Source organism: Zootoca vivipara, chromosome 2, assembly GCF_965207765.1.
Source record: "Zootoca vivipara chromosome 2, rZooViv2.hap1.1, whole genome shotgun sequence".
In the NCBI taxonomy this organism is placed as follows: Eukaryota; Metazoa; Chordata; class Lepidosauria; order Squamata; family Lacertidae; genus Zootoca; species Zootoca vivipara.
This window is the reverse complement of record NC_142584.1, coordinates 98410538-98630732: the sequence shown is the minus strand read 5'-3', so window position 1 is coordinate 98630732 and position 220195 is coordinate 98410538. Positions and strand designations below refer to the sequence as shown.

Below are 220195 nucleotides of genomic sequence, written 5' to 3'. Positions count from 1 at the left end.
TCCAACAAAGTTGATGTTGAAGAATCATTGCTTCTGGTGATCTTTGCTTCTTCCAGTACACTGATATTAGTTCGCCTGTCTTCCCAAGTGATGTGTAAAATTTTTCGGAGACACCACTGATGGAATCTTTCGAGGAGCTGGAGATGACATTTATAAGTTGTCCATGTTTCACAAGCATATAGTAAGGTTGGCAGTACAATAGCTTTGTAAACAAGCACTTTGGTTTCCCTGCGAATGTCCTGGTCCTCAAACACTCTGCACTTCAATCGGGAGAAAGCCACACTCACAGAGCTCAGTCAATGCTGGATTTCGGCATCAGTGTTGGCCCTTGTGGAAAGGTAACTGCCTAGGTAGGAGAAGTGATCAACATTTTCCAACGTTACACTACTGAGTTGGATTTGTTGCTCTGCAGAGGGGTTATTTTGTACTTGTTGGTACAGCACTTTGGCTTATATGTAAATCCAGCACTGGGCTGGTTACTAGTTCAAAACTATCATCACTCCCCTTTCTGAAACTTTAAGGGTTACTTAGAAAGCTTGCCACTGGAGAACAAAAGTTCCCAGAGAATTATTATGGTAGTTGGGCGCTGCCCAAGGGCAGGTTTGTTCATTGTACACACACTGCCCAGTTGCCGAATTCGTCTTTTGTTTTCAGGGCCGTCTCTACCCAGGGGTTCAAGGGGTGTGGGGCACCTGGGTACCGAGCTCTGAAGGGCATCAGGCTGAGTGTCCGGCAGGAGAGTTGTAGTCCGGGGAGAGCAGAGCCCATCCGAGCGCCACGGGCTCTTCTGCTGCGGACTCTGCATCCAGGGCCAGCAAGGCGATGACAAGGTGGCTGGCCGGCTCTGCCCTGTGTGCATGTCTGGCAGCCTTGGATTGGTCTAGGGCCATTGAGGACCCCACCTGCCCAGCGGTGTTACTCACCCTCCCAGGTGCCTGGCTTTGCTCAGCCGCCGCCGCCTCGTGCTATGCACTGCTGTGATGTGCTGAAGCAGTGGGCCCTGTGGGAAGAGGGAGGTGGGTGATGGCGAGGGGGAAGTGGAGCAAGAGGAGGAGGAGGAGGAAAGCACCGTCGCCACGGAGGAAGAAGGAAACTCACCCCTTTTCTTCTGACTCACCCCTTTTCTTCCTCCTCTACTCGAGCCACGGGTTGGCAGCCCCAGAGTGCCTGGAGAGCCCCCCCTCACCCGCCGGGCCCTTGCAGGGTCCCCTTGCCCATCCTGCTCAGCTACATCGGGCCTGAGACCGGGCAGCACTGAGCTGCCAGCGGAGCCCTTGAGCAATAGCATGCTGCTACTCCCTTCCCATCTCTCGGCAGCAACAGCTGCTGCCCTGGTTTCTCTCCCCCCCCCCCAGAATCGCACCCTGTGTGTACTGTTTCAGGCAACTCTGTCCCAGGGAGGGGAAGCCTCCTCCCTTCGCTTTCCTCCTTCTTTTTTGAGGGTGGTGGGCTCCTCCGCCCGCCCGCCCCCCACCAACAAGGTCACTAGGGGTTGTAAAGCAAGCCAGACCATTCATCACCGACTCCATTCATTCCAGCACAGCGGGCCATCACCCGCTCACTCCAAACCCTGTGAACAATATAATCATCATCACTATTACTACTACTACTACTACTACTACTACTACTACTACAACTGCCCTCCACCCATAGATATCAGGGAGGCTCACAGCCTGAAACTAGTAAGTGCGTGCTAAAACTAGAACAAAGGCAAACCAAACCAAGCCAGCAACCCTCCCTCTCCCTTATTAGTGAAACAAGCCTGTTAATCGCCTATCCGACTAAAAAAATGACACTGAAGGTTTTTGAGATCAATGCAAGCTAAAAAGCATTGCAGGGGGGTTGGGCTAGATGACCCACAGGGTCCCTTCCAAGTCTACGTTTTTCTGGGGGGGAAACACACACAGGGCCCAATTATGATTTTTGGTCTCCCGGGGAAGCAGCGGAGCAAAGAGAGGCGTGTGTGAGCCCTGATTAGGGGATAATTCTAAGGGAGCATTCAGATATGGGGAATAGTGTATTAATATTATTGAGTACAATGCTAGCAATTCTGTCCTGCTTTCTAATGTTGCTTTCACACTGCAGAACCTGTTGCGTTGTGGAACCGTGGCTTTTTGGTGACATCCTGGGGTGTCACGCTGAATCTCATTCGTACCAGTGGCCATGGTGTAACACAACAACAAATGTCATTGGATGGTGCTGCTAACCCCCTGCCCTTTCTACGCATGCATGCTTCTGTTCCCTCATGATTCTCCCATGAAATTAGCTTGAAAGAAATGTATGCTGCTACATCGCCCAAAAATCCACCACTTAAGTCTTGTGATTTTCTGGGTTAATAGGGTTGCAAGAAAGATTCTTTTCCTGGAACGAATTAACACATAAATGAACACAAAACTTCTGCCATATTGCATCAGATTTCTAGAAGTCACTTTTATGTCATGCAAAAATCCCAGATGTAATGCAAAAATTAGCAGGGAAATGTCGGGGAAACAGACTAAACTGCCATGAGAATGCAGCCTAGCTCAGTTCAGCTGTACTCTATTGAGCTCTACTTCTGAATTTTCTGCTGATTGATTATTGGCATCATTTTATTGCTCTTTTAAAATTGCAGTATATATATTTTAAAAAAATTAATTGATTTCATCCTTATTGTGAACTATCTACTGATGGAATAGATTTAAAAGAACAAAAACAAATAAATTATTTTGATCAAATGCTTCAAAAAGAGCTAGCATCTAGGCAGAAGTCTTTAGTATTGTGGTGAAGGAGGTTTCTTTTTAAATAGTGTGAGATTTAGTTTTGCCACTTTGGCAAAGGAGGATTTCTCCATCCTTTCTGCTTCCATCTCCAAGCAGTGGCATTTTGGCCAAGTGTAAGATTAGTGGGCTTGATATGGTACAAACTGGACAGAAACTCAATTGACCTTTGCCCTGCAGGAGATATTTTCCCATCACAAAACTCTTGTTCAATTGACAAATTTCCTGTGACAAGAAAATGGTATTCGCCCACACAGTAGGAAGAGTTCTTAAATGGACTTGGGTTTTGGAACAACAACAAAAAAAATCCTTCCAGTAGCACCTTAGAGACCAGCTAAGTTTGTCATTGGTATGAGCTTTCATGTACATGCACACTTCTTCAGATACACTCTGGTTTTTGACACTCTCAGCAAAACTATAGAGAAGTGGAGAGCCTAGGCTGGTAACATCCTGGGATTCGTGAATGTTCACTGACAACATATCTAGATCAAAACATGATGCCTTGAAAAATGGGTTGAAATCAGATCCCTAGTCCTGTGATGCAGGCAGTCACTGGAACATTAACCAGGGCAGGTAAAGGTAAAGGTAAAGGGACCCCTGACTGTTAGGTCCAGTCGCGGACGACTCTGGGGTTGCGGCGCTCATCTCACTTTACTGGCCGAGGGAGCTGGCATACAGCTTCCGGGTCATGTGGCCAGCATGACTAAGCTGCTTCTGGTGAAACTAGAGCAGCACACGTAAACACCATTTACCTTCCCGCCAGAGCAGTACCTATTTATCTATTTGCACTTTGACATGCTTTTGAACTGCTAGGTGGGCCTTACCTTCCAAGTCCCGGACTGCAGAATCCGGGACCGGCAGCCATGTGACACCGGAAGTTGCGTCGACGTAACTTCCGGTGTCGCTTTGCCCTTCTATGGGCACCAAAAATGGCCGCCGCCGGCTTCGAAAGTTGCTTGTACGCATGTCAGGAAGTGTGTCGACGCAACTTCTGGTGTCGCTCCGCCCATCTATGGGCACCAAAAATGGCCGCCGCCGACACCAGAAGTCGCGTCTATGCACTTCCGGACATGCGCAGATGCGACTTTTGAAGCCGGCGGTGGCCATTTTTGGTGCCCATAGAAGGGCAAATCGGAAAGAAAAAAATGGCCGCCGGCAGGAGAAAATAATGGAGAAAAACGGGAGACGAAGTGATACGGGGGACCACCGGGAAAACGTAAGTAAAAATGGGGGTTTCCCGGGGAAAACGGGGTACTTGGCAGCTATGAGGTGGGCAGAAGCAGGGACCGAGCAATGGGAGCTCACCCTGCTGCAAGAATTTGAACCGTCGACCTTCTGATCGGCAAGCCCTAGGCTCTGTGGTTTAGATCACAGCACCACCTGCGTGACCAGGGCAGTTAAACACACAAAAAAGAACTGAAAATAGATCAGGGGAGTGGAGACTCAGTATTGGAAGGGATAGAAATTAATTAGGGGGAAGAGAAAGTTCAGATACTGTACAGTAGTATAAAGGAAGCAATGCAACACAAAGTTCATTAAGATCCTTTCAACGCATCTCCAACTGCTCCATTCTAGCAACAATGGTGAAAACTGTGTTTTTGTGTGCCTGCCTCTTGCAGAGTAACATCTGGTTTTCTGAAATGCTTTCAGTTGGTGAGAAAGTCAGTGAAATTCTCCTGCACCTCTGAATTATCTCCCATGGACCTTTATTCGGGAAGAACATGAGCAAAATGATTGCAGCACAAGTACCTGAGACAGACCTTGGCATGGTTTACAAAATAATAATAATAATAATAATAATAATAATAATAATAATAATTTATTTATACCCCGCCCTCCCCAGTCAAAACCAGGCTCAGGGCAGCTAACACCAATAAAATTACAAGAAGACATTAAAAAAGAAAACAATTAATTAAAATGCAATATCAAAATTTAAAATGCAGCCTCATTTTAAGTAGTCCACAAATCCAAACCATGAGGGAGGAAAACACAGGGGTCAGACTGAATCCAACCCAAAGGCCAGGCGGAACAGCTCTGTCTTGCAGGCCCTGTGGAAAGATGACAAATCCGCAGGGCCCTGGTCTCCTGTGAAAGAGCGTTCCACCAAGTTGGGGCCAATACTAAAAAGGCCCTGGCCCAATCGAGGCCAATCTCCTTATGGCTCGGGATCTCCAGAATATTGTTGTTTGTGGACCTTAAGGTCCTCCGCGGGGCATACCAGGAGAGGCGGTCCCGTAGGTACGAGGGTCCCAAGCCACATAGGGCTTTAAAGGTCAAAACCAGCACCTTAAACCTGATCCTGTACTCCACTGGGAGCCAGTGCAGCTGGTAAAGCACTGGATGAATGTGATCCTGCGGCCGGGACCCCGTAAGGAGCCTCGCTGTGGCATTCTGCACCCGCTGGAGTTTCTGGGTCAGCTTCGAGGGCAGCCCCGCGTAGAGGGAGTTACAATAATCAAGCCTGGAGGTGACCGTCGCATGGATCACTGTGGCCAGATCAGGGCAAGAGAGACAGATCAGAGTAATTGTGTTTTCTCTTTCACTTCAGTGGAGAGAGCAAAAATATGCAAGCCCTGAGGCACACAGAGCTCCATTGAAGTGCCTGGGGAAGCCCTGGCAGCCAGGTGAGCTCAACAAGTAGATCAGAACTCCCATGTTGGCAAAAGGAGTTTATGGGATGGAGACATGAGGGGGAAATCTTGAACACAGTGATATGTACACTGAAGTTAATGGGATTTATGTGCATATAAATATGGACTAGATTGCAGCCTAAACATTTTATTATTTGCTCTCCTACATCCCCAGGTCCATAATTCCCTGGACTTAAACTACCTTCAGTTGCTTCTCATTCTCTCTGTCTTTCACATTTACATTTTTATTGATATTTTAATGGTATCTGAAGAAGTGTGCATGCACACGAAAGCTCATACCAATGACAAACTTAGTTGGTCTCTAAGGTGCTACTGGAAGGAATTTTTTTCATTTAATGAAAACTGTAGGACAAGATATAGGAGCCACTTGTTCTGATAAGAAAAGCCCTTGCGGAAATCGAAAAAAGTTAAAAATCACAGTTCCATCTGACACTGGACATGGTAGCGAGAAATATATGTAGTAAAACTTCTTACGTCCCCCAAACCCAAAAGCAGTTAGAAAAAGTTTGGGGTGCCTTGTTAGAATGAATTCACATCCTGAGGATGCATTCACTTTAAGAAGGAATCATAGAGAAAAAGAGGGGGAAATAAAGAGGAGTGAAGTAGACAGAAACAGAATGGCAGACTGTACAAGATTCTGCTTGCACAAAACAGCTTTGCTCCATCCTTTCCCCCACTTTTCCCCCACCAGTGTGGTGTAGTGGTTAAGAGACTCATAATCTGGGGAACCGGGTCCGCCTCTCCGCTCCTCCACATGCAGCTGCTGGGTGACCTTGGGCTAGTGGCACGTCTTTGAAGTCTCTCAGTCCCACTCAGCTCACAGAGTGTTTGTTGTGGGGGAGGAAGGGAAAGGAGAATGTTAGCCGCTTTGAGACTCCTTCGGGTAGTGATAAAGCGGGATATCAAATCCAAACTCTTCTTCTTCTTCTTCTTCTTCACCCAATTGGCTGGGGGGAGGGGTCAGGCGAGACCCCAGAGCAGTGTTCAGGGGGAGGAGAAAAGGGATCATCCCATCCGGCAAGCTGCAATTCTTGTGCAGATAGAACAATGGGAACTGTGTGATACTGAATTCCACCCTACTGACTGAATGAATTGCTTTTAAAAATGTGAAAAATTGCTTCTGCCGTCTAATTATGTGAAATGCCTAAGCTCATCATGGTAGTTAATTAGGTAAATGTGAACTACGGCAGGGGGACTTTAAATTATATATATATATTTAAGCCTGATGGCTTCCAGCGGCCGTGCCAGGAAGAGACAGGTGTATTGGGAAATGATGCACTGGGCAGTCTGCACCGAAATGGTGAGAGGCCACTAAGAAGTTTGTCAGAGCTCTATAGTTCAAATTAAATATGAGGGTCTGGGAAGGAGGTACAGAGAAATGCATTTAACCAACAACAGCAACAACCCAACCTTGCTTTAGCATGATCAAATCCAGCACATCTCTCCACGAAGCTGCACAGGCCTTAAAAAAAAACACAACACCCTTACTTTGTACATCATTTGTCATGCCTGTGTGAGCATCGTGGAGGGCCCAGCTTTATCACGCCACAGGGTGCCATCTGCCGCATTGTGCCTCTCGCTCTCTGGCATCCAATAGAGGGCTCCCTTTCTCTTGCACATGCATTATCCAGCTCATCAATACCATATTTTATCTGTCTCCATTTGCCTCCTGCGGTTCCCCGGAGTGGTTGACAAATGAAAATGTAAAGACAAAGGCTTTGATCCTACCCGGAGTATGATAAGTTTGGCGGCTTCAAGTCTGGCGGATGCGTCTCCCAGCATCCTTTGTGAATATGGAAATTGGGGAGGCTGTACAATTGTACCTTGGTTTTCGAACAGCGTAGTTCACGAACGGCTCAGAATGCAAATGTCGCAAACCCGGAAGTAGGTGTTCCGGTTTACGAACTTTGCCTTGGAAAGCCGAATGTCTGGCACGGCTTCTGCAGCTTCTGATTGGCTGCAGGACGCTCCTGCAGCCAATCGGAAGCCACACCTTGGTTTCTGAACACTTTGGAAGACAAATAGATTTCCGGAATGCATTCAAGGTACGACTGTACTTCCGTTCACTCTGACAACATGAATTGTCATTATCAGATGCGATGATGGCCACCGACATGAGCATCTTTTAAAAAAGAGCTTTGACAAATTCCTGGAGGATAAGACTATTGATGGCTTCTTGTCATAATGACTGCTAAGGTCCAGAAGCTGTTTGCTTCTGAATTCTCATAACTGGAGATAATGAGTGGCAAAGTACCATTGCACTCATGGTCTTCGGAATGTTGTACTGGGTGAGTCATTTGTCTAATCCAGAGAGGTCTTCTAATGTTCTTCTAGCACTAACTGGTTAGCAGCCGCGATTTAAGGTTATTTAAGCCTCCCTGCATCAAAGAGCATTTTCATGAGAACACTAATTATTCTCAAACCCGCTCCATTCATCATTTGAACAACTGCACTAGGAAAGCTGTTAGAGACAATCATGTATATTCATGTTCAAAATCCAGGAGACTCTGTGCTTAATTAATGTTACTGGGTTCTGTCAAAAAAAGAAAGAAAGAAGGAAATTGCACAGAAATGAAATAAAGGAGTTCTGCAACTATCAGGGGGGACACACACCCCATCAAGCTGAAATACCAGTTTGGACTGATTCCTATGACCCCCTGTGAACCAGCTCTAAACATCCAGAAAATTCAAAGCTCATTACAGTTGGTTGCAAAGCCAATCATGGCAGGGCAGGGCATTTTGATACTGAGAAGCGTAGCCTCCTACCATTCCTGGTATCTCCCTAACACCTGTGACTCAGCTACATTCGTCAAGAAACAGTGTTTTGAATGCGTTATATACATACAGATGGCACCAGAGAGCAAAAGAATTTTCTAAGCAATTTTCTGCAGTGTTTTTTTTTTGTTTTGTTATAATGCAAAGGTGGCGCTGTGGTTAAACCACTGAGCCTAGGGCTTGCTGATCAGAAGGTCGGTGGTTCGAATCCCTGTGACGGGGTGAGCTCCCGTTGCTCGGTCCCAGCTCCTGCCAACCTAGCAGTTCGAAAGCACATCAAAGTGCAAGTAGATAAATAGGAACCGCTACAGCGGGAAGGTAAACGGCGTTTCCATGTGCTGCTCTGGTTTGCCAGAAGCGGCTTTGTCATGCTGGCCACATGAACTGGAAGCTGTATGCCGGCTTCCCCGGCCAATAATGCGAGATGAGCGCGCAACCCCAGAGTCGGTCACGACTGGACCTAATGGTCAGGGGTACCTTTACCTTTACCTTTTTTAAGGTCACCATATATTTTTTCCAATGAATCCGGGGACACTTCATTGAAATGAGTCCAGAAAGATAGGATTTTGTCAGGGGACTGATTTGTAAATCTGGGGACTGTCCCCGGGAAATGGGGACGTGTGGTAACCTTATTATAATGATTTAATTTCTGACTTGTTTATAGTGTTTTTACCTGTGTGTAGATCCACCCCTAGACTTAAAAACCCCAGTGCTTCATGGTAGGACTAAGATAGATACCTATCATGGGAAAGGAGTAGGCACATTCTTTGTCATTCCTTAGATCAAAGAAGTAGCTGTCACTACTAGACAAGATTTGTGAGGCATCAGGAATATTCAGATGTATTCCTCCCTACCCAGTTCCTAATATAATCATTTGCTTGCAACTTTGCTTTTATGCACACCAACGCAAACATAAGAGACTAAGAGAAGACCCCTACACACACTGTGTTGTTTACACCAGAGAGAAGGAGCTACAGATCTCTATGCCTGCATGTCAGCTGGAGATCAAATATCTATGGTGCATACGGCATAGTCCTGAAGATCAGGAACTTCTTGGGTTCAAAACAAGAAAGTTTCACTGACCAGATATTACAGATGCACCCTTGCCTTCCAGTTGACCATTGAAGCTATCAGCTTCATCTGGTACGCAGGCTGAGACCCTGCCTGCCTGTGGACTGCCTCACCAGAGTGGTGCATGCTCTGGTTATCTCTCGCTTGGATTACTGCAATGTGCTCTATGTGGGGCTACCTTTGAAGGTGACCCGGAAACTACAACTAATCCAGAATGCAGCAGCTAGACTGGTGACTGGGAGCGGCCGCCGAGACCACATGACACCGGTCTTGAAAGACCTACATTGGCTCCCAGTATGTTTCCGAGCACAATTCAAAGTGTTGGTGCTGACCTTTAAAGCCCTAAATGGCCTCGTCCTGTATACCTGAAGGAGCGTCTCCACCCCCATCGTTCTGCCCGGACACTGAGGTCCAGCGCCGAGGGCCTTCTGGCGGTTCCCTCCTTGCGAGAAGCCAAGTTACGGGGAACCAGGCAGAGGGCCTTCTCGGCAGTGGCACCCGCCCTGTGGAACACCCTCCCATCAGAGATCAGAGATAAACAACTACCTGACATTTAGAAAAGGCAGCCCTGTTTAGCGAAGTTTTTAATCTGTGGTATTTGATGTATTTTAATGTTTGCTGGAAGCCGCCCAGAGTGGCGGGGTATAAATAATACATTATTATTATTATTATTATTATTATTATTTGTCACTACCCAAACCCAACATATAGTACTGCCAAATGAGATTTTCCGCTGGGGCAGGGGAGACTTTGGGCCTCCTTTCAGAAATGGCCTTGCCCCTCATGGTGCTGCGTTTTCAGTATGGCCAAGGGCTCCTTCCAATGGAGGCAAAGCAAGGAAGTGCTACAACAACTGTAACTGGCCTCAACCAGGACCACTAAGCACCATGGTGGAGGCTTCCAAGCACCAGGCCAATGGGAGTAGGGAAGGGGGTCCTGTTCATTTGCCGGCAATTCATCGTTTCATCTCTTGCAAACAAAGAAATGTGCCTAAGTTGAGGGGCTGTGCAAATTATTTTCCTTTGTCAAATTAACCTCTAACAAGTCACCTGGCATAACCAATCAATAAGTGAAATCAGTCTCTTTCTGTAGCTGCTGCATATAGATTTCCCCAGTGTGGCTACCCATCGCTTCCCAGGCAGGAGGATGACAATGATGAGTGCCTGTCAGAAACTCCATGAATATTAAGGCCTCGTTTATTGGACAGCCTTAACTAATGAGATGCATTGAGAGTCACTCGTCCAAAAGCAATTGCGTTTCAAGGAAGCCTAGGAAACCAGAGGGTAGTATTGATGGGCTCCCGTGAATTTGCTGCAAAATTCCCCAAAAAAGTGCACATGCATTCTGCTCACTTGTTTCTCTAACTTCTTCACATATTGTCTTTTTCAGTGATGGGAAGAGACAGTAGGTGCATCTTTAATAATTCCAAACTTCCCAGGTATGCATAGAAACCAGATTTTGAAGAGCCTTGGTATGTGATACCAATCAGGATTCCCCTGCTCGATCCAAACAGGTTTGAGTTTTCATTTAACCAGCACAATGTGATATAGATAAACAAATTAAATGGAGCCACCTAGAGAAATCATCAGCAATCTGTGCTGGAAAATAAGAACAAAAATATACCCCCCCCCTTGCAAATTTTGGCATCCGATTTCTTCTTTTTTAAAATTTCATTCCTTTTGTCAGAGATCCAAGTGTCATAATAAAAGCACATCATCAGAGGGGAAGGTGATGGACTAGGAATTGTTGTAGCAAAGATATAAGAAATGCACCAAAACTCTTTGTGTGGTTTCCAGCTAAGTTTTTAAAAATCTCCATATCACCATGGTCCAAATAGGTCCAAAAAACAACAGCAGCATGTCACCCCATTGAGTTCAATGGTAGTTGCTCCCTAGAAAACATACTGATGAATCAGTAGAATGAATTGGTGAAACAAAAAGGGTGTGATTTAATGAAACTATTCCTTCTGTAATGACTCCGTTCCCTGATTATTATTATTTTTGTTAAATCACTCTTTCCCGCCAGCTCTAGTTTTGATCAGCATTGCTTCCTCAGTCAAATTTCAAGATGAATTTAGAGCCCATGAAAAAGTTTGAGCCGATGTGAAAAAAAATTCTAGCTAAGGAAACATACCAGTAGTTGATATTTCAGAGCAGCAACAAGCATCCTGATATTTCATCCTGACAATCTTTTCAGTGTGTCCAGATTTGAAACAAAAAAAATGCAAAGTGTTAATGGTTTAAACCAACAATATTGATGATCCAAGATAGGGCCACCTATAATTGATTGCTGTCATTGCTGTCACTATGGAGATGTAGTCAAAACATTTGCTTACAGCTCCAATATCCAACCTATAGATGCCTCCAGATCAATAGGTAATAAGTAAATTAAACTTCTAAGGGAATTTGTTTTCCCCATTCCTAATTTTCCTCTTTTTAATAAACCTCACTACAAAAAAGCAATTGATCAAATATTCTTTTTTTTATTAAAAATGATTAAATGCCATTTTCATATCAGAGTTATTGGATTAGACACTGTTGATTTATAAAGCACTCAGATGCTCAGGGAAATCATAGCAAAATGCAGGCCCTTTTCAAAGTTTCATTGATCCGAATTAGATATACAAAAACCAGGAGTAATAGTACAATCAAGAAAATGCCTTTCAGGTGAAACATGGCTGTAGCTCAATGGTAGATCACACGTTGGAGTTGTATAAACTTCTAACATCCCCAGAAAAAGGATACCAGGTAGCAGAGATATTGGAGAGCTATTGGACTATGTGCCTCGCGACCATTTTCTGGTGCCCATAGATGGGCAAAGCGGCACCAGAAAATGGCCGCCGACAGGAGCCAAAATAAGGGAGATTAATGGGAGAGAAGCTGAAATGGGAGATCGCCAGGAAACGGTAAGGAAAAACGGGGGTTTTCCGGGAAATATGGGGTACTTGGCAGCTATGGCATGGTGATATAATGATATTGTATCATGTCTTTCTAAGGAGAGAACCCATGTCTCAACAGCCTTCAAAAACAAACATGGCTTCATTCTGAAAACATTTCTTTTCATCCATATTCAAAAGTCCATCTGAACTCCACTCCCTGAAACTAAATCCATCTTCCCACTGAAGACTAGTAGAGAAATAGATCAGTTATGATTAAATGATTGGCTTTAAAGGCTGAAGAAGCTATGGATCTCTAGGGAATTTCATTGGCATGTTCTTTTCAGGAGAGAGACTCTGAGGCTTTAAAGGCTGAATAAGTTATGGATCTTTAGGGAATTTCATTGGCATGTTCTTTTCAGGAGAGAGACTCTGAGACACCGAAGATATGCTTGTGAGATCCAGATTGTTTCTGGTGGGTTCTTGAGGGACTTTCCACTTTCTTGCTCCTGACTTGCTGTTATACTGATAGAGATTTCCTGTGACTAAGGAAGAAAAGAAAAATGGCATAACGTTGCATTATTACCTGGGACTAGAATTAATGCAAAGTTAGTTCATTTCTGAAAATTTTGCTTCATATCGATGAAGAATATCAGAAGTGCCGTGCTTTATGAAACCAAAAGCCTATGTAGTCCAGCATCCAGTTCTCACAACGGCCAACCAGATAATAGAATCCTAGTTGGAAGGGACCATGAGGGTCATCTAGTCCAACCCCTTGCAATGCAGGAATCTTTTGAACAACGTGGGGCTCAAACTCATGACCCTCTGATTAAGAGTCTCATGCTCTACTGTCTGAGCTATTTATGGGAAGCCCGCAAGCAGGGTCCTTCCTTTGTGAGTCCCAGTAACTGGTATTCAGAGTGGAGAGAGAACACAGTCATCATAGAGAGTAGCCGTTGAATAAGAAGTAGTGAAGGAAACAAATGAATACGTGAGCCAAAGGATTTTGTGAAAGGTATTTCCATACAACCCATAGAAGGCATGTGTAAATGATTGCTGCAAATCACCTTACTCCTTAAATACTGACCAGCAGGGGCGTACCCAGGATCAAAACTAGGGGGGCAAGGGGCAGGGCCACAAAGTGGGAATGTGGGCGGGGCTACAGAGCCCAGGTGAAACTGACTCCGGTCTCACCTAGGCGTCGCGAGGCTTTTTGCAGCTGGAGGCGCCGGGGCTCTGCTGACAGCATGCAGTCATGGCGCTCGCTCTGGCCCACCGGGGTGCCCCCAGTGCACTATGGCCAGGACCCCGGTGGAGCGCGCAGCCATGGGTGAGAGCGGCGCTGCCAGCAGGGCTGGTGGGCACAGCGGAGTGAGAGTTTGGCGTGCCCGCCGCATCGCACCCTCCAGCTTCCCGTCGCGCTCTCTGGTTCCCCGCTGCGCTTGGCCTTGCTGGAGGGCGTGATGGGGAGCTGGATGGAGGGAGGGCGCGGTGGACGGGAACACCAAACTCACGCTCCGCCGGGCTGTGCTCCGCCTCTGCCCACCAGCCCCGCCGGCAGCGCCACTCTCGCCCACGGCTGCACCAGCCCTGCTTCTGGGGGGCAGCTGCCCCCTGCCCTGCGCTGGGTACGCCCATGCTGACCAGATTGGTACAGTTGAGCTCCTGAAAAGGAAACAGATTTGCTATACAGGCTGGATCTCCCTGTGTTAGTGTGTTTCCTTATATCAGAGCTTTCCAAACTGTGTGTCGCGACACGAGTGCGTCGGCTGCAGTGTGTCGGTGTGTCGTGTGAATGCTCCCCACATTCCTCCTGGGGAGGATATATTACCTGGATCTTTGGCTTCTCCACTGAACACAGTTTCATAAGTGGAGGTTTCCTGAAGTGAAAACAAGAGCAGACAAGTTTCGTAAACTTCGTAATTAATAAATGACTCGGTTCCCATTAACATCGGCACCTCACCACCACCAGCAGGAGAGAAGCAGTAGACAGACCAACTGCAAAGCAGGTAAAAGTTTTGCTACCATCTTGCCTTGATGCTGATTTCCACTGAAGGAAGAGGAGAGGTGCTGGACAATCCCTGGAGGAAGATGCTGATACCAGACTTTTTTGGGGGGGAGTCAAAGGGAGGGGGAATAGTTGCTTATTTAGCTCCTCAGATGTTGTTTTACTACAACTCTCATAATAGCCAACCATTGGCCATGCTGCCTGGGGCTGATGCAGACTTAATAGATACCACTATGGCAGGAAGGTAAATGGTATTTCCATATGCTCTGGCACTCATCATGGCATCTCGTACGCCAGAAGCAGATTAGTCATGCTGGCCACATGACCCAGAAAAGCTGTCTGCAGAAAATCGCTGGCTCTCTCAGCCTGAAAGCTGAGATGAGTGCCTCACCCCAGAGTCAAATTTGACTGTACTTACTTTGACCTCATAGCAAAAATGGGTATACTTATTTAATTATTGTGAACTTTCATAATAAAATTATTTACCGGTTGTGCCAGTGTCACAATATTACTTACTGTTATCACTTCCATGTTTTCTTTCTGGGTTCCTGCATCAGCAATAAAAGGCATTTTGTTGTTACCCATTATCTGGATATAACAACAAAACAAACATTATAGCAACAGTATTTATAGTTCCACAGAAGGACTTACCTAAACTATATTTCTTTATTCTGTAATAGAAAGACATTTAAAAGGAGTCAGACATACTGCAAATACTTTTAGTTCCAGGCATTTAGAACAGGCATCCCCAAACTATGGCCCTCCAGATGTTTTGGCCTACAACTCCCAGTGACAACCTCACTGCTGCTGTTCCCCCATGATTCCTCCATGAAAACAGGAAAGAGCCTTATTCACTTGAGGAAACATGAGGAATTTCCTATTTCCTTGAGGAGACTCCAGGGCAGGCATCCCCAAACTGTGTCCCTCATGATGTTTTGGCCTACAACTCCCATGATACCTAGCTAACAGGACCAGTGGTCAGGGATGATGGGAATTGTAGTCCAAAACATCTGGAGGGCCAAAGTTTGGGGATGCCTGATTTAGAACACAAGGCATCAATTCTCACAGATGCTTGGAGCAGGTGGATCAAAATGTGACCCAGCATTTATTTTCACCGGCGGCTGAAAGTTCAGGTCCTTGAATCATCTTACCAGATTGGCTTATGGAAGTATGTCTGAAGTGGGAAATGGTAGCACAACAAGGGAGACTACGAGACTGGCATTAAAGACCCACCTCCATAGAAAACAGTACTGCCACAAAGGAATCCCAACTCTAACTCTATGCACAATCTTCCTGTCTTTCACAAATTTCCACAGATTTTCAGTCTTTGGATTCTGGCCATTATGTCAAAATACATACCTTTTTATTTCCTTGGGAGCTTTGGTCCGAGGTTTCAGCCATGCTTCCTTACACCTGCCATATCTCCATATCAGAAAACACGACCAAGCAAGCAATCCAACAGTCATTATTGCCGCCAGTGTGAAGATGAAGGGGACATACCAATTATCAGAATGGAATGTGTTGACTGGTTTGTATAAAATGGTTACACCTTTCTTTGGCTGTATGGGGAGGGAGGGGGGAGGGGGAAGAGAGGAAACCATTTTAGTTTTGATGCAGTGTGCGATGAACCCTCTCGCCAACGTTGCCAATAGATTATGAGGCGAAAGGGTACAGGGGTAAAGCAATCCCCACTCAATTCCTGGCTTACGCCTTAAAATAAACCCCTCAATTCTGGGCTTCTCAGTAAAGAGAGTCTAATTCCAGCTTTCGTGGCCTGATCTCACAAACACTCAAGGCTATTTGAATGAACAACCTCTTGCCTACAGAACAGGGACTCCCTCAACTCAGATCCCCACTGTATCAGTCTGCCATATCATCCTGGCAAACTTGTGGCGCTCTAGGTTTTCACCATACTGCCCTTCCTGTGTTACTCTAGGACACAAACTATCCCCTTTTCATTAGGTAAGTTTTGCCCTTTTCTGAGTCTCCACCTCTGTGAGTTTTAATACGCTGCTGGAATAACCAAGATCGGCACAAAAAGAAGATGGATTTTATTTTCTTGAGAACATAGGTTTTTCTTTTCTTAACAATGCATACGTTTACAAGCTTAGTTACAGTTTTACATTAACTCCGTCAGACTTTAACTTCAGGTTATCCTAAGCCTAACCTAAACCACCACTATCCTGGCCCCACACTCTTCTTCTTCCCTCTTCATCACCACACTCCCCCTCTTCCAACTGCCAAAATGGTTATTCCTTCCTTTTTTTAAACTGGGCACCGTCCCGCCTCCTAAAGATGCGCTGTCAGTTAAGCTGGAGGTGGATTAACTCTTTCTAATCCAGGGTGTAATAAATCTTCCGTCCTGGGGCTAATCCGTTACACAGTGCATGGGAAATCCAAGCTAAATCTCAACAACAACACAAGACACTGTAGGATGGCATTGGGGGAGTGTGATTAAGACTAACAAAAAAAGAATGTGCCTGGGGGTGGGAAACTATTCAGAACACAAAAATGACATGTCAGAAGTGTTTAAATAAGATAATATACAGGTAGGTAGCCGTGTTGGTCTGAGTCGAAGCAAAATAAAAAAATTCCTTCAGTAGCACCTTAAAGACCAACTAAGTTTTTATTTTGGTATGAGCTTTCGTGTGCATGCACACTTCGTCAGATACACTTGAAACAGAAGTCTCTTTCCAGTCCGTTCAAAGCAGCTGTTTTATTACAGAAAAATTTCAGGAACAAACTGGAAAGAGAAGTTGCTGAATTGGAACTTATTACCAAGCTTAAAACCATGGAGCCACCTGGGATGAATAAAGACATTGGATTCTTATCTCATTATGCATGATCAAGCTTTCTTTAGCGCCTCAGCCCTTGCTTTCCCCCCCCCCCGGACCAATTGCAGTCATCAGCAGTCGTTAACAGCCATCTACAGGTTTACCACTCCCATCAGCCCATCACCCATCCCCACCCACCCTCTGTATTCACATAAGGGACTGACTTCTGTTTCAAGTGTATCTGACGAAGTGTGCATGCACACGAAAGCTCATACCAAAATAAAAACTTAGTTGGTCTTTAAGGTGCTACTGAAGGAATCTACACCAAGAATGGGATTTCAAGTCACGAGGAACATACAATAAAATGTGCATATAAAGATACTGCAGAAACGAAGGCATTGTTGTTGATGCTGTACAGATTCTGCCCCACACCCCCTGGTCATATCCCAGTCTACAGGTAAGAGATACAGAATGAAGAGCACTTACTGATTGCATGATCAAACTCCTCCCAGTCCACTGACCTAGTGCAGCCTTCACTAGGGATGAATGGGTCTGTCATTTTTGGCTTCTTCCAATATCTCATTTTTAAAAAATCTTAAATTGAGTTTGCCCTCATTCCCCCATCACTTCAAAATTATTACTTTTAAGTTCACAGGAAAACACTTTTTTTTGGCCTGATTTCCCCTAGTACAATGATATTTTTGTGTTATTTTGACTAATACTGTATACACATTTTTTGTCTGAGCTTTTCAAAATGTTAGAATTTATATTTGCATTTTTTGGGTGGAGAGCTGCACCACAATATTTGGAGAGGCACGAATTCTGAAGGATAGCTGTCTTTTAGTTCATGTATCGGTTCAGGAAATATTGAAGTAGCCAGGTTTGCATAAAAACTGGAGGAGCTTCTCCTCCATCCCTAGCCTTTCTAGATAGGCAGAGGGGTGTATCTAACATTTCTGTGCAGCTATGAGAGTTGTGCCTTCCTATTGTGACATAGCCAGCAAGGCCACAAAAATATTGGGGGGGGAGGTGGAATCAGGGGACCAGATTGAAAGTCTGGGCAGCTGCTAAATGATTTCCGGTGGGTGGGCGGGTCAGGGGAGTCCTCTTGGAATTCAAGCATCACTAGCCCTGAATGTTGTTTGATAAAGAGCTTTAACAAAGTTTGTTCAAAGCCATTGTGTCAGACGCTGCTAAAATTGACAACTCCCAAAGGGCTGAAAGCTCAAGGAGGTTACATCCAATTTGGCCATTCTGCAGCTAATCCCCCTCTGGGATTTCTACATTCTGCTTTTAACCGACTAAGGAATGCATTCTTTTTAATTTTATGCTCAAGTTAGCAACCAAATAATCAGAATTGTATTCAAGGCTGTTCTTTCGTGAGATTTGGCTGCCTGTCTGAGGCCGACGCTGTGGCAAGTATGTCCCACCTACACCTCCGCTATAGTCATCTTGCTGTGGGCTCCCTGTTGCATTCGCTGAACAAAGCCAAAAGTGTGGCTGACAGCCAGGAAATTGAGTGGCTCTGAACAGCCTCCTGACTTTTAATAAGAGGAAAGAGTCAATTTGAGTTGTGCCCAACACCTGCACTTCCCAGGCGGGGATTGTTTTAACAGGCAAAAGCAGAAAGAGTTTGACTTGTTATCCTTAAAACAAACATACCCTTCACTCCCCCATGCAGCCCCCACCCCACCCCAAGGAAAGGAAGTTTGTTAATAGCATCTTTAGTAACTAATTCAGTCTTCTGAACAATGAGACCCAGGCCCAGGATGAGGAACCTATGACCCCATAGATGTTGTTGAACTACAGCTCCTATAAGCCCCAGCCAGCAGGGCCAGTGGTCAGGAATGATGGGAATTGTAGTCTAACAGTATTCGTACAGCCACAGGCTGGTAGTACAATAGCTTTGTAAATAAGCATTTTGGTTTCCTTGCAAATGTCCCGGTCCTCAAACACTCTGCACTTCAATTGGGAGAAAGCTGCACTCATAGGTAATGATGGCTTTCAGCATCAATATTGGCCCTTGGGAAAGATAACTGTCCAGGTAGGAGAAGTGATTGACTTAAACCATTGAGTTGGATGATACATGTGAAACATGGACCACTTATAAACACCATCTCCAACTCGTCAAACGATTCCATCAATGGTGTTTCCAAAAAAAAAAATACATATCACTTGGGAAGACAGGTGAACTAATGCCAGTGCACTGGAAGAAGCAAAGATCACCAGTGTCAAAGCAACAATTCTTCAACAGTCCAACAGTCTGTTGGACTGATCATATTGTTCAGATGCCTGATCATCTTCCAAAGCAAACTACTCTATTCCAAACTTAGAAATGAAAAGCATCATGCTGGCAGTCAACAAAAGAGGTTTACAAACAGTCTCAAGGCAAATCTTTAAGAAATGTAGTATAAACACTGGCCTGCGAGTGCTCCAATTGGAGAACAGCCTTTGCCAAAGGTGTCATGAACTTTGAAGACACTCAAACTCAGGACGCAAGGGAGAAATGTGTTAAGAGGAAGGCACATTTGGCAAACCCTCACAGTGATCAACACCCCACCCAGAAACCTATCTCCCCACTGTGGAAGGATATGTGGATCCAGAACTGGCCTCCACAGTCACTTATGGTAAAGGTAAAGGTAAAGGGACCCCTGACCATTAGGTCCAGTCGTGACCGACTCTGGGGTTGCGCGCTCATCTCGCATTACTGGCCGAGGGAGCCAGCGTATAGCTTCCAGGTCATGTGGCCAGCATGACAAAGCCGCTTCTGGCAAACCAGAGCAGCACATGGAAACGCCGTTTACCTTCCCGCTGTAGCGGTTCCTATTTATCTACTTGCATTTTGACGTGCTTTCGAACTGCTAGGTTGGCAGGAGCTGGGACCAAGCAACGGGAGCTCACCCCATCACAGGGATTCGAACCGCCGACCTTCTGATCAGCAAGCCCTAGGCTCAGTGGTTTAACCACAGTGCCACCTGGGTCCCAGGTGGATCCAGAACTGGCCTCCACAGTCATTTATGGACTCACTGCTAAAACTGTGTTTATGGAAGGCAATCTTACTCGGCTATGAGTGATCGCCAAAGAAGAAGAGACAGCCATAGGCCTGTATAGCATTTTCCCCATTGGATACCTGTTTGTTTCAATTGGTCTTTGCTAAACCCAAAGTACTACTTACATCAAAATATGGCGTCGTTGGAGGAGGAGTCCTGGTTCTAACTACAGAAACATCTATCAGAACTGTTCCTGTCATAGCTTTGGGAACAGAGTTATTGTACAAGTTGTCATCTACAATGTGAACCACAAGATGATACTGGGTCTGCATGTCCATTCTATCTTCAAAGTCAAAAGGGCTTTTCACAATCAGTCGCGGTGAGCTGGACCCTCGAATTGGGTCAAAACCAAAATGGTTACCACCATTTCCTTTGTGTGAAGAACAGAGAGAGAGATTAGAATGCCTCTAAATGCCTCTAAATTTTATCTTATCTCGGGTGTATTTTTATACAAAAGGGCTTACAATGAATGCACTTTTAAATGGTACCACCAATGACAAGAATGGTACCTTTTCATTATTTTCTTTTGTCTGTATATTTGTGCTTTCTCTTTTGAAATATGCAAAATTCAGTAAAGCCTTCATTTTAAGAATGATGATAATAATGGCTCCTTTTAAAATGAATATTCATCAAAGATGCACATTTGCAAAGCAGAAGTCAAGCAAAGGTAGTAATAATAATAATAATAATAATAATAATAATAATAATAATAATAATTTATTATTTATACCCCGCCCATCTGGCTGGATTTCCCCAGCCACTCTGGGCAGCTACAAACTAGGCCTGCAGTATCAGTGGTTACTGTGGCCTGAGAGGCATTACAGTGTACTACAATTTCATAGAACTAATCCTGTGTAAACACCAAACATTTAAAGGATGACTCCCCCAAGGACGAATCCTGGGAACTGTAGATTCTTAAATGGTGCTGGGAGCTGTAGCTCTGTGAAGGCTGAACTACAGTTTCCAGGATTCTTTGAGGAAAGCCATGAGTTTATGAAGCCCGAGAACCTATGCCCTTAACCATCCATAACAGAGAAATCAGGGGACCTTCCTACAGGGAATCTCCTCCCATCCTGCTGACCAGCACTTGGCCCAGTGAGAGCAGCAGCAGTGGGTCAGGTGGGGGGAATGAGGAAGTTAGCGGGATGGAGGAGGCAAGGCTCAGTGATGTTGGAGAGCCTTGACCAAGAGGTGGAGGGGAACAGGCAGCCCCTTTCGGCGCCCGAATTGAGGCGTGCCATTAAACGTAAGGTCGGGAGGAGGCGTTTCGAGGTGCCCAAGCTCTTATGCTGGTCACGCAACAGGAAACGTCCACTCCCGGATTCTGCGACTGACTAGGAGGTCATGTTTTCTGCTATCTCTGCACTGTAAATATTATGCACAATAAAGACTTGGGCGTCTTTACTTGAGAGTAGCCGCAACAACACCATTACACCAACAAATGATGTTTCTTCTCCCACACCACCACATATCCATGCCAGAAAAGGTTCCACTTATTGCATTCCTGTGTGACTCTCGCACAGCTCTTCAAAGCACAGAGCCTCTCCGTTTGGTGGTTAGGGTGGAGATGGCAACCCTATGTAGGTAAGCCCAACGAGGTTTGGAAAGTGTTGTTCCACATCAAAAACCGTAAGGAGACATTTCATGATGGGAGAACTTTTACCGGAAACAATCTCAAACCGCATTGAAGTATCAGCAGAGTCTCTATCGTGGCAGGTAAGCCGAAAGCTGTTTATATTTGTTCCTGGGGAGGTACTGTCAAGCACTGTTGCTCTATAGGTAAGGGGTGTGCATAGCGGAGCTTCATCATTCTCTTCTCTGATATCTATTGTCACCTGTTAAAAGAAACAACAACAAATCAAGAGGATCATAGATAAAGGGGGCCCACAGAAGAGTGCTGAAGGGAGATGACTCAGCCACTGTTGCTGACAGGATCTAACGCCCTGGAAGAAAGACTGTTTCTTTACATTGGTTCCCTATGAAATAACACTGATTGCGTGACACCCGCCTGCCTTTGATTTTCCCATTCTAGTGGACCGATTGCCCATAATTCAGCTACTATAGAAAGGAAAGTTAAAAGAACTGGTTGGATAATGCCCATAAGAAAACCGGTTAACTCAGACTTACTAGAGTACTAGCAGTTCTGGGATGAAACAGATCACAGTCAACAGCTTCAATGTTCAGTTTGTACTGCTGGACAGATTCGTAGTCTGGTTCTGTCATCAGTTCTATCACTCCTGACACTGGATCCAACCAGAATATCTCAACGGGGTAAAACATGCCTCCATGGCCTATTCTATAGGTCACACAGTTTGATGGGTAGTCTTCATCTGTGGCAGTTACTTGTCCAACTTTATGGTGAGCTGTAAATAGACAGCAGTGTTTTACAAATGCTAATTTCAAGACTCGGTTTCATTTACCTGGAATGAATGTAGTAGTGACTAAGTAGAGCCTCTCCTTTTTCAATAGTGAAAGCCGAGCACTCAGAAAATGAGCCTATTACTGTGCTGCCTTTGTAAGGCTCATTAGCAATCCATTCTTATTTAGCCATATAACAGGGCAAAAATGACACTAACAGGAGCTCCTTAATTACCTCACAATGAGTACAAGGCATAAGCTGCATTTATCGCTGTTGGGATGAGACTGCGGCGTAATTGACCATTAAATTCTTCTCCAATTTGATTTCTTTTCTCTATAAAAGACTCTAGGGGTGCATATTCCCTCAAACTTGTTGTGTGGCGTTTTCTTTACAGACAAAGGAGTGAACTCAAAGGTGAGTGGTGGGGGGAGAGGAAAGATCCACGTGTCGCTAAATATGGAGATCAGCTGTGTCTCTTGCGCACACCAGTGTGATAAATTTATATAGTATACTGCTTAATAAATAGCCCTATAATGTCACAACATGAGGACTTCCGGGATAATATTTGTATTCCCTAACAGGAATTGAGGTCAGATTAAGCAACTGTGGGTTCAGATTCAACGGCTTGGGTAAAAGATGGATTTAAGTTGTCCCCCCGCCCTTGGTTGCTGCATTTGGCTCTGGCCATACCATCAGACCAGTAGCTCTCTGGCTCTTCCTCCTAAACCTTCTGTTGGAGGACACATTTGTGTATGCTTTGTCGCCTGTCCTGGCCTCCCTAAACTGCTCTGCTTCCTCAGGTGCCATGGAGGATTATTATTATTATTATTATTATTACTATTATTTTATTTATACCCCGCCCTTCCAGGTCCAGAAACCAGGCTCAGGGCAGCTAACAACAAATATAAAACATTGATTAAATACAACTTAAAAACAGCTTTAAAAGAACATAAAATACAACATAAATGCAACATCGCCAGGGCTAACTAGCATGTTAGTTCTGCTAAGGCCAGCAAGGAGACCAGGGAAATATTTACAGTGATACCTTGACTTACGAACCTTCGGAAGTCAAAGCGTCCGTTTTGTGCATGCGCGAAGCACAATTTTACGCTTTGCGCACACACCGCTTCTGCACAGGTGCAGAACGCGCGCGTGGTGAAAATACTTCCGGGTTTGCCGACTTCGTAAGTCGAAACCTTTGGAAGTCGAGGCATTCGTATGTCGAGGTACCACTGTACATGTGGAGACCCAGAAAGGTTTCTTCATAGAAAAAGGGGAGGGAAAAAGGAATGGAGGATCAGGCTAAGTTGAAGGCCAGGCAGAATAACTCTGTCTTACAGGCCTTGCAGAAGGAGATCAAGTCCTGCAGGGCCCTAGTCTCATGGGACAGAGCATTCCACCAGGTCGGTGCCATTACTGAAAAGGCCCTGGCCCTGGTGGAGGATAATCTGGCTTCTATGGGGCCTGGGACCCTTAGGCTGTTATTATTCGCGGACCTTAGGGTCCTCTGCGGGACATACCGTATCAGGAGAGGCGGTCCTGTAAGTATGAGGGTCCTAGGCTATCCCATTTGCAGTGCTGAAGTAAGATTCAGTTGTCAGCCCAAACAGCTTTCATACATGGAATGGGGAGGGAGACCAGCTTGTCTTTCAAGCTGCAAAATGTTTTGTATCAGCTCTGCTCATGCCCCTGGTTTCTATCCTACCTCCCATCCATAGGTCTCTGTCTCTTTGCAGCATCTGTATCATATCTCAGTAAGTTGCTGCCACCGTTGTCCTTTCCGCACAGTATCACTTTAAATGTTCAGAGAGTAATGGAACATATTAAGGCTGAAAGGAGCCCAGGTCAAGAGCAGGAGGAGATGCTGACCAATTCAAATCTGAGGTCCATAGGCGATACCCACATGAGTCCAGCCTTAATCCATTCGGGATTTCTGAAATAGCCTGCCTGGTGTTAATGTAAATGCAGCAGGCAGATGTCAAGTAGTGACTAGCTAATGTGGTTCTGTTTATTAGGGAACTGTTTTAAAACAGCTGCCCAAGTTGCCAGTTCATTTCCAGGCCCAATTCAAGGTGTTCACATTAGTGCTCCAACCCCTAAATTTCTTAGGCCCCCAACACCTGAAAGATTGCCTCCCTCACTCTAAGGCAGGCATAGGCAAACTTGGCCCTCCAGATGTTTTGTGACCACTGGTCCTCTTAGCTAGGGATGATGGGAGTTGTAGTACCAAAACATCTGGAGGGCCGAGTTTGCCTATGCCTTCTCTAAGGTGGCCATTTTGGTTGTCCCACCAGCCTCAGAAGCTCAGGGAGAGGGTATTCTCTGTGGTAATCCCTAAATTGTGGAACTCATTCCCCACAGAGATGCATCTGGCACCTTCATTATATAGCTTTTGGCAAATGCTGAAGTGTCAAAATCAAAGAGGTACACCTCAGTACCCACCTAATTTCTAGAATAGTAAGTTGTTTGAAACTGCTTATAATGTTATCTTTTAATTGTAAACTGACCCAGGACTTAAGGGTGACAGGTGGGCAAAGGAGAAGAGGGGGGGGAATGTTTCCACATTGCAAAACCAGGAGATATTAGTTAACGTTTGGGTGAGCACTACCTTTTATGTCTATGATGCCTGAGCTGAAACCTTTGCAGTCAGACAAAAGGTGTCCACTACTGGGCCTTCGTTCTGCTAATGCTTTATACCGAATCAGGCCACTGATTCTACCTAATTGAATACTGTATACACACTGACTATCAGCAGCTGTCCACAGCTTCAGTCAGAGGCTTCTTCCCATTCTACCTGGAGATGATGGCGACACGGCCTGGACACTGAGATCCAGCGCCGAGGGCCTTCTGGTGGTTCCCTTGCTGCGAGAAGCAAAGCTACAGGGAAGCAGGCAGAGGGCCTTCTTGGTGGTGGCGCCCGCCCTGTGGAACGCCCTCCCTCCAGATGTCAAAGAGAACAACAACTACCTGACGTTTAGAAAACATCTAAAGGCAGCCCTGTTTAGGGAAGTTCTGAATGTGTGACATTTCAATGTATTTTAATCTTTGTTGGAAGCCGCCCAGAGTGGCTGGGGAAACCCAGCTGGATGGGCGGGGTACAAATATATTATTATTATTATTATTATTATTATTATTATTTATTCCGCATGCCGAGCAAGTGCTCTCCCACTGAGTTCTGGCCCTTCCCCTAAAAAAACATCAGCGGGTTAAAAATGCAGTTTATATTCCACAAGTACATACTAAGAGTTTCTTTCATTTCCACATTGTAACTCTGTTAAACATAATAGAAAACCGATACTTTCCCGTGAGTATGAAATTAACCTTTCAATAAAGCATAAGAAGCTAACCTGAGCACTTCTCAAGCTCGAGTTTAAAATAGAGCCATTATGAAGGCTCCTGAAAGGCTGCCAACTTTTCTCCTTGAAAAACTACTGTAAGCGAATTGCATTTCCCTCGTGGCTTCCGGCACAATGTGATTGAGCTTTTCCGTTTATCATGATCTTTTTAAACAAGATGGGGAGGTGGTGGTGGTGAAACGACACATTTTTCAGGTTAAAAGGAAACTAATTTCATGTCTCTGTGTGTGTGCCTTTTTCTTTTGCTGTCAGCAATGGATCCGTCTATATGTCAAACTTCATCAGAGAAAATTACTTTAAATATTTCAAATTGGTGTATTGTGTTCAAATTATATAGTTACCAAGACCCCCATACAAGGCAATCTTGTACTAATGCAAATAAATAAATAAATGCAGCTCGTTCTTTTGGCCTTCTTATGGGCACTGGTATAAAGGAAGTTATAGCATCGTGATGCTTCTGGGTTTGTTTGTTTTTAATTTTCCACTTACCTGCTTTCCACCCTCCCTCAACTGATTCAAGTCAATGCCCATTGCTATAGCTCAGTGATACACAGGTCACAAACTCTGCAGGCAGAAGGCTCTAAGTTTGATCCCCCACATCCCCAGCTAGCAAGAATTTAGTAGCTGGTGACAGAAAAGACCTTTGCCTGAGACCTTGGAGAGCTGCTGCCGGTCAAAGTTGATAATATTGGTGGCCTAGGTGGAGAAATATGATGCCTTCTTATGACTAATGTCAATTAGTAAAAGTGTGAATAATTATGGATAATTAGGAGCAGGTGACAACCTTCCTTCCTTCCTTCCTTCCTTCCTTCCTTCCTTCCTTCCTTCCTTCCTTCCTTCCTTCCAATAATTTCTATTCCATGCCTTCAATGTAATTTTGTGTTCCAAAGGCGACTAATAATAAGCAAGAAACTATAAGAGTATAATTTTTAAGAAATAGAAAATAATAAAATAAACCATACACGCTAACACAAAGAACTGCAATTTTTTTATAATTACAGTGTTACAATTATCACAGTATTATGATCCTTGCCATGTTATGACTTAATTTCTCTTAATTTTGAGCTTCTGGTTCAAGTTTAGTACAGCAGCTCTCGCGCTATGCTCAAGTTTCGCTTTATTTGTTGTGTCTTTGAATTTTATTTTATTTTTTAAAAAGCAGACTATCATTCTGTGCTTCTCTGAGCTTATTCATAAGGCAAAGCGGTTAATATATTTTACTTTATTTTAAAAAGGAACAGTCAAATATTGTGACGTACCTCCAGCCGTTTCAGGAACAACAAACGCATAGTCTGCTTTACTAAATGCCGGCCCAAATTCATTGACAGGTAGGACTTCCACAATTATCGTAGCAGTTACTAATAAAAGAACAAGCAGACCAGCATTTTCCAAGTATTAACCTGAGAATTCACCCAGCTGACAGCAAATAGGAAAATAACCAACAGGAGAGTAAATTGAAACAAGAGGCTTAAGTCTTCATTGTGTCAGAGGGAGCCAGTATGTTGGTTAGAGTGCTGGACTAGGACTTCTTGTTGCAAGGGTTGTTGCGAGAATAACATGGAGAAAGGAGAACCAGGTATACCACTTTGAGCTCCTTGGACTAAATATGGGATCCAGGTGTAATGATAAATAAATACTAAGCTGTGGCCAGTATTTCATCCCCAGAATCAAGGCAGAGTGATCCTCAAATGTGCCACTTACTATTTCATGGTCCTAGTGAGAGATTTTACTTTATTGGGCTCCATGATCACTGCAGATGGTGACAGCAATCACGAAATTAAAAGACGCCTGCTTCTTGGGAGAAAAGCAATGACAAACCTAGATAGCATCTTTAAAAGCAGAGACATCACCTTGCCAACAAGCATCTTAAAGACAGCATCTTAAAAAGCAGAGACATCACCTTCCCAGCAGTGATGTATGGAAGTGAGAGCTGGACCATAAAGAAGACTGATCGCCGAAGCATTGATGCTTTTGAATTATGGTGCTGGAGGAGACTCTTGAGAGTCCCATGGACTGCTAGAAAATCAAACCTATCCATTCTGAAGGAAATCAGCCCTGAGTGCTCACTGGAAGGACAGATCCTGAAGCTGAGGCTCCAATACTTTGGCCACCTCATGAGAAGAGAAGACTCCCTGGAAAAGACCCTGATGTTGGGAAAGATTGAGGGAACAAGGAGAAGAGGACGAGATGGCTGGACAGTGTTCTCAAAGCCACCAACATGAGTTTGACCAAACTGCGGGAGGCAGTGGAAGACAGGAGTGCCTGGCGTGCTCTGGTCCATGGGGTCACACAACTAAATGAATAAACAACAACAACAACAACAAAGGTTCCAAACCTAAAGCTGGGGCAAGGTGGGGGGACCCTAAGAAGATAAAGAGAAAAGATGGATTCCCCACACAAGAATCTCAAAGGATGACATGGTCAGAAGACCATAAGGCATGGCATGCTAAGAAACACTTGGATTCTTATTAAAATTCTCACCTGTGTGTGACGGATTTGCATCATCGAAAACAGAGAGAGTCATTTCATGGGTGCTGCCAACTGCAAGATTCCGTGGGTCTTCGTAGTCCAAATATTGTGTTATCTTCCAACACAGCAAGTGAGCAATTAAATCATGCAGCATAATATCAAAGGCAGATTGAAGCTCGTGAATATTTCAAATTAACAGTTAAATGTATCTCAATTTACCTTTTAGAAATGCAGATGCAACTATGGATAAGACTCAACCAGGGGTAATTTCACGCTTGGAGCATTGTGATTTGGTGCACCCTGCTAGAAAGAACACTTGGCTCCAGTTTCTGTAGGAATGCAGAACTGAAAGGAAGTATGTGCTGGTCCTACCCATCACCTGGAGGATGAAAGGCTGCTGGGTTGTCTGTGTGTGCGTGGATGAATCTTGGGAGCTTGAATGCGGAACGGAGTTTGTGTTATTATTACAAGCTGTTACTTGTAAACTGCCTTGAGAATCATTTGATTGGAATGCAGGGTATAAACCACCAGGTCCAGATGGCATGATAGCATCCACCTGAGAGTTCCCAGAGAACTCAGGTGAAATTGCTGATCCACTTACAAAAGTATGTACTTGTCCCTAAGATCAGCTTCCATACCTGACAACTAGAAAATGGCAATGGAAAGCTATTTAAAAGGTGTGGTGGTGGTGGTGATGGGAACATGGGGGATCTTGGAAATTGCAGGCCAGTTTGCTTAAAAATAAAAAGGTGAATGCAAATATCACCACCACCACCAACTTATTCTTACACAACACCCTTTCTCCAAAAGGAGGCCAGAGTAGCTTAAACTATGCATATTATCAGACAGTGATGGACAGCCAGGAATGGTGTTAGCTCCCACTTGCCACTCGGTGGAAAACCCAGGCTTGTTGCTGCATAATAAATAATAATAATTTTATTATTTATACCCTGCCCATTTGGTTTCCCCAGCCACTGTGGGTGGCTTCCAGCAGAATATAAAAACATAATAAAACATTAAACGTTAAAAACTTTCCAATACTGGTCTGCCTTCAGATGTCTTCTTAAAAAATTATATATTATATTGATAAAATATATTTATATTATATTTATATAATATACTTATATATATTTATATAATATATAATATATTATATTTATATAATATACTTATATTATTACAATATCACATTTATATAATGGTTAATTGTAATAAAACCTCAAACTGGTTTACAAAAAGAATAAGATTATCAATAAAAACTGTTAAAAACAAAATATTCAAAAATAGTAAGCTAAGACCAGAAATTGGCTTGATTCTGCTGCAAAAGGGGGGGACCCCACCATTGCCAGACTAAAGTTTGTGCATTTTACTAAAGGAATCTTTACCCCAGCTATCCTAGGAGCATACATCAGCTCCCTTAGAACAGGTCAAACTAATTGTCCCTCTAGCCCAGTGTTTCCCAACCTTGTGCCTCCAGCTGTTTTCGGACTACAATTCCCATCATTCCTGACCACTGGTCTTGCTAGCTAGGGATGATGGGAGTTGTAGTCCCAAAACATCTGGAGGCACAAGGTTGGGAAACACTGCTCTAGCCCAATATGGTTTATTCTGTTCTGACTGGCTGACTAGCATTTCAGACCTGCCATGGGGTTCTTTCAACTGGACATGCCAGGGATTGAACCTGTGATGTTCTGCATGCGAAGCAGGTAATCTGCCACTGAGCTATGATGCATCCTCCCTTGTTCAGCTCCTGTGCCCTTGACTTGTCTTCTCCCACATCTTCATTTACTCACCCGAATGGCATTTTTAGCACCTGGAACCTGTTCAAACAGCTTTCCAGCACCAACCGGGCCACTGCTGGGTTCATAATGGAGTTCATCAGGGGGATTGTCCGAATCATGACATCTGACATTAGCAACCACTGTATTAATTGCAATAACTTCTCTGCTGGTGTATCTGATTAAAAGGAAGTCATCAATATGTGACAACACTTGTATCAGCGACCTCAGTTTTCTTCTCTAAATGTCCATCAAATCAGAAGCCGTTAATGATGATTTTAAGATAACGTTCCACAAGGTGCTCAGACTGGGAGAATCTGGATGTATAACTTCACAAGGCACACTGTGATTTATACTGACTGTAATCCATCTGAAATTTTTTATACCCAGGAGTTCAAGTGCGACCATGGCAGGAGTATAATGGAACCCTATTTTATAGTCCTATAACTGCACTGTCATGAATGCTTCTTTTAAACATACTTGTAAGAGTCAATTCAATAGAAAGAAAATACTTGACTACTTTCCCCTCACATTTTTAGGGGGATTCCAACAAGATTTCCCTCTCTCTTTAGTGCTACAGTGCTACTCACAAATTTTCAGGATAAAGGGAAGTGGGTTGAAGTCTCCTTAAAACAATATGTGCTGGCCAGTTGTGGCTGGTGCTTATTGAGCCTTGTAGGGTGGGTAGGAAGACCAACAGTAGGTGGAGACAGAGAGAGGTGAGTAATTCTAGTTTTGTCCCTATCCTCCTGCCTGCTGAGTTCTACAAGGGCAACACTGATGTACACACTTCCCATTTTGCAGAGCGAAAAATCAGTTTCTCTCAACACACATCCTCAACAAGATTGCAGATCCTGCGGTCGAGACAGGTGGGTGCGGTCACTTGATACTTACTTGTAAACCCTCCCCTTGATTAGATTATGCATTTTAAAACCTTGTCCTTGCTATCGTGATATATGCCCACCCACAACGTCATTGGTCAGGTATAGACACACACACACACACACACACACACACACACACACACACACACACACATTGTTGAGACAGCATGCATCTGTTTTCAAAGAGACTCACTGTGGGGTAATACAGTATCAATCTGCAATGAGCTTTTATTTTCAGAATTAGCTTGACAAGTGCTTTTCAGAGGGTGTGTGTGTGTGTGCGTGCGCGCGCGCGCACACACACACACACACAATCAGTCTAGACCACTGGTCCTGTTAGCTAGGGATGATGCAAACTGTAGTCCCAAACATCTGGAGGGCTGGAGTTTGCCTATGCCTGGTCTAGACTGGTTCTAGAAGAACCCACTGGTTCTAGAAGAAAAATGTGCATTTGCAGCCTGAGACTAAGGAAATGGAACCTGCCAGGCAGTGCCACCAACTGGACTGCTTGCATAGCTGTCAATGTCTCCCTTTTTTTAAAGGGAAATTCCCTTATGCTGAATAGGCTTCCTCATGAGAAAAGGGAAAACTTGACAGCTATGTGCTTGTCAGAAAGAAGGCAGGCAGGTGGGGGCTGCCTGGAGGCAGACTGAATACGATGGGTCAGGGCTCCATTTGCTCCAATGGCATGGGATATTTATTTGGCCCATTTGTTCGATTGTTGTCCATGAGCTTCTTTATAATTTTTGAATATCTATGTGAAGGAAAAGCTATTATGAGAAAAACATAGCTAACAATTTGCTGCCGCTTCTTGACTCACTAGCTCACCTGTATACATACTGATGACAGAATGGCATGTTGTCGTTGATTCCATGTACATTCACAATCACAGGAATGCCTGCACACCTCCGGGTACTGCTGCAAGCCACAACAGTGAATGACTGAGCACTGATAAATCCATCCTCTTCCACGTCCAGTCTAGATGCAATTAGTAGAGTACCACGAGCTGCAAAATAGTTGTTAGAATGATGATGATGATGATGATGATGATCTGTGCCCTGCCTGGAACATTTAGTAATGCTTACTAAACTATGAACCTGCCCATAATCTAAGACCTCCGCCTGATGTTCTGCGTGTGTGCCCACCACTGAAATTGGTTACGTTAGTGAACACATGAGCGGGGCCTTCTTAGTGGTGGCTCCACAGTTTAACTCCACAGTTGCAGAATTCTCCTCCAGTTAACATTTCCTTGGTGTATTCTATTCTGGCACTCATTAAGTTTTCAGAAACTCCTGTTTTAACTTATAAGCACATTAGGGGAGCCCTGCTGCGCCAAGCCCAAAGCCCACCTAATCCAGCATCCTGTTCTTAACGTGGCCAACCAGATGTCTAGGGAAGCCTGAAAGCAAACGGGCACCAGCAATGATACAACACATCCTTGGCATCCAGAAGGCCTCAGGTTAAGGCTCGAAAAACGTCCTACCTAAAGCCCTGTAATGCAGCTGCCGTTCAGTGTTGACAAAATTTAGCTACAGTAGAATGATGGTCTAACTTGGTATTAGAGGAAGTAGAGCAGAAACAGGACTAGGAGGCTCCAGGGATAGGCAGCGGGCCTCCAACTGGGGAATCAGCAGCTGCCTAAGTTACGATGTTGATGCCTGGTGCCTGCCCTGTGACTTCCCAAGCAGCTCTTTGCATATTCCATGGGATATGTTGCCCCTTGTAGAAGATTCAAACTTCATATAAACTTGCCATTATTTTGCAACATTTTGGTTGGTCCTCTTAAACCCAGCGCCCACTGAAATAATGGTATCCCCCTCCCCCTTATGCACCACACACCTTGGCTACCTTTGTTTTTCACATAAGCAAGCTTTTGCCAGCCTCATGCCCTCCAGATATTTTAGACTACAATTCCCATCAGTCTTAGCCAGCACAGTCTGCTCGGGCTGATGGGAACTGTAGTCCAAAACATCTGTTCCAGGAGAATTCTATAAACTGACAGTGAGCTATCCTCTTCTCCTGTGGTTGTAATCAAAAACAAAGGATTTAGAGGAGGGGTGGGGTTTTGCCAGGATTCACATCTGTCATGGCTTACCTTTGTCAATCATGAAGTAAGGATTACTTGGATCAAGAACGAAGGCGATAGGATCCATTGGATCTTCTCCTGCAGCATGGCACTTGCCAACAGTCTTCCCAATGGGAATCTCTTCATCCAAAGTGATGTTCACCAGAGCCATTGAAACCGAGTCTCCTGTCCTAGGAGTCAATCTGCCTTTCCCAATACTGAAAAAACTAGAAAGGCAATTCACAGCTTATAAACAGTGCAGTAGAACCTCTACTTACATCCCCCTCTACTTTGGCCGGTTCCAAGTTGCAACCGCGGCAAACCCGGAAGTAAACACCGAGTTTGCCGCGATTCGTGAATGCGCAGAAGCGGCCACCGCCGAATGCACCTGTGTGTGATGGCGCTTCTACCAGCAACCCATTACGCCATAAGGACGGGCCTCCGGAATGAGTAGAGGTTCCACTGTAGTTCCTGCCAACCCAGCAGTTTGAAAGCACACTAGTGCCAGTAGATAAATAGGTACCACCGCGGCAGGAAGGTAAACGGTGTTTCCGTGCACTTTAGCAGTGCACCATTAGCCCATTAGCAGTTTAGTCATGCTGGCCACATGACTTGGAAAACTGTGGACAAACACCAGCTCCCTCAGCCTGAAAGCGCAATGAGCGCCGCAACCCCGTAGTTGCCTTTCACTAGACTTTACCATCCAGGGGTTCTTTACCTTTACCTTTTTACCTATAAACAGTAGTTACAATGTGCAGCTCAGCAGCGGATCATATCTTTTTCACTGAGCCAGCGCAGTCTCAGTCTTCACTTTAGCAAGTGTGGATATGACAGTAATTATCCAAGATATGGCAGCTTTATAATTCCCATATTGATAGTGGGAAGATGGGGATGAAATAGTTATGCACTGGGCAGAGGAAGTTTTGAACTGGGGGCTTTCAGGTCTATAGTTCCTATTCTCAGGTACCACTTCACTTAGTTAAGGAGCTTAGCTGGGGACAGATCAATAACTGAAGGATCTGGTTACAGGTAGGTAGCCGTGTTGGTCTGAGTCAAAGCAAAATTTAAAAAAATTCCTTCAGTAGCACCTTAAAGACCAACTAAGTTTTTATTTTGGTATGAGCTTTCGTGTGCATGCACACTTCGGTGGGTGGATGAGAGAGAGAGATGGGTGCGGTACAAAAAATAATTATTATTATTTCAGAGTTTCAGACACTGTCTGCTCCCAAGCAGAAAGGTGGTATGGTTTTCCACACATGACAATAAGGTACTTATATTTCCATGGCTGTGAAGGGAAGATAGCTATGTGTGCATGTGTGCATTTTCCTTTTTAAATAATCTGCCCCACTATTATCCCTAGTCTGGTTATGGACGTTTTAGTAATGTTTCAGAAATCTGCAAAAACCTTTGGACTAGCAGAGACCATACTGGGACTAGGGTGGGGTAGGGAAAATGAGCACCTGTTCCTGCAGTTGAGACAGCAGGAAATGGATAGCTGTTCCTACATTCCACACCCAGACCCGCCCCCGGCAGTCCTACTATGTTGCTACAGGAAGCTCTAGAGCAGCGATGGCCAAACTTGGCCCTCCAGCCGTTTTGGGACTACAACTCCCACCACCCCTAGCTAACAGGACGAGCGGTCAGGGATGATGGGAATTGTAGTCCCAAAACAGCTGGAGGGCCACATTTGGCCATCACTGCTCTAGAGACTTCATTCCACCGTCAAGGGTCTCTTAAAAAGTCTATCAATTATACACAAGCACAAGATACACACCCTATAGAACCAAGCACTACCTTGGATGCTTACGTGCAATTAAGAAAGACGTCCCCACTGTGCTTTACTTCCACAAGAAACACTTTGATATATCCAGTCGCAGAGAGACCTTCTGGATCAGCCACAGTCACCTTCACTGAATAGCTGCAAGCAAATTATATATTTATCTACCGTAGAGATACCCTGCTCTCCCACCACCCCAAAGAACCCCAACACCATTCTCTGACATCATAAACGGGGATATCCAGAAAGTAACAGGAACACCTATCAGTCTTCCAGGACACACTGTTGCTCTGTTATCAAGCAATTCAATCATGTCACCTGTGGGTTACATCAAGATTGCTGCTGTGCTGTTGTTGTTTTTAAAAACACACTACATGTGCTAATTAGTTTACTAATGCCAGGCTGTTTGCATTAGCACCAACACTACCTTGTTAATTGGCCACTCTGCTGTGTTCTTAATTGGTTACTGTAACTATTTTGCTTTCAGGTAGCTGTCACTTTCTGCCTCACTTCTCTGCATTCTCTTTTTTTAAATAATAATATTTATTCATTTTACAAGCAAAAACAAACAAACATAAAAACAAACAAACACAGATATTACTTATAAATTCATAATTTTTCTTAAACAGTGGTATGTGACTCCCCCCAATCCCCTCCATCTGAATTTCATATGATTCTTTAAACTTAACCTATTCTCTACATTTACACCGACAGCCTCTAACACTTTCACTAAAGATTATTACATATTTCAATATTTTCCAAGATATAACTTAAATTTCTTCCAATCTTCCTTCACCTCCTCTTCTTCCCGGTCGCGGATTCTCCCAGTCAGTTCAGCAAGTTCCATAAAGTCCATCATCCTCACTTACCAGTCATCTATTGTTGGTATGTCTTGACTCTTCCAATTCTTCGCAAGTAGTAGCCTCGCAGCAGTTGTGGCATACAGAAAGAATGTAATGTCCTTTTGGGGGATTTCATCCTATTCTGGTTTCTTAATAAAAGTGTCTTTCAACACCTTTTTCAACTCATTATAAACCTTTTCCCATAAGTCTTTTACTTTGGGGCACACCCACTACATGTGGTAAAAGGTTCCTTCTTTTTCTTTACATTTCCAACATTTGTTATCAGATGTATGATACATTTTTGCAAGTTTTACCGGTGTTAAATACCACACTTCTCTGCATTCTCTTCTCTTCCCCTCCACCCTCCGTGTGTCTGTCTTGCCAATTTAGGATCATGTCATGCAGTTGATGAAATGGACTGTGTTGCGTGAACATTCATGCCATAATAAGCTTGTTAGTCTTTAAGGTGCCACAAGACTCTTAAGGCCTTTGGTTTTGTGGAATCCATCTCTTTTGATGAATTTAACCTGTTCCATTCAGGGTGGAAAGATTTCATTGTCTGTTAGTAATTTTAAAGGTTTTACCAGTACCACTTTTCATAATTGCTTGTTGCATTGTTGCAACTCACCCTGGGACCTTATGGTGAAGGGCAGGTAAGAAATAAAAATAATAAAAATTGGTGCCAGGTGCTCAGAAGGCTTCTTCCCATATAAACCTACCAAACAGCTTAAGGTCCATCATTCTATGTCCCTGCCTTTGCTTTGGAAAGGGCCATGACTTAGTGGCATAACAGCTGTGTTGCATTCAGAAGGTCCCAGGCTCATTTCTTAGTATCTCCAGATAGGCCTGGTAATGTCCCTGTCTAAAAACCCAGAGAGCCATAGCCAGCCAGTGTAGACAATACTGAACAAGATGGACCAATGGTGTGACTCAGTATAAGGCAACCTCCTGTGTTCCTGTACTCAGAGGCGGTACAAGTGGCCACTGGGAAAGGAGCTTTCTGAGTAACTCTACCCTAGGAATGTTGTCCTGATTGCAACTCTACCCACTATCTCGAATTCAATACACTTTAGGGGCCAAGGGAAGGCTTTCTGGTTTACCCAAGAGCTTTTGTTTGATGGTTTGCTTAGTTGTTTTCAGTTACTGATTACTGCTTTCTATCATCTGTGGTTGGCAGGTACCACTTAGTTTTCCTTGCCACTATTTCATCTGCTGAGGCTTGGAATTATATATGCTGTATTCATACTCATAAAATTTATACACCACTTGTTAGCAGACTTTGCAGTTTGGGTGAATTAGATTGGAATAATCATTTACAGTTTCTGGAATTCAAAGGCTTTATTCATGCAGGAATGATTTACAGGATGAGTAGAAAGTGGAGAGAAATAGACAACATCTTATCTGGAGAGAACAGTAGACAAAATGGCTCAGCTTTTAGGGTTGGAGTTAATTTAGACTACAAGCAGAGAGTGGCTAGATCAGGCATCTCCAAACTTTGGCCCTCCAGATGGTTTGGACTACAATTCCCATCTTCCTGACCACTGGTCCTGTTAGCTAGGGATCATGGGAGTTGTAGGCCAAAACATCTGGAGAGCTGCAGTTTGGGGATGCCTGGGCTAGATCATTAAACTGTGACCTCTTGAGAAGGAAGTGTATTTGCTTTCCTCCAACAGTTTGTACAATAAACAATGTAAGAAAGAGGTTAAACAATAAAATTATCACAAATAAAAAAATCACAAAAATACATACACATTTTGTATGTATGTATTTTAGACATACCAAGGCCTAAATACTAAAACAAGTTAAAACTCAAATCAGCTTTCTAAGCATTTGGGGGGGAGGAAAGGGAGCCCAGTTGTGCTAGTGTAAGTCCTTGCTCAGGCTTCTGCTACTAGGGCCAGATAGTTGAATCAGGTCCCAGGAAATTATCTCATCCTCTTTACTAATAAAAAGCCAAATAAGCCAAGATATGACTGTTTGAACATGGGCATTGTGTTGTAGAAATGCAGCAGAAACAGCCTCTAAATAAATGACCTACAGAGAAAGCCAAATATGTCCAGGAGCAACTTTCCACTCCTTCTGTAGTGTACCATTTCTCTACCTTCTCTTTGTCTGTCTTAGCTAGTTAAATCATACCTAATTGAAAAACTCTCCAGAGTAGAAATTTTGTCTCTCGCAATATTTTGTTTCAGCTTTGAAAGGTACAGCAAGTGGTGGCTTCAATTGTCACTTTAGCTTGCTGGAGTAAAACTTAGAATGATAAACAATGAGTGCCTGTAATTGGAAAGTGAATAATTAGATCAGGAAGTTCCTTCTGGTTGAGCAGAAAGCTCTGCAGTCTCTCTGGGAATATGATGAAGAGCTTTCCAGATCTCATTTGGGTAACAGTCTCTCTTCCACTTGACAAAAAGAAGGGAGCAAGAGGGAAGCTGTGCACACTCTCCCTAGACATGTTCATGCATATCCAAGTAAGAAATGCTCTGATTAAAAAAGACACACCTTCTATTTTTAAACAACACCAGGCGGTATTAATATGCAGGTAGAGGGAAATGACTAATTAATGTAGTTCAGCCTTATTAACATACAGCTATAACCCTGCCGCATCCTGCAAGGGCTGGTGAGGTCAGCATTGAGGCAGTTAGAATTAATTAGACATCCCAGACTCCCTCTACCCCACTCTGAATTCAGGCACATCCTGAATCCCACCAGAAGAATAGATACAGAGCTAAAAGCTGAAGGTCTTTTAAGCTTATGAACTAAAACAAACAAACCCTGCAATAAGCAAGAAATCTATTAATAGCAATTCTTGTTTTTTCCATCCTGTCATTTTCAAATGGCTAATTTAAATTTATTTTTGCATATACACATGAATCAACAGTTCTTCTAAGCTTTGGGCAAAAATCAAAATGTTTTTGTTCCCTTGGCTTTCCTTCCCAGCTCACCCTGATTTATGTCCTTGACTAAACTGTGGGGCGATGTCACATGATACAACCACATGATGTGGAACTTCCACACTGAAAGAGTCAGGCAGTGGCTGATTTTACACACCTGTTTAATGATTTTACACACCTGATGTTTTGTTACTCCTTATGAGTCACAGGAATGCTATGATATACAATATATACAATGAATTGAAAAGGACGTTCAAAATAATTTATGTAAAAAAACAAAACCCAGAAGCTTTTCTTCTGGGAATTATAGGGGCAGAACTATCTAAATTGTATCAAAATTTATTTATGTATGATACTACAGCCAGCAATAATGTTACTTGCCCAAAAGTGGAAAGAAGCAGAAGTCCCCGGCAAAGGAAGAATGGATACAAAAACTTAGGCAATATGCAGAAATGGCGAAACTTACCGGAAGAATAAGAAATCAAGATAACAAACTTTTTTTATATAAAAGAATGAAAATGGTTTACTGAATATTTACCGATAACTTGCAAACAGATAAAAAACATTGGCCGGATTACTATAATAACCTGCAGTTTCATAAGAGTATATATTTAAAGTAGATAATTAAATGAGCAAATCAAATGAATTTGGATATGCAGAAGATCTAAAAAAATAAATTTAAGGAACTGCAGAAAGAGGGGGAAGGAAGTCAATTCTTTGAAAAGTTAAATTGATTCTAAAACTAATGAAATGTATAAACTAATTATAAAAGTATAAATAAAAGCTTTTTTTAAAAAAAGGAACGCTGTGAGAGTTGGTTGTAATGATAGGGTCATTGGTGACTTGAGGAAAAAGTTACTTGCTAAATTTTAATTTTTTTAAAAAAAGACACTTCCACCCACTGACTACCTCTTCTCACCGGAAATTCTCTACTTGATCAGGCCATGGGTCCATCTAGTTCTGCATCCTGTTCTCACAGTGGCCAACCAGATGTCCACAAGAGAAGCCCACAAGCAGGACCTGAGTTCAGCAGGCCTCTCATCACTCTCACCAATTCCAGCAAATGGTATTCAGAGGCACACCTGCCTCCACTAGTGGAAGCAAAGCATAGTCATTGTGCCCAGTTGACATTGTTTTATGTTTTGAATTGTTTTAATCGATGCCAGGGTTACTTTATTGTTTTTATGATATTTTATGCACTGTCCTGTGATTCATCATATGGTCCAGAAAAACGCATAATGCACAAATAATAAAATGGTACAGCATGTGTAATGGTTGATAAAGAAAAATCACAACTTGTACTGCCCTTCCTCAGAGGAAAAGCTCGCCCTTCCTTCCTTCCTTCCTTCCTTCTTTCCTTCCTTCTTTCCTTCCTTCTTTCCTTCCTTCCTTCCTCCAGATGCTCTTGCAGTGTTTGTTCCCCCCACAAGCAACCACGTGTGGAAAATAATTTTAAATGAAAAACAATTGGGATTTTCTCCACTTCTGAACAAAATAAAACCACAAAATAGATATCTGCTTACCTCTTTTCACTGTGTTCAGATCTGAAGGTCTCTGTCATATAAATTGTCCCTGCACCATCAATCTTGAATACTGTGAGATTCTGTGAGATGTCGATAGAGAACTAGTAGGAAAGGGTGGCATCAATTTTTAAAATGTTACGGTCCATGCAAAATGTCAGACATTGGAAACAAATGATAGCAAGTAATACAGTAGTCTGATATATTAAAAGTACTGCTGTGTTTGAATGCCCAGTCCATCCCTCTGCAAGTGAACCCACAGGATAGTAGCAATAGTAGCAGAGATCTCTATACAATCTATATAAAACATTACTCATAAAGCAACATTTATTTTCTGACTGTATTTTCTGGAGGGTGGCTGAATTTGCTTTTGGTTGTCACCGGCTCTTTGTATTACTTGTGATTTTGATTTATATCCTATAGTAAGTCAAATGAAACAAGTTCATTGAAGGAAATTTCCTCACCCCTCTATTTCCCTGCTCCTATAAGCCTCTCTGGAGGAGGTGGGGCTGTGGGATGTGGCACAAGTGGACTTGCTGGGGAGAGAAGAAGAAATCCTTCTGTAAACTCCCTAAAGATCCAGTTCTGATTTATATCAGAGGGACAATAGCATCATCAACCACAATGATTCTGTGCGAGGAGTCTGCCCCTTGAGAGGAGTCTCTGGCTTGCTAGACTCAATGCCTTCCTTTTTGACATACAGAGTACTTCCGGTATATCCTTCCTTGTCCTTCTTATAGAGTTTATAGCTGGAGATAACCATTTGTCACGGGTTCTCTCCCTTCCACCAGGTATCTACTCAGGGCCAGCTCTTCCATGAGGCAAAGTGAGGTAGCTGCCTCAGGCAGAAAATTCTGAGGATCAGAAAGTGGCTAGAAATGTGGGCCATTCAGTCTTCGATTCCTGCCCTAGGGTGTGGAGGTGAGGGGGCTCTGTACCATCACCGGTGCTTAAGGATGATTCAGTTACCATCCTAGTCAGATTTTGTGCACAGTGAGGAATGCCTTGTCCTTTTGCCCCAGGCAGCAAAATGGCTCGGGCCACTCCTGTGCCTAGGGTTGCCAGACTCAATAGTGGACAGGACTTCTGTGCCTTTAATTGCCCTGCTCTCTCTTGAGTCTGGAAACCTTAAAGAGAAACCAGCAGACCCTTTGCTTGGAAATTAAACAAAGGGTCTGCTGGTTTCTCTTTAAGGTTTCCAGACTCAAAAGAGAGCAGGGCAATTAAAGGCACAGAAGTCCTGTCCACTATTGAGTCTGGCAACCCTATCTGTGCCCACTATTTCAATGCCATCGCCTAAAACCAACTGCTGTCCCCTAAGACCATTGTGCTAATTCATATGGGTTGGCTTTCTTTTAATGTGAAAGAGAAGAGTAATGTTATAAAAGCTCCTCCTCCCCCCCCCCCCCCAAACAAAATGCGGCTGATGGCTTGTTACAGTCTGATATAAACCTACTTCTGTTTACAAAAGGACACACATGGTTACTAGGCAACAGGCAGACTGGAAGTTTGCTGAAGGAACAAGGAAGTTTCCTGCTTGAGTTTTTGGAACCATTACAGCCAGCAAGTGAGAACACAAATAACCTCTGTATTAGAGCGATTGTCTTGTCTTTATTATCAGCAGATGGATAATAATCTGCTGGTGCTCCCTGGAGATTTTTTAAGTCATTAAGGCCACATTAAGGATTGAAAGCAATTTTTCAATCCAAGTGATTTCAATCCAAATGATTTCAGTGAGAGAGCAAACATCTTAATTACCTCTCATTGAAACCTGTGAGATTTAAAAGTGCTTAAATTTGTCTGGATTATAGATACAGTATTACCACCAGGTTTTGTCATATGTCCGGAATTTGCCGGACATAGCCGGAATTTGGCCATTGGAAACAGGGCCCGGGCAGAAAGTGCTTAAATGTCAACACAAGTCTTTCCCCTAAAGTAGAACCACTGAAGTGAACGGACATGACTAACTGATGTGCATTGGTTTCAATGGGTCTACTCTGTGTGGGGCTTGGCTGAATACAAGCAGTGCTTTATCTCAGTGCTGTGGGATTTGATAAGGTCACCCAGGGACATTAACAAAAATAATAATGTGCAGATACTTCTAAAAGTGGATTAGGAGGCCCTTGACAGGGATCGAGTCTTAAGGAGGGTATGAATGTTCAGGAATCGTATGCCCTGGCAGAACTTGCTGTGCCATTTCAAGAGAGGCTTATCCTTTTGACAGGGGCAATGGTTGCAGCAAGACCAGGGAACAACACTGGCTCGTACTTTCATATTCTTTCTATGTCTCCATGCCTGTAATTCGAGCTGGGCAAAGCCAGGGTGTGTGGTTTATCACCATTTGTTGGAGACCAGGCTGAGGAGTACTGCTCTGATGAGGAATGGTGGGAGCCTCCCCCTCCCCCTGCTCCTGACCAGGATCCTGAGGCTGCCCAGGAGCAGTGGGACAGTATAGATTTGGAGCAGCGGTTTGCAGAGGGGCACAGTTCTGAAGACAAAAGTTGGGACGAACTGGGAGGGATGAACAGCTAGGAGAAGAAGAACTGGGGGGAGAGAGAGAGTTAACTGACTCTCTCTCTTGCTTGAAAGACTACATCTGCCCAACCCAAGGTCACAACGAGCAGATAAGGTGGCAACCTAGAAAGCAAAGTGGTTGCGAGATCAGGTTGCAAGGCGTGGAAGTCACTAGGGGGGAAGTGGGTGGAAACCTTAATAGGGAACACCGTCATTCCGAGAATGGCTGCTTTGTTTTTTTGCAGTGATAATTAAAGACTTTTTAAATGGCAAGCGACTCTTTTCTCTTTGCCCTGCTTGTCTACAGCCAAAGGGGTGGAGAAAGCTGAGTCCTCAAAGCCTGACACCATCCTCCATTTGGAAAGCGTGCTCTTGCACCCTCTGTTTTTCAGCATCCTTCGCAAAAGCCACCTTCTCCACGAATCCACACTTTAACAACACATTTTAACTCCCCCAAATCCACAGGATGCCTGTGCTTCTTATATATGCAACTAGCTATACAGTACTGGATCATTACACCAGTAGCAAACACAAAATGGAGCCACTGAGAAATGAGCAGAAGGTATCAGCATGCTGGGGGGGGGGGTCAGCCAATGTTTGCAGAAATAAAAACAACTCTCAAGGGGAGGCAAGCAAACAAAATGAAACAAACCACAGAAGTCAGAACTGGAAAACAGAAATGGGAAGCCCTCTAATGGTACACCCTCTTAAAGGACACGGCTGGTTGGCTGGCCCACTGAACAGGAACACTTCCCTGCAACCTTTTGCTGCAGGTCCCACTTGTTAAAATTGTTTCTTTGGTTTTTAAATAAATTGCTGTTTCTTGACATAGCTCTCAAATTGAGGTGGAAATGTGAAGAACTGAAAAATGAGAAACCGGGAGAAAACAAAATGGACAGATCTGCCCCGTTCCTAGTAACAACACTACTGAAATAAAACGGTGCCCAAAGACAACGCTAAATTCCACTTCATGGGGACTGATCTATCATGTGGAATCTGCTTGTTCAAAGGGAATGGGTCTATGACTTGAGGCTGGATATATTTATTTTTATTTTTTGCACTGAAGAAGGTAACAACATTCAATCTGGGCTGCAGTTGTACAATTCCCACTGGTGCTATAATGTCATAAAACAAGAGCAAAAGTAGACCTGAGGGAGTCGTGCTTATTGGAGGAACATCCACAGTTTTGAATAATATATATTCTAGCCTAGCATTTGAAAAACTTAGCATGAATTTCCCCAAAGTTGTTTTTTTTTTTAAGAAAACAACCGAGGGAACAAGCTATAATCATAAATAAAGCTGAAGGCCTGTTCCATACCTTGAAAAATGCCTTGCTGGTGTTTAAAGTTTGTTTCATAGCTGAATTACCAACCGCAGAAGATGGCAGTTTATAATTAAAATCCAAACTCTTCCTTAATTACAGGTATTGCTAAAGTATCGTTCCTTGCTATATAATTACTACTCGTGGAGATGACTATTTTATTTTATTTTTGAAATGAATCTCCTAATAAAGTATCCCCCCAAATGCGGGGCTGCCAAGGCACAATATGTGGCCCAAAATTTTAGGGGAGAACCGAAAATTCTTCCTTTGGGGAACGTGACGGAAGGGGCAAAATCTCAGGTCAGGAGCCAGATGTAAGGGGGCAAGCTGTCTTCTCTTTCCCCCAGCTCCATTCTGGACTTTAAACCACCCAATTATTGCAGCATGTTGCTCAGCCTCCCTCCCTCCCTCCCTCCCTCCCTCTCTCCATACCCTCCAACTCCCGGATTGAAAAATCCGGGATCAGCAGCGGCGCGGCACCAGAAGTCACTTCTACACATGTCCAGACATTCGTAGAAGCGACTTCCGGTGCCGGCGCTGCCCGATTTCCGGTGCCCAGACATGGGCAGAGCGGCAATGGAAGTCGCTTCTACACATGTTCAGACATGCGCAGAAGCGATTTCCGGTGCCGGGCTGCCCGTGTCTGCATATCTGGGCACCAGAAATCGCTTCTGCGCATGTCCAGACATGTGCAGACAGCCGGGAGCCGGGACATGGCCGCCGGCAGGAGCTGCATTCCAAATCGGGGGGGGGGGTGTTTGCGGGATATAAATCCATTCAGGATAACAGCGGGAAATGGCAACAAAATACGGGGGTTTCCCGCGAAAAATGGGAGACTTGGCAGCTAAGCCTCCCTCCCTCCCTCCCTCCCTCTCCTCTCTCTCTGTGGGAGAGATGGCCTAAGAAGCAGCAAGGAACAAAAGCAACTTAAAATAAATAAATAAATGTGGAATTATGTTTCTTCATGCCTGCTGGGCCTGCAATGCAGTGCAAATGTTCCCGCAGTTGCCAACCAGGTGCCCATGGGACACCTGTGAGCAGGATCTGAGCACAACAGCACCCTGTCTTCCTCGCTGCTACCCTGCCCCACAGTGCCCCAGCAGTGACACCGGTATCAGAAGGGCATGATCTTCAAGCCACCATATGCAGCACTGCTGTTCACGTCTGCAATTTCGATACGCCCATGGTTTTTTTATTTATTTAAGACATGTATAATCCACCTTTCCTCAAAGAAGCTCAAGTCAGTGCATACAACCGATCCTGTGAAGAAGGTTTGAAGGAGAGAGGGAGAGTAACTGGCCCAAGACCATGGTTGAATTGTCTTCCTGGTCCCAGACCAACATTCTTAAGGACCGTGCTACATTGCCAAGAGTTCTGTGTCTGTGTCACACACGACAAACAGAGGTGAAGCTTTGCCCATTTCCCCTATATTCAATTTACAGAACATGGGTGGGGGGAAGTAATTTGAGACCCCACCTTATTTCCGTAGATTAAGCTATAGAAGTCTAAGAGTTATTGTGAATTACCTTCAGAGGGGCTCCCTCCGGGTCTCTGGCAGTGACTCTAAAAATTCCTGTGTTTTGCAGGGTATCCTCTGTGATATAAATTTCAGGAGCTGCAGATAGATATTGATGATGAATCATTCATTTGTTATTATTATCTAATCACCTGGCAGCTTTAATTCCCACCTACGGGCTTCTTTATTTCGATTTCTCACAACGTCCCTTAGGCAATGTTAAAATCCTGAAACAATCAAAACAGAATTGGCGATGCTAGCTAGGGTTGATGGGATTTGGAGTCCAGCTACATCTGGAGGACACGGTGTTTCCTACCCCTGCTTGGGATATTCTATGGATAGAAGGTATCCTAGGAGCAAAGGTTGGACCCAGAGTCTGTCTTCCATGGATAGATTTGCAAAAGGGACCAAGGTCTAGGAGAGTTCCTCCTAGAACAAAAGAAAGGCAGGGCCAATGCAAAATACACCAAAGAGGAAGAAGAAGAAGAAGAAGAAGAAGAAGAAGAAGAAGAAGAAGAAGAAGAAGAAGAAGAAGAAGAAGAAGAAGAAGAAGAAGAAGAAGAGTAGTAGTAGTAGTAGTAGTTTGGATTTGATATCCCGCTTTATCACTACCCGAAGGAGTCTCAAAGCGGCTAACATTCTCCTTTCCCTTCCTCCCCCACAACAAACACTCTGTGAGGTGAGTGGGGCTGAGAAACTTCAAAGATGTGCCTCTAGCCCAAGGTCACCCAGCAGCTGCATGTGGAGGAGCAGAGATGCGAACCCAGTTCACTAGATTACCACTACACCACACTGGCTCAGAGTTATGAGGCAGAGCTATGATTGCTTCTCTGTAGCCCTCCCTCCCCCCTGACTTGGACCTCCTCTACACTGCTATACTCAGGAAGAGAAAGCCAATTCAAAACTCAAATAACATTATACTTGCCCCACCCTCCAGCCCTAGGAGTCCTCATAAGGGAGCTGTGCTTAGAGGAAGAACTGTACTATTCTAATGGATTGTTGAATGTTACTTTATTTGATATTAGTTGCTTGTTTTGAAGTTATGTTTTATTATCACATTGTTGTATTGGATTAGATTATAATAAGGTGTACATTCGTTGTTTCTTCAGCTTGTAAACCGCCTTGTGTATTGTAAAATAGAAAGGCGGTATACAAATTAAAAATGGCATGCGGGTAGGGTGCTGTGGGTTAAACCACAGAGCCTAGGGCTTGCTGATCAGAAGGTCAGCAGTTCGAATCCCTGTGACAGGGTGAGCTTCCGTTGCTCGGTCCCTGCTCCTCCCAACCTAGCATTCAAAAGCACATCAAAGTGCAAGTAGATAAGTAGGTACCACTCTGACGGGAAGGTAAATGGCGTTTCTGTGCACTGTTCCGGTTTGCCAGAAAGTGGCTTAGTCATGCTGGCCACATGACCCGGAAGCTGTACGCCGGCTCCCTCAGCCAGTAAAGTGAGATGAGCGCCGCAACCCCAGAGTTGTCCATGACTGGACCTAATGGTCAGGGGTCCCTTTACCTATACAAATTAAATGTGAAATGAAATGAAAAATTCCAACTTCCACTGAGTGACAGGGACAAAAAATTACACAGGGAGTGGCAATCAAAATAAATGGGCCTGTGACCTTCTGAAAAGCCTGAGATGTAACCTGCTGGTCGCAGGGCTGCCATACATGTGAAAAATGGCATCCAAGTGGATTTTCAGCCACTCGGCAAAATGTATGGTAAGGGGAGTTAATATTATTCCCCAACTTATTCCCCAAAAGCTCAACAACTTTGAGTAAGAAGAAAATAAAAAACTTTGTTCGCTTTTGAGAATATGGCAACCCTATTCAGGTATAGCTTCATTGGGAGGGTATTTCAAAGGTGTGGTGCCACCACAGAAAAGGCCTTCTTTCTTGTGGTTACCCATCCTACAGATTTAGGCCCTGGACACACCAATAGGATCTCTGGTGGAGATCTTAACGCACAGGCAAAATGGTCAAGGTGCGAGGTGTTCATCAGTTTGGCCACAAACTGTTTAGGGCCTTGAAGATTAACACTAGCAGCTTGAATTGGTTCTGGAAATGCAATGGAATCCAGTGATAGCTTGTATAATATAGGTGCTATTGAAGCTGATAGCTGTACACCCATCAGGACTCCGCCAGCTGCATTTGAACCAGCGGAGGTTTGCAGGCTGTCTTTAAAGGCATCCCCATATAAAGAACATTACAGTAGTCTCATGTGTATGTGACCAGATCATATTGGTAGAAGGGGGTCAAAGACAGGTCAGAGGGTGTGAACCTTTTGAAACCAGCCATTGATCATGCCATCAAAGTGTAGTTGCTTCATACCTCGGCTAGGCTGAGTCAGAAGCCCAGTGAAGACAGGTGGTTCGTTGACATCGACAATCTGGACAAAGATGATCTGAGAAGCCAAACTCCCCTTGTCATCTCTCACAAGGATGGGAATTGTGTAAAGACTTGTGGCTTCGAAATCCAACTTGGGTAATGCTCTGGTCATTAACTGGACAGGTTAGAAACTCAGAAAACTAAGTGTGAGTATAAAAATAATAATACACAGACAACTATTTTCAAATTGTAGCATTTTTCTTATTTTACCATGTTCAGCAAAACTGAGATGGATGTGAAGCTAGCAATTCAGCAGCTGTCACTTATGTCTTCTCTGCCTCAAGAGCTGAGTTATACCGAGCCCTGACTGGTAGACTGTTGAAGTAGAGGCATTCATATTGACTCGCCCACTGTGACCAAGGGAGCTATGCCCAGGTTAAACCACAAAGTCTAGGGCTTGCTGATCAGAAGGTCGGCAGTTCAAATCCCTGCAATGGGGTGAGCTCCCGTTGCTCGGTCCCAGCTCCTGCCCACCTAGCAGTTCGAAAGCACATCAAAGTGCAAGTAGATAAATAGGGACCGCTCTGGCGGGAAGGTAAACGGCGTTTCCGTGCGCTGCTCTGGTTCGCCAGAAGCAGCTTTGTCATGCTGGCCACATGACCTGGAAGCTGTCTGCAGACAAACGCTGGCTCCCTCAGCTTATAGAGCGAGATGAGTGCCGCAACCCCAGAGTCGGACACGACTGGACCTGATGGCCAGGGGCCCCTTAAGAAAGCACCACTGAGATGCATCTTCTGTTTGTTTTTTTAAAAAAAGGTGTGGTGAGATCCTGGGAATGAGATCTATTGTATCAGGGATAGAGAACCCCTCAATATGTTTTTGGGATGCCAACTCTTAGCTGCAGATAGTATAACCAGTGGCCAGGGCTGGATCCAGCAACAGGAGGGCCACAGGTTCCCTGTCATTGTATGACTTAAAACCTGGAGACCAGACTTTCCTCTCTGCTCTACCAATTGTACAGTCTACTCTATACCACCACTATCCATGCATGCACAAACAGGTCCTTTACTGCCTCCTTGGAAGCATCAGCACCCGGTGCAACCCAAGAGATGTTTTACATTATTTTATGAATATATGCTACATGGTAATTGATGGACCTAATAGGTATCTAAAGCCATTTGCACATCTTGCCCTGCAACCAGTCCATGCAGAATGTAGGCACCCTATATATAGAAATGAGCAAACCAGTGATATTTTAGGGAGCAGGCTAGCAGGCAAGGCCCATTACTTACGTCATAGGAGCCTACACAGCACAAAACACTGTTGCTGTATGTAGGTTTTATTTTATTTGTTTTTTTATCTTATATTTCGGAAATGTACATCCAGGTTTTTTTATTTATTTGGGGGGGGGCAAGAGAGTGGGATCCTAAGCTATAGCTTGTTTAGCTTATACGTGAACCCAGCACTGGTGATGGGGAAAGAGGTCAAATGGTAAGCAATGCATATAAGCTTTGAGGCCTCTTGCACTTTTTTCTATGATTACCACCCACAGACATCTGCAAACTCCAAACTAGATGTAATCAAATGAGATTTTATTTCATTCTTGCATTCTTATACCCAATGTGCAACAGCTGACCCTTGCTGGAGGAATTGCCTTCCTTCCTTCCTTCCTTCCTTCCTTCCTTCCTTCCTTCCTTCCTCTATTAAATTTCTGTCCCACCTTTTTCCTCCCAAAGGGCCCCAGGATGGCGAAAGCATCCGTAATCAGAAATACATTTCAAAATAAAACAAATACAAAATTTGCTGAAAACATCTGGAACAGATTTAAGAACAGATGCATAGCCAAATCACGTGTCTGGATGGGACTACCAAAATAGAAAAGTTTTTAGAAGGCATCTAAAGACAACGGTGATATTGCCCGCCTAATGTCAAGCAGCGTTGAAGTCAGACAGCGCATGCTTCAACATGAAAGCCTTCTGGGGTCTAGGTGAAGGGAGGGGTTTGCCAATTGTGTTATTGAGCTAAATCTGATCATATAGTTGCATTGTATAATTCTGATCGTATGGCTTAGCCCCCCCCCCCATATCCCTGGGATGTCTTGCTTAAAATGCTTTTTCTTTGCCTCTCTCTGTGTGCCAAAGTGGAATGTAAGCAAAAGGAACAGGATGCCCAGCTTGCTGACCTTGTCTGGAACACAGAGAAAGCCTTATCAATGGATGAGCTTGACGCTGGAAGCTGCTATGCTTGATGCATAGTCTTACTGAAGGCTTTGTTGAGTCAGTATGTGTTTATGCACAGGACCGGACACGGATCTTCCTTATAGGTACTTGTGACCCCCTTTGTGTTTATGAGAAGGACAGGATACGGATTTTCCTAATATGGATTTGTAACTTGTGACCCCCTTGCGTGCACACATTTACAGAGGAGGGGGAAAGGAGCCCAAGAAGTGTATAAGAAGCTTTGCAAATTTGTGTTTCTCTACTCTTGTTGTGAGCTGATCACCTTGAGTCTCTTATTAATAAGAATTAAATTCTTTCTCTGAATTCAACCCCGGTGTCATTATTGACTATCTCTGTCCTGCCTGGGCGCAACTTAAAGGACTCTTAGTAGCTGATAAGGCTACATAGGGAGGCACTGCGCAGGTAATGAAAGGATGATACACAGTCAGGAGCTCCACATCAAGGTTCTTTTCTACTTGAGCTCAGTGCCAGTTCTGCCATAAAAATTAATAGAGACAGACACAAACACCATCCCAAGTTCAGCTTACCACCCCACATTCCCAGCTTATTTTCTGCAGCTAATTGTGCTCCGACAGGTAGCAATTGGCAGATTATAGAGCAGAGTGTTCCGCGCCTCTTTTCACACTGACGGGCCTATGCAATCAGTGCATTTTGTTGCCTTGCTATTGTTTCCTGGCGAAATCACTGTTGTTTTATTTGACTGACTGCCAAGATCCCCCTGCTAGGTGGAAGGAATAATTGTAAAGCAAACGAGCAAGGAAAGAGGAGCTCGGCAATGGGTAATGATATGGATAATGCGAAATACAGGAAAGCACATTTGCTCGCTGATGCATGATAAAAGATCTCAGGAAATAAATAAATAAATACTTCACAAAGCAGCAGCAGCAGCCACAGCCGCAGCAAGGGTTGTGGTTGTTTTTTTGGTTTTGTTTTTTACCCTTTCTCCTTGCCTGCAACTGTTACTTTACAAATTCATTCTTAAGCGACAAGTCCGTTTTTAAAATGAACGAACAAATTTTTGCTGTGTTAGTATCACTGAAGTGACCTTCCTGGGGCGCAAGTCTGGGCAGTGTGTATGGAGGTCCTGGGCTGCCCACATGACAAGACCTCTCAGATGCCTTCAGATGTCTTCTAAAAGTCAGATAGTTGTTTATTTCCTTGACATCTGATGGGAGGGCGTTCCACAGGGTGGGCGCCACTACCGAGAAGGCCCTTTTCCTTCAGACTTTTCCTTCTCCTAGATGGCCTACCTTCCCGGGATGATGAGCCTCATTTGCCCCTCTAAAACATAATAGAACATCACCAATAGCATGGACAAACAGTAGGCCTTGGCTTCTGTCAGACCATGTTACACTTTCATCATCTTCCTCCCCACATCTTAAGTAAATAAATAAGCTCTGGGAACGGAAGTTTCCAAGAAATTCCAAGTTCTTGCTACGAATGAAAGGAAATATATACGGTATATTTCCAGTGGGCAATGTGGGGTTTTGATAAGTAATTAACTACAGGGGTGTAGGAAAATAGGGGCGGGCTGCCCCAAGTGGCGCGATCCCTGGGGCACTATCGTGGCTGCCCATCCCACCCCCAGAATGCACGCCCTACCCCTGTGCGTGGCGCACCCCGCCCCCAAATGTGCACCCCACCCCTGCGCATGGCACGCCCCACCCCCAGAATGCACGCCCCATCCCTGGGGGCAGCGCACCTGCTCTCCGCTCCCGGTGGCGGAGCATGAAGTTCCGTCGCTGACCAACTATATCCATTTAGTACAAATACCCACCTGCCATTGATCTGTGCCCTTTGGAGTAATGACAAAGGGATGCTCTATTGGGTTAGCATTAACTATGGCTGGTCCCCCAACTAAAGAACTGTGGTCAGGAACAACCACGGTGATGTTGGTTACTACCGTATGCTCAGGTGCGTTTTCTGCCAAAGGCCGAGGTCTTTCAAACATTACACTGAGTAACGTGAGACCTGAAAGAGAAGAAGTTATATACCACTTTGACCCTTTCCGTCATTTAACCTATTTCAGTTTTTCAATGCATTGCAGTCCGTTTGCCAATATTAAACTTAGTACTTTATTACAAACAAACAAAACAAGACACTTGCGGCACAATCAAATCATGTCCGCTCAGAAGTAAACCCTGGTGTTTTTTTATTTTAGAATTTTTAAAAAAACTTTATTGAAATTATAAATTACAAATTACAAATCAAACAAAACGAATCAAAACGAATCAAAACATACCCAAGCATACATAGAAATTAAAATCAAATCAAAATCGCAATCACATATGAAAAACAAAAAACAAACAGAAAAAAGGAGGCACACATACAAAAATAACACCTCCACCCCACCCCCTCCACCTCATTTGACTTCCGGCCTTCCCTAGATGGCCACTGGTCCCATCATGGCCACTGGTCCCATCACCTCCTGGCAAATAGAAGGGGAAGAAATGGAGGCAGTGAGAGATTTTACTTTTCTGGGCTCCTTGATCACTGCAGATGGTGACAGCAGTCACGAAATTAAAAGATGCCTGCTTCTTGGGAGAAAAGCAATGACTAACCTAGACAGCATCCTAAAAAGCAGAGACATCACCTTGCCGACAAAGGTCCATATAGTTAAAGCTATGGTTTTCCCAGTAGTGATGTATGGAAGTGAGAGCTGGACCATAAAGAAGGCTGATCGCCGAAGAATTGATGCTTTTGAATTATGGTGCTGGAGGAGACTCTTGAGAGTCCCATGGACTGCAAGAAGATCAAACCTATCCATTCTGAAGCAAATCAGCCCTGAGTGCTCACTGGAAGGACAGATCCTGAAGCTGAGGCTCCAATACTTTGGCCACCTCATGAGAAGAGAAGACTCCCTGGAAAAGAACATGATGTTGGGAAAGATGGAGGGCACTAGGAGAAGGGGACGACAGAGGACGAGATGGTTGGACAGTGTTCTCAAAGCTACGAAAATGAGTTTGACCAAACTGCGGGAGGCAGTGGAAGACAGGAGTGTCTGGCGTGCTATGGTCCATGGGGTCACGAAGAGTCGGACATGACTAAACGACTAAACAACAACAACATATTCCAGTTTATATATCTTTGTTACAATGCATATGTTTTTCTTTAGATATTTTTTTGGTCCTTCACACATCTGCTATGAGATTGACTCTTTCTACCTGTTTCATTAAATATTGTTTTAACATTTTCCAATCCTTAGCCATTCTCTCATCATTTAACCCCTTCATTTCTCCGGCTTTTATTGCTAAATTTTGATATGTTATCAATTTGACTAGCCAATCCTCCTTACTGGGTACTTTGTCGCTCTTCAAATTTTTCGTGATAAGCAGTCTACCAAGAAGTAAATCCTGTTTCCAGTGGGTCTTACTCTTGGGTAAGTGGGTTTATGATTAAAGTGCACACATCATACATTTAAAACAGTTTAAGGCATGTAACTTCTCCCAAAGAATCCTGGGAATTGTAGTTTGCCCCTCACAGAGCTACAATTTGCAGCAGCCTTAACAAACTGCTATCCTCATGGATTCTTTAGGGGAAGTCATGTGCTTTAAATGTTTGGTGTGGATGCAGCTGGTTTCCTGCATCACATCTCAGCAATTTGAACCAGATCTTCCAATAAAAAACACATAAATAAAGGGGGATCAGCCAATTAAAGAAGTCTTGACACAAACCTTGACACCTTCTATCTGTTTTTAAAAGTCTCTAAAATAAAAAGATTTGGTCCACAAAGTTCAGAACCCAGTTAAACCCAGGTGCTAAGATTAAGGGGTCTACACACAGAAAAAAACGCTATAAATAAGCAAAAAAATTAAATCAGTTAATCAAAGGGGGGGGGGCCGCTATGGAAAATGGTGTCAGAATTTATGTACTCTCTGGCGCCACCTCGTGTTGCATGTTTAAAACACACTCAAAACAGTGCTTCCTTACTAATGTAGCTGAGTCATATAGCTCTATTCTCTGCCAGCAAACTCTCCCATAACAGCCCTTACTACAAAAAAAAGCAGACAATTTTACCCTGAAAGTATGCCTGATCCTTGTGATAAATCTCTTTAGCATTCAGGGTAAAGAGCTGGTGCAATGCAGTGGCTAAGAGACTGAGGTGGAAACTCACTCACGTGGAAGCAAGCCCCATTGCACTCAACGGGACTTAATTCTGAGTAGATGCAGATATGTTTGCAGTGTGAGTTGAGATCCAGCAAGTGTCTGGTTCAGATATAATCTCCACCATGAATTCACTAGGTGATCTTAGGCAAGCCCCTGTCTCTCATTCTCATCCTCCATCTATAACCCATGGGGATCAAAATTCAGGCTATTGGGAAATCCAGGATTGGGTCCAGCTACAAACTTCAGGGGGCGCATTGTGCTCACATCAAAGAGATGTTCAAGATGTCCATTTTATTGTGCATTCATGAAGGTTTGTACTCGTGATGATGTAAGGGCCAGTATCCTGCTTTCAATACCATTTGTACCTGTGAAAGTTCCAGGGCAGGAATACTGTTTTGTTTCCAATCACCACATGCCCTGTAATTCACTGCTGGAATCATGCAACTTTTCATGAATGTTCTGCTTTTGCCCCGTTATTGATGGCAGGAGTGCCCCTCTAGATGGCAATAAGGCAGCGGCATCGCAGAACAACTAATAGAGCAAAATGCCGTGCGGATAGTCCAGTACTGTATAAATCCACCATTAGCACACTATTATAGACAGTGTCAATGGCATGTTGAACCCACAGAAGAAAAGCAAACAAACAACCCAGTCTGGAGGCGCCCTATGAAGACCCGAGCATTTACAAAGCTCCAGAATGCTTCTCCAGTTTACATTAAAGTCCAAGGCAAATTTGAATTAAGCAAAGCTTGCTAGCAGGGGCAGCAGCAGCAGTAGCAGCAATTATTATTATTATTATCATTATTATTATTATTATTATTATTATTATTTGTTGAATTTATATACTGCCCTATACCCGGAGGTCTCAGGGAATGGTGTTCTGACCATGGGATAAGAGAGATCTAATCTCCCCCTTTCTTCCCCATGCAATGCCCCTGTATTTGCTTGCCATCCCCTTTACTCTGGAAGTTAGAGGACACAGTTTCACAGGTGTAGATACTAGCTATGCAGTTAATATAACAACATGCCATTTGAGCCTTAATCCTTTTATTATCCCATTTCATTCCATTTTCCGCAACTAGCTCCTCACTAGCTAAGGCTCCAGGATGGCTCCTCCTGTTAGCTTTGCAAACCCCAAAGCACTCATCCATTTATAGCAACCTGAATAGCTGTCCCTCTCGGGAGTATGAGGGTTTGGTCTGGCAGCAAAAGAAAGGCCAGTTGATTAGAAAAACGAGTTAGCTCATGAGGGTCCCGCCAGTTAGCTCATGAGGCTTCTGCCCCATAAATAGGAGCCATCTCCAGTGCTTTTTTGGGGAGAGGGGATAAAAAAATGAGGGACTGGCACTCCTATTTGCTTTCAGCACAAAATGGCTGTCATAGGCAGCAAAAAAGGACACTGTGGTACTCCATACTGGTGAATACACACTCTCTCTCTCTCTCTCTCTCTCACACACACACACACACACAAAAGCACCGGTCATCTCATATAGTGAAATAAATAACTATGGCCATGTATTTAGGTTTGTATCATTGGAAGTAGAGGATTGAGGCACTCACCCTGTGTGGTTTCCAGCCAAAGAAAAATAATAAAAATGTTAAACATTTTCTCTCCCCCTTTTTCTTCTTCTAGAGTCACCTACTGACTCATTTGTTGGCGCGTAAAGCATTGCCTTCTGCTTTGATGCACACCCTGTAGTGTAAGGGCAACCCAAGCTCTTCCGCAGCATTAACATGAAGCGTTCTGAGTGACAGGGTTTGTTTCCAAGTTTTCTTTCTCTAAGCCAATGGCAGAGTCTGGTTACCACTTAAAACGGGCCCATGGAATGACAGGTCTTGACACTCTGCAAGCAAACTTGGACCCAGGTGGGCCAGAATGTGAACAGCTTCCTTTTGCTTGAATTCAGGCACGGTTGGAGATTTGGAAATCTTAGATGGTGTCTTATGCAAGCGAGAGCAACAGAAACATCTCTGAAACAAAAGGCCTTTTCTTTCTTCTGGGGGTTGCTAGCCAGCTTATTTTTCTCCTACAATGGAGAAATGTTTTGGGAGAGGCTCTACAGGGGTGTGAGAGCATAGGAGTCAACTACTAGGGGCCGAGGGGGTCTTTGAACCATCCCATAAAATATTCAAATGATGTGCGTGCACCACATCATGTAATTGATTGTGCATATACAACATCGAACACCTCGGAAGTCGAACATTTTCGGTTTTCGAACGCCAAAAACCTGGAAGTAACTGCTTCGTTTTTCAAATGCTTTTCAGAAGTCAAACATGCCATGTGGCTTCTGTATTTAGTTTTCCTTAAGTAAACGCTTCTAGAATGAAATACTTCGGTTTTCGAACGTTTCAGAAGTCAAACGGTCTTCGCTGTTTTTTATTAAAGTTGCCCCCCCCCCATCTGAGAGGCACTCTCCTTCTGGGAGGAAATAACAGTGGCACTTAATTCTGTTTTCACAGCATTTCCTTACCTGATGATTTCCATATTATATATGATATTTCGCATGACGTAAAACATACCGTACAACATTTTGGAAGGGTAATTCGGGGCACCCCAGCTCATCCCCCCCCTCTGTTGCCAATTCCTTCCTTGCTCACCTGCTAGCCCCTCCCCCTCCCTACATTTGCAGTCTTCAACTCCTCCTCCTCCTCCTCCTCCTCCTCCTCCTCCTCCTCTGCAGCATCTGGAGAATATCGGGAGATGCGGCGGATGACGGTGCAGTCTTTTAGCATCACTTCTCCCGACTCAGCGGAAGCCAGCATGGCCTTCCAGCAGGCTGCACCAAACCACTGCTCCCAGAGAAGCAGGCAGCCTGGTGCAGCCTTCCAAAGGCTGACCAGCCGGCCTCCACCGCCTCCAGAAATGCGGGCAGCTGGGTGTGACCTGCCAGTGTGAGATCTCCTGATGCAGCACACACTGGACATATCTCCACCTCTTCCTTCAGCATCACAGACAAAGTTCCGGAAGAGGAGGTCAAGGTAAGTTTTTCTTTCATTTTTTTGGTTCTGTTTGTGGACTTGTGCTACAGCTGAACCCAAAAACACCCATTTGTCCTCCCTTGCTCTGGCACGATGAGCACGGGGGAGCGAAATCAGGACATTTGGGATTGGGAATGGAAGCTGGGGTGACTTCTCCCAATTTGTGATGTCCCGAAAAAACGGTACACTTGAGGGGTCTGCGTAAAAGCCACTTCCGGAAAACAAGCAAAATTGCTCAGGATTCATTTGACAAAAATCTCAGGGGGTATTCTCTGAGCAAAGTGAGCAGGGGCACCAGCCCCAAGTATGCAGATATACATACCCACATACTTAGAATCAAAGAGCAGGGGTTCATTGAAGGACACGCGACAGAGGCTCCATGCCGGCCTGGGCTTTAGCATCTTTTAGAAAGCAGGCGAGGAAAAGGACTAATGCCAGTCAGAGAAGACAGAAAGCTAGATGGACCAATGGTCTGACCCGGCTTATTACATTCCTCAAGTAAGTTATAGTTCTTATGTGATTCCCACCCACCCCACCAGCACCCACACCCAGACATAAGGATTCACAGAATCATAAAAATGAAGAGTGGGAAAGCACCTGAGGGTCAACTAGTCCAACTCCCTGCGATGCAAATTCTAAGAGTGGAAGAAATTCCACAACATGAAATGGCATGTATTTTGACGTTCCCGGAAAAGATATGCTCCAGATGTGATGTTTTCAAGATCCTCTGGAATAAGGTATCAAAGCACTGTAAAGGACCAGCATATTATGCAATTCTGGACATACATTTTAAACTTCTGAATATACTAAATGGAAAAGACCATAGCGAACATGCACAATATACCCTTTTGCCAATTCAGAGCCGCTAAGAAAATACAGGCAAAATTCATCAGAAAACAAGGCATCGTAGGAGGACAATGCGATCCTCTGCTGTCCTCTGCTGTTCAAAAAGCACTACTGCAGTCCTTCTGCTGAACTACAGTTGACTGGGCATAATCTACACATAAACAGATAGGGCAGTTATTTGCTCTGCCCAGGGAACCCTGGGGATTGTAGTCCTGTAAAGGGAGCTGCGATAGTATCCCGTGGGTGTAGGAAGGGGGCTCACTGTGTGAGGAAGCCTTGCAACATGTCTGCCCTAATACCAGGAAGCAACAGGAGTCAGGCTGATGTAGTTACAGGTAGGTAGCCGTGTTGGTCTGCCGTAGTCAAAACAAAATAAAAAACATCCTTCCTTCTTCATGTATTTGAAGAAGTGTGCATGCACACGAAAGCTCATACCAATGACAAACTTAGCTCGTCTCTAAGGTGCTACTGGAAGGAATTTTTTAATTTTTTTGTTTCAGTAGATGTATTCATTGGTAAACAACAGATGGACAACTCGGCATAATAGCTGCACGGGGAAGACTAAAATTCCAACTCGTTCCCACTCAGCTGGGGAATGAACCACACCCAGGGAGGGGAAAGAAGTTTCCATTACAGACCAGGCTTGTCCCGTAAAGAGACGGGCCACACGCACACCACATTTACCCAGAATTTTCAGCAAAACTCAGGCTTTGGTAGGGAAAACGGCCAGTTAATGTGGTATTAAAAGCCATGTGACTATAGTGCCGATAGGACCTTTGTCACTAGTTCACTAAATATTTGACCGTTTGAGATCACGAATCATTCCCTCACAGAGGCGAAACTAGGCTTTATTTCACGTGAGTCAAAGACCCAGTTTGGCACTCCCTCCACACGCATTCACGTATATACACACGCAGGCTGGGAGCCTCAGTGGGGCGCCCCTCTGGAGGGTTCACCTGGGGCAAAAAAACCGACAACTCGGCTAGCAACCCCATAGCTACAGCCTCCATTTGCAATGTTCAGGTTTGAGTGCGAAAGCTTTATATAGCCAGGATGGCACCATCCGCGTGCAAGAGGGAGGGTCTAGCCATTTTGGGGAAACTCCAACGTTAACAGAAATTGGGAGGGGAAAGCTTTGTGAGGAGGAAAGCTAAGGGGAGAACCCCAAAAACAGACCAATGAAGATTGAGATTGCTCAGTAGCCATGCTATGGAATGCTAATTGACTGGGAGACAGGTGTTGAAAATGCAGTAATTATTATAATAATATTATTAATAATAATAATAATAATAATTTATTGTTTATACCCCGCCCATCTGGCTGGGTTTCCCCAGCCACTCTGGGCGGCTTCCAACAGGAAAATGAAATAAAATAATCTATTAAAGATTAAAAGCCTTCCTAAACAGGGCTGCCTTAAGATGTCTTCTAAAAATCTGGTAGCTGTTTTTCTCTTTGACATCTGATGGGAGGGCGTTCCACAGGGCGGGCGCCACTACCGAGAAGGCCCTCTGCCTGGTCCCCTGTAACTTGGCTTCTCATAGCGAGGGAACCGCCAGAAGGCCCTCGGCACTGGACCTCAGTGTCCGGGCAGAACGATGGGGTGGAGACGCTCCTTCAGGTATACTGGACCGAGGCCATTTAGGGCTTTAAAGGTCAGCACCAACACTTTGAACTGTGCTCAGAAACGTACTGGGAGCCAATGTAGGTCTTTCAGGACCGGTGTTATGTGGTCTCGGTGGCCGCTCCCAGTCACCAGTCTAGCTGCCACATTGGAAGGGGGAATTGAATATTGGGGGGGGGAGGCTGACAGGTGTCTTCAGTTGCATTCAGGTAAAATCCACCTCCAAGTCCTCTTGACCAGACTTGGATTCATTCACCGCAAAAAAAAAAAAAAACTTCCAGTGTGCACACAGAAAGCAGTGATTGGCACCCAAGATTCCTCGCTTCAAGAAGGTTATATTTTTATTGATAGCTGAAGGCTGCAGCTACTGTTGAACATATCTCTTCCCTACCACAGCAAAATCCTCATTCTGTGGCCATCAGTATTTTAGGTACTGTTCAAGGAAAAGGAAAGGGTGAGTGAAAGGTGACAATAATTCCTAAATGACATCTTAAAAGAGGAATAATTATATTATAATTATTATTATAATATCCCAGGACATTCTATACAAGATCTCAAAGTAACTGTCATATTACAAAAGAATTTCAGAAATAGACTGGAAAGAGAAGTTGCTGAATTACAACTTATTACCTAACTTAAAACCATGGAGAGACCTGGTCTGAACAGAGACATTGGATTCTTATCTCATTATACTGTACATGATAAAGCTATTTTTGGCCATCTCACCCCTTGCTTTTTTCTTGTAAGACCAATTGCAGTCGTTAACAGTCGTCAACAGGTTTACCACACCTATTAGCCAATCACCCATTCCCACCACCCTTCTGAGTAATACTGCGTCAGTAGTAGAAACACGACTACCTACTTGAATCTTCTATTATTATTATTATTATTATTATTATTATTATTATTATTATTCTCTTCATGCGAAGATCACAGGTGGTTTACAACATCAAGATACAAAAAGAGAAAGAACTCAAAATACATAACAAATAACCCCCCTCCCACAAACACATCTAGTCCAACCCTCTGCAATGCAAGAAACTCCCCCCCCCAATATGGGGCTTGAACCCACAACCCTGAGATTGAGAGTCTCTTGCTCTACTGACTGAGCTATCCCCCAGTTTCCTAGGCTCCTGTGTTGTGGACTACAGCCTTTGAAGAGTATCCGCACCCTTGTCAGTGAGGATGAAATAGACTTCACTCCGTGCTCTTGTGCCAAGTCCAAAAAATGTGTCACGTCTCCGAGGAGGAATTTACTATGCCATGTGAGGAGCTGTGTATTGTGGAATTTCCCAGGGCTTTGACAAATTTGTTATTAGGCCATGTGATTCTCAATAAGTAGAGCCGTTTCGTGACACAACCTGCCTGAATCTTTACAAGGCATGGCAAGGTGTTTCAAGGAAGCGCCAAGCCCTGAATGCACATAAAGGTCCCATATTAGGAATCTACTCAGCCTGGGAAGGAAAGAGCTATGCGCCACAACCCAAGGTGGTTTCCTGGTCCGCTTTGGAGTTGTATGCGAAGACGTCCTAGTAAAAAGATGCATGAAGTTCAGGAAAAAGCCATCCAAGTGAAAGGGAAAGAGACCGAAAGGTGAGCCACACTAATTCTTCACTTGCACCTTAAACAAGTTGTGGAAATTAGCCAGGAACTTCGGCTGGTCAAGGGCTCCCCGACTCAGAAGATGTTTTTAAAAGGCATAGCTATGCCTTTTGCTTTGGGGGGATTTTGGCTGCATACACACCATATGTGCAAAGCGCATTTAGAGCACATTCCCTCTTTCCGAAATCTGGGAACTGTTGCTCAGCCTCTCACAGAGTTACAGTTCCCAGCACCCTTAGGAAACTAGAGTTCTCAGGATTCTATGGCGTGGGGTGTTTATGGTGTGTGCGAAGCCTCAATTGTTTGGTTTGCATTGTTGTTTCTCAGTGGCATTATTCATTGTACAGAATACATACATGGGATTTGGTGTTTTGTAAACTGGGACTGTCTTAGTATTAAGCACTATATACCGTATATTCCGGCGTATAAGACGACCCCCCAACTTTTCCAGTTAAAATATAGAGTTTGGGATATACTCACTGTATAAGAAATACAACCCGGCGTATAAGACGACCCCTGACTTTTGAGAAGATTTTCCTGGGTTAAAAAGTAGTCTTATACGCAGAAATATACTGTAATTATATGAAGTGAAATGAATGAATACAGTATTCTTGTTCCAGGGGACATCTAGTCGTGAGTCTAGCTTGAGTCATTTTAACAGGCGCATTCAGGCCTTTTAGGGTTGTGTCTGCTGCTCCGATCTCTGTTTTTAACTCTTTTATGGTGGTACTAACTTACGTATTTTCAGTGAATGTTTTAAAATTGTTATAAGCCACCTTAGACATACACAGAGAGATGTCTATAGCAGCCTGCCCCAACCTACAGATATTTTGGACTACAACTCCCATAATGTCATGCTCCTATTAGCTTTGGCATTATACAGCCATGCTGGCTGGGGCTGATGGGAGTTGTAGTCCAAAGCATCTGGAGAGCATACAGTTGGGGAAGGCAGATCTATAGCTACACATGCCACAGTTCTCTGCTTAGCGAAAATTCCAGAGAGCCAGGTTCTATGAATGCCTGTTGAATTCTGCTTTCTTGAAAAGAGGTCCCTGGAGGCTTGCTGGCATTTTGTGATATGTGCTTTATTTGCGCACACAGAGAGAGGGGGGGAGAGAGAAAGAGAGAGAGAGAGAGAGAGAGAGAGAGAGAGAGAGAGAGAGAGAGAGAGAGAGAGAGAGAGAGAGAAAGAAAGAAAGAAAGAAAGAAAGAAAGAAAGAAAGAAAGAAAGAAAGAAAGAAAGAAAGAAAGAAGCAAAGTTACTCACGTTGAGCGATAAGAAGAAAAACCTCCAAAATTGGGTAATTAGGAGCAGGCGTAGGGACATCGAAACATGTCAAGTTTTCAAGTTCTTACTTTTTGGGGTGTGGCTTTCGCGTTGGTCCTAAGAAAGTTATTTCCCAGCTGTGGGCTTTGGAAGTTGAGCACAGAGGAAGAAGATACAGCTGAACTCCTACAGAGGTCCCAAAGCTCCCCATCAGAATTCTCAGGGAAATGCCAGCAGCACCATATCATCCTTACAGAAGACAATTCAGCCCTCTGTCCTTCTCTTAGCTTGACTGCATACACAGAATTAGCACAATCCACAGCTGGCAGGATGGAGGGGGAAGGTAACCTCCACCCTGACAAGCCTCTTTCTTCTCCTAGGAGGTCTCCAACCGTTATGTCCTACAGCAACAAATCACCTGTACTTGACCAAACCAGACCTGTTCAGCATGTTGGACCACTCTAGAAGTCCTTCTAATGTCTAGACTCCCAACTTTACTACCATAGAACCACTCAGCTGGAAGGCATCCAAGATCATTCAGCTCGATCGCTAACCTTATTACTAACCCATTATGCACTGGGAATTCATTTACAAAAGTTCAGGTCCAAGTTTGTACTTTTCTTTTTACTTTGTTAAAAAGGTGCTCTTTTATAAGCAAAAATTGGAACGGTATGAAATCCTAAAAGCCCTATTTTGAATTTCAGAAATGCAGCCTCAAGTATCAGTGCAAAGTTTTGTTTCAGTACGTCTACAATACAGCGAACCATCTGCATAAAGCAGGACTGTGGGTGGCTTACTCACCAGGAGAGTCAGTCATTATCCATTATCTTTATTTATTTTCAGATGGCAAAGAGTCGTGCCTATTAATTCAGTGAGAGAGGAGGATAGGCGGATGCCTCAAGGACAGCTGTCTAACAGCTCTGAAACTCTTGAGTTCCACGTGGCCAAGAAAAAGAGCCTTGTGAAACAGTTTAGGGCAACAATGAGGAAGTTATTCCCTTTCTATCAAAGGGCAAGGAAGAAGGCCAAGCTCCATGCTGATGATGGCTCTCCCAAACCAGTGATGTCTAAGACGACTTCTGTTCCCCCCAAGTATCATGCCTTTCCAAGGGCTATTCGGACCTTACCTTCTCCAAAAGTATTTCCAGCACTGAAAAGGAAGAAGCTTTTACGGAACGGTAACTTAACTCGCTTCGCCAACGACCACTTTGTGTGCATCATTTAAATTAAGGCAAACTGGGCACACATAGCATGTTTGTGCTTCAGGGGTGCCCATTAAAATATATAATGTAGTCCCTATATTGTGGCCTAAGCACAACACGTAAAGTCCATGGGTAATAGCCAACTAAGCGCTACTCGGCGTAGACCCATTCAAATTAATGAACCTAAGTTCATGTCAATAGACTTCAATGGGTCTACTCTTAGTAGGGCTAGCATTTGACTTGGCATTTCGAAAAATTTAACGTCTATCGCAGGACACTGGAAAAGAAAGGCTGGTGTGAAGCACAGAGTTTTAAAAAAGCATAGAAGGATACATGTTACATGTGCTCTGGATACCTGCAGGAGCATCTCCACCCCGGACACTGAGGTCCAACTCTGAGGGCCTTCTGGCGGTTCCCTCACTGTGAGAAGGGAGGTTACAGGGAGCCAGGCAGAGGGCCTTCTCGGTAGTGAAGCCTGCCCTGTGGAATGCCCTCCCACCAAATGTTAAACAACTACTTGACTTTTAGAAGACATCTGAAGGCAGCTATGTATAGGGATTTTTTTTTAAATGTTTGAGGTTTTTTGTGTTTAAATATTTTGTTGGAAGCCACCCAGAGTGGCTGGGGCAACCCGGTCAGATGGACACACCCACCCACCCACCTATATTTATTTATTTATTTATTTATTATTATTATTATTATTATTATTATTATTATTATTATTATTATTATTACCATCTCTTAATTACTTTAAGGTAAAACAGAGCATGAGACCATTATGGAGAAGACTGAACACTTTTTACATTCCTCCCCAAAGACCCTGCACTCTGCTTTTTCTGCAAATTGGAAGGCCTAATCCACACTGGAGAGTGAGGAGTAGTTCCATCTACCTGGATTGAAAAGAAGAAAAAGTTACAAAGTAGCTGTATTTAGATTCTCTGTTATAGTAAACTGGGAATACAGAGTGTTTTATACAGAGTGGCTCGGAACCCAAAACACAGATAGAAGCAGAGAGAGCCCAGAAACAGATCAGAATTTAAAATTTATTTTTAAGTCACAAAGGCAATATTGGGGCTATGCACACCACTCTTAACCACTATGCCAAGTATAATGTAGGGGACGCGGTGGCACTGTGGTCTAAACCACAGAGCCTAGGGCTTGCCAATCGGAAGGTCGGCGGTTCAAATCCCCACAACGGGGTGAGCTCCCATTGTTTGGTCCTAGCTACTGCCAACCTAGCAGTTAGAAAGCACAAAGTGCAAGTAGATAAATAGGTACTGCTCCGGCGGGAAGGTAAACGGCATTTCCGTGCGCTGCTCTGGTTTCGCCAGAAGCGGCTTAGTCATGCTGGCCACATGACCTGGAAAAACTGTCTGCGGAAGCGGACAAACGCCAGCTCCCTCGGCCTGTAAAGCGAGATGAGCGCCGCAACCTCAGTCGTTCGCGACTGGACTTAATTGACAGGGGATCATTTTACCTTTAAGTATAATGTAGTGCATGGGGAAGGGGGGAAGGCATTGTGTTTTTATGTACTGCATCTGCATAAGGGTCTTTTGTGATCTGCTCCTGGCCCAAGGAACAGTCATATTAATTCCAGGTTACCTAATCTAGAATGAACGGATTTGATCTTTTATCGGTAATGAAGCTTGACTCGCTCTGTATCCTTTCCTCTTCCTTCCTCTCTGAAGCATCAATTCAGCTGGATGTGAACATTGTGGAAGAACATGCACAAAGTATGCAGGGGACAAACATGGTTGTGCAAGCAAGACGGATGACACGCCGCATCTCAGTGGTGTCGCTGCCACCTGGGATCCGAAAGGTAATGGATGACTGCCGGAAAGCAGACTGAATTTGTTGCATTTATTACAGTGAGGGAGGGGGGAAAGTATTTGATCCACTGCTAAATTTGCCCATTTGCCCCCTGACAAAGAAATGACCAGTTCAAACACGGCGAGCTGAGTTGATGCCAAAGAGCTCGATTTTGGTCTCATCTGACCGCAACACTTTCACCCAGTTCTCCTCTGGGTCATTCAGATGTGCATTGACACATGTGCTGTCTTGAGCAAGGGGACCTTGCGGGCTCTGCAAGATCTGTCCTTCATGGTGTAGTGTGTTACCAACTGTTTTCATGGTGACTATGGTCCCAGCTGCCCTGAGATCATTGACAAGTTTCCCCCGTGTAGTTCTGGGCCGCTTCATCGCCGTTCTCCTGATCATTGCAACTCCACGAGATGAGATCTTGCATAGAGCCCCAAACAGAGGGAGGTTGACAGTTATTTTGTGTTTCTTCCATCTGCGAATTATTGCACCAACTGTTGTCACCTTCTCACCAAGCCGCTTGGCAATAGTCTTGTAGCCCAGTCTAGCCTTCTGCAGGTCTAAAATCTTGTCCCTGACATCCTTGGACAGCTCTTTGGTCTTGGTCATGGTGGCTACTTTGGAATCTGCTGGATTGATTGCTTCTGTCGACAGGTGTCTTTTGTACAGGTACCGTAACGAGCTGGGACTACAGGTAAGACCTCTCCCTTTACAGCAGGTGATTCTAATCTCAGCTCGTTACATACAGTGTAGATACCAGGTAGCCTGACATCTGGCTGGTTGATAGGGGATCAAATATTTATTTCACTCATTATAATGCACACCAATCTCTGACTTTTGTCTTCTGGGTTTCTGGGGTTTTTCCTGTTGTTATTCTGTCTCTCACAGCTACAAGAAACCTATCATTAAAATTATGGACTGGTCATTTCTTCGTCAGAGGGCAAACAGGCAAATTTAGCAGGGGATCAAATACTTTCCCCCCTCACTGTAAATGGCAACCGGCTCCTTTCTTTATAGAGCGAGTCGGATGTTTTACCTATGTAACAGCTGAGACCCTAGAGCTTCTGTTATTCACTGTACGCAGACATACACATGCCAACTCAGTGCACATATTTGGAAAGAAAATGCTCACTTTAAAATATGGCATTCATGTACATTTCCACAAAGTTTTTAAGTCAATCAGTTTAAGTACTTGCACAACTGGAGAGGAGAGGGAGCTCTGTCAAGTAAGCTGTTGAAATGGGGCACTCCTGAATAAATTCAAAAATAACATGTATAAAAGTAGCTATTTATGTTGTGAACCAGCCTGAGATCTGCAGATGAAGGGCAGCATACAATTTTTAATAATAACAATAACAATATTTTTCTGAGCTATTTAGCTGTCCCTTTGCAATGACTTTCTTTCTCCCCTTTCGAAATGAGTTTTCTATGATAGCACCCACACCTACAGCTCCTTTGATCACCTACCGGTATGTACAGCCCTGCTCACTCCATTTAACAAAACAAAAAAAGGATATTGCAAAATTGAAGGAGACATTGGGAAAAACTCACTATGATCAGACTGGTTGCACAGTTCTTGTTTCTAGAGTGCTTGATCTTATCTCCGTTGTGCAACCGTTTTGTTAAATGCAGAAGCATAAAGGTTAATATAATGCAGATGTCTTGTGGATTAGGATGCAGCCCATAATATAACTACTTGACCTGTGAGAGAAAAGGTTAATAAACTAGGCACGCTAGATTAAAGAGCAAGCTTGCAGGGAAACAGGCTTTCAGTTTCTAAAACCCAATTCACAGACAACTTCCTGCCAAAGGAGGAATTCTATTTTTTTTCAGTGCTGTTTTCCAATTCTGAGCAGCTGGTTTCTTCAAGGGGAAAAACTACAGGACTTCTTGTCGGATTCAAATTTTGTTTGGTTGATGAAGCCCTCTGCTGGTCAGACCTGAAATTAAGTTGGTTCCTCCCCCCCCCCCATAAATGTGGCAAAAGTCAACTATGCCTGATGAATCTTGAAAAAAGAATAAATGAAAATAACCTAGATTCATCTTGGTTTGGGAAGCTTGTGTGCAGCATACCTTGAAAAAATTCAACAAAAAATTGCCTTGCTAGATCAGAGAAATGGTATATCTTTCTCCAGTACTCCATTGCTAACAGCAACCAACCAGAGGTCCCAAGGAGCTGATGTTGCTTATCTTCCATAGTTTAAACATGTTGTTTCCATATTTTTTTTAAGCTAACAAGCTTAATCCGGGGACACTTTTTTTAAAGCCGAGTAGCAATAGGGAGTTAGTAGTGGCGATGGTGAGGCAACAGACCCAGGGCCCAAGCACACATGCATATTGTATAAAGGTGCAAAGCCCTTCTTTTGCACCCTGTGAAACATAAATGCACAGCGTTTTTAAAAAACTGGGCAATGGCTGCCCGCCCGCAGCTCCCGAGCCTCCCCTGATCTGTCAAAACAAAGGGGGAAGGGGGCAGGAGATCAGGGGAGGCTTGGGAGTCACAGGCGGGTGGCATGCCGTTACCCAGTTTTTTAAAAACTCTGCACATTTATGTTTCACAGGGTGTGAAAGAAGGGCTTTGCACCTTGCCCGGCAGAGAAACCGTGTGCCTTGCAGCTCTCCTGTGCAATGGCTGCCCACCTGCAACTCCCGAGGCTCCCCCATCAGTCAAAACAAAGGGGGAAGGGGGGAGATCTGTACCACCGGACGTCCCCAGTTCTCCTTTGGCAGTGGCGGTGGCAGCGGCAGTCAGCAGCCCAGAGCCAGCCAGAGCCAACTGTACTGCCAGGCTGGCTCCGGGCTGCCGCTGCCACATTTCTCAGGGACAGATTTGCAATTCTGGGGACATTCCGGGGACAGAATTTGTCCGGGGACAGATTTGCAGATCCGGGGAGTGTCCCCAGGAACCGGGGACGTCTGGTAACCCTAGCATAATATCTCTTATAGACATATACCTTATAGCAAGCATAGGCAATCTCGGCCCTCCAGATGTTTTGGGACTACAGCTCCCATCATCCCTAGCTAACAGGACCAGTGGTCAGGGATGATGGGAGTTGTAGTCCCAAAACATCTGGAGGGCCATGTTTGCCTATGCTTGCCTTATAGGAATGCACTATAAAGGTAGAAGAGCTTTCATGGTGAGAAGTCATCCACAATGTTTTAAATGGGATTGCATTGCACATATATAGCTATTTCCACACCACTTATTGAACATATCAAGATACATTTTTGACAGCCTGCAGCCTATAAGCCAATTCATAAATGTGTTAAATTAATTTTAACTTTAATTTTTATTTTATCTGCATTTTAATTTTTTTGTTTTATTGCATTTCACGGTTGTTGCATTTTTTTCTTCATTGCATTTCATTATACTGCACAGTACCAGTATTAGCCACCTTGGGCACCATGTGGCGGAAACAAGGGGTGCAAATTTAAGATAGAGACAAACAGACTTGGGAGTTCCCTGCATGAACTTTTCCCATTTATTCTGAGGCTGGAAATCTTCCGTGTTCACAACGCAAATTGTCTACATAGGCATGGCATGTTCCTTTCTCATGGAAGAGAACGGAAAGCACTTATTCATGCGGATCACAGAATTCTGTTCTTGTAAGAATGTTTTGTCTCCCCCTCCCCGCAAAACACAGGTTTCCTATTTGGCAAAAAAGAAAAACTTCTCAGTGTTCAAAAAGAAGAAAAGAAGTATGCCACCAGTGTGGTACCATTCAGACACAACACTAGGGAAGCTTCAAATGCAGGTATCTTGAAACAAAGCATTGTTTTGATTATACGGTGCAACATAGGACTTGGCTATACAGCTGCAAATAAAACGTTTTAAGTGGTTTTTTGTTTTGTTTTTTTATTAAGGATTTTCTTGGTTTACAGAAATAGCCGCAGTGTCTCTTGTAACATTTTTACAGATCAGTTTCATTTGTTGAGACATTGGGAGGAATGGGGAAAAGAGGTAGATGGGGGAAAGGTCGGGTGGCGGTGTTTCTATTTTACTGAATATATGTGTGTGTGTGGGGGGGAGCTGTCAGAGTCGCTTGTGCAGGTTCTCTGTTGTGTTCCTTTGGTGGTGAGAGATAGGGTTGGCCTAGGGTATGATTATGCATTTGTGGTTGGCTGTGGTGGGTTTTGTTTCATGTGTTTTAAGTGTGTTGCAAAGTGTATTATACAGATGTGACACTAGATGGCGATGGTGAGCTATGGCAAATTCAATAATTTTTCAAACCGTTAAAAAAGCATTTTCACAGTGTTTTTTATGTATCTAAATTCCACCATAGACCTTTGTCTTTCCAACTGACTCCAATTCTTCCTTCTGTCTAACAGCAAACTATGAACAGTATGAATGATACACTATATTAGTCACTCTCAGAGCAAACCCATTTTTTCAGTGGGTTTGCGTATGACTTAGTTGGATATCACTCTTTAATTGAAAGTGAGCCCAACTCATTTTAGTTTGCTCATGAGCTGCGCTTAAGAATTGTTGACCAAACTTCACTGTCGATTCATCCTGGAACAAACCAAGGTTGCTCCAGGTTATGGGGCTTATGAATCTCTCTTATTGTGACTTTTCTTCTTTGGACTCCCCCATGTGATAAATTCTTATTTTAGAAGAGTTCAGCGCTCAGCTCTTTTCTCAGGTTGCAGCTCCTGAGCTGATGGAGGGATGTACTTCTGTCTATCTACTGCACATGTAGGAAAACACATGTACATTAAGTCCACAGCCTCTTGTGTTGCACGCATTGCAGTTTTATGGGCAAATTTTGAATTGTTGATAACATAGTGTAGGATAGTCAATGTTTTTTGTATTTTAATCTTTGTTGGAAGCCACCCAGAGTGGCTGGGAAAACCCAGCCGGATGGGCAGGGTACAAATAAATTTATTATTATTATTATTATTATTATTATTATTATTATTATTATTATTATTTCTATCTTTACAAGTGATTGAAACCCTTCATCTTTCTTTCAGTTCAAACAAATTTGTTTTATCCTGCTATACTTCACCATTTTTCATCCACGTTTCACAACAGGTGGATAATCTCTTGGATAACATCAGTGAAAAATCCATCCAGCTACTGGCTCTGAGAAGTGCAGAGCTGCAGCAGTGCGAGTTTTTGGGAGACAGGATACTGCAGTCCTCTAAGCAGTTCCAAAGGGTTTCCTTAAGAACCACAAAGAAGCGCAAACTGAAAAACATGTGTTTTCCATGTAGATGCTGCTGCTAATATCCTTCTTTTTTATTTCTTTTGAAAATATTACTAAAGCTGAAAGTGAACCACTTGCCGGGACTCTTCTAATAGCTGATTAACCGTCTCAGAAAGGTCAAAGTAGATTAAGATTTGATGCTACTGTCAAAGCCAGCAGCAATTCATGTTTTCGCTTTTTCTTCCTTTTGTTGGCCTCCTCACAGGTATTTCTCAAGAGCCAATGGAGTACGCCTCTGGGGTGAAAGTCAAACTAAAGTGACCTCCCTGGGGTGCAAGCCTGGGCAGTGTGTATGGAGGTCCTGGGCTGCCCAGGCAACAAGGCTCTTGGCCTCACTGTTGTGGTCCAAAGGTTCTTTATTTCACAGCTTCAGTAACCTGAGCTCAGAAGGCAAGAGTATCCCTTTGTTTATTGCTAACACCTCAAACAGCAACACATGCAAGATATATTTACGAGTTATGCTTTAAGTGTGACCTGTTGGCTTTTGTGGTGACTAGAAAATACATTACTCAACACTGGAAATCAAATAGAATCCCCTAACATTGCAGAATGGATTAAAATAATATGGGATATACTGTTCCTCAAAAAACTTGACCTGTTACTTGAAATGTAACTCTCAAAATGACAACGTTATAGAGGTATTATTCCTGTTCACGGGTTTTTGGAAATATCGCAATACTATTCAACCTTATATCATTTTTTCCCTTTGTTATACAGTGGTACCTCGGTTTACAACCACAATTGGTTCCGGAAGTCTGTACTTAAACTGAAGCGTACTTAACCTGAAGCGAACTTTCCCATTGAAAGTAATGGAAAGTGGATTAATCCGTTCCAGACGGGTCCGTGGAGTACTCAACCTGAAGCGTACTTAACCCGAAGTATGAGTGTAATTGGTTCCAGAAGTCTGTACTTAAACTGAAGCGTACTTAACCTGAAGCGAACTTTCCCACTGAAAGTAATGGAAAGTGATTTAATCCGTTCCAGATGGGTCCGCGGTGTTTGTAAACCGAGGCGGTTGTAAACCGAGGTATGACTGTATCTAAATTTATAGCAATGTTAGCTAAGGCGACATCAAATATATTATATTTCATTATATTTCATCCCCCTTCTTTTTGTTAAAATAAAAAATAAATAATCCTTCCAGTAGCACCTTAGAGACCAACTAAGTTTGTCATTGGTATGAGCTTTCGTGTGCATGCACATTTCTTCAGATACACTGAAACAGAAGTCACCAGACCCTTATGTATAGTCAGAGGATGGGTGGGGGGTTTGTAAATAGCTGTTTGTTTGTAAATAGCTGTACTGCTGTGTTAACATTAATATGGAGATTTAAAAAAACCGAATAAGAAAAAGACAGAAAAGAGCTCAAAGCCCAAAGTAGTATTTTAATTCCAGAATACAAATCCAATGTGAATCTAAGACTAAGTATGTAATACCAACTATTTATTGTATTAAAAAGACATTTCAAACATCAAGTCAAATGCATTCCAATGGAAATACAATCTAGTTTCTCGGGAGACCAAAAGGGAGAAAAAAAGTATCCATTGGCTTCTAGGCTTTGGAGCTTTATCCAGGGTCTGTCTATTGTTTATCTGCAGATACCATTGGTGTATCTGAGGCATCTTCTGCTTCTGAAAGCTTCTCATCATCTGAAATAAATATTGGGCTTGTTGTTTAAAAACATTCACTTTAAAATGAACATAGAAAAAGTCACGCCCTGATATCTGGAGTGCTACTGAGGTGAATCTGAAAAGGTATGAAGCTTATGATGAAATTTAGGGGCGGACTTTTTTTTAAAAAAGGAATTTGGCAAGCTGAGTGTATGAGGGAAGGAGCAACAATAAACCCGAACCCATGCAGTAAGGAAAGTAAGCCATGCTTTTATATACTGAACTAACTTACTTTCCAGTGTTTGCTGAAGTTCATGGATGGTGCTCAGAAGTACATGGAACTGTTTTCGTCTCAACTCCAGCTAAAAGAAAACAAAAACAAAATCTGAAGCATATGAAATATTTCTTTTGGATTCTCTCTGTTCTGCATCGATGAATCAACATCTAAGTAAACGTATATGGGTGAAGCCACAAAAACGTCAACCTACAGACCCAATTTTCATTTTCATATTGTTAACTATGTATATATAAATGTAAAAGGTGCGTGTATTGACACAGCACCTTTCTCAGAAACCGCTTGACCGATTCCATTCAAATTTGGACACAACGTTCCATTCCACTGTGCGGAGGTTCCTATAAACTTACATTACAGAAATATGATACCTATAACAGGTAAAAATGTCATTTTATGGGGAAAAAATAGCACCCTCCAGCGGACGTCAAAGGAACAGATGTCATATCCTTTTGCAGCTAGAAAACCTTCCCTCTCCACAGCACCTCGGCTCGCCTTTACAGACTAGGCCGAACTAGGCCAAATGGAGGTGCGGACTTGCATGGGTGGGTGTAGGGGGGAAGAGGGGACAGAATAGGTCATGGGTTGTGACAGGGTGGTGAGAATCACAGGGATGATCCGGGGGTGGGGGGAAGAGGCAGAATAGGTCATGGGTCAGGACAGGATGGGGGAAATCACAGGGGTGAGCCGGGGTCGGGGTGGGGAGACGGGATACATTATGGATTGGGACAGGGTGGGGGGGAAACACAGGGATGCGCCACAGCAACGCGTGGCCGGGTCAGCTAGTGTTCTATATAATTTTAAAGATAATTTGCCAAAGTTTCATTTTTCAAACTGGCATTTTACTCATGAGTAAAGCATCCAGAAGCATGGCATGCCCAATGACTCTGATTTACACTACCCCCCTCTAAAGTTCAGTTAAAGATCTTTCCAAGAAAATAGACAATAGGTTAATGACCCTTTATTGTATTGATAGTTTTCGCTTGCTCATTTGGTACATTGACAGGGTTAGGAACAAAATCCAATGAAATTAGGACAACACCACTTACTGGGTGCATTACATTTATTACATAAACACATACTTTCCCCCCTCCACGGCAAATGAAAATCTATGTTTTAACATTATTTTCTTCTTCAAGGTTCTTAGCATGAAGAAAACATGGTATTGCCTGCAATGTATTTTAAATGCAACATTTCTTGTACCCAATGCTATGGTTTAGAAAAGTACAGAATTTATATTTCTCTAATAGGCCCCCACCCTATTTCTTGAAGCATGTAAAAGCTTCTACCAGCTTCCCTTCACATCCATGGAGAAGGTAGACCAGTCCTCCTGACTGGCTCTCCCTAGCTAGGCTGAATAGGTTGGCTCATCTAGAACAGGCATAGGGAACCTTTTTGGCTCCAAAGGCCAGATCCTTATCAGGATCTGCCTTGTGGGCCAAATTTGACAGGTGGGCAGGGCTAAAATATTAGCGAAAATAAAAAGTATTTTGAAGGGGGGAGCTTTTAAATGTTACACTGGTCAGTACGGAATTACCCATACAGTATTTCATTGTAAAAGAAGAAGAAGAAATCAGCAAAACTTACTTTGTCTTCTACATTTTCTTTGATATGGGAGAGATGCTGAAGTTCTTTCCCCAAAGCTTCTAACTGCCTGAGAACAGATTTAGCATATTGTCATTGAAGACCCCCTTTGTTTTGCACTATTTATTAATTAATAATTCCATTTATAACTCAACTTTCAACCTGAAGTTTTTAATCATTTATATTACAGTATGCTCTTCAACTGCCCAGTGGTTCCCAGAACAGCTTAAACAAATAATAACAAGTATATGAAAGCACTTGCAATATGATGTAAAATAGAGGAGTCATTTTTAAGAAGCCTGGGCAATAGAAAGACACACAGAAGAAAGCAAATCCTCACCAAGCATGACTCTGGGAATCATATTCTGAAGGGCACCACAACTGAGATGGACCTGTCTCCTACCCTCAGCTTCACCTCTGGTTGTGGTGTTGGCACCCTTGAAATACTACATAGGCACATTTGTGTGGGAGAAGCTAACTAGGTTCGAAGTCACTTAGAGCTGAAATAATTCAAACCAGCACACAGAACTGTGCCAGGGCAGATGTCCAACAGGCATGGAGGAATCCCAGAAGCATCACCTTTACAGAAAAAGTAGTCTAATTCTGCTGCCTGGAATGAACACCCAAATGCAGTGTTAACTGGACTCTGCATGATCACAGTGACTGTAATTAAAATTACTTACTAAATCAAGGCATATTTTGTACAGGTGAACATTTTGTGCGAGTTTCTATGGTGCACTTTCAAATATTGTTTTAATTCCCGTGACTGCTAGCTTTCAGATGCTCTGATAAATTATTAGCACAGTTTCATTTAAGGTGTTAGACCCATACTTACTTGAGTGTTTCATGCCTATCTGGATGATGCTGTATTACTTTAGCCAAAGCATCATATTCTGAAAGAATAAAAGATTATAAGCATCATATCTGACTTTATTCCAATTTCACAAAGTAGGAGTGTTATTTCAATAATTTTTAAAACCTTGTTTACAACTTGGCCCATTCTCAAACTTTCAGACAAGAAACAATTAAAAGCATAAGAAATATAATTAAAATAATATAACTGGGATGACAGGTGAATGCATGTTCTGTTGCTTGGCATATGCATAGCCTCAACCTTAACTCCGTACCAAACACCTCAATGTTTGCCCATGTGATGATGCCCAGCCACTCTGGGCTGCTTCCAGCAAAATATAAAAAAATAATAACATGTCAGACATTAAAAACTTCCCTGAACAGGGCTGCCTTCAGATGTGATACTGGCTTGCCCACTTCTTTACCAGTCTCCCTTCTAAAAAGAAATCTTCCTGGTTCATAACACCAGGGGGATGGGGATGATGTCTTTACTCCTTTCACCCATTCCTCTAGCTTACAATCACGGGATCCACACCACCCTCTCTCACATAGGGGAGATATGTTTTAACCCATCTATTAGTATAGATTTCCAGCAAACCAGAATAACAAACACAGGATTGAAACATGGAATGCGATCATGATTTGTGGGAAACCATGCTTAAGAGTAAGACATTATTTCCACTCATGTCACAAGGAAATGCAACAAAAGGGCAGGCACTTTATGCTTTAAGTGCAAGTCTAAGGAGTGACCAACAGCATAGGCAATATTTATTTCTAAACGAGATCTTTCATAACAAGTGAAAATAATCATGACAAGTTAGAGAATGCTTGTCATATGCATCAAATCACTAATGTCACATGCCCCTTCATATAAAACTAGCAATTACTAACTGCAAAATAAATTGTTACCTTGGCGATTTTTTCGTATTCTTTTTGCCTGAAGAATCTGCTTTTTGCACTCTGCAATTTTCTCATGTGCTGCAGCTATATTATTTTCTTCCAGAAGAATAAAATAAATAAAAAAACACGATTTGACACAAATCTATAAATGTCACAACACCTATTTATTAAAATTTGAAAACTTGCACTGTTAAGTGGCAACATTACATAAAACATCTGGCTTTCAGGTTTCATCTCTAGTCATTGTGAATAGGTCCATAAATCATAATACATTGTGTATTCTAATACTGTAATTACTGTCAGAGTGCTCAGAATGCAGATCTTCTGAAATAAATATTTCTGTAGATATACCAGACAAATAGAAGATCCATTTCTAGTACGCTCCATGAAATCTGATCTGTTTACTGGCCAATTTTTTTGATGTGGAGTTAGGATTATTATTCATTTTAGTTAAAATATTTCTATGACACTCTATAGCCACGTTCTCAGGGAAACGTACGAGGAGATGAGAGATTTGTAAATAAAACAAATGAATAGCAAACATACAAAAGCAGCACCATATAACAGTGGCAGAATAATCATAATCAGAAATGGAAGAGACTGAAAGGCCATGGAAAACAAGCATTTGCCTGGTGCTGAAATGACATCAAAGCAGCTGCCCATGGAGGGGGGCATTTCATAGCCAGGATGCCACCACTGAAAAGGCCAATTGAAGAAGAAGAAGAAGAAGAAGAAGAAGAAGAAGAAGAAGAAGAAGAAGAAGAAGAAGAAGAAGAAGAAGAAGAGTTTGGATTTGATATCCCGCTTTATCACTACCCGAAGGAGTCTCAAAGCGGTTAACAATCTCCTTTCCCCTCCTCCCCCACAACAAACACTCTGTGAGGTGGGTGGGGCTGAGAGACTTCAAAGAAGTGTGACTAGCCCAAGGTCACCCAGCAGCTGCATGTGGAGGAGCGGAGACACGAACCCGGTTCCCCAGATTACAAGTCTACCGCTCTTAACCACTACACCACATTGGCTCCAGCATCTCCTCCTTGCGAAAGCTTCAGAAGATCTTAAGTTTAGGAAGACACATGTGGAAAGAGGGAATTCTTCAGGTACCCTAGTCCTAAGCCATGAAGGTCTTAAAAGGTCCAAACCAGCACTCCGCCTTGGGCTCTGAAATGGACTGGGAGCTCAGAAATGGAAGCTGGCAAAGCAGTGGTCTGATACGGTCATACTTCCCAGTCCCAGTTACTAATCTTGGAGCTTACAGAGGTTTCAAGACAGTCTTCAGAGGCAGTCCCACATGCAACACCTTGCAGTAGTCCAAATGGGAGGTCACCAAGGCAGGGATAATGGAAGCCAGGTTATCCCTATCCAGGTAGGATCATAACAGGTGCAGCAGCCTAAGTTGCTAAATAGCTATAGAGACAACATGAGTTTTCAGCAGGTTGGACTGATTCAAATCAATGGTTTAATTCAAGCTTCCTATTGGTACTTCTTCTAAACAATTGTGCAAATCTCACCACTAAATCACACTAAGTTGCATGCTTTACAACCAGCCCTTGCATCTATTTGTCACATTGCATTTATTTCTTCCATACTCCCCTGTTTTACCTATAGAGGGAATGTATTTAAAAAGTATTCCCCTATGGGGACTTTCTTATGACCAACTCCCATGACAGTTTGTGAGGTTAACAGTTCAATCCTGTCCATGTTTACTCAAAAGTGCTTCAGTCTGGCACGGCCCAGCCTCACAAAAAAGAAGCAAACAAAAATGAAATCACGGTGACTGATATGCTATTTTTTATCAGGTCCGTGTTTGACAGGAAAAGGGCAAATATTCACATTTAAGAAATTATCAAACTGATTCTTCATTTACAAAGCAAGCCTCCTTCAGCGCTACATCTGGTAGGACACATTGATTCTGCTTAGTGATTATCTGCAGGGCTAAAACAGCCTTGTGAATAAGCTCACAGAAATCACTGGCTTCCTAGGGACTGGCAGAGGAGGGATGGTTTTTCTATGCTGCATGAGAACTCCACCCCTCCTCCACCAGCCTGCTCACTCACCTGTTTGCATATTCCCTATGGCTACCAGGCCTGTGCTTAAATACAAAGGTGGGCTAACATGAATATGAAACAAAAACTTTTTTAAAACCATGTTTTTATCCACCCTAGTCTCCAATGGCAAGGATGAATCAAGAAGCCCTCCAGACTATGTACCTGAGCATTCAGAGTACCAATGGGGAACTCGTAGCTCTCCACAAGTCAATTGACAAGAACTCCTCTACCTGCTCCAGCCAGCATGACCAGTGGTCAAGGATAATGAGAGTTTAAGTCAAACAATATCTGGAGGGTCACAGGTTTAACCCACCCCCCAATCCCACAGGAGTGCAACCCTCTTCAGAACAGGGAGAATACCACTCATCTGGGTAGATGAACCACCTGCTAACCATACCTCTGCCTTATCTCGACTGAGCTGGCAGCTTCAGGTTTCAATTTATAAAATGGAAAGAACTGCAGTGTGGCAAGAATGGATTGCTTTTTGCGTAATTATATCATATAAAACAACTCTATCACCATTGTTTATTGTATGACGACAATATTCAGTAGGAAATCCAGTATTTACCTATATCTTTGTAGATTTTTTCGTAGTTCTCCATTTCTCTGAGGTTCATATCATATACAAGCAAGGTTTTCCCCATTGAAAATTCACACTGTGACAGAGTGCTCAGCATGCGTTGGTACTGGGTGTAGCTGAAAAGGTATTATGCATTTCAATAATTTAATATCTCATGGACATACAATGATTCTTGGGAGCTCAATGCTGAATTGAAGCCTGATGCAAATCAATACAAATTAATGTTTTTTATGTATTTCAGGGCTCCCACAGCTACTTTCAAAGCTACCTGCTCTTAGTGGTGTTTTTCTGGCATTTATAATCACCATAATAGACTCACTACATAAAAAAAAGAACATTTGTTGTAAAGCTGATCCCTTACACTCCTAATATGTGTCTATTATTACAGCTATCAAGTTGTCATTCTGTAAATGCCCAGGTTAACTGATATCAATTAGTTGCAAGGAGGGAATGCATGCAAAAAGAGGAGGTAGGCTTTCTTTAACCAACATCTGAGCAATGCAGAATAGTCAGGAGGAGGGGGGGGATGCCAAGAAGACGTAAAGCAGCTGCCTAAATCATTGTGTTGGCTATTAATAAGGGTAAAACAGGCATTGCACAGTATTCTCCTGTGTAATCCTTTAGACAAAGTTTTCACAAAGGCAAGATGCAGCCATTGGTTCTGTTCCAAAAGGGTGGGGTGAGGCTGAGGAGACAAACTTAACCCCACTTACCTGCTAGTAAGCCCCACTGAATTCTACAGGATGAAGTTCAGAGTAAGCACGGTTAAGGTTGAGGCCTTGGTTATTGAAAAGCCCAGAGCAGGTGCTATAGATATATTAATTTAAACAATGTGAAGCAGCACCCCCAACACCAGTCTGTTATTTAAAGGGGGGTTCCACATTTCTAACTAAGTTCCCTAATTGCTACAAGTATCAGCTTCAAAACAGCAAGCTGATTTTTATGGTAATCAAGCTGTATACCTTAAACTGTTTACTTCAGACATAAATGGGGCCACAGTAAATAGTCTAAGTGCTCCAAGAATCTCAATCTTAAGGGAAATAAGTAGAGCTAATAAAAAGATGATCGCAGTCCTTCAGCACTGTGCGAAATGCAAATGTATTTAAATTGAATAGTGCAACTGATTAAAACCTGGATGAGAAATCAGCAACAAAAAGCTTACTACATCACAGACCTAAGATGTTCATACTTCTAATTCTAAATGGATTTGCACTGCTTGTACTTCTAGAAGTGTGAAGACAACTTCCTGATGCAGAATCCTTGGGCTTGTGGAAGTATTCATCAATGATAAATAATAATTACTAAAATTAATTTCACATACTATCCTGTCCTTTGCCCTTCGTACTATATCTATTACTTATGTATGGATCACGATTTGCCAGAAAGAGTACAGGGCAATGTACATCAAACATATGAACAAAATTTAACCAAACAAAAAACGTATATACTGTACACTAAAAAAGGCAACAAACAAATTAAAACAGAATGCACACATTGCTGATGCAGCAGACACCTCTTATTTATCAAACCATGAAGGCCTTGACAAAGAGAAATGTTTCCCCTTGGCATCTGTAACCCAACAACATGGGAGACCATCACACCTCTAAGGGGAGATCAATCCAGAGTCAGGTCCCCCTGCCTTGAAGAATATCCTTCCACACATCCTTTTTTCCATAAAAGTCTGGTACTTTGGAGCTCTTTTGAAAAATTGCTATATTTCTGATAAAACCATTCCATCTCAAGCAAAGCTTGTTTCAGACCACTGTTGCCTGCCTGCCCCATCATATTTTAGCATCTGAGTGATAGCTTTGGAAGTTCCTGTTGGAAAGCAATAATGCCACATCCAACCCACATGGAATGGATGGCATAGATACGGTCATTCACTTTTTCTTGAAAGAAGAGATGAACTCCAATGCTAAACAGAAAGAACATACAGCCTTCAAGAGCTGTATAAACGGGATAAAAAGAACACAAAGGCTTGCTTTAAAGGAGCATCAGTGTATATCCTTGATGCTGCTTGCCTTTACAAAAAACAAAAACAAAAAACAAAGCTAAGTGACTGTTCCTGTGTAACAGTGAAACACTTTAAGGGAGCAATCCTATACACAAGAAACTGGTGCAAAGCTGGTGTAAATTAAACTGATATGAAGTTATACCAGATACGAACACCTTTCAGCAGCAGGCCTGCTGCTGGCTGAGCTGGTTTGAGCCTGGCAAAGGAAAAACAAGCCTTGTAGGTACACCACCCTTTTGCCAGCTTAATTTAGCTTGGATGAGGGAGTTAAGAGGGCATAGCCTGACTGTGCCAGAAATGTCCCAGCTCAGCCAGAGATCCACTGGATCCTAACCCATTCATCCCGGCAGATCTTGCTATAGGATGCTCCTCAAAGTGTTAAGAAAGAAAAATTGTTAATCCCCCAATGTCCCCCTCGCTGGCACCTTTTCCCTTCCGGAGGTGAGTTCCCGTCCCTGAGAGCCGTGCAGGCCAGAGGGAAAAGGCGGGGGCAGCAAAAAAATATTTGCGCCAGGGCACTGGATACCCTTAAGATGGCCCTGGCTGCGGAGGCCGCGTCGAACGTTCGGGTTCCAAAGAACGTTTGCAAACTGGAACAGTCACTTCTGAGTTTGCAGCATTTGGGAGCCAAAACGTTCGGGATTCAAGATATGACTGTATAATGTTGTTACCAACACCTGCCACTGGACGCAATTCCCACATTCTATTAAAACTAAAAGCTTTTATTTATGCAGCACTGGAGCTTGATGACCTGCTCCCACTTTCTATTTTATAGGTAAGATGGAAATACCCTTCTTCATGAGATCCGGAGTTGCACCACTTGATGAAACTCTTCACCAACAAATTAATTCGTCTGTCGTCGCCAGCACCATCTCCGTCAATCAATAGTCGTTTGCGAATAACTTCATCTAAGGCAGAAACAATAATTTAAAATGAGCAACAATGGTATGTTGGTTATTGTCACAGAAAGCAGCCATTTGATAAGGCAACTGCCCAAATCCTAAAACTGTTTACTTAAAAGTAAATCCTGGTTCCAATGGATTTACCTAGTGAAAGTATGTACTGTATTAGGGTGAGGGGGTCTGTGAGTATATTTTGTTATTCTAAGTGCCATCCCATAGGATTACACTGGACTATTTAATTAGTAGTTGATTTCATACATTAGTTGATTTCATACAGTGTTTACTCCTGAGAGAAAATTCATGGATTGATTTCAAGCAACACAGATGGGGCATTTCAACACAATCCTACACATGTGAACTCAGAAATAAGACCTAGTGAGTTGAATGGGGATTATTCCCACGTAAGTGGGTATAGGACTATAGCCTGAGATTCACACAAATGTGGCAGTATATTGTAAATTAATAGGGTTGATTTTTTTCTAATGCAAAGAAAACTTTTATCCTCATTACAGGTATAAACAAACTTACGATGGCAGAATTAAGAGGGGAAATGGTCAAGAAATGTTTATATCACCAGAGAAATAAGTTCTGAAGCCAGTGTGTGAATGACAGGAGGTACACTGTATATAATAAGGAGGATAGCTAAATGGCCACAGCGTCAGGTCGTGAGCTTATCATTACTGTTCACTTTGTTGTCAAAAATACATCAAACGGGGAGGCTACAGAAGAGGAAGAAGGCTATGTTGCAAAAACAAACAGACATACATTCATACAAAACCTGGAACTGAGCAGGGGGGACGGGACACAATGCATCACTGGCCTCTCAGAACTAACCATTCTTTGAGAGGCCCTGTTACAGAAAAGCGTCATTATCTGTGGCTCACACTTTGCCCCTCGAGCGCATGGACAGAGCATACGCATATGTTTTAGCATTTGCCGTGTGAGGATGAAATTCACACAGACCTACGCAAAAAAATTCTCTATATCCTAAAACACAACAATACACAGTTAAACATCTTCCTCCACATTTTCCCTCTGCGCCCTCACCCCTTTCCCACTCTGCACCCCTCTCTCACCAAGGGGTTCCCCATTGCCTTATTCTCGCGCGGTGGGGGTGGGCTGGGGGCCTAATGGCAAGATGCAGTGTTGAAAGCTGCAAGTCTTCCCCAGCGCAAGAGCCGCTGCACATGGTGTCACCCAAAAATTTATTTCGGATTTGCAGCATCTGCGGCTCTGACGGTCGCCATGTGCTCAGTTGTAGGCAAACTCGTCCACCACCTCCATGCATCTTCAAGAGGGGAGTTGAGGGCGAACAGACTGGGGCGGGGGCAGATTTCACTCGCGAGGATTTAAAATGTGATCGGGGAGAGAGTGAGAGGAATCGGCATATTATTATTATTGTTGTTGTTGTAGTAGTAGTAGTAGTTATTTGGAGGGGGGAGGGGGGATCCCGCGCACGTGAAATAAAGGCTTCGCGAGGCCCCTCGCTTAGGAGCAGAAAACGAGGCTGGTGGGCGAGATCCGGCTTCTTGGGCGGGCAGAGAGGAGCGGCGGTGGCGGCGGCCGCGCCAGCGCTGAGGGAACCCGGATTGCGAAGGCCCCGCCGCGCCTGGGGAAAGCGAGCGCGGCGGCGACAGGGCCCGTCCGAGGCGGCAGCGCCGCGGGGGAGAGGACCGCGAAGAGGCCGCCCCCGGTGCCGGGCCAACGCCGCGGGGTCGCTCGGCCAGCCACCCAGCCACTTACCATCGGTGACGGCGCCCATGGCGGCGGGCGGCTGATGCAGGCGGCGGCGAGCGAGCGAGGTGGGTCCGGCTCAGGCGGCCGCTTCCCACAATGCAGCGGCGGTGGCGGCAGCAGCAGCAGCAGCAGCAGCGACGGCAGCCGGGTAAGCGGCGGCCATGGAGTGGGAGGAGGTGGCGTCGTCGTTGTCGTCGTCGCTGGCGGGGGCGGCCGGGGCCTGAGGAGCAGCGAGGCGGGAGACCTTTCGGGGCAGCAGGCGGGCGGGCGGGGTGGTCGGTGGCTGGGCCGGCCGGCCAGAACCGAGTGAGCGAGCGAGCAGGCCTGGCACGGGCGGGCAGCCGAGCGCGGGCGGCAGCAGCGGCGGAGGAGCCCCCGCCCCGCGGGCCCCGGCCTCCAGCAGCACCTCAGGAGGGCTGCTTCCCCGCCAGGTGAGGGCGAGGCAGGCGGCGGGGTGGGCGAGGGGATGGGGCTCCACCCCTCAGCCACGCTGCCCAGGGTTGTGGCCTGGTTGTTGGCCACCAGCCACGTAACCTTTGGTGACCTTTGCACAGCCACCACAGTGATGCCACCACAACCGTCCAGCCCGCTCTATGGGCGTAGCACCCTCAGCGCCACCAAAGGCCTCAGGCCGTCGTCACCTGTGTCTCCTTCATGACACCCGCTGCCCCCCTGCGTTGCCCCCCTTTTCACCTTCCACAGCCTCACTAGATCTGGCCTCCGTTGTCGCCACTGTGCTGTCGCTGTCGCCGCCAGGACAGGTGTCATGCTGCCATCTCCACCGAAATGCCCTGCACTGTTGCGCCGTGGCGTCATGGCTTCTTTGGACAGTCTCGTTGCCATCTCCCTTGCTTACTGTCTCCTCTTCTCTAGCGTCCTCCGCCGACCCCATTATCGCCATGCTGGTTTTACAGTCCGCCGTTGATACTGTCACAGCTGCTGTATAAGAATTGCTGCCATATATCCGTTAGTGATACCGTTCCATTGGGTTTTCCCATAGTACCGCCATCTTCTTTGCCGCTGTTACCACAGCTTCTTTTGCCTTCCCCCTCATCACTTCATCAGCTTGTCTGTGCCATCACAACTTTCCTTGTGGCGCTATCATTGCAGTTGCTTCCCTTGTTTCTTTCACTTTCATATTTCCCATATCTAGGTCAGGTTTGACAACTCTTCTATTTCTCTTTAAGCTATTGGAGAATCACCACTACCAGAATGGTATATATGTTAAGAATGCTTGATGTTGCCACCATTCCTTTTGTACTTGCCTTTTTTGCCATCCTTGCCATTTATCTCATTACCATACAAGAAGCCCGTCCATACTCATTACTCCTTTTGCTGGTGTTTATGACATTTTCCTTTCCAGCTCATAATTGTTGTGGCATCTGTTTTGCTTATTATTGCTTCTGAAATGTTTTGCATCATTGTTATTGTGGCCTTTGTTAGCACAGTTGACTTTCTTGATTTCATGCTTCTTAGATCTGCAAATATTTTGGAGAAACCATTTATTTCCCATTGCTTTATCTGAAATTACTATCACAAGCTCCACTTAAATTCTTTTTGTCATTGGATTTTGATGTAATTGTAGAGTTGGAAGGGACTCCAAGGGTCAACTAGTCCATCCCCCTACAATGCAGGAATCTCAGCTAATGATTTTTGCTATTACAGTACTAAAGTAGTTGTTTCTGCTCTCTTTGACATTCTTCCAACAGTGATAAGTATGTCATTCTGAGCTCCTTTGATAGGAATTTCTCTTGCCCTGATCCATTTGTGAAGCCATACAGTAGATTTGGTATTTGCTCATGTTATAGTCTTGGCTTTTGGCATTGTTGTTTGATACATCACTATTGCAGTTTTTCTTTTCTACTTCCCTTGTGCATGTTTGCTACATTTGATTCTGTTGCCGTCATGGTACACGTTGATAGATCATAATGCTTGGCCAAGCTCCTATTACCACTCTGTAACAACTGAGGAGCAACAGTGCCATACTATTGGTAAATTCAAACAATAGGAGCGTATTTGACCATTATTCTTCCTCTTGTTTGTTGTCCTGAGGGAAGTCGGAGGATGTCAAACTGACAAGATAGCTCAGTGGCAGGATATCTTTAACTCACTCCATTGAATACAGTCCTCTTTCATTGGTTGTGTTCTTAAGCTGAAAGCAGTCTGAAGTACGGCTGGATTCCAAAATTCACTATTCTGTACAGTATTCAGATTTTGGGCAAATACCAAACATGAACTGTCAGACACAGAACCATGGTTGTCAGATGTTCAGTTTTGGCTATCTGATTACACATGGTTAGTGGCTAATCCACAACACGAACTGTAGCAGTAAATTCTCTTGTGAATTTGGAAGAAGAGTGACTTGGTGTAAGCATAGCTGCTTTCATATTTATATCGGTCTTCAGGACTTCGCTTACTGTTTTCCCGACAATTTAAGTATCAGCTGCTGACAGTGGAATGAGGAATGGTGTTCATGCTGAGAGGTGTAAGGAAAAGAAACAGAGGTATATTTTGTTTTAGTTGTGTTCTTATTGGTCTCCCTGTTCTTCAGATCAACTGCCTCTGGACCCAGTCAAAGCTCCTGCTGTGGTTTAGAGGTGAGAATGTGGAGGAGAGAGAGTGAGTTATGGTAATGTATGGAAAGAAAAAAGAAATTAAAAGAGTAGTGAAGCTACAGAAGCACTGTAGGGTGCTGTAGTCAGTAGGAGGACAGACCCTGAAAACTGCAGTGATGTTAGTGAAAGCTGTAGGCCTATAGAACCACTGGCTTTGATATTGGAGAAATCATGAGCTGTACCATATGGGATTTATTTATTTTTTCAGGCAAAACATGTCTTAAATGTTTGAATGTCTGGCCAGCATGTTTCATCTTCTTTTTCAGTAATTCCATTTCTCAGTTTCTTCCTTACATTTTAAAATGCATTAATCCATTTCTCACATATTCAGAATATTTGTTTTCCTTTGCAGGGCCTTTATTTTATTTTGACAATATCAATAAATGATTTACAATGTTCTGAACAATGATCTGAAGAACATTAAGGTGCAATAGTTTCCAATTTGTCCTGCTTTGAATGTGAACTGGCTTAGGGATTCATTTTGAACTTGAAGATAACCTCTGATAGAAACAGGAAATGTTTTACAAGATTAGTCCAGTGGTTTGGTCGATTTTATATGCCCTTGTGCTCATTGAAATTTTACTAGCCATCACAAGTATGTTCTAAGCTGCAAATGTAAAACTGCTTCTTAATTTGCAGGTCTCATTAGGACAAAGAGAGCTCAGTAGTGTTGGGCCTATATTTTAGGGTTTCAGCTTTTAGCAAATTGTTCAGAGGGAAAGTGCATCCTAACCCCCAAAATAATCTGTAGTCTTGTATACAGTATGCCCTTCTTTTGAGAGGTGACAATATGAAAACTTGGAAGGATAGATTATATTACAAACAGTTTGCTTTGGTGTATATAAACAATGTTAATCTGAAGTGGCAATATTCCTATTGATTACTGCAGAGACCCTTAAGCAATTTACTTCACAGAGTCCTGTTTACTTCAGTTAGGGCTGCTGCGCATTAAACTTTCAGGGTTAAGACCCAAAGTCCCCATCTACAAATTTACTTCTTATCAAGCACCATCTGATTCAATATTTATGCTTGCTAATACAGATTAGAATCATAGGGTTGGAGGGGACCTTTTAGGTTCTCTAGTTCAACTCCTGCTTGATACAGGAATTGCCATTTCATCTTGACTACAAACTGGGAGCATGGCAAAATGCAACCTTATCTTTCCTGGAAGCCTAGCCATCCTGATTTGTAACAATTTTCGGAAGAGTATATCTGTGTTGTTTTTTGTTGCAAGAGATTAAGGATTGTATTGACTCTTAGCTGGTAACACTGAATATTTTCTTCTTCCTGTGAGATGTGGAACAACTGGTTTGCTTAAGTGAGCTGTATTGGTTTTATTAAGCTCATTATTTGCCCTTATAGACACCTCTGGTGTGGTGTACCTTGAACACTCCAATTGTGTAGTGCATTATCGGCATGATGTGGGCTACTTAATATATTTTGGATAGCAGATACTGCCTCTAGTTCCCACCATGTCTAAATTAGATAGGTTGAGCATTATGTGATTCAGGATGGTACTGGCTTAGATTGTCAGCCTTCCGCTCTACCTGTGACAGTGTTGTTGTATAATAGGCAAAAAATTCCACAGGTGAGGTGCATTTCCATGCTTTTGAATTTTTTTTTGTTTTTCTGCACCAGCCTAGAAAAAAAGTAGGAAACCCTAATAGAAGCACTAAAGGAAATGCATATTCTGCATAAATGATTGCAGGGAAAATACTAATGCAGAGGGGGAGATATAATTGCAAAGCAGTTGAGGAGTTCCTTAGTCTTAACTGTGAATTCTTCCTACTTTCAGTGCCATTCTTAGCCAGTGTTAATCACAAAGATGCACAAAGATAGCTGGGGCGACATTTGGAGAAGGGACAGCCCCTAAATGAGTAATCATATTTCTGGTGTATTACCTGCCAATACTTGATGTAGTCATTCATGCTTGTAAATTCTCAGTTGCTTGTGGCACGTTATGAACAGTCTTTAAGCTGTGAAAGCTTTTATCAAACATTTATCCTTCTTCTCCCTTGTAAGTGATTAACAAATGATTAACACTGATACATGTAAGTGGTTAGGCAGGCAAGAAAAATAAATATGTATTTTGGATTTCAGTTCTGTAATCATTCTTTTAATATGTCCCCACTACAAACACCCACCCACCCACTGCATTTTGTAATAACTGCCTTTGAAATCCCAACAAAATAGAATAATTAAAATATCAAAAATATAATAGCAAATAAGAATAGTATCATTAAAACATTGTTAACAGTGGCAAATACTGAGCAGGAGCCAAAACCAATCTCAAAACCCTTAAAAGCCTGGGGAAACATCATCAACCAAAAGTTTTTACCTGTCATCTAAAATAAATCTGATTTTATGCCAAGTGGGGGCAGAATTCTAGCATTGAGATGTCACCGCCTATAAGACCCTCTCTCTGATAGGACACGATCATATCACCTCAAATGAGGTAATTAGAGATGAACTGCTAATGGTAGTCAGGTTGTTATAAAGTGTTTATTTTGAGCCAGGGATCACCCCAGTTTAAACCATGGAAACCGTTTTGAGTTTCAGGAATATGAGATGTAAGAACGACACATATTTCAGTACATAGTAACTACGGTACATTATTCCCAACATATTAGTTGTGGTAGGCCTTCCCAATCTTTGTGTGTGACTTCTGAGCAGGCTTAAGTTCTAGTTCTCACTTTGGAAATTTAGCCCACTGTGTACATAATGAAGTTGCATTAATCTGAGTCACACCATTGATTCATGTACCTCTACAACGCACTCAAGCTAGTACTGACTCCCCAGAGTCATAGATGGAGGTCTTCCCCAGCCTTGTTCCCTGATATCCTTGTAACTGGAGAAGCAGAGATTAAAGTAATAGATGTAGAGGGGAAATAACTAAGCAAAATCAAAATGATAACCTCAACTAGAATGTTGTATCCTAATTGAAAACCCTACATAGAAATATTCAGTGTGTCATCTGTCCTTGTAATTTTTCTGTTTCAAGATTCCTTGGTAGTAAGCTGCACTTTTCTATATACACTTAACCTGAGAATAAAACCCCTTGAACTCATAGGTGTTTCTGAGCAGGCATGCTTCAGATTGCTTTGTTAACTTGTTAAATGTTGTTCTTCCTGGGCAACTGTTCATACTTTTCAGAACACTCATTTGTGAGTTAGACAGGAACACAGATCCTCATCCTGAAGATGGACATATTAACTTGCAGTAGCTGGTGGGAGAAGCTTCATCGTGCTGCTAGGTTTTTCCCTAACTGTTTTATGTCTCAGGGCAACCTTTACTTGAAATGGAATTTGCCACTGCCTGTGTTCAACCTCTGGTAATTTGTTTGAAAATGATTTGTTTTGCTTGGCAAGTTTCCTCTTTTTATCTGTCAGACCTCCATTAAGTATGTTCAACTGATTCTGCTTCTCCCTCCCTTGTCCCTTGCCACTAAGTGGGGCCCAAATATTTACCTTGCAGGGAAAGGAGGGTTGATTATACATGGGATTTTAGTGACAATACTAGATGGTTGATCTTGAGACAACTGTCAGGTAACTGCAGAGGAAGAAAGTTCAAAGGATAGCTGCTCTACCACATGGTGTCTCTTTCTGTCTTTTTATTTTGATAACTAGGTTCTTCACTGGCAGGTTAGCCCAGAGTACGTGCTGAGAGGCTGCAGGAGCGTCTCCTTTGGTCATATGATGCCTAATAAATGTTTCACATAAATATTGTGGTCTCATTTTGGTCCCCAACCACACGAGCTGAAAGTTTACTTAAATTAATAGGCTGTAACAATGAGAATTTTAGTTTCAATTGTTGCCGTGGTGAGAATTACAGTTGTACATTCTCAGTTGCTTCATGTGCAAGCCTTGTGAAATCAGAGGAGCTCTCGCACAGCAGCAATCCTTTATGAATTGTACCTGCAGCAATTAGGATCTTCTGTGCCTGCTTTAACATTTTTTAAAAATAAAAAATAAGGTAAACCCTGTAATTATTTTAGTGCTATTTATGAAGCGCTCCTTTATTGTTCTCTTAGAGCATAACAAGGTGTGTCATGCTGCAATATCTCCACTGTCAAGTGTGTTTCAGAAATTAGGTTTGGGTCTCATCCTGAGGAACTGACTGTCCTAGAATGACACAAGCTTGTTTAGTGTCTCATCATATTATACTCTTGTGAGGAAAGTTTCACTCTTCTAGATAGGAGGAATATTCAGTTTAATCATTGTCTTTCTCTATGGATGGACTAAACATAAGCTCAGCTTCTCCATGACATCCGAATAAGGAGATGCTGTGCAAGCTTTATACAAGTGTCTTCATGCAGTGGTGGACTGGATGATGGCCAGTAAACTAAATTTCAATCCTGGGTAGGTGGAGTTTCTGTTGATAGGTGGTTTCCATCTTTGGAAGACTGGCCAGTTGCCAGTTCTGGAGGTTGTCGCACTCCCTTAAGAGGAGCAGGTACGCAGCTTGGGGGTACTCTTGGATATATCTTTGTCATTAGAGGCCCAAGTGACCTCTGTGGCGAGGAGTGTCTTTTTACTAGCTTTCTCTGGTTTGCCAACTTTGGCCATATCTGGAGCAGCATAACTTGGCCACTGCAGTCCATACATTGGTAACCTCTGGACTGGATTACTGCAATGTGCTCTTTGTGGGGCTGTCCTTGAGTCTAGTCCAGAAGCTCCAGCTGCTGCAGAATGCAGATGTTATACTGCTGATGGGAACAGATGATTTGACAGTATGTCACACCTCTGTTGAAACATCTGCACTGGTTGCTATGATGTTTTCAGGCCTGGTTCAAAGTTCTTGTGTTGACATACAATGCCCTGAACAACTTGGGTCTAGGATACCTGAAAGACCACTGAGATAATCTGGAGGAGTGCTGTTAGTTGTCCCCTGTGTTACAGGAGATCTTATTTTAAGTTCAGCCCTAAATATGGCTGAATGGCTTCATGAAATAGATTTCCATTCCTGCTCTCTACCATCCATAACCAAAAGTAGCCTACATGGCACAAAGTCATTTTTTTAACCATAGAACAGTATTCAGGTAATAATATTCTTTTGACACCATATATATATTTATTGCATGATATCCCACCTTTTTCTCCAAGGTGGTGATGAACATGGATCTCCACCTTCTCATTTAAAGCCCACAACAACCTTGTGAGGTAGCTTAGGCCAAGAGGTTTACAAAGAAGTTGCTGTCTTGATTTCAGAGTAACTATATCAAGGAAGTGCCATTAGAGTCATTGGTTTTATGTGTGCTTAAAAATATCAGGAAATCAGAAAATGCAGATTTATCACGTAAACCAGGATGCAATCCCCCATGCACAGTTACTTGTAAGTCCTGTTGAATGTGGTTTGGCTTACTTCTGAGTAGAAATGTATAGGATTCTGCTGTCGATAAGTGAGACTTCTGTTTAATATTTATTTTGGCTAGTACATATTCCAATGATTAGAAACTTTTCTGTTAGGTATTCATGGGGGGGGGGGGAATAACAGATTTCCCATTCATCCCCCCCCCAATTTAATTTGAAGGCAACACATTCAAGTTTACTCAGTTTTCCCTCATGCTTGATACATTACAAGTGTTTTGTCTTCCTCTGTAATTAATGCCCCTCCCTCTTCCTCATCCAGCATCATCAGTGATTTCAGCAGGAGTGTATATATCTCAGCTGTATAGACTTTCAATGGCGTTTACAGGGCAAATTCCTTTTACGCTTGTCCTCAAAACAGTATTTCAGTATTTCATTATCCAGTAATATTAATCAAAAGGCTATTTTTAAAATACTGACATATATAGATAGGTGAAGTGATTTTTTTCAGCAAGTTTATAATGTTTTGTAAGGGTTGTCAGAGTTTCAGTTTAAAAGACTGGAAAGTGAAACTATCGAAGTTAATCATTGTTTGAAAGAGGAAGGATATACAAATAACTCCTTTGCTTATGAAATCATGCAGTGTCTTGAAAATATGGGCTCTTTCAGTTTCTCTTTCTTTTGAAGGATTCTTAATGTCACAGAATCAAAAGTTTATTTACAGGGAAATCAACATCGTTTGTTTGTTGTATTATATAAAATGCTATATTACACATACATCCAATATGGCAGGTATATGGTAGAGGCAATTTTTTTACCTGTTGCTATGGTGGGGTCAGCAAGAGTAGTGGAGGACAGTTAATCTGCCCTCCCCCAAAAAGATTCGTAGAAGTTGTTCCTAAGCAATTCCTTTTCTCATAGATATCCTGTCCTCATATAGTTTCTTGTTGCCCTCTAAAATTAAAGCCACTTGCAAGGTTTGTTGTTTTTTTTTGAGAAACTCAGAGGTTTAACTGCCATGCATTTTTTAAAAAAGAAATGTATACAGTGGTACCTCTGGTTATGAACTTAATTCGTTCCAGAGGTCCGTTCTTAAACTGAAACTGTTCTTATCCTGAGGCTCGCTTTCACTAATGAGGCCTCCCGCTGCGCGTGCGCCTCCGGCGTGCAATTTTTGTTCGCATCCTGGGGCAAAGTTTGCAACCAGGAGCAGCTACAGTACTTCCGGGTTAGCGGAGCTCGTAACCTGAAGCGTTTGTAACCAGAAGCATTCGTAACCAGAGGTACCACTCTATGGGAATAAATGTGTTTCAAGGAACAAGATTGTAAGCAATACTGTATGTTTCATTTCACTTTTAATTTGTATACCGCCTTTCTATATTACTATGCACAAGGTGGTTTACAGCAACAAAATATACAACAAAGAACACACACCTTATAATAATCTGATCCAATACAGGAAGTCATAATAAAACATAACTTTAAAATGGAACAAATAATATCAAATAAAGTAATATTCAATAAAGTTAACTCTCAAAACATCAGCCAATGTTGAGCGAGCCCCAGTGGGTTTGCAGTAGGTGCCCAAGGATACCTAGTGCCAATATTGGCCTGTGCAGGACTTATGGATGTTCATAGCCCTTCACATTTTTTAAAATTTTATTTTTTGTAATTCCTGCAAATCAAACCAGTACTGTTATCCCCATATTGTGCATGGCAGGCCAAAATAGTAGTTTGGACAGTTCATGGATAAGTTGAGATTCGAATTGGGGACTTCTTAATTTATTACAGCTCATTCTCTGAACTACAGTGTTATGAGTCAGTTCATATAATAGAGGAGGAAGCAAGAAGAAGGAAGCTTATGGCAAATGCTGCGATTGTATTTATAAGGTGAATGGCAACCACATAGAGAGCCTTGCTAATGTGTAGGCCTGCCAAGGGAATTCCTTCCTTAGGGATTTCGCCTGCCACCAACATTTTTGTAAACAGTCCTGGAAACTTTGCTGAAGAATAGTATATAAATATTTTAAATGAAAAATAAATATTAGTTGAAACTGGTGTGGAAATACTGCAGATAGTTTTTGCATTTCTGTTTTACAGAGTGCTTTGCCATTATGTTTACCTCTCTGCCCCACTCAGTGAATAGAAGACAAGTAAATTATTGCATATAAGCAAATACATGAGGCAAATATATTTTGATATTTTGTCATTCTATACAGTGAACAATTCAGTTCGAGCTTGGCATACATTATTTATTTATTTATTTATTTAAAAAACCAAACTTGAAGTACACATAGTTCTATTGCATGCACTATTAGTTCTAATTTCTCCTTCAGCAGGCAGCTATGGTACAGAGTACAGGAGATGGCTTTCTTCTTTTCTTCCCAGAAACCAAAGCAACGTGGGAGGAGAGGAGAAGCCTCTTTTCCTCTCCTTGCTGCCCTCTCTACCCTCCGCAGCAGGTTTCCGTTTTGTTGTGTGTTGCTTGAGAAATAGGCTGTATAAATCACTTTGTGTATGTGGAGCTTCACTCTTAAGTAATTTAATAATCATTGCCTGTTTGCCATGTGAACGTAGTGATACTCCCGTGTGCACAAGGAACTGCTTCTATCTAGGCAAATGAAATTATTTCCTGGCTACTACAGAATAAGTGGTTTGTATATCACAACTGCAAAAAATATTTTGAAGTAGTTTGTTTTTATGCCCTCTCCCATAAGCTCATTTGTACTACTGTTATGTTCAAAGTTTGCATGTAGAACTCTTTGTGTGATGCTGTTGCTGGCATGGGAGACAATGGAGGAGTGTGCCTTTGGGGGTAAAGTCAAACTGTTGGAAGGTTGCAGTGCCTGTTGTGAGTGTAGGGACCAATATGGGAGAGACATGTTTTGTTACAGCTGGTGCAGTTGAAGACCTAGCATATAATAAATAGCTGAGATATACTTTTCAGTTCTATTGGAGCAATTCCTGGACAGCAATGGAACATCATTATTGATGGAACATCAGTATAAAGGCTTTATGTAGGGGTGTATGTATGCATGTACATATACCTCTGTAGTACATAAAACAATATTTTCATGCAACTAAGAGGTCTCCATTCTGCATGAAAAGCAATAGAATGTCCCTATTTTCATGAAGAATGTTGAAGGGTATGGTATCACTAATGTAATTATAGCATTTAGCTTTTGATACCATCGACCATGGCATCCTTCTGGAGTGACTGCCCGAAAAAACCTCAATCTGTTAGCCGCCATCCATCCTCCAACCGCCTCCAGACACTCACACAAGACCTTCACTGCCTTCACTGGTTCTGATTTGAAAGAAAGGTAGAGCTGGGTATCATCCGCATACTGATGAACACCCAGCCCAAACCCCCTGATGATCTCTCCCAGCGGCTGCATGTAGATGTTAAAAAGCATGGGGGAGAGGACAGAACCCTGAGGCACCCCACAAGTGAGAGCCCAGGGGTCTGAACACTCATCCCCCCACCACCACTTTCTGAACACGGCCCAGGAGGAAGGAGCGGAACCACTGTATAACAGTGCCCCCAGCTCCCAACCCCTCTAGACAGTCCAGAACGATGCTATGGTCGATGGTGTCAAAAGCTCAGGACCACAATACCTCAAGGACTGCCTCTTTCCATATGAACCTACCCGGACCCTGAGATCATCTTCTGAGGCCCTTCTTTGTGTGCCTCCTCCTCAAGAGGTCCGGAGGGTGGCTCCCTGTCTGTGGAATGCGCTCCCCAGGGAAGTTCGCCTGGCACCTTCATTATACACCTTTAGTTGTCAGGCAAAAACATTCCTTTTTAACCAGGCCTTTGATTGATTTGATTGACATCCTATGCCCTTTTAAAATGTGGGTTTTTTTCGGGGGGGGGGTGTTATTGTTTTTATTTTGATTACATATTTTGTGGTTTTATATTTTGATTTTATTCTGTTAACCACCCTGAGACCTCTGGGTATAGGGCGGTATATAAATTCAATAAATAATAATAATAATAATAATAATAATAATAATAATAATAATAATAATATATTAATGCTAGTAAGTGTCAAAATAGGCTAGATATCACTTCTGATGAGTCCTCTGGTTGAAAATACTGTAATGCTGCTTGTCTCTGCCATCTATATTTCAGCATTCCTTCTAGGATAGCATTCCACTCTGCGTAATGAGGATGGTAAATTTTGTCACTAGATCAAAAATCCATTGCTTACTCTGTGCTTCCTACCTCCTTTAGTTTTTGTATTCTAAGCACAGTATAGTTACCCTTGAAATAGTTTTAATCTCTGCAGCTGCTTTTTTAGGCCCTTTGTACTGCCAATTAAAACCCCAGTTAGTGGATTGGTGGGTAAAGAATCTCAGTCTCTCACTCGCTACCCCCCTTTCAGCTTGCCATCTCCACCTCCCTTTGTATCTCCGTCTCTCTTTGGCCACTGAAAATGTAGGTCAGATTGCATCACCATAAAATGGAACAGTCAGAAAGGTGTTTGAAAAATGCTGACATCCTTAGCCTGGGGTGCATGCCGCTGTCTTTTGTTTACATTGAGAATAGCGATGTGCGTTGTACCTGTAAATGAACAAATCTCCTCTTTAAGGTTAGTGGTGTGGCACATAAATTATTAGTCAGATTTTCCTATTCTGTTTTTGGATAGTAAATCAAAAATTGTACAGATAAACTTACAGTCATTTACAGTAGTGAAACATTAGGGAACTCATTTCAACATTCTGTTTATGGTAGCCATAACTATTGAAAAATGAGCTTTCTGGCACATGTAGGCTTAACAATAGCTTTGGCATATTTTAATATCCATGTGCTCCTTCCCTCAGATACAGATTAATGTGTTTTACATTTTGGTTTATTTATGTTTTTGTCAGTAGTTTGTAAATAATCTTGGGCATTTTATGGGGAAAGCATTAGAATGTGTTCTTACTGATTGACTTACCCATCTCTTCTGTGAAACCTTTCAAAATTATTAATCATAATAATTTTTGACCAGAAGGAAATAAAGATTAACAGAAAATATATCATAACAATTCAAACTTTCTTTGGATACAAAGTTGGGCATAATATGAAGAGAGTTCTTTACATATAATATATCCTTGATGTATATTAATACAATCTATCTAACTAAGCCTTCAGTTATTTGAAAATTAGTAAATGATGGAAGTATTTTAGTGAGATAATGCTACAACATCAGCATACACATTTTTGCCGCTTTGGTGTTTAAAAAAAACGCTACCTGAGTTACATAAAGAGCAGAATTACTATGTGTGAATACATCTTATTATCTCATTAAATATTCTGTCTACTTTTGAAGATTATCCGGAAGTTAAAAGGAAAATTGCTGCAGATGGAGCTGAATCTGCTATTGACAATAGCCTGTGATTGACTGTTGGGGCAGAAATAAGAACTTTGAAAGTCTTGTGTGCTGTAATTACGCAGAGAAAGAAACATCAAATAGAGAAGTCAAACACTAGTGTGAATGCTTTGAACATACTTTATTGCGAAAGAGTTGGTTCTACAGGTTGTTCATTAAGAGGACATTTAGATAGTTGCATTAAGGATACTGAAAGTCAGCAGTTGACATTCAAATGTTGTGCCTATGAATTAAAGATTTCTGTATTGTCTATATGTTGGGCTACTTCTGGGAGTTTGCTCGCATTCTGTCAGCATAAATTGCAGCATTCCTAGAAAGTATGCTTTCATACATACATCTACAGTAAAGTTCTCCACAAAGAAAAATAATTGCTTAACAGGGCAATCCTAACCATGTCTACTCAGAAGTAAGTCCTATTGAGTTCAACAGGATTGATTCCCAAGCAATTGAGGTTTGGATAGCAGCTGAAGTTTGTAGCAATCTGGGTATGATTTTTTTTCCCTTGTAATCAGGACTAAGAGAGCTTTTCCCTTTGTCTGTTAGCTTTACCTAAATTTTCTTAGTTTAGTTCTTACAAAAAAATTTTTAAATCTAAACCGTTTGCATTTAAGACTTCATTCTATTATTCAAATGCAGAAACTACAGTAATAAGAATTTAGCTTTAAGCAATTCTATTCAAATAAGCTTGAGACAATATTAATAGTAGTATTAAGTGGCCTGCATAGAAGAGAATGATTAGGGTAATTTCAATTAAGTGTTTTTTGCTTCTGCAAGATAAGATGGCAAAATCTTATTACTGTAATAGTGATTGTTACCATGTGTTTCATTGCAGATTTAATCAAATATAAGAAAGAGGAAACTTCCACAGTCCAGGCAGATGATGATCAATTGATATCCCAACCCTGAATTTTACCAGACTTTTAAGGTACTGTGACCTACTAACCTATATATATAGAAGTATGTTCCTCAACTATTATGTCTGGGTACTACAGATGCAAGAGATACTGAGACACAAAGGGCAGCAAGAATTTGAAAAGGCAGACACAAAAGTTGTTAGGAATGCCACAATAATATTAAGAGCTGCTAGGTGTTAAATTATTGTTTTGTGACAGAGAGGTATTATGATTGTACATAATATATTGTGACCAATGACACCAACTTCACCCACTCTGTTGTGCTTCTACAAGTCTCAAAGGCGATAGAGAGTATTGGTGTAGGGGGGAAAACCTGTTCTCCCCTTTCTAATTTTTAAAGGGGTTGGATACATATATACTGTTCAAAGAAAAACATAGAACGGGATTTTGTAAATTGTGGGAGAAAGACTGTGCTAGCAAATAATATTTAAACAAAGGCTCCCCAAGTTACAGTGAAGCTAGACTGACTTCAATCTTGGTTGGTCTATAGTTTTTTGTTTGTTTGTTTTAAAAAGAATGCCAGGGCCTCTGTGCTTCACCAACATTTGTTGTTGTTGTTGTTGTTTTAGATTAACAAAGCAAGAGTATATACTTTATCTTTTAACAGTTCCATAAATCAGATCAAGACTTTCCTTCTCTAGCATGGTTTACAAGATCCCTAGCAAACTTGCAACCAGCCAGCATTCTGTGAAAGTGATCCAGTGGTCCACTGGTATACCATGGCCAACCTTCTAACCCCCCTGTGCTTATAGGAACAAAAGGATCACATTTCTGTTATATTATATAGTATTTGGGTTCTCGCAGCAGCACTGGGCATGTTCAGCTGGTGTTTTCAGAATTTTTATGTGTATGGATGTGTGTTTAAAGAAATAAGAACAGCACCATAACCCTTTGGTTTCAAGTAATACAGATGTAACTCTGTTTCTGGGATCCTAGCATTTGCTTTACAATTTTATGTTGCTGGTTAAATGCATTACTTCCCCCAGCAAACACCTTCATAGCAATTGAGATTTCTCTGTAACACAGCTGAGCAGCTTGTGTTTGTCATAGCTTCTCCCTCCCTTTTTTTCTTTAAGTACAGTAGTGAATGGCATCTTCACCTTCTCCCTCATTATGCTTGGAATATAGAATATAGAATATGGAATATAGAAAGCTTGCTTATAGAAGGTTTGTTTGCCCACCTATCCCAGGATTGTCTGTCTGCTTGTGACTGTCAAGGATCTCAGGCATAGGTTGTTCATATCACTTGACCCTTGAGACACCAGGAACTGAGACTGTGACATCCTATAAGAAAAAATGAGCTATAACATATCTCCTAAATTTGCAGGATCACCGCTAGTGTGAGCTAACCCTAAGAGGGAAACCATTGCCATCACTTATTAGAAATGATTGGCTAGACAAGCACTTACCACAATTTACATCTCCAAAACAAAACAAAACACAATGAGCTGTATGTGTTGTTCATCTGAACCACAAATATCTATTTAGTGTTATTATACAGTACAAAACACACACACCACACAGAGATACAAATATTACAGCAGCCCTGAATGAAGAATGGGCCCAGAATATGCTTCCTAAGCAAAACTGACAACTGGACAGAGTGTCCTTTCTGGTAGGAGGTGGGGAAACAAGTTATCTGCAGCTGATCAATCTTTGGTTTGTGATTGGACCTAGACTGGACTTCTCTCTGCTATGATGTTGCTAGTGGGAGCTGGGAAGTGGCCCACAGTTCTGTGTTGGGTGCATGGGACTGGGGTATGAGCCTCTTAATTTCTGCAGCCCCATGGATGTAAATTTGTTCATATTTTTAAACAACTTCCTATATTATAAGTGATTGTGTTCTTCTTTTATGCAAGGTACTTATGTCTTGTATTTTCATTTTACAAGTGGGACAGTGACACTAAAAGGCAATGACCAAAGATGTGCAGAGATTTGTACCTGGATTATGTGCTACACATTGACCACTGGGAGTTATATTACATAAATTTAAACAAAATCAGCACTTTGTTTAATTAGCAAGGGAGGGAATATGTCTTTCCTCAGGTGATAGAGTATGTTTCCTCTACTAGAGGGTAACATTGGAGAACATAATATTTTATTGTAATGCGAAGCTTTTCTTGTGATAATATCACGTTACCGTTCCTTAAAGCATTTCTCTTAGTTTTATAGAATATATTCAGTTCTGTTGATTTATATATTCTTGCTTTTGCTTGATAGTTGTATAAAATGGAATTCAACACTTCTAATACTGGAGTCTTGATGTATAGAGCTTAGCTTATTTTAGTTGTGTTAATTTTGTTGTGATAACCAGCTTTATGTGCTTTTAAAAATAGACTGTTCTACCAAAAGCCTAAAGGTGTTGCTTTATGTAGCTGAACACATTTAAATGACAAAAGATAATATTGCAGAATGCTAGTCACACTACAACCTACCCCCACCCCTTTACAATATGTATTTTCATGAAGCTCAGGTAAAAAGCTACTTTGGAATTGTTGGATCAGGAGCAGTTTTATAAAATGAGCATATAAGATTTATATGCTCCTTTAAAAGTTGTTGTTGTTGTTTAGTCGTTTAGTCGTGTCCGACTCTTCGTGACCCCATGGACCATAGCACGCCAGGCACTCCTGTCTTGCACTGCCTCCCGCAGTTTGGTCAAACTCATGTTCGTAGCTTCGAGAACACTGTCCAACCATCTTGTCCTCTGTCGTCCCCTTCTCGTCCCCTTCTCCTTTAAAAGTAGGAGCATATAAATACCAACCTCAGTTGAATGTTCCATGTTTTCTGTGTGGAGATACATATACAAAGTTTTGTAGAGAAATTGTACGAAGTGGCAATATAATAAAGTTCACTTAATAACTCTGTTCAGCAATAACAAGAAACCAGTTTCTAACTATAGAAACAAGTTTCTAACTATATAAATGAGCCTTCCCAAGGGACAGGCTCCCACACTCCTGTCCCCCTTTCTTACTCCTTTTCCATCATGCACCAAGTGAGGATATCAAAAGCTTTTCCTTCTGCTTTTAAACTAACCACAGTTGTCTGTGATGTGAACTGTGGTTTCTTTAAACTATAGCTAGTGAGTACAAGCCAGAATCCAATTGTGTCTTACAAAATGTATAGCTTCAGTTGTGGAGAAAAGTGTAATGGCATTGTTGAAATCTCATCCATTATAGATTAATAAATGTAGTACCAGGGTTTTGGGGTGGGTGGGTTGGTCTGACTCACCTCAGCTTTAAATGCAGCTGCCAGCCTCTTTTCCCTGGCTGCTTGATGAGGGGGTTAATATTTTAGATTAAGAGTCCCTAACCTGTAATCCTTCAGATGTTGTTGGACTTCCAACTCACATTATCCCTGACCAGTGGCCATGCAGGCTATCCAGCAGAATCTGGAGAGCCAAAGGGTTAGGCTCTCTTGTTTTATATTATCTAGGTGCTAAACTATTCAGTTGCTATCATTTAAGCAGCTTCTGCTCTGCATAAGATTTGAAATTCCAAATGAAACCCCAGACCCACAGGTTCCCCACCACTGATTCATGAGATAGAAATAAAATATCAGTAATGAAACAGGATGGCCATCATATAGCTATTGTAGCTTGTAGTATTTGTAAGAATTTTAACTTTCGCCCTTAAAGAAGGAAAAGAATTATGGGTATTATATTTAGGAGAGTTTTGGCAGTGTTGGTATTTAGAATGAGTTTTTCCAAGCTCTGTTTTGGCAGGTAAATCACTTCTGTTTCTGTCTTGTAGATAAGAGCAGATTCTTTAGAAAGAGTGACTCACCAAAGGCTACCCATTGAACTCGTTATTCTTGTTCTTGTTTTAGATTTGTAATAAACCTCATTCCAGAAAATTAGGGCAGATAACAGTATGTTTAAATCTTATGGCAAGGCCAACCAGATAAAATAAAATCGACAACTTAATATTAAAACTTCATCTATATATCAGCTTAATTCCTACTACCCAGGCCTAGTTCAAGTAAAATATTTTATTGGAAGAGATGATTTAATTGGCTCCAGTATATTTTTGGAGGAAGGGGATTTTGCAGATGAGGGCAGCCTTGCTCTCCAAATGCATTGCATATAAAGTATTTTAAGATAATTGTCGGAGGGGGTTGTTGCAGCTACTCCCGAGTAAACATGCCCAGGTCCGTTCTGTCTTTAACAGTTTTATTGTACATAATATTTACAGTGCAGAGATAGCTGAAAACATGACCTCCTAGTCACTCACAGAATCCGGCAATGGCGCCCTTCTGCTCCGGGGCCAGCATAATAGCTTGGGCACCCGGAAACGCCGCTCTCTAACCTTGCATTTGGGCACGTGCCTTAATTCGGGCGCCGGAAGCAGCTGTGCTCCCTCTCCTACTTGTTGGCTGGAGTGGTGCAGGGGCTCTGATACATCGCTGAGCCGTGCCTCCTCCACTCTGCTCCCATCCTCATTTCCTCCCCCTGACCCGCTGCTGCTAAAATCGCTGGGCGAAGTGCTGGTCAGGATGATGGGGGGAGGCTCCCTGTAGGGAGGTCCCCTGACAATAATGATTGGTCTTGTCTCTTTAATGCCAATACAACTTTGCACTTTGGAGGCGATTGGAGGATGGATGGCGGCTAACAGATTGAGGTTGAATCCTGACAAGACAGAAGTACTGTTTGTGGGGGACAGGAGGCGGGCAGGTGTGGAGGAGGCCCTGGTCCTGAATGGGGTAACTGTGCCCCTGAAGGACCAGGTGCGCAGCCTGGGAGTCATTTTGGACTCACAGCTGTCCATGGAGGCGCAGGTCAATTCTGTGTCCAGGGCAGCTGTCTATCAGCTCCATCTGGTACGCAGGCTGAGACCCTACCTGCCCGCGGACTGTCTTGCCAGAGTGGTGCATGCTCTAGTTATCTCTCGCTTGGCCTACTGCAATGCGCTCTACGTGGGGCTACCTTTGAAGGTGACTCGGAATCTACAACTAATCCAGAATGTGGCAGCTAGACTGGTGACTGGGAGCGGCCGCCGAGACCACATAACACCGGTCTTGAAATATCTACATTGGCTCCCAGTACGTTTCCGAGCACAGTTCAAAGTGTTGGTGCTGACCTTTAAAGCCCTAAATGGCCTTGGTCCAGCATACCTGAAGGAGCGTCTCCACCTCCATCATTCTGCCCGGACACTGAGGTCCAGCACCGAGGGCCTTCTGGTGGTTCCCTCATTGCGAGAAGCCAAGTTGCAGGGAACTAGACAGGGGGCCTTCTCGGTAGTGGCGCCCGCCCTGTGGAACGCCCTCCCATCAGATGTCAAAGAGAAAACAACTACCAGACTTTTAGAAGACATCTGAAGGCAGCCCTGTTTAGGGAGGCTTTTAATGTTTAATAGATCACTGTGTTTTATTTTTCTGTTGGAAGCCACCCAGAGTGGCTGGGGAAACCCAGCCAGATGGGCAGGGTATAAATAATAAATTATTATTATTATTATTATTATTATTATTATTATTATTGCACCTACAATTCATTATAAAGTGGGGCAGAGCTGCCTATATGTATTCAGCTTTCCATGGATAGGCCTCTAGCTTAATAATTTTAAATCCCCAAAACTATTTTCAATAGTTTTATTAGTCAGGTAAAATGTTTTAAAAAGCAATCCTCACCAGTGATGCGGGCCATAAAATTTTCTCCTACAGAATTTCCCCCTGCAGATTTTTTCATTTCATTTCATAGGTTTATTAGTAGCAATGAATGGATGATAATTACAAATATAATATTAGGGAGGCTTGATGGTTTCAAAGTTGTAATTAATGTTTTTCAATTGATTATTCTGACGAGTATGCGAGTCAGCTTTTTTGGATCACTAAATGTATTAGTGTATTAACAGCTTTCAGTGTCTTTGGTATTTTCGTCCTTGAAATTTAAACTACATGAATGAAGTACAAGCAGTTGTCTTCACTTTTGCTTTTACAGTATTCACATTAAAAATATCATAAAATAACATTTAAATCACATTAGGTGTGCTTCAATTTTATACTTCCAGTTGTTGTTGTTGTTTAGTCGTTTAGTCGTGTCCGACTCTTCGTGACCCCATGGACCATAGCACGCCAGGCACTCCTGTCTTCCACTGCCTCCCGCAGTTTGGTCAAACTCATGTTCGTAGCTTCAAGAACACTGTCCAGCCATCTCGTTCTCTGTCGTCCCCTTCTCCTAGTGCCCTCCATCACTAGTATACTAGTAATACTTCCAGTATTTTGGGTCAAATACTTGTGGTGAACTGGGGCAAAAAACATGGCTCACTTTTATACCTTGGTTTGCTAAATACAGGTAAAATAAACATGCCAAATTAGATCACTCTCTAGGGCAGGGATCCCCAAACTGAGGCCCTCCAGATGTTTTCGCCTACAACTCCCATGATCCCTAGCTAACAAGACCAGTGGTCAGGGAAGATGGGAATTGTAGTCCAAAACATCTGGAGGGCTGAAGTTTGGGGATGCCTGCTCTAGGGTATCCAGAACTTTTCTGATGCAAATTTGCCTGGAAAATCCTCATCCCAATCCTAACCCCCTGATAGTTGCTGCTAGAACAGGTTGGGATATAGTAACAGTTGCAGAAACCATAGCAGATTGCATGCAACCACCAGTTGCTGGTATAGGGCCCTAAAACAGGGTGCCTGGGGGCAGGACACCCCCTGCCCAGTATCCATTGGATCCTAAGCCACTCAGTTCCTCTTCAAGGGACCTGGTTTGGATACCTCAGCTGTGCCACCTTGGAGTTGGTGCAGCAAAATAAAAAAACACTGCCTTCTGCTCTGGCCACCACAAGTGGACAGAGCTTCAGATGCAGTGCCCAATCTCCTAATCTGCTCCAACCCCACTGTTCCTGGCCAGGGAGTTAGGATTTCACTTTTTATCTCGGATGCCTTTATTTTATTCTGGAAGTTAATTTTTTGATTTTTATTCCACACTGTCCCAAATCCTCAAGTGGATCATAATATTTTAACAAAATCTAAGTAACCTGACTTCTTAAGGTTCTTCTTTAGAGCTCTCTGTCTGCTGTGAGATGGAACTTCACAGGCTCCCTGGCTATTTCCACACTTGTGGCAGCTTTAGTAGATTATTGCCTTAGAATTTGACACAGTGGTAGAACTGATAGCCCCACCAAAATAATTAAGTATCCCTTTCTCCCCAGTGTTAGCTTAAATGTACCTCTTAAAAGGCAATTTAGATGAGATCAAACAAATCTTTATGGAATATACTCAGGCCCTCAAGTAAGAAAGAGTTCTACAGTAGCAGAATTACTCACCAAGAATGTTTAAGAGATTGTTGTGGGACATGGGAAGGAAATAGTTTCTTATTTTCTATTTATTTAAATGTTTGTCCCAACCTTTTAGTTATGATTTCAATGGAGTTCCTGGGTTGTCTTGAATGTAGGTACTGCACTAGAATATAGGTACTGCACTGATACTGCAGGTGTGCTCACATACCTGCCTAGATTTAGAAATAGAATTACATCAGCTACTTTTACACACCATTCTCTTGGCTTAACGTGTTGTGAATGGTGAATTTAATTGTTATATGATTTCATACCACAAGGAGAGGTGGAAAATACAGTACCAGCTTTGGAATGCTTGTGAAATATATCCCCAAATACTCATTTGAATCTTGAATTTTCAAGCATAGTCATGTAGAATGCATTGCTGTAGTCTTGAACTTAGTCTAAGAGATACATTTGTGTGAACATTTCTGCTCCCCAAATATTTTTGTACAGTAGCTTGTATCAAGATTTGTTAACCGGGAGCCGTAGCCCACAATAGGAAGCCAATATTTGTACTCATGTACTTTGCACCATTGTCATGACAGTGAGCAAAGAGTAGTTTGTAAATGAGTCATGAAAAACAGTGAACTAAAAGCTCTAGGCGATCCTTCTTCCTGGAGCTTCTCTCAGATTTTTCTTTGAAACAGAAACTTGGACTCCTGACAGACATATTTGATTCAAGAAGTTGGTGTGCTTCCTTCCGTTGGGTTTCTAATTTAATCACCTTCATTTTGGGGAAGCTTCTCAACAAAACAAAAAAGAATTGATAGCATGTGTATATCCAGATAGCACTATAATGGGGATAAAGAACCTGTGGCCCTCCAAATGTTGTTGGACTTCGGCTCCCATCAGCCTCAGTCTTCATGACTAGTGATGAAAGATAACAAAGGTTGTAACCCAACAACATCTGGAGGGGTCACAGTTTTCCCACCCCTGCTATGTAACCTTAAAGGATATTGGGAAGGCCTATACTGTTATGCTTTTGGTTCTCCTTCCCTTCTCCTCAGGCAGGTCTGTTTCCATACATTGCTTTTTCTTCAAGTTGCTGAACATTGCACACCCCCTCCCCGACCGGTTCTTTGCAGGCATTTCAAATTCCCTATCTGACAAGTAGGTTTCTCAGGTGCTGTCTGTGTATTTATAATCTTTATTTTTCTACCATTTGTTTTACTACCCCCCCCCAAACTATATCAGAGAACTAACTTTTTAAAATAAAATTTGATTGATTTAAGAGAGAACCATTCTCTCTTTCATTAACTTCTTTTTTCTTGCACTATACAGTATAACATGTGAAATTGGCTCCCCACTAGCAACCCCGCAAAAAGAAAAAGAAAAATCAGTTTCTGAACCGACTTTATTATTCCTAGTTTGACTTGACAGTCCCTAATCTTGTCCATTGAAGTGATGAATTGATCTTTCTGCTGCCACTCTTCTCTTTCTACTGGAATACTGATGGATTCATGGCATGTTGAAAGAATGTTTCAGTAGTAGAATAATATATTACCAGCCAGCCTAAGGTGACATCTTAACATGCAAAATAACTGCCAGAAGTGGACAACAAATTTAAGCATGCTCGCACGCTCAATCTCTCACACATGCATGGACACACACACACACACACACCAGCTTTAGTAGTAATGATGCTACATAAGCCATAGAGCAGTAACTGGACAGTATTGCGGCAGGCAGGGGTATCAGTTCAGAATCACCATCTTAAGGCCCCTTTCCTTATATATTTCAGTTGCAGAGTCAAATAATAATGATTAAATGGGCCTCAAGTGGACTCTGAAAATAGTATTATTCCATTGGACTTTTATTTTTACCTAGGGCCTCAACTGATTCACAGTGTAATCCAGCAGATGCCTTTCTGAGTTCAGTAGGATTTACTTCTAGATGTAAATGGGTGTAGGATTGCAGCCCTACTCTCCTAATTCTATTGCTGTTTGTTTTTATTGTACCTCTTTCAAGCTTCCTTGAGTTAACATGTGCCTAGAAAACCAGGATACAATTTTTCTCTTTTTAAAAAACAAAAAAAAACTGTTGATTTGGTATGATGGAGCACAAGCTAGTTTCATTTCATGTTGTAGTAACTAATGCAATCATTATGTTACACTTGCCGCATCTGTCTATTTTGATGTTTGCTTTCTTTTCTCTTTTGCTTACATCTCGTTTTCACAACAAAGAATGGTGTTATGACACAACAGGGCTTGAAAATTCTACTTAAGCATTAATTGACAAAAAAACAAAAAAAAACCCAACCCAAAGACTTCATTTAGCATGAGTCCAAGTATGGAAGTACTTTGACTTCCTTCATTCCACTAAAAATGCCTAGTTACATTTCTATCAGCATTACATGTACAACTTGTTAGTTTCTCAAATCTGATTTTCACAGAGCACTTATATGAGCAGTAATTGCTCACTGGATTTCCACAGGCATTTTCACGAGGACAAGCCCTTTCTAATGACTTTGATTAGTTGTGATAAAGAAGAGCAGATAGCTATGCTCTAATAATTAAGTCTTAAGGCGTCATTTCCTCATGAACAGGCCTGTGACTGATTGGCAGATTCTGAAAGCCTGTCCTGCTATATACCTTGACACAGCAAATAACCCTCACCTGGAAGTTCAAAAATATGTGAGAGCTTGTCATTCTTTACAGGTGAAATATGTTTATTACAGCTGTAGTTCTGAAAGTAGGAGGTGTAGTAGCTGTCTTGAGCCCTCCCATCCTCTTGATTGATTGCATTTTATCTAAAATTTATAGCCTACTCAGGGACTCAAAATGGTCTACTTACACTTTTACAGTTCACATTAAGAAACAAATGAGATTCTGGAAGGACTTACTTTCTACCTAAGGATCCAAAATGATGGCTGCCCTTGGTATTCTGATTTCCACTGATTCTCCCACATGTCTTCTGGATTTGAGTGAGGGCCTGGGTTGGTTTCCCCCCAGGCTTTGTAAACACTTTGAAGCAATGATGTGGAGACTTGCTGTTTCTTAGTGTTGCAAAAGCCTGGTGAAAAGTGGAACAAAACGTCTGGCTTTCCCATCTCTGATAAAGCAAAAGACACTGCCTCCGCGCCCCCCACAAGTTCTCTGCTACATGCAAAAACTTTTGGATAAGTGAAGGGTTCTCTCATCTTGTACTGGACATCCAGGGGCAAAGGTTGCCAGAAATAGGCTGGCCACTTGCATTTGTGCAATTCCTATGTACATGTATCTGAGAACGTTACTTGTCTTCAACCCAGTATAATATTTTATTCAATTTTGACAAGAAATGAAAGTCTGTGTGGTCCAAGGGTGCAGAGTGTTGTTGTTATTCATTTATTACCTGCCCTTATCCCTGAGGTCTCAAGGCATGTTACAGCACAGCAATTTAAAATACAAAACTAAAGGCAATTTAAAACAACTCACAGTCACAAAAATAAGGCAGGACCATAAAATATACATTGCAAGTGTCAAAGGCTAGGGGGAAAAGGTGGTCTTTAATAGATACTTAGGCACACTAGGCTTTTAAATACTATTTGAGTCCCTTTCTAAGTTATGTCTATCACCTTTTCATTCTTGCTACAGGTAAGGTAAGGTATTCTGCAAATATTAGAGTTGTAAGAGGAAAGTACCCTGCCGTGTTCATGACCATGTAATTGTCCCTAGTTTGTCTCCAAATGATGTTTTACATAGTTTGTGCAACAGGCAGCTGTGAACTCAGGGTGGGATATATACAACTGTGCTCTGCTGTTTGTTGAAGGCTCCCCCTGCTGCCTCATTTCCTGCAGGAGTGTCCCATGAGCAGAATTCCACTCATGGTTAGTCTGGATCCAACCCAGTATTTTATTTGGGGGCGGAGCTGTAGAAGAATACAGTTTATTTAGTATGTTAGGCACATTTTCTTATTTATGACCAAAAGCAGACCAAATCCAAGGGACGTGTATAACAACCAGTATTCACCTAAGCAACAAGATGAACATCAGCATTGGGAAATATGTTCCTTACTTGCATAGAAAATGTTTCCATAATATGTTGTTGTTTATTAAATTTGTATACGCCTTTCATCCAAAGGTCCCAGGGCAGTTCACAACAGAAAAATACAAAATAACAATACAAAATACATAATAAAACAAAAAGAAACCAATAACCCGCTTCCCACAAACACATTTTAAAAAGCCATAGACTGTTAATCAGCCAAACACCTTGTTGAAGAGAAACATTTTCGCCCAGCACCCAAAGGTGTATAATGAAGGTGCCAGGCAAGCTTCCCTGGGGAGAGCATTTCACAAATGGGGACCCACCACAGAAAAGGCCCATCCTTGTGTTGCCATCCCCTGAACTTCTAGTGGGGGAGGGACACGAAGAAGGACCTCAGATGATAATTGCAGAGTCTGAGTTGGTTCATATGGGGGGAGAAGTTAAGTGGGCTCTTTCATTTCCTGCCCCCCAACACTCAGCATTCTGTGGCGACTTACACTCAGTGCTCATTGGATTGTTTTTGTGGTTCCCCCTCCTTCCTCAATATTTGTACTTTTAGCAAACCTTCAAGTTGTTACAGGCCTATAATGATACCTCCTTGCTTGTTTGTGGATGGCACTGTTTAGACTACATAAGTGTCAGTACACTTGCTTATAATTGAAAATTGCACTTTCTCCATCATTCTCTAACCACCCCATCTGCCCTGGTTCTCTTGATTGCATTAGCTGATCTGCTGTACAGTCAAACCTCGGCTCCCGAACAGTTCCGTTTTCAAACGGTTCGGTTCTCAAACACCGAAAACCTTGGGGGGGGGGGAAATGCTCCAGTTTTCAAACATTTTTCGGAAGCTGAAAAGCCTGATGCGGCTTCCGCTTGAGTGCAGGAAGTTCCTGCAGCCACTCGGAAGCTGCAATTTGGTTGTCGAGCATTTCAAAAGCTGAACAGGCTTCCGTAATGGATTATGTTCAACAATCGAGGTTTGACTGTACTATCAAAATGGTGCTAGACAGCCTTTGTCCAGTGGTTGAGTGTTAATAGGGACCTGAAACGCTTTAGAACCGGGGGGGGGGGGTAACCTGTGACCATTGAGAGGTTATGTTGAACTACTGTTCTCATCAGCTTCAGCAAAAATAGGCAATGGTCTGGGTTGATGAGAGTTGTAGTTCAGCATAACATCCAGCGGGCCAAAAGTTAGCCACCACTGCTTTAGAATTTGCTCGTGGAGCTTGAAATTCAGTGTTTGTTGAACTTGAGACATCTCATCATCCCATACACTAGTAACCTACACTGACTGTATGTGATTAGTGGGCTAATTAAGTTAAATAATTAATTAATTAATTAAATAATTTAAGTTCTAACTTAAACCCAAACATTTAAAAGCTTTTGAGCCTATGATATTAATGAAAATACTGTATACCGTAGAATGGTGTATGGTTCTTCTTCAACAGCAGGTTGTTGTTGTTTTTTACAGGAGGTGATCAAAGACTCTGTAGGTGCCTCATCTGTATATACTCATATTCTATATACTTTGTAGTCATCACTGCTTGAAATAGCCTCCACAGTGATTATTCCACGCGGTGACTACTCCACACAGCAACCTCAATGTGTGGAGCAGTTTTGCTATGTGGATTGCTCCATTCAGTTGAAGCTCCTGTAACATGTGGCTGTGGCATGGACATTCTCCATGCTATTGAGCCATCTATGTGGCAAACTGTCATAGTGTTCATACTTTATAAAACTTTTGTGTAGGTTTAGGTACATTTATCCTCATGATAACTAATAACTATATAGTCAGTTAGCTGTATTGCTATATTCTTGAAAATAGAAAAAATACATGACGGTTACTCTTTGAGATAATCTAGCATTATTTACCAGATAAACTTTGTTTCATATAATTAATAGTCAATAATTCTTCAGTAAGCACAGTATTCTGCCAACTGCCTCTTAAGACCATTTGGGGTGTGTAATAAGAAAAGCCTATCAGGTGCCAGTAGAAAAATTGGCAATGAATATCTTTCCTGTCTTGCCAAGGAGACATTCTCATGCTCCCAAGTGTAGATAAAACACTACTGGTAGAAAGAGCTGACATACAGCCTTTCATATCTTTTTTGCCAAAGATATATAGAAAAAATAATTTGTATTTTAGTGCCAGAGGTGCATTCCTCTGTATTTTTTTGTTTGACAGTAAGCCCCATTGAACACAGAGATAGTTTTCCAGTAAATACAGTATTTGGCTGTATGAGTTGTATCCAGCTACTCAGAGTAGACTCATTGAAATTAATGCATCTTAATGAGTTGTCGTCATCAATTTCAACATATCTACTCTTGAGTAGGATCTAGTCTGCCCCACTGAATTACTTCTGAGGACACCTGTGTAAGATTAATCTCCGTGGCTATGTGTTTAAAGGTAAAGGGTCCCCTGACCATTAGGTCTAGTCATGATTTACTCTGGGGTTGCGACGCTCATCTCACGTTATTGGCCGAGGGAGCCGGCGTACAACTTCTGGGTCATGTGGCCAGCATGACAAAGCCGCTTCTGGCAAACCAGAGCAGCACACGGAAACGCTGTTTACCTTCCCGCTGTAGTGGTACCTATTTGTCTACTTGCACTTTGATGTGCTTTTGAACTTCTAGGTTGGCAGGAGCTGGGACTGAGCCATGGGAGCTCACCCCGTCGCAGGGATTTGAACCGCCGACCTTCTGATCAGCAAGCCCTAGGCTCTGTGGTTTAACCCACAGCGCCACCTGCATCCCTTCGGCTATGTATTTACATAGACGTAAATTCTATAGAAATCAGAAATCACTTTCACAAATACACAGTTGAAGTGCATATTGATAATTACAAAGGGTATATAATGCTTATGACAATATATTACCACAGAGTGTGTTTGTGATTTGGGTGTATATAAGGCATGAATATGGTTTTGAAATACAGAGCATGTTGAATAAGCAGCACATATTGCTTGGTGTGCTAAATTTAAGCAATCTTGTTACAAAAAAGAGCATTTCAGCACATGCATTTTACATATGAGTATCTTATTGGTTCATGGTAAAATAAAAAAAATTCCTTCAGTAGCACCTTAAAGACCAACTAAGTTTTTATTTTGGTATGAGCTTTCGTGTGCATGCACACTTCTTCAGATTAGCACTCTCAGGATAGACCTAATTTTTTTTATAAAAAATGCCTACTATTTTCTAAAATGTAAGTGGGACCTGTAGTTTAGTTGTTGTTTAGTCATTTAGTCGTGTTCGACTCTTTGTGACCCTGTGGACCAGAGCATGCCAGGCACTCCTGTCTTCCACTCCCTCCTGCAGTTTGGTCAAACTCATGTTGGTAGCTTTGAGAACACTGTCCAACCATCTCGTTCTCTGTTGTCCCCTTCTCCTTGTGCCCTCAATCTTTCCCAGCATCAGGGTCTTTTCCAGGGAGTCTTCTCTTCTCATGATGTGGCCAAAGTATTGGAGTCTCAGCTTCAGGATCTGTCCTTCCAGTGAACACTCAGGGCTGATTTCCTTAAGAATGGATTGGTTTGATCTTGCAGTCTATGAGACTCTCAAGAGTCTCCTCCAGCACCATAATTCAAAAGCATCAATTCTGAAGCCTGATCCACATCAAATGCTTCTGTTCAGTACTTCAGATAGCAAACCTCTAGGAGGTAATCAGCTTTTAAGCCAATTCCCTCCCACCCCCCAAGTAACACTCTTCTTGAACTGAACTCACCATGCTAGTATAGCTCTTGGAGACCACTAGATCTACATTAGAAGTTGGGGTTTTTTTAGTACAGTATTTACTTTTTCACTTCTGCATGGCTAGGAAGTCCCCAAATAATTTAGAAACCACTACCGTATTTGTGGGTGGCCGTTTTATTTTTAAATAGTTATGTGCTCAGTCTGAGTATACTGCACTCTCAGTATGTATTGATGACATTTTTGAATGACTGAGTATTTATGTGCCTTGAGGTCTTTTATACCAAAGTATTTTGTGATCCACTGAAGTATTCTAAAATAAAATATTCTAAAGAAATTTGTGCAGATGCTGCAAAAATTAATATACATTCCAAAAGCTCCTATGAAGAAGACGGTTGCTGTAAAACCATTCTTGTCCTCACTGGAAGAAGTAAAACCTCTTGAATACTTGACGTAAGGAATAATATCACTAGATTTCACTTTGAGATTGAGAACAGTACACAATTGCGAAGTTGCAAGCACAGTTCCTCTGAGGACAATGAAAGGGTTAAGCAGGGGTCTGAATAATATTTCTTCCTGATCATCTTTTAAAGCGGTTAACCTTTTATTTTGAGAGAGAGATTCCCCCCCACACACACCCTTTTGCTGGCGCTTCTTTTCTTTAACTTCCAAGCGTTGGAGGGGGTGGGTGGAGTAAGGGCGAGGAGGGGGGGAATTGGCAATCTCGGTCTTCATTCATGCTTTTGACAGATAATAAAGCCCCGCTCTGGGAGTACACGTTGACTCTTTCGACAAGGAAGTCGCCGTGCGCTGAATCCCATTGGTGCGCCGGAGCGAAGCGATTTAAATATTAAATGAGACCTTTTAAGGCAAGATCGGCGGATGACATTTGCGAGAGGAAGGTGTCCGCGACTGCGCTGGGGGCGGGAGATGAGTTACATAGATGGGGTTAGTTTCCTGCTTGTTTCCTACTCAGCCTCCGTTCCTGTGCTTGACGTTGAAAACTTTTAAGGTGGGAGGGAGCGAGGGAGGCGTCTGGCGTTAAGGTAGCCTCGAGAGGGACGGATTCCCGGCTCCTAAAAAGAAGAGTGCGGGGTTTGGCAGGGACAGGACGTGTGTGCCATGAGAGGAGATTTGGTGGGTTACGCGTTTGTGGAAGCGATACTAAAATTGGGCGGTGCGGGGACGGGGAGTGGGGGAGAGCTGCCTCTGGGGCTTCCTGACTGTGTGGGAAAGGGCTCTTGTGCCTTTAAGAGCCTGCCTCTGCTTAAGGGGAAAGCGACGGGGCGGGGGCCCGACTGGGATATGCGCGGACCTTTGCGAGACTCCTAAAATTAACCGACTTCCTTTCGCTGAAGTTTCTGGAGTTCGTGGGGCCTCGCGGGAGAATCAAGTCAAGCTTTAGGCCGCTTCCATGGCGCCCTTGGAACCGGCGCCCTACGGGTCTCGCAGTGGGCGGCTGGAGGGAAGCGCCTCGCGATCCCGGCTGTAGCCTCTGGATCCCAGATGACGGCGATCGTGCTGGGTCGTCGCGCTTCCTCGCCTTTTCCATAATAGCTGCAGCGGGGGAAAGGGGGGAAAGAAAAGCCCACTGGTTCGCTTCCCCGGGCCGATGATTATTAACCTGCAGCGGCTTGGTCCGACGGGTTAATGGAAAACTGGAAACAAAGGCGTCGCGAGGCCTCTTGCTGGTGCCGCTTCTGCCCCTGCCAGCTTTGCGCCCATAGCGGCAGCCCCGGTTCTGCCTGGCGAGAGGGGAATTCTGCCGGAGCTTCCTTAAGCGGCGGCGCCACCTTAAAGAGCCTGATGACTTTTCTCGTTACATTGTAGCAGCGGAAAGAATGTCGGCGCGGGCCGTGGCTGACGTCAGAGGGGAGCAACGCAGAGCGGCGGCGGCGGCGGCCAGCAGGCAGCAGCGGCGGCCCCGGCACGGAGGCGGTGGCGGAGGAGGAGGAGGCGGAGGCGAGATCGGCCCCGGCCCCGTCAACACTACTGCCGCGAGCACGACCCCGGCCACCAGCGCGGCAATGGCGACGGTCGGGGAGCGCAAGTCCTTGCCCAGCCCGGAGGCGATGCTGGGGCAGCCCTGGAGCCATTGGGTCGATGCTGCTAAACTTCACGGGAACGACGGTGAGATGTGGATGGGGGGAGGGAAGGACAGGAGAGGGGTCCGGCCCGGCAGCCAAGGGGTTAACCCAGCTGGTCCCCGGGCGGGGGAGGTGCTCCAGCCTTCCTCTTGGTCCCGGAATCTGTCCCAGGCTCGGAGATAGGTGGGGAGTTGCGGTGATTGGCCAGGAAGATCCAGGTTTCACCCGGAGCCAACTCCACGCCCCTGCCGCTCTCCGAGGTTTATCTGCATGTGGGTAATCCTTAGTGTGCCTGTGACAGGTTGCTCTCCAATCCTTAGGTATAGGTATGCTTCCTCAACTGAGAGCAGATTTAGGGTATGTCCTGCTCCTTGTTTACCTGAGTAACCAAGAGAGCAGCTGCATGCTTCCAGATATTTTGTCTCTGCTAGGGCCATTCCTATGTTGCAGTTTTTGTTTACAGGTGCTTTGAGTTGGACACACAAAAGCCACATCAAGCAAAAGACTTTAATGTGTTCACCATTCTCTGTTAGGAAGGCATTATTCTGAATATTTAAAGTTGTTTAATATAATAACTGTACAGTTACAACATGTGCTCACTTGTGTGTTCCTACAAGTCATTCCCATGACCAATAAGGTATTTGGGGGACTGACTTACATTGTATGCCTGTGAATGAAAATTGTCACATGGGAAGTGTTTCCAAATAAAAGTATATGCAGGTGCATGCAACCCATGTATATATCAAATGATATGCATGGATCTTTTGCATTCAGCCTTTATGTTTAGTGACTTGCTGCAATGGTGACTTATATCTGATGGTGAGAAGTTAAGTACGGTGGTACCTCGGTTTATGAACTTAATCCGTTCCTGAAGTCCATTCTTAAACCGAGGTGCCCTTTCCTTAATGAGGCCTCCCGCTGCTGGTGCCCTTCCACCATTCGGCTTCTGTTCATAGACCAAGGTAAAGTTTGCTAACTGGAACACTACTTCTGGTTTTGCGGAATTCGTATACTGAATAGTTCGTAAACAGTGCTGTTCTTAAACAGAGGTACCACTGTATGTACTATGTTTAAGAAGGTGTCTGTGAATGGAGCTGTTTTTTCTACCTTTTGTTTTTTCTATCAAATGAATTCACCCCTTCTTAGCTACCTTGCTTATGTGAGATGAGGGGAAAGGATGTGTTGTATACTTTTGCAACGAATATATTTTATAGCTATCCTTGGAACAAATGTTTCGTATTAACATTGGCAAAAAACAGTGTCTAGCATTTCATTTGCTCCATAGTCACCATTCCTCAAGGACTCCTTAAACTGAAGTTCTTATTTTTGTTTGTCACATAGGAGCAACCTTGGAAGAAAATTTCAAGGAATATGGGAAAAACCGAGAAGCGATGCGACTCTGTAGAGAAGGTGAGTCTGACGTGAAAAGGTCTTTCCGTTCATAGAATGGTCAGTGAAATGGGCAGATGTAGGGTCTTGCAAGCCAAATATGTTTTAAACCTGAAATTAATATTTTGAGGTTATTGTAAGCTTGATCCAGTGGCTAGTTTTTGTATAAAACCATTATCATATTTTCCCATTATTTATTGGCTGTTTTGCTGATGCATATATGTTGAATTTGATAACATGGTCTCTCTTTCCCACCAGTTTAGCAATGCTTGTATCTCTCACTAAGTCATCAATATCATTAAGGATATTAGGATATCATTTAGGATATACTTAAGTCCAGGGTCACTTCCCCTCTGCTCAGTTTCATGATCAATTTTTCTAGGGCATGATTGTTGAGGGTATTATTAGAAATTTTGCCTCTTCATCAAGGCCAGTATGTGCATTTACCCAGTGTATGGCCTAGAGTTCACACATAACACTAAGCCAGTGTAATGTGTCTTAGTATGAACAAACAGATGTGTGGGCTCCAGGGAAAAGAGTGTGGCTGCTTTGTTCCCCTTTTAGACCTGATACTACTGTGCTGCTATCAGTCAAGTTGCAGTTCGGCTTAATGTTATACCTGAACCTGGGCTTTGGGGTGGGAGCAGATTTAACCATGAGCAGTAAACCATAGAACAAACTTCGGCTGTAGCTCATGTTTTGTCAGGAGCGAGAGAAACCATGAGTCTAGGTTCAGTTGTAACACGAACCCAAACTGTGGCTTAACTTTACAGGAGCATGGCACAAACAGGATTGGAGCAGGAGCAAAATGGCCGCAATATTCTCTCTGAGAACCTTCATGCTTGGTTGTTGTTAAGCTATGGTTTGGCTCCGCATTGAATGCAAATCATGTCTTCATATGGGTAATTAATGTCAATCACAACTGTAGTAATATCTCCTTTGCTTGTTCCTGATTCAATTGTCCATCTTGAGACACTTAGTACTTTGATCAGGGTTACAGTTGTTGGTACATTTTGAGTACTAAAATATTTTTCGGACCTGTTAAGTAATTCTGTGGCGTGTTATGCTGGAAGGGCAATTGTGATTAGTTTCAGAAATGTTTTACTTTGCAAGGACCGCTTAGTCAGGAGTGCTAATTTAAAGAACACTAATTTTAAAAAAAATATAAAGCATGTATTTAATCAATAAAGCTAGATTTAACTATCAGAAAACTCCTATCTCAGCTAAAAAAAACTTCACAAAATCAAGTTGGAATCTATACAAGGCCACTTAAATGAATCGGGGTGAGGGAGATGTGCAGCAGCAATACTTGGAGAACAAATTCAGTCTTCAAATCAGCAGCACAAAAATTGCTAGTCCATGTGCTATTGGTTCTCCAACCCACAACATATTGGGGAGAAAGGAGACAGAATAGACTAGAGAACTGTCCACCATCTAGCTCCCAGTGGTCCAGCTAAGCTGGCCTCTTCCTCCTCAAACTGCCAGTAAGAATTCTCAAAAACCTTCTTGCCCCAAGGGTATATTAATGTTTTGAATTAAAAAATGAAGTTAATATATTAATCATTGGGGATATATAGACAACTTGAAAGAAGCAAAGAACCAGCAGTCCACCATTTTACAAAAACCTTACTTCTTGCCCTTTGAATCTCTGTTGCTCCTTTGCAAACCTACAAGGAGCAGCCCTGGGCACCCTTTAATAATCCTTCCCCAGCCTGGTGTCCTCCAGATATTTTGAACTACAATTCCCAGCAGCCCTCGCAGCACAGCTGAGGCACCAGAGTTGGGAATACACTGTACTGTATATTAAAACAAGGAAGTTGCCTACTACTGCAGCTGCTCTACAGTGTTAAGTAGTAATTGTGTGTGCACAAAACAGTTGTTAATACAAACCCATGAAATTTGCACAGAATCTAACTATTGGTTTACTGTGGCTTTGTTGTGTTTTCACAGTGGAGTGACAAAATAGCTTTGGTTGTTCAGGACTGGGAAACTAGATCGCTGCTAAAACTTCTAAACCACCCCTCCCCAAATTGGGCATTATTTCAAAGTTACCATCCAGACACAATTCGTACTTTTAAAAGTGTATATGTTGTTCCTGTGTATGTGCTCACATTGTGTCAAGGCACTGGCCTTGATTATGCAGAAGTTGCGTTGGAATGAATTGTGTGTGTGTGTGTGTGTGTGTGTGTGTGTGTGTGTGTGTGTGTGTGTTTGTTTTTTAATGGTCTCCCCCCCCCATTTTTAAACAATATTCCTATACGTTCACATCATTTTCAATTTCTACACTTCTGGGATTACTTAGAGCCCTCAAACTTCCCCCTCCCCACCCCTGGTTTCCAATTCCCCCCTATTATTGCATCTACCCGTATATTCCGACGTATAAGACGACTGGGCGTATAAGACGCCCCCAACTTTTCCAGTTAAAATATAGAGTTTGGGATATACTCACCATATAAGAAATACTACCTGGCGTATAAGATGACCCCCGACTTTTGAGAAGATTTTCCTGGGTTAAAAAGTAGTCTTATACGCAGGAATATACAGTAATTACGTTTTTCTAATTCATTTTATCTCCTTTTTTTAACCTTAAATCATATTACATTTTAAGTGTTATCACAATCCTCCTGACGTTTTTAAGTATATACAGTGCTCTTTAAGATATTCTATAATTTTTTTCCACTCTTGACTAAATTTTTTATCATCTTGGTGTCTGATCTTCACGGTCATCTTTGCCATTTTGGCATAGTCCATCATCTTGGTTATCTACTCTTCTTTGGTTGGGACTTTCTCTTCCTTCCACTTCTAGGCGAGTAGCATTCTTGCGGCTGTTGTCACATACGTATAGTCTTTTAAAATATTTTGGTATTTCATCTCCTGTTAACCCTAGTAAAAAAGGCTTCTGTTTTTTTTTGATGAAAGTTATCTTAAACATTTTCTTCAGGAATGAATTGAGTGCTAACTGTGCGATTAATTTCATTTGGCTTACATGGGATATAAAAGAAACACATATCCCTGCAAATAAACATACAGAGCCCTGTGGGAAATATATTAACATTTAGGTTGCCGGGAGCAGCCAGAGGGGGGTGAGCATCCTAGTTATTTTAGTCCTTGTTTAGTGTGGAATCTAAGAGTGTGAGTTGTATTCACTGCTTAAGAATTAATTTCTGCTACATTCACAAGGTGGTCTTAGGAAAGTCCTTGCCTGTCAACCTCAGCTTCCTAACAACAACAACAACAACAACAACAACAACAACAATAATAATAATAAAATTGTACCCGGGCAGAGTTGGGCTCAGAGCGGCTAACATCATATAAATAATACAATATGCATAAAACAATCAATCAATTAAAATGCATCCCAAAATTAATTCAAATAAATTAAAATTAAAACTGGACAAATGACAATCCTCGGATTACAACTGAAAGCGGTTAATACACGCCAGGACCAACTGTTTCCACTGATATTATAAGGACCTGTGAGCAGGCTGGAAAACCTCCCTCCTGCTTGTTCTTATACAAAGAGAAAATGAGTCAGACTGAACCCTAACCAAAGGCCCTGGCAGAACAGCTCCGTCTTGCAGGCCCTGTGGAAGGATGTCAAATCTCGCAGGGCCCTGGTCTCTTCTGAGAGAGTGTTCCACCAGGCTCGGGCCATGGCTGAAAAGGCCCTGACTTTAGTCAAGGCCAGTCTAATCTCCCTGGGGCCCGGAATCTTCAGGTGTTGTTATTTACAAACCATAAGGTCCTCCACGAGGCATACCAGGAGAGGCGGTATGATGATGCCCAGGGTGCAGGGGACTAAACTGCCTTGCTAGGTTGTTGTAAGGATTATCTGAATAATATACATGCAGTACTGCAGTTTTTATGCAGTAAACTGTCAGGATCATAATGTGGCTATACTTGGAATACTGTGCACAGTTATTTTATCGCTTCTCAATTTTTTTAAAAAATGTACAGCTTTAAAATTTGCTAAAAAGGGGCAACCAAAATTATTAGGGAATGGAACTTTCTAGGTTAGTAGAAAGTTGAAAAATGTGGCATGGGGAATGATCATAGCTTAGATATCCTATGAATGTTTTTATCCCTCTCAAAATACTAGAACTATGTATCCAGTGAAAATGGCTAGTGATTTAGGACTACAATGATTAATTAATTTGTGGAATTCTCTGTCACAACATGTGATGACCACTAGGTTAGAAGATTTTCAAAGGGGGATTTGATACATTCAAATGGTATCTGAAGAAGTGTGCATGCACACGAAAGCTCATACCAAAATAAAAACTTAGTTGGTCTTTAAGGTGCTACTGAAGGAATTTTTTTATTTTACTTCGATCCAGACCAACACGGCTACCTACCTGTAACTTGATACATTCATGATTGGCTACATAGTCACATGTGGTGTGTGATAAGACCGCTTGCTTGAATGAATGGGTCCTTCATTGTGCTCATGTTCATTGGGTGTATAATTTTACAGAAGTTTGTACATATGTCTGAGCTCTGGCCAGGGAACTGTCCCTGATGCTACAGTGCATGTAGGAAACTGGGTTTTTAAGAAGCTTTAGTGCACATAATTGCTTTCACAACAAATTCCACTTCGGCCAACTAAATAATTTTCAGAGGCGTTTAAATGGGTCTTTAAAACAGTTTGCCTACTATTAATTATTTTTTAATTTATTGTAGTTTTTGCTGGCCAAATTTCTCTAGTTTTATTGAGGAAATATTGTGCAGAGCTTTGTTCTCATCCTAACTAATGTATCCTATGTCCACTGCAGTCTCCTTATCAGCTTTGTTAACTTTGAAAGCGGATTGACTTCTCACGGTGGTTGATTACTATGATTTTCATAGTTTGTTATAATTCATGTCAAAGTTAAATTAGTAGGCCCTGATCTATGCTTCACCTTGTCAGTTTCTAGCATAACTGGACTATACCTGACATTTCTTTGATTATAACTAATTTGGAGACTTAAACTTATTTATTTTAATTGTGGAATATCTGTTTACATTTTTCATGTCCTGTGGAGTTTAGTTTCTCTTGTGGTATTGGAATACCCATTGATTATGGCAATCATATTCTCTCAAAAGTGCCCAGCCTTTTTTACCTTCTTTGCTTTTCCTAAATGATTTTCCAGTTTGCTTTTTAAAAAATAATTGAACAGTAAAAAAAGAAAGAAAAAGAGAGAGCATTGAACCAACCTGCAAGCAAAAAAGTAGTAGACATAACTTTTTCTTTTCTTTTTTCTTTAAAAATCTTTTGGCTGTTTGGTGACTTATGTTTTCTTGTTTTGTCTATTCTTAATATCACCATATGATTATTATTTTTAGCATCCCTGGTGCCTTAGTAGTTTGAACCAATTCTTAAATATTAGACTTTTTCACCCTGCTGTGAGCATCTTGAGACTAGATTGTTACAGTTCTGTAATTTATAAAAACGTATTGCAGTTTCCTTTTTATGAGAAACAATATTGGGAAATTAAAATTGGTGCACAGTGAATCATTTTTGCGGCTGGACGTTTAGAGCACCATTGCTCCATAAGATAGACTTGTTTGCTTACCAGTACAGATAAGATATTATTGTTGTATTGGCCAAAACTAGATTGGGTCTCGCCCACTCTAATTACAGTGGCCCAATTTGGATGTTCTGGTAAACATAAACATGGATGTTCAGCATAAGATCAAGCTGCAGCTTCACCTGTGGTGCTACTGCAGGGAGGATTTCGGCAGCTTTCACTTTCTATTTTAACAGATTAATTTGACAGATTTTTCTGAACTGGGGAAAGATGTTTCCTTTCAGTAAAATCATGCTGATGTGGCCTCGGTGCAGTACAAACAGCTGGTGGGTTTGTAAGTTTTCATTTAAATGATATAACAGATTATATATCTTTCATATTTTCAACCTTACCTTTAACATTTGTTTACATTAAAAAGATAAATGTGTAAAAGGTCTTCAGCTATGTTAATACTACTTTCCTTGAAATCACATTCTGATTAGAAACAGGATGGTCCATCCAGTGTCACTTTGTAGCTAGCATGTTTTCCACTTCAGCTAGAAAGTGTTGGCAGTGTATTTTGGTGCTGCTCTGACATGGGTCAGAAGCATTGCAAGGTATTGCGTTCTTTCATTAGAGTAGAGGGTACCCAGGGGAGGTTGCTAAAAATAGCAGCAAGTGAAGAATTAAAGGCAGGGTCTAAACACTCACATGTATTTTCAAAATATATGTATAGTTAAGTGTCAATAAGTGATTCCTGTTTGGCAACACTGCTCACAAAATTGGACCTTGGAACCTCTAGGTCAGAATTATTTTTTTTCTGCCTTCCTATCATTTTCCAACACAATCATCACATTTGCAGGAGGAAAAGAGGGGGTTTCCTAAAGCTCTGATTCCAGAAGATAACATATTGTTTCATAGTTTTTAAGAGATTGGAACATGACTTGGAACACTTGGAGTTACCAGGACTCTAGCTCACTCTAGCCTGCTGGACAACTTTGCTGTCATGTCAGGAGCTGCTTAAATAATTATTATTATTTAATTAATTGCCTAACAAGTAGCATGAAGAAACCAATTCCCACCCATCCAACATAGAATAAGTCAATCAGTTGTATATTGGCATCTTCCAGCTGCATGCAGATGGTGAAATTTTCTTCAACATTTCGGGTTCACATACCATATTAAACTGCTAATAGTTGTCTACTCCATGAGCATCCAGCGGTCCAAAGGTTAAATGTGACCTTTTTAACAGGCAGGTCAGTCTTTCACTTTACTCTGCTTTGCACTTGAAATTCTTAGAAAAGGATCTGATCTAAACACAAAGCGTGCAGCCTCTTACTTAGATTTGCTTGTCACAAATTAACGAGAACAAAGCTAGTCCTTGAACAAGAACGAACGAACAGAGTGTCCAATTGGCAGAGGGTAGCAGGGTAGAGATGGTGACCTGAAACAGCTGGGATGCTGGCAGAATTCTGCATAGATGCAAATAATGCTATCCAAATGTGTAATAACAGCATGACTTCAGTCAAAGCGTTCAGTTAATGGCTTGAAGTATTTCACCTGCGGAACAGATTATTTTTGTACAGTAGTAATACTGATGCTGCAGTCTAGAGCCACATTTTAAACCTGAAAAACACAAGGAATTCCTGCTCAAGTGGCATTGCTTTTCATTACGATATCCAGCACTGCTCACCTAAAGCTGTCCTCTCTGTTGAAGTGAATGGAAAACTCCTTTTAGATTTTCATGTATATATTGCAGCCCAATGATCACAAGGAATCGTAGGGTGTAGACAGGGGTCAGCAAACTTTTCCACTGTCCCTCAGACCTTGTGGGGGGCCGGACTATATTTTTTTGGGGAAAGAAAGAACGAATTCCTATGCCCCACAAATAACCCAGAGATGCATTTTAAATAAAAGGACACATTCTACTCATGTAAAAACACGCTGATTCCCGGACCGTCCGCGGGCCAGATTTAGAAGGTGATTGGGCCAGATTTGGCCCCCGGGCCTTAGTTTGCCTACCCATGCTGTAGAACTTATAAATTAAAGGCTTTTGCGGATGATGTGGCCCTAACAATGTAATGTAAACCCTAATGTAGAACAACCTAATGTAAGCATTCCCAAGGTTTTAGATGAAATTGAAAAGTTTGGAGAAGTGGCAGGTTTTAAAATAAATGTAGAAAAGACAAATAATCAAGAGAATTAACATGGATAGACAATGGGCTACATACAGAGATCTCTTGGAATTTACAGGGAGTGAACCTCGATTGAAACCAATGGAAGAAGTAAGGAGCCAAATTACACATTGGTTACAGTATCATCAAATATATGAAATGTTTAAATTAGATTTTTAAAAAATGGGCTTCCAGATCAAAGCTCACAGTTTGAAAGAGAATTATTATGGAATAAGGATAAATTGTCAAAAATGTATAACTTTTTATTAGAATGCGAACCAAAAGACAAGTTAGTTAAAGCTTCAGTGACACACTGGGCAATGGATATAGGGCATAACATAGACCTAAAGCTCTGGGAGAAATTCTGGAGGAATGATTTGAAATTTACTGCATGTAATACTTTGAAAGAGACTTGTATGAAAATGATGGATAGATGGCATTTAACAGCGAGTTGGTTGGTCAAGATGTACAAAGTTGGATCAGATCTGTGCTGGTAATGCAGAGAAATGGAAGGAAGAGACCGCCCTATACCCAGAGGTCTCAGGGTGGTTAAAAAGGTTAAAGGCTATGAGGAAATGACCTACAATGACTTTAAAAAATATTTAAAACAACTTTCCCAAAAAAACCTGAGGCCTATTTGTTAGGAATACTTAAGTATGAAGTTCCCAGTTGTGAGAAAAAAATATTTATGTACACAACACAGCAGCTTGAATTTTGCTAGCCCGAATATGGAGAGTGAGGAAGATTGGGAATTTAAGATGATAGAATTTGTAGAAGCAGTAGGTTTAACCTATAGAATAAGAGAGCAAGAAGAATCTTTATTCAAAGAGGAGTGGAATATTTAGAATATAATTGCTGGTAGCATTTAGATAAATTCAACAGCATGGTAAATATTTGAAGGATGTTAAATGGAGAAATGATTAGATTGGCTATAGTAAAATATGCAGGAATGATAGGTAAGTAAAATGAACCATGAAAAGGGAAGGAGGGAAGTCAGTTATGTAAAATGTTTATTTTGAGATGTATAAACTGAAAAAAATAATTAAAATGTTATTTAAAATGTTAACAACAAATCGCATGTTAACAACAAATCACACAAGTAGAAGAAGAGGAGTTTGGATTTGATATCTCGCTTTATCACTACCCGAAGGAGTCTCAAAGCGACTAACATTCTCCTCTCCCTTCCTCCCCCACAACAAACACTCTGTGCGGTGAGTGGGGCTGAGAGACTTCAGAGAAGTGTGTCTAGCCCAAGTCACCCAGCAGCTGCATGTGGAGGAGCGGAGACGTGAACCCTGTTCCCCAGATTACGAGTCTATTGCTCTTAACCACTATACCACACTGTTTTCCATAATGGCCTGGTTCACACATAATGCTAAAAAATGTTTTTATTAAACTATAGTGTATTAATCGTGGACTATGGTTCACATTGCTAATATCATTTGTGTATTGTCCTGCTATTTTGTGTGCATTTGAATTATTTTAACGTTGCATTTTGAATGGGTGCACATAAAGTTATATACAGTGCAGATAATAAGGAATGCTTTCTGGGACTCCTTAAGAACCTGTCCCAAAGTATCCAGCTTCATGGGACTAAGGCTTGGCAAACAATTTTGAAATGAGAGGCACCTGAAATGTTGCCTTGTGTGACAGTTTGATAGGACTAGCCAGACAAGTTTGACTGCAGTGATTATTGTTAGAAGGAAAAAACACCCTGTAGGCTGCACTACAGTTTGTGCAGACATGAGCTGAAAACGTGTGACGTAAGACAAAAGTGCTTGTAAACAGTATGGTCCAAATTGCATGGAATATATGCGGGTATATATGCAGACATTGCTTTCTAGCATATGCCAGATCCAAACTGGAAACCATTTGAAATTATTTTGATTGGAATGTTTGTAAAAGTTTCAAACGCGCATATACTATTTATATTGTGTTGGCATCCAGCTGTCTTGGGGGACAGTGGATTGTGCCTCCGGAGTGAAGTCAAACTGCTGGAGAATCTCAGCACCTGATGTGGCTGCAGAGACCGGTAACTTGTAACTACTGCCTCCAGTGTTCTTTTGGCTGCAATAAAAGCACCAAAGTGACTTCCCTGGGAGTGCAAGCCTGGGCAGTGTGTATGGAGGTTCTGGGCTGCCCAGATGACAAGACTGCCCAGATGACAAGACCACACTGATATGGTCCAAAGGAAAGCAGAGCAGTACATTTGGCACCAGCTTGGCTGCAGGAGTTACTGGAAGGAGGCTTACAAAACTCCATCCTACTGTCTTGGCGATTCCACTCCAGAGAGAGAGAGAGAGATTGAATTACTGTAATTACTGAAAAGTTACTGATTTTACATGCTTGGAGAACAGTGGTGGAAATCATCATAACACTAAGCATTGATTCTTGCCTGATGGAAAGATCTCCCATTTTCTCTCCTTAAACAAAATATCTGAAGAAATGTGTGCATGCACACGAAAGCTCATACCAATGACAAACTTAGTTGGTCTCTAAGGTGCTAAAGGAAGGAATTTTTCTATTTTATTTTTACCATATTTTGTTTCGACGGCAGACCAACACGGTTTACCTACCAGTAACTACAAAAATAAAGTTACATATAAAAATGTTACATTAGTATAAAGTTACACACACACACCAATATCAATTAATTTTTTTCTGACACACCCTCCCTCTAAGTCTCGTTCTCACCCAGGGTTCAAATAAACAAACAAACAAATTATCTCTATTCCAGCTGCTAAGTTTAACTCATACTGGGTTCATCTATCATGTTACTAATCACTGTTTTGAAACAATGCATTTCTAAAAGTGGATTTTTTTTCTATAGAGAAATAGTATGAAATATTTTCTATACCACACAACTGATTCTAGAGCTCCCTACATTCTCCTTTTAGATACGTGACTTCTCATTACTTCTGGCTTTAATATAGTGATTAACATAATTGCTGCATTCTGTTTTATTTCATTTTAACTAATTTTTATGGATTTAAATATCGTGTTTGTATAATCTTCTGTACCAGCATTGCCTTCTGAATTTCAGAAAGGTAACTGATCAATATGATAAAACATGTATGCTAACTCATGAGATCTGCTTTCTTTTATATTACATATTTTTTTGAAGTCTTGGTATTCTTGTGTTACTTATCATACATGAGTTATCGTATTGATCAGTTGTCTTCTTGGACATACCATTTGCAGTAGGATACTTTCTCTTCCTGAGACAATTGGTCAGACAAATATGCTGAATGTTTTATTGGAATTCTGAAAGTATATAATACTCAGCCTTTTAAAATGTGAATTCTAGAGTAGCAATGCATTGCAGCAGTCTAGAATTCTTTTTTTAAACTGTCCTTATATGAAAGACGACGGTTTATGTAACATCATTAATCTGTAAACTAGCTGAATAGTTTTGTTGTTTGTTTGAATATAAGTTTATTTCTTCCTACCTTTTGTGGTATAGAGAAGGATTCTTCATCATTATCTTAGAAGTCTATCTGGTATAATTAGCAGATGTAATTGATTGACAGCAGTTTCAACAGGTTTCCTAAACACTTTGACACTCAGTTTTGGGGGTGCTCAAGAGCACTTGCCTGACCAGTGCTAAAAACAAACATCACTCTGAAAAGTGAAGCTGGGGCTGGCTGACTTGGTGATGGATGGTGGAGGTAATGGAACCTTGCACCCCAACACCAAAACAAGCCCAAGCCTTCACTTTCAGCTGTCAAAAGAAAGGGGCTGGGCCTGTCCATTTGGGTGCTAGGCTCCCTAGAGTGTCTGTCTCTATCTCCAAATTTGGAGTTAAAGAGCAGTGGTTGCACACAGGCCCACTGGCTTGATGGATCCCTGTTACTGTGGCTCTTTGGATATATGCAGTAATCCTAATTGGAAATCTACTAATTTCTCAATTACTGTATTCCTCTTGTCTCCCAGGAAATATATTTATGCAGTGCCGATGGCACAGGGGTGTATGACAGCATGTTTTGGATTATGCCCCTAGGTACCATAAAGGCTTTATCTAGTTTTAGACTGGTGTGTTTTAATATATGGCAGCTAATGCGTATTGTTATTTAGGAAATGTATGAATTGTATAGTGGGAAATGTGACTTCTAGTACCGTATTTTTTTCTTGATTTCAATCCATCCTAAATTTTAGAGTAAAACTCAGGAGACATCATGCCCCATGTTTAACCTACTAGCTATAAAGTAAAGGACCCCTGACAGTTAAGTCCAGTCGCGAACGACTTTGGGGTTGCGGTACTCATCTCAATTTACTGGTCAAGGGAGCCGACGTTTGTCCGCAGACAGTTTTTTCAGGTCATGTGGCCAGCATGACTAAGCCACTTCTGGTGAAACCAGAGCAGTGCACGGAAACAGCATTTACCTTCCCGCTGGAGTGGTACCTATTTATCTACTTGCACTTTGACGTGCTTTCGAACTGCTAGGTTGGCAGGAGCTGGGACCGAGCAATGGGAGCTCACCCCATTGCGGGGATTTGAACCGCCAACCTTCCGATCGGCAAGCCCTAGGCTCAGTGGTTTAGACCACAGCGCCATGAAATTCACTTCCTGTAGAGACTTGCCTAAACTGCTTTCATTCCAGATTTTAGATAGCAGGAAACAGATTTTCTAGGCTGGCATTTAGAATGTTTGTTCACTGCTGAACTTTTTGTTCTTATATAATGTAATTGTCTTGGTATTTGTATTGGTTGGTAACATAAATTGTTGAAAGCAAAGGTGTTATGGGGGGATTTATATACCATACCTTATTATTTTAGGATAGTTTACAATACATCCCCACCCCCCAAGCCAGCACAAACCGCCTTTTGTACAGCAATATAAAAAGTTGGTATTCAGATTAAAAGTGATTTGAAAGTGAAATAAGGCCTGGTTTGGACATAAGCAAAAATCTCACCTCCACCCTTGCCCAGCCCCTTCTCTTCTGCACATACTGCAACTGAAGACTTCTTATGGATTAGTTACCCATAGTTTACCTTTACATCAAAAACAGGGGAAACTGTGGTTCAGAGCAAATCAGGATTTGGTGGGAGGCAGGGAACAGAATACACATTAGTAACAAAAAAGATAGAGAGAAGGGAAATAAAGGAAAAAGTAGAGGGAGGCTAGTTTTTGAAGGCCAGAAAAAATGATCTGTGGGTATTTAATATCTAGCCTGAAATAGTCAGTGTTCTTTCTTGAATAGCAATTGGTGGCTCTTTGGCCAGTGGTTGGGGCCTTTCCCTCTGTTAAGCTTTCTAGTGGGTTTGCCACCCCCAAATGACATGCAGTGTGTGTGTGTGTGTGTGTGTGTTGTGTGTTGTGTGTGTGTGTGTAGGAGGTGTATTTGCCTGAAATTGGGCAGAGGGATTTTACTCCATTGGGAGCTCTGCTGACACAAGATCCCTCCGCTCAGTTTCAGAGAACTCTGCCTTCCCACAGCAACCCTATATGACACAGACTCCACTGTTTGGAGGAGTGTCACTCTGGACAGAGTTTTTGGTTGGTTCGGGGGGGGGGGGCTGTGGGGACCGGAGGAGGGAAAGATAGCAGTCACTTGCATAGATTGCAAAGCACTCATGCAACCATTAGATGCTACCCAAGAAATTTACCATTTGCTGCTTTTCTTGGTATTGCAAATTTTGGCCACCAGACAAAGGAGCCCATAATCTCATTTAGGACTCCAGGATTAAGCTCCCACAAGGGACATAAAGCATTGATTTTCAGGTGTTGGATTGGGACCCACAGGTTCACAGCCTAATCCAAGGTGGGTTGCAACCATAGCACTACCACCATACAAATATGTAGGGGGGAAAGGGGGGGGGCGTCTTGAAATTCATGTTTGAGTTAAAGGTTGGTCCCATGGCTGAAAGGGTTGAGATTAATGGTATAAAAAATTCATAAACTGATGTGCTCAAATAATTTCATTGCTTACAGTAAGTCACAAAGGTTAAAATTTGATTCTGAGTGCTATGGAGGCTAGCATAATACATTTTAGCAACCCAGGAAGCCGCCTGATACACCTTTCCAAAATAGTTTCAATACTTGAGATTGGAAATGTCAAGTTGAAGTGCAGCTTTGTTTTAAATCAGAATTAAAAATTAAATTTTAAGAATCAAGGCAAGTGATTTTCATGTTGTTTACTGTTAAACTATGCTATACTTGTAAACAAGCAGTTTCCATGGTATTCCAACACCATTCCAAGAGTTTTTTAAATAACCAGGCAATAAATTTTCAGAATGGCAACCCATTCATAAGATCTTGTTCTCTACATGAATGTAGTAGCGGGGTGGACACGGTCCACTTGGTTGAGGCATTGTGACTGATCTGGCTATGAACCTTTGCTCAAGTATTCAGTTGCAGATTCCTTGCATCAATAAGTGATATGCTGTGAGTGAGAAAATAGTTTTCTACCTCCAAAAGAGATATGCTTGGAGGTCCAGACTCGTTGACTGTGTGTTTTGTTTGTTCTTTCTCCATACAATGGTAGTTATAAATGTCATTCTGCCACGGAATGTACTTTATGATGTTCTGTAGAAAAGCTAAGCTGTTGTTACAAAACTGATAATGATTGGCCCTTACTGCATAGGCTGTCTTGCAAACTGAAGAAATATGATTTAGCTGTCCATATATCTTAAAACGGTTTTTAATTGCTGAGTACAGCCTGCTATCCAGATTAAAATGATATTGATTGGTATATTTAGTGCCAGGGCAGCCTGTGCTTTGAATTTATATGATTCAAATATACCGGTAACTGGAAACCATGGTTTCCTGCCTCAGGCTTAGGCTCAGTCTCACCCCTTTCATCTTTGTACCTGCAAGGAAGAAGCAAGGAACGTTCAAACTCTACTTTGTGAGAGCAAACCAGCTTCAGAGCCTGGTTTCAGATCCTGGCTTGTTCAGTAATCAACAGTTTCCCCAAGTTCATACACTGTGGCAAACTGCTGTTACTGGCATCTGTTTGTCTCTAGAGAGCAATGGAATGTACTTCTGGGGGTGAAGTCAAACCACTGTGTTAGCAGCACTGAAGTTACTTTCCCAGGACGCAAGCAAACAGTGGCTTGTTTAAATGCCGGGACTTTTGATCTTCTTGCAGGTATGAAAGTGGGGATGAGCCCACTAGTTCATTAACATAGCAGGAAGCCATTTTGAAGGTGATTTTCTAGCATATTACCTCTGTTTGTTGTCAGGGAGATAATAAAGAAACACTATTCCAATTTAGAAGTCTATTATAATAGTAGCCTACATGTAAGGTTTATTATTTTGTCCAAATGTCATCGTACAGCCAGATTTTCTGCTCAGTTTTTTCACTCCCTTTTGTAAGTGTTTTCTAGATCTGTGGTACCAGATGGCTGGGATATAATATCCTATTAAATAGAACTATTTGATACATAACGCTGTCTAGTTAAAGCTATGCCTTTAAAATGTATGCAGTCTGATCCTATGCATGTTTGCTACGAAATTTTTGCTAGCAGTTAAATTCCTATGCCTTTGAGTAATGCCTTAGAAATGTTTAATAACTTTTCTCAACCTGTGTGCAATTTACTAAAAAAGAAAAAAGAAAGAATATGTGCTCTTTCTAGTTTCTAATGCTTTTCTTAAAGTAGTATAAACTCAGTTCTATATTCAAGTACCTATAGATAATGACTGTCAATAAGCTATTTTTGTATTCACTCTGAAGTAGATATGTTGCAATACTTAATTCCATAACTATTGAGTATTCATTTCTCCACTCCCACGTGTAGCTTTTGAAACTCCGTCTGTTATTCACCTACAGCGACATTACATGGTTATTTTATATAAATTCTTGTACCACCATTTTGAATACTTGTGAGACATACCCTTTGTCTTTTTATTTTAGATATGCCAATATTTGGCCTATGCCCAGCTCATGATGATTTCTATTTGGTGATGTGTAACCACTGTAATCAGGTCGTAAAACCACAGGCATTTCAATCACATTATGGTAAGTACTGAACCATTTTTTAATCATTAGGGTGAGGTAAAATCAGGATTAAGCCTGGCAATTTTAGATTATCCTTCTTTGTGATCTTTACAGCCGATGTTGCACATGGCATTATGTAAATATTGTACAAATATGAATTGTGCATATGATTGCACTTTCATGTTAAATTTTTAAAAAAGGCATAGCAAAAAAATTTATAGCCCATGTTTTATTTTATACTTTTTGAAATATTGTTTATTAGGTTTGCAAATGTTTCTTAAACACTCAGAGATTTGAACAGCATTATAAATAAGGAAAACAGAAGAAAAAGATTCAGAAGAAAAAGAGTTGAGTTGATGCTATCTTGCATACAGAACCTAGAGTTTACTCTTATATAGCTTTTACACATACTTGTGAAGACTAGAAATGTTCTTCTTTACATTAGTTACTTTTGGGGGTATGTGAATTGGCCTTAAAGGTGAGCATATATAAGACCTCTTTCCTGCTGTAAAATAAGGAGAATCTAGGCTGTTTCATTTGAAACCAGTTATACAATTCCAACAATGATGCAACAATTCAGAAAATGCTAAACTTGAACATGTTAGAAGCAGAGCATATGTGTTTGGATGTTTTAATTTGTTGGAAGCTACCCAGAGTGGCTGGGGCAACCCTGTTAGATGAGTGGCTCCCCATGATAGTTCATATATATTGCAGTATAGAGTGTTTTGATACTAGATATAGTTGTAGTGAATCTTACGTGAGTTCTGATTTGATGTGTTGGTATTAACATATTATTTATGGTGAAGAAATAAAATGTTGTCCGTAGGGCTGATAAACACTCAGGATTGCATCTAATTTAAGTCCCATGCAGAGTAGACCCACTGAAATTAATTGAGTTGTTACCTTTTGGAAGTAGAACAAAGCCAACTGTTTACATTTAAAATAATGTTTAAAAAGAAAATATTGAAATTTATTGGGGCAAGCAAAAGCACATGGAGCCACTAATGAAAATCTCTATCAAAAAAAGCGCAGCAAAGGTGGGTTTTGTAGGCTTGATGCCATATGCTACTACCAGCAAATGGGTTGAAGATAAAGTAAAGAGAGTGGCACCAGAATTATATTATGGAAGTGGGGTTGTACTACAAATACTGTAGTACAAAGATAATCTTTCCCTGATCCTAATTGCCTCTCATGAAACCCATTTTAAAAGTGTGGTGAAAATTTCCTCCACAAGTGGCTCCTTGACAACTCCTTTTGTCTCTTTGTTGACAAACTAATTTACAGGAAGTTCAATAGACTTCTGTTTCAGTATATCTGAAGAAGTGTGCATGCACATGAAAGCTCATACCAGAACAAACTTAGTTGGTCTATAAGGTGCTACTGGACAATTTTTTATTTTTTTATTTTTATTGTAAATATATAATTAGTATTACTTTAAGGCTGGTTTCAGTAAAGTATTTAAAAATACAATCCAGAAATATTGCCATCTGTAAATGTATAATGGCATTTCAATTTTTTAATAGACATTCACTAATTAAAATAAAGTACCAGTATGAGTAGGGACCCAGGTGGCGCTGTGGTTAAACCACTGAGCCTAGGGCTTGCTGAACAGAAGGTCGGCGGTTCGAATCCCTGTGACGGGGTGAGCTCCCGTTGCTTGGTCCCAGCTCCTGCCAACCTAGCAGTTCGAAAGCATGTCAAAGTGCAAGTAGATAAATAGGAACCGCTACAGCGGGAAGGTAAACGGCGTTTCCGTGTGCTGCTCTGGTTTGCCAGAATCGGCTTTGTCATGCTGACCACATGACCTGGAAGCTATACGCCGGCTCCCTCGGCCAATAATGCGAGATGAGCGCACAACCCCAGAGTCGGTCACGACTGGACCTAATGGTCAGGGGTCCCTTTACCTTTACCTTTACCAGTATGAGTAGGGAGGCCCTGCAAAACAATAATGGAATCATAGAATTGTAGAGGTAGAAGGGACTCCGAGAGTCATCTAGTCCAACTCTACAATGCAGAATTCCTGTCAATGGCCATCCTTAGGTAGCCTCAAACCACCAGCTTTCCGGTTAACAGCCAGACTCACTGACCCATTGTGCCACCTGAGGATTGAGTCAGCTTTTGTTGGTATTATTTGAAAGAAGTGAGGTGGTAGTTAACTGATTGTTTTGAAAGCTTTTAAGTGTATTTTAATATGTGTGCAACATTTTTGAAAGAGAGAATTTTAATGAAATATAATTTATATCCATGAGAGACCAAGGCAGGTTTATAACCATTAATGAAAATGGCAAAGTTCTTGGAACTGTCAAGTGTTATAAAATGTTATAAAAAACAATCAAGTTTTATGAGACATGGGAGGGAGGAAATGTTAGAATGCCTACAAATATTTAAAATGATAGTTTTGTGGGATTTTGTAACTATAGATAGTTCTTTCGACATTATGGAAAACTACAGTTAAGCTTCCTTAGCCATGTTCTAGCATGGTGAGATGCTTGAATTGAGCCAAAAAGGGGGGGGGCTTGATAAAAAGAATAGTTAATTTTTTTGGTATGTGCTTTATAGTCACTATTCCTCGACTTCTTCCTCCTTTCTGTAGAATGGGGTTAAGAGTGACATATACAGAAATATTTTGAGGATATGTTTTGTATACCAACTGAATGTTATTCTTCAGATGTCAAACCTATGTATCGTTTCCTCCCCATCTTTTTCCACTAGGCTACCTTGCAGTATATTGTGTTTTCATACAGTCCATGTTGAGTGTTTATTGTGTGTTCACTCTAGTTACAGTAGACTGAAGTCTTATGATCATGATTTTTGTCTGCTTATTAGTGAAGCTGATTACAGAAACTAGTATTGTTGATTGTTGTTGTTGTTTAGTCGTTTAGTCGTGTCCGACTCTTCGTGACCCCATGGACCAGAGCACGCCAGGCACTCCTGTCTTGCACTGCCTCCCGCAGTTTGGTCAAACTCATGTTCGTAGCTTCGAGAACACTGTCCAACCATCTTGTCCTCTGTCGTCCCCTTCTCCTAGTGCCCTCAATCTTTCCCAACATCAGGGTCTTTTCCAAGGATTCTTCTCTTCTCATGAGGTGGCCAAAGTATTGGAGCCTCAGCTTCACGATCTGTCCTTCCAGGGAGCACTCAGGGCTGATTTCCTTAAGAATGGATAGGTTTGATCTTCTTGCAGTCCATGGGACTCTCAAGAGTATTGTTGATATTGGTTCTAAAAAGTGATGAACAAATGTTGAAACCTGGCTTGAAGAGGAAATTGCAAAATTGCTGTTTATTGGAAGCTAATTTTGGAGCCATTATTAGAGTTAAAAACACAGCTGTTTTCATGCTTTAAATTATTCAGAGTGGTTTTAATTTTGCGTTTGTATAGTGTAACACGCTCTGGAATCTTATGGTGAAGGGCGGGTAAGAAATCCTATTGCTAATATTAATACTCTGTTGACCATAGGATCCAGCAAATTTACTTGCTTACAAACATTTATATTAGATCACCTGCCTTAAATGTCCCTGTTAGTCATATATGGCCTAAAGGGAAAAACAACAACCAACTTCTTGAAACCTTCCCTACCTTGTCACCTAGAAACATTTCTTAACAAAGCACAGGTGATCAGGCAAGGGAGTATTTTTCAAAGTCAGATTTTTGATAAGAGTTTTCTGGCTTTAAATTAGTATTCGACACAGTATGGTCTTGATGCAATTGTGCTATAATCCCTTTAATCTTCTCTGTTACCTGTTTTGCTTTACAATGTTGGTTTGTCAGAAGGATGAAGTACTCATTGCATATTATATTCTTAACTGAAAGCAAGCAGATTAGTCCACAAACCACTGGTATCAAAGAACGGACAGTTCAGTAGGATTAAACTTGACTTAACATGCCAATTCATTTGTGACCCCTAGGGTGCTGTTAGGGTGTGTCAATACATATGATAGCCTTATTCTAGGTTGCAGTGGAATCTGAGAAGTTAAAGACAGTACTGTATTGCAGACAGATGCAATTAAATATTATGTTGCAGCAGTATACATTATCTACCTATAGACCTATGAACGTCAGCTGCACTCTGTTACTTCTTCTGAAGCACAGTCTGTCGCCTTGAAGGCTTGGATAGCTAGGTATAGTTTGGGTAATCACATAATCATAGGCTTGTGTGATTTGAGAGTGGGAGGAGAGGGTTGTTCTGTTGGTAAGTGATCATGTTTGCTTCTCCCTGCTTTTGGGGTTTTTCCCTCAAGGTGGCAGATTGATGTTTTCCAACATTTCTTATTATGCAGACATAATACATAATACCTTTGAAAAATGCACATTTCCTCCCTTAGATGAGCTTTGCAGTTTGTCTCTGTGATCAGTCTGTACCACATGTTGTCCTGTGGAAGCTGGGGCTGTACATTGACGAATTGTCTCTGATGAGCAGTGTTGGAGAGAAGTGTTTCTGTCTTGATGGCAGAGGTCAGTACATGGATGGGTGAAGGGCAGGGGCACATAGTTTGACTTAAAACTCAGGTCTGTAGCATATAGTTTTGGAGGGAGGTGATCTTGATATTGGGAACGGGACACTGACCGGCAAAGTCATTCTTCCATACCTCCAGTGATGTAGTTTTTGTACTTGCAAGCTGTGCACGACTTTGCAGAAGTGCAAGTGCACCTACTGTGTCCTTTGCATGGCACTGCATTGTAAGGACATTTCACTGTGATCCTATTACACTACTATGCTCCTTAACAGCAAGTGGAGCTGCATAGAGTCACTTTTACCTGCTTCTTATACCTCATATTGCAGTTATGGTTAAAAAGCAAAACAAAACCACCTTCTCAAAAGCTTGTTGGGCTTTATGTGGCACCCAGAACTCTAAGTCCTCCATCTGTTGTCATCCAATTGCCAAAATAAAATCTGTACTGCCTCTGTTTCTTCACAAAAAGGACCCTCAGCCTATCAAGCTAGTGCCAGAAAGGCACATGTAGTGGCTGACTACCAAAAGGCCTGAGATAATTATACAGTTAGGAAATTACCATTAGAAGCTTCGGTCGGTTGCATATAAATACTTCTCCATTCCTCAAACAGTAGTTCACTAACTCTGAATACCAGCAGCTGGATATTAATCTTCAGTTCTAGTAATGGCTGATTTAATTTCTTCTTGGCAAGGCTGTATGAAATGCTATAGCTCGTACAAGGAACACTCTGGCATGTCCCCAGAAGCATTTTGCACTTCAAGTTTAGCATTGGATTTGTCTCAGTAAAGACACTTCAACCAATTACTTGCTTATTTTAAAACAGCGTATCATTTAATAAAGTATCTCCACTTAGATAGCCATTCCAATAAAATAAACAAACAAGGGATGTGAGGGGAGGCTTGAAAGTATACACTTGGCACTTATTAACCTGAAGCTAGAAACACTCTTAACAAGTCTAAGCAACAAGGTTGGCTACAGTCACAAATGCTACCACGTTATTCAATAAAAAGCGGCAATACATACTTGAATTCTAATATGATGCCCTATATTACATATACAGTAGTTTATATGCTGTTGAGTTGTCATAAGCATAAAATTTTCTTTTAAGGTACTGATGACTCTGGAGAGAACTTTCTACTTGCTATTTGCATGAAATAAAACGATATTTTTAAGTTGCATAATCTGCAAAGAAGTACTGTATGTGCCAAAACACCAAACATAAAATAGGTTCGGTACACACTGTTCTCTTCTTGACTTAACATTTATTAGTATAAATTGTGTTTCTCTTTAATATGCTAAAGCGAGTACATAAACTGCAGAAATTGGTGTGTCTGCACTCCCACAGGAGGGGGAATGATACTTTCTCACTTTCAAAGTGCTCCACAAAAGTGAGGCTATTTCCCATGCTTTTCTGAGCAAGGAGCTGGGAGAGAGGGATTGACCAGAATCTTTTGCTGATGTTTAGTGTTCTATATGCAAATTAAAAGCTGTACTTGAATTTATTGGAGTATCAGTAAATATTTTGAGATGTGAAACTCAATAACACACATTCCTTACCTGGTTTAAGTTTCTTTAATAAAAAAAAGTAAGGCACTGAAAATTGTTATACTAATTTTTGCACATTCTTGCATTTATAAATATGCTTGCTTCCAAGGGAGGGCCGGTTAACAGTTTAAAGGATTGGGTAAGAATAGACCCAGGTGGCGCTGTGGTTAAACCACTGAGCCTAGGGCTTGCTGATCAGAAGGTCGGCGGTTCAAATCCCTGTGACGGGGTGAGCTCCCGTTGCTTGGTCCCAGCTCCTGCCAACCTAGCAGTTCGAAAGCACGTCAAAATGCAAGTAGATAAATAGGAACCGCTACAGCGGGAAGGTAAACGGCGTTTCCATGTGCTGCTCTGGTTCGCCAGAAGCGGCTTTGTCATGCTGGCCACATGACCTGGAAGGTATACGCCGGCTCCCTCGGCCAATAATGCGAGATGAGCGCCGCAACCCCAGAGTCGGTCACGACTGGACCTAATGGTCAGGGGTCCCTTTACCTTTACCTTTTAAGAATAGAACTGTTTGGATGCACGAGATAAACTTTTTAGCTGCACAATCATGCTTTATTCATCAGGCATATAATGTAGGTTTCATATTTAACATGACTAAAATGCACTGAACCGCCCACATCACTGTTAGGTGTATTTGAGCCTGGCTGCAGAAGACAGTCACTTTGTAAGTCCTGCTTTTCAGAAGTTTTTGTTATTTCTGCAAAGTTTGCTATCCATGCAAACCAGCTTGCAGAGGTGGCCCGTGAGAAGACAGTTGGCATAAAAACTGGCTTCAAGCCCAGAGTTTTTGTATGCATAGTATGGTGAAATTATAATTTCAGACATTAAGAAACAATAAATAAATGAGCTGAACAGAGCAGCGAGATTCTAAAGATTTACTTTCAAGCTAATGTTTGCCTGAAGTAAGACAGTTTTAGGAATCTCATCCTAGAAGAGAGAACTTCTAGCCTAGTCCTGCATCCATTGTCAGTATTTGTCAGATAGATATTTCTTGGTTTAGAATCCCTTCAGTGTTTTTCCAACATGCATGTGCTTGCTGTATTTATTTCCTTTATCTTGACAGCGGCCCTACATGCTTGTCATGAAACTTCCTGTTATCAGATGTGGAGCTGACGATGAGATAGAGGAAACAGATGGCCATTTGGCCACACAGCTATATCGGATGTGTGGTAAAATTTAAGCGTTAACCTCACTTGATAGTATGATCTAGACCAGTGTTTCCCAACCTTGGGTCTCCAGCTGTTTTCGGACTACAATTCCCATCATCCCTGACCACTGGTCTTGCTAACTAGGGATGATGGGAGTTGTAGTCCAAAAATAGTTGAAGACCCAAGGTTGGGAAACACTGATCTAGACAACTGGCTTATTGGATGCAAAACCTTTTTCCATCCCAGGTGTTTGCCTACTGGTTCCTGCTAGTAAAGGCTTTTTTGTTCAATGTCTTTATTAGTCCTTTTCTATAAAAGCAACTTAATGTATTAAAAGCGGCCTCCAATTTTTTTAAAAGTATTGTATTGCAACAAGGGCCATTTCTTGTTCATTTTGGGGTAGGGAAATCCTGGAAGGAACACCAAAGACATTTTTGCTAACTAAGTATATATCCTCTGAAGGACGCAGGTGACTCTGTGGGTTAAACCACAGAGCCTAGGGCTTGCTGATCAGAAGGTCGGCGGTTCGAATCCCTGCGACGGGGTGAACTCCTGTTGCTCAGTCCCAGCTCCTGCCAACCTAGCAGTTCGAAAGCACGTCAAAGTGCAAGTAGATAAATAGGTACCGCTCCAAGAAGCGGCTTTGTCATGCTGGCCACATGACCTGGAAGCTGTACGCGGCCAATAAAGCGAGATGAGCGCCGCAACCCCAGAGTCAGTCACGACTGGACCTAATGGTCAGGGGTCACTTTGCCTTTACCTATATATCCTCTGAAGACCATATATAGAACCTTCTTACCAGCTCCTGAAACTCATGGATCCAGCATCCCCCTTTCTTCTGAACCCTTCTTGCCCTTTGTCTCCCAGATCCTTCTTTCAGTAGCTAACCATCTTCTGATGGAGTTCTGTGATGTTTCGCATCTGTGCATGTTGTTGTTCTATTCCCCTAGATCCTACCTGGCTGCTGCTTTTCATTCTCCTGTTTTGAGACTCAGGCTATCCACCTTTATTAGCCATGTTAGGTTTTGGCACTGCAATAGTCCTGTCAACTGTAAAGAATTAGAGATCATCATATAATCATTATATGATTATAATGTTTTATTTGCTTCTCCCCCACCACACACACAATTTGATTGCATCATATGCTGTATTGCTGGCAGCATAATATATAGGCATGCACCTATGGAACTATGAGAAGGCGTCATTAGGGTGTTACGTTTCTGGCACTCCTTACAGTTTATGGTTTGCTTGATTTCTAGCTGCCAAAGCTAAGAGGCGCAAAAACATACTACTGTTATTTCGCAATCTGCCTTGATTTACATAAATTGATTGTATGTATCTTAGAAGTCCTATTCTTAGGGGAAGGAAGAATACTTAAAATATGCAATATACATATTTACATTCTGATGTGCTTTTTAAGCATCTGATACTGTGTTGTTATAAGGGAGAGGAGCAAGGAATCCATTTCAGTTTCAACAAAATTACTCATTTTGTTTGCACTAAACCCAAATCCTTGAGTTTTTAAATAAACTTGTTTCATCTGGCTGCCTTTCAACAGAGCTGCATTCCTAATGTTGGCAATGGCATGAAAACCAAAGGTTAAAGTCTTCATCTTTGAATAAGAATTGCAAAATAAAGCTCATAATATCAATTGGATTTCTGCATTAGTGGTTAAACTGTTTCCTTTGATTTTTGCCTCAGAAATGAGACTTACATGCCTTGAGTTTTAATCTCTCAAGTGTGAGCAGTTTGTGCTAGGCAGCAGCTAAGGGCAGACAGGTGGGTTCATAGAGATCCAGGCAATATTATGATATCAGCCCAGCTGGGATTGAAGCCCAGTGAGTCAGGCAGCAGAGTGCATAGAAAAAACTCAAACCTAATCCAGACTACAGCTCCAAACAAAGGTAGATACTGTGCAGAGGAGCGAGAAATCAAGCGACCCAAGGTGAAATTGTACCTATGCAGTGTCATCGCACCCAATCCCATTCTCTCACAGACAGGCATCAAGGAATGGCACTGGCTTTTTGCCCACGATGCGCTGGTTCCAAGTTGCAACCAAAACATGTGGGCTTTCGTATGTGAGCATTTGTTGTGCTCTGGTGTCTGATATATTTCCAGTTGTTGTGTATTTATTTCCATATCTAATAATGTAGCAAGACTGGGCAGAGGACCCATCAGAATCTACTTGTAGATCTGAGTGTAAATGGCAAGCATTCCTGACTCCCAACTGTTTAATCATGGCAGCAACAAAATGACTCTGCCACCGCCCTGTCCTAAATTATACTCCACAAATGAAGAAAGGTTTGAGTAGCCATGAATTATTTTTTGTTTGGAAGAACTGTGAACTCAGTTCAGTTCTGCTATTTACAGGATTCTGAGTCCAGGAATTTGTTTTATTCCTAATTATGCGCCAGACTATACTGGAATTATCTTTGGCATAGAACTGAGCAGTTAGATATATCTCAAAGGAGGTTCCGGTTTCCGCCTGCAGGAATGGCGGACCTGTTTTCCATCCCTCTGACCTTCGTAAGGAATTTGGCGGTTGCTAGGGGAGTAAATGGCAACCCCCTACCCTCTCCGGGGGTTACGGAGAGGGGCCGCTGGCCCGCGATGCCCCCAGACCCACTCCGACTGTTTATGGAGTGGGGGGAGCTTGGGCTGAAGCACTTACGAGGGCCAGGACTCCCGGACGCTAATCTGCATGGCGGGGATTTCCATGATTAAAGAAGATAATTAGGCTTAAATCTATGGACATACTTCAGAAGGAGGGGCAGAAGCGCTGTTTACTGCCGAGAAATCTATGCTGCTGAGGGTGAGGAGTTAAAGGCTGTATTTCATCTGGAAGAAGGATTGATGGGGACGGAGCGATAAGGGAAGCGAGTCTTTCTTTTTTATTTTTTTTCATATGAGTTACTTCGTACCTTCCCAGACGTGATGTCCTGGCTTGTTTGGAGTGAAAGAGAAGCAAAAGACTGTGTGAGTTGAACTTTATAAACTGTTGTTATTGAGTATATTTTTTGAAGATGAGGAGTTGCTGACGAGAAAAGCCCCCCTCTAGTTGGATGGGAGGAGTGCCTGGACGCGTTCGGAGGATTTATGAGTTGTGACGCACTTTGAATTGGAGCAGCGACCTGAAGCTAAGTTCAGCTATAGGGCAAGGAGATCCATTAATTTACCAAGAGTCTATGCATGGTGTGAGGTCTGGTTCTTCTGCCTGGAAAAGCTGTAAATTTTATAAAGATCGTTAATCTATGAGAGAAAACGAAAGTGATTTGAGTTTTTTTAAGATGGCGCTGCTTCGTGTTGAGAGTCGACGCAATAGGGACGCTCCAGACCAAGAAGATTTATGGGGAGGCTCGACTGATTAACTCACACAGGAGAAAGAACATTTGTGAAACTTTGTTTGACATTTATCTCAGCAGCTGGGAAATAATCGGTTGAAAGAGGAAAACATCTATGTGACTGTAAGGGAAAGATCTGGATTATTATGAACTCGGAGAGACGATTTGAACTTTAGAAAAAAGACGGCAGTGGACGGTTGCGAGGAATCCCCAATTTCTTGAAGCATGGGAACCCAAAAAAATTTTTTAGATGATTTGGCATAACATTCGGTTTGATTGATATATATGTGTATAATTTGAAATAATGAATGTGATATAATTGGTTTTAATTGGAAAATTAATAAAAAATATATTTTTTTAAAAAATAGATATATCTCAAAGGATTAGAGCAAGCTGTAAATTCAGAAGTTTCCAACTGAATTACTGAAAAATACACCATTCATTAATATAATAGGAACATATTTGCAAAAAAATAAAATTGTCAGCTCTGAAGAACTGGAAGTACTTCTCGAAGTTCAATCAGCAGCTGCTGGACACCGTCTTCCTCTATTTCCTACATGCCCTGATTGCACTTGGCTTCATAAGAGATAAACTTTGTTTAGGGCAAGTACTGGAAGGGACAAGGAGCTGTGATGCAAGGATGACTTATTTAGTTTATTAGCTGCTGCATGCAGCCAGAGCCTGTCCACTGTGGCTCTGCACTGTGCTTCTGGGTCCTAGAGAGTGCCTCTTCTCTCTTCTTTGCTAATGCTGCAGATGGCAGCTGAAAACTGCCATTTAGTGCTCCTTCTGCTAATGTCAGGTTGCCAGCTGACCATAGTTACCCCTCACAATGGCTGTTACTGCAACTGTTGAAAACTGAAAAGAGGAGAAAAGGGCCATACCTTCCTTCCTTATTTATTTATTTATTTTTGCATCCTGCCCTTCCTTCCAGTGGAGCCCAGGGCAGCAAACAGCAGAATGATGTTAAAAGTTCCTGCTGCTGCACATTCTTTGACCTACGATGACAGTAAAAGGTAGAAAAATAATTTGCATCCATTAATATCTGAATTAGTTCAGTTTAGACTCCTACGTTATGCTAGAGCTCAAATGCAACAGCACCACAAAATCACATCCTTTCTGTTCTCATTAGGTTTAAAAGGAGCATTCTGTTGGAGCCATAAGAAGGCTTTTTTCATGCCTAATTTCAAAAAGTTCTTTTTTTAAAAAAAAATATTTATTGATTTTATACAACATACAAAGAAAACACAAAAAACAGAAACAACAATACAAATTACAAACACAACAAATAATAAAGAAAATATAACAAAACATTCATAATTTCTAACATTGTTGACTTCCTCCAATCCCTTCTAACTGTGTTTCATTATATTACATCCTTAGTACTTTCTATGTCTTAATTCTAATCTTTATCTTTTCATTAATTATCTTAATACTTATATAATGACAACACTTTACTAAATCTTATTATATCATAATAACTCAACTAATCCAAAAAGTTCCTGGGGGGTGCCTCTGTGCATGCTTCTTCCCACCCCCTTCTGTCTATCCTTCCCAGTACACTAGTCAGTTGAGCAGTTCCCCTTTAAAACGTTTAATGAGAGTTTGGTTTGGTGAGGAGGAAAATGCTGTGGAAATGTATTCACTTTCAGTTGCCCTTCATTCACGTGTGTTTGTGTCTGTACTTAAAAAGAAAGTGTCATATTTCTGAGTAAGATAGATGACATGTCGGTGAGCCCCTCGTCCTGTTATGCAATTCCCAGTAAACACAGTCTCTTTAGAACTGGGCTCTGGGTAATATTTGCTGGATCTGAAATCTTAGTTAGAAGGTGATAAGGTATCCTTAGGGGCCTTGTGAACTCATGAGTCATGACTGAGGATCTGGGCCACAGAACATTCCATTTCTATATTGGTGTCAAAAAGTATTCTCAGCTATTCAGGGTGTCTGCTGTTTGTTATGTCATCTATAGTGCCTGAAATTTCTGCATCACATTTTTCCATTCTTAATAACAAATACTCCTTTCTCGCTGCTAAAATGTAAGCTTACATCCAAGGCAGTGACAGTTCGGTTCCACTTTAAAGCATGCTAGGAATGTTGATTAACTCTTTTATCTACTCATTTATGATCAAGCTAATGATAGTGTCTGACAACAGCCAGGTATTAAACTTTGAAATAAATACCTTTTGCAACCATACCAGAGCCAACAAAAGTAAAGATACAATAACCTTATGCCTAAAGAAAGAACATGAATATTATTTTATGGCACTAACCTATTGAAATTAATGTATTTGCATACTCTAATATATATTGATTTCCACAATTTAAAATATACTAAAAAGAGGTTGAATCCAGACTTGCTCTCTAAAATTCTTCTAGTACTAGAGGAAGATGACAGGGTGGCGATTTTTCCCCTTTCCCCCTGCAGCCTGCAGTGCCACTTCCCGCAGTGGATGTGTGCAAATCTTCATCTAACGCATGGAGTTTTGTAAGCTTATAAAAGGCCTATGCACATGCATGTATGAATGTGTGTGTGTGTGTGTGTGTGTGTGTGTGTGTGTGTGTGTGTGTGTAATGTGTAGGTTCCTGCTTTTTTATGTATTGTAATAATACGCTTCCATGAATGTGAGCTTTGCGAATGTACTTAATTGTAAAGCTATTCCAAATGTTGTGCAGGTGGCCACTAACATAACTCTACCACTGGCTACTAATCATGCTGACTATATGGAGTCTCCATGCTCAGGGCTATGCTATTGAATACCAGTTTCTAGGGGAAACTGTGGGAGCCGGTTATTAACTTCATGCCTTGGTTGGGGGCTTCATAGAGGCATCTGGTTGGCCAATATAGGAAACAGGTTACTGGACTAGTAAGCTTCTTAATGTTGCCTTATGCTCTTCTTTCCAATATATTTCCATTGTTGGAAGCGGGGAGGAATCCTTGCTATATAAATAATAACATTCATATAGCGTGTCACGTATATAAACTTCCTGAATGTATAGAGGGTTCCTCATACTTTATTTTAGCAACATGGTAAGGTCTTTGAGGGGAAACTGTCAATTCTATGATAGTGAAAGGTTTGGAGGGGAAGGTTGGACATGAAAATGTCATGACTTCAGAGTCTAGTGTCTTGCAGCTATGTAGAACTAAAAATGTACAGTACTGGCTGAGATCAGACATTGTGCTAGCTAGGTCAGCTTCCAAATCATGGTGGTTTGACCGGAAGCATCTCCCATTAGCTTGCATAAGCCTTCCTCCACCCTCTTCCTTTCTTCCCCCTTGAATTTGTGCACTCTTTCCTTCTCACTTCCCTGGTTATTGGTAACTGTGATTTACCTTGCAGACTAGTCATTGAAACTGGAGTTGGATCTGTTTTCAATTTTTCGGTTGAGACCTACCTTTTGTTCACTGCTGCTACCTTGGCTCAGATGTAACTCTAAAGCATAGTTACGGCTGCCCAGAGAAGAAAGGGGGCATTTGCACTGGGGGGGGGGAGGAACCCACAGAGAGTAGCTGCTTGCTTGTCAGAGGACTGATGCACAAGAGCAGAATTTTTGTCATCTCAGTATATAACTTGGCAGAACTGAAGAGGCAAGCTGGGTGGCAAGGGGCAGCATGGTGTGCATGCCCCCAAAGCTAACACTTACATTATCTAATTTTTGTTATTCTATCCCAGCAATATCTCTGTTCGTGGGCAGCTGAAATTGTTTCACAATAACACTAATCAATATAGCAGGTGTTTTCCAACTGCTATTGTCATTCTCAAATGTAAAATTTTTGCTTTTTAAAAATTTCAAACTTTAAAATCAATTAGGCCATTATAGTTGAAGAAGGGAAAATGGCTACCCATCATTTATAGCTCTAGTTGCTGGTCTTTTTTTGTGTGCTTACCACTTTATTTTGTTAAATGGAAAGTTGCCTCTACGCCTGAATTCACCTATTCATATAGAGTGCTCCTAATAATCAAACCAATCTCTGGGAACAATCCTACAACAATACTTTTATGTTTATGAAGGCCTCTATTCATTTCATCTGGACTCTCCCCCCCCCCCCCCAAGACTTGGTCTTCTGTTCCTTCCCTTGGACTGTGCTTCCTCCATGCTATACTTCCTAGCCAACATGCATTGCCTGTTAAATTTCTATCGAGGTTGTGGATAAAAGAGGCTTCACCTCGAAGATGTTTAGTAATTAGGTTTCCTAATGTCATTGTTTCTGGACAAGTGATTAACTTCTGCAGAGCTGACTTTAGCCCCCAGCAGATGTGAGATTGTCAAGCAGCTGTGCAACCTGAACTTCAATTTCACAATCTATTGACTCAGCTAGCCTGTCAGTTAGCTGTAGGAATTAGAGTCATCCTAATTGGTCTGAGGTTATGGAAGGACTTTGTGTTTTGCCTGGTACTAGTGTTACAAACGCACTGTATCTGAAGTTCCTAGCAAGCACTCTTGGGGCTTTCTGTTCTGTGGTACTTTGGGAGAGATAAATTTGGGATGTGTTTATATGAAATGCCGTGTTACCACTGATGTTGGCTTTCAAAAACAAACAAACAAATTGAATTAGGATTTTTTTAAAAAAAAAAAAATCATTGCAAATTAGGGTAATTTTTATCATAATTCTTTTAGTTTCCATAGGAGAATTCTCTGATGCTCTAGAGTGATCTTATATTTTGCTTCGACTCAGACCAACATGGCTACCTACCTGTAACTTATTTATCATGTTTGTTTTACTTGTATTTAGTAAACAATGCTATAAACTTTGACACTGCCAAACTTGCCTGATATTGTATTTGCAAATGGCACCCACTAATGTTCTTATGAAACGGAAACACTTCTGTGGAAAAATGACGGCTTAGAAAAAATTTCCTTTGTCAATGTGATTAGGTGCTAAATCATGATTCTGGAATTAAAATGTTTCCATGGCTTTGTCCGGATTTAGCACCAAGAAAAGTTAGATGCCACCCTTTTTATAAGTTTTTAAATTTATTTGATACCATTGCTGATAACCAATATCAAGCCCTCCCTTGCAACTGTGGTGAATAAGGAATAGCTGTTGTTCATTTTTTGCTAGCTAGGTTGTGACATTTGCACCTACTTGTTTTTTCAGCCTATCATCTTTCTTAAGATGCATCTTGGCTATGATGCCTCAAATGGTTGAGGTCATTGTTCAGCGCACAGCCCCATTACAAATCGTGAGCTGCACACTGGTAGTTAAATCCTATTGAAGTTTCTTTTCTAAAGCAAACTTGAAACTATAAGGTTTTTTTGGAAAATGCCTGAAATAAATTTGGATCTTATTTAGCAAATATAAAACACCATACAGCAAAAGAGCTTAATTCCAAAGTGAGGGAGAATTTTTTTCAGGTAAAATCCAAGTGTGGATAATTATTTATGAACTAATTCTGTGTTAACAACTGGTTGTCTAGATTATTTTTGCAGCTCAGAGTTACGTATGCAGGAAAGGAACATGCATTCATTCATGTACACAGCAAAGCTCTGATAAAGTATATACTGTATTAAGTGGCTGCGGGGGTTAGAATTTAGTATTCAGAATATTAAGTAATTTTATAGAATAGTTCTGAAGCACGCTAGCTCTGCAAAGTTCTATTAAATACTCCTTTTGGAAAGCTGTAGTGTTGCATGAGTGTCCATCATGCAGTTCATATTGTACCAGGATTTGTTATTGCATGTTGAATGATAGCTGTTGTAAAGGGAACTGGGGCAGTAGCTGATTAGCACATTATATGGTAGATTGTTTTAAGTATGGGCCTCTCAAACTCTGCCAGGTTGTCTGAAAACAGAGGGATTAATTTACATCAGCAAGGATTCCTGGTGTGACCATGTTACCGTAGATAAAATTAGACTCCTCCTCCCTGTTTTCACTAGTTATCTGCCAGGACCTTTGTGACTCAAGCGCACTTCACTGTAACAGCAAACTGTTACATAAACCCAAACATGGAGCCTATCTGGAGTTTGTGGGCAGACCCAAATTATGATGCAAGCTTCAGTGGCAAGTGTGCAGTGAAGCACGGTCAAATTATGTGAATGGGGGGAGTGAAACAAGAAGGCTTTCCAGAACAGCCTGTTTCCTTTAGACAGGGCTTGAAAGCTCTGGGTAACTTTCTGGTGCAGTTTTCAGAGGCAGGAGTTGGCAGGGATCCCAGATCTGAATGGAGTTTGCAGAAGGTTGGTATAGTTCTGTACTAACACGACATGAAACGGAGAGACTTACACTTGTGTGCATTTTTGTAAGTTTGTTTTCTCTCGCTCGCTCGCTCGCTCTTGCTCTGCCAGAGGTGGAGCTGAATAGTGTTGAAGTCCCGTAGATGGCCTTTGCAGAGTTAGTTGATCAAAGTGGATAATCTCAAAATGAGGGATTAACTGCTGCAAGCGGCCCACATAAGCCATTCTGAAATGTGATTTGGCCAAAGTTCAAACGCAGATGGGAGTTGAGTTTGCTATTAACTCAGACAAAATGCTGATGTTTGCATGGAGCTATCACAGTATTTTGGAACATAGTAGCTCTTTTTAAACTGTATCGCAAAGACGTGTAATTGTTTACAAAGCTGACTGATGTCTAAGATTAACATTTCTGCGTGCTTAAAACGCTTAAACTGTTATTTTGTTAATCATATTTATGATTAAAGTGCTTCTGTGATCAAAATAAGTTCCCTGAACAGAATGTGATCTGTGTTAAAGCGGCTTCTCTGCAGAAGTTTAAAATGCACATTTTTGTAAAAGAAAAAACATTTGACAAGGGTTAGCAACAACAAAAGATACAAAGAAAGTTGTATCTGGTAATTTCAGCCTTCTGGATGTAAGTGCTGCGTTTGTTTTGTTTGATTTATTAATAAGAACTAGCTTAATAAGCTAATTTTAGAAGCTAATCACCGGAAAAGCATATTTAACTCCCCTTCATAGCCCAATTGAGCAACGTAAATTTACATGTCAGAGTGCTATAAACACAAAACTTATGTTTACAACAGAAGATGGTAATAGTTTTGTCATTGTAAATTTCTTGAAGCTGAAATGTGAAAAGAAATTGGTGACCATCTTACCGTGCAAACATAATGTGGTTTGCCCTTATTGTTTACTCTGAATAATCACTCAATTTTATCAGTGACAAAGCATGAAGCTGCTTGTATGCTAGAATTTCTGTTGTAATCCTTCTACGCAGCACATAGTAATTATACTGCAAGAGTCTAGAATATTTTGCCAACATAACTACATTAAAGTTAATTGAATGACCAAGTGTCTCTTATTCTTAATCAAATGTGCTGCTGCTATTGCAAAGAGGTTTTTTTTATTAAAAAAATCCTCACATCAACAAAGCAGTTTGTTTCTACCCAGTTATGTTTTGTCTAATAGCCTGTTACACCTGCTTCAACCCCTTTGGTGCCACAAAAAGGTACTCTGCAACATTCTGTTTCTTGGCATATTTTATAATTTCAATTGACCCTAAAGTTATCAGAATATAAATTTGGGAATTCAAAAAACCTGTAAGACAGGGAAAATAAGTAAAGATAACACAACTGTGTCCTTCTCCCATACATACGTACATACACACACACATACACACACACACACACACACACCACACAACACACACACACACACACCAGCAAAATAGCATCCCATTGAGCTAAATCCACCTCTGGTCTTTGAATATAGGAAACACTGTAGGGTTTCAGTAGGTTGTTCATTCAGAAAATGTGCCTTCTTTGCCATAGTTCTGGTTCACATGTAACAGTAAGCCACACCATGGTTTTGCGCAAAAGAAAGAGAAAAACCCCCATGTGGGATTCTGTACCAAAGGTTGCAGCCACAGTGCTTCTCCTCAGTTCTTGTTACTGCTGTACTATACAGGACAAAACCATGGATTAGTGTAGTACTGTATAATGTCCAAAGCCAGGTCTTGCTCAAGACAAAAGATAAGCAGTAACCAAGGTCAAATTGAGATCTTTTATTTTTTATCCATCTGTTTTCAATAACTGTCTAGAAACCTTTTCAGATCTTAATGTTTGTCAAGGCATTGACAGATGTTAAATATATTTGTTTTAAAGAAGAACAGTGGGATCTGTTTTTATTGAATTACAAAAGCTGGGATAAAAATTTGTTGGGAAACTACGTACAAAGTGTAAATAGTTCATTAATTCATATATTAAATATTATGCTGCCTGTATTATGATGACAGAAAATTTCCACAACATGTTAGAAAGCCACATGGCGTATTTGTTAAACTGATGCAGAACAGTGAAAAGGTTTTGTGACGTATTTACAACGTTCCTTGGCTTCCTGTTCTTCTGGTAGCTGCTGCTGACAGCTTCCACTTAAGACTACTGCCTGCCACTCAGTCTTCTGTTTTTGAACTACTGTTGCGCTTTCCATAGCCATTGGACTTAATGTTTCTATCTAGTGTCTGATTTATCATACAGATTATTTCAGCTGTTGTGTTTTGTACTAGCGGTAGAACAACAAAACTAAAGGAAGTTCTTGGCTGTTGCATTGTCCCAGAAAGGGATCAATAAAATTTATCTGCTCCATCTACTACAGGAACTGCTGAAGATGATTCCTGTTCAGAGTTCATCCGTGATAGTGGAGCAGATGTGTAGGGTTCAAAGAGATGGGACGTGCGATATGAGCTGTTCTTGTCACATACATCATGCTTTAATGTACAATTGTATGGGGTTTGAGGTGTAATGCCATGATTTTATGTCCTGAGAAGGGATAGTTGATCTCATGTGGGTTCTTAAGGCTGGGGAGTGGGGGCACTGCCAGTGAAATGTAAGAGTAATTCTCCTGCAAAGTATCAGCTTAATACTGGATAAGCAGCAGATTCTGTCTTTCAGATCTCCTCTTTAATTACCACCAGATAAGAAAATTCCTTCAGTAGCACCTTAAAGACCAACTAAGTTTTAATTTTGGTATGAGCTTTCGTGTGCATGCACACTTCATCACAAAAGCCCCTTCACATGAGGGTCTCATTTGATGTTGGATATCCAAAATCTACATCTGTTGCTCAGCTCCTTAAAAATATTTTGGTACAAGAAATGTTGGATTTGTAATTTTGTCTAGATATGCCATTTTTCTACCTTTGCCGTCCTAGTCTAATGTTGAAATTTATATCACCATTGAAGACTTCACTGTCAAAACAATTAACAAAATAAAAAAAATCCTTCAGTAGCACCTTAAAGACTAACTAAGTTTTTATTTTGGTATGAGCTTTCGTGTGCATGCACAATTAACAAACACTGCCTAAGTAGCCTAGCGAAAAATGCAGTTAATGATATTTCTGTCAATCAAAACTATACATTGCAAATTAATGAGTTTATATATGTGTGTGTTACAATGTAACTCCCCTGTCATTTTAAAATGATGTAAAATAGAAGATACAGTACTGGTAACTTGCCAATATATGGATCAGATACTATTTTTAACATTGACTTGTATTGGGATTTAAGATTTGCTAAGTGTACAGTAGCTAAGAAGGTAGAAATATCCAGCCTTTTCTTTTTTTCTTTTTGCTTGTACGGGTTCAGTATCACTAATATTGGCTCTAGCAAAATCCTACACTGCTGAACTTTTAAGGCCTCCAAATAGTAAGTTAGCAAATCCACTCTGGGAATCTCGCCATTGTTATAAAAAGACACTTGGCACTTAGTACTTTGTCCTATTTAGAAGCACACAATTTACTAGGCTATAAAATGCAAATATACTTGCACAGCACGTAGTTTTGTAAATAGACTAAATGGCCTGTTTTGGGATATGGGGGAAGATTACTAAGAGGAAAACTAGAAGTGAATCAATGCAGAGATTTATTTGCTCCCAGACGTCTGGGATCCCCTCACTTTTTATTTAGAACTCAGAATTACAACAGAAGCACATGGCTCATTTTTAAGTTTAAATGTGTAGTTTTGACACCTCGGAGAGCCCTACCTTATTTTGATGATTGGCTGGGAGGGTCTGGTTGATTTAGAGGTGTTAGAGAAAGGGATGAATTAGCTTGAATGCTAATCCTAACAATTAGGAATAAACTTGAATTAGGATTCTTTGTGCCTCTGACTAACTGGTGTTGGTGTTTTCACCCCATCCATGATTGATCATGTGATCGATCAAATTATCCAGGGATTATGTTGTTCTTGGGGTGGAGTGGCAATCCTAGGATTTAGAGTTCGCATTTAGTGCACCACTGACTACCACAGTGAAATTTGGTCATAAATCAAGCAAGAACATCAAACTTGTATATGAACATATTCCGATTGTAGTTCTTTTTGTTGCTATTTGTGCAATTACTACCACAGACCCTGAAATAGCAATCATGCTTTGAGATAATTTATGGTTTGGCCACAAATGTGTACACAGATGAACATGAATTATTAAATTTACACATGCACACAAAAAGGCTGCTGAAATTCCAGATGAGTAGATCCTTAATACTGGCTTTGCGGTTTCCCCCGTCTGTTCTCTATGCAGCGCTGCCTTTTCAGGAAGTGATTTATCTATATTGAGATAGGTAATGACCTCCTCCCCAAGTATTATTTAATGTCTTGATGGTACAAACATGGGGTATTCCTTTATTATTTATAAAAATGAAAGTACACATTTAGATGTCTGGTTTTCATTCCTATCCCTGAGGTGTGAAAGCTGACCAAAATTAGATGACCTGTGACCTCATGCAAGGCTGTAGACTTTAATTTAAGAAAAGAAAGCAGGTGTTTATAAACTATCAGTAAATCTTGAGAACCTCACAGAGGAGACATACTGATAGGGCTACCAATTGCAGAGTCTTCATTTATGTGTGGTATAAAAATAGCTATGCAAATTTTTGGTTGAAAAAAAATCTACAGTAAGGTTAATCTGAAGGGGCTATTTCAGGCCTTTTCTTACTTCGTATGAAGAGTCAGTGAGGTTTATGCAGAACTATTCCAGAGTTTTCCTGATACCACTGTTTTTCTTCTGATTCCTTATGAGACCTCGGGGGGGGGGGCATAGATCCATAAGCCAGTAACAACTTGATTAATGAATAATGCCACTGTCTCCTATGTGATGAATTGGTGGGTAGACACACTGGAAAGAGGAAGACATGTGTCTCTTCTCAGATTTTGTGTGTGTTTGAATGAACAGTTCTGCAGTAGGAATGTATACTTGGCAGGTTTACCTATACAACCTTATTGCTTACTAGCAACTTCTTTCATAACAGGTTTAAAGCAGGTCGGATATTTGTCAAACCCAAAGGTTAAAAAACACACAAAACAGTTTCTCTAGCTGTGCCCAGAATAGAACACTCTAGTTGCACAGTTCTTGGATCCCAAACCTTCAGTTCCAGAGAAACATTAAAGGTGCTCACAGATCTGCTTCTGCACCAGAGAGCAAGGAAATTGGAAGTTAAGGCACTCGACCTCAACATCTGTGCCATCTACCGTAAATATGTTCTTCAGTGTCTTTTACCCAGCCAGTTTACACCTTAGCCTCCGGGCACTCACAGTTTCCCTTCACCTTTCTGCCCTAAATCATTTCTCTCTTCATATTCAGTGTATGTATTGGATGGGCAAAGAATTGAATGGAATGTAGTTCAAAGAAAGGTTTTAAAACTGCTGTGATTCAGCTACTCTTTATATCCTTCACAAGGCAGATTTTCAAGCCAAATTTCTTACTGATATAATTTGTCTTGATTTTATGATGAATAGCATTTTCAGGCTTTAAAATGATAGAAAGGTTAAAAAGGAACTCGCCTTAACTATACAGCCATTCCAGCAGCCCTTATAATCAAGGTTAAACATATTCAAAATTCTGTATAATCATTTTGGGGATTTGTGTTGAGCTTCCGGTGTTGGTTTCTTGTCAGAGTTCTGCCATAACTGGTCTGGTCAGGTTATGAACAGGGAAAGGGGAGGGGAACAGTATTGCTCAGAGAATCACTGCCGTGCCTAAATAGAGGACTGTGTGTATTCTGGATGCAAGAGTTAGGTAATGGAGGAAATAGTCCCTGCCAAGTTTGTGCTTCTTTTTTTTTCAGTCATAGGAAATACTAGACTAGCAAAAAATAAATAAAAAATACCTAGCTAATCTGCAAGGAAGCTTGGTTTTGTAGCCCTTCCAGATAGTGCAATAGTAATATGCTTTTGCAGTCATGTTGCTAGATCTCATTTAATATTACACTTTTTAAAAGTAACAACTGATAAAACTGGAAATACACATCCCTTTTAAAAGTGTCTGGCTTTTCTGTTACAGTAAGGGGAGAAAAATCCTGTGCCTGTATCATAAGTCCTAATGCTGAATTTTGAATACTGGTTTGAATCTAAGGGATGTGATTAAATTACAGTAGTTTGAAGCCTCAGGAGCCTACACTTATCAGCCTTGATCCTGGTTAAGATCATAAGAAGAGCCTGCAAGATCAGGCCAGTGGCCCATCCAGCCCAGCATCCTGTCCTCACATTGGCCAACAAGATGCCAATGGAAAGCCCACGAGAAAGCATAGAGCACAGCAACATTCTCCTTGCCTACGATTTCCATCAGCAGGTGTTCACCAGCCTACTGCCTTTGACAGTGAATGTAGCAGATTCACACTTCTTCATTACCTAATGGCTGCAGTATTGCTTAATGAATGGCCTGGTGTGCACATCACACTAAGCCAAACAGTGACTTAGCATAAGCACATGGGTTTCCAAAGAAGAGACCATGGCCACCTAGCTCGTCCCTGACCACTAAACCATGGTTTGGCTTAGCATGTAGTTCAAACTTGACTCGTGGTTTAGCTTTCGCCAGACTAACCACAAGCTACAACCAAGATTCTTTCAGGGGTTTATAGCTCATGGTTTGTCCAGGAGATCTATACCACAAGCCTGCATTCATATGACATGCTAAGCTCTGCACACTTTTGCCCTAAATTATGGTTTGGCTTAACATGATATGCAGACCATAAACTTTCACTCCTTCACCTATACAGTGGTACCTCTACTTACGAATGTTTCTACTTACGAACGGAGCTCCGTCCGTCATCTTGGATGCTGTTTAGATAGGGTTTTTTCTACTTACGAATTTTTAGATAGGGTTGGTTACAGGTAGGTAGCCGTGTTGGTCTGGATCGAAGTAAAATAAAAAAATTCCTTCAGTAGCACCTTAAAGACCAACTAAGTTTTTATTTTGGTATGAGCTTTCGTGTGCATGCACACTTCTTCAGATCTGAAGAAGATACGAAGATCTTCTTCGTATCTGAAGAAGTGTGCATGCACACAAAAGCTCATACCAAAATAAAAACTTAGTTGGTCTTTAAGGTGCTACTGAAGGAATTTTTTTTATTTTACTTAGATAGGGTTGCTTCGACTTACGATTTTTTTTCTCCCAATGCATTCCTATGGGATTCGACTTACAATTTTTTTCGACTTACGAATGTGCGTTTGGAACACATTAAATTTGTAAGTAGAGGTACCACTGTATGTACTTGCCTAGTACTTGAGATCTTCACTGGAGGTCCTTCTCTAGGTTTCCCACTTATTAATACAAGGTGGGTATTACTAGGGAGAGAGTGTTGATGGCCTCTTTATGAAATGCCCTTCCCCAAGAGGCTTGTGTCACACCCAGTGCTTTTTTCTGGGGGGACGCAGGGGTATGCATACCCCTAAACATTTTGTGAATCTTTGTACTTTTGTCCATTTACTGTATTTATTTTCCCCGATTCCAACTATAAAATGATGGTTTTCTTGAGTCAAAATGAGAGTACCCCTAAACATTTTTTAAGAAATGAAAAGCACTGGTAACACCCACTGAATCTTTTAGATTCCATGACTTTTTTATTTGCCCAGGCCTTTTAATTACAAATGGCATATTCAACAGTGTTCATTTGCTGGTTTTGAGATGGTTTTACAGTGTTGTGTCTATGCTGACTTTTAGATCACATTCCTTCTGATTAGTATTGTTTATAACTGATGTTGACGGCAAAAGTTTAAATGATAATTAGTGGTTTTTTCAAATAAGTTTGTAAACTGCCAAGAGGACTTGAGTTGTATATAAATGTAACAAATAAGTTTGAATGACCCTAGATAAAACTTTCATAATGACTTCAATGCAGTGCTGTTTAAGGGATTTAAGTCGAATATTCAGCTGCCAGCCACGTTAGAGCGGATAAATTGGGGATGTGCATAACCACAGCAGGATTAGGTGTTTGTGGCTACCAACTAAAAACCTGAGATTGCTAGGACTCTGCCCAGGACCAGACTAGGCCATTTTTCCACTTGAGACAAAATGCCCTGCCACCTTCTCTGGCACTTCTTTCCATTGCCAACTGATAGCTTGGAGAGAATGGGATGTTCCCTGGGGGACAAAAGACAAGCTACAGCAATGAGATATTCACACTTAACTTATTATTATTATTAGTATCATTATTAGTGTTAGTATTAAATGTGTGCCGCTACTTCCTGTAACATTTTCACAGTGGTTTACCAAGTTAAAACAGTATCAACAATAACCGAGCAATAAATGGCAAAACAAACAGTAAAACAACAGCTGTACAGAAAAACAGTGGGCACAATGTGGAAAGCTAACGCGCAGCAGCAATCTGTGTCCAGAAAAGGCAGCTTTTTATTTCCACATGTAGTGGGCACTGGGGCAGGAGGAGTTCCAACCTGGTTTAGAACCAGTTCCATATTCTCAGTGTTTGCTAATATACTCCTTCTTTTTCCCTTCCAGAAAGAAGACACAGCTCCTCCAGCAAGCCACCTTTAACCCCTCCTTCCTCTTCAGTATTCTCCCTCTTTTCGCCTCTGACTTCAAAAAGCAAAGGTAGCAGCGGAGGTGGGAGCAGTCGTTCATCCAGTGGCGGAGGTACTAGTGCATCGTCATCATCCAGTTCCAAGTTGTTGAAGTCACCCAAAGACAAGCCGCCAATCAGTGGAAACAATAGGCCAATGCACCTGGTACATAGCAAAGGTCCCCATGACAAAATGTGAGTATGCTCTTATAAGGAGAGGCACTAAATGTTTAGCAATGGATACAAATACTATCTCCATTTTGTATATCTCATTTTGAAAAGGCATATTTCATTTTTGTCTAGGGCTCCTTCCCAGCAACTGGCATAAGATCGATGCCTATCTTCCATCCACCCATTCCCTTTCTTGTCCAGTCACTAGTAAAGCGGCACATAATGTTCTGGAGCTAATAGCAACCATGCTTGCCTTAACCTGGGGTGTGGTTGGTTTGCAAATAATAGTTAAAGGTAACAATGGTTATCATTAAATATGGTGCAGACCTATATACTTCACTAGTGCTGGAAAGGGAAAGAAGAGGATAATTCACATGGGTACAAAAGAAAAAGGGCTTACCTATAGGATTCCTGCAGAATATTAGATCTGCACCAGGGTAGGGCTTTGGACTTTTAGCTGATGGGCTGTCCCTAAAAATTGGATTGCAATCCAATCTGAAGGAGGCTGCACCAGCAGCATCACTGCCGCACCTTTTCATGTTTCTGGAAAGGGAAGGATGATAAAGAAAAAGAGAAAAGCCATATCAAATTGAAAAAAGGAAACATACTCATATGGCAAAAAAAGAGTAAAATTTAAGAGTTGGTTACAAGTTGCAAATTGGGATTAAATATGTTTCCTGAGTTTCCTAAGCAGGCTGGAAACTTCTGAGTTAGAAGGTCAGAGCCACCCACTAATTTTTATATTTTGTATATTATTATCTCTTAAATTTGTACACTACTTTGCCTCCAAAGATCACAGGGCGGTTTACAGTATAAAGTTGTTGGACATAGAAATCATACTGGTGCAACATTGAAGTAAAAATGTATTAAATATCAAATGTTTTCTGCGCACATACTCTTAAAAGTGAACCTCTGAATCTGATGTATTGTGTACCTGAGAAAGAAAAACAAACCTGATCGAATAATATGTGCATACGCTTTATAAAAGGGAGATGAGCAGCCAGACATCCTATTTTCTATTTTGAATTGAACACAGTAAGTTGGATCCAGACTTAATCCTCCACTAGGGGGTTGGACTGGATGGCCCTTGTGGTCTCTTCCAACTCTATGATTCTATGATTCTATGATTCACTAATGGAAACACTCTTTCAGTCCATGGGTTCCTTTGGATCTAGTGGCAACCTTTGCCCAGATGGGCAATTCACATTGTGGTCTGTGCACCCATTAGGCAACTATGCCTAAAGATTGTATTAAGCGTGGGACCATTTGCAAATTAAAAAGGGGCAGGAAGCCTTTATTGAGATGTTCACTTTTCTGGTAAAACGGAATAGTGACACAAATAAATCATTGGAGTCAACAGCAAAAAATGCAAAATATGTTTTATATTGTATTTTCTCTTTAAAAATTGATTTAAAAGTTATTCATTTAAAAAAACACCATTTTTTTTAAAAAAAACCCCACATAATCAGTATGCAGGCTCTAACTTATTCCACAGTTTTTTAGTTATCAAAAAGCACAGTACAGTTTTTTCATTCTGTTCCTAGTGCTGTTTCCCATTTGAAGCTGCTTGATGCAGTCATTGAGGGTTAAGGCATGGTGGTATCAGTATGCTGATGGCACCGAGCTCTTTACTTCATATCATCTGAACCAGATGTAGCTATGTCTCTGCTGAACTGGTGCCCGGAGGTAGTAATGGACTGGATGAGGGCTAGTAAACGGAAGGTGGATTCTGACAAGAGAGAGGTGCTGTAGGTGGGTGGTTCTAATGTTTGGGAACTGTGTATTTAGCCTGTTCTGGGTGGAGTTTGCATTGTCTCTGAAGCAGCAGGTACATGGTGCTGCTAGATCCATTGTTGTCATTGGGAGCTCGGGTAGTTTTGTTGGCTAGGATATTGCCAGCTATGGCTGGTCTGCAGCTACAGCCGTTCCTCGGTTGAAACACCTTGGCCACAATTTTGCTTGCTCTGCGCATCATATAGCATCTATTTTGTGGGATCTACACTGGCTACCAATGTGGTTTGGAACCACCTTTTCCCATATCAGCCAGCCTGTGGGGGGGGGGGCACTGATTATCAGAAAAAGTTGCTTGCTGTGTGAGGTTGTGCTATATGGCATTCTCAGTAATTACACCCCAACTGTGGATTTCCCTTCCCCTTAGAGGCCTATGGATGGCTACATATCTAATAGAGAGGCATCTGTTCCCCCAGGCTTTTAGAGGACCTGGCTGATCTGCTCTGGAGTTTAGGATTGTTTGTATTATGTATCACTGCTCCTAATTTCTGTTTCAGCTGTATTTTACTTTGTGTTGGATGTTTGATGAAAAGCAGTCTACATATTTTATAATAAATTACTTATTTTGTCCTTGCAGCATGACTCCATCTGTCAAAGTGGAAAAAATACACCCAAAGATAGATGGTGCACTATTGAAACCTGCTGTTGGTCCAACCTGTTCTACTACTGTGAGCTCCTCAATAAAGACTGGCCTTAATCCCTCAATACCAAAGCCACCCTTGCCTTCCCCTGGACAGATACTGAATGGTAAAGGTCTTCTCTCTGTGCCTCCATACTCGGAAAAGAAGCAAGATGAGAGTACAAATAATAGGAAATTTTTACACAAAAGATTGTCAGGTAATTTTTATAAGGCATTTTTATTTATTTATCTCGCTTGCTAACAATAAAAATAAAAGAGCAACTGGCAAGGGTTCAGAAGCATTGTCTTCCAGCTTCAGATGTACCGTGGTTAATTTCCAACAAGCCAGCTTCAGACAACGATTTGTGAAACTGGTTAACCAGAGTTCCGGGTCTGGGAGGGGACGTGGAACATGCAATGTTTGGGTAGGTTTGGGCTCATTCATATATTGCTGCACCAAAGTTTAGTGTGACATCTGAGCAGAGCTGTTGTATGATAATAAATCTTGTGCACTAGAAATGCTGTCTAAATCAGGCATAGGCAAACTCAGCCCTCCAGATGTTTTGGGACTACAACTCCCATCATCCCTGACCACTGATCCTGTTAGCTAGGGATGATGGGAGTTGTAGTTCCAAAAGATTTGGAGGGCCAAGTTTGCCTATGCCTGATCTAAATGCTAACTCTCAGTTGTTCCAAAGCACCGTGTGTGGTGTACTTGCACATGTATTACTCTGCTTCCCTTTTTCTGGTGTTTCCCCTCCCTTCTTGGACCTTTTGGTTCAGCACTATTTCAGATCCTGCTGGTCAGAAAAATCAGCCGCATATGCACGTCCAGCCTTCCTTGGATCCCAGCCAACATTATTAAATGTGCCTTAAATCATCATAATGTGGCATGAGCTAGAAATGCACAAAACGAAATACGCAAGTGCTGATTAATAGTGCAAATGTTCACTATTTCCTTTAAAGTGTCCCTCATTTGAAGTATAATATATATTTTTTAATCCTCCTAGGTGAATTAAGTGGTATGAAATCATTTCCCTGGTGCAAGAAATAGCCCTAGATAAAGGCCAAGAACCGACACAGTCCACACAGCTATATAGTTTTCAACTTGGAAGCTTTGATAGCAAATGAGGCAAGCCTTGAACAGTGTGTTGACTCTTGGACAGGGGATCGGAATAAAAGCACTTACTGGATGGGGGGTTGCACATATAGATCTCTTGGGTCTTAGCTGCTGTGACCATTTATGGACCCACAGTTACGAAATTTTCCTAGGCATAAGCATGTACAGTTAAAGAAGAGCGCTGTTATTTTTAAAATAAAAAATAAATACACCTGCTCCTTAATCTCTTCAGTTTGTGTGTTTTTGAAATCTTAATATATGAATTTAAGAAGGTTTTCCTCCCGTTTTCTTAACTATAGCATCATATATAGATTTCTATATAAATGTAAGAGAGATGTGGCTTCCACTTGACTTACAATGTATAGTATATGTCAGTAACACTGAACTGTTATTTTTCTAGTTTTACTTTAATTTATATTTCTTTACAAAGCATGCTCATTGAGTCTGTGTGGTTTCTTTCTCACGGATTCTAAAAAGAAGAGGGGCGTAGGTGTAAAGAAAAATACAAGTGTGGCGATACCTTTACTTGCTTTCACATCGTAAACTCAAAAGCAACTTTGGGGGTTAGTTCTGCATTGAAATAAACAAATTCAATTTCTGAACGAAGCACAAATTGTTATTGTTGTTTGTATTATTATTATTTGTATTATTTTTTGTATTTAACAGAGAGAGAATTTGATCCTGATATCTACTGTGGCGTCATTGACATAGAAACGAAGAAACCCTGTACTAGGTCTTTGACATGCAAGGTAGGATGCCTTCTTAATGAACTAAATTTTCTGAACTTCAGGACAGAGAAGTCAAAGTATGATTTAGGTGATTCAGACAACTCCCTGAAAACAACTTAGAAAACTCTGTTATGGAAGCTAGTAAGAAGGTTAGAGCTAGACTGTAATAGGAAGAAAATCTAGTTTAATTTAAATCTTCATTTATGTGTTTTCAGACAATGTATCTAAATGATTCCAGTTCCTCCCTCCCATCCACTTTTTCTAAAAAAAATGGGAGATCCTCAAATAGGTTTTGGCAAAATAGGGAGTTCTGCTTAAATACGGCTTCATCTTTTGACATGGGGGAAAAAGGCAAGGCCACAGAAAATTCTGATGAGAAAATTCAGATACTGGAATTACTATTCTAAAATAATGCAAATGAAATGATTTTAAAAAAAATAAGCAAATGCAGTACGTATAAAAATACAGTTCAGATGTACTCTGAATTGCATTCACATTGTTACCTCCGCTCCCTTACTAGGGCAATACTGCAAACCTCTTTGCTGTCCTTATTACCAAAGATGATGTACAACTGTGAATTTGTGGCTGGGTATGAACTGGTACTAAAAATGTAGGGTAGGGTATTTATAGCTATAACTTGTTGAAGAATGGCTTGTACACAAAACCCTTTAACTGCTGTGCACAACACCTATATTTCCAGCAGAGGGAGCACCAGCTAATGTAATTTAACAAAATGGCATTTCTATGTTTAAGTGGGTATTAATGAAATTTAAGAAACACCATTATATTATATCACAGACACTGCAGAACTTCGATACACAATCCAGTGTTAATTCCCGTACCATATATGTTTAGGACCATATGTACTGAATTTGATTTACTGTACTATGAGCTAAGAAACTCCATGATTACGACGTTTTAATGGGTTTAATGTTCACTTTTAATATCTTCTTAATGCCAGATGCAAGTATGGCACATGGCATTTTCAGGTCTTGTTTGAAAGTTTTGCCTGTCACTTCATGCCAGTTCATATATTTATGCAGCCAGACATATGATACATATAATAGGCTCTTTCCCATTTTCCTCTCTGTATTCCTGGTATTCTTCCTTCTATCCATTTTTGGGCTCTGTGGATTAGGTTGGAGTTCCTTCTTGGCCAGGTCTCCCCACCACTACCAATTCTCCCCATTCCACTGTTCCTAATCCAAAAATGCTTCATAAATGACCACACTACCCACCTCCCCATATGTATTGTGCTCTGTTTTCCTAAAAGCAAACAGCTTTGATGTTGTTTCCTAAAAGCTTTGATGGTGTTTCCTGCTTGGCAGGGGGTTGGACTGGATGGCCCTTGTGGTCTCTTCCAACTCTGTGATTCTATGATAAATCTGCACTAGTAAAATGCCAGACAAAACAATACCTTGGTATATTCAAGGCTTGGTTTTACATATATTGCACAAATATACCTCTTCAACGTGGAGTAATTTGTTACCTTTTAATTTCCAGACACATTCCCTAACTCAACGGAGAGCTGTACAGGGTCGAAGGAAACGATTTGATTTATTACTAGCTGAGCACAAAAGCAAAACCAGGGAAAAAGAATTACTCCGCCATTTGGATCATCATCAGCAGATGCCCCCTCTCAGGGAACCACATCCCTCACCTTCAAGAACTTCCCAGGAGCTGCACCAAAATTCTCATGGAGTTATTCCTACAGAATCAAAGCCTTTAGTACCTACTAAACCCAAACCTCACACCCCCAGTCTTCCAAGGTAAATAAAATCACCCAGTGACTTTGGTAGCCCTTTGGTGAGGGAACTTGAGGAATTGTGACTTTCTGCATTCAGCCTGGTGAATCCTTGCTTGTCTGGTCCATCTGCTCCATTTTGTGCCACTCCAGGTAGCACCAGCTCTCCCATTTTAAGATCCTTTCGCCCTCAGTGTCTGCACTGACCCATACCACAGTCTCACATTAGAATTCCTATGACACCAGTATATGCAATGCAGCATGCTTTTATGTTGCACTTTCACAAGCTCTGGATTGATCTGAATTAGCTCTGCTTATTAAGCTCAGCATGGTAACAAGTTAATGAGCATAAATGATCAGACCACCTAGATATTTTCAGGGTAAAGCGGCAGCCCAGATCACTGAGACCTGTTCCACAGTTGAGAAGCATGAGAACATTAATAGAGCAGCGGCTGAAGGCTGTAAATGCCAAATAGTTGAAAAGGTTTGGTCAAAGTCTCCATTCTTATGAATTGGAGGCCCGGAGTCACCATATGCCTCTCTCTAGAGCCGAGAAACATTTCTGCAATTAGTCTGGCCTTTGGTTAAAAATAAAAATCCTATCAACACATTGTGTGAGCGGAAGGTTTTTCCAGGCAATCTGTGTAAGGTAAGCTTTAATTTCTAAGAACGACTGTTAAGCAAGCGCTCTAAGGCAGAAGGCGTTGTAGTTGCCAAAGGCTATGGCCCAGTGTATTTTCGGCATATGAACTGTCTCCTGTACTTTCTGTGTCGGAAGAGCTGTGCAACCTTTGATTCAGCAGAGGGGTGCATTAATGTAAGACAGAGAGAGGAGAGTTTCCACCAATTTCCCCCTGCAGCCCCCCACACTGTCAATTCTGTGTGGGTTTTGTAGGGTTCCCCAACTCTCTAGAACAGATTTTCAGGGATCTACAATGGTCCAGTGTTGTGTGATTATTATTATTTTTGTAAGAAACTATTACTCTTCATGCATGTGCATTTGTGTTGTAATTTCATGTTAAAATACAAATTTTAACAGCTTGGATATGTGAGATAGATGATGTTTGTTTCTATTCAGAGGGGCTCAAGGCAATATATGTATATATTGCTTCCCACCCCCCATGTTATCCTCACAACCCTGTCAAATATACAAGACTGAGTGATTGGTCCATGGGCTTTGTGATTACAAATGGGAACTTGGGTCTTCAGTCCTTTTCTACTGCTCAAACCACTACACCAGCCTTTCCCAGCCTGCTGCCCTCCAGATATTGTTGGATTACTGCCCCCATCATCTCTGGCCGCTATCCATGCTGTCTGGTGCTGATTATAATTGTTGTCCTTAACATCTGAGGGTACCAGGTTGGGGGAGGCTGAATTTACACCAACTCTCAGTTCACCAGAGTGCTCTGAAGCCTTTGATTGCCAGAAAGGTTAGAAAAGAGAGGGAGCATGTGGATCTCCCTCTGTTTGCTGTTCTTCTTAGGCTGCTTGTCATCAACCTCTAGTGAAGTGCATATTGCTTCCTTTTGAGACTGCTGTGGGATTGGTCTGCCAATCCATTGTGCCATTTTGCATATATAATATAGGAAGAAGTCCTATGCTCTAAATCTAAGACCTTTGCTCTATAAAAATGCATTAATACATTTTTAAGCCAAGTTATAAAGCATTCATTGGTATTTAACTATGATTCTTCTTTTATGAAGGCCTCCCAGCTGCCCAGCCCAACAAAGTGGGAATGCCCCAAATGAATCTCCATCAGTCCATGAATCTCCACATGCTCCTTTACCTGCAGCTGAGCCAGCATCTCGGTTATCCAGCGATGAGGGAGAATGTGATGAAAAAGAAGAGCCTGTTGAAAAACTGGATTGTCTTTATTCAGATCATCATCCTCAACCAGCTGCTGTATGTTTCCCAATTTATATTTTCCTTGTATTTCCCTTGCTTAGTGTTTTAAATGTGTGTATAAGCAGCAATACTTCATGTTCTCTAGAGGAAGGAGCATTCAGATGTAGCTGTGGGTCTGGATACAGAATACTGCTGAATACTGAATCACTGGGGTTGGTTGCAATTGATGTGGTAGGCATTAAATTATTCTGAGACACAAGAAGCTAGCATGGTGACAGAGAAGCTGAAAGGCTGCCTTTAGCATCATATTCCACAGAGAATTAAGATCTTTGGGCAGGATCGACTACTCTATAACATATAGTATATTTGTTGGATTCCTTCAGATGGAAGTTCTGAGTTGTAAGAGAGCCACAGATAACCATGAATGCTTATGATTCTTTCTGCAAGTGGTTTTATTGCAACTGTTTTATTTGTCTTTGCATTATTTTATATTTGCTAATATGCAACATCTGGTTGAGAAAATTACTAAAGTAACTATCCCTCCCCCCCCCCCCCCAGTTTTGCACATTTGGTAGTCGACAAATTGGAAGAGGTTACTACGTGTTTGATAAGCGGTGGAACCATATTCGATGTGCACTTAATGTCATGGTGGACAAGCATCTTAACTCACAGATGTGGAAGTGAGTAGAAACAGAACAGGCTGTCATATATCTCATTGTGAAGTGGGGTGTTTTGCACGCACGGGGTGAAGGAGGAAAACGCGTTTTCTTTTGCAGTTAAGGAGTGTTAACATTACGCATCAACACATTGTCTTAGGTGTTTCTGAATTAATGGAAATGATCCATTTCCTAAACTGAGGCATCCTTCCCAATTAATGAACTACCAGTGTAGCCCAGCACAAGAGAGGTAACACATGTAAACATTGTTAGATCATTTGCTAGTTTCAGGGAGCCAACCCAGAGGTCTGAGCGAGAGAACCTTTTTGGACAGAAGAGAGCAGAAAAACCAGATTTCCTTGACAACTTCTGAATACCAGTTGCTGGAAAATGCAGGCGAGAAGAATAGTGTTGTGCTCAGGTCCTGCTTGCAGGTTTCCCATGGATCTCTGGTTAGCCACTGTGATAACAGAGTGTTGGACTAGAGGCACCATTGGCCTGGTCCAACAGAGCTATTACCAGGTTCTTGGGAGGAGAGATTTGGACATTGCTTTCTTCAAAATTAATCTGTTAGGTTACCAGCAAGAATGCTGGCAACCCTTAGTGAAGCTAGGTGGACAAGAGGGATCCCTGCTACCGTGTTTCTCCTATTTTAAGACGTATTCATAAAATAAGCCGTAGCAGGATTTTAAAGCATTTGCGAAATATACAACATACCCCAAAAAATAAGCCATACCCATGAGCTGCACGGAGCGAGACCGCCAAGCACCCCAGCCAGCCAGCGGGACCAAGCACGACGGCCGCGGCAGGAGGAGGCCTGCCGGGTCGGTGCCCAGTAGTGCCGCGCGGAGCGCCCCAAGCTTCCTGCCCTGTTGCTGCTGCTGGCTCCCGGAGGCTTGGGGAGCTCTGCGTGGCGCTGCTGGGCGCCGACCCAGTAGTCTGCCTCCGGGAGCCAGCAGCAGCAACAAGTCCGAGGATCTCGCTGGCTTCCTCCATCCCCTTGATTTCTGGGTTGATGAGTTGGTTTGGAGAGGCGGACGGCAGAAAGAGTGAGTGTGTGTGTGTGTGAGAGAGAGAGAGAGAGAGGAGAAAACAAGCCCTCCCTTGCTGGTCAGGGGCGGGAGAAAGGTCCCAGATTCTCTAGGTTCCCCTTCCTCCCTCTCCGAGTTTAATGGGTGTTTGGCTGTGGCGACGGCATCCCCAGTCTGCCGATGTGAACAAGAGGGGGAGAGCGAGAGCTGTGGAATGCCATCCTGCAATGTTGAAATTGCCATTGTAATTTCCGCTCCCTGCTCTGTTGCCTCGCTCGCTTTCCACCTCCGCGAACCCCCCGCCCCGTCCTTCTTTCTTCCTCTCCCTCCCCTTTTCAGTGATCCTCTTTTCCTCTCTGCCCTCCCCCCATGCACTCCGGTGTCTGATTAAATGAGAAGGAAGTTTGGGAGTGGAGGCTGCAAAGCTCTCCCTTTAAGAGGCAGCCTGCAATGACGAATTGTTGAAATTGCCATTGCAGGCTGCCTCTTAAAGGGAGAGCTTCACTCCCACACTTCCTTCTCATTTAATTAGACACCGGAGCACGGGTGAGCGAGCCAACGGAGCAGGGAGTTTTTTGTTCAAGTGGGGCGGGAAGGAAACCCACCTGATCACTTCTTGGAGTGGTTTAAAGCCACAGCGTCCCCTGGTAAAAGGCTGAGATTTCTTCACCATCCCTGTTTACTTGCTACAGCCTTTCTCCTTCTTCCCCCAGTGTATTTTAAGACACCCCTTGAAAATAAGCCATATGCTTATTTTCTTGAGTAAAATAAATACAAGACGGTGTCTTAAAATAGGAGAAACACGGTATCTAATTCTGATGGTCATTTGTGTAGGGCTGCTTACAGCATAGGCCTTTGACTCTGTGCCCACTGTACATTTTCAGTCTTCTTTCCGTTAAGGTAGCAGATTTTTTAATTTCAAGTGGGCAAGATAGAATTAACCCATGGAACATTAATGACCTGCTTTTCCCTGCCGCCTAGGAAAATTCCTCCAGCGACAAGCAACACTACATCCTTGCGCGCTCCACACCGGACAAGCTCAACACCTGTGTCGCAGTACAGCTCCAGCACAACAGGTTTCCTCTTGCCCGCCACAGCTATGCCCTCGCCAGCACACGTGTCTCCTTCCTGTTTATCCCTCAGTGGGAAATCGGTACCATCCCACGGGACTACGCTCAATGCCAACCCTGCTAGTTTTGGTGCAGCAGAACCTGCCTGCAGTATGCAATCAAGACAAGTGTCTACATCCCCTTCCACGCCTCCAGTGCTTTCCTCGGTACCGTCGCCTCTGTCCAGCAAACCTCAGAAATTGAAATCCAGCAAGTCTTTCAAGCCTAAGGAATCTTCTGCTAGCAGCGCCAACTGCAACAGTACCAGTAGCAACAGCAGCGGTGGCAGCTCAGGAAAGAAGCGTAAGAACAGTTCTGCGCTGCCAGCACCTTCTTCTCATTCCACAGAGTCCTTTAGGAAGAACTGTGTGGTGAACTCTGGAAACTCTGGGGCTTCTTATCACTCACCTGGGATGTCTTCGTCCCACAGCCTCAACTGTATGACTGGTAAAGCTAACTCGGTTAGCCTCAAACATGACCAATCAGGGAGGGGCCCTCCGACTGGGAGCCCTGCAGAATCTATAAAAAGAATGAGTGTGATGGTGAACAGTGGCGATTCCACCCTGTCGTTGGGGCCATTCATTCACCAGTCCAGCGAGCTGACTGTCAACTCGCATGGCGGGTTTTCACATTCACATCCTTCCCTAGACAAATTCATAGGAAAGAAAAGAAAGTGCTCGCCTGGTTCAAGCAGCATAAACAGCAGCAGCAAAGCAAACAAGGTTGCCAAATTGCCGCCAGTGAACAACATTCATACGAAACACGCTGGTGCAATCCCAGGGACACAAGGACTGATGAACAATTCTATCCTTCATCAGGTATGAAATCTTACTTGGGCCATATTGATATCCAGACAAGTTACTTTGACAAATTCCCATTCCGGACAGTACTTGCCTACTGGAGGTGATTTTTTTCTTGTCAGAGATGTTGGCGCTGGATATCTTGGGTGTATGCTTCGCTTCGCAAAATGGTTTATTATTATTATTATTATTATTATTATTATTATTATTAACAACTCCCCCCCAATGGATGCTGTTGCTTGTTGGAAGCATTATTCCCTTTCATCTTTTGGGACTTGTTGAATTTTTAAGACATGGCACAGATTCCTTGTTGGGGGAAATAGCACGATCCAGCTGGGCTCACCTATATATCCTGAAGGGCTTTTCTGTTTTCAGCTATGAGAAACCAACGACTTCTTCATGTTTGAGGATATTATTATTATTTATTAAATTTGTATGTTACGTTTCATCCAAAGATCCCAGAGCAGTTCACAAAATAAAAATACAAAATACATAATAAAGCAAAAGCAAAATTTTTACCAATGAACCCTGCTTCCATAAACATATTTAAAAGGCCATAGAATAGCCAAAGCTCTGGTTATAGAGAAAAGATTTTGCCTGGAGCCTAAAGATATGTAATAAAGACACCAGGCAAGCCTCTCTCTGGGGAGAGCATTCCACAAACAGGGAGCCACCGCAGAAAAGGGACATTTTTGTGTTGCTGCCCTCCAGACCTCTCATAGAGGAGGCACAGATGATTGCAGGGCCCAGGTCAGTTCATACAGGGAGAGGTGGTCCTTGATGTATTGCATTCTTCGGCTATTTAAGGCTTTATAAGTCAGAACCAGCCCTTTGAATTGGTCCTGGAAACTAATCGGCAGCCAGTGCAGTCGGGCCAGGATTGATGTAATACAGTATGCTCAAACCTTTTTTGCCCTGGTGAGCAACCTGGCCACTGAATTCTGCACCAGCAGAGGCAGCCGTATGTATAACGTGTTGCAGCAATCTAACCTAACGGTTATCAGAGCAGAGACAACAGAAGTTAGACTTGGGGTGCAGCTGGGCCACCAGCCGAAGCTGAGAGAAGGCACTCCACACCAATGAGGCTACCTGAGTCTGAAGCAACAGCAAAGGATCTAGAAGTATTCCCAAGCTGTGTGCTCACTCCTTTATTGAGGGAATGTAACGCCATCAAGAGCAGGCAACCTCCCACCCATCCAGTCTAGGGAACCACCCACTGACAGTGCCTCAGTCTTCTCTGGCTTGAACTTCCGTTTGTTGGCTCTCATCCAGTCCATTCCTTCACATAGCCAGAAACAGGTACCCCATGGGGCTGCTTGCAAGTTGGAAGAGCTTAGTTGTGCCATTGAAAACAACTCAAACAGATAGCTTTGTGCCAGTGGGATTCAAGTCTGTTTGCCTTTCGCCAGATTGCCAGCTTGTAGCTTAAATACCACTAGTGGATCAACTCATAGTTTTTGTTTTTCAAAACTGCTGCACCCGCCAAGAAAAGCAGCACTGATTTTATTATTATTTTAACAGGACATAATGGGTTACATAGTTATTTATTTGATAATTACTGGTCATCTCGGCAACCAGGGGCAGGTGCCTTATTGCAAACGAACAAGTTGCTGATTGGAATTGACAATATTATACCACAATGAACTAAAGGGAGGATATGGGACTGGTCAGTAAAACAGAAATTCATGTTTTTTTAATCAGTAACCTTACCGAAATTTTAGAAGCCACTTCATAATTTTCAACCTTGATGACAAGTAATTGAACTTTGCCCATATACTGTGTTTTGTTTTTAAAAAGGTTTTCCTTTGACGCATAAGAAAGGGAGGGGTCAAGTAGATTAGTTTTTTGCTGTTGCTGTGACAAAGAACCCTATACAGAAATATGCCTAACAAATCTCATGATAAAGCAATAAAATGCATATAGCTTTTCCCCACCCCAAGAAAGTCGATGTTTGGTTGCTAACCTGTTGCCACTGAATTTTGCCAGAGCATGTTTTGGGGTTCCCAGGTGATATAAGTGGGCATAGCTTTATCACTTAGTATATTTAATATTTATTTATCTGTTTTTCCTCTTTTCATTTGTGTGAAAGCCAAAGGCTCGTCCCTAACAGTTGACACAGACAATGCCATGGTAAGAAAAGAACTGGATTATTTTCACTACAAGCGGGGGGAAATGAATAAATCTCCATCTGGAAATCCTGGACTCCAAGATGCCTTTTGAGTTCTCCCAGCTTCCCACAGTCCTCAGGTGTGGAAATCTACTGGACTGTCACACAATCAAGGAGTTTCCCTGAAGCCATGTCTGTAGCAGCGAAGCTTGGAAATGGACTCTGGATTGCTGTTCAGCCACAGGATATTTCCTCTCAGTGTTACCAGTGGTCTGGACAGCTTGCTACAAAAGCCCTGTGAGATGTCACTTACAGGAGTACATCACCTTGCCACTATTTGATCTAGGTTGGTTGGGCAAAGCAATGTTTGAGAAAGAACATTACTGTGGACTTGTTTTTTTCTTTTCCCCTTTTCTTCTGATAGTGTCATAGGCGTAATTAACTGCCCCTTTGGCACTGTCCAGTGAAAACCCCTCACGAAGGAGGGGGCACAATGTGTTAGGCACAATAAACAGAAGAAGAAGAAGAAGCCCTCAACAAGGGAATACGGCTTTAGTGTTTTATAGCAATGTTCCTTGATTGGAATGCAAAAATAGCACAACTTAGAAAACAAAAACGGTCTACGTTTTGCCCAGCCTTTTGCAAGTAATTTGGGATAAGAAGCTGTCAGGAGTTCTAAAAAACAAACACAAAAATGTTCTTGGCCATCACTGAAAAATTAAAAAAAGCATATTTAAATAGTGAAATCACATGGTACAGAACAATTTTATGAGCATCATCTGCCAAGCACAGCTGCTCAGTGTTTTTCCTTCATTCCAGTGGAGCGTTCGTAGGGTCCTGTACAACTGCCACTGAAATGAAATAAGGTTGCACAGTGACATTGTATGGAGGAGGGCTGTGCCTGCTTGATTTTGAATAAAATTGCTTTGATCTTTTTTTTAAAAAAAAAATCCCCCCAAACCCAGATGCAAAACTCTCAAATCCAAAATGGTGAATGACCTCTCAAACTATTCCCAAAGAATATATTTCTTGACCTATACTGTATGCCATAAGCCTTTGTTGTTTTGGGTAGGTGGGTGGGGGAAACTGAAAATGCCAATCTAAGTTGGTTGTACCATCCAACCTTTTAAAAAACAGAACACAAAATAGTCCTTATAAAACTGAAATGCAAACCTTTAAAACGATGAAATCTCAATGCTATTTTTCTTGAAAGATTTTTCCAGTAAGTTGATGCCTTGTTCACATAACCAAATTAGCATTCCGTTCAATAAAGTCCACATTCAGATTTTTTGGATGACTGCATTAAGTGCCAGTTCAAATTCTGAGTTCAGTGTTAAATGCACCCCTTGTACAGCCATCTTGTGAGCAAAGGGGGAGTGTTTTAAACGCCATCCAGTCCCAAGTGGTCATTCCCCTTGTTCCCATGAGTAAAAAGTGTTTTGTTTTAAAGTAATATCCTCAGAAGGGCTTTAATATTATCATTTGATCTGGATGTTTGTGACACTAGTGAATCTCGAACTGCAACCTGGAATTTCTACACATTTTATCACGTGAAAGGAAAAAAATAAAAATAAACCCCAAACCATAGGTCATGACACAGGCAGAGCTTTCCTTCAGCAAGCCCGTAGAAAGTAAATTTCTATCCATTTAAATGGGGTGTGTTTTGGATTGTGGATTCAGACAGCCTCCCCAATGAGAATTTGTTCTTGCAATAATCAAGTGAGGCTAGATTGTCTGAGGGTGCCAACTGACTGCAGACTCTGCTGAAGCTACAGTTCTCAGCATGCTATATTTTCACCACTTCTCAAAGTGATAGGTGCAGAATCCATTGCACCTTGGGTACCCCATCAGATCACCTAGCTCTGTTCCACTCCTATCCTTGATAAAAATGCGTGGCCAAATGGTTAGCAGCACTCATTGAGGAAGAAAGCTGATTGTCTGAATCTATCCTCAACAGGGCTTGTGCAGGAGAAGCTCTCAGTGGAATGTGTGCCTGTAGACTTCTGCCTTAAAGGGGCACCAGATCTTGCTAAGATTAGACAATCTGAGCCTATCTAATTCACACAGTCCAGCCTCTCTCCCTACCATGGTGGTGCACATCAGGGATTCTAAAACCACCGCAAGCAGCAGCTGCTTGGGTTTTGTTTTTTAAACCTGTTGAGGTTTTCAAATTTGCTATGATTATTAAAACACAGTGAAGCAACAAGACTCTATGCAGACAACTCTAAAGCCTTGAATTCACAAAAGATCATGTGTTTGTTTTTTAAGTAAAGGAATAATATTTTGGATGGTGATGATTATGCAAATATTTAAAAAGAGGGAGGGCCTGAACAACCCTTCAGTTTCTAGAGGATGCTATAAAATGTTAAAACCTCTTAATTGGCTAACTTGGGGCATGGGAGGAGACGACCAAAGTAATGTATCTGCTCCGCAGAGAGAAAATCGATACTGACTCCTTCCCATGTGTTGGATATTTTCGATCACAAGTGCAATTTGGTTTTGATAGATTTACCTTCGAAGGCTGACAAATTTTTCATAAGTTAAACCTTTAGTGGCTTTAAGTACTCAAAAATGTCTGTTTTATAAATATTATGTTGCTCTGAAAGCATCAAAGCAAGTCTTAGGCTCCTTAAAAGACATGCAGATCTTTGTAAAAAGTTCAGCAGTTAACCACTGTGTTTAATTTATATGAGTTGCAGCTCTGGGCCCAATTCCCACTGTGAATGTCTCCATTGCAAGCCATGTTGAAACGGGAGCTTCACACAAACACAGCCATGCTCTTGCGCAAAGCCCCGCCTGATGCATTCAGTGGGGCTTATGTAAGTGACATTCCAGGATGGAATTGTGGCCTGTATCTGTCTGTTATGGCTTATAATTTTAAAACTTGCCATGAATAGAACCAGAGGACGTCTTAATTTATGCCTGCCCTCAAAGTGTAGACTTGCTTAAATATTATACGAACAATATTCCATTTTGGGGGCTTAGTAATAAATGGAATGATTGTTTTTGAAGCTTTTATTGTCTGACAACATTCTTATTGTAAATAATTAAGGAAATTTCAGATTTAATTTATCTTGCAAGATTTGCAGTGGCTGGGTTGTTTCTTAGAAAGATTTTGGTATTAATTTAAGAGATACAATTTTTATAGTCTTTCCAGCTTCTCATTATGACTCCTGCAGTTTTCTTAACCTAAAATAAATAAAAAAAATTAAAAAATGTTGCAATGATGAACAAAGAATTATACGAAAATAATGAAACCCATAATTTTGTATCTTTATTTTGGAATTTCTTGTTCTATTATAAATATTGAAGTATCCCTATTTCAGAAGACATATTTTGTTAATTGATTGTACATATTTAAATATGTATTTTTGCACAGGTCTTTTTTTCTTATATCCAGTTTTGGTACAATTGAAAATCATCTAGTATTTATTAATTAAAAGAGAAAAGCAAATACTTTTTTATAATTTGAAGTGGTTCACTGCCAATCCAATAGATAACATGCCTACTTTGCAGTTTTTAAGGGATGTCTCTGTTTAGGGAGGGGGGAGGGGGAAGAGTTGTGTCTCTTTCTTTTAATGTCTTGGGAATTGCTGGATACAAACGAAGGCTCTGGCATTGCACTCTGATGCCCACAGGCGCCACTTCTCTAAGCAGGGAGGCTGTGTGGCATTTAGATGTATATGGTTGGCCTGCTCTGGTATACACAACATTTCTTACAGTTACCCGAGTCCCAGAAGACTACCTTTTAGTTATGACACACGGCTTCTAATTCTTCTATTTCTTTTTCTTTTAGCATTTGTGTATGTGTGCACATGTATGTGAGTCTTTACGTGGTTTAAAAAACTAATGGAAAAACTGAAAGTGCCTGATTTATATATCTAGATTTTAAGCTTGGACTGTTTTTTAGACAGCTTCTCCTTTAAAGACTTGAATGTTCTGTTGGGAAAAAGAATTGGAGCTTGCTTTCCCCACCTACACATGACTACATATTAATGCAGGAGAGAGGATGGCGGAAGGGGCAGGATAAAACAAAATCAAAAGTTCCTAGCAAGTCCCTAGTTCATAAATAATCCCGAGGGTTCTGGAGATACTTTTCAACAAGTAAATTTGACTATTTTCTTCTGTTGCTATCGGCTAGAACTTAAAAACGAAACGAAACAAAAAACAACAACAGAATGTTGACATTATTTTGTATTGTTGAAAAAATAAGTTACCTCTCGAAGCAATTTTACAAACTACCAACACAAGCCGCCGCCAGGCTATCCTCTGCACAAGCCTCACTGAAATGAATGGGATTTAGCAAGTGCGCAACTCCCTCTTCGTTCCAGTGAGGTTTGAATGGGAGCGGTTCACATAGTGTGGTTTCAACCCATCATCTTCCGGTAAGTCGTCTTCCGGCAAGAGTTGTTATTGCCAAGGATGTTTGTTTCTGCTTTGTCTTTTTTGGGAAGGGGGGAATTGTACGGTGAAGGGGATTGGGCTTGAAAAGATTGTTCTGCTTTCCTTAAGCAGAAGGTCATTTATTTTAAAAGCTTTTGTGCAAAATATCCTAATTTTTATGAAAGGTGATTATTGTTATTTTTTAATGAGCACTACATAATGTCAATAAGAATGTAGGCTGTGGAAGCTTCTTGCTTTTGGAGTTGAGCCCGGCTCCATAGAAAGGGGAAAAAAGCAATCTCCTGTGTAAAATGTGTGAATAGTTTGATAATTTGTATACATATTCAAGAGCATCTGCTCAGAGCTGAACTTTTTTGTGTTGGCTGCTGTATAGTACATGAACAAATGTCATGGGGTAGAAAAAAATTACTTTGGATATTTAAAAGAAGAAAATAAATATATAGTCTATTTGTTTTGTAACAAGTTTCTGTAAATAAAATAATTTATACTATTTATAAGAAAAAAGTTGTGCTTTTGCTTCATGACCAGGAAATTAGCTTGTTGTATAAACAAGATGTTACTGAAACAAGGCAATAAAATGATTAGGTTGTCTTTATGAGATGCACAATTATGTTTCTGCTTCATTATGAAGACCAACAAAAATTAGTCGTAGCGGAATGAAAATACGAGCCATGTTAGCTTCTGCCTGCCAAGAACCCCAACCCATGTATGTCAGGTAGATAGGCAGCAAAGCTGCTTTAGTGTTCCTTTGCTACTGTTTTTGAGGCAAACTTTTTAAAGAACAGGAAGGGACACAGCTATGGTATGGACAGTGATTCGCCTACACTGGAAGTTAAGATGATGTGTGTCTCCAGTCTCCCTTACTTTGAGTGTGTCCAGTTTCTGTTCCTACATTAATCAGTGCTGAAACAGGGGTGTAAATAAGTATTTGGAATATCCAGGGCTGTGGCACAAGGTGAGTGAATGCTACTGCCCCTCTCGTTGGGTTCACTAAACCAGATTATGAGTAGATGCAGATGGAGAGAGTATCTCACTGACACTGCCTGCCCTCAAAGTCCATCAAGGGAAGTGGTTCCCCAATTCATTTCTGCCGTCCCACGTTTTAGAGGCAGTCGAGAGCAATTGGAGCATCAACACATTTTCTAGTTTTCCATCAAGTAAAAGAGATCCCTTCTCCCACTGGCAATTGTTCTATACCAGGCATGTCCAACTTGCAAGTCTGTGATCTACTCACAGTATTAAAAAACAACTGACAGTTATCTACCCATTGTCATTGGAGGGAGGAGCATGGGTGTGTGGAAGGGGAGGATTGACCAGTTGTTGAGCGCTCCCCCCCCCCCCCCGGCTCTGGCCGGCTGGCTATCAATCAGGATCCCAAGATCAACCAGGAACCACCAATAACACCCCACTATCGACCTGTGGATTTGATAAAAGCTACGAGTTGGCAAGTGAAATGGAACAAACTAAGCTGAATCCTAATCTATAGCTCCCATTTCTTATGCTGGGGCAGTATCTTGAGAAAGTCTTGCAGAGATTTGATGTTTGTTCTTCATTAATAAACATCTAAGGAAAATGTGCTCTACCGGGACAAATATCACAGGAGTGTGCTGGCTATTCTTTGAGGTGTTACAATTGTCTACAGCTGCTTGCTTTGTACTTTGGGAGCTGCGCAAAGTGGCTTTTGTCAAACCCAGTCTTTCCCTATATGTCAGGTGTAGGGTGGGTAGACATGGCTTCCCAAAACAGCCTCATGGGTTGAATGAGTAAAAGTGGCAGGCTCAGATTTGGCCATAGGTTGGGCTCCACACACCTGCTGTATGTAGACAGTACACGACATCTTGTGTAGAGCTTGTAGCGACAGGATGCCCGATTATTAGAAACATTCATCCTTGTCATTTAAATGACAGTAGTGTAGAGGTTTTTTCAGTTATTACACGGTAGATTTTGTTTAAGGCTTAATCATAAATACTAAGCTCATTTTGGGTTCTAGACGACCTGCTCGGGTTTCTTTACCTCCAAGGTAAAGCAGGTTGGGAAGTGTGTGGATTGTGTCAGCCAACATTCCTTGGATGCCTCATGCTAGATGTACAGTTTAACTGAGTAGTTTCTCCACACCTCATCAAAGCAGTTGTTAATGTATCTTCTAGAAGCCTGCTTTTCAGTACTGTCTCTTATCTTCAGTGGCCTAATGGTGCTCTAATTGCTTTCTGTTCCCCTGCTTGAGTAATCCAATATTTATCATCCCATTTCATCTCTCAATAGGTTGCTGCTGCAGCCCCCAACCCAACTCTCCCTATCCAAGCAGACACTAAAATATCACGCTGAAGCTTAGCATGACATAATTTTGCATGGCAGCAATTTATCTAAGCCGCACATTTACCTTGGGGGGGAAGCTGGCCAGCTGTGTTGGAAAGATTTCTTGGTTTTGAACATTAAGTCAAAAGAGGCGGGGGGAGAAAATATATGCTCTCCCACAGGGAACAGGCCACCAGTAACTCAGTCTTTTGGGACAAACTCCAGCACTAAGCTTTGACTTGCAAGTGGGCAACCCTCACCTGGTTCTTAGTCAGTCTTAAGCCATACCCTAGGAAGAAGTATACAGTACTGTCTGCTACAAGAATGGCGAGTGGGGAGCTTTAAACCTCCCACCAGGCTCCTGGTTCAGCTCAACTGGTTGTTGATCACCTTGGCAACGCAAGTGGCCCCACTCGGCATCTCAAGCAGCATCCATCCCCTGCTGCTTTAAAATAAACCAATTTTATTAACCAAGTTAAGCCCACTCAAGGAACAGAACAATCAACTGTATTATACATTTAATAAATGAAACTGATCTGAAAACACAAACAGAACATTTATAGAGTTTTGTTAACGTATGGAAGTAGCCTATAAAAAAACCCCTTAACTATACCACGGTTCCAATTTCCTCTACTCCACGGTTCCAATTTCCTCAGCAATAGCAGAAGAAATACCATACAGTGATGACCTCCAAAATGGTTCAGTCTCAACTATACACTCCCCCTTTTGCTTTTTAAAAAGTTACATGTTGATTACTCTAGAAAGCTTCTGCACTCTGTTTAGCAGCAAGTCTCCCTTTTTAATGGTTTCTTGATACTGCCAGTTCTTGCTGTCGGGCCTAGAGAGAGAGAGAGAGAGAGAGAGAGAGAGAATTTAGTCAGGTGGTTCTCTAGCAATGACTTATCAAACAGCTCCCAAAAACTGTTTAAAGAGTTCCTCAAAATACTGAACAAGAAGCTCATGAGCAAAGCTGTAATGGCAGACAAAGTTTCCTGAAAGTTCATCACTACTAATCCTTCCCTGGAACACACAGGTACAGGAGAGCATGGGTGTGTTTTCAGTAATATTTAGCTCAGCTGGGCAACAAGCCTGGCCAGTACTGCCCCACCCCATTTGCTGAGAGTGCATCCTGACAGATGAGCTGATGAGACAAAGTTTGGAAACACACTGTTCTATCTCTAATAAAGATATTGTTCCAGTGGAAAGAGTATTTTGAGTTCGGTGAGCAGAGCTTATCTCACCTGGCTTTGAGCAAGCTACTATCTCTCCATCGGTAAATGTAAAAAAAGCATTCTATGCAATAGGTTTGGTTGGGCAACAATTAAAAGGCTGCAAAGTGCTTAATGTTAAGCCTGATGTCACTACTAGTTTCTTGGGATCAGTGGGTGTGGTGTCCAACATACTGTACCTGTTAGTTTCTACTATTTCGTTGACTTTGTCTATTTTGCAGTGTAGTCGCCCAGCAGCAATAAATCTTGACAATTCCCTGGGGAGAGAGAGAGAACGCTTAGGACACCACCATCTGTATCTGTTGCAAAGCACCTGAAATTTCATGGTGGAGGATGCAAGACTGGCATTTTTTTGCTCCAGTTTGGGGCCTTGCCTCAGAGGTGGAAGGAAGGTTACCCTGAGGTACAAGCCTAACATTGTGGCCTACAGCCATGCTACTTGATGCAGGCAGCCGTCGCTTCTTGAAATATGTTGGAAAGTCCTTCGACCAGCATAATTAAATGCCGCTCTGTTGTTTATAGCCATCAAACTAAAGAACTGCAATTAGCAAACCGCAATGGGGCTAGGGCTGCTTAGTGGCTGCTGCGGTGCAACTCTCAGACCCTTCCGCTCTTGAAGCTTACACCTGTGTAACACATGGGCTGGCGTTTCTGGTGCAGTGTGCAATGGCACAATCAAATAAGATGCTGCAGCAGCATTCCTGTAATCTACGGAGCCTTTCTAGCAAGATTTTATAGCACACCAAGGATGCACAGCAGGCGCTGATTTGATAACCGCAGGGAGTGATGGTCCCAGCCCACAAAGGGATTTAAACACAGCACCAGCATCCTTCAACTGCGCCCAGAAGAAGCAAGTGTGTAGCTGCTGAGCATTAGCTGTACAAGTTCTTGCCTCCCTCCGTCAGCTGGAGGCGCACCAAACCACCCTGTACCAGCTGCAGCACAGCCATATTCACAGGCACACACACACACACACACACACACACACACACACACACACCATCCAGCATATTATAGTTGATCTTTGGTTACAAAAGCCTCAGGAAGACTTCCTGTCTTCCTGTTCCAAAACTGAAGGGTGGAGTCCGTACAGAGTGCAGCTGCCACAAGCACCCCCAAGGCTCCTCTGCTCAGATTATATGCATGGGGTTGACTCTGTGACCCTTGGGGTCCCTTCCAACTCTACAATTCTGTGATTCTTGCCTTGCCCAACCTCTGTAAATCTTGCAATAAATGGTTCTTCCTCACGTAGTTTTTTTAAACAAAGGTATCAAATGAGTTAGCTAGACGGGAATCACTATAAACTGTAGAAATGCATTTAAAATATAGAGATATATATAGATATACTTACTGATCTATGAACTCTACACAGACTCCAAAAGCATCTGCCATGTAACCTAGTGTAAGCGACCTATAGGATTCTAGGAGCTGGCTGTAGGCATGGATTCTCATTTCCCGAACGTAATAGCGATAGTGGGGCGCAAACAGCCAATCTTTCTTCATCTCTTGCTCTACGGTGGCTGAAAGGGAAACGTAAGGTCTGCGTCTCACAAAAGTTTTTCTCCCCCCCGGAAGGTAGTTTAACAGCATGAACCGTGTGCCAATGTGGTGGCCTCTGAATATTGTTGGACTCTGTCTCCCATCAGCCCCAGACAGCATAGCCAATGGGCAGGGATGATGGAAGATGGAGCTCAACATCATCTGAAGGACATCACACTGGCTACGCCTGATGCAAACCAGTGAGGGCAAGGTAAGCCTCTCTTGGGAGACCTGCATACCTGCTAGCATCAACACCTGCGTTCCTGTGTGGCCAGCCCCTTAAGAAAGATTGAATACCCTTAGCTTCTCTCATCCAGGAGACAACATGGGAAGCACAGTCTATTTAAAGTTGAGTGGCAAGGACCAAATCTTATGTTATTTGTGGGCATTTTACTTCTGCGCTCATGAAACACATTCCACCTTCCTTCTCATTTGTTCTGCCTGCTGAAGCAGTTACATCCTGAACCAGCTTTGGATCAGCTTTACTTACCTCTTCGAAATCTCAGCTTAATTCTTGCCTGTCCTTTAACTGAGGATGGGCCAAAACGTTTGAGACTGCTAATCCTAGGAGATGGGGAGGGCAAGTCTTGGTGGGTAGGGGGAAGGGGATGTGTGTTTTTTGTTTCTGTCTTTAAAATGCAAATTATATATAGGGAGGGGGGGACTGCTAATCCTAGGAGATGGGGAGGGCAAGTATGGGCAGCCTGGCTGCGCATGTAACCCACAAGCTGTGTGCTACCCACTTACTCACTTAACAGCCCAGTAACCCCCCCCCCCCGAGCAAAAAAGCAGAAACCCTTCCTTACCCAGCGACTGGAAGAAAACTGAATACCGACATTCATAGAGTGAAAAAAGATATTGCCGGACTTTGGGTAAACTGTGCAAAACCTCCAGAATCTCTGCCCCTTTGATAACCTAAAAGAGATCAGACAAAGCCAGCAAAAAATCATACATGAGAGAAATAAGGAACACAAAGCACTCTCTGAAGGTTCTCTGTGGAAGTAGCTGCTTGGCGTACCTTCTCTCTAAGGTCAGGCCTGTCTAATGCAATCATGCTGACATAGACTGTGTATGTTACAAAGGTTTTGTAATCCATAAGTTCGTAAGATGTAAATGTTGAAACTGTATCCAGGAAAAGCTCGGCTGCCTGCTTGAAGTCTCGAATGGCCACGCAGTAAAGACCCTGGTAGACCTTAAGACGGTTCCGCCGGTCCCAATCTCCTCCTTCCTCTATTAGGCTTTTAAAAGAAAACAGGTATGTGTGTTATTTCCCCAGCATCCTTAGCCATGCACAAGCATTTTCATCAATTTGCTTAACTAGCTTTATCACAGTAGTTCAAACAAAAGCTATGGGATGGTTTTGCTTTGAGACTATACTGCAACCTTTGACAAAGCGGCGCGCTGCAGGTTGCTTTCAGCTGCAGTTCTCATCAACTCCTCTGATGTATGGCCTTTTTAAGGATCATAATGTTTCTGAAAATTCTGGATTTCATGCCACACTTCATCTAAAGTATACACTCGAAGCCATTTCCTAGCAACCAGATTGCATCTTCAGAACCTGCATTACTGTTAAGTGAGAGACATCCACTAATGCTTTGCACATCAAGGTAACAGCAGCAGCAACAGAAATGGTACCTTTTTGCTTTTTCAGTGTTCCGGGTGATGAGGTCATTGTCCATGTAAAACAGGCCAATTCGGAGGAGATAGAATACAATATCCAGCCGATGTCCTAGAGCCACAGTTTTGTCATATGTCTTCCGAAAGGCAGTCAGAGCAGCTTCCTGACGAGACAGCATTTGCTTAAGTTAGATGCCGCAGATTTGACGCTCTGGAGAACAGATCTGTAATTTGCTAACAGGTACCCCCCGCCCCCCATTGTACCATCCAAGGTTCTGCACTACATCCCCCCACTGATTGAAGGAAAGCAGGTAGGTATGAGGAGCATGACCCTTTCAGCTAACAAATAACAGAGATCAGGAGTGCACTGACATGGAACAGTAAGCCAGGGTTTCTGGCTAACCACGGTTTACCACAAATGAGCAGCATATTCACACAGCTTTCCTGATTTCTCCTCCTCTGGTGCAACCACGATAAACGACAAACCAAGGCTTAAAGATGGGTTTGTGATTGTGGCTTTTTGGGGAGAAGCAAAACCACAATCTGAGAACTCGTGGAAGCAGAAGTGGGGCTGACTGACCCCCCCCCCTCCCAATATTTCTCTGGCTACAACTTCAGGCCTTCTCACATTGAGGGGAACTCCATGCATGCAATTGAATGCGCTCAGAATCCTCCACACAGCTGAGAATTCCGATCACATACCGAGCACACAAAGAGATCCTCTTCAAATCACCCTGCTCAATGCACAGAAGTCAATGGGAATAGCAGAGCCAACGCACACCCACCTGCCCCTCCCTCCCGCCCCATGTTCTGAGAATGTGTGGAGGCAAATGCCCAGAAAGCGCTTTATTTACGTAAAAAATAAAATACCTTGTCCCCGATGCGGCAGAGATATTCAGCTTTGGCCATCATGGCATCTCGGATTTCACTTTCCCCCAAGTTCTTCTCTGCATCTTCCAGCTGCTCATCAAGGCGTTTCAACTCCTCCTCATTCGCCTTCTTCATCTTATTCAAGAGATCTGTATCTACCTGCCAATCAAGTGACTTGCAGAGGGATTCATAATACGGGGCCATGTCTGTGGATGACAACGACACAACCGTTTGAACACTTAGCCCTGCCAAAATCATATCTTAGAAGATCACAACAGCAAAAAGTTCAGAAGAAATTAACATTGCTTTGTCCCCTCACATAAGCAGAAAACCAGCATGAGGCAGTGATTAGGAGTGTTTGGCCTGAGACTGGGGAGGCCTAAATTCAAATCCTCACTCAGGCAAAAAATGCAACCTTGGACCTCACACTCATTCTCAGCCCAACCTGCCTCGTGGTGGTTTTTGCGAGGATAAAACCGGGTAAATCACAGTGTATGCTTTTTAAAAGTGAGAGTGCATTCAGTAATGGCACACTCCTACACTAAAATCTTAAATGGCTCCCTGCAATCTACTATCTCTGGATCCGTCCAAGAGCACCACATTAAGCTGATAGGCCACTTCTTCATATTGTGTGCTTGCATCATCATAATCATCATCATACAGTGGATGCTCGGGTTGCAAACGTGATCCGTGCGGGAGGCACGTTCGCAACCTGCAGCGCCACATCTGCGCATGTGCAGGTCACGATTTGGTGCTTCTACGCATGCACAAAGCACGATTTAGTGCTTCTGCGCATGTGCCAAAACATGGAAGTAACCCATTCCAGTACTTCTGGGTTCGGCGCGGTGCGCAACCCAATGCGTCTGTATCCCAAGGTATTTATTATTTCTACCCTGCCCATCTGGCTGGGTTTCCCCAGCCACTCTGGGCAGCTTTCAACAGAACATTAAGAACAGAATAAAACTTCAAACATTAAAAACTTCCATAAACAGGGCTGCCGTCATATGTCTTCTAAAAGTCGCAGTTGTTTATGTCCTTGACATCTGATGGAAGGGCACTGCACAGGGCGGGCGCCACTACCGAGAAGGCCCTCTGCCTGGTTCCCTGTAACCTCACTTCTTGCAGTGAGGGAACCGCCAGAAGGCCCTCAGCACTGGATCTCAGTGTCCAGGCAGAACAATGGGGGTGGAGATGGTCCTTCAGGTATACTGGGCCGAGGCCATTTAGGGCTTTAAAGGTCAGCACCAACACTTTGAATTGTGCTCGGAAACGTACAGGGAACCAATGTAGGGCTTTTCATGGTCTCGGCAGCCACTCCCATTCACCAGTCTAGCTGCAACTTTCTGGATTAGTTGCAGTTTCTGGGTCACCTTCAAAGGTAGCCCCACATAGAGCACATTGCAGTAGTCCAAGCAGGAGATAACTAGAACATGCACCACTCTAGCGAGACAGTCTGCAGGAAGGTAGGGTCTCAGCCTGCATACCAGATGGAGCTGGTAGACAGCTGCCCTGGACACAGAAATGACCTGCGCCTCCATAGACAGCTGTGAGTCCAAAATGACTCCCAGGCTGCACATCTGCTTCTTTAGGGGCACAGTTGCCCCATTCAGGACCATAGAGTCCTCCACATCCACCTGCCCCCCCCAAACAGTACTTCGGTCTTGTCAGGATTCAACCTCAATCTGTTAGCCGTCATCCCTCCTCCAACAGCCCCCAGGACCTTCACTGGCTCTGAAAGAGAGGTAGAGCTAGGTATCATCTGCATACTGATGAACACCCAGCCCAAACCCCCTGATGATCTCTTCCAAGGGCTTCATATAGATATTAAAAAGCATGGGGGAGAGGACAGAGCCCTGAGGCACCCAAGTGAGAGCCCAGGGGTCTGAACACTCATCCACCAACACCACTTTCTGGACACAGCCCAGGAGAAAGGAGTGGAACTACTGTATAACAGTGCCCCCAGCTCCCAGACAGCTCCTAGACTCTAGACGATCCAGAAGGATGTCATGATCAATGGAATCAAAAGCCACTGAGAGATCTCAGATTTAGAAGACATCTGAAGGCAGCCCTGTTTAGGGAGGCTTTTAATGTTTAATAATTATTTTATTTCATTTTTCTGTTGGAAGCCGCCCAGAGTGGCTGGGGAAACCCAGCCAGATGGGCAGGGTATAAGTAATAAATTATTATTAATTATTATTATTATTATCATCATCATCATCATCCATGGTAAAGGCACATGCCAAATATTTTATTCATTTTGAATCCAGATTTGAAAGAAAATTGCAACAGCTACCTATTTGCCTGACCAAGCGCAGCAGCGGGGAGATTTCAGGCTTGCAGAATCTAGGTTTATTTTTTTACTAGAACCTCCAAATCCACCAAAGAGAGACAGATGCAAAAGACATACATTATCAAAGTCTACTGAGCCCAAGATTTGCTTTGAGTTCCAGAGCACCTCCAGGATATTGGAGAGTGTGTCATTTTGCTGTCGCCATTGTTCAACAACTGGGAGTCAGAAACCTTTACAAGTATAGTGCACATCCCCCAGAGATCTACTAGCAGTGCCCACCCCTTACCTAAAGGAGATGCTATCTTCCAAACACAAGATCTCTGAAATTACGTGTTCCTACACAATGGAGATCATAGTGGAACCTAAATGCTACTGGAATATTTTCTTCACAGTCCCCAGTACACCTAAAGAGACTGTGAAACACTCCCTGAAGATGTACATACTATAAATGACACTTACTCAATCCCTCTCATGCACATAACCAAACAACCCATTCATGGCACAGCTTTCTTCCATCCAACTTATAACACAAAGGTAAGTGACAATATTGAGAGCAATCCCGAGAAAGGAACAAAGCAATCTTTTTAAGAAGGTGAGGAAGCGCATATGGTAATTATCTGGATAGAAAGCAATAAATATACAGATGACAGAATGCAAGAACTAGCAAGTACTGTATACAAAAAAAATGTTGACAGTGCCTCAGCAGTTACAAAGGTGGCACTGTAGTTAATTCAACATTTAAATAGTGCTATTATTCAGGGCCAAAAGTCATCCAGTAGTGTAAGGGGGTATTGCATGTATGGGATGGAGGAGATGAAAACTAGGAAAGGATGTGGGACTCCAACCAACAGTCTGGGATGATGGGAGCAGTAGTCCAACTGTTTCTGGAGGGCTACAGTTTAGCCATCCCTGGTGTAATAAAAACAAAGCAAGTTAAGATGAGGACGAAGAAAGCCTGCAACTGCCCTAACCTCATCTAATTGGTTCCTCTCTAAGCAAAGTGTCCCGCCACCACTAGCACACAATCACACCCACATTACGCTTCTACTTCTCCTGTGTCCATTGCAGGAACTGCCAGAGTAACTAAGGACCCTTCCTAGTATATCAGCACAGAGGAAGTCAGAGAATGACAGAAATAATCAAGCAGAGGCTGGGGACTTCTTTTCCTTAGTGTGGTTCCTACTTCAGGCTTACTGTTTTAAAAACCAGCAACCTCTCATTGTGTGATTGTAAAGTGGTACCGCTGCCTGCATTTTTGGACTCTCCTTAGAGAGCATACTATGTCATAGCTGTCAAGTTTTCCCTTTTCTCGTGAGGAAGCTTATTCAGCATAAGGGAATTTCTCTTTTAAAAAGGGAGAACTTGACAGCTATGTACTGTGTATTCTCTATGTGGGGCAAAGCAGAGGGTGGGGAAAACTATCATAATGAGCTACTGCACATCAATGTTTACCACTACCACACACTGGATATGAAGTATTAAAAAATAACAGCAATAGCAACAATCCCCTTTTCCATGAACCTGTACTGACCCCATTCCTCTCCCTATTAACAATATTTCCCACACCCCTGAGCATGCACAGAGTACCTTTCCCTCCCCAATAATATTCCCTGTTCCTCTGAGCCTTCCTCCCCCTATTATCCAAGCAATAGTCTCTGCCCAAAGCAGCAACCTTGAGAGGAGAAGAGACTGGATGGGCTATGTAAAATAATAATACTTTGTGATTTTCAGTTATACACATTTCAAAGTTTTACAATCATTTTAACATTTCAAAACCCGACTTCCTCCTCTTTCAGCAGTTCCATAAATTTATATTTATCATTAGCTGCATATTCTAAATCAATTTAACTTACTATTTCATTCATCTACTTTATATACTTACTCTTGTGAAACTGCAGGTTATTACAGTGATCCTGCCATCCTTATCTGTTTACAATTTATTGGTACATATCCAACAAACCATCTCCATTCTTTTATTTATTTATTTTTTAAAAACCTTCTTGTCTCGATTTCTTATTTTCCCAGTAAGTTCCGCTCGCCATTTCTGCATAGTCCATGAGCTTTAGTATCCAATCTTCTTTCGTCGGGACTCCTTTCCATTCCATTTTGGGGGCAAATAACATTCTTGCCGCGGTAGTTATATACATGAATAAATTCCTATACCGTTTAGAGCAGTTCTACCCCAATCATTCCCAGAGGGCTATTAACGTTGAATGGCTTTTTAAATGTTGTTACCCACCCCGACCCCCCGCATGTTTTTAAGCTGCCATTTTTTTCTAATCGGTGAGCCGCTTTGAGCCCCTGTCTGGGAAAAGGCGGGGGAATAAAACGACTGACTCCTCAGAGCAAGAGCCCCAGCCGAGGCGGCCTCCCCTCACTCACCGTGTTCACGGATGGCGGCCATGAGCTCCTGGCGCACGGCCGGGTCGGGGCGCTTCGACTGGAGGCTGAGGAGGAAGCGCAGCTGGGCGATGCGGAGGTCGGGGTTCTTGGGGAGGCCCTCCTCCTCCAGGTTCTCCAGAGGCATCTCGGCGGCGGGCGGAGCGGGGTGGATGGAGCCGGTAGGTGGGCGAGGACAGGAGCTCGGTCGGCCGGCAGAGACAGCGGGAGAGAGACAGCAGCGGAGTGACTCAGCCCGTCACCCGGAACCGGAAGCAGCCGGCCAGGGAAGCCTCTTCTTCCGGCGCCGCGCCCACAGCGCGCGGCAACTTCCGCCGCGGCCGAAGGAGAACTTCCGGGTTCAGCCTTCGCGACGCGGAGCCGCCATGTGCGGAACTGCTGCGGTCTCGCCAGAGGAGTCCACGCCCCTGCAGGCTCCCCCTGTGGGCATTTCGGTTTAATTTGAAATCCCGCTTTCTTCCCCTCCCAATGAGCGGGCAAGCTCGTTTCTATTTATTTCCATTTTATTTTATTTATCTTTTTTGAAATCCCAACTTTCCCCCGCTCCCAATGAGCGGGCAAGCTTATTTCTATTTATTTCCATATTACTTTTAAAAATCTTGCAGTATTTGAAACCCCAACTTTCTTTCCTCCCAATCCAATGAGCGGGCTGGCTTATTTTTTATTAATTTTGAAATCTCACCTCTTTTCCGTCGCCCCCATCTCCATGAGATGGCAGGCTTATTCTTATTCGTATTATTATTATTATTATTATTATTATTAAAATCCCACATTTTCCCCCTCCTAAGGAGCGGCCAGGCTATCTATCTATCTATCTAGTTCTTTATATTAAATTTCTGTATCGCCCTTCATCTAAGGATCTCAGGGCGGTTTTTACAATATAAAAACACAAAAATACATAACGGCCAGAAAGAAAAAAGATAACCACACAAAGACGCGCGCACACTACTTAAAAAGCCAGATTGATTATTTTAATTTTAAATCTCACTTCCATCCCAGGTTCAGCATGTGGTTATCTCCCTCCATACCATTTGATCATCCTCTCAACAACTTCAAATTTGCTGGTCATTTCTGTTTCACTGCATTGTAATCTTATATTAAGTCGCCAGATGGTGCTGTTTCAGAGCTCATAGGTGTGGCTGAATTCAGGATTTAGGGACTTGCTCCAGAGAAACCACAAATTACTGACAAATATGATTAAAAAGGTCGCAGGGAGACCATCTACTTTCTTGCGGAACCGAAGGACTGTTGCTTACCTTGTTTGTTTTCAAGCTTGCTCTGCTACAAGCTTATTATTTGCAGTCACAGCTTGCTACCTAATTTCCACCAGCAAGAATCTCACATTAAATAATAGGTGTCAGATTCATTCATGTTCATATATAATTAAAACCATATGAGACAAATACATTGTCTGGAATTGCTTTTAAATTACCATCGTTATAAATGAGCTTTATACAGTCAGACCCACTGGTCTGTTTAGCTCGCTACTGGCAGTGACTGGCAATGATTTTCTGGCGGATTCAGAGGGGAAATCTCTCACAGTCCTACCTGGAAATGTCAGGGATTGAATCTGGGACCTTCTGGAGGCAAGGCAGAGGGTTCTACCACAGAACTACAGCCCTTTCCCTTAACTGTCCTGCTCATAAACACATGGGGCCACATTAAAGCACTATAATACTACTACAGCCATGGCTTCCCCCAAGGAATTCTGGGAGCTGTAGTTTGTTAAGGGTGCTGGGAATTGTTAAGAGACCCCTGTTGCCCTCACAGAGCATACAATTCTCAGAATGCTTTAACACTCAATCCTGCGTCACAGGAAATGGAGAACATCTCCATTTTTTATTTATTTTTTAATATTTTATTCTGTTTTGAGATACAATAAGAATAAAGATTGAAAAAATGAAAAAATAAAAATAAATAACAAGACATTAAGAAATTAAACAATTATCAAACATTAATAACATAAAATAATCATCAAAACAAAACATAAGAACATAGGAACATAAAGGATAGCCCCCCTTACCCCCCCCAACTTGTGATAACTTCCAGCCTTTTCTCTATTCCGGTTTCTGTTTCCAAATTCTTTTGTATACCTTTTTTCTCATTCTCTTCCGTTACTGTTTACAGTTTCTTGAGCCCTTCACCTATCTGCTAAGAGATTGACATTTTCTACAATTTTTGCTTTGTATTCGTTAAATTTTTCCCAATCCTTATCAATTTTCTGTTGTGATATTCCTTTAGCTTCTCCTAATTTCCTCGCCATATTCTGATATCTTATTTTAGTTTGCCAATCCTCTATCTTTAAAATTAAATCATTTTTCCATTTTTTTGCGATAAGAAGTCTCGCGGCTGCGGTTGCATACATTACTAGACATCTGTCATTTTCCTTAATTTCCTCACTTAACATTCCCAGCAAGAACATTTCTGGAACTTTTTTAAATGAGCATTTCAGAATTTTTTTCATCTCTATATAAATCTTTTCCCAAAAGATTTCTATTGCTTTGCAGTGCCACCATATATGAATGTATGAGCCCACCGCCTCATGACACCTCCAACACTTATTATCACTCCCTTTATATATTTTCGCCAACTTCGTCGGGGTCAGGTGCCACCTACCGTATATTGCATTTTCATTATATTTTCTTTTAAATCATAATTTGGTGTGAAATTTATATCTCTTGTCCATAATTTTTCCCATTTCTCTATCATTATTGGTTTTCCCAGATCCTGTCCCCATTTTATCATGGGGATAAAATGAGAACATCTCCATTTGAAGACCTTTGTGAGTGCATGTTACTGGGTAAATCTGCCAAGAGGTGCTATTACCACGGTCTCAAGATCAAAATTCACAAGACTCCTAGAATGTGTGCACCTGAAACAGTTCAGGAAACGAGCCAGCAGCTTAGTCAGTAGGAAAACATCCCTGATACCGTGTTTCTCCAAAAAAATTAAGCCATACCCCGAAAATAAGCCATACCCCGAAAATAAGCCATACCCCGAAAATAAGCCACCGTGCGTTTTTTGGAGGAAAAATAAATATAAGATGGTGTCTTAGTTTTGGAGAAACACGGTAGCTATACCAAGTTTGTTTGGAGGTGGGACAGCTGAAGGCCAATGGACTCCTCCTCCTTCTCCCCCTTGTGCACTCTGGTGGTGGAAGGAGAACGACTGAATAAGCCTGGAATTGACTTAAGAATTAAATGGGCCAATGGTCTGATTCGCTACAAGGCAGCTTCGTACGGCTACGCACTTTTCTTGGTTCTTTTTGGACTGACAGCGAAGGGGGGAGAGTGGTCTAGGCAATTCACATGTTCAAATTCCAATTTGGCAGGCAGTGGAACAGTGTCAGCAGGTCCACATCATTCCCTGCCTTGTTACCATGTATTCGTCTCCTCTAAGGTTCCCTCTGCCTTCTGTTTTGTCACTTCATTAGTGCGCAGCTCACAGTAATTTTCCGACCGCATTTCTTTTCACTCCCTCTCCCTAATTGGTAACGGAAAACGTTTGCAGGAGTTGCTTATTAAATGCATCTTCATTACGGAGCTTGCTCTCAATAATCTACTTTCCTGTTTGGCGGCGGACGTTGGCTATCTGAAGGCCGCTCAGAGAACAACCGCAGCTATCAAAGGAGGAAGGTTAATGCACTGCTCAAAGCTGGCCTGCAGTTGATGGAGAGCCGAAAGATATGCATCAGTACAGAACATTATAGGACAGCATTTCATCACTTGTATTGGAGATGCAATCCAGCTGCACGGTGAGGGGGGGGGAAGGTAGAGAGAAGGAGATAAACCACACAAAGTATTTCCATGAATGATGCCTGAACGGTACCAACTCAGCCTCAAAAGTTCACACTTTTATCCATACATCTGAGAGCAAGACCCAGGCTGTTGCTATTTTGGAGTTGGACTCAGTCACATGCTGGCAAATGCAGGATGCACAGGTACGGTTGATGAAGAGTTCTTGCACAACAAGGTTTCCCAAAACATCAGGCTTCTTGAGATAAAGGGATGGGGAAGTGCTCTAGAAAAGTGTGGGATAGCGCTTGCTTTGACGCAATGCCATCTAACCTCATGAAGAAAGCCAGAACGAATCTTCATTAAATAGGCAACATTGTCTAATCTCTCCCTGCAAACAAATCCGGATGAATGCTCAATAAATAGATCGTCTGGAAGCGCTCCAAGGCACACATGGAAGTCCTTCGTGTATCCAGAGAAATTCACCAGAATTTGATCCCACCAGGTTTTATTATACAGCCGTACCTTGGTTCTCGAACAGAATCCATTCCAGAAGTCCGTTTGACTTCCGAAAATGTTCGAAAACCAAGGCGTGACTTCCGATTGGCTGCAGGAGCTTCCTGCACTCAATTGGAAACAACGTTGGACATTTGGGTTCCAAGGAATGTTCGCAAACTAGAACACTCACTTCCGGGTTTCCTGCGTTTGGAAGACAAAACGTTCGAGTCGGAAGGCGTTCAAGAACCAAGGTACGACTGTATTTCATTTCTCGTGCTCCAATAGGTGGCTAATAAAAACAATACTTTTAAAAATGATGAGAACAGTCACAAGAGCAAACCAAAAGCCTTGAAGAAAGGGTTGATGAAAACTATCACAGTATCTCTATTACACTGTCACATATGAAAATATATAAGAAAAATAGACTTTATGTCATGACAAAAAGTTGTCATGCCTCCTTTTCACTGGAAGTCTTGCTATTGTCGTACAAGTGTTATATTGCCTGATATAAATAATGTGTCATTAGATATAAATTTTATATTTTAATTTCATATTGTTATATTTTTGAAAATATTTATTTTAGGTTATCGTGTGACTTATGTATGTGACCATCTTGTTTGCCCCTGGTTCTGCAGAACAAAGTAGTTGAGTGAGTATATAGGGCCATGGGATTAGTCTTAGAGTTTTTACAAAAACCAAGTAATATGTAAATATTGCTTGAAAACAAACCAACAAATAAACAGCAGCATAAAATCTAATCCAGGATGGATACCAACTGGGATAAAGATTTTAGGAGGTTTGCCTGGACTGCTACACTACAGCATATTTGTCCTAATGATGAATCCAGCAGCACTAGCATTGCTGTATATTTTGGAAAGTTGTTTGCCTTTGATACGCCTCTTTTAAGATATTGTAACCATATTTTGCACGGAGGTTCCTGAGATCAAAGATCAGGTTTTCCTCTGTGTTTGGGATATAATGAGATTCTATTCAGAAGTGCATTGACTGTAACCACTAATTTCAAAACCACCCGGGGGGGGGGGGGTTCGGTTCCTTCGAATTCCTAAAGCAGTGCTGGGAATGAGGCTGCTGCCCAAACTGTAAAGCAGATTTATGCTGTATTATCTCTAAATACTCGCAAGATGGCAGTGCTTCAGAGCAATTCCCCAACACAATTACGCTATGTACTGCTGCCTCTTCTCTGGGCGTCCTGAGGTGAAATGGTGCCATCACTACTAATGTGTTGTTAACTGTAACACCCTGTTTCTCCCAAAATATTGCTAAGCAGCATGAGTTGAATTGTGCAAGCAATTGAAGGCATAATTGAGAAAGGTCTTGCATTTGAATTCCTAGAGCAGTGCTCCTAAGGCCTGCCATCTCCCCGCCAGGCCATGAATTCTCTGAGGTTTATTTTTCCTCAAAAATAGTGGCCTCTGCTACCAGTGCCACAGTTTTTACACATCCTATCCTTATAAACCACAGAGCCTAGGGCTGGCTGATCAGAAGGTCGGCGGTTCGAATCCCTGCAATGGGGTGAGCTCCCGTTGCTCGGTCCCAGCTCCTGCCCACCTAGCAGTTCGAAAGCACGTCAAAGTGCAAGTAGATAAATAGGGACTGTTCCGGAGGGAAGGTAAACGGAGTTTCCGTGTGCTGCTCTGGTTCGCCAGAAGCGGCTTTGTCATGCTGGCCACATGACCTGGAAGCTGTCTGCAGACAAACGCCGGCTCCCTCGGCTTATAGAGCGAGATGAGCGTCGCAACCCCAGAGTCGTACACGACTAGACCTGATGGTCAGGGGCCTCTTTACCTTTATCCTTATGCCAGAGACATTTCCATGTTTTCCTTCTAAGTTCCGGACTGCAGGATCCGGGACCGGCAGCCATTTGACACCGGAAGTTGCGTCGATGTAACTTCTGGTGTCGCTTTGCCCTTCTATGGGCACGAAAAATGGCCGCCGACGACTTCAAAAGTCGCTTGTACGCATGACAGGAAGTGCACCAACGCAACTTCCAATGTCGCTCCGCCCATCTATGGGCACCAAAATGGCCACCGCCAACACCGGAAGTTACGTCTATGCACTTCCGGACATGCGTAGATGCGACTTTTGAAGCTGACGGTGGCCATTTTTGGTGCCCATAGAAGGGCAAATCGGAAAGGAAAAAAATGGCCGCCGGCAGGAGAAAATAATGGAGAAAAACGGGAGACGAAGTGATACGGGGGACCACCGGGAAAGGGTAAGTAAAAAAGGGGTTTTCCCGGGGAAAACGGGAGACTTGGCAGCTATGTTTCCATGTCCACCTGACATTTTTTAAAATTGAGTTTCTTCATTGGTCTCTCCTTTGTTGCATGTGCAACAATGAAGAATAAATAAAACACCTATGCAAAATTTAAACAATCACATTCTTGTTTTCTCCTTTGCATCAGCATTTTCCTTTTTGCTGGCGATCCCACAGCAGTTTACAAGAGGAGCCATAACTCAGTAGTAGAGCATCCCCAGCACTCATGTTTGTTTTGGTCCCATTTAGCTCAAATAATGAATACTGTACTGATTAACAGATCCTCCAAGTACACCTATTTTCCAGGGACATTCCTAGATCTACAGAAGCCATCCTGGCTTGATTGGAGGGTATGGTTGTTGGAGGGTATGGTAGGACATCCCTACTTTCATCAGAGTGTATGTGGTTTTTCAACGCCTGAGCCAAGAAGAAAAGTAACTATACAACCTTTAGAAGGCATCTGAAGACATCCCTATATGGGGAAGTTTTTTAATTAACATTTTACTATGTTTTTATATACTGTTGGAAGCCATCTAGAGTGGCTGGGGCAACCCAGTCAGATGGGCAAGGTATAATAAATAATTAAAATTATTATTATTATTATTATTATTATTATTATTATTATTATTATTATTATGGAATAAGATGTCCCTATATTCATCAGAGAAATGTTGGAAGGTATGAATTAATGGTGGTGATCATTAGAATGGCTCTCACTCACTCTGGCCTGTTGTTGTTGTTGTTGTTGTTTAGTCGTTTAATCGTGTCCGACTCTTAGTGACCCCATGGACCATAGCACGCCAGGCACTCCTGTCTTGCACTGCCTCCCGCAGTTTGGTCAAACTCATGTTCGTAGCTTCGAGAACACTGTCCAACCATCTCGTCCTCTGTCGTCCCCTTCTCCTAGTGCCCTCAATCTTTCCCAACATCAGGGTCTTTCCCAGGGCGTCATCTCTTCTCATGAGGTGGCCAAAATATTGGAGCCTCAGCTTCACGATCTGTCCTTCCAGTGAGCACTCAGGACTGATTTCCTTAAGAATGGAGAGGTTTGATCTTCTTGCAGTCCATGGGACTCTCAAGAGTCTCCTCCAGCACCATAATTCAAAAGCATCAATTCTTCGGCGATCAGCCTTCTTTATGGTCCAGCTCTCACTTCCATACATCACTACTGGGAAAACCATAGCTTTAACTATACGGACCTTTGTAGGCAAGGTGATGTCTCTGCTTTTTTAAGATGCTGTCTAGGTTTGTCATTGCTTTTCTCCCAAGAAGCAGGCGTCTTTTAATTTCGTAACTGCTGTCACCATCTGCAGTGATCAAGGAGCCCAAGAAAGTAAAATCTCTCACTGCCTCCATTTCTTCCCCTTCTATTTGCCAGGAGGTGATGGGACCAGTGGCCATGATCTTGGTTTTTTTTGATGTTGAGCTTCAGACCATATTTTGCGCTCTCCTCTTTCACCCTCATTAAAAGGTTCTTTAATTCCTCCTCACTTTCTGCCATCAAGGTTGTCTGGCCTGTAGGGCGACCAAAAACTGTGAGGCTCTTTTGCCCAACCTAAATGTGAAGTACGGTTGAAAAAAAGGCAATTTGGGCTCTTTGATTTTGACCAGGCAGAGAAAAGCGATCCTGTGTTTATTACTAAATGTGCGACGCAGTCTTCAAAGGTCTCTTATCCCGCAGGAAACTGGTGCTGCTGCAAAGCTGCTCTGGAGCTTCCTACCGCTCACAGAATGGGGAATTCAAAGCAATTGGCATTTGAAGCCCATTTTCCCCATTACTCTTTTATTCTTTCAGTGCTTTTAAAAGCCTTGACTAGAGGAATACTGATACATCCTTGATTTATACATTGCATCTAATAAACATGTATCTCCGCATCTTTTTGCAAACCCAGAGGGTGTATTGCATGCTGTGTTTTTTTGAGAAAGGTTTCTAGAAGATTATGGACTGTTTAAATAACTAATTATTGTTGACATTTTAAAATCTGTGGAAGTCTTCACGTCCAAAAATAATACTCTTTAATTGTCATAAACTTAGCTATGCTGAGCAAAATGCTCCGCTGGCGTTGTGACTCTATTGACTTTGGTGAAGTTAAGCCAGAGGAAAGTTTAACAACATTCTCTTAAGCACATGAGCGCATTAAATCGAATAATGTTCAGAAGGGGGGAAGTCTTTCCTTTATGACAGTTTTATTTAACAGGGGGCGGTGGGGGATACCATAAGGAACCTTTCTAGTAATGTGAATAGAATTCACTTTTCTGAGAGATCCCCTTAACATTAATTGAATTAAGCCAAAGTTTGTGTGTGTGCACCCACATGTGTTTTATCTCTGCTCGTTGGGTTTTCTTTTTCATAGAATCATAGAATCATAGAGTTGGAAGAGACCACAAGGGCCATCCAGTCCAACCCCCTGCCAAGCAGGAAACACCATCAAAGCATTCCTGACAGATGGCTGTCAAGCCTCTGCTTAAAGACCGCCAAAGAAGGAGACTCCACCACACTCCTTGGCAGCAAGCTCCACTGTCGAACAGCTCTTACTGTCAGGAAGTTCTTCCTAATGTTTAGGTGGAATCTTCTTTCTTGTAGCTTGAATCCATTGCTCTGCGTCCGCTTCTCTGGAGCAGCAGAAAACAACCTTTCTCCCTCTTCTATATGACATCCTTTTATATATTTGAACATGGCTATCATATCACCCCTTAACTTTCTCTTCTCCAGGCTAAACATACCCAGCTCCCTAAGCCGTTCCTCATAAGGCATCGTTTCCAGGCCTTTGACCATTTTGGTTGCCCTCTTCTGGACACGTTCCAGCTCGTCAATATCCTTCTTGAACTGTGGTGCCCAGAACTGGACACAGTACTCCAGGTGAGGTCTGACCAGAGCAGAATACAGTGGTACTATTACTTCCCTTGATCTAGATGCTATACTCCTATTGATGCAGCCCAGAATTGCATTGGCTTTTTTTAGCTGCTGCATCACACTGTTGACTCATGTCAATTTTGTGGTTTACCAAGACTCCTTTTCACATGTACTGCTCTCAAGCCAGGTGTCACCCAAATTCAATAATGATTTTTAGGGAAGGTTACAGGTAGGTAGCCGTGTTGGTCTGAGTCAAAGCAAAATAAAAAAATTCCTTCAGTTAAAAATTCCTTCAATAAAAAAATTCCTTCTCTTTCCAGGAGAGCACTTCAATCTCCCAGGACATTCTATACAAGATCTCAAAGCAGCTGTTTTATTACAGAGAAATTTCAGGAACAGACTGGAAAGAGAAGTTGCTGAATTGGAAATCATTACCACGCTTAAAACCATGGAAGCACCTGGGATGAATAGAGACATCAGATTCTTATCTCATTATGCATGATCAAGCTTTCTTTAGCACCTCAGCCCAGGACTAATTGCAGCCATCAGCAGCCATTAACAGCCATCTACAGGTTTACCACTCCCATCAGCCCATCACCCATTCCCACCCACCCCCACCACCCTCTGTATATATATAGGGTCTGACACTTCTGTTTCTAGTGTATCTGAAGAAGTGTGCATGCACACGAAAGCTCATACCAAAATATAAACTTAGTTGGTCTTTAAGGTGCTACTGAAGAGATTTTTAGGGAAGTTCAGTTCAGCAGACCTCTGTCCCTCAAATGGCCTGCTACATTGCTTCAGATAGTTGGCAGAGGCATGCCAACCTGCACAGGTGCTCAGTCTCAGTAAAATATTCTTGACCATACCCAACCCATGACTGTTTGTCGGCATCAGCAAGACCACAACTCCACACAGGAGAAACAGAGAGATGTTCTGACTACAACAGAATGGACAAGGCACTTCATCTATTTGAAACCAGCTTTTCTGTTCAGGTGAGTGATCAGCTGCAATGAAATCTTCAAAAAAAACCACCTCTGTTTTAAGCATACTTCACCGCTGCCAGGCTATTCAAGGGGGGAAGAATACAAATAAATAATAGTCACAAATAGTTCATTGTAGCCAGCTTTGTACATAGAGCTAAGCCATGGTTTTGTTTAACAAACCACGAGCTGTTCCATATAAGATTTTAAAAAACCCAATGGTTTCTCCAAAGTTTGATTTGTGTTCTAGCTCCTCTTGGCTCATGGCTTTGTAACATGACTGTCTGGGGTTCTAAGACAGGCAAAGGGTTTTGGAAAGGAGTTTTAGTTAGATCCAATCAGCACAAACTCGCATAATCATTGGGGCACGGTTGAGTCTGAAGGAGACTAGGATGTCCCACCCACATCTCTCACCTGTTTTGGGTCCTAGACAGGGAGAGCTGTATCAGCAAAACAGAGCACGTTGGCATAGAGTTGTGTCAGCACAACTCACTTCTACCAGCGTCTCTGTGTTTCAGCCCCTCAGCTGTCATAACCTGACCCTAGGACTGAGCTCTGGCAGAAGAGCTGCAATGAGCTATAAGGATCCTACAGTTTGAGAGGAGTCAGAAGCACGTGCTTTTTAAGTATCTGGTGTGGATGCGACCTGAGAGCGGCAGAGGTACTTGTCAAGTGCCACCCTATTTGTCTGGAGTGCACATCTTTGGTCTTGCAACCTTATTGCTTCTTCATTTTGTTTTCACACTTCCAGTTGAATGCTTGAATAGCCGTGCCTTTGTTTTTAAAGTGATCTTTTTGTGACTCTTGGCTGTGGGCTTTCCTTTTCCTTTTTTTAAAGCTATCTTTTTCTTTCTGCTGAACACTTTTGCTGATGGCTGATTATAGCCACATCAGTGGCATCCACAGGTCGGTTAATTTCCCATTGCTTTAGTGTATAATTAACGAGAACAGCTTTGCTACGCTCACTTATAATTGCATGCTCTTCAGCTCTTCCACATCATTCCGAAGGTCTTCAGAAGCACCACTGATTGCCCTTGTCTTTCACAAGTCCAAAGCAGAGTGGTTGGTTTTTTTTCCCCCTCGCGTGATTGCACAAATTACATCCTTTTCTTTGCCATCACTCTGCTACATTCTGGGTATTGATTGCACTACAAGATGCTCTTTTAAAAGAACAACAACGCAAAAAAAACACAATGTTGTTGGGGGAGGTGAAGAGCAGCCAAGGACTGAGAGTATTGCACGAGTTGGCAATAGAAGCGGTGTTGTTGGTTTGGCTGGGGAGCTCATTTACACAATTAGAGACTTTATTGAGTTTGATCATTGTTTTCCTGAATCGACAGCCCCCGTTTGTCTTTTTTTTACATAAGCTAGTCATTCCCATCCACTTGATGGCAATGCCTGGTTGGGGTGTCTATGCCAGTTGCTGGGGAACAGTAGCAGAAAAGTGTTATTGCACTCCCATCCTGCTTGAGGGGTTCCCCATCAGTTTGGCCACTGTGGGTGCCAAATGCAGGACTAAGAAGGGTTGTGAGGATTCCATGGGGTTCGACATTTCCTGGCCACTGCCCGTTTTGCTGAGGACACACTGCTCCTTCGAACCGTGGTTCACAGGTAGACAAAGGATTGCTGCTGCTTGCATAGCCAGAAGCCTTGTATCTTTAACAGATACACAGCAGGTTTTAAACATGCTTGGAAAAGGTTCACTTGCCGATTTAGTAATGTTAGGCCTTTCCATAAATGGAATGTCAGCTGGAAGATATACAGAAGCAATCCTACATCAGCAACACTCAAGAAAAGACTTTTTCTTAGCTCATGATGCAACACACACACACACACCAAAAAAGTGTGAGAAATAATCCCAAAACACACCTTTGGTGATTTTTGTAGATTTACATTTTTTAAAAAAATAAAAAATAACATTTTCTGCAGGCAGATACAGTGGTACCTCTGGTTATGAATGGGATCCGTTCTAGAGGCCCGGCCACATCCTGAAAACTTCATAACTGGAGACGCCCTTCTGTGCACGCATGTGGCGTGATTGAGCGCTTCTGCGCATGCGTGCAGAGCGCTTCTGCGCATGCGCCCGCGGCAAAACCTGGAAGTATACACTTCCGGATTTGCCGCGTTCACAACCCAAAGTTTACACATTCAGAGGGGTACGTAAGCTGAGATGTGACTGTAGTTGAGGCACACACCTAGAATTTCTCTCCTCCTGCAATAGGTAAGTGGAATGTCGCCAGCAGGATAAGATGGTGCTTTTCACTGAGGCCCAACTAAAGTGGCTGGATGCACCTTCTGATGAAGATGAGAATGCATGTCTTTCTCTGGCTACTTCCCGGGGTGAATGTGCTGAGAGTTCTGCATGTTGTGTGGCGATTAGAGAACATTATATGAAAATGATGTATAGATGGTACCTAACTCCAGTAAAACGAACAAGAATGTATAAAAATAAAGAAAGTAAGTGTTGGAAGTGTAAATCAACAGAAGGGACCTTTTTTCATATGTGGTGGGATTGCAGAATTGTTAAGAAGTACTGGGAAATGATTTATAATGAATTGAAGAAGATGTTTAAAATAATGTTTGTTTAAAAAACCAGAAGCTTTCCTACTAGGTATTACAGGAGTAGATCTACCAAGACCACAAAAAGACATATTTAAGTATGCAACAACTGCCGCACAAATATTATTAGCACAAAATTGGAAAGAAGAAGGTGTCCCAGCTAAAGAAGATTGGCAAGTGAAGTTAGTGGAATATGCTGAAATGGAAAAAAAATTGACTTTGAAATTAAGAGGAAGAGATGACAATGAATTTAAAGAAGACTGGAAGGACTTTATTGCATATACAGTGGTACCTCAACTTACGAAGACGATCCGTTCCATGGCCGTCTTCGTAAGTCGAGGTTTTTGGATGTTGTAGGTCCCCGTGCCACCACCACCCCGCCCGGACTTCCAGGGTCCATACCATCAGCCAGTCACGGAAACCAGTCTGAAAGTCACAGGATAGTTTTCTTACTTAACCTGAAGCGTACTTAACCTGAAGCGAACTTTCCCATTGAAAGTAATGGAAAGTGGATTAATCCGCTCCAGACAGGTCCGTGGAGTACTTAAACTGAAAATACTCAAACCGAGACGTACTTAAACCAAGGTATGACTGTATTGAGAACTGGAGCATCATTTCAGAATCTTCCCTTTCCAAACATTGTTTTCATTCTTTCTCAGCTGACCTTCACAAGTGCCTACATTCTCCTTCTATTCACACGTGGCAGCTTAGTGCCGATTTTGACCCTGGAGTACCTGCTTTTGCAGGGCACTGCTTGGGTTTTTTGTCTTTGCTGGGGAGAGGGAAGGAGACAAGCATCATTTCCTCCCATTCTTTTCTAGTTACCTGTGATCAGGTTCCCTTCCAAATCCAAGGCCTCTCTGGAGGATTCTGTTGTTCTTGTTCTCTCTTTCTACAAAGAGGCATTGAAACTCCTCCTCACCTCATGCCAGGAAGACGTGCGCCTCTGCAGAGAAGTGCTACATGAACTCTATTTAGGTCTGGTCTTTTATCACATTATCCAAATGCGTATGCTAATCTCCAGAGAACAGCTGCAGCATACAATACTGTGATAACGGCTATAATGCGGCCTTTTGAATTCAGCGCAACTTGATGTTGTATCACAGCTCTTTGCTACAATGAATGGATGTACCTGCAGCAATAGTGAATCGAGGGCAAATGAGTAAGCATACCCACGATGATCCTCCTCGGCGTGGGTACTACAAAAATGGCCAACCACAATAAAGTAACTTTTTGAGAGCTTGGAAAGGTGGCAGGCCTTTTCCTTGGTTTAATACTGTGCCTTCTGGGGTTTCTTTGTTTCCATGTAAATGAGATAAGGGATAGGGGAGAATTTTGGTTCACTGCACAATTTGATGAGAACCTTCCTGGTCCATGCTTAGATCAGAACATAGAAGTGCAGATTTGATCGCATGCCTACGAACTTTTCCAAGCAAGGTCTGCTCCAATTTATGCAGAGTTCTTTGTTAAGGAGGTGGTGCATCTCATGGACTGGCTGGATGCAGAGGGATAGTGGAAGGCACCAGCTGTGGAATCCCCATGGGAAGAAGGCTCAGAGCCAGGGGATTGGTGGTGGGACGACAGTGAGTGGTCAGAGGGAGAAGAGGGAGCAGACTGGGAGGAGGAAGCTGAATAGGCAACAAGGTTTAGTGAGCAGGAAGAGGCTGGGGCAGAGAGCAGTCCAGATTCAGAGGCAGGAGCAGAAGCAGAGGGGAGTCAAGAGGCAGAGATGAGACAGGCTGCGAAAGAATCCAGGGAGTCTCCCCCTCCTGCTGTGACCAGCTTTCCTCCCTCCTGGTCTCCCAGAACACAATGAGGAATGAAGAGGATGGAGGAAAGAGAGGCAAGACAAAGGTGCCTTAGGCTGCTGGGGAAGGCTGCTTAGAGAGAAGTGGGAAGCCAGGGACCTTCAGCCCTCACGACTGCCTCATTGGGGCAAGACCTAGTGGGATGACTAGCTGTGATCACTAGACCTGCACTGTTTTGGTTTATTTGAAAGGGAAAAAACTGACACCGGATGTTTTATTGCTGACCTACTCCTGATTCTAGCTCCTGACAGCACAGTCTTTCCTGTTGGTTCCTTACTTTTAAACTATTTCTAAGGTCACACCCACACAGTTACTTTTAAAGCACATGACTTCCTCCAAAGAATCCCGAGAACTGTTGTTTTCCCCTCCCCCCTCAGAGTTACAATTCCCAGGATCCTTAACAAACTGCAGCTCCCGGAATTATTTGGGGGAAGTCCTGTGCTTTAAATGTATGCTGTGGATGTGAGCTAAGAAAACGCAGCACTGGTTCTGTTTGTTCAAAGCTTTAGAAGTGGTGATATGTGATGGCAGCTCACCCTTACTCTGGAGGAGGAAGAGAAAGGAATGTGTACATTTGAATTAGACGCTCATCTCTTTGAAAATACAGATGTGGCAGTAAAATCCTCTTTTTAAAAATACAATTCCTTCTTAGGTGGGTAGAAATGAAGTTTCATTCCCTTTCCAGTCTACTTAGTTTATGCTTGTTTTGTCTAGCTGTTGCTTCACTTGCCTATCTCAGGTATGCCATGTTTTAACAGCATAGTGGAAATCCATGTAATTAACCCCCATGGTCCATTTCAATTGATGATCCGTCTCTTTTGTAACTAGTCCTCATGTTTCCTGTTTGGGACTGGCAATTAACTCTAAACACTTCAGTTTTTGCTTCCACTTTGTCCCACACCGATAGGTTCCCATTGATTGAACATCACTGATAATCTATTTTTCAGTCTTGATTGAAAACCTGGAACATGCTTGGACACAGACATTGTACCAAATTGTGCTCTTTACATTTTGGCAACCAATTCCGAGTGTAACATTTTTCATAAAACATATTTATTTTTTCTTGGATAAATGGTCCAATACCTTACGGCTTAAGGCATTTTTCTTTATTTTTCTTCTTTTCCTTGGTGAGTGTATATATATAAAACAAACAAAAAGACAAAAGAAACACCAGCAGCTCACATTACCAATAAAAAGAACCCATCAATTCTAACACATAGATGTTAACATAAGCAGTCCATATGTCCAAATACTGTAGCTATCCAAACAATATAGACTATTTTAAAATATACTGTATTTTTCCATGTATAACACGCCCCCATGTATAAAATGACCCCTATATTTGGGAGGAGATGGCCCAGAGTTGTTGAACTTATTTGGGGGGGGGGGGTTGCCCAGAGTTGTTCAGGTTTTTTGGGAGGGAATGCCAAAAGTCAAGGCCGCCAAGCATTGAATCCTGACAAGACAGAAGTACTGTTTGTGGGGGACAGGAGGCGGGCAGGTGTGGAGGACTCCCTGGTCCTGAATGGGGTAACTGTGCCCCTGAAGGACCAGGTGCGCAGCCTGGGAGTCATTCTGGACTCACAGCAGTCCATGGAGGCACAGGTCAATTCTGTGTCCAGGGCAGCTGTCTATCAGCTCCACCTGGTGCGCAGGCTGAGACCCTACCTGCCTGCAGATTGTCTTGCCAGAGTGGTGCATGCTCTAGTTATCTCCCGCTTGGACTACTGCAATGCACTCTACGTGGGGCTACCTTTGAAGGTGACCTGGAAACTGCAATTAATCCAGAATGCCGCAGCTAGACTGGTGACTGGGAGTGGCCGCCGAGACCACATAACACTGGTCTTGAAAGATCTACATTGGCTTCCAGTACGTTTCCGAGCACAGTTCAAAGTGTTGGTGCTGACCTTTAAAGCCCTAAACGGCCTTGGTCCCATATACCTGAAGGAGCGTCTCCACCCCCATCGTTCTGCCCGGACACTGAGCTCCAGCTCCGAGGGCCTTCTGGCGGTTCCCTCATTGCGAGAAACCAAGTTGCAGGGAACCAGGCAGAGGGCCTTCTCGGTGGTGGCGCCTGCCCTGTGGAACGCCCTCCCATCAGATGTCAAAAAGGAAAACAGCTACCAGATTTTTTGAAGACATCTGAAGGCAGCCCTGTTTAGGGAGGCTTTTAATGTTTAACAAATTAGTGTATTTTAATGTTTCTGTTGGAAGCCGCCCAGAGTGGCTGGGGAAACCCGGCCAGATGGGCGGGGTATAAATAAATTATTATTATTATTATTATTATTATTATTATTATTATTACTATTATTATGCCCGCTCGCCAAGAGCAGCCGGCAATCGCATGCCCAATTGTCACAGTGGCAGCCAATCCACAGCAGCGCTTGCCACAGTCACCAATCACCAGGCAAATTACTGCAGCAGCAGCCAATCCAAAACAGAGCTTGCCACAGCCACCAATCACACACCAAATCGCCGAAGACAAGCTCCTGCTCGAACCTGCAACTAATAACCCCACTATTCATATACAAGACAACCCTCTCATTTTTAACCTAGTTTAAAAGTAAAAATACCTTGTCTTATACACAGAAAAGTACGGTACTTTCAAACACTGAAAGAGCAATGAGATCTTTAGATCGCCAAGCAGTGGTCTTGAAGTATAAGGCCACGTTCACACCACAAACTTCAGCACTTTGAGACCACTTTAAACAGTCATAGGCTCCCTCCGCCAAAGAATTTTGGGAGCTGTCGTTTGTTAGTAAGGGTGCTGAGAATCGTTAGGAAACCCTTATCTCTCCCCCCCCCCCCGAGCTACAAATTGCCAGAGTTCCCTGTGAAGCGGGATTGCTTGTTGAACCACTCTTAGGTGAACTGCGCCTGCAACAACTGCAGTCTATCAAATTGACAATCAAGGCAAGTTGAACGCTGGTCCACGGGGGAAATGCAGGCACAGCGGTGCATTGTATGACTCTGACAGATGACATGCCGGCCAAGGATGAACAAAGATTTCTCCACTGCCCCTCCACCCACTCCCAACCGGAGAGGAGACAGGCTGATCATAGAGCAATAATGCGTTTTGTAGGCAGCGCTTGGCTCCTCCGGCACTGTGCCGGCTGATGATGACAGCTGAAATGCTGAGAGAGGGGGGGGGAGAGGAGGAGTTGGACAGATACCCAGCTGCAGCAGCTGACAGCCCCCCCTGGGGCCTTGGTGAGCTGCTGAGATGGTTTTGGCTGTTCTTCTGCACTGCGTAGATATTGTGCCCTGCCGTATGAATGGGAGCAGTTGCTGCGCTGAGTTGACAGGTGTGTGTTGTCTACGCCTGCTTGATGTTCTGATTTCATACAGTGCAAAAGCAATCCCAGTTTGCTACTGTCTGATTTAAACAGGAGGTTTCTGTAGGGGTTACTGTTGTTTTTTATGGGTCTAACAGCAGCACCTCATACATATCCAGGGAAAAAAAAGTCTTATTGGGTTAAATGGGACTTATGTCCAGGTAAGTGTGTATAAGATGGCAGCCTGAATGTGTTTAGTGCAGGGTAAGCTGTTTAGGATAATTTCCTGAGCTGCCACTAGGGATGGGAAAATCTGAGGATTGCAGTTTCTCTCAGGTTTTTTGTTTTTCCCCAATCCTAACTGCATATATTGCACGCCCTAGTAATTCCTAGTAATACCCCTGCCCACCCTCTGACTCTACAGAAGGGTCTGGTGACTTCTGTTTCAGTGTATCTGAAGAAGTGTGCATGCACACAAAAGCTCATACCTATGACAAACTTAGTTGGTCTCTAAGGTGCTACTGGAAGGATTTTTTTTTCATTTTTTGTTTCGACTACGTCAGACCAACACGGCTACCTACCTGTAACAATGACTGCATATAGTTCACCTCATTTTCACACCATTCTGCCCATTTCTTTTTTTAAAAATAAAAAAGTTCTTGCAAAAATTCATTAGAATTTTGCTTTGCATAACGTCTGGTAAGTATTTTCCCCAAATATAATGTGCATTTTTGTACATTATCTGCACTAATAATTGTACAGTATTTGTATGCACACTTCTTCCCTGACATGCACACTTCTGCACACATCCTTTTGGTTAGATAACTGAATCGCAAAATTGAGAGAAATGTGAATTTTTGAGAATATCTGTGCTCAAATATTGTTTTGAGCAGGGTGACTTAGGTAAGCAGCACTCATGAAAAATGAGGCAAAGGTTTCCAGCACTAATTGCATAGAAGGTGCTCCTTGTTAGCGAAGACATTATGTTGGATATATTGCCATCATTAAATCAGCTCAGAGCAGCATCGTGCTGCTCGATGATGTCACAATGCCAGGATGACATTGTGCTGTCTGGATGCTATTGGACGTGTTTCCACCTAATGTTAGATACCCCAGAGTCTACTTCCTTGTCCCAGAAAAGCATAACATACACAAACAGAGCCTGCTGGATCAGGTCAGTGGTGTGTGAGGATCTGCAGCCAAATCACAAATGCATGATTGCTAGAAAGTCACAAACAGGGGACTCTATGATGTCATATCCTCTAAACCCGTCTCGTGGGAAGGGGAACAATAGAAACTTAATCTTCTTCCTGTCACTGCACTTTTCTTCTTACCTGCAATGGGGTAGGATGTCTGTGCGCTCTCCTCTAGAAAGCAATCTCTGTTTTGAACTGGACTATAGATTTTGTAACTTTTAAGTAGGGCTTCTTTCCACTACTTCTGTGCCCCATCATCCTTTTTTGGGGGGGGGGAGGGGGAAATCTTAAATCTCATGTCCCCATAGGTAAGACTTTGTTTGGTTTTGTTCTGAAAACTCTATTCCTTTCCTGTACAGCTTCCTCCTCAGAATTCTCTTATGTGTGATCGAAAACATACTCAATGTAAGTAGATGCCCAAAGAAATATTTGCTCTGGCTCTTAAAACGAACAAGCTGTGCCAATGAACTCCAAGAAAGTGGAATCTCAAGCTTGTAGTAAAAACGAACCTTTCCCGTAAGCCTTCAAAACTAGAATCTTTTTGGCAAACAACAGTAGGAGTGATTGTCTGCTTCAAACAGCTCGTCCCCCTCCTTTTAAATTAAAGAGAAGCATTCAGAACAGACTTTGCATATAAGCCAGGATGACAAACAACGGATCAATAAGGTTAAGGTTCTGAATGCACTTCTGAATGCTCAATAACATTTGTCATTGAATGGCCTTCATAGACTCTAGTGTTTTCCAACAACGCTGCTCCTTACCTGGTATCTGCCCACAGGTTGCAACTAGGGATGAACAAATATCTATGTTTCTGTTTCTCCCATTTTCTCATTATTCCAATCATGAATAAGTGCATTTTAATGCACACTTTACCTTGGCATATGCATTTTTGTACCCTTGATTTGGCTGGAGAACTGTATTGCAAAATTCAGGGAAGTATGAATTTCGTTTCGCATGCAGTTTCAGAAAGTGCAAATCAGGCAGATTTGCCTTTAAATGAAGGCTGAATTGAATTTCGTCTCCATCTCTAACTTGAAAGCAAGTCCCACTGAGTACAATAGGACCTACTCCTAGGCAAGTAGGATTGCAATTCATTAAAAGTTGTGGAGGATAGTTGCAGTTATTATGCTTTATGGATAAGTGTCAGGGGATTGTTGCGGCTACTCTCGAGTAAAGATGCTCCAGTCTGCTCTGTCTTTAAGAGCTTTATTGTGCATATCATTTACAGTGCAGAGACATCAGAAAACATGACTGCCTAGTCTGATTCAGATCCCGGCAATGGCGCTTGTCTGCTTTTGCGCCAGCATAATAGCCTGGGAACCCCAAAACGCCGCCCCCTTGCCCTACGTCTGGGTGCATGACCCAACTTGGGCACCGGAAGGGGCTGCGTGCCTTTGCCCGTCCTTTGGCTGGAGTGTTGCAGAGGCTCCGACACCTCGCTGCGCTGTCCTTCCTCCTCTGGCCAGCTGGGTCGGTGCCTAGGCTCTGACACGTCTGAGAGCCCCCTCTCCACCCCGCTCCATTCCTCATTCCCTCCTCCTGATCCGCTACTTGCGCTGTCACTGGGCGAAGTGCTAGTCAGGATGACTGGGGGAGGGTCCCTGTAGGGAGTCCCCCTGACAACAAGGAACCATTGCTTGAAATAAGGAGGAGATGGGATCTTGAAATACATGCAGGTCGCTGAAAGTGGATGTTTGTGGGCACAACCCCAATTTCCTGTTCCATGCATTCATTTTTATTGTTATATAATACCTACAGAGGGTTTCTATAGTTAGGAAGTAAATCAGACTGAAGATTGATGACCCAGCCATAGGCATGCACAGTACATTACATAAGACAAGACAGTACATTACAAGACAAACTGATAATGACAAGGAAGGGGTAAAGAGGAAGAAAGCCAACAAAACGACAACAACCAAGAGTTTAAGAAGCCAAAATGAGAGCTTTTCCCGCAGAGAAAAAGAGCTGTGCCAAGCTGACCAGAGGTACGGCAAATTTGGAGGGCCAAAGGCATGCCCACAAAACAGCCCCTCACCCCACAGGTCTTTCTCCACAAAAGGTGGCAAGCAGAGCTCAGAGGGAGACAGATGCATGCGACAGAAACAGATGCAGGCAGAAGAAAAAGTCACGAATGGATCTGCAGCTTCTGCCTGTGTCTGTGGAAGTGGCAGTGGGTTGATTGGCTCCAGTGATAGGAGGAGGAGGCTAAGGGAGACAGATTCTTGCTCTATATTCTCTCCTCCTTGCCATGACCCCTGCTGTTGTTGTTCTACAACTTTAGGCTGTGCCTAGATCTATGGATCTAACCTTTTTCTTAAGATGATTGAAGAGGGATTGAAAGAGGGATTGGTGCACATGGTGTGGACCCGCTCATCTCAGTTTCACCTTGGGTTTTTCTGGTTTGTGTATTTGAAACTTTTTAAAGCTCAGGCAACAGTGAAACAAAAGGAATATGGGTGTATGCCTTGAGAAGTGGTCCCTCGCTATCATCTATCTCAAGTCTCAGAAAGGTCCTAAGAATGGAAAGCAACAATGAAACAGTCCACACGTCTCTGAGAATCAAGGAGGGAGTTTTTCATTTAGCATAGTTTAGATCTCTGTTGTTGTTGCTGTTGTTGTTGTTGTTGTTAATTGAATGTATATATACATATACCACCCTATACCCAGAGGTCTCAACAGCAACTGTTGTTGATGTTGTTTGTTTATGTGGGTTCTAAAACAACAACAACATCTACCTGTGTTTATTTAAAAGGAGGAAAACAAATTCTACCTTTTTCCTACTGGAGGAGAGAAGAACATCCTCAAGATATGGATGTGTTTTTTTAAACTTCATAACTAATACATGCTGTGTCAGGCAACCAGCCAATCTTTTGCAGAAAGAGCTAGCCAAGGTTTCCAAGAGCAAAAGCTGAGGCAAGAAGGCTGAAATAACAAATGCAAAAATATTTGCTGTGTCGGGGGGGGGGGGAGGCTGTATCCCGTCTTGTCTGAAACCCAGCAACAGATAATGATCATTTGTACAAAGAGATATATCTTCAGCTGGGGCCAGTAAGAGGGAGGAGAAACCAATCTCAGTGTCTCCATAGAGCCAGAAGAAATCACAAAGATTTCTGCTTGTCTGCAGAACAGCTGCTGAGCCTTATAGATGAATCTAATTAAGTGTATTCCTTGCCACAAACACTGCATTTCTCTGATGCTGAATGTTTTCCCATAACGTATCCAGGAGAGTACTGCTTTCATCCAGCACGCTCCTAAATATGTGATTGGAAAGCTTTCTCTCTCTCTCTCCTCAGCCCTGGCCCGTCCACCTCCTGCAACAAAATTAAATTTCATCCTCCGAACTTAGCCAAGTCAATACTATTGATTGATGCCTCCAAGTTGGTGGAGTGAATCATGAAATAATAATGGCTGGGTTTCATTTGCCAGACCAAAGAAGCCTCATTCTCAACTTGCTTGTTACTTTTTTCAGTGCCAAGCCAACATCATGTCCTTCGTGCAATTTTTAGGTGTTTAAATGCTATTGCCAGAAAGCTCTAAGGGAATTCAGATGGTGACAGCAGTCACAAAATTAAAAGACGCCTGCTTCTTGGGAAAAAAGCAATGACAAACCTAGACAACATCTTAAAAAGCAGAAACATCACCTTGCCAACAAAGGTCCATATAGTTAAAGCTATGGTTTTCCCAGTAGTGATGTATGGAAGTGAGAGCTGGACCATAAAGAAGGCTGATCGCCGAAGAATTGATGCTTTTGAATTATGGTGCTGGAGGAGACTCTTGAGAGTCCCATGGACTGCAAGAAGATCAAACCTATCCATTCTTAAGGAAATCAGCCCCAAGTGCTCACTGGAAGGACAGATCCTGAAGCTGAGGCTCCAATACTTTGGCCACCTCATGAGAAGAGAAGACTCCCTGGAAAAGACCCTGATGTTGGGAAAGATTGAGGGCACAAGGAGAAGGGGACGACAGAGGGCGAGATGGTTGGACAGTGTTCTCGAAGCTACGAACATGAGTTTGACCAAACTGCGGGAGGCAGTGCAAGACAGGAGTGCCTGGCGTGCTATGGTCCATGGGGTCACGAAGAGTCGGACACGACTAAACGACTAAATAACAACAAAAAGTGCTGAAAAATGGGTGTAGGACTGTGAGTCAAATTCAGGGATGAGCAAGTTCTAGTCCTCTTGGTGCACATTTTATGTGGCTTTTGGTCTGTTTTCAACACACTTCTGCAAGTGATCAGTTCAGACTTCTGAAGAAAGAGAGATTGAAGGAAAAGGAGTTCCTGGCCTTCCCCCACTTTTGGCTCTTCAGAAACTCAAATGTGGGATTGTTGATCTTCAAATAAAAATAAGCAACTTGTCACTAAAATTTGCCTTCTTGCCAGAGGGCTGAAAAGTAACCAAAAGGAGAAGTAGGCAACCAAATCACAATAATTTTAAAATAATAATTAAGGTTGGGGTCCAGGAAATTACCTGCCTGTTAGCCTAGCTTCTATCCCAGATAAATAGATGTAAAGCATTATTAAAGGAAGAATGATGAAATATAGGAAGAAGAAACCTTGCTGAAGAAGAATTACCACGGTTTTGGCAAAGGAAAGACCCGTCTCACTTTTTAAAAAGAATCATTTGAAAGTACAACCAACAAAGACAGGAATGAACTAGTCGATAGTATATACTTTGATTTTTAACAAGCTTTTGATAAAGTCCCTCTGCAAAGGCTTCTGAGTAAACTTAGTTGTTCTAGCATAAGGACAACTCTTATGAATGAGTAACTAGTGAATCAATGGGAAATGGAGAATACGGTAAAATGCACAGAGCGGGTTCCAAAGGATCTGTTTGGAATGAGTGCTTTTTAACGTGTTCATAAGTGAACTGGCATTAAAGGTGAGCAGTGAAGTGGCCAAATTGTTTGAGAACACCAAATTATTCCAGAAGGTGAAATCCTAAAGTGGCTGAAAAGGGCTCCAAAGGGATCTCTTTGAACTGAGTGAAAATGGACAACAAAATGGCAAATGTAGTTCAAAGTAATGCACATTGTGGTGGTGGTAAAGGTACCCCTGACCATTAGGTCCAGTCATGGATGACTCTGGGGTTGCGCGCTCATCTCGCATTATTGGCCGAGGGAGCCGGCATACAGCTTCCAGGTCATGTGGCCAGCATGACAAAGCTGCTTCTGGCAAACCAGAGCAGCGCACGGAAACGACATTTACCTTCCCGCCGGAGTGGTACCTATTTATCTACTTGCACTTTGATGTGCTTTCGAACTGGTAGGTGGGCAGGAGCTGGGCAGGAGCTGGGAACAACAGGAGCTCACCCCGTTGCGGTGATTCGAACCGCCAACCTTCTGATCGGCAAGCTCTAGGCTCTGTGGTTTAGACCACAGCACCACCTGTGTCCCTTGTGGTGGTGGTAAAGGTAAAGGGACCCCACACCGTTAGGTCTAGGCGCGGATGACTCTGGGGTTGCGCACTCATCTCGCTCTATAGGCCGAGGGAGCCGGCAGACAGCTTCCAGGTCATGTGGCCAGCAGGACTAAGCCGCTTCTGGTGAACCAGAGCAGCGCACGAAAACACTGTTTACCTTCCCGCCAGAGCGGTACCTATTTATCTACTTGCACTTTGATGTGCTTTCGAACTGCTAGGTGGGCAGGAGCTGGGACCGAACAACGGGGCTTCAAACCACCGACCTTCTGATCGGCAAGTCCTAGGCTCTGTGGTTTAGACCACGGCGCCACCCATGTCCCTTGTGGTGGTGGTAGTGGCAGGCAAATCCTAGCTCCACATACATATGCTGGTGGGATCTGAAATGGGCAGGCTTTCTGAAAGAGATCTGGGGCCCATGGTGGATGAAATCATCAACTCTGTGCGTGGCAGCCGTGAAAAAGGCAAATTCCATGCTGAGGATTAAAAAGGAGAGGGATTGGCAAGTACAGGTGAATCCAGACTTCCATTTACCAAGAAACAGCTTAATACAGTCTGTATATAGCCACTTGGAAAGCTTGTTGGCTGTTATTGTCCTGCAAATCAGAGAGGAGGAAGTTCTCACGCTTCTAAGCTTAGTTAGAAATCCAGAAAAGCCCTGTTGATGATAAAATTCTCCTCATCTCTTGGTAGGACAATAGACAACCATCTTACTTTACAGTTGTATCACATACCATGGGTACATGATACGGTGCTCTGCCGTCACCTGATTTCAGCAAGATATATGAATTCCTAAGCACAATCCATGTTCTTATTTATACAATTGCAGATGATGTGTGCTGTGCATTAAGGCAATGCATACTGTTGGGGTGGAATGCCAAACTGTTTTTTAAAAAACTATATGCAGAAGTATCTCCCCACCCCCAGACAATGCCTTGCACATTGCATTCATATTAGATTGAGTCCCACAAACCTAGCACTCTTAAGCCCAGGGTGCAGAAACTCACCATTGCCCAAAGCCTCTTTGCATTCCAGTCACCACACCAGGCTCCAGATACTGCATTATTTAGTAATACAAATTCAGCTTAGAATGGCATTTTAATACCTGCTTGCCATTCCAGAGCCCTGAGCTTTTGCAAGCATGTCTCACGCCTGTCATATCAAGTAATACCCTTGCAAAGCCAGCATAACTTCACGGTTCATGACACCGTGCTGACGTGCTATTCTTACACAGCGCTTGCAATCCACAGAGTGCCATGCCAGGGATGTAGGCATGTGGTGGTGTTTTTCAGCTGACGTATACAGTCCGGCGGCCCTCTGCCAACCCGAATTTCAAACTTAAGGATGTGTGATGTGTAGTTTGTTGACTGCAGAGGTCTGCTGGAATGCACACGCAAATAAAGCATCTACTTCTATGATGCTCACTGCCTCGATTACTGTAAGAGATCCATTGGGTCTCCTAGATTACTGTTTTTGATTCTCCAATGACCTGTATCAGGAGAGAGACGGGGTGATGGTATCCCTGTTAATTCTCATTGAACTCTCAGTGGCTTTCAATACCATCAACCAGGGTATTTTGCTGGAGCGACTGTCCAAGTTGCGGGTGGGCAACACCACTCTGCAGGGTTTCCAGTCATACTTGGATGGTCATTTTCTGGGGGTAGTACGTGGGAAACAGTTCAGTTCCATGGAGACTCCAGTGCGCCCATATTGTTCGATATCTACAAGAAACCGCTGAGTGGGCTCCTCAGTTTTGGAGTACGTTTTCAGCAACATCCTTGGTACGGGCAGCTCAACTTCTCCTTGACATCTGCAGATGTGGCAGTGGATGAGCTAGACCTGTGCCTTGCCTCAGAAATACATGAGAACCAATAAACCGAAGCTTAATCCAGTCAAGACTGAAGCACTGTTAGTGGGTGGTTCCCTAAACCAGAGAGATGGGAGGCGGCCTGCTCTGCATGGGGTTAAACCCTCTCAGAAGTACAGTGGTACCACAGTTTAAGTACACAATTGGTTCTGGAAGTCTGTACTTAACCTGAAGCGAACTTTCCCATTGAAAGTAATGGAAAGTGGATTAATCCGTTCCAGACGGTCCGCGGAGTACTTAAACTGAAGCGTACTTAACCAGAAGTGAACTTTCCCACTGAAAGTAATGGAAAGTGGATTAATCCGTTCCAGACGGTCCGCGGAGTACTTAAACTAAGCGTACTTAACCTGAAGCGCACTTTCCCACTGAAAGTAATGGAAAGTGGATTAATCCGTTCCAGACGGTCCGCGGAGTACTTAAACTGAAGCGTACTTAACATGAAGAGAACTTTCCCACTGAAAGTAATGGAAAGTGGATTAATCTGTTACAGACAGGTCCGCAGAGTACTCAACCTGAAGCGTACTTAACCCGAAGTATGAGTGTAATTGGTTCTGGAAGTCCGTACTTAACCTGAAGCGTACTTAACCTGAAGCGAACTTTCCCATTGAAAGTAATGGAAAGTGGATTAATCCGTTCCAGACGGGTCCGCGGAGTACTTAAACTGAAAGTACTCAAACTGAAGCATTGTTAAACCGAGGTATGACTGTATTCAAGGATGCATTCCAGCCAGGCCAAAACATTAAAGGAGGTTGTGAAGCAGGGCCAGTGATGGGTATGTCCTGTGGACAGGGGTCAGATCCACACCATAAAGCATGTTCAACTCACATTTAAAGCACACAGCTTCCCCCAAAGGATCCTGGGAATGGTAGCTTCCTCCCTCACAGAGCTACAGTTCCAGGCACGCTTAACTACCATTCCCAGGTGACTTTAGGGGAAGCTATGTGCTTTAAATGTATGAGTGGAACCGCCTGGGGTGTGGCCAGAGAGCATTTCAAGGGCCAGATTGAGTGGCTTGGGGGGCTACATCTACATTTGGTTCCTGGGCCTGAGGTCCCCCCCCTGCCCTATTATATCAAGTCCGTCCTGGGGCAGGAGAATCTTTTGCTGAGGAGAAATATGAATGAGCTGGAGAGGTACAATGTCCTGAGTGATGAAATTATTTTCAAATGCATGTGTGAAATAGTATATTTTTGCCAGAAAGCCCAAATCCTTCAATCCCATGGATTCTGATCACTGACCCTTGAAAGAAAAATCATAAGGGCGAAGCTTAACTTCTTTAGTTTGGTAAATGTGAAGCTTAAACCCATCAGAGCTGGATTTTTTCAGTACTCAAGGTCAGGTTTCTGAAATGTATCTCTAATGAAGAGTCAACATTAGACTTTGGAAACAATTTCACAAACTTGGAGGTTCCTTAAAATTATTTTTAAAAAGCTCTTTAGAACGAGCCAAGATCTTGTGGGAAAGCGTCGTGTTCCATTTGCTTTATGTTTAGGTGAAAAGTTTTCCAGCTCTTTTTGCAGAAGTAACAGTTCATAAATGACTTTTAAAGACATGAAAAGAAGATGTTCAGTGTGATACATAAAAGTTTATCATCGTCGGAGGACCCTTTCCCACATTTTGGCTCATTCTAAAAATCATTTAAAAATGAATAAATTATAATAACAACTCTGAGCTTTCTTAAATTGTTGGCATTCCCAAGGTGTATTCATATTTAAATTGTTGTTGTTGTTTAGTCGTTTAGTGGTGTCCGACTCTTCGTGACCCCATGGACCATAGCACGCCAGGCACTCCTGTCTTCCACTGCCTCCCGCAGTTTGGTCAAACTCATGTTCGTAGCCTCGAGAACACTGTCCAACCATCTCATCCCCTTCATGGATCAATGCCTTGTCGTGGCGAAGGGGCTTGAATAACTCAGAGAAGCTATGAGCTATGCCATGCAGGGCCACCCAAGATGGACAGGTCATAGTGGAGAGTTTTAACTAAACGTGATCCACCTGGAGAAGGAACTGGCAAGCCTCTCCAGTCATAGCTGCCAAGTTATCCCTTTTTTTAAGGGATATTCCATTATGCTGAATAGGCTTCCTCGCGAGAAAAGGGAAAACTTGGCAGCTATGACTCCAGTATCCCTGCCAAGAAAACTCCATGGACAAAGACAACAGGCATATTTAAATTAAAGGTAAAGGTAAAGGGACCCCTGACCATTAGGTCCAGCCGTGACCGACTCTGGGGTTGCGCGCTCATCTCGCATTATTGGCCGAGGGAGCCGGCGTATAGCTTCCAGGTCATGTGGCCAGCATGACAAAGCCACTTCTGGCGAACCAGAGCAGCACACGGAAATGCCGTTTACCTTCCCGCTGTAGCGGTTCCTATTTATCTACTTGCACTTTGACGTGCTTTTGAACTGCTAGGTTGGCAGGAGCTGGGACCGAGCAACGGGAGCTCACCCCGTCACAGGGATTCGAACCGCCGACCTTCTGATCAGCAAGCCCTAGGCTCAGTGGTTTAACCACAGCGCCACCTGAGTCCCAATTACGGTATTTAAATTACGGTATTGTAATTATTACTACATTTTTATCTGTATGTATAAATTAGTATGTGCAAATTTCATGCAAATCTATACCTTCTTTCATCCTCTCTTTTTTTGGTGATGACCACCCTGCCATGTATACAAAGGAAGCATCAGGTGTTAAACCAATTGTGATACACCAAGACCAAAACACCAACACGGCTTGCAAATATAAAGAACAATTTTACTAGGTAGAACACACTAAAGTGCAACGTGCATGTCAAAGCCTGGAGATACTTATAGACAAACAATCAACTAATGGCTCAACCTCGGCAGGGGTTGTGCCTGTGAAGATCTTATATTCTTTTTTTAAATAAACATTTTTATTAGATTTTCCAATTTAAAAATCTGATCCATTTTCCAATTATACATATGATACCAATATCAATTAAACATTTTATCCAAATCCTCAGCCAAATTATACAAATTTATCGACTCCCCCCCGTGCTTCAGACTCAGAAGGTCTAGTCCTCTTATAACACTGCAATTCTTTCCCATGTAATCCAGATCTTATTCCATAATCTATTATTCTCATTGTTGAAGATCTTATATTCTTGATGTATTGTGCTAAGTATATAGTATTGTGAACTGAAGAAGCTCTTGCGAAACCTGCTTGTCATCCGGAGTTCAGGTCTTCTGATCCATTGTACTGCGTTTGCCGAGGGACAGTGAGGAGGTGTTCGTCTGCGTCTGCTATCTACGCATGACACATGGATATGTGAAGAATCCTTTCCTGTGACCGTCCCCAGTTTACATGACTTTGCGCTTCTAACAGAGAACTATCTGCAGGAAAATCTGCATGTTTGCACTGCGCTTTGAAGTTATTATTATATACGTTATGGCAGGGTTGAGCCATGAGTTGATTGTTTGTCTATAAGTATCTCCAGGCTTTGACATGCACGTTGCACTTTAGTGTGTTCTGTCTAGCAAAATTGTTCTTTATATTTGCAAGCCGTGTTGGTGTTTTGGTATTTGGTATTTGGGACCCAGGTGGCGCCGTGGGCTAAACCACTGAGCCAAGGGCTTGCTGACCAGAAGGTCGGCGGTTCGAATCCCTGTGACGGGGTGAGCTCCCGTTGCTTGGTCCCAGCTCCTGCCAACCTAGCAGTTCGAAAGCACATCAAAATGCAAGTAGATAAATAGGAACCGCTATAGCGGGAAGGTAAACGGCGTTTCCATGTGCTGCTCTGGTTTGCCAGAAGCAGCTTTGTCATGCTGGCCACATGACCTGGAAGCTATACGCCGGCTCCCTCGGCCAATAATGCGAGATGAGCGCGCAACCCCAGAGTCGGTCACGACTGGACCTAATGGTCAGGGGTCCCTTTACCTTTTTACCATGTACACAGGGCCTCTGTTCTCAAACCCACAATAGACTTTGTACACCTCTCTCAGCACTCTCTGTCCAGGAGTAGAACCCATGTCCTTTGGGGCCATTAGCAGAAGTCTTACCAAGAGTTCAAGGAAACTACCCAAACTTCCTTGGTGGAATTCAACTAAGTCCTGCTTAGAGGAGTCCCATCAAAATGAACGGGCCTAACATAGTCCTGTCTGTTAAGTTCAGTGGGTCTACTCTAGCATTGAATCCCACCCCTCTGCACGGCAGTACAGCACACAGTAATGTACCATCTGATTGCATGATAGGATTTGGATCCGGTCATCTGAACGGCTGGCAAATCTGCATAACTTTTCTACCTCTGGATGGCTTTTGGTCATGGACATCCTGCCTCCCTGATTTTACAGAAGGAATACTTTCCCTCTTTTCCATAGATAAGGCAGAAGAGAATCTTCAGCGTGGCTCACAAAATGTGTTTAAAACCAGAGATTATGGCGGCTGACTTTTATTTTTTTACTCTGGAGATGCTTCCAAGTCCTCTCCTAAGCTTTCTCATGAATTGTACCACCACTCACTGTTCAGAGATGACAGAGAGAGAAATTCTACTCTATAGAAGCCTTGTGGGCGTACAGCGAGGAAGTATGCCTCCTTATGAGTGTTTTTAAGTGCTGCAGCTGTTCAGGTTGCCATGGTGATGATGAATCTGATTAATCACTTGAGTGCATTCAAACGTCCCTCATTGGGGTGCTCATCTGCACCCAGAAATACATTCCGTTCCTTGTATTGCCTGCTGATGAGAAAATTATGGCCAGAATGGGTTCTCTCCGAAGGATTTGGTCTGTAATAAAAATGTTCTGATTCCAATAATTCAAGAATTCCCTTCTGTGGTTGGCTTTGGGGTACCTTTTCAGGTCAACCCCTTGAGAAAAATGTACATGAGATTGATGCTGTGGCCCATTACTATTTGTATTACTGCTGCTGCTGAGGTTGTACTAGTAAAAAGGTATTTTGTTGAGACTTTGAGGCTGTGATAGCAAAATTAAGTATTAGGTTGTCTTCACTTTTTCACACATGTATAAGTTGAGAAAGCATTATATGGACCCATAAATAGACCACATCTCTGACTGGTTCACCAGCTATGGGCATTCCTGCATTGGGTCTCAATGGTCCAGGCTCTGGTGATCTTCCACCTGCACTACTGCAAAGTACTGGGACATGGGGCTGCCTTAGAAACTATTCAGAAGCTGCTGCTAGTACAGAATGTGGCTGCTAGGTTGGTAAGTGAGGGAGCCCAATGGGACTGGGTGTTACTATTCCTGAAGGCACTGCACGGTCTGCCAAGGAGCTACGTACCAGCTGCAATTCAAGGTGCATTTTGTGGGATGTAAACTCACAACAGTCAACTCACAACAGTTCCTAGAGTGTCCACATGGAGGACCACATGGAGGAACACCTGACAAGGTCAGTTTCCTGTTCCTCCACACATGCAAAGGTGGCAGATAAATTCACTGGCCAGTAGCCATTTCCCTCTCTTGGACCACACACTTCAAGCAAGCAACATCTTAGTGAGGAGGCTCTCTCTAGGCTTCCAGCCAGGAGAGAGAGGAAATGGAGTCTCACTTCATATAAGTGAACTTCACATGTTTATACTGCTTTTATCTAAGCTAGTCTGCCTCTTGAGTTGTGCTGTATCTCAAGAAGCTTGTAAGTAAACTCTTTTTATACTTTTATAAGAGCACTGTGTCGTGTCTTTTCTTTTAAGAGGGATAAAGGGGAAATATACCAGGAAATATATTTTATTCTAGAGGTTTAAGCAAACCTGTACGGCCGTTTTCTGCTGTGCATTGAAAGGGAATGTTACTCTGCTAAGTTTGGAGCTTGTTGACACAAGCTGGGAGAGGATATATTTAATAATATTTCCTCATCCACATTCCTGAACATTCCCACACATTTAACATATGAAGTGCTAAATGGTTTGAGACATAAGTACCTAAAAGAACACCTCCCCCTACCTACCTACCACTTTGGGTCCTATGATCAGCAAGGCAAGCGCTGTTGATGGTACTGGAACTAGGTGCTGCCTGGTTGGCCATGATCTGTGGCAGGGCCTTCTTGGTGGTGGTTCCCCATTTGTGAAATGTTCTGCCTAGTAAGTTGTGTTTGCCTCCCTCATTATTAACTTTCAGAAGGAATGTAAAAATGATCCTGGTAGCCCAGCAGTGGAAGTAGAATATAGTCATCAATAGCCTTGTCTTCCATGAATTTGCCCAACCCCCTTTGGAAGCCATCCAAGTTGATTGCCCATGCACTATTTGGCCACTCCAGAGGGAGGCTCAAACAGGTGAGGATGGGGGGTTGCAAGTTGAGGGGGGGGGCTCATTTTGACAGCAGCATTGGTTCTGAAACTGTTCCTGGTTAGGAAAATGTAGCTTGTTGCTCCTCTCTTGTCCTGCAGTGCAAAACATTTAGTACAGAAGCAGCCAAAGGAAATTAGCTGAGAATACGTTTATTTTGGTGCCTGGCAAAGCCTGCCACTTGGGAGCAGCTGGCTCTCTCCATCTAACAGATTTTTTTTCTCTCCCATCTTTATGAAATAAGGGGATGGAAAGGCGACCTGGTTGACACATGGCTGATCTATTCTTAGACTTGGCATTTGCTTAAGTGGGTTTTGCCGCATTGTGCTTGACACTTGCACCATTTCTACAGATGAACATATTTTCTCACATTAATCAGTGAAAGGTTTTATTTTTAAAAATTCCAGAAATGCGGTGCATCCCTTCCAGCAGGCCTTCTGCTGTGTGGAGCTGCATAGATATGCAGGAGAAAAAAAATCTCATTGCACTGTGTTTTTAGCCTTTCTCGCTTGCCCTTTCTCTCCCTCTCCCCAAAATGTATATTTGGAGTGAGTCCTTAGATTAGGGCAGCAAGCTTTTGATTTTGACCCTTGGGCATGGTCTGAGGACAGACCCTAGCAAGTCAAAGGTGGTAAGCTACCATCTGAGCCAAGGTACCATCTAATCAGCCGGAAGCTAAA

At 42.4% G+C, this 220195-nt stretch overlaps 5 protein-coding genes across 15 annotated transcripts; 2 read left to right on the top strand and 3 right to left on the bottom strand.

Annotated features, from left to right (window-relative positions):
* Positions 1-11715: 11715 nt before the first annotated feature.
* Positions 11716-55839, bottom strand: LOC118080061 (cadherin-related family member 3-like). 7 transcript variants are annotated; one of them, XM_088662446.1, is made up of 19 exons: positions 55484-55838; positions 51594-51787; positions 47580-47751; positions 45263-45351; positions 39905-40005; positions 34679-34789; positions 32902-33098; positions 31635-31812; positions 29938-30100; positions 28157-28259; positions 26935-27033; positions 22088-22323; positions 21624-21795; positions 20086-20330; positions 15496-15695; positions 14788-14807; positions 14653-14684; positions 13960-14008; positions 11716-12673 (listed from the first exon to the last, which is right to left on the bottom strand). In XM_088662446.1, the coding sequence occupies exons 1-19, from the start codon at positions 55527-55529 to the stop codon at positions 12510-12512; spliced, it is 2571 nt and encodes an 856-aa protein (XP_088518572.1). In that variant the 5' UTR covers positions 55530-55838; the 3' UTR covers positions 11716-12509. The 7 variants fall into 7 exon arrangements, 6 of the variants coding, with proteins under 6 accessions (XP_088518572.1, XP_088518573.1, XP_088518575.1 ...); XM_088662447.1 differs by having other exon boundaries at positions 14788-14809; positions 15504-15695; XR_015948289.1 differs by lacking the exon at positions 14788-14807 and having other exon boundaries at positions 14653-14724; positions 55484-55839.
* A 4940-nt stretch (positions 55840-60779) lies between these two features.
* C2H3orf49 (chromosome 2 C3orf49 homolog) lies at positions 60780-71943 on the top strand. The gene is made up of 5 exons (XM_088663319.1): positions 60780-60962; positions 63082-63416; positions 65129-65259; positions 68903-69013; positions 70294-71943. The coding sequence occupies exons 1-5, from the start codon at positions 60841-60843 to the stop codon at positions 70486-70488; spliced, it is 894 nt and encodes a 297-aa protein (XP_088519445.1). The 5' UTR covers positions 60780-60840; the 3' UTR covers positions 70489-71943.
* Positions 71834-83082, bottom strand: THOC7 (THO complex subunit 7). Its single transcript, XM_035106751.3, has 8 exons — positions 82991-83082; positions 81136-81253; positions 78320-78447; positions 75716-75802; positions 74790-74847; positions 73958-74024; positions 72371-72440; positions 71834-72117 (listed from the first exon to the last, which is right to left on the bottom strand). The coding sequence occupies exons 1-8, from the start codon at positions 83007-83009 to the stop codon at positions 72050-72052; spliced, it is 615 nt and encodes a 204-aa protein (XP_034962642.1). The 5' UTR covers positions 83010-83082; the 3' UTR covers positions 71834-72049.
* ATXN7 (ataxin 7) lies at positions 83000-173380 on the top strand. 5 transcript variants are annotated; one of them, XM_035106748.3, is made up of 13 exons: positions 83000-83132; positions 97116-97208; positions 113956-114255; positions 115554-115622; positions 131118-131222; positions 156372-156627; positions 158972-159231; positions 160800-160882; positions 162365-162630; positions 164309-164507; positions 165009-165130; positions 167119-168064; positions 170136-173380. In XM_035106748.3, exons 3-13 carry the CDS (start codon positions 113967-113969, stop codon positions 170151-170153), a joined length of 2613 nt encoding a protein of 870 aa, XP_034962639.3. In that variant the 5' UTR covers positions 83000-83132; positions 97116-97208; positions 113956-113966; the 3' UTR covers positions 170154-173380. The 5 variants fall into 5 exon arrangements, with proteins under 5 accessions (XP_034962639.3, XP_034962638.3, XP_088519443.1 ...); XM_035106747.3 differs by lacking the exon at positions 83000-83132 and adding an exon at positions 83278-83415; XM_088663317.1 differs by lacking the exons at positions 83000-83132; positions 97116-97208 and adding an exon at positions 112852-113073.
* Positions 173381-177355: 3975 nt separating this feature from the next.
* On the bottom strand, positions 177356-187008 carry PSMD6 (proteasome 26S subunit, non-ATPase 6). Its single transcript, XM_035106744.3, has 8 exons — positions 186780-187008; positions 182108-182313; positions 181256-181401; positions 180639-180858; positions 180427-180535; positions 179433-179601; positions 178261-178338; positions 177356-177690 (listed from the first exon to the last, which is right to left on the bottom strand). Exons 1-8 carry the CDS (start codon positions 186922-186924, stop codon positions 177594-177596), a joined length of 1170 nt encoding a protein of 389 aa, XP_034962635.1. The 5' UTR covers positions 186925-187008; the 3' UTR covers positions 177356-177593.
* Positions 187009-220195: the final 33187 nt, after the last annotated feature.

Bases quoted from the DNA above. Each gene is read 5' to 3' on its own strand.
- LOC118080061 (XM_088662446.1), bottom strand. From the start codon at position 55,529: ATGTTTAACATTTTTATTATTTTTCTTTGGCTGGAAACCACACAGG. The intron at 22,324-26,934 runs GTACGTCACAAT...GTCTATTTACAG, and splicing joins TGTTCCTGAAACGGCTGGAG to CTCACCATAAAGTTGGACAA. The intron at 15,696-20,085 runs GTAAGTAGTACT...CTCCCCATACAG, and splicing joins CAACGACGCCATATTTTGAT to CCAAAGAAAGGTGTAACCAT.
- PSMD6 (XM_035106744.3), bottom strand. From the start codon at position 186,924: ATGCCTCTGGAGAACCTGGAGGAGGAGGGCCTCCCCAAGAACCCCGAC. The intron at 182,314-186,779 runs GTGAGTGAGGGG...TGTCATCCACAG, and splicing joins GGCCGCCATCCGTGAACACG to ACATGGCCCCGTATTATGAA. The intron at 180,536-180,638 runs GTACGCCAAGCA...GATCTCTTTTAG, and splicing joins GGCCTGACCTTAGAGAGAAG to GTTATCAAAGGGGCAGAGAT.
- C2H3orf49 (XM_088663319.1), top strand. From the start codon at position 60,841: ATGCGCCACAACCCAAGGTGGTTTCCTGGTCCGCTTTGGAGTTGTATG. The intron at 60,963-63,081 runs GTGAGCCACACT...ATTTATTTTCAG, and splicing joins AAAGGGAAAGAGACCGAAAG to ATGGCAAAGAGTCGTGCCTA. The intron at 69,014-70,293 runs GTATCTTGAAAC...GTTTCACAACAG, and splicing joins TAGGGAAGCTTCAAATGCAG to GTGGATAATCTCTTGGATAA.
- ATXN7 (XM_088663317.1), top strand. From the start codon at position 112,980: ATGAGACCTTTTAAGGCAAGATCGGCGGATGACATTTGCGAGAGGAAG. The intron at 114,256-115,553 runs GTGAGATGTGGA...TTTGTCACATAG, and splicing joins TAAACTTCACGGGAACGACG to GAGCAACCTTGGAAGAAAAT. The intron at 131,223-156,371 runs GTAAGTACTGAA...TTTCCCTTCCAG, and splicing joins GGCATTTCAATCACATTATG to AAAGAAGACACAGCTCCTCC.
- THOC7 (XM_035106751.3), bottom strand. The intron at 75,803-78,319 runs GTAAATACTGGA...TTCTTCTGGAAG, and splicing joins AAAAATCTACAAAGATATAG to AAAATAATATAGCTGCAGCA. The intron at 74,025-74,789 runs GTAAGTATGGGT...ATCTGTTCTCAG, and splicing joins GATAGGCATGAAACACTCAA to GCAGTTAGAAGCTTTGGGGA.